The sequence below is a fragment of the Zootoca vivipara genome, chromosome 2 (genome assembly GCF_963506605.1).
Source record: "Zootoca vivipara chromosome 2, rZooViv1.1, whole genome shotgun sequence".
In the NCBI taxonomy this organism is placed as follows: Eukaryota; Metazoa; Chordata; class Lepidosauria; order Squamata; family Lacertidae; genus Zootoca; species Zootoca vivipara.
The window spans coordinates 86,698,387-86,986,744 of record NC_083277.1 but is presented as its reverse complement, the minus strand read 5'-3'; the positions used below and the strand labels follow the sequence as shown (position 1 = coordinate 86,986,744).

Here is a 288,358-nt window from a genome sequence, read left to right as displayed (position 1 = left end):
GGAAATCTATTTATCTGCCTATCTACACGCACACAACACACACTTGTTTTATGTGGGTGTTATGGTAAAGTGTCATTGCAATTAGAACATGATGACATGTTTTCTAGATTCCCACAATGAAAAATTAGCTGCATCCAACTGTATATTGCAGCTATTCTACCTTGGTCATTATTCTTTCTCCCTTCTGTGCCTGAAACCTAATGTCTCTGTTGTTCCTGGTATCACTTTCAGTCAGCCGTATAATCATGTATATTATTTTTCTTCTATTGTCTCGCCCGCAGGCTGCTTTCCCTAGCAGCCCAATATGAAACATTTGGAATGCATGCACAATGATAGCTGTACTTCGAGACAACTTTGATGAATTCCTGTTCAAAATGTGCTTACATTTGGTGCTAGTGGAATAAAATTTGCCCCCTCCATTTGAATAGAATAAAAAGTTTTCATTCTTGTCTTTGGAAATCTGAAGCAGCAGAAATAAAAGTCTTTAAAAAGTCACAGTTTAGGGGATGTTGATTCTCCCCCCCCCCCTTTTTAGTAGATCTGGATTCAAAGAATTACATGATTTGTTCTATTTGCCCAAGTGAGTTTTGGGTTGGTTTTATCTCAAGCCTAACACCTCTACTTCATAACACATCACAATGAACTTTTTAAAAAAGAAAGAAAGAAACCCGAGGACACAGGCAGGCCATAGAAAACGAGAGGGCCATGAGACTGACCCCCACCCCAACAAGTAACTGTTCCCCATCCCTCCCCTCATTTTTTACCCCCTATGGTTGCTTAAAGGAAAGATGCTTTTCAAACTCAAAACTGGAAATGAAAATAAGGGTGCAATCAACAGGATGTACAAAAGAGAAAATCTGTTTAGGGTAGGAGTGTTAATATGAAATATGCCATTGTTTTGCTTTCATAAATCTAAAAGTGGTACAAAGCTTGCTCCTTTCAGCTGTTCCAGGTATATATATATTTTCTGGTGCTGCACCGACTGAGGGAGATTTCAAAAGCAGTTTTTCGACTCCAGTCCCCATCAGCACAAGCCAGCACATTCAATTGTCAGAGATGATGAGAGCAGGAGTCCAACCACACCTGGAGAATACCAGGTTTGGGAAGACTGCTCTATGTCAGTGCTAACCTTTCCATGAATGTTTGTGGTTCCATGAAATTCCAAATTAGGAGCATGGTCTATCTCGACAACACTTCTGAACAGATATTTTCCTTTTGTCAGAGACAAGAACCCAGGTGGCAGTATCTTTCATACTTCACTGTGTTCAAGTTAAACAGTGAGAAATTCCAAGCTAATAATGATGATGAAGATGAAGATGAAGATGATGATGATGATGAAGATGATAAGGATGCCTTATTTGGTGGAAGACATGTGTAATTAAACTTCTGTTATTTATAGTGCATTTCTCAAATAACCCAAGGAACTATAACAGAGCTCTACTGTTCCTGGCACCCTTAAACTATAGTTCTCAAGATTCTTTGGTGAGGGTTATGTGCTCTAAATTGTGTGCACATAGCCTGACAATCTAGTTGGCCAGACAGCCAAAATCTCTCAAACTGGACAGCTACAACTCAACTTGTAGTGGGGACAGGAGCAATTCATAGAATCATAGAGTTGGAAGAGACCACAAGGGCCATCCAGTCCAACCCCCTGCCAAGCAGGAAACACCATCAAAGCATTCCTGACATATGCTTGTCAAGCCTCCGCTTAAAGACCTCCAAAGAAGGAGACTCCACCACACTCCTTGGTAGCAAATTCCACTGTCAAACAGCTCTTACTGTCAGGAAGTTCTTCCTAATGTTTAGGTGGAATCTTCTTTCTTGTAGCTTGAATCCATTGCTCTGTGTCTGCTTCTCTGGAGCAGCAGAAAACAACCTTTCTCCCTCTTCTATATGACATCCTTTTATATATTTGAACATGGCTATCATATCACCTCTTAACCTTCTCTTCTCCAGGCTAAACATACCCAGCTCCCTAAGCCGTTCCTCATAAGGCATTGTTTCCAGGCCTTTGACCATTTTGGTTGCCCTCTTCTGGACACGTTCCAGCTTGTCAATATCCTTCTTGAACTTGTGGTGCCCAGAACTGGACACAGTATTCCAGGTGAGGTCTGACCAGAACAGAATACAGTGGTACTATTACTTCCCTTGATCTAGATGCTATACTCCTATTGATGCAGCCCAGAATTGCATTGGCCTTTTTAGCTGCTGCATCACACTGTTGACTCATGTCAAGTTTGTGGTCTACCAAGACTCCTAGATCCTTTTCACATGTGCTGCTCTCAAGCCAGGTGTCACCCATCCTGTATTTGTGCCTTTCAATTTTTTTGCCCACGTGTAGTACTTTACATTTCTCCCTGTTAAAATTCATCTTGTTTGCTTTGGCCCAGTTCTCTAATCTGTTAAGGTCATTTTGAAGTGTGATCCTGTCCTCTGGGGTATTAGCCACCCCTCCCAATTTGGTGTCATCTGCACCAAACTTGAATGACAATTTTGGTGTCATTCAGTTGTTCTTCTTAGCAGTGTCAACAGACCTAGCTTAGGTTTGTCAGGGTAAGCTGGGATGTGTTTCCTTGTAGCTCTTGGTAGAAACATGTAGGCTTTTCCAACTCCCTGGATTTTGCATATCCAGTTTGGGTAACCTTTTATACACATGACACTATGACTTCATTCATTCGCATGTTTGCCCCAAGAAGATGATAAACTTTGTGGTAGCTTTGTGGTGGCAGAGTACAAATTCCACAGCATTGCATCTTCATGATGGGTTTAAAGCGGGGACCCTTGGACCCTTTCAGAAACCCTCCCTTTTGTTTGTGAACTGTAAATGCCCACAGCATTATGCATGTGGGGTGAATTTTCAAGAAGGGGTTATGTTTTCATGCTTTTCTTCTTTCGCAACTGTTTTTTGAGACTGTGAAAATAAAGAGCCCCACAGAACACCTGTCTGCTCCAGGCATAGGAAGAAAGCACTGATGGAACCATTTGACCTTGGGTAAAAAGAAATATTTTTTAGGGGTTGGGGGGGGAGCTCTTTTAAAGCTTTCAAACAAAGTCAGCTTGTCACTTCTCACAGACTTTCTAATTCTTTCCAGCTGTAAATCAATCATCCCATTAACTCTTCTCTCCTGGTCTCCCACTAAGTTATCTGGGGATTGGCTGGTCCATTTTTGGCAGAGCTCGGAGAATAACGTATTCCTTGTACATGGACTGTGATGTCATGAGCACTCACTTACAGCTTTCAGCAGAGCTCCTTCACAAAGGAGCCCCTTCTTTGCGTGCTGCAATTACCCAGCTATTAAAGTATATTACGTTAGAGTTCTTATGTTTTAAGAGTGATATCACCGCTTGCTTTAATGTCCACTCGGTGGGCCAATTTGCACTCACTTCCTTTGACTCTGTGTTTGCTGACTACATCCTTGGCTTATGCAGCTATGGATAAAGCAGCTATTGAAATGCACAAGTGGGCACGCGCTGGGGGGGAATCTATTGCTCAGTTTGCAAATGAGCGTGGGCAAAGATGGTGTAATTATAAAACTTGAAACAGCTCCTACACAACGCAGTCACCTATAAGCAAATCGACTTCTGGTCTTACCGCCTCTCTTGTTTCGCTTGACTTGTCCTCTGACTTTTATTGAGGAGAACTAATTTATAGATCATGTTTGCCTGAACTTTGCCAAGCAGGATGCAATGTACATGGAAGTAGGTATTTTGTTCTATCACCACGCCAAACCGGTAAAATGAGTTAAACTGAAAGACGGCGATTTCCCCCAATATATGATCCCGCCTGGATTCTGGTCTCCCAACACACACAAAAAGAATCCCTTGTGAGATTAATGAAGCTCTTGAGGTTAGAGACTGGGAACCTCCAGCTCTCCAGAGGTTGCTGGATTCCAGTGCCCATCAACCCTACCCACATGGCCAATGGCCAGTGGCCAGGTGTACAGTAACATCTAGAGAGCTACATGTTTCCTATCCATGTGGGGGAAAGGGATCACCCCAAATCCCCCAGAGAGTTTTATATCTAAATTGAAATTTGAGCTTGGATTTCAGACTCCCAAACTCTCCATGCTTGCTAGACAGGTCATTTCACTGTTGCAGCAGCAGTGAAAGGAACAAACAGAAGAAGAATACAGTACTGAGACTAAAGCTGAGCTGAACACTTTCTTGGGATACCTTTTGGCCTGGAATTTGGGTGCCGGGTAGTGGCGCCAAAGTTGCACCAAAACTCCCCCCCGCAATTCGCCCATGCAGCCCTGAGCCAAACGCTGAACAACCAAGATACAAGCAATGTACACATGTGGTGAATCAACTGTTGAGATATTTTGGATCAATGTCCCAACATTCTCGTTTGAATGGAGAGAAAGATTTATTTGTCAGGAGAATAAAGAAGGCACATATCTGTGTTTGCCTCTAGTACATCCGGGAGCTAAACACAATTAAATGTATTCTATTTGAAATGAGATGGAACCCAACAGACTGCTTCTGAATACTTTCATATTACTTGAAGTCACCAGGAGTGCAGTTCTACCCTGGAGGAAGCTGACAAATGTCCAGCTGGTTCCCCAGGTAACTGTGACCTCTCCTGACCCTTATAGTTTGCATTAAATTCTCATATTCTGCAGTACATTAACCACGGAGTCTTTGGAATTTTTGGCCTAAGGGATATTCAGCATCTATTACTATTTTCCCATGTTGCCCGTGAGCTGCCCTATTCAGATCCAGGAGACAGACTTTTTCATTAGTCACTTTCTATTCTAAATGGTGCCTCTGAATGCTTCAAGATGCCAGCAAATAGAGCCAAAGTACGTTTTTAATTGTTTGGGAAGGTAGCATTCATCTGGACGTTCCCTTGCCAAGCTGTGGGGTTTTAAGAAGAACTGATTTCAACCAGCAAGAAGGTCAAAGGAAGTTCTACAAAACAGAGTTTTCGGTTGACCCATTTCCTGATCCAAGTTATTTAACCTCTTTATGGTTCCTAGATAGAAAAAAAAACAAAACATTATCTGCCAAGTTCTCCAGGCAGCTCAGAAGAATGAATGAGCAAGTCCTAGCTCAGCTGCACATCCATTTGGGTGGCCGCCTATATTCAGCACACTAAACCATAGGGAAATTAGTAAAAGAGGAACTTTTTCTTGCTTTCCAGATTTATACACCACTTCACAGCCAAAATCTGCTGAAACAAGGTACAATCAACTGAGTTTAAAATACAAAAGATAATAAATCAAGAACAGCGGTGGACTTTGGTAATATGGCATGCTGAGCGAAGAAAAAAACTGGCATACCCCCTAAATATTTCTTAGTTTTGCAATACTTCCTTTTGGTACAGTTGCTTTTAAAATGGATATTATTATTATTATTATTATTATTATTATTATTATTATTATTATATTTTGCATCCCATTGGCTCGGTGCGCTGTGCATGGGAACCATCTGCACCACCGTAAATAATAAATAAATAATAATAATAATAATAATAATTTATTTATTTATTTATACCCCGCCCATCTGGCTGGGTTCCCCCAGTCACTCTGGGTGGCTTCCAACAAAACATTAAAATACAGAAATCCATCAAACATTAAAAGCTTCCCTAAACAGGGCTGCCTTCAGATGCCTTCTAAAGGTCTGGTAATTATTGTTCTCTTTGACATCTGGTGGGAGGGCATTCCACAGGGTGGGTGCCACTACCGAGAAGGCCCTCTGCCTGGTTCCCTGTAACTTGGCTTCTCGTAGCGAGGGAGCCGCCAGAAGGCCCTCGGCGCTTTTTCTTGCAGTCCACTTCTCTCCAGTGGATCTTAGTAAGCAGAATCAAGATTACAACAGGTGTGCCTGGCACTCTGGGCTTTTGAACCTCAGCAACCCAAGAACCCAACCCAACTATAATATAGTATGTTACTTAGCTACAATTAGGCGACACAATGGAGAGCATAAATTGGCTGGTTCCCTTGAAATATTAGTGTAATATGAGTCTAATATGACAACCGAAGTGCCTGGAGACAGGCAGTCAGGTTGTGCATCCATAGCAGTGACCAGAGGAATGACCGCTGGGAGGAACACAGAGAGAAGAAGAGCCATGGTGCATCTGCAGCAGTACAACTGGATGCCTTCATCTGCCCCAGCTGCAACAAAACATGTCTCTCCCCCGTATCTGTCTCAACAGCCACACTAGACACTGTAAGCTTCCAACAGTTTGACTTCACTTCCAAAGGCACACTCCTCCAATGTCTCCTGACATTGGCATACAATAATAACAATGCTTTATTTTTATTTATTTTTAACTGAGCTCAGATGTTCATAGTACTTTATTTAATTACCTTCTGCTCTTCTTTGGATGATTCCACCCCCTTCTTTGTGAAAAGTACTCCCTTTTTGTAAAGGTGGTGTCAGCTTGATATTTACAGTCCTTATTACATATGTACAAGAAACAGCTACAGTTCAGGATTATGCGTCCGAACCTGTTGAGTCAACAAAGTAGGTGGGGGAATAGCGTGAGACGTCTTTGACCCTTACGTTTCATTTCCCTCCTTGTCTGTGCTGATTTGAAAGCCCCCTCCCTTCCTGTGTCTGAGCTTCCTTCCTAGCCCTCTGAGTGGATGCAGGGCTCTGCAGCATCCCTGAGCCCTTCCTCCTCATGGATAATCTCCGCCCTCTCTTCCGCTTCCTCTGTCTCTGGGCGGTTGAAGGGCTCCACAGCATCCCCAAGCCCCTGCGCCTCCTCTTCTGTCACTTGCTCCTCCGAATTCTCCCTGACACTTTTGTAGTTGAGGGGGAAGCTCCTGCATCAGCCCTTTAAGTGTTAAAAAAAAGACTTTGTAAACAACCTCATAATTCTGGAAAATAGCTTGGTCCCTGCTGCCTTAGCTTCCTGTAGGAGTGCTAATACTTGCTTCTCCATGCTCATATTGGAAAGGCTGAGTGAAGCCTATATTATGCTTTAGAATTCACTTTCCTTTCCTTTGGCTTGTATCTGGGAGCTGGAGTTGACCTACTGTTCCCCATAATAAATACCAAAACTTAATTTAGGCAAAGGCAATCCATTGCTTGGGTACAGTATGTTAAAGGGAGCAAAGTTCATCAAAGTCAGAGACCCCTGGATTTGTAATGAGTTTAATCTGAGGATCTAATACCAAGGCTGATGGTATTATTAACCTAATGACCTTGCCAAGTGAACCATGAAGAAGAAGAAGAAGAAGAAGAAGAAGAAGAAGAAGAAGAAGAAGAAGAAGAAGAAGAAGACAAGGAAGAAGAAGGTAGCCAAATTAGGGCTAGATTAATTAATATGATGCAATGCTTCAGATTAGGGTTCCAGACAAATTTGAATCCCACGAGTTTCCAAAAATAAACACACTGTATGGCTTTCCTTGAAATTCTGCACCTGCTTAGATTGTTGTGGTTGCTTATTTTTCAATACAGAGAGTAAGTGGGCCCATGGTCACAGAACCCTTAGCATGCTGGGAAATTCATGAGAAGATTCTCTCAACTCAAATTTGCTTCACCAGAATGACCAAGAACATTGGGAAATAGTACTAATGATATTAAGAGTTGGGGGAAGCCTGGGTGGACAGGTATGTCTTTCAATAAGTGGTGAAAACATCTCTTAGTTGGTATTGGCTGTGATGGAGAGAGTATTCCACATGGAAGGCACATGCCCACAAGATATATCACTGTAGGCAATGGTATAATCCTTAGACTTCAGTGACCTGGCAGATTTTGTCTTAAATGCCTAAGGTAGTGGTCAATGTGATGCTGAATTCAGAAATGTTCCCATTGGCTTAATCTTTGTTATCATAAATCTTACATTTTGTTTGTTTCAAGAGTGACTGGTTCTCCTTTACATCAGCAGCCTGGAAAAAGGGAGTCTGGGAAATCACTGCAGTGGAAAACATGCCAAACCAGGAACAAATAGGTTTTACAACATGGAGCGGCTGCTTCTGAACCCCCATTCCCAGATTGAACAAAATAAATAAACAGATGATGCCATGGAAGTGATCAAACACAAATGCTTTTAATGTGAATTTATTGGACTGATGTTATGTTTTAAAAAAGCCTTCTACATCTGCGGAGTTTGGCTGACTCTGTTTTTTCAATTATGTAATATGTTATTAATAACCAAATGCAAGATAATTTATATGAATTTGCCCAGGTTTCTTTTAAGTCTCTGTGTGATCTGCTGGGGGAGGGGGTACAGAAAGCAGAATTTTCCAACAACACTTACTCAACTGCACCTCAGTTAAGTTGGTAGTAAAACGTTTACAGTACTGACTTTTCCTGCAAGAAGTTTAGAATCCATGTTAAGCACTGCAAATACTGACCCTGCCACATGCACTAATTAGAGGCCAGACCTCCTGCCTCCATATATTCAAAGCTCATGGGTGGCTTAAGAAACAGTGGCCTTGATCCAGCTCTCTTGGTCCTGAATGGGAGGACATATTCCCATCCACATCAAAAGATGTACTCGGCTGCTTCAATGGGGCCCAGATGAGCATTATAACGTGCAAACCCATTGAAGCCTGCTTCTGTGGGCAGATCCCACTGGTGTGGTGATAATTTACAACATGTACTGTGGTCCAATCTTTTAACATATATGCAGTTACTTTCACCGGAAAAGATACCATAATTTGCATGAAGGGGGGGGGAAATGAAACAATATTTCCTGATATACTGATAGATATCCCTCCCTCCTTCCTTCCTGATTGTTTCAGTTTCAGTTCTATTTCAAACTACAGTACCATAAAAAGCTTTTGATTGCACATGAGCGTGGGAAGTCTATTTTCCCTCTCAGTGAGTCATTTTATCATTATCAGAGTCTCCCGAGCACTTCAAAGCCATTGTTTACACAGGCTCAATTGAAAGTTCTGGTTTTGCCATTTAAAGTAGCCTTCCACAAACTGGTGCCTCTCAGATGTTTGGGATCACAAGTCCAGTCAGCCTCAGTCAGCAAGGCCAAATGGCTGGAGCCTCCAAATGGAGCATTTTGTGGTGTGCATCCTATTGATGGATAAAGGTTTGGTGCAGGAAAGAATGAAAGAACCATCCTCTGTTCCTCCCCTATTGTCAGGGGCTGGCAGGGTTTGGGATGCAGCCGTGGCTCTACCCTCCTGCTTAGGGACTACTCTAGCTAGTTATGTTCAGGCTGAACCATTCACATGGTTCTCATGCAAGGACTCCTGATTATTACTATATAAAAAAAGGTAAAGGGACCCCTGACCATTAGGTCCAGTCATGACCGACTCTGGGGTTGCGCCGCTCATCTCGCGTTATTGGCCGAGGGAGCCGGCGTACAGCTTCCAGGTCATGTGGCCAGCATGACAAAAGCCGCTTCTGGCGAACCAGAGCAGCACACGGAAACACTGTTTACCTTTCCGCTGTAGCGGTACCTATTTATCTACTATTTTAGAAATATGAATAGCAGCTCGGGAGAAGCAACTTAACCCATAAGCTGCCCACGTTTTCCTGAACCATCCCACCATAGCTGTTATTTTCCCTACAGAGAAAAACACACAGAAAATATAACATTTTCCTGAAGGTGTCAATAGCAGCTTGGGGAGATGAATTTTACCTAAGAAAATAGTGGGGGGCGGGGGGGGTTAGCCCACATCTCTCAGGGTCACAGGAAGACCAGTCACCTGAGGGCAGCCACCTCCCTTTGTGAAACAGAAAACATCTAACTTCATGCTTCAGTTCAAAAATTTCCTCCCACTTTTGTCCCTCACCCCCTGAAACAAACCATCGCATGATAACCTGACGTGCTTTTCTTCTCATTATCTTCAGATTCCAATTAGCTGCAGCAACCCAAAGCACTAATAGTGCCTAATACTATCACATGGGATGAAACTCGAAATCATTAGATCACAGAGCATAATACATTTGGAAATTGGTTTCTGCTTCTTGTGGTTTCTGAATATTTCACTTTCTCTTTACACATGCACACACAGCGTGTTTTCACAGCTTTCCCCATAACCTTAGGGATTCAAATTTTTGATTTCGATTTAGGCCACCGCCCTGCTTTAGCGAACAGAAAAGTTCAGCATGTGCTTTGACTCACGGCGTCTGAAACCAATGGAACTGAAAAGTGTTTAATTCTTGGCTACATTGCACTCTTTCAAGAAACTTCACCAGGGAGGAAAATCAGACCTGGCTTACAAAGATATAATCAGAATAAAAAACTTACAAGGCTTTTTAAAAAATGAAGTCATCCTCCGACAGAAGGGGACTTTGTGTGTCACATGTAGCCCATGGACTTTGCTCAGAGGATTTAAGTGTGAGTCCAAACAGCTCCAGCCATAGGGCTGCCAAAAGGCACTGAGCCCCCCCCCCATCTCAAATCAGCTGAAGATACAGGCTTCAACCCCTCTCCAGCCCTTGACTTCAACCAGAAGACTTCATCGTTCATTTGCGCCCAGATTCGACCTATGTACCAGAATGTTTTATCTCAGAATTGGCAGCCCTAGCCGCAATCCCAAGCATATGTTCTTCAGATGAATTTCCCTTGAAGTCAGTAGGAGTTTACGGAGCAAGCTGAACAACAATCAATGCTAATTGCACAATGAAAAAATCTACCAAGCCTTTTTTGGCACCATAACAGGTGAGATGGGCCTGTTATCATCTGGTTGTGTTTATAAATCTAAAGTAAAATTTCCCCCCAGCTCTGAGCTTTCAGGTGCCTTTTGCCTTCTTCACTCCGAAACCTAACCAAAATGAGATCCAGAGAAACAAACATTTCCATTTCCAAGCTTTAAAATAAACACATATGAGGCATTTGCAATTCCGTACTGGATACATCTATCCAAAAGTCAGTCCTCTTGAATTTAATGGGACTTTCTCTCAGGTAAGTGGGCATAGCATTGCAGCATCAATGTCTTTACCTGCCTGTCACCTGAATTTAAATCACTGTGTGTTTTTCTAGGAAAAAGGGAGCTAAAAACTAAATACTAGTTCTATAGTTCTATAAATTCTATAGTTCTATAAATTCAATAACATTTGGGAAGCAAAGTGTGTACATATGTGTACACGCATGCACACGCACACACATGTACTTAGTTGTAAGCAGTGGGGGGTTTTTTCAGGCAGAAGTCACTGGAACTCAGTTCCGGCACCTCTCAGGTGGGTGCCATTGTCATTATAAAAGAACAAGGCAGGCATTCAAAAGCACCTCTTTTTCTAGAAATATAGCACTAGTTGTCAGAAGACAAAACAAAGAAAGTTAGGGTAAATTCTTGCAACGTCAGTCCCATAGATATATTTGAAATATTTCTCTGTTTCTGCCAATGCCATGTTGACCACTTTACTCTGTGCTTGTACCCTTATATGCTCGTATCCTGCATACTGCCACCACATAAAAATCCACATGCAGCAGTTACAATTTGGTGCTATTGATGCAAAACACAATATGTCTACCATGGAGAAGAAGCTCCTAGAGCAGGCACCCCCAAACTGTGGCCCTCCAGATGTTTTGGCCTACAACTCCCATGATCTCTAGCTAACAGGAACAGTGGTCAGGGATGATGGGGATTGTAGTGCAAAACATCTGGAGGGCCGAAGTCCTAGAGTGACTGCTTGCCCAACCAGTTTCTAGTCTGTATGGGCTGTAGCAGGTGGGTTGGGGGGGGGGGGAAGCTGTGGCCCTCCAGCTGTTGTTGGACATCCTGGCCATTGGCCATGCTGGCTGGGTCTGATGGGAGTTGGTGTCCAAAATCATCTTAAGGGCTTTCCTCCTCCTCCTCCTCCAGCCCTTACACTACGCCACAATGACTGCAATGTATCATTACAAATCCATACGCAGCTTTCATAACACAGATGGGCAGGGAGTACCTGGTTGGTTGGGGTCGAGGGGGAGAGCAGCGCTGCCCGTGGCTGTTTGATGATTTATATGGCTTCATTCATGTGTATTGTTCAAAAGTGTGTCACCTTCAAAAACAACCTTGTAAAACTACTGTTAATATCCACCATGAGCCCTCAGGATACGAGGGGTTATAAATTGAAACAAACACACACACTCCCCAGTGCTTGCTACTCCCGTAGCTGAATTTCAATCAATGCCATTTGCTCAGCCGCCATAATTCAGTCCGCTCCATTTAGACATTTAGTGGAGGCCCACCGCTGTCTCCCGAAGTCCCTGATTTCATTTGGCCTGCCGTTGCTCAGGCTTTTCGGAATGGATTTTGTGATCCGGGGAGGGCTCACAAGAATGGATGGTCTGTCATCCCAAATCCAGAAGCCTAGCCCGGGCTTGATCATCCGTTTGTGTGCAGCACAGAGGAACCCTGCCTCATAATAATTGTCATCTTTGAGCTATTTTTAGCCGGCACACCAGCCGACCATTGGCTATTATGCTGTAAAGTGAGGATGAATGATGGCAATTGATTATCACAAGCTGTGTGGTGCAGTATTAAGGCAAGAAGCCCCAGCTGCGTCCTCTCCTGCCTCCTCGGCAAGATGAAATATCCTGTTCCAATCCCTCTTAATTAAAGTGGGTAGAACACTTACAAGGGGAAGGAAGAGGTTACACTCCGTAAACAATGGTCTACTCAATTAAAAGAAAATGCCTCTATAAAACCCAAAGAATGGGAGTCAAATGCCTTCATTTGTCCGATGCTGCCTTCTTTTTCAGCAGCATGAAAAGTCTTTCTCCACCACCAGCTTCGCACATCGGTGTATCTCACAGCAAAGAGACCCCTCTGCATTTGCTCCTGTTGCTTGTCAGGATAGTTTTCTTTGCATGTAATACAGCAATGCATGATTTGTCCAGGAAGCTATAAGTTCCACTGCACATAGAAAATCCTTTTAAGGGTGCAGTTGAAATGTATGTGTACACTCAAATGTGGGGAGCATAGGTACTCTTGTCAAAGAGCATTTATTGCCTGTGGCTTCCTGTCAAGGGTATATCCTGAGATGGATTAGGGTTTCCCTCTGTGTCATGTGTGAAATAGCTGTCTTTTCTCTGTCAAGCAGGGGGATTTGTAGTCCTCCAGATATTCTTGGACTTCTGCCTTTTTGCCCCACAGCACCCCCTGAACTTCTATAATCCATTATGATGAAGAATGCTCCACATCATAGAATCCTGATGTCCCATTGACCTGGGAGAGACAAAGGCAGCCTTCTATAAACTGGTGACTTCAAGATGTTACTGGACTACATCTCCCATCATCCCTGACCATTTTAGTTGGGGCCACAGCAAAGGGTGTTGTCTAATACAGGCATCCACAAACTGCAGCCCTCCAGATGTTTTGGCCTACAACTCCCATGATCCTTAGCTAAGAGGACCAGTGGTCAGGGATGATGGGAATTGTAGTCCAAAACATCTGGAGGGCCGAAGTTTGAGGGTGCCTGGTCTAATCTATGTCAAACAATGTGTGCCTTCTAGTTCATGGTTAGTAGCACATCTGCATGACTGTCCCTCCATGCTGTGACCCTGATTCAAATCAGGACAACCCCCGTGACGGCTTTCGGAAGAAGAAAATTATATTGAATCTCCAATGTAAAGTATAATTTTGCTAAAATCTCCTATCTTGAAGGGAACATATGGTGAAACGATCAGCTGACTGGTTAACTATATTGCCAAGAATACTCTAGCAGTGCTACCACATATCTCTGAAAAGTGAATACACTAGTGTATTGAGCTTCCTAGGTAATTTGGGTGCAATCAACGGCCACACAGCAAAATGATCAGTATCAATTCAATACTTGCCTCATGCTTGGTAATTCATAGCTCTCATGCAAATCAGTCTTAAGTGGCTCAAAGTCAGTGCTCAGGTGATAGTGGGCGGTGAGAAGGGCCTCAGCCAGTAGCTAATGGCATGTCGGTGAACTGCTGCTCACCTCCAGTTGGAAGAGTAGGAAGGTCGGTGTTGTGCAAACACTGTGGCAGAAGTGCTGGATTGACTCTGCTGGTGTGTTTGCACCATGCCAACCTCTCCACTACCTTACTTTTTTAAAAAAAATTTACTCCTGGTAATCAGTGGTGATGCAACTGGCCAGGGTTCAGATGAGTGATGGTGGCCCACCATGTCATCCACTGCTGGGCACAGCCCCATAGCTTTTGTAACAGTTCACTTAGTGTGTTTTTTTTAGAATACTATGGGGAAAAATATTTTCTTAAATCAGGGAGGTGTCTCAGGGAGTAAGAATGGTGGATTTCATTAATGACCCCTCACCTTTATTGTCATAATTTGAGCACAGCCCTTACCATGTGTACTCCGAATGTCCATTGATTTCAGTGTGATTTGCTTCAAAGACAACAGGTTTAGGACTGCAGCCTAAATCCAGCATATGCCATTTGGCCAGAGCGTTTCTTCTTCCTTGTGAACCAAAGACACCGAGTGGGGATAAACATTGGTGATTCATAAAATTCCAACTACCTTTTGCAGCTATTAATCAATTACATTGTATGATCTGCATCTCTACCCATGGAGTTTCCCCCATCTGGGTTTCAAAACAAAAGCGAATCAGGGTGTGGCAAATGGCAGAGTCCCCAAGGTCCAATTAGCTAAGGCTTGGACAGGATCCAGCCACTCCTGAAAAGGCACTGGCTTGCATTTCTGGCACAATGCACTGTTTGCCTATGAATACGCATGTAAACTAGATGCAGGAGGACTTGGACTAGAAATAGGCTGGGGACCCGTAGGAGCAGGATGTTTGTGTGCCTGTGTCTTTGCATCCAAATATACTTGGAGGACGGGAGGGGGGGGAAGCTTCTTCTCTTAGTTGGAATGCAAACTTGGTACAAGGGGCCACCTCCAAAGGACAAAGGCAGGCCACTGCTGCTGGCAGCTGAAATAATATTCCTACCTGCAAAATGGAGAAAGCACATTTGGTTGGCACTATAGCAGCTCCTCGGGATAATCTCCGTGTCTTGCTAATGGTTTTTCTTTTTCTTCTGGTGAGGGGAAATCATTCACTGGGGATAAAAGTCAACCATGGAGTTATGATTACGGCATGTTGCCAATGCTGATGTTTGGGATCATTGCTGGGGTAGTTTGGAGACAGGAACTTTCTAAAGAGGCAATATATACACAGATACAAAGAGGCTGTGCCACTTTGGAAGCTGAACACCAGTCAAGTTACCAGAAATGAGTAAAAGCTGCATTTTGGAATACTATCCAAGGCTCCCTTGAAGGTTTGGGTCAGTTTGAACCCTTTGCCTTCTTTTTTCATTACAATTTCCTGGAGAAAGGACTTTGCCAAACAAAGCTAGCTGAGACATTGTGTCATTCACCCAGGCATGCAGGTGATCCTAGCGATCACTGGGTACATAATGTGTGAATCAGCCAACCACTGCTTTGTTTTGTTTTGTGTTTTGCTTTGTTTACTGTAATCACAAGCAATTTCCAGAATCTCATGCAGTCATGTAACTAGGAGGGCCATTAGGAGTCCTTGGTACAACCTGAGCAGTGGTGGTGCAGTGGAAATAAGGGGCCATGTAATATGTTGACACTAATTAAAAGAATATTAAAATATGCCGTGTATTCTTTTCTTTAATTGGGCTTGCTTTCAGGGGAGAAAACCCAGCTATCAGCATATTCAGACGCTTAGGGCCAGACTAGATGGCACATTAAATGTGTGATCACAGCTGCAGGGCCTCCAATCAAGATGGTGACCACAACACCAGGGGATGGGTTAACCCTTACCCCTGTGGCCTTTCTCCAATTAAAACTACCCACCCACACCCCACCATTTGCTATTTGCCCTGGGAGAGAAACTGATATGGGAGCAGAGGGCATCTTTCTTTCCAGGGCAAATAGCACCACTGGGAAAACAATTATGGAGAGAGGGTTAAACCCCCTTCCCTTCCCAACAGTCTGGTTGCCATCCAGATTAGGGAGCTGCTCTTCTTTAAAATATGACCACAAATTTAATGTATCATTGAGTTTGCACTGTAGTCTGGCATCACCAGGGGGCAATTCCCATTGAATTCAATGAGGTTTATTTCTGAGTAGACATGTCTAGGAGAGCACTGTGGTGAACTGCAACTTTTCATTGGCTCTGAGCTGATGTAGCAGAGAAATTCACCACTTCATACTGCTGATGGGGAGATGGTAATCCAGAGCAGACCCTATACAGATCTACTACAACCTTTCTTAGCTGACCCCCAGAGTTCCATCATTCTGATGATGTACCAATCACTGCCCATGAGATTCATTTTGTGGATAAGCTGTTAAGTGCTTTATCTATTTGACACAGGCTTTCTCTCCTTAGAGACTTTTGAATCTGTGAAGTGATTGTGATGACATTGCTAGTTGTAACATTGATCTCAGTAGAAAATCACCCCTTGCAAAACATGGCGGAATCTGCTTGCACAGGGTTAGGCAAAGGACTGTTCGTGTGAGCAATTGCAGGGCAAGTGCATTAGTCTGCTCCAAAGAGAAATGTTCGGGAACAATAAGATGAAAAACATGTGGTGGTTGGGTGAAAACAGGCCACAATTTTGTTAATTATAGCAAGGTAAGCAGAGTTGGCTGTTAAGGTGCCAACAGGTTGGCGTGCTGAAGGCAGCAGTTGGATCATAGCTGCCAAGTTTTCCCTTTTCTTGCGAGGAAGCCTATTCAGCATAAGGGGAAATCCCTTTAAAAAAGGGATAACTTGGCAGCTATGAGTTGGATGCAGATGGAGCCTAGGTCCAACAGTCCAGGCCAGGAACCAGCCGAGGTTGGGTATCAGTACTGGGGGTCAGGAGAAGCCGAAGTCAGGAACACTGGAATCAGGAACAGGATGAGCAAGGACAACCACACACTTCATCACAGCAGTTGCAAGTGCTGGCGAAGGGAGCAGCCGGCCTTCCTTAAGTAGCTGGCTCATCACCACGCCTCTTGCGAGCTGCAGCTGCCTCCAATTGTTCCCTCCGTTTCTCAGCTCTACGCTCTACAGCTATGAAGGGAGGAGGGGAGGGAGCCTGCTGGCTCCTCTCCTCACAAGGGCCTGATTCTGACTCGACTCCTTCCTCCTCCTGTTCTGGTCTTCCCTCTTCCCTATCTGATTCTTCCTCTTCTGAGGAGTGCCGCCACCAGTCTTCTCCAGGTATGAATTCCTCAATTTCCCCAGAATCTTCCATGGTTGCCGCTTCACCTAGGAGCGCTTGCCACCACTCCTGCTCATCTGGCGCAACCCTGACATTGGCATGGCACTGTGGCAAGGATCGAGCTGTGGCAAGGTGCTGATAATGCCAAGGCTTCAGGTTTAATCTCATAAGGGACAGCTGCATATTCCTGCATTGCAGTGCGTAGATGATCCTCAGCAGATGATTCCAACCCTATGATTCTATGATATTCCTTCTTCACTTTGAATGTCCACTGTGATGTTTGAAGAAACCCATCTCTGCATGGTTGCTGAGGAAAGCCCATGGGAGTTAACAGTGAGGAATGAGGTAAAAAGGTAAGGGTGAAGGACCCCTGGACAGTTAAGTCCATTCAAAGGTGGCTATGGGGTACAGCGCTCATCTCACTTTTCAGGCTGAGGGAGTCAGCATTTGTCCACAGACAGCTTTCTGGGTCATGTGGCCAGCATGGCTAAACTGCTTCTGGTGCAACAGAACACCGTGACGGAAGCCAGAGTGCACGGAAATGCTGTTTATCTTCCCGCCACAGTGGTACCTATTTATCTACTTGCACTGGTATGCTTTCAAACTGCTACATTGGCAGAAGCAGGGATAGAGCAACAGGAGCTCACCCCATCATGCAGGTTCGAACCACTGACCTTCTGATCGGCAAGCCTAAGAGGCTCAGTGGTTTAGACCACAGGGCCACCCACATGGCACAAGTGGTGTCAGGCCAGGTCTAACCCAAGCTATGGCTAGGAACCGTGTGTCACCTCAGAACCCTACAAATCTACAAATGCTGTTTCTGGCCAAGCTGACTTTTCACTGTTTGATAGGCCAAAACATCGTAACTGACCGGAAAGCAGCAACCACTTAAAGCCTCGGTGGAAGACTCTAAATTGAGGGTGGGTTCATGGCAGAACTCAGTGAGGAAAAGAGTCCTGTCTGGTCTGTTGCAGCCCCTTTTCTAAATGCTGCTGCTTCACCCATTCCTAAGAACTTGTGAGGTCTCATGAGTATAATGGGGGACAGGTCATACCTGTCTGAGACATCAGAAGAACATGCCACAGCAAAACAATAATCCTGAACCCATATCAGCCATTCATGCTTCTTCTGCCATTATCTACCCCACATGTGCTTTTCAGGGTGCAATGAGCAAATTACAACACTGGAGCCTTTGGGGGAAATGCATACATTTGGTGCCTGGGCTGGGGACCATGCAAATTTCTAGCCTTGGCAATCAATCAGGAAGAAAACCAAATAAACAGACCTACGCAGTTATGCTTTCCGGGGGGAATCCAGGCAAAGCCTGGTGCAAACCTGTTTGGAGGAGGGATGGATAGATAGGAGGAACACCAAACACCCCTGTTGATAGGGTTTTAATAGACATATTATACAGGAAACCTGGTGTACATATTCTATATACTGAAACCATTCCAGCTCATCTCCAGTGCCACACACACATTATTATCCTTTTGATTTACAGCTGTCTGGATTTCACATGACATGACAGTATTTTATCAGCTCTGGGAACTTGTGTAGATAAATGACTCAGCCTCTGAGAGGTAAACACATGTCAGCCAATGACAATTATTTCTTTCATTAAGGATGAAGGTGATGGATGTGGTCCCAATTGTTCAGTTTGGGGGGTAGGCACTAGTAATCCCATTATCACCTAGATGGGAGAAACCAGCAGATCAGTGTAGGTATTAAGATGACTCTGTGAAGCACCATTAAAATGACTGCATAGAAGGCTGCATTGGTAAGGGGGTAAGCTGCACAAAAATGAGGAGACCGTTAGCTGGGCTGGGACAGGGGGGAGCTGACATTAAAAGATGCCCTCCTGCCCAATGAAGAACCCCTCAGTGCCATTAATACTTTTCATACTCAAAGTGGCAGGCATGTTTGCCCCCTACTCATTTTATGCTCACAACAAACCAGGGAGGTAGGTTAGGCAAAGAGGCAGCCACTGGCCCAACATCACCCAATAGGGGAATGGGGAATCTGTGGCTACCCAGATTTTTCTTTTTTCTCTAGAAGGTTTACAATCCTGTCATCAAATAAAATACAAACAGTTGCAAAGAAGAAAAAAGGGGGGTGATGGTGAAAAATTTAAAAACTTACCACCTTCAAGACATTCTCAACCAATTGAATTCTGTAATATAGCAGACAATAAACTAAATTTGGTACTCAAGTTACAGGTAGGTAGTGTAGTCGAAACAAAATAATAATAATAAATTCTTCCAGTAGCACCTTAGAGACCAACTAAGTTTGTCATTGGTATGAGCTTTCGTGTGCATGCACACTTGTTACTACCTGTAGAACTATGGAAGGCACCACATTGAGCCGCATGAAATGGAAGTCCATCGGGTATTTGATGCATGCCCACGAAAGCTCATACCAATGACAAACTTAGTTGGTCTCTAAGGTGCTACTGGAAGAAGAAAAAAATTATTTTGTTGGTACTCAAGGTTGCCTTCATCCACCCAAAGCTTGCTTGATTCCAATCAGGCTCATCTGATGATGGAATGTTGGAAGATTATTCCACAGCATGGGACCAGCAACATAAAATGCCTGATTTCTATTGAAGCCAGTTAGACTTCTAAAGCACAGGATACAGCTAACTACATTCCTCTGGATGATCTCAGTGATTGAGCTGGGATATAAGGGCCCAGGCGACCCGTACATCATCACAAGAGCCTCAAACCTTGCCCAGTAGCATATGGGCAGATGTTTTAGCAGAGGTGTCACATGCCATCTGCCTCCTGCCTCTATCAGCAATCTAGACAGTTTTCTGCATTAGCTGGAGCTTCCAGAAGAGGCCCAAGGACAGCCCCACACAAAACACAATGCAGTAATCCAGTCTCAGGTTTACTAGTGCAAGGAATCCAGTGGGAAAGTTACCCCGATCCAAGTACGGCTGCAGCTAGTGCTGACCCTCCAAGTGTCCCTATTTTCCAGGGACGTCCCTGAGCGACTCACATGCCGTGCACCCAGGGGCACGGTGATCTGTCCATGGGAGTGGGGTGATCCACCCGAGGGGCAGCGTGATCCGCCCAAGGGGCATCATGATCCGCCGGGCAGGTCATGGCGTGGCAGCGCAATCCGCTTTGGGGGGGCCAATCACAGCGCGGCGGTGACCTACCCGGGGGGATTTTGTCACCCCCCCTCTGGGATGACACCTGGGGGGGTGACTCCACTGCACCCCTCTTCTTACGCCCCTGCCCGGTTTCTGATTTGATCCCAGAATGTCCCACTTTTCCTTAGGATGTCCCTATTTTCATTGGAAAAATGTTGGAGGGTGTGAAATTACCCAACATTTCATGAGGTATATATGAGCACAGCTGAACCTTCAAGGAACTTGATGCCAAGCCATTTAGGGCTTGAAAGGTTAATATCAGTGCTCAGAAATGGACTGGAAACCAGTGCAGATGGAGAACTGGTTTGATGTAACCAAATCAGCCAGTCCCAGTTAGTTGTCTTATTGCCGTATTTTGAGCCAATCCTTCTCAGACTGTTTACAAAGGTAGTCCCGTATGTAACACATCACAGTTATGAGTATGTGCATATGTGTTTAGGACAGAGGGCCTGAAGAGGAAGAGTCCTCCCAGAGTTTCAGAAGTCCCACTCTTCCTGAGCCGCCTCCTCTTCATCTTACACTCCTCAAAACAACTTGTGTCAAGTTACTGCTGCACTGAGCAATCCCAAACTCTCATATATTTGTGCATGAGAGCGTAAGAGATCTCATACCTTGTGCCAAGGACCCTGATGCTTGTATCTATAAATGAATTCTCACACCTGACTAGCAAACAATTAAAACAATTAAAGCCATCCTGTTAAATCTCACAGATCTCAATTATCTTCTCAGCGTACGCTGCATATTGATCAAACGTGGCAGATAAATTTCTCAAACTATACAGAGGAATGGCAGCATAGTCATTAAAAACCTTCCTCAATATGTGATGTGTCTGGAGGACAGCATCCTTTTGTAGTTGGGCCAAAAGAGACACACAAAAAATTTGTTGTTGTTGTTTTCTTTTTTTTCTTTAAAAATGTATTCCGGTGTGATTTATGCATCATGCCTGGAAATAGCAGGACAAATAACCTGACATGTTGGTAAATCGCCATTTTCTTTTTATCACTATGATGCAGGGATGGAGGAGAAATTCACTTGGTCCTCATTTTTTAGTGAACTAATCTAATCGCATCTCAAGAACCAATACATGAAACATAATTATCCTTTGGATTTCACATCTCTGAATTTTGCAATATAGTTCTCAGCATTGTAAAGGTAAAGGTAAAGGGACCCCTGACCATTAGGTCCAGTCGTGACCGACTATGGGGTTGCGGTGCTCATCTCGCATTATTGGCCAAGGGAGCTGGCGTACAGCTTCCAGGTCATGTGGCCAGCATGACAAAGCCGCTTCTGGCGAACCAGAGCAGCACACGGAAATGCCGTTTACCTTCCCGCTGTAGTGGTACCTATTTATCTACTTGCACTTTGAAGTGCTTTCGAACTGCTAGGTTGGCAGGAGCTGGGACCAAGCAACGGGAGCTCACCCCATCACAGGGATTCGAACCGCTGACCTTCTGATCGGCAAGCTCTAAGCTCTGTGGTTTAACCCACAGCGCCACCTGCGTTCCTCTCAGCATTGACAAAGTACCAAAATATTTTTTTTAAAAAAAAAATACATATTGTAGGATAAAACACCTTTAGAAATGCATACATTGGGATAAAACACATACATTTAAATATGCATTTCTCTGATAAAATATTAACTATGTATTTAAATCCATATTTCTTTATGAATTCAATGCAGCTTTTTTATTTAAAAATTTGCAAATTAATGGGGCAGAGCAAACTTATGCATAAGCACATACAAAATGCACATGGGTTAAAAACCTGACTGATCCATACATCTTTTCAGTTTCTCTCTCCCACGCAAATATATACACTGGCCTCTTAGTAGCATGGTCCATTCAGACCTGAGTACATATAAGTGATTACATGGGGGAAATGAAAATGTTTGTTGTTGCAGTACATAATTCCTGAAGCTCCAGTAATGCACAAAGGGGGAATGAAAATGAAAATTTTGGACCTCACTTCCTGCTTGTGGGTGTTCCAAAGGCATCTGATTGGTCATTGTGCAGGATGTGGAGCCAGACAGCAGGTTGGTGGTCTGGAGATTTTATTTAGGTTCTAAAGAGACTTCTGAGTATATGCAGGTTTTGATATGCCTTACCAATGTAGAGGCTCACCTAGCCATACTTTCCCATCCACAGTGTGTTCATCTAAGCCCTGTTGTCCTGATCGAAGGTCACCAGCAATTATGCACAACTATGGCCGGATTTCAGCAGTTATTTTTGAATGGTGCTTTTTTGTTCCTTGGGTAGTGATTTTATTCATGTGAGCTACTTTGAATGTATTGAGAAGGCAACACATAACTCTATCCATACATAAGCAAATTAAATCCCAATGGGGGGTGTTGTCATTATTGTTGTTGTTGTTGTTGTTGTTGTTGTGTTAAAAAGTCTATTTTGTGATTTTTGACATTAGCAGAGGGCAGGCTGGAGTCTACTCAGTAGCATTTCAGCAGTTGACTGTGTTGTATTGCCATAAAAATAAGATCTGTATTGTGTCTAATTTCCTGCCTGAAATTAGAAATATTTTCATACCCCATTTATGTATCCCTCTGATGCCTTCAGTTTTATATTTTTATATTTTTATGTATCTCTCTGGTGCCTTCAGTTTTATGTTTATCTTTGTATTGAGAAATGTTTTTTGTTTCTGACTATCGGTCGAATAAAGTATATTGAGACTGAGAAATATTTTAAGGCCATCGTTTCCTAACTCCTCTGCATTGGCAATCTCACTTTTTGTAATTATAGCATGCTGACATCCATTGTCTATTATTCCTTCACATCGCACTGTGCTTTTATCCAACCTCAACCACATGCTGACACAGTTTGCAACTTTCAATTTGCCTTGTGTTGGGGTTTATTTACCTAACGAAGAGCTTTGCCTACAAAATCTCTCTCTCTCCCTCTCTCTCTCCTGTCTACTACTTCATGACCCTAAATCCAAATTATATCACATGTATAAAGAAGAGGGCAACATGTCAGGCTAAGGCATGAAGCTGCTAAGACTTTGCAGCCACACTCACAAAGCTGGCTATGCTGACCGGTCAACAAACTGAGAAATTCCTTTATGGACTTGGGTTGTTTTTTGGTTTTGGTTTTTTTTTACAGCAGGGAACAATTGCAGGGCTTGCAGGCCTGCAAAACCAAGCAGAGACATGTTAATCAGCACCACACAACACCATGCAGACAGACAAGACTCAGAACTGAAGGGTGCTTTCCATGCCTTCCAAATGCAGGCTTCTTTTTAACAAGGGACCCATTTGCTTATTTATAATGAGCTGCCCTGGGAAAAGGACTGAAAGAGAGGGACACAGGATGTCATGAGGAAAGGGGGGTGGAAAAAGATCATTTTTATTCATTTATACAATGTGAAGGTCTAGGATGACTTCGGAGGTCATCTAGCCTTGGATGTTTTAGCCAAGGGTTTTTATTGCAATTTTGAGGGGCCAAAGTTAAAATCAGAGGAAAATGCTGGCACTCCAAAGGAAGTTTCCATGGAATAGTGAAGAGCTACCCAATTTTTGATCTATGATTTTAAATTTAACCTGGAAAATATAACACTTCAGAATATTCCACTGCTCCTCACACAGGTTTGCACAACAGGAAGCCAAACTATGTTTCAGAAAATCCCCACTTGCCCATCAAGGTCACTGGATGGCCTTGGGTCACTTACTCTCTCTCTCAGCCTAACCTATCTCACAGGGTTATTGTGAGGATTAAATGAGCATAGGGAGAGCCATGTACACCACCATGAGCTCTTTGGACTAAAAGGTGGGATATACTGTATTTATCACTCCATAAGACACACTTTTTTCCTCCTAAAAAGTAAGAGGAAATGTCTGTGCATGTTATGGAGCGAATGCGTGGTCCCTGTAGCCGAATTGCCCAGGGGTGAAAGGCAAATCGTGCTCTCTCTCTCTCTCTCTCTCTCTCTCTCTCTCTCTCTCTCTCTCTCTCTCTCTCAGAAAGAGCTAAAGGCTAACAAGAAGGAAAGAGAGTGCTGAAAGGACCGGCTCAGCAGCTGATTGCAAGAGATCGGGGAGGGAGATAAGGGAGCTAGCTCCCTTCCGCCCCGCCCCACCCAGGCCCCTTGCCCAGGCCTCAGTTGTTGGCTGCAGAGAGAGGCTGCTTGTTTCCCCAGTGACATGTGACTGGCTGATTAGATTACCTGTCTGGAAACTGAAGAAATAGGTCCCTTTCCTAGAGAAGCTGCAGAACTGTGAGTTGAACCCCATAAAAACAGGATTTTTTCCCTTTGCAAGGTAAGCTCAACAACTTTGAGCTGATCCTCAAAAATGGAGCTTCCCCCCTTTGCAAAAAAGATGCACAACTGTGAGCTGACCCCCCCCCCCAAACCAGGCTTTCCCCATTTGCGAAAAAAAGCTGCACAACTTTGAGCTGATCCTCAAAAAAAATGGAGCTTTCCCCCTTTGCAAAAGAAGAAGAAATTCAGTTCAGTTTGCATTAAGGGCAAAGCAACCAAATTTGCATTTTCCTGAAACAAGGCTGTCTTTCGAAATCCACATTTCTCCAAAACTTTGCAGTGCAGTTCTGCAACCAGATAATGTATACAAAAATGCATATACTAGGGTCATGTGTGCATTAAAATGTGTACATTAGCAATAATAACATATGTTACATATGTGGAAATTGCTTTGCAAAAATGTGTATATTAGGGGCAAGTCCTATTCCTGTGGCTGCAATTTGTTCAATTGTTTTTAATACTGAATGTTAAAGTGCTGTAACCCACCCTGGGACAAGTAATTAATAAGAATAGTAGAAACGTGCACCAACATACTGATGAATTTTCATAAGGACTTTTTAAATACTTTAAAAAAAAACTGATGTGGAATTGCAGAGAACTGAACTTAAGTCTGGAAAAAGGAGAAACGAGGACTGATGGATTCACCCATCCCTGTTCTTCTCCTTGCCCTTCTAACATTATCAACACAACATTATCAGTCAATTCATTGCAATCATCCTTAAAACACAGCTAGGGAAATGTATTTTCAGAAGAAGCTGTAACATCAATCCCACTGCAGGCCAATTTCATTTATTTAATTTCTGTGCATAATAATAATAATAATATATAAACTGCATGCACATAAACTGTATGTGGCCTGAATTTTAGATGTAAAATATGCAGGCACATCTGCTTTAAGATACAAATCTGACAAACACCACTTGCATCCGGTTTAAATGGGCAGACTCCCAAAATGTGTGTGTGTGTGTGCGTGTGTGTGTGCGTGTGTGTGTGCGTGCCCTCTACACCTGACAGGGCATACATGAATTTTGTACTTGCCTAGACATGTGTGGATAAAAGTAAAATAAAAGGAGAATTAGTCCTGATATTGGAATTTGGCTGCCATATTGCATGTTGCTGAATTAGTTGCCTGAGGCTAAATGATAGATACTACCATAAATAGTGTGTGTGTTTTTCCCCTTGCAACTTTTAGTAATGGGGATATATTAAGTCAAGTTGTTTACAATAAGGCATTGGTCTTGTTCTCATTAAAGTCAACAGGAGTTTGCATAGGATAATTTAATGGGGATGGAGGGGGATGCAATTCCAATTCACCCTGTACAGGGGTTTTGATGACTGGTGTTTTGTGGAACTGCATTGAAATATTAGTTATTTTTAAAGGGACAGTGCCACCAAAGGAAATGGGGACATGCCCAACTGCAATGTATGTGTCCCAAAGAGGAATTAGGAGCTGAGCATTTGCCCCTCCAGCAAATGGACAGGTGGCTTGCACAATCCTTTCCTCCTTCCTCTCCTTTTGAACTGGCACACCAGACGTGCAAGAAGAACTGCGTTGCCCAGTCCTCTCCTGCTCTCTTTAGCTAATGAAGCCTCGTGCCCTTCCTTTCCAGAGCTGGGACACCTCGGCCAACGCGAATGCACATGATGAAAGAAAGAGCCCCTTCCTTTGTACCAGGCAAAGCGGCAATGATTAATGCGCCAGTGGTAATGAATCCGCACTGAAGGATTAGCGGCACGAAGGCTGTGCCTCTCCACTACTGCAGAAGCTGGCGCTGATAGGACAGCTGGCGAGAGGGGACACCAAATTCAATTTGCTCCTCATTTGCATACATATGACAACCATCTGTGCTAATAGCACTGCAATGTCTCCATTAGGCTACCTTCAAGTGTACTGAGCTCCACTACACTCCAATTAGGCTTTTAAGTGGGAAAGCTTAGAGCATAAATATTTGCAGAGGGGACAGGACGGCTCGCTGAGCCATGGCTCCTTCTGCTTCTCCCTCCCTATCAAAGGTTGACTCTGGTCCAAGACAGGCACTGGAAGAATCTGTTTCAGTGTAACTTGTGCCTCACATCACCTTGTCCTCCTCATTCCAAAGACTGTCCCGTCCAGATGCTCAGAAATCCCACCATCACCAGTGCATGCCACCAGAAAATCAATTTAGCTTTAGTAAAGCTGTCTAGGATGATCCCAATAAGATTTTTCTCCCAGAAATCACAGCAGCATGAGTTTTGGAGATATCTTGCTCTTTTTTGAACTTGAATTATCAAGCTGCAGTCTCTCCATAAACCACTGGAACAAACTGTTCATCAGTATTCCTGTAAAGGCACAAATGGGCCATTGCACATTTGGAATGGTGCTCATTTGGAGTCCTCATGCATGCACAATTTAATCGCAATTAAGATGGTAGTGCCTCTGTTGATGCATCTACTCCTTCTGCTGGAAGGAAATAGCTTTAAAGAGTTGGATCGTTTTTACTTTGGGATTTCACACCTGTACTGGGATAACCTCATTGCCTCAATTCAGGCCACAGGGGACAGAACTGAATTTCTTAATACGTGTTAATTCACCAGTTTCCCACTGGAGTTTCTCCTGGTCTAGCTATGTTGGTACAAGCCACTGTGGGTGCCATTTCACTCAAAATACCTTTAGGATATGAGTGTCTGTGGAATGATGACCTACGCTGAAAAATTAAGCGATTAAGACTGCACTGCTAAATCCATTTACCTTGGAGTAACAGATATGCCTAGGATTGTGCTATAAATATACAAACTAGATGTTTTTGATGAACTAGGGGAGAGTCTTTGTCATATGACTTCCTTAACTGAGCATGTTCCTTAGCTGAATGTGCTGGACTTGTGAAAGCACATGTACATTTTTCATTGCATTTAGGTCTGGAATAGGGCTCAATCTCAGTTGGACTAAAACTTTCCCACTGAATCCCTTGGGGGTTATCCACTGACTTTGTATAACAGAGAGAGATGTGGGCATCAATAAATTCTGCAACGGGGCAGCAATGGCTATTAGCCACGAGAGCTAAACAGAACCATCACACACCAAGCCAATACACCTGGATACAAGGAGCAGGTGACAAGCATAGGGTAGGGTTGTGACTCAGTGGTAGTCCATGCTTTGAACGTAGGAAGTCCCAGATTCAACCCTTGACATCTCCAGGTGGGGCTCAGCAGAACCGCTGGGGAGTTGCTTCAAGCCAATGCAGACAACACTGGGCTATATTGGACCAGTGGTACAAGGCAGCTTCTCACTTTCTACCATCTATTGTGCTTCAAACCACCAAGAGACATCTGATCAACCACCATTGGAACCAAGATCACAGGCCTTTGTTAGATCCAGCAGGGTAATTCTGATGTCCCTATATGCTGGGAGTCAGAGAGATCTCACAGGTGCATTTGATTCTCCTGACTTTGCTGCTTTGCTCCTCGGCCATCATGTTCCGATTACTGATTCCCCTGTATGTTTGTTTCTGTAATGGCTCTATGTTTGCAGGGCTCCTGCTCTGATTAACACACTGGCCCCATACTCTGTTGCTCGTGGGTTAGCCGACACGGGGCATTAGCTGGCCAGTTACTTCTCATAGCCCCGGGGGACAAATTAGGTTGCCTGTCAGAATTGTCTTTAGTACCAAATTATTTTTGCCTGTGTTTTTTTGGTTTGCGCTGATGGAGAAATACATTTCCCTCGTGGGTTTCAATGGGTTTAAGGTTAAAGGCCAGCCCATTAATCTACCCCTTTTGCCTGTCTGTTTTTTAACCCACGTGCTCATGCATTGCTAAGGTAATTTGGGAGGGCGAGGGGGCCGAAGTGGGCTTGAGACCACTACATAATGGAAGCAAAAGCCAAGAATGTGCTCTGCACACCTGGGAAGGAGGTGATGATTAACCCTAGGAGAAAACACGTTGACAAAAATATTTCACAACTCTTGCTTTACCTCCATTCGTGTACAAAGTCAGTGGGGAATTTAATCAGAGACAATTGGTTGTGCTTTTGTAAACTACCTAGAAATCATCGATAAAAGGGGGCCTATGAAAATCTTAAGCAGACAAACTCCCCCTGCTTGGTGACCCTGGAAAGATATCACAGTCATTGTTGGGTGGTTATCCAAGATCTTGATTAAATGTGAAGATTATAGCTAAGATCCTGTGATGCACCTCTGTTCCTATAAAAGGGTCAGGAATTTTTGCTAGCTCTCTCCTCCACAGCAGGTCTTACAGCAACCTCAAGGGACACCCGCCCCCCCAAATGCCTCGGAGAAGGATGGGGGAGAAAGGGGGCTGCACAGGTAAATAAATGGCAGAAAAGCCTCACTCCATGAGTGCTGCCTCCATTTTGTTTGCAGAAGGTAAAATTAGAATCCAAGCCCAAATGCATGATAGCGTCTATTTCTGATGTTCACAATGTAAGTGTCATTGCTTCTGGAGTCAAAACAGCATCACGGATGCACAAGGGGGAAACATCTACATGCTTGTGGGGAGCCTTTGCAGATGTACAAAAAAGCTTTAGGGAATAACCCTAAAGGAAGGGCAGAATACCACCTTGCCTAAGTGAAGTAGGCCTGGGTCTAATTGGTGTCTGGATGGGAGACTGCCTGGGAACCACAAGGCTGGCTCCTTGGGTTCCATGATAGAAGAGAGGAGGGTTGTCAGTGCAGGAAATTAAAGAAATTAAAGGAATAGTTTAATAGGCTAGGACTTATCCATACTTCTCTAGTCTTTCTAGGCACAGGTCCACACTTTAAAGCTCTGTGGCCAGGTGCTCCCTCTCTCTCTCTCTTTTTACCCCAGAGCTTTCCCCACAGAAACACATTCTTTAAAGCTTAAATGCAACAAACTCAAGACTCAAATGCAAATTGAGTCTTCCTTGGATTGCTATTTGCTCCAATTCAGCTTGAAAGAGTGGGTTTTCACAAGGGGGTGGGGGGGGAAGAGTGCCCAGTCGTGGAACTTTAAAATGCAGACCAAGCCTGCAAAAACTGGAGGAAAGCTGTGTGGCTAAGCCCTATATCGGCCCTCCAGATGTTTTGGACTACAATTCCCATCTTCCCCGACCACTGGTCCTGTTAGTAGGGATCATGGGAGTTGTAGGCCAAAACATCTGGAGGGCCACAGTTTGGGGATGCCTGCCCTATATACTAAAGGTCTAACTATAAAGTCAGTGTTCTATATTCTTGCACCTGTCTCTTAAAGGTGTGTACAGGCTCTGATATGCATCAGCTCAAAATGCAAAGCTTTAGCCGCTTGCAAAAGAGTCAGCTTCATGCACTGGCCAGGCAGAGCCTCCAAAGCAGATTTTTAAGAACCAGAACCTGACAAAAGATTAATGAGTTGGATGCTTTCTAATCCAGTCCTGAACTCACATCCTTAAGTGTGTGTTTGCTTTGAATCTGTTGGCTTTTACAAGATACAGCCCAGAAGAGACCACAAACAGCCGGCGATGTCCTGCGCTCTGAGTCATCTTGTCCCTGCATTAGGGCCCCGGGTTTTGTCCTGGGAAAGTGAGTAATTCAGTAAAAGAGTCACTGCCGATGTGTAATGACTGTTGTGATGTTTGGATAGACATTGCAGTGGGTGTCTATTGTTCTCCTCCTTTCAACTGGCGCACTGCCGCACTTATTTGTGAATAAATTTATGCAGGCGTTTGTGTGCCAGCCTACCCCCCCCCCTTTCATGCTATTTTTAAGCTTGAATGTGTGCACAGCTGTCTGTGTACAAATCCAGCCTGAGTTTCGAAAGGCAAAAGAAAATCAGAGGGTGCCAGGATTCTTAGTGCAGGCTTCTTGCTTCATTGCAACCTCACCACTGTTGTGCATTTGTAATATCTGAGTTGCACCTCTGCTTAAAGATGACACACCTGGTGTGGAGAAAGTGGACAAGAAGAAACCTCTGTCAAAATTCTTCATCCAGTGAAGCTGAATATGTGGGAGGGTCGGGACAGAAAGAAGGGAGTACTTGTTCATGCCATTCTTCTCAATCTATGGAATTTGCTCCCACAGAGTGTAATGATGTCTACCAGCTTAACATAAGACTCTAAGTAGTAAGTGGCTTCCGTTTGAGGACATTGTTTACTATTGTGCAGGTGGCAATGACCTAGAAGGACTGCATTATACATTATACATCAACTTCTGTGTACATTTGGTAAATTTGACAAATGCCCCAGAGGTATAATTTTATTCCCAGGGGTCTGGGTTAGGGAGAATGAGGATCTGACCACAGGCAGTCCCTTGATCACAGCTGAAACAACCTTTGGCTGGTTCTGCAAAACAAGAAGCTTGAAGAGAGGGAGAGAGGGAGAGTGGGGGGAGAGAGAGAGATAGATGTGTCAGTTGCCCTGACATCTAAAGCTTGGATTAATTAGGTTGTTTAATGGGGTCTGACAACATCTGAAGCAGCACAAATTTCCCTGAAAGGAGGGAAAATGGAGTTGTGGGATGTGGGATTGTTGTGTGTCCCCCATCCCTTAGACTCGCTACACTGCCCAGGAAGCAGAGATTTTCTGATCTTGTTCTGTGTGCTAAGAGATCGTTAGTGAAACAAGCCAGGCAGTACATTTCTAGCAAGCTCGGGCACTCCAAGCTGTCCACGATTAATCACATGCCTCATGGAAAAGGATGGAACTATCTAGCTATGATCCAGGTCTCATGCCTGTAATCCTGTCCCAAGCAAATTTCTCCTGGTCATTGTATGCCAGGGACCATCAGCTCCCATAGCTGGCCTTTATGTTTGAGTCTGTAACACAGGCTGGTCTTTATGTTTGAGTCTGTAACACAGAGGACCGAGGCGCTCTGTTCATGCAGCACGTTAATGGCCAGGTCGTTCGTGAATATCTGGTGGGAATCCGTGGTCTCAGAGTGCTAATCGTGGCTCCTTAAGGAGGGACAGGAAGGTGTTGTTTGGGGAAGCACAAACTCCTCTCTGAACTAGCCATTGTTCAGAAAGAAAGAAAGAAAGAAAGAAAGAAAGAAAGAAAGAAAGAAAGAAAGAAAGAAAGAAAGAAAGAAAGAAAGAAAGAGGAAAGGATGGCCATGCTTCAGTGGTAAATTTCTCAGATTTAGGTAAAAGGTAAAGGACCCCTGAACAGTTAAGTCCACTCATGGGTGACTCTGGGGTTGCAGCGCTCGTCTCACTTTACAGGCCGAGGGAGCTGGCATTTGTCCGCAGACAGTTTTTCTGGGTCATGTGGCCAGCATGACAAAGCCGCTTCTGGCGAACCAGAGCAGCACACGGAAACACAGTTTACCTTCCCGCTGGAGCGGTACCTATTTATCTACTTGCACTTTGTGCTTTCGAACTGCTAGGTTGGCAGGAGCTGGGACAGGGCAACAGGAGCCCACCCTGTCGCGGGGATTCGAACCGCCAAGCTTCTTATCAGCAAGCCCAAGAGGCTCAGTGGTTTAGACCACAGTGGCATCATCACTGGCATCTCTAGGTAGGGTTGAGAGGCACCTCCATCTGAAACCCAAGAGAGCCACTGCCGGTCAGTGTTGACAATACTGAGGTCAATGGACCAATGGCCTGATTTAGTATAAGAGAACTTCCTGTGTTCTGTGTCCAAAATGTCAATGTTGATGCATGATTGACCCAGAAGAAAGGGGGCCCAATTGCCGCCCCCTCTGACGCAGGAGCATAACCGGCATAATCTCAGATTTGACCCATTTAATGAGTCTTCAGTCTTTGGGATTTTAGCCTTGTTTTAAATGTATGGGGTGGGGTTGGTTTTAACTGTTTTAAACTATTTTACATATAAATCACCTTCATACGGTGCTTTAGAAGGTGATTGATAAATTAACTGTGAATTAACTATAATAACAACAAGAACAGCTGTTTTCTCTTTACATTCACAGGCAGGGAAAAGGGGTTGAATATATCAGTGCTTTAAAACTTGCTTGGGGTGAGTGTGGAGATTTGTAAGGCGCGTTCTAAGAGATCCGACAACAGTGCCCTTGTTTCAGCAGTAACGGAATGAACAATGACGGGTATAAAGGTTAGTTCTATTTTTAAACAGGAATAAATGACATCATCGGGACCGTGGCTCTCTCCAGCCCTCTGCCTCCAACAATAAAGTGAATCTATAGACTAGTCTCCCTCCCCTCCATTCCCCACCCCACCCTACCCCACCCCAAAGTTCATCGCTGATGAACTGGTAGCTGTAGCTAACGTTTGATAGAAATGCAGAAATGGCCACATTAATGGTAGGTTTAGTTTTGCTCCCTTTTGACAAGCAGAGAGAGAAGGAGGAGGACAGCACTGGCTGGGACTCATCTGGTGCAATAATAAAGGATATAACCTTGCCCTGAGGTCTCTGATATGAAGTAGGACAGCTGGTTGCTGGCAGGGTGCATTGGAGAGTGAGCTGGGCAGCAGGTGGAGTCCATCCATGAGATGATTATTTAACACTCCTGAGCAGAGCACAGCTAAATAGAAGGGATATAAGAGCATTTGAAACAGGGAACCAGCTGAATTCCCAGAATATTGTGAATGATTCCTTTACCCCCTTCCGCATCCTCATTTCTTGCCACTGCAGAAAACTCCATGGACTCCTTGCTGCACAGTCTGCAAAAATGCATACAGATTGACAAGGGAATCATCCCATAGGGAAGGAAAAGAAGTCATACTATAAGCAGCCCTTGTGTATCTCTTCTACCTGGCTTGTTTATTGCTCGTCTTCAGTGCTGGAGAATGAAATTTCAGTGGAGGACTCTTAAAAGCTAGCAGATCTGTTAGTTTAAACATTTGATAGGGTGGCATTTGATGCTACCGGTAACTTAACTCAGTTAAAACCCATGGGAGTAATTGGCATGACTAAATTTGGTTTATTAATTTCAATGGGTCTGCTCTGAGTAGGGACTCAGCCATACAGCTCCAAATAAAGCGTTTTAAATGTGTGGCAAAAGTGCAATATACAAATGTAACACTAGATGGTGACAGTGAGCTATGTAAAATCTAATGTTTTTTTTTTCTTTTTCATTTTCACAGCGTTTTTTATGTGTGTAGATTCCACCTAGGACCTAGCTGAATACAACCCACAGGGCAGGATTCACCTAACAAGTGCAATCCACACAAGCTGATGCAATGTGCTTCCCCCCTCCCCATCCTTCCTCCGTGCCCCAGAAATTGGCTCTATGGTAGTCAGGAGAACCACCAGGGCAGCATGTGAGGGAGGAGATGTGGGGTCATTCCATCTGGCAAGCTGCAATGCTTGTGTTGATGGGACATTCAAAATAGTGCAACATTGAATTCCACCCACAGTCTTAAAGGTGGTACAGGCCTCTTCCTCTTCCTCTTCTTTCCTACCATTAGAGAAGCTTTTATCAAGGAATGGTAATATTGACCAATTCCTTGCTTTGAAGCCTCTGGACCAAACACTGCTGAGAGATTGGTTCAACAGCATAAATGGCCTCGGTCCAGTATACCTGAAGGAGCGTCTCCACCCCCATCGTTCTGCCCAGACACTGAGGTCCAGTACCGAGGGCCTTCTGGCAGTTCCCTCGCTGCAAGAAGCCAAGTTACAGGGAACCAGACAGAGGGCCTTCTTGGTAGTGGCACCCGCCCTGTGGAACGCCCTCCCATCAGATGTCAAAGAGAAAAACAGCTACCAGATTTTTAGAAGACATCTGAAGGCAGCCCTGTTTAGGGAGGCTTTTAATGTTTAATCACTTATTTTATTTTATTTTTCTGTTGGAGGCCGCCCAGAGTGGCTGGGGAAACCCAGCCAGATGGGCGGGGTATAAATAATTTGTTGTTGTTGTTATTATTATTATTATTATTATTATTATTATTATTAGCCAAGCATGTGACTCAAGTCCCAAATAAGAAGCAACAGGATTTAGGAAGTGTATCATAAACTGTGTCCACAAACACTGGTTCTTACTTCTTTTCTTTCATCTTTTTATTGACCTTAGTGCAGAGAAGGGAGAGGCTATGGCATATATACCAAGCTACTTTTTCCTCAGTGGAAATGGGTGCAGTTAAGTAACACATGCCCTATTCAAGTGCAGGGTTGGAACCCCCAATGGTTGATGCCTGTACTGGAATCACAGTTAGGGGCAGTGGGGGTAAGGGGAAGAGAGAGGGAAAGAATTCCACCCATAGTGGAAAAGATTGCTGGGGCTGGAGGTGCAAACAGATTTGCATTCTAGGCAAAATAATTCCCTATGATTATAAGCTTGACCTGTCCATGCAGAAGGTTTAATCCCTGGGATATCAAGGTAGGACTAGGAGTATTCCCAGTCTGAAACCCTGCAGTGCTTCTGCCAATCGCTGCAGACAATGCTGAGCTTGATGGACCAAGGTATAAAGCAGCTTCCTATGTAAACAAAGACATATGCTTTCCTGAACACACACAACAGCCAAATGATCCGTTCTGAAGGACATGCATTCTTTGGTGTTTTCCAGGATACCGCTGCTGCGTATTTTAAAAGCAGCAAAACGCTATGTGCATGCATGCATCCTTCAAATCAGATGTGCCACACCCACATTAAATGAGTAGTTTTTTGTTTTTTAAAAAATACATTTAACCAGAGCAGAAACTCTTGTGTAAGACAAGCCACCACCAGACGGGTCAAAGCAGGGAGTGGGGGACAAAGGAGGAGGCGGCAGCAGGTGAGTCTTCACAGACAGAGCAAAGAAGGAGTGGGGGGGGGGGTGTGACACTATTATAGTTTCTTTGTACCAACAGCTGCGCCAGGGCTGCAAAGGCCTAATTCAAACATAACATTCCCACAGTGGTGTGATTGCTGAAGGAAATTGATTCCACATGGGCAGGGATCCTGCAGCAAAAGGAATGGTCAAATCTGGCACCCCTGTGGGACTCGACAGATCATGCCATAATTGTCTAGGCCAGTGTGGGATGGCAGAAAATGTGTTGGATGCAAACTGGGGAGACTGGGGATCAAATCCCTACCCCAGCTACAAATAGGGCTGAGGTTAGCACCTGGCATCCCCAAACAGCAAAGGATCCAGAAATGAAGGTTGTTTGGTGCCCTCAGGTCAGTTTCTCCCTCTCTAGCCTATTGTAAGGACAAAGCGGGTGAGAAAACATTTTTGGCTCCTTGGAGGAAGGATAGGATTTACATGTAATGCACAAATCATGACAACGCTTATTTATTTAACAGCATTTATATACTGCTATAAACTAAGCTTTTTAAAGTTTTAAATTGCCCCCTCACTCTGAGAGACGCAGCTGTGTTGTGGGCACACACACCACTCAGGGGGTATACCTAGAAAATGTTAGGCTAAATTATTTGCATAGAATGTGTGGAACACAGCTGTCAAGTTCTCCCTTTTTTTTTTTAAGGGAAATTCCCTTATGCTGAATAGGCTTCCTCACGAGAAAAGGGAAAACGTGACAGCTATGGTGTGGAACGATCTTGTGTCTCCAGCTCCCATCACCCCATGCTGGCTGAGGCTGATGGGAATTACCGGCCCAGAGGTCATGCACCTCTGTCCCCAACCCCCAAGAAAACTGAAGGACAACGTAGACTGATTTGGGTCAAAACAGGCCACAACTTTATTGAATACAGATGTAAGGGGTTTGGCTTGGGCATAGGGCAATCGAATACTTCCGGCCCGCATGCCGGAAGTGAAGCCATAGGTCAGGCATCCCCAAACTGCGGCCCTCTATATATTTTTGGCCTACAACTCCCATGATCCCTAGCTAAGAGGACCAGTGGTCAGGGATGATGGGAATTGTAGTTCAAAACATCTGGAGGGCCGAAGTTTGGGGATGCCTGCCATAGGTCAATCCATGTAAGTTCCTAGGACTAATAATAATAATAATATTATTATTAATAATAATAATAATAGTAATAATAATTTATTATTTATACCCCGCCCATCTGGCTGGGTTTCCCCAGCCACTCTGGGCGGCTTCCAACCAAATATTAAAACAGTACAGCATTAAACATTAAAAACTTCCCTAAACAGGGCTGCCTTCAGTTGTCTTCTAAAAGTAAAATAGTTGCTTATTGCCTTGACATCTGCTGGGAGGGCGTTCCACAGGACGGGTGCCACTACCGAGAAGGCCCTCTGTCTGGTTCCCTGTAACCTCACTTCTCGCAATGAGGGAACCGCCAGAAGGCCCTCGGTGCTGGATCTCAGTGTCCGGTGGGGGTGGAGACGCTCCTTCAGGTATACAGGACCAACACTTTGAATTGTGCTCGGAAACGTACTGGGAGCAGTGTAGATCTCTCAGGACCGGTGTTATGTGGTCCCGACGGCCACTCCCAGTCACTAGTCTAGCTGCCGCATTCTGGATTAATTGCAGTTTCCAGGTCACCTTCAAAGGTAGCCCCACGTAGAGCGCATTGCAGTAGTCCAAGCGGGAGATAACCAGAGCATGCACCACTCTGGCGAGACAGTCCGCGGGCAGGTAGGGTCTCAGCCTGCGTACCAGATGGAGCTGGTAGACAGCCGCCCTGGACACAGAATTAACCTGTGCATCCATGGACAGCTGTGAGTCCAAAATGACTCCTAGGCTGTGCACCTGGTCCTTCAGGGGCACAGTTACCGCATTCAAGACCAGGGAGTCCTCCACACCTGCCCGCCTCCTGTCCCCCAAAAATAGTACTTCTGTCTTGCCAGGATTCAACTTCAATCCGTTAGCCGCCAAATCAAATAGGGTGACTCCCGCAGGGATCAGCATCTGGGAGAGTGCCATTGGCCCTGGCCCTGGCCCCTGACTGGGCACAAGGACATGGTAACACACACACACCCGATTCCTTTAATGGGATACCCTAGGAGTTGGAGTCCAATGGCATCTGGATGGCCACAGCATTCCTTGGCCCTGCCGGAGAAGAGCCCAGGTTTTGTGGAAGAAGCTTGGGGCCACTGCAAAAACTTTTGAACTGACCCTGAGGCAGGTAGCAGAGAAGGTGACAGAGTGGGTGCTGGCACAGGTACACTTATATGAAGAGAAGAGGCGGAAGGGAAAGGGAGGGGAGGGAGACAGGAGGTGGACATGCTTTGGGCTTTTCTTTGAATCAACAACTGTGTTAGGATGGCTATTCTTTCCCTGTCCTGGGCAGTGTGAAGGTGAGGGACCTGCAGCCATCTATTTCCCCATTTAACATGCAACAGGATGTCCTTAAAAAGGTGGGTTTTTGTTGTCCGTATGGAAGAAGATAGATGTGATAAATAATGGAGCCTGCTTGGTGGCGCTTCTGAATTATACAGCGCAGCTCTCTCATTTGAGATGGCAACTTGCTAATTACCCCTGGCTGGCAAGAGCCCCTTATTCCACTATCCATTCACAACCTTGACAGCATTAAGTATGTCCCTCTATGCGGCTTTAATCACTGATGCAGAGTTTAAGCAGCACTTGCTCTGTCCCTAATGATGCCGGCCTGAATGCGGAATTGATGTTGACAAAATGCACCTTGGCACTTGTGCCGGGGAAGAGGGAAGTTGTTTCCACCCCTCCCTGGCAAGAGACACAAGTGCTATCAATTCAGTGTGACAAAACATGCAGCAGAGTCAATACCAAGATCCCTGGATTTGGGGGGGGGGGAGGACCTTGGAAGAGCTCACATCTGAGTGTTTTACTGCACCCTCTACTGGGCAAGGATGATAGGCAGGGAAAACATACATACAATCCATACATACATACATACAATCCAGAGCTTTGGCTATCTAGCAGCTACCACATGTTGTGTTGCAGGGTTTTTAGGTTGTTTGGACCAGTGTCACTTGTGATGGTGAAACTGCTGTTTGCAATTTTATTTGTAAATTGTGCATAGCTGCCAAGTTCTCCCTTTTTTTAAGGGAAATTCTCTTATGCTGAATAGGCTTCCTCGCAAGAAAAGGGAAAACTTGGCAGCTATGGTGTGGAACGATCTTGTGTCTCCAGCTCCCGTCACCCCATGCTGGCTGGGGCTGATGGGAATTACAGGCCCAGGGTTCATGCACCTCTGTAAATTGTGTAAGCTACATCAGCTGAAATGAAGAACTGATTTTAAAATGACTCTCATTGGCTTTTTAAGACAGGTTATAAACGTTTCTGCAATGAGAAATTTCAGCTCAAATACTGGGGTTGGTGAAAGTGCCACTCCACCTCTGCAACCCCTTGCCAAAATAATAATAATTGGGATTCTAAATATCCAGGATTGTTTTCAGGGCAAGGGCTTACCGGTTAGTGGCATAGTGGGGATTTCATCCTGCTTTTTGTTTCTTTTAAAAGCTTGATTTACTATGAATGGAACTTTTTAAGAAGACCCTCTCAGCCATTGGCCATTACTCCCCACCCCCAGTGTCCCTTGGAGCAGTGTTGATCTATAATATTGTGTCATTCCAGGGGCAATGCTGGCAGGGGGAATTGGCAGCCCCCACTGGTGGTCCCTTGTAACAACGATTGTAGAACCACAGAATCTTTCCCAGGGGGGATGGGACCAGCAGGAGGGACCCACCAATAGGACCTTGCCTGTTGCAGTGAAAACGCCTGTTGTCTTCTGTTGTGAGGATGTGGTATAAAGAGAACTAATTGAGAAACCCTTCCTAAATAAATCTACTTCCTTAGGTTTCAGTTAACTACCTGCATCAGGGCAACAATCAATACAGTACAAGGGAAGGGTAGCCAATTTCCCATTGACCCAAGAAAGAAAGGGCCATTACAAGTTGCCAGGTAATATGAATTTCCTGTCCCGTAAGAGCAAGAAGCGTATCTTGTCCAGTAAGATGCAAAAACCATTTCTGCAATTTTGCAGTGACCTCCCATGCTGTAGTGGTTAAGAGCAGTAGACTTGTAATCTGGGGAACCGGGTTCGCGTCTCCGCTCCTCCACATGCAGCTGCTGGGTGACCTTGGGCTAGTCACACTTCTCTGAAGTCTCTCAGCCCCACCCACCTCACAGGGTGTCTGTTGTGGGGGAGGAGGGGAAAGGAGATTGTTAGCCGCTTTGAGACTCCTTCGGGTAGTGATAAAGCGGGATAAAGGTAAAGGGGGCCCTGACCATCAGGTCTAGTCATGTCCGACTCTGGGGTTGCGGTGCTCATCTTGCTCTATAGGCCGAGGGAGCCAACGTTTGTCCGCAGACAGCTTCTGGGTCATGTGTCCAGCATGACAAAGCTGTTTCTGGCGAACCAGAGCAGTGCACGGAAACGCCGTTTACCTTCCCGCCGGAGCGGTCCCTATTTATCTACTTGCACTTTGATGTGCTTTCAAACTGCTAGGTTGGCAAGAGCTGGGACTGAGCAACGGGAGCTCACCCCATTGCAGGGATTCGAACCGCCGACCTTCTGATCAGGAAGCCCTAGGCTCTGTGGTTTAACCCACAGTGCCACCTGGGTCCCTTAATAGTGGGATATCAAATCCAAACTCTTCTTCTTCTTCTTCCTCCTCCTCCTCCTCTTCTTCTTCTTCTTCCACTAAAAATGGAAATAAAAATCCAACCACTTGTTTCACTTAAGTGTGAGGCTTATCATCTGAAGGCAAGCACACCCTGGCCTACTACTGACACTAGCCAGGGGACCCAGGGGCACTAGAAAGTTGGACCTGTTGCCTCTCAGGTAGAACACCATGGCAAGAGGGAAGACCAACTCAGCCCTCAGCCTGTGAAACAGCCTACGAAAGAGTCACTGAGACAATGGTTGCTTTCCTCCTTCCCCCACTCATCCAATTTCCCCTTTCTGTCTATCTTTTAGATTGCAAGCCTGCGGGCAGGGTCTGCCTTTTAATATATGTGGAGTGCTTAGAAAATTTAATGCAATTTTATAAGAGAACAATAACAATACTTGAGGTGCCCTGCCCAGGTGCCAGAACGTCTGGTGTGTGGGAGAAGGATGTAGGCTTGAATATTCAGCGATGAGAAGGCTGTGGTTGGGATAGACTTCATTCCTTCTTTCTTACCAGAGAAATGTACCAGCAGTAGGTTCTACAAAATAAAATAGGTTTTAAGGGGCAGACTTATCAAACCCTGGCTCACATTGCCCTGACTCATTATGGAGGTAAAAAAAAAAGTCAAAGAGATTCATACCTGGGATCCTAGAGGGGTCAGATTTGTTGCTTCCTACCTGCTGGGGGAAACAGTTATTACTTTTTAAGGGCAAATGTCCTTCACAGAATAAATACGCTTTAAAAATGCTGCATTCCATAATCAGTGATAGCGTTGCTGTGTAATAATGGTGCAAAGCTGTTGCATCCCATAGCTAAGCTGCAAGAAGCATATGCAAAATCAGATTTTCTTCCATTTCATCTCCAACCTCCCTACTTGCATATGGCCTTCTGTGAGTCAGCAAATTCATCCTTTGTTGCCTTATCATTAGCAACCAGAGGCAGCAAAAAGTTTCCCAATCATTTCCAGCCTCTTAGATGGAAATGAGTCAATATCGACATGGCAGAAGGGCAAAGCTTGTAGCTAAACACTGAGGGCAGAATGGCTTTCATATTGCTTTGCAAATGCAAGCAAAATATTCCTGTTTGGTGAAGCAGTCCCTTTAAAGAATCCCACGATACTGATAAAGCAATATTGTGTCAGTGTTCAGTGTATATATGTAAAATGACTTTAGCTTTTGCAATTTCTATTGCTTGGCTTAATTTAAAATGGTAAACAACAAATCCCAGTCCTATATCTTCAGCCAAGGCTTCAAAAGAAGTCTAACAATCAGATTTATTTTTTTAAAATAAGTTTTCCCCAATTGAAAAAAAGAAAGTAGCACGAGTCTCACAGCACTTTTCATGTATAAACACCATGATGTGCTAGGCCACGGGTCCCCAGACTTACCGTGCTTCGGGCTGGTGCCCAAGGCGCCAATCCCGTGGTGGGCTGGAGGGTGGGGGAGTGCACAGGAGCGCGCGCACATGCAACTGTGCACATGCTCTTTCTGGTGCACTTCTGGGTTACCGGAGTGCCGGAAATGGCTTGTGCGCATGCACACGGGCCCCCTCCAACCCGGAAGTGCACCAGAAATGACGCTGGAAGTGGGCCACCGTGCCGCTAAGAGCGGGTGGTGGGGGTCGCCGTGGGCTGGATAAATTGGTACATTGGGCCGATGGGGACCTCTGTGCTAGGCCATGCTCAAAGGAGAAGTAAGAACATAAGAAGTGGCCCATCTAGCTCAGCATCCTGTTCTCATGGTGACCCTTTTACCCCAATGCTTGTTCAGCATTCTCATTCTGGGGTGTGGGAGGAATACTGAAGAAGAAGAAGAAAAAAAAGGGCGTGCACAACTCACAAGATTTGCCTTGGATAACTCTCTCTCTCTCTCTCTCTTGCTCTCTCGTGTTCTTTCCACTTCAATATTTAATCAGATTCTGAGCCATTCTGAATAAAACTGGAGCTCTATGTTCCCTGGAGATCTTCTTTAAAAAGGCTATAGCTTTTTCACATTTGGGGCAAAGTGGATGGAATTTGTAGGCAAAGGAGCCCGTCTTGAGTGGATTAAGGTGACCAAGTGGTATATATTCTTGCTTGTACATTAAAAACAAAACAAAAACTTTCCAGCTTCACACCAGCCCTTCCACTGCTTCTTTGTATCATCCTATGAGTCTTACAGACTTCCAAAAGTCTTTACAGTGTGAGGCTATCCAGAATGCTGCCTGTAGAGTTCAGAAGAGCTTTAGGCCATTAGTGGCCACTGGAGCAGCACAGGTAGGATGGTGTTACTTGCTTGCCTTCCAAAGACTGAGCATCTCTGCCAATTTCTGGGGCAAAATTTTGGACCGCCTCACTTTTTGTATAGCCCATGAACCCACAGAACCATATAAATGTAGGAAAACATAGATCAAACATTCAGAAAATAGCAGAAACAAAGCAGCACAATGCTTGGGCAGGGGGGATGATCGTTAACATTGTACTTCAACTTGGGGAGAAAGAAAAAGACCTCTGTTCACCTTGCTTCACCTCATTACTTGCCAGGGTGGGGGTGAGCAATAACTCACAAGGTGTCAGTGAAGTTAACTCTTTATTCATGCACCCACTCTTTCCAGGAGATCTTGCACCAATGAGGCAGTTGTGAGGACGGAAGGTCCCCACCTTCCCACATCTGTCTCCTCCTCCCCCAGTTCCTTCCTAAGCAATCTGAGGCTCCTTCATCTTGCCTATCTCTGCTCCACTCTCTTCATACCTCTGTAGGTTCTGGGCGACCAGGGTGGAGGGAAGTTGGTCACAGCAGGAGGGGGAGAACCCCTAGTTTCTTCAGTAGCCTGCCTCTTGGCCCCCTGCCCTCCAACCTCCACTTCTGCCTCTGAGTCTGGACTGCTCTCTACCGCAGCTTCTTCCTGCTCACTAAACCCTGTTGCCTCTGCAGTTTCTGACACCTGCTTCTCGCTGTCTCCTCCCTCTTTTCCCTTTGACCACCCTGGCTCTGAGCCTTCTTTCCTTGGGGGTTCACCTGCTGGTGCCTCCCACCACTCCATGACATTACTTGGCCCATACACGGAACCACCACACACCTCTGGAAAAGAAAGCACATTTTCCCATGGGGAACCATAGTTTTAGATCAATGTTGCCAGGTTGGTTTGAAATGTCACAAAGATGGAATAACTGTTCCTAAGGCAGAAACAATCTTTTCTCCAAAGCTCCTTCTTAGCAAGCAAAAGCATGGCGCCGTCAGCTCTCGCTCATCCCTTTTGCCTCAATTCTCCTCCTCTCCACTTCAGACCTATCGAATATCACCCATCTCTTGGCATTTAGCTTTTATTGTTATAATAAATTAATCTCCAATAGTAGTTCCAGGCTTTTTATTGTTTTCAGATAACATGAGGTTCCATCTCTCCCCCAAGCCCCTGCAATGTTCTTCCTTGAAATTTATCTGATTTGTCTGCAAACCTTATGCCCTAACGAAGCAATTGGGAGGGGTATTATTTTTTCAATTTGGTAAAACATTAGCGAGTGAGCATGGAGTCCAGCTTGTCGGCTAGCCAAGCCAAGTAATAAATCTGTTTGGAGAAGGTGAAAACCTGCTTCGATTAACCTGATGAGCAGTTTGGGAGGCAGAAGCCAGTTATTTCCAGCATTTCACAGTGATGCTGCCAGAGTAACTGGATCTCATAGGAGAACCTGTTTTGAATTTATTTTCCAGGGATTTGCAGGAGGAGAGGATACTGTATGGTTCATCTTCAGAATGCCAAGCACCAAGAAGTCAGTGGTGTTTCTTCCCCCACCCACCATTACCCCACAATTTTATTTGATTCCATAAGAGCTTATAATCGAGGGGTTTGCAAAGGGGGGGGGGGAGATCTGCCTTAGCTGGACTTATGCACGGACTCATGGATTGGAATGGCAGTTAATTGCTTTGCTGGATCTAACCAAAACATTACATCAATAGTGGGTAACCAACCAAATCTCTCCAGGAAGCTCACAATCAGGACACAGCACGGGCAGCTCCTGCCCCCTTCTTGTTTGCACCCATTCATGCCACTTCTCAGCGTGCAGGTTCTATCTATCTGCCATGGTAATTGCCACTAATCTATTCTGCATGGATTTTCCTATCTCAGTATAAGCAGTTATCTCTGTGTGCAAAATTGAATAAGAAGAAATTAAAATGAAAGCACAGAACTCTGGGTAGATATATAGAGAATGGCATTGTTGAAGCTCTAAATAGTCTTGGACCACATTATCTCAAGACCCAGTGCCTTTTTGGTTATGGCACCAAGGATCTGGAAAAGTCTCTCTAGAGACATCACTACTACTTGCTTTTAGGACACTGAAAGCTATACTAGTCCAGTAGGCATTTCAAGGACAATGTTCTCTGTAACTGGCTTTTTAAAAATGAGTACTGCTTTTACATCAATAATTAATTTCATTATTGGTTATTTGTTTTAATGGTTTTGTGAAGAAGAAGAAGAAGAAGAAGAAGAAGAAGAAGAAGAAGAAGAAGAAGAAGAAGAAGAAGAAGAAGAAACAAAACAACAACAACAACAACAACAACAACAACAACAACAACAACAACAACAACAACAACAGGCTAATTCCCTTTCCCTCTGCAGCCCCTGGCAGCTTGCCTAGATCTGCTCCAGAGTGTTGAGGGTCCTTCAGTATAGTGTGGGAGATGACAAAACTGTAAATAATACAGTAGGATACAACTTGTCATTGTTTAAATGTTGAAACTGATCATACAGTTGAGATCCTCAAAGGTACAAATGTATAAAGCTTGGACCTGAACTTGCATGATAAAATTCACATTTACTAATGTCTGGAACAAGTTTTCCTTAACCAACTTGTTAAATGCCCTGCAGTAGTCACAATCATTACAGTATATTGGAATAATCAGTCCTCACTTTATAGGGGTTCTCCAATAAAGTAGATTATTTAAAACACTTACTGCATCAGGAAAATTCCATGTGTGTTTATGGGAGCTCCTTTCACAAACAAATGCTGAGCTATTTCTTTTATGCTGGATTAATAGAGAGCGCAGTGATTAAGGCACCAGCACAGATTGGAATAACTCCACTACTTAAATCATGATTTAAGCATCCTGCTCAGCACAACACAACACGACACAACATTGACATGCCAAATGCTGAAAGATCACAATTTAACTGCTGTATCATAGCTGTATCTTTTCTCTCTGTTGCGATTTCCTAAAGAGCTGGGATGGGCAGAAAGGCAAGCTATACGTTTAAAATCTAAATAAAATAAGGAGTGATTTGCATACATTCACTATGAGCATCTGTGGCGTGTCATCTGTCGCATTGTCAAGCCATAAGAAGTAGACATGCTGCAGCTGTTTGGTGATATTCTTATTCTGAGATTGTTAATGGAAGGTGGGAGATTTTAAAAATTAAACTTTTATTCCCTACAGTGGTTGCTTTTTTAAAAAATCGGTCGCGAATGCTAACCTTGCATTTACAAACACTCCGGGTAATAAGAGTACTAGAAGCATAATTTCCAAAGGTTCAGGAGAATTAAACACTTCGAGCGCATCGATCAGCCACATGAAACTGCCTCAACTGAAGGTGAGGCATATATTCACTGCTGCTTTTAAAATCCTGTGGAAATGTGGCCAATACTTCTCACTTTATCAGCCCCATCAATTGTGCAACCAGAAGGAAACAGGGCTGCCATCTCGCCCGCAGGATCGTGGGTGCCTGCCGCTGCAACACAGAGCCACAACGCCACACACACTCTGTGCAGGCATGCGCATGTGCTGTCGTACATCCGCATTGTGGCGGCAGTGCCTGTGGCTCCTCTTCCTCCTCCTCTCAGCAGTCAGCAAAGCACCTTTTTCCATGGGGAGGAACTCGGAGGCAGAGAGACTCTGCATTCATGCCCAAGCCTCATACCCCGGAAATGGGTGCCTCGCTGGCTGGCCGCAGAGGACAGAGCTGAACTGCTTCTCTCTCAGAGACAGCGCTGCCGCCACATGCTAACATTTCCCACTGACTTTGTGGGTGCCCAGCCCCCACAGTTATATTATTGTGGGTGCCCAAGCACCCACGGCCCCCTAGAGTTGGCTCCTATGGAAGGACATGACATGGTTTGGGACCATAGGTCAGGGATGGAGAAGAATGCATGCTTCACGTACAGATGGTCTCTACTTCAATTTCTCACATCTCTAGGTAGGACCTCTGTCTGTAACCCCAGAGAGCTACTACCATTCAGGGTAGAGAACATTGAGCTAGGTGGACCTACGGTCCGACTCGGTATAAGGCAGTTTCATATACTCAACATTGCAAACAATTGGCTCAAGACAGTAGCTGCATCACTTTTCTGACCCATGGTGGTCCCTTCTGGTGCCGTGTTCCAAGTCTGACCTGTCAGTGTATCTCCCATTCTCTCATGTCAATACATGAGCTGGTCCCCAATAGCTGCCATTTGCTGTGTCTGTCTATATCAAAACACCTTAGATAAATGTGGTATATTTATCTGGGTTGGGATGGCTCCTATCCCAAGGAATAGCCATCATGGTACTTTCCTGATGTGCTTTTGATTACAACTCCCATAATACCTTACCTTTGGCCATACTGGCTAGGGCTGATGGGAGTTGTAATCCACAATGTCTGGAGGGCACCGGGTTGGCTACCCTTGCCTTAGCCCATTTATGTCTCTTTTCCTCCCCCCTCCAAAAAAACCCCTCCCATTAAATCCTATATATTTTTTCAAAGTGAACTGTTCAAAAGGTGTATAAAACTCTTTTATTGCTGGCATAACTTTCTTTCAGAAGATGAAATAATGCTAAATAGTACCTCTTTTCTTCATTTGGATGAACTTTCCTGAAAGTGTCAGAATCTTCTGGCTTTCTGGCAAGCCAGAATGTTATGATGGTAAGATGAATGCCCACTGGGAGGTCGGCTTTTAATCTTCCCTTTCTGAATAATGCAGGTTTGGAGAGGTTATTTTACTTGGGTGAAAAAGGTCGATGCTTCTGTTATTTTACATGTGCCAGGCTTTCCTGGACTCTGTACCTCATGGCACCTAATAAAGTCCAGTTCCTGGAGAAATGAATGGGCTTGCTGTGCTGCCCCGGGCAGAGCCTTGCAAATTGTCAGCATTTTAAGAAGGCCCAAGGACATTGCTTTGGTGCTACAGACCTGCACAATACACAAAGAGGTGCCTTGGGCACAGGTTTGGAACCCTGCAGACCCTAAGAACTCTTCAAATGATGCCTCCATAATAGCAGAGGGTCCTCAGCTATTTTTTTAAAAAGGAAGAAAAAAACTTTTTATAGCAGGCACATCGCTAGCAATCAAAGCAAATGGTCATTGCTGCCATCTTTCATTTCCTACGGTTCCTCTAGGCCAGGCATCCCCAAACTTCGGCCCTCCAGATGTTTTGGACTACAATTCCCATCTTCCCCGACCACTGGTCCTGCTAACTAGGGATAATGGGAGTTGTGGGCCAAAACATCTGGAGGGCCGCAGTTTGGGGATGCCTGCTCTAGGCCCCTGGTGTGAGTCCAGAGGCAGTAGGAGGACAAGAGTTTTTTTTCCCCTACCTATTGCAGCAATTGCAATGTGCTGTATATTTCTTTTCTTTTTTTTTTAAAGAAATTTTTATTGATTTTACAAAACAAAACATACAGTATAACACTGTCCCTTCGTTTTCCCTCCACACACCGGTCCACTTCTGCCACCAGTAGGACCCGTGTGCTTTAAGAATCAAAGGGGTCCAATTATGAATTGAGTTCTGCTTCCCCCCTCCCTCCTCCCCCCATATCCCCCCCCTGCCACTGAGAGAACAGGTAGGGAAGAGTTATGGGGGTCTGCATCCCCCAACTCTTTCATAATCATATTAACAAACCTAAAAGAGAAAGAAAGAAAGAAAGAAAGAACAAAAGAAAAAACAGAAGAAAAAAAAATTGGGAAGAATTCAAACTTCCCAGTTCTTATTATTTTAACATCTTAATTGCGACTCCCTCGGTGGTCTTCCTAATGGTTTTCCAACAAAAACTGATTACTTGTGGCGAATTTTCCAACTCAGTTTCAAATCTTAATCTTATAATATTAACTCAATCCTCCTCCTTTTTCATGCTGTCCCCCCACAGGTCCCCTCCTGCCACAAGAGGTACCTGCAGGGTAACAGCACTTCCAAGGTTCCATTTCCTCCTCACCCATCTGGGCACCCCCTGCCACTGAGTGCCTCAGAATAAGAAGAGGAGGGTGGGCAGCTTTCTGCCTAAACACCTCACTTAACCTGCAATAATTTACAATCACTTAAAAGTTCTTTCCCAACCATTCTTATACTCCCTTAAGGAAACATAACTTTTTTTTCCCTTTCTTTTTTGCATTCCATTTCCTCTCCCCAAGTCTTTTTCCCCCAATTGGTTCAGCGTTTCCATTGTCAAGCCAAGATTTCGAAAACCGTCTTTCAGAGACCAAAACAATACCTTTTAACTAAAGTTTTTACCCCACACCCATTCTTTCCCAAATCCATCTCCAGACCTTTGCCCCCCTTTGCCCCTGTCCTTCCCATCCCACAAAAACCCCACTCCACATTTTAACCCTTCCAGGATCTTCAATTCCATTAGACTTTAAGTCCCTTTGTCTCTCATCTTCTTGTTCTGCTTGTTTTTCTCCCTTTTGGAGGTCATCTTTTGCTTCATCCCAAACAAATTTGTCATAGTCCAAGTCCTCTTCAAGTTGTTTCTTATCACCCACAGTCTCAGAGTCAATAATCTCCAAATTTGAATTAACCTCTAAGTCCTGGACTTGGACTTCAATCTCAACTGGTGGTGAGCTGGGATGTTGCCGTTCCTTGTAAAAATCTTCCCATGACAGCAAGTAGTTCAGCACAGTCTCCTGGAAGGCTCGAGAAAGTTTTGTTTTCATACCTCTCGTAACCGCAGATAAACAGGGTGTAGGGAACAATGGGTACTGGAAAATTCCTTTCTCAGACGATCGACTCCATTTTGGCTGTTCTTTTTCTTAGTTCTTAACTCAGTCCCAAATCCATTCTTACTTCCAATTTAAGTAATTCTTTGACAATTCCAAACAATTTTTCCTGTTCACAGCAGTGCAATCAATCCACCCGGTCTTTTGACAGTTTGACAGCTTTTGACAGCTGTCAAAACGCTCTTCCCTTTAATACCGCTGTACCTCAAGGGGTGCCGGACTCAGGGGCTGAGATGGTTCCAAAAAGTCTTTTTTCCCTCTCGGGTCCACAGTTTCAAATTCTTTTGTTATTCGGCTTAGGATTTTTTTTTCCAAACGCCTCCCAGTTTCCCATTAGGAAGAGACCGGCTTCCGTTTCTTTAAAGTCTCTCCTATTTTCCAATCAGCAAATTTAAGGTCCAAATCAAAGTTCCACTTACTTCTTTAGAAATCTTTAGTTTCAAATCGGAAGAATCCGCCGCTTGCCGGGTCAGGACTCGGAGGCAAGATGTGGCCCAAAATGGCTCCCGCGGTTCAACCCCGCCGGCTCACGATCGCTCTATTGAGCTCTCGGGCGGCGGGGGATCCGCCAAACGGAGCGGCCGCTGGGCTCCTGAGTCATCGGAACTCTCGATCCGATGTTTTTACGGGGAGTCCGCTCGCTCTGCGGACTTCCCCCCCCTCCGAGAAGCCAGGGACCTCGGCACGCGAAAGTCCCTGCGTCCTTCTCACCGCCGCGACGAACCGGAAGCCTAGTATATTTCTAACTGTATTTGTGCAGTCGTGCCACAGACCACCTGGATGAAGCTTGTGGACCACTGGTGGTCCACAGACCAGTTTGGGAAGTCCTAGTGTACATGACATGGGAGAAAGAGGTTTTTTTTAAAGGCCTTTACAGTAGAGCAAATGTTATGGATGGTCCCCCAAAGCCATTTTCAAACAAGCAAACATGTTGGCTCCCACTTGGGAAGGGAGGTCAAAGGAAGCCAAATGTGATTTTTATACCCAGACAGCCTGTCCCCACCCCTGGCTGTGAAGGATGGTGATTTTTAGAAGTCTTGATTGGCTCCATAATAGTGCTGGAATATTAGCTTATAAAAGGCAAAATCCTTCGTACCATTAACAATAACCTTTATCCTTCGTATGAGCAAATCCAGTCCCTGTTTTGTCTTTGACACCTTCCAGTTTTAGTTTATTAGTGGCTCGGCCATTGGTTCAATAGCAGCACTGATAACTCTGCATTAGTCTTGACTGTTATGTATTGAGGGTTATTAAATTGGCTGGCAGGTGTATAAATCTATCAGACACCGCCTCCTGCTCCCCCTTCCCAGTTTATTTCCCTCTCTGCCTCTGCTAGGATACTGCACAAAGGAAGTAGGGCATGCAGAAATGTGGAGCTGAAAGGCCAAGAGATGGAACACAGGCAGAGTAGATCCATTTTGGGTCAACGGTTGTCTGTTAACCAACTGCAAAAACAGGAAAGAACCACAGACAGACACAAAGTGATGATAATACAAGGAATAAACACCAAGCCAGAGTTGTCTGGTGCATTTCAGGGAAACACTTTTAGCAGTAATTTTCACCAAATGCATAATGAGATGTTCCTGCTCCAAAGAAATCACTACATGCGCTTAGTGGGAATCACTGTCCATCCCCCGTCCCCCGGAAAGGACTTGCTCTGAAATGCGTTTGGATTGAAATAAATCTGATTCCTGTAGCACCTGCAGGGTTCCTGCCCCCCCCCCGCACCGCACACACACCCCGGTAGTTGTCTGGTGCAACAGAACAAATATGTTATTGGCAAGAGAGGAGATCTAAGAAGGAAAGGTGGTAAGATGGGACCTGGCATAGTAGAAATGGCTGCTGATGAAAACTAAAACATATGGATTGCAGGATGTTGAAGGCAGGACATAGAGATGCTAATAGACTGAAGATGCCTCATATTGTATCTTCCCTTTTTAACACCTGTTTGTTGTTTAGTCATTTAGTCGTGTCCGACTCTTCGTGACGCCATGGACCATAGCACGCCAGGCACTCCTGTCTTGCACTGCCTCCCGCAGTTTGGTCAAACTCATGTTCGTAGCTTCGAGAACACTGTCCAACCATCTCGTCCTAGGCGAAGCATAAGTCATAGGCTAAATGTGCTCTTCACCAATCATATGTGAACATTGGTCGAGGATTTTTCTCTGGAGGAAGTACCCACTGATTAAGTAATCCATATTTGTCTCTAATTGGCTAACTGGATCCTTTGTGGTTCATATAATAATGTTACTTAGTATTGCTGTTTTGTTGGCAGCCATCTGTCTTGGGAGACAATCGAACAGTGTGCCTTTGGGGGGTAGAGTTAAACCATTGGAGGCTTACAGTGCCTGTTGTGCCTGTAGAGACCAATATGGGAGAGACATGTTTTATTGCAGGGGGGCAGATAAAGGTGTCTGGTCTTGCTGCTACATGACTATTGCTCCTTTAATATATGTTTTAAAAAATACAGGCCTGTAGGAAGATCGCAATTTAGTAGTGATCCCTTATTCTACTAGGGCCCACCAACAATAAAGCATATATTATGGGCATGTGATAGAGCAGGAGAGAGTTAGGATTTGGATTATTTAACATTTTTTCAAATAAAGCCGTGTGTGTGTGTGTGTGGAAAGGAGGAACTTTGTGACTCATCAGCTCACAATTAGATTTCTTCGAGCAGGCAAAAGGTTTATTGATGGATGATAGGATTTATAACTAATCTGCAGGGGATGGCAGAGTCAGTTACAGAATATGGTTTATCATCTGCTATCCCAGCATATTATGGAGCTCACATGTGATTTAATTTCAGCTGTATTTATTTTCAGAGATAACTTCACTGTACACATTCCCTTGCCTGTGCTAAGAGGATGCTCCCATAAGCTTGCAACTATCACAAGGTCATAGACTTTGCGGCAACCGCGGGGAGATTGTAGGCCATCCTGTTTAAACAACATAGACAATCCCCAGCCCCTACAAATAGATAAACCTCCCATTGTGGGGCAGTGCTTGAAATGATTTCCTAATCAATCATGTGCCATCTTCTTAAAGTCAACACATAAGATCTAGAGGCATTCACTGTTCAGTCAATCTAAATGTCACTTTTATTCAAAAATCTCCTTTCCATATTGGCTCAAAGTGCAGCAAATTTACAAATCTATTGCCAGCCTGGCATCCACTCTCTGATACTACCTGTCATTATTAAGGAGATGTTAGGGATAGGCAAATCTGTCCGTTTCAGTTTCCCTCAATTTCTCGTTTTTCTTTCTTAGATTTAGTTCACATTTCCATACCAGCTTGTGATTTGTATGATTTTCATCTGCCTTTTAGTTTCTCCTAATGTGCACACTTTGAATGCTCTTTTGCCTAATGTTTACTAATCTAATGTGCTTTTATGTGCAATTTCACTAATACAATGCCTTTTTATGTACATTTTGGACTTGTATGTGCATTTTTTTTATGCATAACTTGGCTGTAAAATTCAATGAGGTGTGAATTTTGAAGGATGGGGCCAGATCTGGGGCAGGGTGGGACCTGTGCCAGGTTGGCCTGATGCACTGGGGCCCTCAGTTGAATCAGGGAGCTCATTTCTCTTTCAAGTACCCAGAAATAGCATAGCTGCCAACTCCCTGGGGCCCTGGGTGCCCATGTACCCACAAAATTCCCCATGAAGGGGAGAGGCACCCACAAATTTTGGTGCCAGGGCCATGCACACTGCATGGCACCCATGGTCATGTGGCCAAGCTGACATTCCTGAATAGCAGCCAAATGTTTGTCAACCCAATGCTTCCAAATATTTCCTCCTACATAAATAATTGTAAAGCTTTTTTCAGGTACTGTATACTGCTAGACTTGGTTTTACTCAAAGTCCAGTACTATCCTCTGCATGTTTACTGCCATTTAATCCAAATTTTATGACACTGGCTATTTCAGGATATGAAGCAATCCCAAATGCTTGGCATGCTGTGGAAGATGGATTTATTTGTCCTAAATGTTCACAAGCCATGTCCTCCAATCTGTAGGTTTCCTCATCTTGATTAGCTGTGAAAACACTATTAGGTATAGAATATAATAAGGAACTCCTACTTTTTTCCAGCATTATGTAAATATGAAACATATTAGTACCAGAAGAGAGCCAGTGTGGTGTAGTGGTTAAGAGCAGTGGACTCGTAATCTGGTGAACCGGGTTCGCTTCCCCGCTCCTCCACTTGCAGCTGCTGGGTGACCTTGGGCTAGTCACACTTCTCTGAAGTCTCTCAGCCTCACTCACCTCACAGAGTATTTGTTGTGGGGGAGGAAGGGAAAGGAGAATGTTAGCCGCTTTGAGACTCCTTTGATAAAGCGGGATATCAAATCCAAATACAGTTGTACTTCAGCTCCCGAACGCCTTGGGAGTTGAATGTTCTAGCTCCAGAAGGATCAAAAACCGGGAGTGAGTGTGCTTGTTTTCAAACGTTCTTTAGGAAGCCGAAGGTCCAACAGGGCTTCCGTGGCTTCCAATTGGCTGCAGGATCTTCCTGCAGCCAATCAGAAGCCGCACTTTGGAAGTCGAATGTTTTGGAAGTTGAACGGATTCTATTCAACTTCTGAGGTATGACTGTATTCTTAAGAGAGACAGACCTCACAATATGCATCGCACAGCACTCGTTTCTTTTGTACTTCACAACTTAGCGGTGAAGTCATCCTTAAAAGCACAGATAGTGGCCATTGAACACAGGTCGGACCATTGGTCCATGGAGCTCCATACTGTCCACACTGTGTGGCATCTGTTCTGCAGACCAGGAATCTTTTCTAACTCTCTTCGAAGTCCCAGGGATTGAACTAGGGACTGTCTGCATGCAAAGCAGATGCTCTCGCATTCATCTATGTCCCTTCCCCAGTTCTTGCTGTGGGCTCTATTTTTACCCCCTTGCTCCTTGGATGCAGCTGCTTCAGGCACAGAGCAGAGATCCCTCTTGCTTTCATGTAGCACCTGCAGTCTCCCAAGCTGGCTTCAGGGGTTTGAGCTGTGCAAAGACAAGAGAGCAAAGAAGGCCAAACGCATGCCTGTGCACCTGCCCTCCATCTTTCCAGCCGAGCAGCTGTGGAGGTGTGAAATGCTGACACGCCAGCTGCCGCAACCATTTATATCTCGGAGATTGCTCTCTCAGGACAATAATGGATGTTGGGCAAATGATGATAGGGAGCTCAAAGTGCTATTACTCATTATTGAAACTTTGCATTGCTCTCCGGTCAGTGCTAAAACCGTAAAGTCGGCAGCCAATGGGCAAGCTCCCGCTAACCTCTGCCACCGGACTAAAAGCTTTTGGAAAGGCAAGGAGAAGTGCTATCAATCTTGCGAGGGCTGACAGTCAACATTTGTCACAGAAACCTTTAAGGCTTGGCTTAATCTCTTCCCTTTTGGAGAGTTCATCATAACAAATAACTGGGTGGCTTAACCCTGGCCAACAAATCTCTCTTTCCCACTCCAAATGGAAAGGGAAAATGGCCCTTGATAGGACCACTGGTCTGTTAGTCAGTGGCGCTTTTGCCTTGTGTGGTCCTAGACACTGTCCTAAATGGATCCGGAGCCTGATGTTTATATGTCCTGCCTATTGTTGTGATAATGCCGAGACCCGCACATTTTTAAACCTTGCATGGATGTGCATACCACCATCCATTAATCTTCCTTCACACTGGGGAGCAAAGGGAATTGTTTACATTGTGGATGTTATAAAGGATTGGTCTTACATTAACCCTTCATTTGGGAGTGTTAAAATCTGTCCATCAGAGTGAATTAGAGGTTAGGGTTGTCAGAGAACTTATCCCAAGATGGCTCCCATTCCGAGAGCTCAACTGCGAATAGATATTCCGCATCCTGAAATATCCTCCTACACCATTAGAAAATGGAAGCAACCCCAAAGCATCCACCAGTGGTCCATGAGATATTAAGATAATAATAATAATAATAAATTTTTATTTATACCCTGCCCTCCCCAGTGAGAGCCGGGTTCAGGGCGGCTGACATCAAAAAATTTACAATAAAACGTAAAAGAAAGAAAAACAATTGATTAAAATGCAGATTAAAATACAATTTGGATTTTAAAATCTGTCCATCAGATCGCAAGACGCATTCGCCTTGCGAAAAATTCGTCCTGCAGGGCATTCGTCTTGCGAGGTACCACTGTACTCATTAGATGCCTGCTCCTTGTTTAGGGGTAGCCAAATACCCACTGCATGAGCCGCCTCTGGCATCTGTGCCACAAGTTGACACAAGCCACGTTTTACCAGTTTCTGCAATAGGCAGGATTCAGTTTAAACCTGCCTAAGGAGGATATTGAAAGTGTTAAACAACCGGGCGGAGGAAGGGGGGAGGAAAGTGCCATAATAAAAGTTCAAATTATTTAGAACTCCCACCCAACCACCCACACACATTGTGATCTTTGTGAGATTTAACAGAGCAAGCTCTCTGAAAAATTGATATCGGTGTCTGCCTCATATTCTCCGGGGAACAACCATTTGAGGAATCTATTGGAAAAGCAAAGGGCTGGGTTGTGGAGAGCATTGTAGGGGGGGGGGGATCCGACCAGGGAAGATGAGTCTGTTAATGGAAATATTGATTGTTTCGGAGGTTCAGTGCTGCCAACCGCCGTGCACATATGGTCCCGGTTTTATTGATATATGAATAAGATTAAACATGACACCTGTGTCAAGTGAATCCCTAGGTACCATTTAACTAACACTTAAAGCAGCTGCCTTTGAAGGATTACCTTCAGGCACAGGCCACCCAAGCAGAACAATATCATCGCCAGAAGTACTTTCCCAGTTGTCGACAAATGGGAATTCTTGCCTTATAGCCGCAATAATTACACCGTATTAGTGAAAGTCAAACAATGGGGGCATTTAAGGGCTGATTTCCTTCTCTTTGGCAGGAAGGCTGCAGTGAAGGGAGAGTCAAGTGGACAACATGAGACAGGAACCCAGAAGACTTGCCTCCCTTTTCGGCTGCAGTTTCTCCATCTGTACCACTGAGGCAAGAATTTGCTCACAGGTGTTATGAGAAGAGTTGTGCTTTGAGATGACCCTGTCATCTCATTGACTAGTTAATTCACTAGTTTTAAAGTTTTAAAAAATCACTCACTTCTAACACAACTGGTTATTTCCCCCCTGCTGCCAGCATTTAACTTTTACTAATTAACTGAGCTCTAACTTGAAGATTCATTCTCCAGCTTTCTCAGCATTTCTCTAGGATTCTCTGTATGGAACTATTATATTTCTTTATTAAAACTCTAGGATTACCGGTTTGAGAAAAGAGAGGACATTTTTGGCTTCCAGTGAGGTACAAAGAACTAAAATTCCCAGAGTTCCTTTGTTCACACTGACATTTTCAGTACACTTTTGGGAGTCTGCAAGGCAGCCAACTGGCTGCAGGAAAAGGAACTAACGCAAGCATGGGGAGATATTGATCCCAATAAGGGTGCCGGTCATTTCTGCAGCTAAATTTCCAGCCCCAGAAGTTGGGCGAAGAAGGCAGCAGTAACTCTTGGCCAGTAGTGGCAGGGGTTGATGGAGCAATACAGCCAGTGGTGAGTTCAGAGCCCCAGTTCACTTTCACTATGGTATGATTTGAGGTGTCTATGCTACAGAAAAGGGGATGATTTGGGTCCCTTTAAGAGCTCTGGAGCATGGTCACATTGAGCACAGGTACCATTCTTACCAGCACTGCAACTAGCAATGAAACATTCGGGTGGGGTGTGTGTGTGTGTGTAAGGACAGCTTTCAAACTGGTTCCTCTCACATGCCTGACAGTTCAAGGAATCTGTGTAATTCTGTGGCAGGGGGTGGTTATCTGCATATTGAATACTTCTATTTCACAACACCTTCTCCATCCACAAATCCTCCTTTTCTTCTTGAGCTCTTGCTCTGCCTTTACTGAATGCTGATGGAGAAAAAGCAATGGTGACATCAGCTTTATAAAGGCACCGTCAGATGTCAAAACAGATACACATCAAAAGAAGAGCAATGAGCTGTGCCTTCTAACTGTCCTGAGCCTTTGTGGGCAAAATTTATAATCCAATGGTGCCTGAAGAACAGAGAGACAGCACTCTTGCCTTGCCTTTTCAAGTGGCCAGTTTTCCTTACTTAGAGTTTATAATAAATGGCTGAGTTCGGTGTTTTACATGAACATGTTCCCCCAAACTTACTGTGTTTTCCCTATTACCTTTACAGACAAATCTTCCTCTGCAGCCTTCACTGTTCTTCTTTGGCGATCCACTCATAGCCGAGTAAGATTGTCTTCCATAAACACGGTTTTAACAATGGGTCCGTAAGTGACTGTGGAGGCCAATTCTGGATCCACACGTCCTTCCACAGTGGGGACATTGGTTTCCAGGTGGGAGTTGATCACGGTGTGGATTTGCCAAGCGTGCCTTCCTCTTAGCACGTTTCTCCCTTGCGTCCTGAGATCGAGTTTCTTCAAAGCCCACAACACCTTTGGTAAACGCTGTTCTCCAACTGGAGCGCTCGCAGGCCAGTGTTTCCCAGTTGTCAGTGTTTATACTTCATTTTTTAAGATTTGCCTCGAGACGGTCTTTAAACCTCTTTTGTTGACCACTAGCATTGCGCTTTCCATTTTTAAGTTCGGAATAGAGTAGTTGCTTTGGAAGATGATCATCAGGCATCTGCACAACATGACCAGTCCAACGAAGCTGATGTTGAAGAATCATTGCTTCAACACTGGTGATCTTTGCTTCTTCCAGTACACTGATATTAGTTTGCCTGTCTTCCCAAGTGATGTGTAAAAATTTTCGGAGACACCGTTGATGGAATCTTTCGAGGAGTTGGAGATGGCATTTATAAGTGGTCCATGTTTCACAAGCATATAGTAAGGTTGGTAGTACAATAGCTTTGTAAACAAGCACTTTGGTTTCCCTGCGAATGTCCCAGTCCTCAAACAGCCTTCACTGTAAACATGTAATGTCAAAACTAGTCCCATGTATTAATTTCTTTTTTAAAAAAAAAATGATCATTTAATACATTTAGGAAGAGGATGTAAAATACACTATAAATATATTCCTCACTCTTTCCTGAAATGAAACCTGTGAAGGCTCCATCTCATATTACCTCTTCATGGCTGCAATGCCTGAAGAGGGCTAAAGATCATAATGGAAACACCTCATTTTATGTTGAACACTCAGATCTTGACTGAAAGCTGGGGAGAAACATCCAATAAGGTTAGGCTCTGTAAATATGGCACAGATAACAACCCTGTGCATATTGCTTATCCTATGAAAGTAGATTTAAAACCAGAGAACATGTTATTTTCTCTTTCTGTGAGACACTCTCTCTGTGTTTTTTATTTTCTCTTGCAGACGACCACAGTGCCTGGAGACAGGCAGACAGGTTGTGCATCCATAGCAGTGACCCGAGGAGAAATGACCACTGGGTGAAGCTCAGAAAGAAGAAACACCGCAGTGCATTTGCAGCAGCACAGTGGGGTGCCGACATCTGCCCTAGCTGCAACAAAACATGTCTCTCTCATATCGGTCTCTACAGCCACAGCTGTAAGCCACTGTAAGCTTCCAACACAGTAACCTTCACTGCCAAAGGCACATTCCTCCATTGTCTCCCAAGACAGACTGATGCCAACAACAATAAGGTCATGCCTATGGAAGGCTCAAGGTATCAAGTATTCAACCAGTGGGACTATATGGAGAAATTCTAAAACAGCAGGCCAGTGGGATTAGTGCATTCTGCACAGAGAGACTCATCTGAGGTCGTCTGAGGTTGTCATAAAGGCTTTGCCACAGGGATAGTCAGTAACAGCATCCCTGTGAGCCAGTATGAAGGGCTGTCCCTCAGAGTTTCTTTGGTGCGTGCAGATAGTTCCAGGTAGGCCTGGGATTGTCCTTTGCCTGTGAACCTGGAGAACTGCAGCCAGTCAGCATAGAGAATACTGAGGTAGGTGGACCAATGGTCTGACTCGGTATAAAGTAACTTCCTGTGTGACTCGTTCTGATGGCTGTGGTGTTGTGTGTATTGGCTTCATCTTGAAAGGGTTTGGTCATGAGACAGAGTGTTTTATGACAGATGGAGAGAACACCCAGACCCAGCCAGGAAAACCCAGGGCCTACACAGGCACAACAGTCCTGTGAGCTCATTAATCTACCATGAGTTGCCATTATGCGAAACTCACATAGCCTGGTGCGTTCAGTTGATCTGTTCTTGTTCTATACTCCCTTTGAGGCTGATAAAAAAAATTCTACCAAGCAATGGCAGCAAAGCTGTGGGAGTTTAATTTCCGTACAACGGCAGGTGGAATTGCCGGTGAAGCTTACAGGCCTCTTTTCTGGAGGGAAGTGTTATCACCCACAGCATGCCTTCTGTGATCTCCATTGGCTTTGACTGTTACACATGCTTTGAAGGTATGTTCAGAGTCCCCTGTGGCTGTTCAGGATGTGACTCCGAGCGGCCCTCTCTTAACGCATGCAGCGTTCTGCGGCCAGAGATCCTTTCATTAAAACTGATAGATGACACTTTCCCTTTCCCTTTCCACGATATTTACAATTCAGAGAATTGTGATCAAAGTGCTGGGAATTAGGGTGTTGACTCAGGATAATTAGTTCCTTTCTGAACGTGTGCCTCAAAAGGGAGCTGAGGCTTCCCTCCTCCCTGCCATGTGGACTTGCGCTTCGCATTACCGGAAAGCATTTCAATCCCTCTGATGTCTTTTAGATATATTTGCTGACTCTTAATGTCAGTAACTCCCTCTGCAGTTGGAAACCTGAGGTGACAAGGGAGGGAGGTGGTGGCGGTGAAAAAAACAACACAGTGGAGTTTTACAAGCTTGGATAATTCAGGTGCAGAGATAATAGTAAAATCTAAAAATAAAACACCAGTAGTTTTAGCATGGTGCCTGATGCATTTGGAGATCAGCTTCGTTCTAACAGTGGTAGGTAGGTAGGTAATGTTAAGGAGAAAATTAGTATGTCATGCTTTGTGGTTATTATAATGCTGTGTTTGTTGGCTGCTGTTTTTCATGCTGTGTCATATTAATGCCTTGGAGGTAAAGAGATGCAATAGAGAAAATTAATAGAAAGCTTTAAAGGAAGCCTGGTGAAGTTGCAAACAAACAAAGCTTCATTAATGATGGGCTTTATTAAGAAAGCTGTGCTTTCTTAATAATTGGGGCAGCAGCCCATGCTGAATGCTAAACTCCAAACTCAGAACTGAGTGCTGTGGCCTTCTGGATAGTGTTGGACTCCCATCAGCCCCTGCTAGCATGGCCATTATTCAGGGATGATAGGGCCAGATGTTCAGCTGCATCTGGCCATGAAGTCCCCATCCTTGGTGTGGAGATTAAACATGTCACCATGCCAAAAGGGCTGTAAGGCCAGAAATGGGGCATTTCAGGAGCACTTGTCGCTGGTCTCAGAGTAGGTAAAAAGGTAAAGGTAAAGGACCCCTGGATGGTTAAGTCCTGTCGAATTCGAATATGGTGCTCATCTCTGCTTTCAGGCCAAGGGAGCCGGCATTTGTCTGCAGACAGCTTTCCATATGGCCAACATGACTAAACTGCTTCTGGCTCAATGGGGAGCCATGACAGAAGCCAGAGTGCACGGAAATGTGGTTTACCTTCCTGCTGCAGCTGTACCTATTCATCTCTTCACACTGGTATGCTTTTGAACTGCTAAGTTGGCAGGAGCTGGGACAGAGCAACAAGAGCTCACCCCATCGGGTGGACTCGAACTGCCGACCCTACGATCAGCAAGCCCAAGAGGCTTGGTGGTTTAGACCACAGCGCCACCCGTGTCCCACGGTCTCAGAGTATGGTCTGAAGGCACATGATGCCTTGCTGAAGCTAAGCAGGCCTGATTAGTGCCAGGATGGGAGACTGCCTCGGAACCATATGGATGGCACTTTGGATTCTGTGATGGAAGAAAAGTAGGGTATAGATTTAAGAAAAATAATAATACCCTTTGCCGTAGGAGCCCAGTGTCAGCCTGAGAAAGACTCATTGTTGGAGTCCAACAACATCTGGAAGGCCACAGATTAACCACTCTTGATCAAGCTTGATGAAGAATTCTAGAGAACTCAAAAAAAGTTCAGTATTTTGCTTGTTCCTGTTAAAGGTATTGCCCAATTGTTTAATTTTTGGAGGGTGCTGGGTTCCCCCCCCCCAATTCTGGATCAAATGGCTTCCTTTATTAACTCTCAAGTGTATGCATTTAATCCATGTTAGGAGGGCTGGACCTCTGCTTCTATAAAATGGTGGAGGAATAGGCTAATATTTATATATGAGACGCTATCAATTATATTGTTGCCTGCATTTTTCTTTTCTCGCATGGCGCTCCGGTTTTTATAGATGGTTCAAGAAAACCAACCATATGAGATCAGGCCTGATTTGCATGGATTGCCCCATTGCCTGCAGGCTCCCCAAGGAAACATCCATCTTCTTGGCAGAGTTATGGGCAATCTCCCCAGTACTCACTGGACTACATCAGGATAAAGCCGTTGGAAAACTCCATCATTTACTCAGCCTGAAGTGAGCTCGTTACAGACACCGTGGTTGTTTCGGTTCAGTCCACACACCCTGGGCTTGCCACAATTTGATTTCAGCATGTCTTATTTTATTCCCTTCATAGTGGATTGAATAGGGTCTTGCAGTTCAGGGTCAGATGAGGTAGCAGAATCTACTGCTCCCTTATTCATAGTACACATAATTTTGCAATATGTATATGTAAACACACACCACTTATCAGATTGTACTACTGCACAGCCTGAAGCAAAAGCACATTGCAGATTAGCTATTACAGATCAAATTCATACAAAGACAGCTTCTTTCGATAATGCCTGCTGAGCCAACCACTGGGTGTATACCTGGAAGAAATGGAACTGGTTCTTTGGGAATTGTGATACACACTGAACAGATCCACCCCTCCTGGACTAATGTGCAGATTGGAACACAATGATCCACTGGCTTTTGCGCTTTCCAAATATCCCGGCGTTGTTTTTGCTTCAAAACAGAAACTGCAGCACTTTCTTCTTTTCTAAAAGTCTACAATTAATGCAGATAGGAGATGGAATGAGCCAAGGCCCCCTTCCATTGTCTTATATGGTCTTCTGCAACCCTTTTCACCCAATGGGAGCAGCAGAAGTCAGTGCAAACATGCATCAGTGTGCATTTCTTCTAGTTCTTTTGAGGGATGTAATTTCCCTAGGAACATCGAAACTGCCTTATACTGAGTCAGGCCATAGGTGCATTTAGTTCTGCATTGTCTTCACTGGCAGCAGCTTTGCAGGGTTTCAGGCAGGGGGTTCCCCCAGCCCAACCTGAAGATGCCAGGGATTGAATCTAGGACCTTCTGCATGCAAAGCAGATGTTCTATCACTGAACTGCAGCGCTTCCCCAAGCATGTACATTCTAAATCGCTTTTGAAAACTTAAAAACTTAAAGCACTTTAGTACCTTGTCATTCATGTTGCAATTGGAACACTACTTAAGCATCACCATTAGAAAACAGTACTCATAAATAACATCATAATTCTAGTCCCAAGCACATTTCCTTGAATGTCCCGTTCTTTCAGTGGCTTTGCTTGCTGTCTAGAAATGACAGGCTTCCAAACAATCTAAACACTTCTCAAACGATCATTATAACTTCACATTATGATGCTAAGTCCTAACCAATTTCAATAGATGCTTAAAAGTCACTATCACAACCTGGCTGGTTCTTGAAGGAAAACATGTTTATTCTAGCAAGTTAATAATCCCCTTTGAAGATAGAATATGAAATAGATCTGCCGCCGCAGATGACTTGGATTTTAATGCAACACTTTTTTTTCTCCTACTGTGTAACCATACTGAGCATCTGAAATCTTTATTTTTTTCATACCTGGTCTTTCCAGAAGAATGATCTGTGGGTGGACAGCTCAATAGGTGCTTGTTTCCAACAGAAAGACTAATTGTTTTGATTGCTCTTTAATTAATCTCCTTGGGCCTCGGCAATGAACTTTTGTTAAGTTCACAAGGCAGTAATGTAGGTGTAAAGCCTACCATCAAAATGCAGATCGATGCGCTTGATTGCATATGTGTGGGAGATTGATACAAAGGAGATATTTGCACAATGGGCTCTTAATAGTTTATTACTTTCCTTTCCCTTGTCACCTCCCATCAGCCACGCTAATAGGTCGTAATCCTGCACCAAGTAACGCAGCTATTGCTCCCCTGGGAATGGGCTGTGGCGTGGGGAATGGCACTCAATGACCTCTTCGGCTAAGTGAGATTGTGCAGTACCTGCTCTGGGTGAGATAAACAGTCTGTTTACATAAGTTTATTTTAAATAACCAGCCTCCAAAGGTTGGAGGCAGCTTGGGACACAAAATCGGAGCATTTACCAGTACGTACTGTTGCTTTAAAACCCAAAGGAAGGTCAAGCAATCTGCGAAGTTTTTCCACCACCGATCATTCTATCGGTAATTTATATTACAGTATTTATTAACTGCACTTACAACAGGGGTTCCCAAGCTGTGGTCCACGCTGCATTCAGGTGGTCCATGGTGCGTCTGCGTTGAATATTCATATTGATTTTTAATTGTATTTTTATTGCTTCTTTTTTTCGATTTTACAGCCTCACAAGTAAAATCCCATAGAATACGTTCATAGGTAAGGTGATCCCCAAGTAAACGCATCCCAAGCTGTTAAAGGCTTAATAGTGACACCTTGAACTTGAGCTGATAACAAATGGGCAACCAGTGTGGATGTCTGAGCAGAGGTGTTATATGTTGACATGGTTTTGCTCCCGCTGCAGGATTCTGCACAAACTGAAATGCCATTGTGGGTCAAGACCAAGGGAAGCCCCATCTAGAGGTCCCTTCCAACATTGGTTCTATGGGGGGGATTAAGTTCCCTCCTTACATTCTCACTTTGATCACAGCAAATAAAAATATTTATGTTTCACACATGGATGAGAAAACTTTTTGGAGACAAACTTTTGGAGATATGTTTCATTTGCGCCTTTAACATTTGTAATATTAATTAAGAACTGTGCTGTGTGCCCCATAGCTGGCCTGTCATTAAATTCCTCAAAGGCAGAATATTGGCTACCCACTGCCACTCATCTTCTTAAGTGTATGGTCAAAATGTTATGGGTAGACAACTGAGCACTCCACTACTAAGTTTTGGGATCTGTTGATTGGCACATACAGGAATAGGAAAAAGCACCTTAAAGGCTGCTATCAAACTGCATTTCTCTCCCAAATTGGTTCAGGAGAAGATGCCATTTTTTAACCCGTTCTTCATCTTTCATTTGGTAGGACATATTTCATCCTAAAGCAACAACCCCCACCCAAGGAGAACTTAAGATATGTACGCAAAAGCCTTTGCAAAGGTCGGGTTGAAGAGATGCTGTGACCCATTGATTATATTTCTCCATAGCACTTCAGAGAGTGGTAGAATGGTAAACACAGGGCAGAATCAAACTCAGATCTGTTGCAGTTCACCTTTTGCTTTTAATTCGGCAGTTCAATTTCAGCTGCGGCTTTATTGCTCGCTGACAAATGGACTGAGACCACCAATTTGTTTCTCCCAGAATGCTGCAGTTCACTTTGATTTAATCTTGTGTGACATGAAGATGAAAGATGGCAAACTGTTGACAGTCCTGATTGCATTTATTTGGAAGAGTAGGGCCCAATGATTTCAACAGGACTTACTTCTACATAAAGCAAGTCTAAGATCACTGAGCCTTGCATAGCTTAGGAAATGAAGTTCAGGAAGCTAAGAGTGGTAAATGTGGACTGAAGGATAAAGAAGTCACAATTCTGAGATTTTTGCTCCTTGGGTGGTGTTTTTTAATGTCCTGATCTGTTCAGTAGCATGATCTACCCAAAACTGTTTTCCCCCTTTCTTTCTTTCTTTCTTTCTTTCTTTCTTTCTTTCTTTCGCGTTTTTTCTTCCTTTCAGTAAATTAATGTCATACCTCGCTAGCAGTCTCCCTTGAGAATAACCAGAGCTTTGAACTGCTGCCTCTGCAGTACCATGTTGATGTTCAGAGGCATTCTTTTGAGCCTGCAGCCTCTTATCTCTGGCTTTGACACTGTAGGCAGCTTGTCAGCATCCATGCCTGCCACTCTTTTGAGCTTATGTGCATCTGGTGGGAGTGAGAACAGCAGTTTCTCGGAGATTAGAAGTCTCCCTGCTCACCTTAAGACATGCCAATCATGCCATGCTCTTCTCGGTGATATACTCATCACTGCATTTGAAAAGAAGGACCAGTTGCCATTCTTTTCTCAGCAGAGCTGTGTATATATGTCTATATATAGTTTCATATATATATATCCAGAAAGTCAAGCCAGTGGGTGATGCTGTACATGGGAAGAAGAGAATGAGGCTTCCAAATACCATTAAAATGGAAACTATTGTCTCCTTTTTCTGCCCGCCTTTTGGCATTTGGCAATTGTTGTCAATAAGCCTTTGTAAGCAAGGCCAGGTAGGATTTTCTGTATGAAAATATTTATATGGATTGATCTCGGATTGATCTTCACCTAAAAGGCTAAAGGGGGGGTGGACTTTCCTTGAAATCTTGAGCTGGGCATCTTTCAAATGGGTGGCTTCTAATGCTAGTAGCTCGTGGCTCTTTTGCCGGAAGCCACAAGTGGAATTACAGTGGACTTTTCATAGTATCGGGGATATTGCATGTTTCCTTGCTATGTTCTACCTATCCTATGTTCTAACCTTGCTGTGTTCTAACATCCTCTCCATAGGCTCCTTTCTCAAGGTACAGGATCTACCTCACATCCCATTTTGTGCAGGCCAGGAGGAAAGCTCTCCCCATGGCCAGCCGTAGTGACCAGAATGTTCCCAGGTGTTCCTCCATGGAAGCACACCTGCTTCCATCCTTTTCCTTTGCGACCTCCAGGGCAGACAGTTGTACAACAGCTGAAGGTGTTCCTAACATGAAACTGGTGCAATAAGAGACACTGAACCTAAGAGCAGAAGAAGAGCCCCACTGGATCAGGCCAAAGGCCCATCTAGGCCAGCATCTTGCTCTCACAGTGGCCAACCAGATGCCCCTAGGAAGCCCAAAAGCAGGACCTGAATGCAGCAGCTCTCTCCCCACTTCGAGGGACACGGGGGCGATGTCATTTGATAGGGGAGCATTCGGCCGGCATGGCAGCAGTGTATCTCCAGTCGTGGTGATTATGGAAGTAACTATAGAATTGCCAGAAGTATAGGATTGCTCTGCCTCATATTCATCTATTCCACTTGACAACTATGAATCTCAATGTGCCTTGTATAAGCCTTTAGTCTGATATTCCTCTCTTGGATGATATAGCACTTCAAAGCTACTTAACGTCACATGAAATTGCATCATGGGGCTCATTGAAAGCCAGGAAAATCCATTTTGAAATATTTTGGGCCAAGCTGTCTGTCTCATGAGATCTTTCAGGGCTTTTTATATGGGACCTGCAGCGCTAACTTGTGGCAACTATCAGGATACTCATTTGGTTCTCATTCATAGCCATCATTTATTTCCGTCCTGTCATCTGTCATCTCACGGTTTTGCGCAAAGGGGAAAAGATGGGAAAGACACTGATCTGGTGTTTCACGAAAGAAGAAACAACTGGAAAGAGAGGGAACTCCACCAGGAAACTCAAGACTGGCGGATGGTTCCCAAATTCATTGATGCCGTTGCTTAGGTACATCTCTTAACAGGTGAAAATCCCAGTTCAGTAGAACAATGAGGCTGGAGACAGAGGGAATCTATAAAAGGACCTGCCAAAACAAACCTCTCTCTATTTCTACTCTGGAACTTAGAGGGCATGAAGGAAACAGTCTTTAGAATGAGCTGGGCATGGATTCTAACTCTCTTGAGCACCATTCTGCTCCAGTCCCTTATAAAATGAAAATACCTATCTATTATTTTTATATTGCTGGCAGTTATAGTCCACCTTTTTTCTTCAAGGTGGCATGTATGCTCGATGTTTAATCCCCACAACAACTCTGTGAGGCTGAGAGGCAGTGACCGGCCCAAGTGAGCTTCATAGCAAGTGAGGATTTGAACTCTGGTCTCCCAGGTCCTCGTCTGAAACTCTAACCACTGCACCATGCTGGCTCTCAAGTAGCAATGCTGCTGTGAAGATACATGGACTAAGAATGGCAAAGGATTGAATTTCAGAGGATTGTATAAATGATAAGCAATGTTAAGTATTTCTTTATTTGATTATTGGCTACTGTTCATCAGTAATGTTCCTTTTTACAGATTATATACAGAATCTGCTGTGAATCTAATGTGGATGAGTAAGCACATGAATAAAAGTATGTGACTTCCCAGGGTTTCATTCATGTTCTCACTCGTATCTACTGCCCTAATGGCCTAACGTTCTATAACATGATTCAGGTAGGTAGCTGTGTTGGTCTGATGCAGTCAAAATAAATAAAAAAAATTGTCCAGTAGCACCTTAGAGACCAACTAAGTTTGTTCTGCGTATAAGTTTTTGTGTGCATGCACACTTCTTCAGATACCATGCTTACATGTCTTGCCATTTCAGGGCCCCATCAATTGCAGTCATACAATATTTCATTTTAGAATATTTTCATTTCACCCTCTCATTTCCAGCATCCATCTTACCAACCCCATGCATAAACTTGCCATCAAAACAGTTTTGGCTGCAATCCTATGCAAGCTCACTCTCCATCGCCATCCACTGGACTGACTTCCGATCTGGGCCTGAGAGTTGCGAACAGCTTCTTATCTACACTCAAAGGAGAGCAGAGCATAATTGTGCTGTGTTTAGAAGCAGCTGTTTAGATGGCTGGCGTTAAAGCAGCTAGAAAATGTGGTAGCAATTTATGCCCAGCAATAACAGCAAGCTGCTATTTTAGCTTCATAAAAACGTAGTTACAAAATATTGTAACGTGCAGGCTGCAATGACTTTTACAATCCCTCGTAAAAATAATACTGCAACATTTTGTCATGATCAGCAACCAGTGCGTTTTCCCAAAGGCATTGGGACAGAGGGAGGAATCTCTGGCTCTGCTGTTCCGGCAGAGGCTGACATCCTGACACACAAAGCTGCCTCAAATTACAGACTGTGTTCACCCTAATTGTAGACTGGGTCACCTTTAATGTCCTGCCAGGAGGACATCCCAAGGTGGAACTCCCAGCAAGCCTGGAAGGATGTTTGAAGTTATATACCACATCAAACACACAGATGAGGTGAGTGAATTGCCCAGCTCCTCACTAGCCTGGCTTAGAAGAACTACAGATGTGCTGGGTAATGCTATGCAAAGGTAATGCTTTTGCCAACCGACTGCCAAGGGCAAACTTCCTTTAGCCTCACTGGACGGTACTGTGAGGTACCTACAATATCTTTCATAGATAAAGGAGTGATGTCAGTTTAGTGGTTAATGTGTATAACAACCAGCTATTGTGCACGTTCACCATGTCTCATGGAGAATGTGCACAAAATTTGTCCAAGAAGAGGGAAATGTGTGCATTCATTGGTCAATATGCATGATCTCCTACTGACCTTAGGCAATGTGCATATATTGACTGAATTTTGCACACTCTCTGGCCATTATGCATAATCCCTGACAGGGCTTGGGGAATATGCATTTTCCACTGCATTTTGTACATACCCCACATGCAGTGTGCACGTTCTCTAGTCCAAATGTTAGTCTCCAATAAACATGCCCTTGTTTTCTATCGCTAATCCAGATATGTGCAATCTGTGACCCTCAGGCTGCTCCTGACCTATTGTCGAATCCTACACGGCACTCAGCATACCCTCCCACTGAGCAGCTGAGCAGTGAAAATAAGGCATGAGGCTCCATAGAAAAATTAACTTCCTTTGCAGCTCAGCTGCCTTTCCTTTGCACTCAGCTGTTCCCCAGTTAGTGGAGTGCCACGGGAGAGATTGCGCACAATGGCCACAAAATGTACAAACTTCAGTCAATATGTGCATGTTCCTCAAGCCCTGGTGGACATTGTTTATATCAGGCATCCCCAAACTGTGGCCCTCCAGATGTTTTGGCCTACAACTCCCATGATCCCTAGCTAACAGGACCAGTGGTCAGGGATGATGGGAATTGTAGTCCAAAACATCTGGAGGGCCGAAGTTTGGGGATGGCTGGTTTTATATGAACTCAGATATGTGCCCAGTTCCGTGGGCTGGTTATATGCACATTTCCCATGAAGTCTGCATGACAGCCAGTTGTTCTGCACATTAACTGCTCAACTTACATTGTCTAACATGGATGATAGATATAGGACCATATTCAACTAACCCGGAGTGCTAGCAGAAGCCAGTGTAAGGATTCTGATGAACACAACTGAGCTTTCTCCCCTCTGCATCCCACCATGCCTCCCCCAAATCCACTCTGGAGTGTCAGGAGAGCCCACAGAGTTTGTGCAAGGGGAGGAGATGAAAGTTAATTCTGTTTTGCAAGCAGAAATGCTTGTGCTGATGGAACAAGCATCTTAGTGCTATGTTGCCTCCTTCCCATATATACATACTGAAATGCCCAAAGACTATAAAATGACTTGACTCCTCCATTCAAAACACTCAAAACGAATCTCCTACTTTTTCCTAGCCATTAGCTCCCACTGAGGAAACATCCACCAACCATTCACTAGCCTGACAAAATGAATAGAAGTAGACAGATGACTTTTTGGGTGTAACTTTCATTGGTACCTCAAAACCTCTATTCCTTCCTTCCTTCCTTCCTTCCTTCCTTCCTTCCTTCCTTCCTTCCTTCCTTCCTTTGTGAAGTGCGCATTTGCTGTACTGTGCTCGCTTTCCTTCAACAGTGCTTATTAACTCCCACATTCACAGAGGTTCTATAAGCAATCTGGAGTAAGATTTATCACCACTTTAACCCTTCAGGATCATTACCCTGAGACTTTGAGACTAACCAGAAATGCTATGACAACTTCCACTCAGGCAGTAATTAAACACTTTTTAAAGATGTGTCACAGCCACCAGAGGAGCAGCAAATTGGCATCATGCCACCCATCGGCATTATTAGATTGTCAACAGCCAGGCTTTCTCTCTTGAGGAATCTTGCCTCTGTGCTCTCCCAAATACTTTCCCTTTATTAGTAAAGTGTCATCTCAGGCTCCGGGGAGAAGGTTCAGTGCTGAGCGTTGTAGCATGGGGCTGAAAAGTTTGAGGAAAGCCTGGCTGGATCAAAAAGCGTGTGCAAAAGTTGTATCCTAAGTCAGGTTTTCTGCAGACCTACATCACAACTGAAGGAAACTGACTCTCTGAAAGAAGAAAACTGGATCCATTCCTAGGGACTCCTGCAGAAACACACACACACCCAAAGTCAGAAGCTGTGAGATATTCATAGGGTTTGGCTATATCACACCTTGGGTAGTTAGTTGAACAGTATTTCATTCATGGCTTTCATCTTATTTTTATTCTACCTTTATTACCCGTAGAAATGTAGGCTCAAGAGTGATAAATAAAATAAGTAGGGAACTCGGGATGTCAAAGTCTAGGCCAGGCATCCCCAAACTGCGGCCCTCCAGATGTTTTGGCCTACAACTCCCATGATCCCTAGCTAACAGGACCAGTGGTCAGGGATGATGGGAATTGTAGTCCAAAACATCTGGAGGGCCGAAGTTTGGGGATGCCTGGTCTAGGCTCTCTTGGTGATAGAATGCATGAGATCCACCTGGCTCACCCCTTCAAACCATCATTGAGGCCATTGTCATAAGAGTCCATTAAAAGTCCCCATTTCTTTGGGGACAGCTTCTCAGGTTCTAGAAATTATTATTATTATTATTATTATTATTATTATTATTATTATTATTATACCGCCCTATACCCACAGGTCTCAGAAAAAGCAAGGGGCAAGGTCCAGCTCTCAGCTGTTTCCTACTCAGCCATATGTTTTTATTTTATTATTTATTTTTAAATTGCATTCATTCCCCTCTATAAATTTGATTTCAACTACTGTATGCTTTTTTTGTGGGGAGCAGGTTGGGAAGCTTGGTGCCTGGATAGCTCAGTTGGGTAGAGTGTGGTGCTGATAATGCCAAGGTTGCAGGTTTGATCCCCATATGGGATAGCTGCATATTTCTGCACTGCAGGGAGCTGGAGTAGATAATCTTCCTGGTGCCTTCCATCTCTGATAATTCTATGATTCCTATGTGGTAAGGCTCCAGGTCCCATCAGCTGCACGCAGTATGGTGTGTGAACAGGGATTGTATGAGCTGGGTCCAATAACATCTGCATAGTATACAGGTTTTGCCCTGGGTTCTGCCTGCTATATCTACACACACACCCCCAAAGAACCACCCAAAACGAGAGGCTCTAACTTGAGGTCTTCCCTTGTAGTCATGGGGCTTTGTTCATAGGCCTTTCCAAGTAGCAGAAATTTTTCATTTCAAGAGTTGGGAAGATTTTTTTTAATGCTTTATAATTTGTGGGTGGCTGACCAAGCATGCAGATGGTTACTTATAGTCACTTTATTGTCTTTACTTTAAAGCACGTCATCATTTTCTACAATGAAAAAAGAGTTCATTTCAAAATAAATGTGTTTTGCATCAGGGCAGCAGATGCAAACTCCGATTTTATTCCTGTATTCACAATGGCCCTGTATTGAAGCTGGTTTTAAATCCACAACTCAGAGTATTGTTTTTTTATAAAAAAAAAAACAAGAGTTTGCAAACTGGGTTTGTTTGTTGCCCTCACATATCAGGAATATGGAAGTAGTTGTGAAGCATGAAATTGCAGAGGGGCAGGGAAAAGGAAAATATTAATTTTAATTGATGTGAATTTTAATGTATGCTTCTCAACTGAAGTAATACACATGGCCATCTAAATAGATGTGTGGGTGTATTATAAGATGGTTATGTCCAGGATTTAAAATTACCTTGCTGCACCACTGCACTCATGATAAAAAATGGTGCATGATAATAGGCATGTTTGTATACTCTTTGTGTTGGAAGATCATAGTGGTGACAATACCACAGAACAGGCAAGGGGAAGGCTAGATGGAGCTTCTGGTGCAAGCTTCAGCCACTAGCACTGAATACTTGTAAGCAGGTAACACAAATAGTCATGAAGTTAGGGCATTGCTAGGAAAGGCATGAGCAACAAAGACCTGGCTCTCACTTTGGTTGGAAACCTGTCTAGAATGTGCCACTTCAAAATGTAAGCAGTACTCGCCAGTAGCATATGGTGGGGTTGGATGATGGCACTCACCTGTCCTCTGGTCAGCTGCATCACGGCTGATTACCGAGAGGTAGAGGGAGTTGGGCAAGATGCCAGCAAGGTCAGCATAGTCAGCAAGGTGCAAACATACCAGCAGGAGTGCCAGATTGGCTCTGCCAGTGCATTTGCACCACACTAAGTGAGAGCTGGACCATAAAGAAGGCTGATCGCCGAAGAATTGATGCTTTTGAATTATGGTGCTGGAGGAGACTCTTAAGAGTCCCATGGACTGCTAGAAGATCAAACCTATCCATTCTGAAGGAAATCAGCCCTGAGTGCTCACTGGAAGGACAGATCGTGAAGCTGAGGCTCCAATACTTTGGCCGCCTCATGAGAAGAGAAGACTCCCTGGAAAAGACCCTGATGTTGGGAAAGATTGAGGGCACTAGGAGAAGGGGACGACAGAGGACAAGATGGTTGGACAGTGTTCTCGAAGCTACGAACATGAGTTTGACCAAACTGTGGGAGGCAGTGCAAGACAGGAGTGCCTGGCGTACTATGGTCCATGGGGTCACGAAGAGTCGGACACGACTAAATGACTAAACAACAACAACAAAACACACCAATCTTGCTGTTGTCAGATGAGCACTGCTGCCCCACTCCACTTTCAGCTACTGGTGCTCACATGATTGAATGCTCTTCCCAACAAAAATGCAATCCGATAAATCCCCACACATAGAATAATAGGTGTCATGGAGAGTAGTTCTGCCTAGCCTTCTCCCCAACATCTAATTTTTCAGTGCAGACTGTTATAAAGAAGGTTTCAGTCATGTAAGCCCCTATCTTCTGGCTGAAGTCATAACCCAAGCCCAGATTCCCCCACCACAGTCAAAAATAAGACACCATGGAATTCAGTCCGCTAGAGTTTTATTCATTGCATCACTGCTCAAACCGGGATTCCGTTTATTAAAACAAAATGGAATGCCAACAGCAAAAGAGGTGGCTCAGCAATAAAGGCCAACTGTAAATTGTTCCAATCTGCTTGACTTAAATAAGCAAGCACAACTTGGCAAGGGCGTGTAATTGAAAACAATTGGGAGAGGGTTTGCTTTGGAGAGCTGTGCCATCCTTGATTAAATAACCCATTCCTTGGTACATGCTGCATATAAGCGATGGAAACAATAGTTGGCTCAAAGTCATGTGTGAACAGTTGGCTTGCTGCGTTGCATGTAATTCTGTGGTTTTGTCTCTGTGTTTTTGAGTTTTCTGTTAATCCCTGAGAAGGAAAGAAACAAGCCAAGCAAAGTGGTGGTGGATCAACCTCCGCCGATGACAAGCGTGCACATATTTTTTATCATTTCACAGAGCTCTTTTCGGCTTCACAATGAGATTGGTGTAAACCATAGTCTTTCAAGACCCCCTGAATTTCTGCCCTGGAAGCCTCACACATTGCAGAGGTTTCTGAGGCTTGTTGTAGGGTGCATACTCATGCTTTGCAGGGGGCATTTGTGCCAGGATCCTGACATGCTCCTCCAGGACTCCCTGGAGGAAAATGTTCACCCTAGCAAATCCCAGCACCCCCAGCAATTCATTCTTCTAGCACAGCCTTCAGCATTCCAGCTGTGGCCCCAGGGGACTCTGCACCGCTTGCCCAGGCTCCCAGCTAGATTCTGGAGCACTCCTCCTTCCTTTAGCAAAGGGACTCCTGGGCTGCTGATGGACTGCCTAACTAGGAACACATGGGATCCCATTGCATAAGACTAATCAGGAGAAGGGGTGAGCCATGTAAGTGCGTGCCTGGACTGGAGCCAGAAAGGGTGCAGCCTCCAGCTCATATAAAAGCTCTCAGTTTAACTCAGGGGATTGCTGGTGCAATAGCTTCCTTGGGTTTCTCTGCCAGGGTCTCCTTTGTGATCAATCAGTTTCTCAGTTTGTGCCCCCTCTATGGACTAGGAAATGGACCACTGTTGCCCTCACAGTTGACTGATATGTGCAGTCTAAGAAACACCCCATGTTCCCTACATCTACTCATTCTGGAGTGTGCATCATTTCCATGTATGGGTTGAATAAAGAGATAAATAGTGATGATTCAGGGGTCTTCTCACCCTCCAGTATCAAAGCACAATCTCAACAACGCATGCACAAATTGGATCAGCCATTTTTAGATTACCCCATTTTCAGATTACCCATGAATCAAAGAAACACAGTACAGAGTGGCTCAGTAGTCGAATTACAGGTCTAAGTGGAGAACGCACGGAGTGACTCAGAAACAGAACAGAATTTTTAAAAATTCACAGATATAACTACAAAGCGAATCTTGGAGCCCATGCACACCCCTCAGATTTACTGGTTCCCCCCCCCTAATTCCCCCCCCCTAATAATGGATAGTGTTGTGTTTGGCCTTCCACTGCCCTCGTTGAATTGGAGAGATTGTCTCCCTGAGCCTTTAAAGAGACTTTTCAGGATTTATTTCCTTTGATGAGCAGAAGATTAGGATTGCAGATGTAACAGTACCTGAACTGAAAATTAATACCTGCCTGGAGCAGAATATCCAGTGAAGTGAAGTCATTTGTTCCAAAGACATTTGCGAACAAGTGGTCATCAAAGGCAAATGTGGTGTTTGTTATTATTGGGGCCCACACAAAGTATAGGGTGCCCTTCTCTGTGCATTGCACATAACTCCATTGACCTCTCTGTGGAGGAGGAGAATCTTCTGAGACTCTAAGCCTGGCAGCAGCAGCAGCTCAAAACTTATAAGAGAGGATTCTGTGCACAGCCACCACTGCTAGGCATCTACTCAGTGCTTAAAGAGGACACATGGCATGATGCCATTGTACTCAGTGTATTGCTATCACTGCTTCAGTTGACTGCCACTTGTGAAAGGTGGAAAAACTTTGAGCATAATGATGTAATACCACAAATTTTTCAACATTGACCACTAGCTATGCTGTATAGGGCTAATGGGATTTGGGGTCGAACAGGCCCCAGGAAGGCCCCAGGTTCCCCATCCCAGTTTTATATGTTTTCTGCTCAACACATTTATACCCCACCACTCTGGGAGGCTTCCAACGAAATATTAAAAATACAATAAAACATCAGACATTAAAAACTTCCCTAAACAGGGCTGCCTTCAGATGCCTTCTAAAAGTCAGATAGTTGTTTATTTCTTTGACATCTGATGGGAGGGTGCCACAACCAAGAAGGCCCTCTGCTCTATTGGTCCTGAGAACAATGATGCTATAAGGCACCCTTCTCCAAACTGGTGGCTTCCAGATGTCTTGGTCTACAATTCTCATCTGTGCTGACTAGCTTGGCCAATGGTCAAGGTTGATGGGCATTGAGGTTCAAAACTTCTGGAAGGCAACAAGGTTGGGGCAGGCTGCTTGAAGTGTAGAAGATTAAAATTATGTGAAAGATGGAAAGAATTGGGCATGTGTATGTGTGTGAGTGTGCACATGCAAGCAGATACCATTTTTACCATTGAAGTGTCCTCCTGTAGTTGCTGATGTGCTCCAGTGATGGGAATGGCAAGCGATTTCAGTGATGTTCAGAAATCCTTTTCTGAGTGGTTAGCTGTGATCTTTCTGCAGATGACCGAAACACTTTCATAGCTATGAATCTGGAAACGAACCATGCAAAAAGAGATTACTGCTTCAGGATTCATCACATGGGATGGATGAAAAATGAGACAACTGTGCATGCTGGAATGAAGTCAGCAAGTGGGCGAAAATGAGGAAATGTAGACCCGGGAATCCACAGATTTGCTGGAGGGAGAAGATGCCATATCCAGATGCCAGCCCAGGATGCTGGGTAATGTTACCAAACAGTCAAAGTGAGAAGGCTTTAGAGTTTAATAGTCCTTAGTCACAGTCATTTCCCTGACTTTGACCATATCATTTTCTCTACGCCAATCTCACTGGTTACTTCTGTAAAAGATATCTAAAGTCACTGGCTCTCTCACACACATTTTAATACTGATATCAATGGACTAAGAGCAAATATCACTGCTCCCCAGCAAAAGCTATCATAAAGCCCCAATCTTGTGGAACAGAAATGTGTTGGTGCTCGGCACTTTAGATAAACACAAGTGTGCCTCAGAAGGTTTTAATTTGTCATTAATGAAGCCACACACTCACAGAGTCATTGGAATTTACTGACTTAATTAAACCCATTCTTGTCATTTCTCACCGGAATGGAACAGACGCTTCAATCTTACTACTGATGTTTCCACATTCCTACAACCTGAAGCATGGAAATGGCTTTTGCAGGGGACTGGAACTCTGCTAGTCAATATCTATCCTTCAACTCTCCTGAAGACCAAAGGTGCATGGTCATGACACACGTAGACCCTCTTATAGCAGCGATGTGGGACCTGTGGCTCTCCAGATGTTCCATCATCTCTGACCATTGGTCATGTTGCCTGTGGCTGATGGGATTTGGAGTCCAACAATATCTGGGCAGCCACAGGTCCCACACCCCTGCCTTGTAGTCTGTGTGGAATAATAATAATAATAATAATAATAATAATAATAATAATAATAATTTATTATTTATACCCCGCCCATCTGGCCGGGTTCCCCCAGCCACTCTGGGCGGCTTCCAAAAAAACAAATTCTAAAACGCTGCAGGGGCAATGCAAAGGTCGCCATTCCTAAAGGAGGGTAAAATGCAGTATCAAACAAAAAGTTTAAACTGAAATGCTAAAAAGGCACATGTGGTGCTATCATACATGGATTTATTTACATAGCTGAATTTATGTTCAAAATCATCAAAGCAGAGCCCTGATTCATTCCTGGTCAATGTTTCTGTTTTTAAACCACGGAGGCAGGCTTTTTATTGTGTTATATTTTAATTTCTACTTTGGTTCTTTGTAATAATGAGACTGGGACTATAGTATTGTTACACTTGACCCCAATTTTCATGGTTGAGAATTGTTAAAATACGTTTAATAATAATAATAATAATAATAATAATAATAATAATAATAATAATAGCCCACACTTTACCAAATGCTCCTGGAACAGATTACAAAAATAACAAAACTAGCAAAAGTGAGGGGGTAAACATGGCCTAATTCAAATGTAAGATTTAAAATTATAAATTGGCTCAAAGGAGAATTCATTACAGAGTTGCACGGGCATTTTATGCCCATTTGAAAATAGAACTTAAAAATCACTAAACACATTTTAGAAACCTGCTTGTAATGTTTACAACAGTCAAGTAAGGATAATATTGTTATAAATGATGTGGTTCCTCACTAGGGATGGGTGAGTATTTCTATTCATTCCACAATTCGGAGTGAACCTCCCTGGTCCACATTCAGTGAATAGTGCTTGGATCAGAAGCCAGACACACATATTAGATTGCATGTTTACAAACTCCTTCCAAACCTGGCTTGCTCCAAATGGCTTCTCATTTTACAAGATAGCCCAAGTCATCCCTCCCTCCCTCCCTCCCTCCCTTCCTTCCTTCCTTCCTTCCTTCCTTCCTTCCTTTTAAAAATCATTTCTAGCATCTTGGAGCAGCCATAAAGTACATTGACTGCTGTGCTTGATGAAAACTTTTGATTCTACCAACATCTGGAGAGTCCCAACACCTGTTCTAGCTGCTACACAACACCATCACCTTTGACTTCATAGCATACCCAACCAGGGTCAATTGTGGGTGTTCGACCCCATGATTCAGGCTTGTTACAAATCACAACATTAGAATTGCCGCAAGAGTACTTATTTTTGTCACAGCAGGGGTTTTGGCTTTCCAGGATGTTACAACTACTTTGGTTTTCGACAGCATTTTGGAGCACTGAAAACATTTCACATACTGTACATTTCTTTATAACAACCTGAAAATAGGTCAGACTTATTTTCCCCATATTGCAAATGGCAGGGGAAGCTCAACTTACTAATTTGCCTTACTGAGTTTGTGGCAGATACAAGTTTTAAATCGATGGCTTCCTGGTTCATGGCTCAGCCTCTTAGCTATTGAGCTATATGAGCTCTCATCTGGAAGCCTCATTGAGCTATATGAGCTCTCATCTGTATCAGAACCAAAAAATACGTTTATGTGTCAGTTCTCCCAGTATTTCATTCTCTCCCTTTCTTTAGCACATGGCTCTGACTCTGTAGTGTAGGAGAAAAGCAAGCTAAGAATTGGCCTCAGGTATATTTAAGCTTCATTTCAGTTCTTAAGAGTTCAAGGTGCTAAATTTAATCTTTCAGAGCTGATTACCATTACAGATGCATGTTCATGGGAGACAAACCCTTGTCCAAAGAGGCATGAAAGCGCAATGTGACCACGACACTAAATGCATCTGTTGCAGAAGTTTGGTGTTGAGAACAAACTTCTAAAAGTAACTCCTGACACCATGAGAATTGTCCCTCTGAAGCAGTTGTATGTTGTATGACAGCTTTGACCTTAGAGCCTCCCTCCAGGCATGCAAGAACTATTATCACACTTCAAGAGAGCATGAGGGTGCAGAACAGGGCCATTGAGGGGTGCGGTCTGGGAAGAGGGGTGTGGCTTAGGGAGGGGGTGTGGCCTGGGGAGAATCCCAAAGGCAGGAGAAAGAAGTTTGGAGATCCACATTTCCCCCCCTCGGCCTGAGGTTCCCTACGCCTGCATTATGTGGATGCAACTGAGAGGGTACAACTCATAAATAGGTTTTCCAAGCCTTTGGCATAAGCTTGTTCAATGTAATCAATGTGCAGTTCATGCCATGGTTGTTTCACAGTCCCGAGTCTTTTTTAAGTTTCGCAAGAAACTGAAGCTCTTTGCATATTACTCCACCCATTAGATATGTGCCAATGGTTTCTTCAGCTGCATCATATGGCTTCACCAAATCATTTGGGAATCTCAGCCTTGTGGTGCCCTGGGGTAGTTTGTTCCCTTTCTCTACACCCCAATTCCACTCTCCTAGGTAATATGGTCATATTCTATTCAAATGCAAGCTCTTTTGAATCCCATTAATTTCAATGGAGGAGTTTGGCTGCAATTCTACAGAAACTATCCTGAACAAAAGTCCCATTGAATACGGTGGTATGGGACCTACACCCAGTAGAGATGCTTATGGTTGCATGAATATTAATCCCAATGAGACTTAAAATGGGACATAATTTAAGCTGGACTTTGGCCTGTTTTTAGAGCAGCCTGTTGTCTCCTGACAGGAGTTGTGGTGCAGAACATCTGGAGGGCACCAGGGAGATGAAGACTGCTTTTCAGTGCCCCCGTAGCGCATATTCATCTCTCATTCTCATTGGCTGACTTCCAGAAAAAAAGACACAGAGCCTATCTTTTTTGGCTGGTTGGTGAACTTGTGTAGGAGTTAAGATTCCTGTGGTGTTTAACTATTTGAGGTTTTAGTCTTCTCTTTCATTCCTCATTGGAATTAATCACTCACTCTTCCAATTATTTACATACACCCAAAAGCCAAGGATGTCTGGGCAGGCACTTGGCACATTTTTTAGAAATAGCAATTTGTGCTCTTCTGCCATCTTTGATGACCACCAGAAATGGCACTGCTACATAAATTATATCCACATTATTAATGCAATAATTTCTTGTTGGAATCAGTGGTGGCTGCTATGGAAGATTTGGAAATAATGCTTATATAACAAGGGGAAGTGTTGCTCCTTCCAGCACCAGATACACCTGATTTAGCTTTTAAGAGGAGAAGAAAAATACCTAAGACATTAAACCTCTTATCCTCCGCCTGATAGAGCAATATTGGAAAAACCTGTTATTTGGCAGCAAATGGGTTTATTAACTTCTAAAGGGGGTCGTGTGTTTGAATGTGATAGGGAAAGGAGCATTCGTCAGAGTGCTCATTGGATCAAAAGATGAATTAATCCTTTGAAGAAACCTAGCATTTCAAATCTGCAACTTTAAACAATCTACCGGGCTACAGACACAGAGCCACGGAAATGCTGCCTAATCCCTTTCATCACACTGAAAGTTGATCTGCTGCTTTTGGTTCCAACCCCCCAGAACGTTGGAATCTGCCACTCCCGTCTTAGGGAAAGAAGTGCAATCCAGAACTCTGGAAGGTAAACATGAATGACAACACCTGGTTGTGTTTGGTTGAATGAAGTAGCAATGTCTAGTGATGGAATGAATCATAACGCAAGTGTCACTGCTCAGTAGATAGATTGTCCCCACACCTCTGGATTTTGGACAACCCAAAGCTGGTTCCTACTATCTCTGGATGAGAGACTGTCTGCAGCATATGTTGCACTTTCAACCTCTCAAGTTCTCAATTCAGACCCTACTACTCCTGCAAAGTGTGCCACACTAGGGTGGTGACTTTTTTATTTTATTTTCTCAAAAATTATTTCCTGTAGCACAGATGGATGAACTTTTGCCTATTAATGACTAAAACGAGGTATATTCCATTGAAATATTTAAAAAAGGTTACGCGCAAACCGTTTTTTAATTTTTTTGTATGCCGTTTTACCATTTCATAAAATTGTATTAACAATTCTATATATACTTTGTATCAAATTTGGACACAACACCACATTCCACAAGTGTTCTTAGCAACATAGGGTATACAAATGTCACACCTGCGCAAGGTAAAAGCCCCTTTTTGGGACCTCAAAACTCGGCCAGCAGACCCTGCCGGACATGCTGGGAAAAGAACCTACAGGAGAGGTAGCAAAACATCGTCCTCTAGCGGCATCTATACTGTTACTGAAGCTAAAAAAAAGCTTCCTTGTGTGTTTGATGACCCTATATAATGTTGTATATAGGTCTAAAGCTTGGGTTCAATTTTATATCTGCTTACAGTGACTTCAAAAATGGTCAAAAAAACTGATAAATAAAATTTTTTAAATCATTTTGTGCGTGAGGTTTTTTTTATCAAATCTCTTTGAAAGTAAGATTTTATCTATTCTTTAATGAAAAGTCATCAAATTATGATACAGGGAAATGAGGTTGTAAAAAAGTCATCACCCTAGTGCCACACTCGTCATCTCACATTTACACCCAGCATATATTTGAATGTATCCCGTGTATATCTCATTTTATTATATGTAAGTTGAATGAAATATCGTACACACAACAGCACGTATTTTGTAAATATTTATTTAAAGGATTAATATCCTATTTTTCGAGTGAAGTGCTCAATGTAGTTCACAATATTAATAAAGTTTGGTGTATAGGATGCAAACTAAGTTGGTTGCACTTAGTTCTCAATGAGATCAACAGGATGAGACACAGGACCAAACTACATATTACATTAGTCTTATTCATTCATTCATTCATTCATTCATGTGAGAGGTATTAAATCCCATTCTTTGGTCAAAAAGGTTCCCAAAGCAGCTTATAAAGATCAATAGAAAGATAGTACCAGTCTGTGCCCTTAGGCTTACCATTTAAAAGATGCAGTGCAAAAGGAGGTAGCATGTGGATCCGCAATGTGCCCCTCTTGTGTTTATATTGCTCTAGTTGTAACATTTGGGGCTTAATTGGAGATCCAATGTGGTATAGGCATTAGAGTGTTGAACCAGCAGCCCAGAAACCCAGTTCAAACCCAGTTGTTCGTAGGGCTGCCTTTGAAGACAATCCGAAAGATTGAATTACTGCAGGAGGCAATACATTGTTTAATTAGCCAAAGGCCTGGAAGAAGAGGAATGTTTTTGCCTGGCTTCTGAATATATGTAATGAAGGAGCCAGGCAAGCTCTCTTGGGGAGAGCATTCCACAAATGGGGAGCCACCACAGAAAAGGCCCATTCTCTGGATGCCACTCTCTGGACCTATCATGGAGTGGGCACATAAAGAAGGGCCTCAGGTGATGATTGCAGGGTCAGGGTCAATTCATATGGGGATAGGGAGTTCTTGAGGTATTGTAGTCCATACCTGCCAAGTTCCTCTCTGAAAAATAAGGGACCGGACCTGAAGTAGCATACTGGAAGTAGCGCTGCCGCCATTTTGGAACTGGGCGGAGCATGCTCCGAAGTGACTTTTGATGCTGCTGTGCCCAGTTCCAAAATGGCCGCTGCACCAGAAGTCACGCTGCAGCCATTTTGGAACTGGGCAGAGCAGCATCAAAAGTTGCTTCTGAGCATGCTCCGCCCAGTTCCAAAATGGCCGCCACGCCAGAATAAACTGAAAAAAAAAACAGTTTTCCCAGCTAGGGACAGCCGGAAAAACGGGGGTTTCCCAGGGAATACGGGAGACTTGGCAGCTATGTTGTAGTCATGAGCCATTTAAGAGTTTATAGCTCAAAGTCAGCACTTAGAATTGGGCCAGAAACTGTTTGGCAACCACTGCAGTAGGGCAAGGATTGGTGTCGTATCCTTAAACCACTTTGCCCCAGTGAAAAACCTGGCTGCGGAATTCTGCACCAGATGAAGTTTCTGAACCGTCTTCAGAGACAGCCCCACATATACATGTAGCATAAGCAAAGACTGCAGCATTCAAGTAAGTAGCCATATTAAGTTTCCATGAAATTGATAATCCCTTTCCTTCTTTCTCATAATGAACAGTAGCATCATAAACCACTTCTGCCACATGGTAGGCATTGCAAGCTCAATTGCTGCATTCCTTTTTTTATGTCCCCAGAGGATGACAGTGAGCAAACCTTGGGGACTTAGTGGTCCAAATGCCACCACATTGTTTTCTGGAGGGCAGATTAGACGCTATCAGAAGGTAGCCGCTAAGAATTATTAGTGATCTCGGCTGGATCAATGCCACTGCTGTTTATAGCCTGCAGGCAGTCAATCCTCTTAAGTCTTTGATCCCTGTGGCTTCATTTCATTGCACTTGTCCTGAGAAGAGGCTGCAGGAAATATAACCTTCCTGCCTCCCAGACAGACAGCTGTCATTCTGCCTGCTCAAGGCTACAGATGAGGATTTCTGCTGAGGTTACTGGCATGAATGATGAGCTAGCCAGAATCAGCTGCATATCTTTAATCCTTAAAAAGAGAAGATTCTTCTGCTTCCTCATTCCTGAGATAGCTATTTTGAGCCCAAGATGTCACAGGGTCACATTTAGCTACCCCATCCCTATGCATCTGGAGAGCTCTGTAATTGCTTTCTTTTCTGAGGTGGTAGCTTCAAAACTCAACATAAATTATTTGTCTCATGGTAAGGTGACACGAAGAGTCGGACACAACTAAACGACTAAACAACAACAAGGTGACTTTAGGATTGATTGATTGATTTGGTTTGGTTTTATATACCACCCTATACCTGGAGCTCCTACGCCAGAGCCACAGCTAGGGGAGGCAGAGGGCTAGCCGGTCTTTAGCCCCAAGTGAAGCCTCCAGAGGGGCCCTATTTAGACTCCCATCCTGTGTGTGTGTCCACGCAAATGCATGTGGGTGGGTGCCAAACTGGGTCTTTGATCCAGGTGAAATGCAGCCTCATTTCGCCCCTGTCCTGGGCTCATGTATGTGGTTCCTCCACAATCGTACCCATCCCAGCAGAATATTATTTATTTATTTATTTATTTATTTATTTATTTATTTATTTATTTATTTATTTTATACCCCGCCCATCTGGCTGGACCTCCCCAGCCACTCTGGGCAGCTTCCAACAGAAAAATGAAATAAAATAATCTATTACACATTAAAAGCCTCCCTAAACAGGGCTACCTTCAGATGTCTTCTAAAAATTTTCTCTTTGACATCTGGTGGGAGGGCGTTCCACAGGGTGGGTGCCACCACCGAGAAGGCCCTCTGCCTGGTTCCCTGTAACTTGGCTTCTCGCAACGAGGGATCTGGCAGAAGGCCTTCGGTACTGGACCTTGGTGTCCGGGCAGAACGATGGGGGTGGAGACGCTCCTTCAGGTATACAGGACCGAGGCCTTTTAGGGCTTTAAAGGTCAGCACCAACACTTTGAACTGTGCTCGGAAACTCTACCCAAGTCAGCCAAGCTGGGGCCCTTTGACGAAATGCTCAGGAAAGCTGATGTGTCAGATCTATTTGTTTTCTTTTAATTCATAAAAATATTTATATACCACTAACTTGTATAGAAAGCATCTAAGGAGTGCAAAGCAAATATAAAGTCACAATAAATGAAAGAAGAAGAAAACATGAAAGCAGAATATGTGGGGCAATGCATTTCAGAAAGAATTGGATATGCTCACTTTTTTTACATAGGATGCGTGTGCTGGTCTTTGCCAAGTCTAACAGTGAGGAGGATGAAGCCGCTCTGCATTTATATCTCTATAAATGCATCATCCTTGGGATACTTGGAGTCGGTGGGAGAGAGAGAGAGACACCTGGCAGGAGACTGACAGCAGAACTGCTTTATTGCCAGTACCAAAGCATGACAAACAGGAGTACCCTGGCCTTGTCAGCCCATCCTTCTACCCCAGGAGAGGCCTTTGATGCTCAGCAATTTGTGGCAACCTTTCAAGACAGAACAGGGTGGCTCTCTAATTAAATGTGAAATCTCCCCCCATTTTGGCTGCAGCTTTAATTCATCATGTTCCGCAGCTGGTGTAATGATACTGTGCAGTGGATCTGTGATGGAATTTTCACCATTATGAACTTCCTTTTGTCTTCCAAACGAATTCGAATACATACCGGTGCCTTATCTGCAATAGCTGCCTTATCAGCACTCAGAAGAGGGCATAGCAAAAGAAGGGCATTGGTTTGGGTTAATTGGCGGTTGATTGGCGAGAAAGGAGAGACAATTAACTGGGAAAGGCAGATGTAGGAGGTTTCTGAACTGTCCAGTATGAGGGATGGGTGATTCCTACCGTAATAACCTTAGCCAGCAAAAAAATAAAAATAAAATAAAGGAACCTGTAACACTGGTTTGGTCATCTCCCCCTTTGGGAGACAATTTTGTGCAAACTTCACAGTGGACCCACATGGAAGTACGGTAGTTCTGAGTTGACTTGGGTTTTAGAGCCCTGTTGCCACCCTGCATATAAAAGGTAAAGGTAAAGGGACCCCTGACCATTAGGTCCAGTCGTGAACGACTCTGGGGTTGCGGTGCTCATCTCGCATTATTGGCCAACTGCCAGCGTACAGCTTCCAGGTCATGTGGCCAACATGACAAAGCCGCTTCTGGCGAACCAGAGCAGCACACGGAAACGCCGTTTACCTTCCCGCTGTAGCGGTACCTATTTATCTACTTGCACTTTGACGTGCTTTCGAACTGCTAGGTTGGCAGGAGCTGGGACCGAGCAACGGGAGCTCACCCCGTCGCGGGGATTCGAACCGCCGACCTTCTGATCGGCAAGCCCTAGGCTCAGTGGTTTAACCCACAGCGCCACCATGCACATAGCACATCTAATTAATGATTTTTGCAGTGTTACACAATGGCAATGAGGCACATGAGTTAGTCATCTGGGTCTCCACTGTGTGATGATGACTGCAAGTTATTCTGCAGAGGCAATAGACTCAGTCTGCACAAGCTACCTATGAGGTGGTGCTCCTGGGTGGTCCCACTTTAGACTGCAGGGAGAAGAATCACATGATTGAATGTTTCCCCTCAATTATTATTATTTAATTACCCTGCCCAGAGAACACTGAGAGAAAATGAGAAAGATTTTAGTTTAGTTATTCCCTTCTCATGTTAGTTTTCCATCTGAAGGGATTTCTTGTGAGGAGGCATTAAAACATGTAGAATAGCATCCCTCTCTGCCATCACTATCATGAGGTGGGATAGTTGAGAAGCAGTTTATGACCTCATCTACTCTTTGTTTGGAGAAACAGGATTTCATGCCAAGGAGGGATGCTCTACTCTAGAAGTAGGCAATGTGGTACCCTCCAGATGTTGCTGGACTACAATTTTCACCAACCCTGATCACTGGCCTTCCTGGTTGGAGCTGATGGGAATTGGAGTCCTAGATTAGAAGAGCATAGAATGGTCTCTCCAACTCAAAGAACACACACTTTTAAAAATGATAATAATTTTTATTAAGTTTTACAATTTTTAAAACATATGGACTGCCTACAATATATTCACAAAGTAAGATCCCAGTTCCGTCCCCCCCACACCGACTTTCCCCAACTTCCCCTTCTGGTTTTTTTTTTACATATTCATTTCTCCTGCTTGTAATCTTACCTCTTAATATATGCAGCTTAAAATTCCACATTGTTATTATATTCTATACGTTTTGTTAATTGTAAGTGTTTAGTCAAACCCTCAAAGAACACACACGTAATTAGTTGGAAGGAGAGGTGTGAGTCTTGCCATCTCAAACAAAATCGGGCAGCTGCAAAGTTTCTTAAGTTGTCAGGCCCAGTCTTCACAAACAATTGCCCATGTGCTAAAACTGTTTATAGCCTGTACTATTTTGCACCGGGAGTGGAGGCATTGCATCTGTGCATACAGAAAATGACATGACAAAAAACATCTCTGCCTCATGTCATACATTTCATTTGTTAGGAAATGTATATGTTGGTTTTCAGTTCCATCAAGAACAACCAAAGTGGTTTGCATAAGAAAACCACAGCATAATTTATATTAAAATGTAATCATTAAAAAACAGTTAATCGAATCAAATAAAAAACAGGCCCAATACTCACAAGATCAACCCCAGGATCTGGCATAAATAGTCAGAAGGATGCTTGGGTATATATAGAAAACATTCCATCATATCACCACCTGCATCCTAGAGCGTTGTAGTCAAGGAACATGTTTACCAATTCTGTTTATGTAGGTGGCTTATGATATACACTTAGTCTAGAACTCCCACCTTCATTTCCCCTTCTCCACATCTATACCTTACAGCAGTCTCCCCGACCTGGTCTTCACCAGGAGTTTTGAACTACAGCACTTATCAGTTCCAGGCAGCAGCAACTTCATACAGCCATACTGACTGGCGTTGATGGGAGTTGTAGTCCAAAACATCTAGGGGGTGCCTGGGCAGCGAAGGCTGCTTCCAAGGCATTCTAAGAAAAGTTTTGCTTCTAGGTCTGAAATATTGTACAATCTGCTGCCTGTGCCAAGAAGAAAATGACATTTCATTAAGCTCTGAAATCTGAGCAAACAGAAAAGGATGTTTAATAGTACAATTATGTTTTGGTTGCTGCCTTTAATCCTAATGACCCCCCCCCCCGGGCTTTTATGAACAACACCAGTTGCTTCTGTGACAGAAGCTAGACTGACCAAGGGAAATGAATTCACTTTTTTTTTTCATATAAAGATATCGCAGGAGACTGAGAGAGTGAGCAAGCACGCCTGGACGAGAAATACACCCTAACAGATGTGTAATATCATTAAAGCTGGCTCTAATATAATCTAAGCCACAGTTTGGTGTATTAATGCTTTGTTTATCTTGAAGCACAGATGGATATTTTTATTAGCATTACTCTGTTGATGCAGCTTCAGGAAAGGTTAGTCCAGAGGGCAGATGTCTATGTTATGAGAGAACATTCACTCTGAAGCTGAGTAGCAGGAAAGGTGAAGCCTTTCCATGAAATGTCAATTAGAGAATTAAACCTTGTAGATGTTGGCGGCCAGGAATGTCAGTGCAGACTTTAGAAGCAATTAAATCTAGTTATTTATTTATTATTTTTTTAAAAAATCCTTCTTTCACTCCTACTGCGGGAAATAGGTACATTTTTATCACTACTTCCTTTTTCTTTCTTTTTTGCTGGTCCTTTTCAAAGAGGGTAGTCCAAACCTCCTTTCTCTTAGATTAATTGGCACAGCACTTAATATCCTGCTGAGAGGACAATGGAAAATATTCTTGTGATTAGGATGCTAGGAAATGAGTAAAGGGAGTGGAGGGGTTGAATTTGGGGCTAACTCTGGAGTCCATTGACAATGGAAAGGACACTTTTGCACAACCTTTTTCATTCCCTTTTAAGGAGCACTGATGTTACTTAGGGATAAGCACTAAGTCCACATTTAATACCGCCGCAAGAATGAATTCTGGGAGTGACATTCTGCAGGGCTTAAGGGTTTCATGAAATAATTAGCATAGGAAAGAGTGAGTCAGTCCGTTCCTACAGCCAAATCATAACCCTGAGGATGCGTCAATTTCTGGCTTTGATATCCCGGCTGTGCAAATGAGTCTTTACTTCAGGTTAGTAGTACAGACCCAGGGCCGGCCCTACGGCAAGGCTGGGTGGCGCCGGGCTGCCAGGGGGGCACCGCGTGGTGGGCGCTGGGAAACGGGGCGGGGGGGGGGGGCGCCAGAGGAATCTTCACACCACGGCACCAGGGCACCAGATATGCTTAAGACGGCCCCGTACAGACCTTTTAGAGACTATGAAAATGTCCTAGCTGAATCCAGTCCAGCTCTTTTGAATACTGTGCAGAAGATCAAATCCAAAGTATCAATAAGAACTGCAGCAAGCAGGCAATTTCACAGCATGAATTATGTTTGAGCTCTGCTTCTTTATTATGCTGAATTATTTACCTGAAGCAGCCATGACACTGTCAAATATTTCATTCCACAGACATAGAACAGTTTCCACAAAAGGTTTAAATGTAGTGAATACACTGGCCATCTTCGATGTAGCGAATAAACTGGCCATCTTCGACTTTGGTTTGCCTTTTTCAGTTATGTGAAACAGAGAAAGGTATTTTTGAAAATCCTTGTGTTAGTGTGACATTGTTGTTGATTGTTATAATAATAATAATAATAATAATAATAATAATAATAATAATAATAATAATTTATTATTTATACCCCGCCCATCTGGCTGGGTTTCCCCAGCCACTCTGGGCGGCTTCCAACAGAAAAATAAAACACAGTAATCTATTAAACATTAAAAGCCTCCCTGAACAGGGCTGTTGTTGTTGTTTAGTCGTTTAGTCGTGTCCGACTCTTCGTGACCCCATGGACCATAGCACGCCAGGTACTCCTGTCTTCCACTGCCTCCCGCATTTTGGTCAAACTCATGTTTGTAGCTTTGAGAACAGTGTCCAACCATCTTGTCCTCTGTCGTCCCCTTCTCCTTGTGCCCTCCATCTTTCCCAACATCAGGGTCTTTTCCAGGGAGTCTTCTCTTCTCATGAGGTGGCCAAAGTACTGGAGCCTCAGCTTCATGATCTGTCCTTCCAGTGAGCACTCAGGGCTGATTTCCTTCAGAATGGATCTTCTTGCAGTCCATGGGACTCTCAAGAGTCTCCTCCAGCACCATAATTCAAAAGCATCAATTGAATTATGGTGCTGGAGGAGACTCTTGAGACACTATGGGCCTAAATAAAAGTTATGGGGTCTTGTAGCTCCTGGCAGCATGTGTTTCCTCCAAACTTCTCCATGGTAATCTCTTGTAAAAAAAATACATGATGTACCGTCATTTTGATAAGTATTTTCATGTCCCCACTCCGATTCACTGGGTGCCACTTGGAGAGAAAATATCTGGGAAGGGGGAAACACTGAATGAGATGAATCTTTGTTACATGTGCTGGGTTTTACTGGGGATGCCCGTGGCTGAGATATGGGCTGGAGGCAGCTACATGATAACCACCATAGCATAGTCTATCAGTTCCATCTGGTACACAGGCTGAGACCCTACCTGCCCGCAGACTGTCTCACCAGAGTGGTGCATGCTCTAGTTATCTCCCGCTTGGACTACTGCAATGCGCTCTACGTGGGGCTACCTTTGAAGGTGACCCGGAAACTGCAATTAATCCAGAATGCGGCAGCTAGACTGGTGACTGGGAGTGGCCGCCGAGACCACATAACACCGGTCCTAAGAGACCTACATTGGCTCCCAGTACATTTCTGGGCACAATTCAAAGTGCTGGTGCTGACCTTTAAAGCCCTAAACGGCCTCAGTCCTGTATACATGAAGGAGCGTCTCCACCCCCATCGTTTAGCCCGGACACTGAGGTCCAGCGCCAAGGGCCTTCTGGCGGTTCCCTCGCTGCGAGAAGCAAAGCTACAGGGAATCAGGCAGAGGGCCTTTTCGGTAGTGCCGCCCGCCCTGTGGAATGCCCTCCCATCGGAGGTCAAGGAGATAAACAACCACCTGACATTTAGAAACATAGCTGCCAAGTCTCCTGTATTCCCTGTAAACCCCCGTTTTTCCGGCTGTTCCCAGCCGAAAAAACAGATTTTTTTTGTTTTTTCCCGGTTTATTCTGGTGCAGCGGCCATTTTGGAACTGGGCAGAGCATGCTCAGAAGCAATTTTTGATGCTGCTCTGCCCAGTTCCAAAATGGTGGCAGCGCTACTTCCGGTCTGCTACTTCTGGTCTGGTCCCTTATTTTTCAGGCAGGAACTTGGCAGGTATGTTTAGAAAACACCTACCGGTAAAGGCAGCCCTGTTTAAAGAAGTTTTTAATCTGTGATATTTTAATGTATTTTGGTATTTGTTGGAAGCCGCCCAGAGTGGTGGGGAAAACCCAGCCAGATGGGCAGGGTATAAATAAATAAATAAATAAATAAATAAATAAATAATTGGTGGAGGAAAATATAAAAATGTTACAGATTATGTAATCTTGACTAGGACTGACCTGCTGGGAGCCTGAGGGGCCCTGCCCTGCTTCTCTCCACCTGGCTTGGGGCAGGACCTGACAGGCTTCATAAAGGGCTGCTGCTGCTGGGCAAAGAGGGTTCCGTTTTTGTTCTTTAAATTGCTTTTATTTTTTATAGATGCCAGTTTAAATAGTAATTGATATTAATGCTATATTCTTAGTTTTAGATTTTATGATTTATGCGGAAATTGTTTTCCATTTGGTTGTGTACTTTTTGTTGTGTTTTATTTATTGCTTCTGGACTTTTGTTATGTTGGTAATTATGTAAATCTTGTCACGTTGTAAGCCGCCTTGAGCATTGTTTTAACTATGGAAAGGCAGCATACAAATAAAATGATGGTGGTGGTGGTGGTGGTGATGATGATGATGATGAAGATGAATAATGGCCGCTCACCCCATCCATAAAAGGTCGGCGGTGATTGTGAGGTAAGGCCTTCTCTCTCACACACCATTTCCCCCTATGGCTATTGGCTCACACCCCCAGGCTGCCACGGAGCATCACGGGTCACCCTGTTTTGAATCACTCCCATCCACAATGAGAACAGACCTAGGAGAGGCAGTCTTCCCTCCATTCCATTCCAGGACCATAAAGAACTGGCTGGCTCTGCTCACTCCTTCTGATATTCAGATCGCAGTGAAGAACCACCCCGTCATTAGTTTCACTTGGATTTTTGACCAACCCTGAGCATTAAAAAATGGCAGTTCATATTTCCAAAAAGAAATATGGATCAACTGATGAGACTCTAAAATTGTGGTCCTCAATATCGCTTTAATTATTATTTCACTGATTTTCATTCAGATATGCTGAAAAAATAACAACTTTATCTGCTTGTTCCAAACCAAAGGTCATCACGTCTATAGGCAGAGCAACCTTCAGCACTAGATTTTTATCCGATGAGTCCCTCTCATTCCAACCTAACCATGTCTTTCTTTTTTATTATTATTAATAAGTGGAGATTAGAATTAGCTTTACTCGTATGCTTGGGATGAGTTTGGATCATCTACCTCGTAGCTATTACAAATGAGTGTGTCATCCTTTGGTGATGCTTTTCGTAATTAATGGCATAAATGGGAGGCAGCAGATTCCTTAATCTGAATAATGTGTTTGCAAACATCTGCTATGCTGGGAGGAGAAGTGGGGAGGGGAGGAACCCTCCGTCATGGAACAATTCTGGAAGTTTTTGGAAAGTCATTGAGGAACAGAAGGATGGGAGAGTTTATTTCGTAGAAGACTCCTGGAAGGATTCTTCGAGATAAAGCATTCCTCATACCTTCCCTACATTACTCACATCAGGTGACTGCTAATTATATTTATGCCTTGATACAATTTGCTAGTTTGGTATGGATAGGTGAAGTCTGTGCTTTGTCATCTTGGCATCTTCTTTATATATATATTTATAAAAAAAGACGGATGAAAAATCATCAGGAGCATGGAGCCAGGAGGAAGAAAGATAAATAACGCCAGGAAGCTGATCACTGCCCGTCTGTCATAAAATTTCATTAGTTCTGACAGCCTGTACAACATAAGCAATGAATGAATACTAACTATACTTCCTCCCTGTCTGCTTCCATATTTCACTCGTATCGCTTGGCCCACAGAAAGCACCAAGCTAGGCCAGCCTGGGAGGAAAGAGCTGCCAGAACATTCACACACTAAATTATAGTCTGCCCCATTAGAATTATCTATGAAGAAGAAGGGAAAGGGCGGTGGCGGCTATATTTAATATACAGACTTTCTCAACACTATGCTTTGCATGCTGTGCAGCAAAAGACAAGAGGGGAGACTGAAATATTATAAGAAGATAGTCTGTCTTCCTACAGATCTGTGGGTATTTTTGCAATCTCAGGGACAAGGGAAACACCAGTTTTACTTTAACCATGGTAAGGCCTTTATTTTGACGTCTCTCACTGTCATAAAGCCAATCAATATCCACTCTATCACACCGCCAAAATTGTGTTTCCCTGCATTTAAGTTATTTTCTAGATCTTGAACAAACCTTTGCAAATGTGCATCTAGACTTATGGGGGGAGGTTTTGAACATAAATTGGATATTGCAATGGATCGTGCTACTGGCTTATTTTAATCATACTTTGAGTAGTGTCAGGCTTTTATTTGTACTAATATATGATTGATGATGGCCTCTGGCTAAGCAACAACATCTGGAATCCATGGGGTAAGAGCCTTACGGGAAGATGCATTCATGAAGATGAAGGCAGCGGAAGGGTTAAACACCCCTGTACACTGCTCTGCTCTGCTCTGAATTGCCCCTTCCTAAAGCTACTTTCCCCTATAAGAAGCAGCCACTGGAGTTTAATATGCATCTGCTTGAAATGTCCTTGCAGCTTCTAAGAGGCACCTATTGACACATTTCCATTGGTTTGAACTCCTGCTTACAAAACTGTGCCCCCACTTCCACACAGTAAGCCCCAGTGCAGCTCCAAATATCCTTTAGTATAGTCGGCAGTCCAGTTAGAGTTGTTGCATCAATAAATGTATAATAGAATACACAACATACCGGTAAAACAAATCAAAAGCATGCTGTATTGTTTGGTGATTTGTTTTCCAGTGTTCAATAGATGTCCATTCATTAATATTTCCTTTCTTTTACACACATACATACATACACACACACACTATTTTTGGCATGAAAGCATACTCATGCAACTTAGTTTCCCATTAAGACAATAGAGGTATCACTGACAAGTTTTGGGATCTTGCATAGCCTATCTGTGCTACAACTATTACATATGATAAGCTGGAGGCATTTTAAGCAGGGGTGGAGGAGAGAAAGATCACTTAAAAAAAATTCAAGGAATCTAAAGCAACCTTCATTGGCTTTGGGTCCTTCAGCTGTTGGTGGACTATGACCCAAAGGTCAGAGATATAGTACTGGGAGTTGTCCCAGCAACATCTGGGAACCCAAGATTGGGGGGAGATGACTGATCTAAAGGAAGATAAATATTAAGTTAGCACATTAACCATTTTCAAATAACCCATAATGGCCCTACGCCTTTCTCAGGGCTTCCTGCAGGTCCCACCCTGTTGGCCTTTGTCATCAGGCTGATTCCTGCTTGTTTAGGAAAGTGATACTGAAGCAGCAGTCCTGTTGGCCTGTGTTCCCTTTCCTTAACAGCAGGATGGGTAAGGCTACTTCATGCAGAGGCCATAAGTTGCAGCAGGCTAGGCCCTTGAGAAGAGCTCATCATCATTATTTTATTATTATTATTATTTATTAAAATTGTATATCTCCCTGTATCCATAGATCTCAAAGTGGTTCACAACACCAAGGTTCTTGGGGCCATGCCATGGTATGTCCTGCCACGTGATCTAAATATAACTGTATCTACCCAGTCCTTTTTTTACAGCAATGTGACTTAAGTTAGTTGCAGCTATCATATTCCATTGTTTTCAATAGCACTTAGTCATAGGTAACTTTAGCTGGATCTTGGGTATATGTTCTCATATGCAGATTGTATCTTAAGAGTTTAAAAAGATGTTTCAGAGTGAAACTTGGGGGGGATAACTAATGTAGGAAAACAGACATGCAGTTTTGCATAGATTTAATGGAAATCCATTATGATCTTTCAAATGTCAAGGGTTACTAATATGGTGACATGGTCTCAAGGACAGACTGGATGAGGGCTTTCAGTGTTTCAATAAAAGGCCCCATTCACCAGGGACATGTGTTTAATTAATAAAATTCATTTTCACCTAGCTTTTCAATCTGCTTCTGGCTCCAGCGTGCACCAGTTCAAATAGTTCCTTCTGTTTTATTATTTTTATTAAGTACATGGAGTTTATTAATACAGTTATTAGATATGTTTCTACAGCCTTTCGCTGGGATTTTCATTTGCTCAAAACAGAGATGGCTCTTGTGTGTCCCACACAGCAAATTCGCTTCAGAGAAGGAATCTGACGCAACAAACCCTTCTTTGCAACACACACCGATCCAAAACAAACCTTCGAGACGCACTCCCCCCTCTAGGGTTTCTGGCCAACCAGCCAGGAATCTCACAAATAAATAGAGTTGTGGCTCCATGGGTGAGCTGAGAATAAATCTGTTTCACCCGAAATGAGATGGAAAGCAGAGGTCAAGCTTGCTTAGTGAATTGGTGGCCGAATGCCAAAACTAGTCACCCCAAGGGCAGCATAAAATGATTCATTTGTTAGCCTGACCCAACAAATCTTTTAAAATAAGGTGGTACACCTCTCTCTTTGGAATCTCGGTAGAAAAAGTTGATGGCAGCAGTTTTTCTGAATGCCTGTATATGCCCATTAAAAGATTAGCATTATAGCATTATAATTATTTTATATTACTTTTAGCATACAAACCCATTTTCAATGTGGGCTCATTTATCATTGGAATAATACTATCACATCATTATCTGAGCCGGCTATACTCCATGCATTGTGATAGCCTAAACATTCAAGCAGAGAATTTAGCTTCAAAGGAACCCCAAATTTTCACAAGACAAATTTTTTTCTAGCCCTCAATGGAAATGTGAGGGCAGAGTACACTGTTCTGATGTGCTAAACTTCTCCTTAACCCTTTTATAATGTGCCTTCCAGTAGCAACAAATCTTTATATTTATTACTTATGCATTCTTTTCTACACTCTACTCTGCATTTTGGGCCAATTTTTTTCATACTCTCAGATTTTGCATGCAGAGTTACATATGCCCATTTGCGTGTGGAGATGCTGTAACCTAGGCCTAGAAATAAATTCAGACATGACTCATATTTTTGGTTTGGTTTTTGGCATAATTTAGGCCACAACTTTATTGATTACAAATCAAGTGAGTGGTTGCAAAGGCTCTGGTTCCAAAAGCTACCTAGGTAGCACTGACTCAGGACGCACCTTGAGTCAGCAACAGGTCCACACCTGGGACCGGGCTAGCGCAGGCCCTGATTCCCCCATGTGTGCCCAGAACTGTGGATTGGGCAACCCCGCTTGGGGGAATACGAACCATAAGTTGCAGGGAACTAGGCAGAGGGCCTTCTTGGTAGTGGCGCCCGCCCTGTGGAATGCCCTCCCATCAGAAGTCAAAGAGAAAAACAACTACCAGACTTTTAGAAGACATCTGAAGGCAGCCCTGTTTAGGAACGCTTTTAATGTTTAATAGATTACTGTATTTTATTTTTCTGTTGGAAGCCGCCCAGAGTGGCTGGGGAAAATCAGCCAGATGGACGGGGTGTAAATAATAAATTATTAGTATTATTATTATTATTATTAGTTCAATGGATTCCTCTAAGAGGAATACCTGTGGCTAGGGTGATAAGGGATCATTCCGCCCCTATCAGCATGAACCAGAGCCTATCCGCCAACCTTACAAGTTGTGACGAATTGCTACGCGGCAGGCGAAACCCAAGTGGCAACAGCCAATCAGCCAAGCGGGGAAAATTCCTGCCGTGCCCCTGCAACAATGGCAGACGACACACGACGGCATAGCAAGGTCAAACGCAAGCCCTAAAATTAGGGAGAGGTGGGCGGGTGTTCCGATGCACATATGCCGGAGAAGAAGACTCTCTACGGCACGTGCAGTGTATAAATAGAGGTCTATCTGACTCTTTGATTGGCATGCCCTCAGCCCAATTGCTCCCCGTCAGATGGACCAGCAGTAGGGTGTCCTGGCTGCTCCAATTGTCCCTGCCCCAACACCTACCGTAGTCCTGGTTGTTGGGACCCACCACAACACGTGCCCTCTCTTGCAGGGAGGACCCGATTTAGTAAATGCATTTAAAGTTGTTTTGATTTACTTAATCATTTAGTTTGTATCCACTGCATCCTGGTCATTTTAACCTATGAAGAGGGCAATCCTTAATATGTCAACTCAGAAGTCCTATTGAATGCAGTGGGCCTTACTCCCAGGGAAGTTGGGTTGGGATTGCAGCCTATAGCAGGGGTAGTATACCTCAGAGACTTTAACCCTTTTCTGTCTGGCTTCTATGTAGCTCCCTCCTCAACCCCACCCTTTCCAAATTTGTGCCTTACTTAGTTTGGGTCTGGTTGTCTATTGTCCCACAATATGTGGAACTGCCAGCTCATCCAGCTCATGTCTCCATATGATCCTGGATGGAATAAGAGTCAACCAGAAACTCCAGCCACTTTTGCAGTCAATCCTATAAGATCCAGTGAGTATGTGAATCATGTTGGAATCCCTGATTTGCAGGCAGCTTTGCAAGTTTACAATTAGAGTTTCCACAGCGTGGGAAGACAGAACAGGAAAGCAATCTGCCTCGAGATAAGGAGACCTAGCACCAACCAAGTGATTGGCTGAGTTCCTTATATAGGCATGACCTATAACACTGGTGTGTGTGTGTGGAGAGTGTTAGTGTGGTGTGGTGTGGTTAGTTCTGAGGAGTTGCTGAGAGTCAGGCCCGGCTCTAGGTAGACCCCCGGTAGCGCAGGGCACCATGGCGCCGGCCCGCCAGAAAGGCGCCGCGAGCTGCGCCCGCCCGCTGGCCCGCCGGTCCGCCGCGCAGCTGCGCCTGTGGGAGCCGCGCTGCGTGCTGCGCCCACCCGCCCACCGCGCTGGGAAACGGGGCGGGAGGGCGCCAGAGAGATCGTGCTGTGCCTGCCCGCCCACCCGCCGCTGCGCCCACCCGCCCACTGCGCTGGGAAACGGGGCGGGAGGGCGCCGGAGAGATCCAGCGCACCACAGCGGCAGGGGCGTTTAAGACGGCCCTGCTGAGAGTGAGAAGTCGTGTTGTAAATACTGTAGTAACTTGTGAATTGCTTGTATGTTTGCTGCTGTAAATAAAACAACAAGAACCAAGTTACTAGTCAGCAGTTTTTGTTCTTGCTCGTCGTCCAGCTGGGCAATCTCAAGAGTTGCTCAACAGTCGCTGCAGTACTTGCTATACTCTGCTAAGCTTTGCAACAGGCGAAAGCACTTCAAAGGTTCAGACAGTTCCAAGAGTTTTAACAAATCAAGTGTGCAGCACACAAGGATTTGTGTGGAATAACTTGCAAACTGGTTCTGTGTGAGTTTACTTGAAAATAAACCCCACTGTGTTCAACGGGGCTGATTTCTAAGTACAAGGTTGGGCTCCAAATTGCTTGCCACTCAAAAGAGGCCTTGGAGTTGTTGTCAACAGCTCCATGAAAGCGTCAGCTCAATGCACTGCAGATTTTTTTTGATTTTTTAAAAAAGAAGGCAAATGGTAAGTTAACAAATGGTGCATCCAGAGCTCACATACTTATTATTTGTAGATTTGGTAATCCCATCTCAGAAAGGGCGAAGTAATACTGGAAAAGTACAGGGTAAGCAAGAAAAATAATCTGAGGTACAGAGCACCTTCTGTAAAGAGGGGAAAGAAACAGCAGGGAATGTGATCAATGTAAACAAAATTATGGATAGATTGGGGTGGGGGAGCAAATTAGAAAGAGTTGTTTATCCTTTCAGCTCCTACGGTCAGAGGGACCTCCAAAATGTTACCACACTGCAAATTTAAAATGCATGATCATATCCTATACCGTTGCATTTTGAAACTTGTCTCCAGCAAAAGAAAAAGTGGTAACATTTAACTGGATCCCCAAAATTTGATGAGTGCTTAGAACACAGGAATATAAGCAGCGGGTGGGTAGAACATTCAGAACATGGCATGGCATGCTTAGAATGTCCCTCAAACTACTTGGTCAGGGATGGGCAACCTGTGGCCCACTGCTCTCCAGATGTCATTGGACTCCAACTGCCACCATCCATGACAGTTGGCCATGCTGGCTGAGGACTGATGGGACCAGTGGCATAGCATGGGGGCTCGGGGGCCCATGTTTTTGAGGGGACACAACCAAGCACCCCATGACAGGTTCCCTCATTATGGGAAGCCGCGCCTTAGCCCAGCCTTTAGGGCTGGGGTAGCAGCGGCAGTGGCTCCTTCTCCTTAGGGCCGCCCTGGGCTGGCCACGAGGGAGGGGGAAGGCACCGCCCCCAGCTGGCCGTAGCTCCACTCCCACATAAGGCCTGACCTGGGGGTGGAAGCGGCAGCAAGGAGGGGACACAGCAGCTGAATAGGAAATAGAAGTTTTTCTTTCTTTCATATAATTAACATGTGGGCTTCCAATGAAAACTGAATGATGGAAGTCTCAAGACAGACAAAAGAAAACACTTCTTCACACCACAAATATACTATGGGAATTTGGTATGCGGCAATGATGGCAACCAACTTGAATGTCTTTAAAATGAGAATAAGACTATCCATATCTACTAGGATGATGGCTGTGTGTACTTCTTGGAGTATCAGAGGCAATGTGCTTCTGAAGACCAGTTGGGCATTTACAGACCCCGCTGCCATGATCCCAATCATCCTTCCAGACAGTGAGTTTACCAGGTTTCCAAATGCCTCCACAGAGCCTGTGTTACCAGATCTTATGTTTTAATGCCGCTTACAAGCTCACCTTTGTGCTACCCAAGTGGTGACAAGGACGGAGGTTGGTATCCTCATGCTAACCATATCGGCACGTGTTTATTCATTTGCAGTCTGTCAGGCTTTCAGCTGGTTATTTATGAACCTTTTAGATTTGCATATTTTCCTTTTCAGTGCAGCTAACGGGTTGGCTGCCCACCCCCTCTTGCATGCAAGGTCCTGTTATGAAGGTGTATGCAGAGGAGGATTCCAGCCCCCACAGGAACAGAGGGGCTATTAACTGCTGCTCACAAACAGCAAATGGGCTGTCATAAAGCAAGCACAGGAAGGAAATTGCTTACAGAACCTCGTGCCAAAATGTTTTCAGATCGAGTCTTTGAAAAAACAGGCACATCCACAAACACTAGGATGCCATCTTTGCCTGTAATTACTCTTTTACCATTGTCCTTGGGAGAGAACATCTGTTGCCTCTTTGCCAACTGTCTTCTCATAGCTCTTTATTCCCTCCCAAGTATCTTAGTTTGTGTTGCAGCAGCTGCTTTTGCTGCTAATAGCTGGACCAGTCATCCTAGGCTGAAGTCCTTTGCTCCCCAGGCTTGCTCCATTATCCACCTCAGTTCCTTATGCTTCAGAGTTATCTATTTCATCAATACCAAGGAAAGGAAGGAAGGAAGGAAGGAAGGAAGGACAGGATCTCTTCATAGGCTTCATTTCATTCTTTGAATCATTTCAAATATAGCGGGGAGACAACCTGATTTATCTTGTCAATTAAGCCCTAATCACAAACAAGGAATGCTGTGATGCCTGGAAAGGTTATGGAGAACAGTTTTTCAACAACATGAAGACTCTATGTCAGAGTCATTCTTCCCTCATGTCCAGGACTCACCTCTAGACCAAACATGTGCTATGGGTCCCACTTCTGCTAGAATTGCCCATCTTAGGCAAACTATGGCCCAGTCATAGAGCCTCACCTACCATCTTAAAGTTGCACTGTGAAATCCACATACTGAACTCAGAGATTTATGTAAGTATATTTGGAATATGTATAAACATCTTGTCTGAATCTTAAATATTATTGCCCATGAAAACATTCTCAGTACACTTGCAGCAACAATATCAAAAGGCAGAATGATTGCTGAAATTCTCAACAAAACAAAAAAAAAAGAGACAAATCATCTGACAATTGGCAGCGGCAGCAGAATGCAGATGACAGGGGAAATGGCAATAAATCATTGCACAGCAGAGAGTAAAGCCAATTCTGATTGCCTCTCTATCCTATGCATCCATAATTGGAGGCAGAAATGCTTCTGAATGTCAGTGGCTGGAGGCCACATGAGGAGAGAATGCTCTTGTGTCTGGGTCCTGCTTGAAGGTTTCCTATAGGCACCTGGTTAGCCACCATAGTAACAGGATGCTGGGACTAGATGGGCCATTGGCTTGATCCAGTATGCTCTTAAGTTCTTGTGTTTCTTGTGAGAAAGAGAGAGAAATCTCTTTCTAGAAAGAAAGAAAGAAAGAAAGAAAGAAAGAAAGAAAGAAAGAAAGAAAGAAAGGAAAGAAAGGAAAGAAAGAAAGAAAGAAAGAAAGAAAGAAAGAAAGAAAGAAAGAAAGAAAGAAAGACATTGCATTGCTCTGGGAGGGCCCCTAATAAAAACAAATGAATTAGAAGAGGAGGGAATTAGGGGTGCCATATTTCAAAAGGTAAAAAAAAAACACCAGGACACCCTAAAAATTGTTGAGCTTTTACAAAAGCACCAAAAAAACGCTTTTGACTTGCCTTAAATCCAGGACTAAGCACCGCCTTTCAGGAATCCAAATGTATGGCATCTCTAGAATAGATTGGCTACCAGTATAAGTAACAAATGAAACCTGATTGCAGATTTTGCACCCCACTCCACCCCCAAAAAAGCAGCAAGGGAAAGTAAGTTATTTGAAAATCCTTATTGGGTCAATTGCCTTTATTGGGCCAACCAAATATCACAAAATGTGCAAGCTCTTGAGTCCTTTAGAACTTTTAATCAGGCTAGATGCATGTTAAACAAAGCAAGGGTGGAGGAAAGGGGAAAAAATGGCTGGCGGTGAAGTCGTAAGTCTGCATCTGGTAAGTGCCTTAAGGCAGAATGTGGGAGAAGGCAGCAGACATTCAAATGAAGCTGTTTTAGGTGCCACACAGGTATCAAGTTGCAGCAAGGCCTACTGGGAAGAAGAAACATAACAATGGTTGATCCCCCATCTCTGGAATTACATGAACCAGCTGTTACCCAGGTCTGTCTCTGTCCTTAGGCAAAACACTCAGGTTTCTGGTAGGTGGAAAATAGGAATAAAGAGAAACTAGGCAGTCTTTTTATATTGACAAAGATTATAAGTTGCTTGAGTATAGTGTGCTGTCTGCCTTTCAGCTAGTATGTAATTTTTCTTTGGTTGTCAGGAATCCAAAAGGAAGGAGAAGACAAAGACTTTCCAATGGATCCAGATTAACCATCAAATCGGTATCAAACACCTGAAACTAATAAATTCATTGGCAGGGGAAACACATTTCCATGGTGTTTTCATAACTTTGAAAGACCGAACCACAAAGAACCAATGTGGAAACCTAAGTTCTATGTGGAAGAAACAACATGATAAGAAACTAAATGAAACTTTATGCATTCAGTGGGATCATATGCTGAAACATTCCATGGACTGTATCACTTGGGTGCAAGCAGAAGGCTGCATACCTGAATCCCACCCCCATGTTATCAGTAATACCATATTAGTAAATCAGGGCCAAGATGTGGTAGCATTGAAAGCAGTGACAGCAGTAAGCCCCTGCCTCTCCTCTGTTCTGACAAATACTCTGCTGACTTGGCTTGAGAAGCAGCAACAGCAGCCTCCCAGAACATCAAGAAAAGCTGAGCCATTCCCACCATTCATGGTCTGGCTTCGTTCTGGGGACTGTTATTTGCAGACAGCAAAGCGATGGATATACCCCTCAAGCCATAAATGGTGGGCTCTCAATGTGAGTCCATATTCTGCAGATAAGAGTGCTGAGAAAGAAGTAGCATGCCTATGCAAATATCACTGCGCAGCGGGAAAGATGGCTGTGGCAAAGATCATAATAGTCTAGCCTTGCTGCTTCTCTTGCTTTGTAACCATCTTTGGCTTCGGAGCAGCGTGCATCTGAATTCAGCACTGTACCTTTCCATCTGGGATTGAATGAGCTTTGTTTGCATTAGGCTGATGTTTGTTTTCTCCCACAGAGCTCTCTGGTGGAGTTTTTGCTGCTTCTCTTGCAAGCTGCAGGCTTCTGCTTTTCTGTCCTCAATCAAGCATTTCATTCATACACTGAATATTCTATAAAGGGTCACAGGGAGCCTCGTAGCACACATAGATGGCACAGAAGGCCTGGGGTGACCATTCAAAAGAGATACAGCACATAAGTGAATAATAATGGAACTGCCTGACTAGTGGCAACAGAGGCACACAGCAGTACTTGCAGTTCCAAAGGGGAAAGGGGAAAAAAAACCAGACAACCTTATGCCCATCTGCAGACATCATGGCACCTTGACTCCTTATGGACCAGTTTCAAGACTGACCTCAGCATCAAATCACTCCACAGACCGCTTCCAGGTGACAGCCAAGGCCCAGAGTATAATTCTCATTTGTGCCAAGGCTGCCTTAAACCATTCAAAAGTGCTAAGGGAAACCAATGTAATCCACAGCTTCCCAAAGGGAGAAATGCAGGAGTTCTGAAAGCGTTTAGGAATTCAGTCATTCGACACGCAATTCATTTCACTTCATTGACTGCATATGAAAGCGGCAACACAAAAAGTAGTTTTCCAAAAGAAAAGTCAGCAATGTATTAAAGCTCGCAACTTATATTAATATAAAATTGATAAATTAAAGAAGTCAGATGGAATTCCTCCTGCCCCCACCCCCCAAAAAGTTTGGTTTTTTTCTCAGTAGCGGTCACAGCCGAAAATCAATGACCTGTTTTCTGTAAAGTTATGTTGAGCTTCTAGACCAGGCATCCCCAAACTTCGGCCCTTTAGATGTTTGGAACTACAATTCCCATCTTCCCCAACCACTGGTCCTGTTAGCTAGGGATCATTGGAGTTGTAGGCCAAAACATCTGGAGGGCCGCAGTTTGGGGGTGCCTGTTCTAGACGGTTTTAGAGGTCAGTTGATAAGCTGGTCAGTCCATCAGTAAATACAATCAACAGGAAAATGTAAGTTGTTTCCAACAACTAAAGAAAATAACTAAAATAATAATACTCAAATTACTGTCATATGACAAAGTGTTTTACAGGGCAATCCTGTGAGGTAGGTTAGGTAAGTGAGTGACTAACTCAGAACTACCCATTGCACAACAATAACTGAATGAGAATTATAGCTGCCTCCACACAAAACACATCCCACCCACATTCCACTCCTGTAAAACTCCTGTAATACTGGTGTGCGACCAAAGTTCCAGCATCACTTGTAGGCCAATCCGGTTGCAGATTCACTTCTGCCAGCAACCTGATTGGCTTCTCCCTTGCTACCACAAGCTGAATAAAGAGCATCGGAGAGGTTGAATGCGTGCACACACACACACACACACACAAAGTTCCAGCATCACTATGTGGCATCCATGGGTAGTGGCTGGGATCTCGGCACCCACACAGTTGATTCCTGCTCTGCCCCTTCCTTAATGTTTTCCCTTATAGGCAGCATTTGAACAAAGCACTAAGCACTATCTCCACTACAGCACCACTCTGGGAAATTAAAATGGCACCTCCCAGTCCCTGTTCAGAGTGCTACCACTACCCACTAATGTTACTGCATTTTGGGCATGTTGACAAAAAAGAAGAAGAAGAGTTTGGATTTGATATCCCGCTTTATCACTACCCAAAGGAGTCTCAAAGCGGCTAACAATCTCCTTTCCCCTCCTCCCCCACAACAGACACCCTGTGAGGTGGGTGGGGCTGAGAGACTTCAAAGAAGTGTGACTAGCCCAAGGTCACCCAGCAGCTGCATGTGGAGGAGCGGAGACGCGAACCCGGTTCCCCAGATTACGAGTCTACCGCTCTTAACCACTACACCACACTGGCTCTCTACAATCCATCACACTGAAACTGGCCCTATATGACAACTTGATCTATATCAATCACGTGGCTTCCGGCCCACTGAATAGACTGATGCATCTTGGGTAATTGCTTCTTTCATTGGCCTTGAAATCCTGTTGTCAAGCATCAGAATGCTTTTCTCGAAGGGAGCTGTGTTCCACAAGTGGTCTCAGCCCTAGCACCACCTCTGCTTTTTATTTTCTCTAGCCCCCTCTGACTCTTCGGTGCTGGCAAGGCCGTCGCCTGCCATTTCTGGTTGTCTTGTCCATCTTGTATAAAAATGTATTCATTATTTTAATCTTAAAGCATTTTAATCCTGTAAGCATGATCAAAGCTGTGCCTGATGGCATTTCTCCCCACCCCCACAAATCCTGCATATTTAAATCTCATGTGACTCTCATGATCAGTATAAATACTTCAGCCTTATATGTCCTGCTTCTCTCTCCTACCTTGATATGGTCCAGGGTCTCACACAATCCCCAGGGCAGCTCCTGAGCCTTGTCTGTGCAGTTGGATGGCTCAGTGATTCCCGAGGCAGTGCCAGTGTGATGTAATGGACGTGGCCTCCTCTTGCTCAGATCATATTATTGCTTGCTGACTCTTCATTCATTGTCTCCGCCAAAATAAATAACCTTCTCTCTTACACTCTGAGCTCATAAGGCTCTCTATCTGTGAGGGCCCAACAACATGTAGCATTACTTATAATTATTATTTATAAAAATTATATAGCACCCTTCATCCAAAGATCACAGCATGGTTTACAGTTTAAAAAGACAAAATACACAACGTAACAACAACAATACCTTCCATTTAATGGCCATTAAACATCTTCCTTAATGTTGTATGTATGTATGTCAGTATATTTCATTCTCCCATTGCTGGACGAGTGATTGTTACATCACATGTCTGTGTTTACTTCCCAGGCTTGGAAAGTGTGAGAACAGAAGTCAGTCCAATCTCTCCCACTGTATTGTACTTTTGTACTCTCTCTCTCTCTCTTGGAGAAGATGTGAGAGGACGCCATGATTGCTTTGTCCTGGGCTGAGTTTCACAAGGAAGAAGCCCGGAGAGGTTTGTCTCAGTCTGGGGGCTGTGGGTGCCCCCCAGGCATGTTCCGACAGTATATACACATACACACTAATGCCGAACTAATGCTACTACTGCTAGTAATCCCCTATATTATTCTTTGTAGTAGTCCGATGAATGGGAGGTGCAACAGCTGTATCCTTTCATGTTGCTTTTGACCATTTCAAAGGTGCAGGCATGACCTCCAGTTTGACAACTGGCAACACTAATGGGAGAATGGAACTTAGTGTGGACAGATGCAGGCAGTTGATGGTCAGCCCTAGGCCAGTTTGGGCAGCCGTCCAGAAGCATGGGTTAGGTTTCAATTAATGAGGGATTCAACTTTGGCAGGATCCCGAACGGGTGCCCATTCTCGAAGGCTCTGGCATATCAAATAATCCCCCTTTTTCAAACTGTGATGTGAATTCATCAACATGTTGTCCCCAGCTTCAGCAAACATGCCTTGGGTCTCCTGATCTCCCAAGCATAAATGGTTGCTTCAGTGTGAACTGCAGGTCCTGTGACTAATGCAAGTCTTGGTGCTGTGTTTTGTATCAACAACTCCAAGAAGGAGGTTTTGCAGCTGGGCTGATAGAGAGATGCTTTATGTATCTGAGTTGGCCTCCTTGTTTTTCAGGTGGGTTACAGTAGACTCTGTGTATTAGAAATGGCAGCAATGCTTTCTCCTATAAAACCATATGAAAGCCCTCCACTGTTCCTGCAGATTTCATTTCCCCACTCAGAGGCCACTGAGAAACAAGCACATGGAAACTTTTAATTAAACAGTGGGATGGGTTCCATTCTGATAGAGTGGAGTAGTGTGTTGGGTTGTTTGAGAAGCTGAGGATATACACGGCGGAAAGGAGTGGTTACCTGTAAACCTGGAATTTCTGATTTATTGATGAGCCGCTTGCTTGCTTGCTGCCAAGCAAAAAGACAAGACAAATGGTGTAAACCACTGGGAAACCACCTTTTGAAAACTTGTGCAGTTCTCATTCATTTCAATGAGGTTAACACAAGAAAACTTCCTTATGGAGCCCCAAAGTCTTACTAGCAGTAAAAGCATCAATCTGGAGAAATAACAGTGTAAAAACCATTAATCAGAGACAGGGTTAACTAAGGGCTTTGCAATGCAACAAGCTGAAATAGCAACTATGACAAGACATCAGTTTTGTGTGGTGCTTTTGAGTTTAAAGTGCTTCATATAATTGTCTTCTAGCAGTGCTTCAAAACAAAAAATCTTGGGGAGGGAGCCCATGCTTTGTATGCAAAAGGTCCCAGATTCAATCCCTTCCATCTCCACTTAGAAGGATCAGAGGTACAGTATCTGATGATGCAGAAGACTTTTGCCTAAACCCCTGGAGAACTGCTACTATCCAGAATAGGACCTTTGTCCTAAGCTGAGCTCTTTTCTACATCTGTACTGGAATTCTTTTAAAGATGTTGCCATTGTTTTATCATTTGTTGTTTGCTGCCCTGGGCTCCTTTGGGAGGAAGGAAAGGATATAAATTTAATAAACAACAACAACAACAAATAATATTCACCTGTCCCTGCTGGCTACAGTAATTCATCATGTTATTTACAACAGGTGAATGGATGTTTTAACTCATTTTTACAGCTGTTACTCCCAAGAGTGGGGTCAACAACCTTTGATTGGGTTGTATAAGCTATAGGAAGAGAATAATGAAAGATATTCATCTTTTTGATGTCTAGCCTTAGAAGTAGGTTTCTGTTGTATTTGATGCAACTTGGATTCTGGGGATATTGTAGGTATAGCTGTGGAACAAAATGTCCATACACAATTCTGAAGAGTTGGGAGAATAAATGTTTGCTGATTTTTAACGTTTGCATATAATACACTGTACTTTAGGCCTGGGAGAGCATAACATTTACACTACTGGGCTCTGATTGAGACGACAGTGTTAAGGCTGCAATCCTATGCAAACTTACCTTGGAGTAAGCCTCGTTGAATACAGTGGGATTTCTGAGTAAACTCGCATAGAGTTGCACCATGATAGAAATAAAAGAGAAAGGGAGATTTTGGTAGTTATGGCTAGGGATGGGGGGGGGGGCAATGTAGAAACCATACCAGGGTGGAAACACAAGCAGGAACACATTCAAATAGATGGCAAGCATAGTAACAGGCATTAATGTTCCCATAGGTATTGATAATGGCTTTTAGAAATATAGAAAAGGAGGGAAAATAGCAAGACAGAAAGTGGTTCCATCAATAAATAAAGAGTAGATCATATGAATGACAACTCTAAAATGACTGAACTCCTGAAGTTCATTTAAAGAAATCTCTTAGTAACTGAGCAAAATAAAGGGGAAAGATGTAAGGACTCAGGAAACTGGGCTGCCTCAGTCTCTATGACATACTACTCACAGTGCAGACAGCATGGGGCCTTAGAATGACTCTTGGCAGAGAAATAAGTTGTCTCTTTAAGATTGCTTTACTTTTAAAATTTGGCCGGAATTGTCCATGTTCCTATATGAATGTATACCTTCACTAAATTTTGGATATTCACTGATCATCTGCAAAACAACTGGCGAGAACTGCACATATTCAGTTGCAAGCCCGCAGCTGGCAGGGAGCCTGTGCCAAATTGACAAGGCCCATGTGTCAACTTGTTCTGTTTTTTAAAGCCCCTGTATGGTGACTGTAGTAAGTAGCATCAGGTGAAAACTTGGGGTTAGGGCCCTCTTCCAGCTGTCTTGGACTACAGCTCCTCATTGTTTCTTCCCGAGCCATGTGGCTGGGATTGATGAGGCACTGTAATCCAAAACATCTGGAGGGCACCAGATTAGGAAAGATTGTCTTAGAACATGCTTAGGTTCTGAACTCTTTGAGGACCTGTGTGTAATCTGGGGCGACCCTTTCTAAGGTGGCTTGCAACGTAACAAAACAACTAGGGGACTGGAGAAGTCACATTTTTTAGTCAGTGGATGTGGAGAACTTTAGTCTAACCTTAGTTGGATACCCATTTGCTTGTTTAATTTCCAAGCAAAGGGTCTGCTGGTTTCTCTTTAAGGTTCCCAGACTCAAAAGAGAGCAGGGCAATTAAAGGCACAGAAGTCCTGTCCTCTATTGAGTCTGGCAACCCTAATCAAGGACCCCACAGCTTGTCTTTGGCTAAGCCTGATATTTGCACACAGGTCTCAGACTCATGACCAGTGTACTGCTCACAAAACCTCCCTCTTTGTGGAAACACAGCAACAGGACATGGGCCTGTGATTGCCACTTGGCAAATCAATTACAAACAAGTGACTTAGAGAAGTAGCTCAAGAGTTTCTTTCATGTCTTACCCTGCAGTCAGTTCTAGGTTGATATCAAGCAAGGTACATTGGCAGGACAACTGCCTAGCCAGTGTACAGGTAAAAGAATTTGAATGGCAGAGAATAGGGGGTGGGGCGGTTGTCACCCTCCAGGTATCACAGCACTCCCAACTCCCATCAGCCCCAGTCAGCATGGACAAGGGCTAGGGATAACTGGAGTTGTTGCAGTCCACGGACATCTAATGCACCACAGATTCTTCAGCCCATGCTCTAAGAAGGAATCAAGTGCCTATGATGGCCTAGTTGACAAACACGGCCTGATTTTGGAAGGTATGCATTTTCTAACCAATCAGAGATTCAGCAGTTTCAGTAAGGAGGACATGACCACAAAGCTATGCAACGTGGAGGTGTTACAAATGTCTAGCTGCCATCATCTCCATTGGAGAGCCAAGGGTATGATTGCCACAGGTATTCCTCTTCCTGTCATTGCTGCTCTTGAAAAAGGCAGATGCTGGCTGTTCTGGGCCTCTAAAATGCCAAGAGTAAAAAAAAATCACAGCTTGTTCATTTGCTTGGTGACGCCTGGAACTATCATCCTCCCAGAGCATGGAAATTTAGAAAGTGTCAAGAAAAAACCCCTTGCCTACGTCAAAACAAGTCCTACCCATTTGGGCATCGCTAAGGGGGGGGGGCAATACATGGCTCACTGTGCGACAGAAGAATCTTTGAATTATGAACTGGCAGAACAGTCAGCAAAGGAACTTCTTTCCCCATCGCTGAATTAAAGCATTCAGCTATTTTCAGCAGCTTACACTTCTCACAGATAGGTTGAGCCAAGGAAAGCCAATGCTAATCGGCTGAGAGAACTGCAAATGTTTTGAAATGCTATGTGGATTAGGAGGGAAAGTCCAGATTTTTGGGGGGGCGGGAGCAGACATGAATTATTGTGTGTAGATACAAATAAATATTTTTTCCCCAGCTCAGCTTCTGGCTCCCATCCAGTACACTGCAAATTCATTTTCTTTTTAAAAAAAAGAAAAAGAAAAATGAATAGCCTAGTGTGTTAACAAGTGCCTGATGAATGAGGAGAAACTGCCCTAAGGGGGTAGCCTTGAAAAATGGAACCTTCAATGGGAGCTGGTCTGTTCAAAATAGGCTGCATATAATATACATTCTCTGATTCACACTAAGGCTTTCTTATGGCACTTTGTTAATGGAAGGGGTAATTCTTTAGTAATCTGCCTTCATTCTACACCCTGCATTTCCACCCAAAGGATTTATACTTTATACTCTTTCCTAGCTTTCTTTCCTCTTGGTTTTACCTGGAAATCATGATGAAACACACACACACAAACATAATATTTAAAGGCCAAGTGGAATGAATTTCTTCTCAGGTTTTATTCACATTAACTGGCGACCGTGGGAGTAGGAATGAGAAATTTCACTCATCTCCTCAAAACTTTTGAAATTCCCCATGTCATCAAATTCACTTCATTTCCCACTGTAGTCAAAATCTAGACACAACTAAAGGATTTGAGGAACCGCTCTTGAGAAATTTGCTATTCGTTGTGAAATATGGCTGTTGCAACACTTAGTGGAACTTTTTTCAGTTTCACTCAAGATCGTGGTAATGTTTTGCCTGAAGAAAAGGCTCCAGATTTGTCTTCGGACGAGAAAACTTTGGGATGTGCAAGATGACCATGAGAAATTTGGATTATTTCAGTGGTAAACTTTCAGCTTTCCTTAATACTTCTCAGATGGTTCACCTGAGAAGTAAGTACCAAACTTGCATTGAGCTATAGGTAAAGGGACCCCTGACCGTTAGGTCCAGTCACAGACGACTCTGGGGTTGCGGCGCTCATCTCGCTTTACTGGCCGAGGGAACCTGCGTACAGCTTCCAGGTCATGTGGCCAGCATGACTGAGCTGCTTCTGGCGAACCAGAGCAGCACATGGAAATGGCGTTTACCTTCCCGCTGGAGCGGTACCTATTTATCTACTTGCACTTTGACATGCTTTTGAACTGCTAGGTTGGCAGGAGCAGGGACCGAGCAACGGAAGCTCACCCCATTGCAGGGATTCGAACTGCCAACCTTCTGATTGGCAAGCCCTAGGCTCTGTGGTTTAACCCACAGTGTCACCCGCGTCCCACTGCATTGAGCTATACTTTAGCTAAATTTCAGTGACAACTCTATGTTAGGGCTTTTCCTTTTTCTTTAGAATATGACACTGCGGGCTTGCTTTGCATGTATAATTTTCTATACATATACCTCATCTGTAATACAGTGAGCACCCTTCAACTCAGAGCTTACAGCAAACTGCAACCTGAACAAAATAGATTAATCTGTAATATTTATTACTTTTTAAATCTCACCCTTCTTCCAAAGAGCTCAAAGTAGCACTTTATCCCCACAGAAACCTTGTAAGGTAGGTTAAGCTGAGAGATTGTGACTGCTCCAAGGTCACCTGAGAGCTTCATGATTGAGGAAGGATGCAGACCTGGGTTTTTCCTCATCCTAACTCCTAAATTGCACTGCCTCACTAGAGTCATAGCTCCGCGAACGTCCGCCCCCTTGATCGTCCATTTCGGCGGACATCTGCGGCAAACCCAGAAGTATCGGAATGGGTTACTTCCGGGTTTGCATGCACAGAAGCACTAAAACACTCCACGCGCACAAACAGAGCAATGCTGTCGAGTGTCTCTTTCGTCGAGTGTCCGGGGCTCTGGAATGGATCCCGGACACTCAACGAGGTACCACTGTATTTATTTCATAGGGCTATTGGTGACACGGCATCCTATCTTACTGTGGTGTGTAATGGATGGCCTAAATATACTTCCAGAACCTAGAAAAAGAACACCTTACTCATGAATACCGGTCTTAGCAATACGGTTTACGAACTTAATCCATTGTACAAGTCCATTTTTAAGCCAAAACCGTTCTTAAACTGAGGCACAGTTTCCCTAATAAGGCCTCCCACCACCGGTGCCCTTCCACCGTTCAGATTCTGTTCTTAGACCGAGGTAAAATTCTCAAACCAAGATACTATTTCCGGTTTGGCTGAGTTTGTAAACTGAATCGTTATTAACCCGGACTGTTCTTAAACCGAGGTACCACTGTAGATCCAAAGGGCTTCAAATGGGGGAGAGGCTGCACTCCAGGATCTATTTTTAAGGTAAAATCCCCAATAAAGCTTACTCTAGAATAGACAAGAGGTTTCGGGAGAAGCATTTGGGAGCAAATGATTGACAGTTCTGTGGCCATTTCCCATTAATAAAATTGCCATGTTTGGCAACAAATATTCTTCATTATATGCGCTCCTGAGCCACAATAGATGTCTCAACTTCCAGACACAACATTAATTAATTCAATTCCCTCCCATTATGGTTTCTGTGGAATAAGAGAGGCGTAAGGAAGGTGGTGTGAGTGATGTTCTCAGGTTCTTCCCTGGCGTGGTGTCATTCCTCGTCTTGTTGCAGACCTTTTCCTAACAACCTACTGCACAGGCTTGTTCAATTATTTTCTGGGGCTTTTGGTGGTGTTCCTATTACTATCACAACTTCATAACAAAGATGAAACATTAAGTCATTCTGAACCCAAAATTAGCCGGGAGGAACCTACTCGACTCACGGTCAATGCAAAGCTGGAGAGGTTCTGGAGTTTCTCAAACGTTACCTAAAGCAACTTTTTGCTGCACTCTGGCAGTCTTGTGTGGGAGGAGTAGCAGAGTATAAACTTTAATATATTAAACAAAAAAAGGGACTTTAGAAGGTAAAGTAGGCCATGACAGACAGGCTGATAGAAATAATGTCACTTGTCAGCATATAGATAGTCCTGCCATCATTCTAGGATTTATTTATTTTTAACGAAAACATATGCAACTCAATTCCACCAATATGAAATCATGCCCCTGCAGCAAAATAGGTAAAGCAAACATTAAAGCTCTCCCTAATCTGACCTTGGGTGTTCTCAGAACTATAAAAAGGATTATTTATGGAACCTTTGGATCAGTGATATAATAGCTTTACTATGCCTAATTACAATGCTCTGGAGTGAGATTACCCTTGTAAGTCAGTCACTCGTACACTTAAATGCAGTTTCTCTGGCTGGAACATCAACATCAGGGACAGAGCGTTCGCATTGTGGGAGAGCACAGTTGTAAATATAATTTTTCTAGTGACAAAAATTGTTTGAATTTTGGGGGGGATTTGGTGTTTCTGTTAACGTTCTACAATATTAAGTGTTCAAATTCAGTGCTGTGTTAGCCGGTTTGTTTGTTTGTTTGTTTATTTTCTTAAGAAAATTATATTGATTGATGCATTTTTAGTTGAATCTGTTTTAATTCATGTTGTGAGCCAGCTTGGGTCCTGTACTTGGCGAAATGAGGGATATAAATAATACAAAATAAATATAAAGCTTTGGGGAAATATTTCATCAATGAAACGATCCACTGGATATAGTTTAAGCTATTCTGCTGCCACTGAAAGAGTTGCAATATAAACAGCAGGAAATTCAGTAAGTCTTGAGGCCTATGTCACAGAATGATAGAGCAACTGGGCTGAATGCAAGTATAGATGTAATAAGATAAATAAGGAGAGATTCTTAGGTCATATTTCTCCAGTGATAATTATCCAGCAATACCTTGGTTGCTTAAAATCTCCATTGCAGGTCAGCTAACACAGACTGAGCCTTCTCATCACATGAATGATGGTAATAGGAGGCATACTGGGATACGATAAGCTTATCATGCGCTAGCAGCCACTCAAACAGCGAGTTCAATTCATCCTAAAATATGGATGGATAAAATATGTCAATGAAGTTGGATAAAAAGCAAGGAGGGACAGAGTCGATGCAGACAGAGGTCAGTGGATGAACTGTATTAGGACATAAATGGAGTGCATTTGGACAGGGCTGGATAGATATAGAGTGCCCATGGGTAAATGGAAGAAACATATGCAGAAAGGAGTGGATGGATAAGATGCAGTTATGGATGTATTAATAGATTCAGATAGAGTGCACGCTGGTGAAAATGGATAGACGGGCTGATTGAAAATCAAGATGGAGGGATTTATCATAGCTGCCAAGTTATCCCTTTTTTACAGGGATTTTCCCTTATGCTGAATAGGCTTCCTCGCGAGAAAAGGGAAAACTTGGCAGCTATGGATTTATAGGTATTTTTGAAACCGTAAGCAGACATATTTGGAGTCGCTTGGATCAAAGCAGCTTTGGGGGTGGGGGTTAAGTTACCCTCATCCAAAGCAATAAATAGTATTTGGTGGTGCCGTGAGCCTTTATTTTACATTTAAACTTTCTACTTTGGATCTCACTCAAGCCACCCACAACCTCTGCTGAGCGGTGGCAAGATTCCAGGGGGTTTCAGGCACTCGCACAGAGTTGTGTTTCTGTTGGGGAATCAAGGCACAGCAGAGACGAGTGTCTTTAAGAAATATGGTTTGTTTTACTCATTTTGACACCTAGAGCCTTCAATTGAGGGGGTGCAGAACAAGACGCCCCAACTGTCTCTCTCATAGCTTCAGCAAGCTTGGGCCCAAAGCAGCAGCCAGTTATGGCCCCCAGCCTCTTGGTGCAGCCTCCTCCAGACAGCGCCACATGGAGCTCTCCCTCCTTTTTGTTCCCAGGACACCTTGCCAAAAAGCTTCTCAGTAAAACAGTGGTTCTCAAACGTTTTTCTCTAGGCCACACTTTCAGAATAAAAATTTGCTTGTGCCACAGCAATTTTTTTTATTGATAAGAAATACATGGGGGCGGGAAACAGGTCCTAGCAGTGCTTGATTTTGAAAAGATACCTATTCATATTCTGTATAAAAAATATAAATAAAAATTTGATACTCTAATATACCATGCTACACTGAAATGTTCATGTTTCTTTGATTGTCCTCGAATTGTCCCACCACACTTGCCATCCTCTCCTGCCAGACCAGTGTGGTGTACCACGCCCTTTGAGAACCACTGGTGTAAAAGAATGACTTTTTTCTATGTGACATCAGGCCCAAGTTCCCCTGGCAGCCTCCCCCCCACTCCCGTAGGGTTACCTGTAGGGTCTTTTGCCTTGTAGATGACATCATCTCCCTCTGCCCCTCTGCCTGGCAGGAAATGAAAGGCAGAAAAAGCAAGCTCAGCCTGTCAGCTCTGATTAAACCCCAGCACCCAAGAATCTAGATGGGAAAATCTGGCACCCAGAGATCTGGGGGAGCCCTGTTCCCCCACTAACCCATAACAACACATACTTAGCAGACCAGACCAGAAGAACAGAACTTGTTGTTGTTTAGTCGATTAGTCATGTCCGACTCTTCGTGACTCCATGGACCAGAGCACGCCAGGCACTCCTGTCTTCCACTGCCTCCTGCAGTTTGGTCAAACTCATGTTGGTAGCTACGAGAACACTGTCTAACCATCTCGTCCTCTGCCGTCCCCTTCTCCTAGTCCTAGTGCCACAGAACTACAACTATGCAATGTCTCCACTACTACTTCCTACCATTGAATTAAATTGCCTGGCAGTTACTTTGATAACCTTTTACAGATCACTTAGGAAATGAAACAGCAGGTACTCCCACCCCACTCCACTATTTATTTTGCACTCACATTTTTTAAACACTGCATTGGAAAGTATGCCAAGTCTCAGTGGGGTGCTAACATCAGTGACAAATTATATGAAGCACACATGCATTTTTATGGTACGACTTAGCATCATTTTCTGACAACAAATCTATCTAGTAAAGACTCTTGCTGGTGTTTTATCACACGAACCATATACAGTCCCCAGATTTGTCTTTTATCATGTTAAGTCATTACATTTGAATTTTTTTTGGAATTAATTTAAAATATTTAAATACTGGTGGCCATCAAGTGGAATGTACAATGGCAATGCAGAATACAATAGAGAATTGTACAATACGGTAACATTAAACTTTTGCATTCTTTGTGAATCAAAACCCACATCCACTTGACACTGCATTGATACTATATTTGCCGTTGTATTAGACTGCAGAAACCTAATTAAGCCTCCACTGTCATATTTATGATTTGAACTACAGTACCGGTAATAGGAAAAAGGACTGTGTAATGGTTTTAATACATAGGTATAATTAACATTAATAGGGCTCAATTTGTTAAATATTGCATCATCCTGAAGTAGCAGGCACTAGTATGTCTTGTTTATATAGTAGCCAGTGAAACATGAAGAATAAAAAAACTATGCATCACAGCAATTTGCTGGGTAAAATTTAGACTTCCTAGAAATATTGTTTAAACCATGTCTGGTCTTGAACTCTAGTAGAATGTTAGTACAGAGCCAAACAGGAAACCGAAAATGTATTACAGAATGAAGTTCAGTGTTGGAAGATTCAGGAGAGACAAAAGAAAGTGCTTCTTCACACAGCATACAGCTAACCTATGGAATTTGTACCCAACAATGAAGTGATGGTCACCAATTAGGGTGGCTTTAAAAGAAGGATACTGGCCATGATGGCTCTGTTCTATCTCCACTGTCATAGGTTGTGCTGGCTGAGGCTCACAGAGCTGCAGTACAAAATAGCTAGAAGGCAAAAGCTTAGAGAAGGATGCCCTAGCCATTTTAGTACAGATACAGAATGAATAAGGGGAAACATGCAAGCAATATTCTAGCTATTGGCTCAATAGGCAACTTGGGTCCAGAGGCTAATGGTTGATGTGACATCAAAGACAAGTGACTGCATTTCCAATGCCTTAAAAAAAGCAAAAGACCCTAAAAGCAGCCATAGCATCCTCCACTCCCAGTTTGGATCAGAACCATGGTGCCTGTGGGATTTAAACCTACCACCTTCTTTCAGAGCACTGATGCACATAGTCCATGTCAGCAAACAGTTGCTATTAGCCATGAAAGTGAAAACATATGGACCTAGTGAGTTTGTATTGCACCTATATTCCCCTCCCCATATCCCTCTACGGCAAATAGCAACTTTGTGGGTGCGTGGCTTGCATTGGGGCTGCCGCAGCGTGGGGAAACAGGATCAAGATCTCCTTCATCCACATGGTCCTGATTGAAACTGAAGCAGTCATGGCTTCTTTCAGCTAACTGGCCAGCCAATCAAGATGCTGGGAAGAAAGGAGTGTGACCTCCTAGAAGCCCTTCTTCAGCAGCCAAGAGGAGGACTGTATGGTACCAATCATAGTGGAGAGGATTGGCAGACGGAAGGGAGTGCTGAACCTCTTTCATGCCCCCGTCCTTGAATTAATCTTCAGCAACAATTTTGAGTGGAAAAACAGTTCAGGGGGAAGGGAAGCATTAAGCGTCTCCTACCCATGAATCAGTCTTCTCCTATGATTGGTGTCAGGCTTTTGTTCCTCTCACTTTGGCATTTATAGCACAGCTTTTTGTCACAGAGCTATATGCCTTGTGACTCACCAAACTAAATGCTACCCATTGGCTATATATTGTGGTCTTTCATTTATCGGACTCCCTCCTTTCATTACTATCTTGGAAAGACAGTAAAAAGAGGCAGTTTACTGAGATTCTGATGAGCTAGCACAAATCAGTGAGGGTCTGCTTTTAGCTTTGTAGGTAACATGCATTTCTTACAGTTATAGAAAAGTGTATTTTTCATTACGTATCTCTATTGGAACTGTTCTTTTTTTAAAAAAGCCAACCGCCTCTCAACAAGGAATCATTTCAGCACTTAATTGTTGATGAATGTGAGGAATGTCCAAATAAACTACAGACTCCAGTGGGGAAAGGTTATTCAAGGTTCCCAGCTTTTTTTTTTTTTTTTTGCTTCCAACATTTATAGTAATAAAGTCAGAAAAGTTCCCAGTCCAGTTCAAAACTCTCCAGGGAAGGTAAATGCCAAAGCCTCCAGCCTGTCTATAATTCTGAAACCAAAACTCGATTACTTGGCTGTCCAAAAGAAAGAAGCTTCTGAATATTTCTCAGCCTGAGTTTCTTCAGGGAAATCCACTGCAACATCTCACACCACAACCACCAACACAGTATAAACATGCTAGTGTCCAACAAAAATCGCAGTTGTGGGATAAAGAAGGCACCAAGGGTCAAGCTACATGTGACTGACAGCTGTGTGTAACTGTTGCCTTGTCTGCAGCTGTGGGAGGTTGTAGTCTGGAGCAATGGGTGGTGGGAAGGTGCTTAACCCTTTCTCTTGAGTGATCTGCCTATTCTCAATTCTCAGTTGCTCCAGCCATGAACAGCTTTTATCCCAGCAAGAAGTTAACAGTGGTCTTGAAGGAAGCACTGTGTTGGCCTGGGCAGAATTGAAGTCCACTTTAAATGCACACTTAAATGGATTGATATGTTAGATGGAAACTGATATGTACAACATTCTACTAACTGCCCTTCCTGGTTTTTGTCATCAGGAGGCAAAAATTTTGTGATCCAGAGAGTAAAGATTTTCCTACTTTTGACTTGCATGGATGCCTCTATTCGCATGCTCACTGGCTGTGGTAACTCCCAGCCTGAAATCCATTCCTGTCTAGAGCTGGGCTCAAACTAGCTCATTCTGGCATGTAAGTGGTATGAAAAAAATAAATAAATAAACAACCATCAATAACAACGATCTGTTTCTGTGAAACAGAATTGACCCAGGATGTTTAAACATGTCAGTTTTTCTGTGGAACTGCTGGTTGAGCAGCACCAATCCTACCATCAAATATCTGCCTAGAAGCACCCTATCTCTTGATGGTACTTTGCAGGATAGAAAATAATGTGCGCAACCATCCTATATTATTTATACACGTTGTTGACAAGACCGTCAACGCAAAACACAGCAGCGTGGTCGGTCCCTTTCCCCCCACGATGTCCTTAACATGGCCGGGAGCCACTCCTAACCCCCCCCCCCGCCGCCCCCGAGGCTGAAGCATATTTGGAGGCGCCGGGCACGAAGAGGGACCCGCTCGGCACCACCGCAACGGCTGCGCTGCCAGCAAAGCACCTGCCAGGTGCAGCGCGCGACCTCCGCCCCTTCTTTCCCCCCGCCGCGCGCGCCTAGGCTTAAAACGCGACTTTCTCCAGCCGCCGCGCCTCCCGGAAATCCCGCCTTAGCTCTGCGGAAGTGAAGCGGAATCCGGAGGGCGGCGGGGTGGCAATCATGCCGGGCAAGATGGCGGCGCCCACGGAACCGTGTTGAGGGGAACGAAGGGCAGGGCGGGCACCGAGTCCCGCTCTCTGCCCTTCCTAAGCCGCGCACCGCCTTGGGCTCCCGCAGGTACCAAAGAGAAGTTTTTGTTTGGGGGGGGGGCCTCGGAGAGCTCTTGCCCCTTCCGTCGGGGCAGGAGAGGAGAGGGGAGGACGGGGACTCTGAGGTGCCAAAATCAGGCGAGATGGGGCAACGCCGCAGCCTTTTCAGAAGGTGCCAGGAGAAGTAATGTCTCTCTCCTCCCGGCTTCTCTGCCTGTCGCCTCTCCTCTTTGCAATACTGCTTCTGCTCCCGTGTGTTCGGAAGGGCGACTCTAGGTCATAGGAACCTGCCTTGCCCCGTGTCAGACCGTTGCACCGCTTACTAAATGTTATGTGCGGTGCCTGTCAGTGGCTCTCCAGGATTTCAGGCAAGGTCTTTCCTTATCCCTACCTGAGCATCTCAATCTGGGACCTTCTCAGTGCCGGATTTATGTATAAGCTAAACAAGCTATAGCTTAGGGCCCCACTCTCTTAGGGGCCCCCGAAAAATTAAAGAAAAAAACACCTGGGTGTACATTTCCAAAATAAAAGATAACAAACAAAATAAAAGCTACATACAGCAACAGTGTTTTGTGTTGTGCACGCTCCTATGATGTAAGTAATGGGCTCCCCCTGCTAGCCTGCTCTCTAAAATATCACTGGTTTGCTCATTTCTGTATATAGGGTGCCTACATTCTGCATGTGCAACTGGCTTTAGGTACCTATTAGGTCCATAAATTACCATTTAGTATATATTCAAAACAAAAAACAGTGACAATTTGTTGTTGACAAAGGACAGCTGGACATATAAAGGGCGCCATTGCCTTCAGTAGCTTAGGGCCTCATCAAACCTAAATCCGGCTTTTCCTAACCTAAATATTGCTTTTCCTAAATGGAAGGGGTTTCCTTTATGGGACCCAAGGCATGTATGCTTGACTACTGAGCTGAAGTCGGTGTCAGTTTTAAATTATAAGCCTGTGATAACTCTTCTGTGTAAATGTACACAGGTGGTGCTAAATAAATCAATAGCTAAATAGCTAAAATAGCTTAAATGTTCTCTTCTGCTGTGTTTCCTAATACAGTAGTAGTAGTGGTAATAATAATAATAATAATTAATAATAATAATAATATCTTTATACCACACCCATCTGGCTGAGTTGCCCCATCCACTCTGGGTGGCTTCCAACACATATAAAAACATAATGAAACGTTAAACATTAAAAACTTCCCAATACAGGGCTGCCTTCAATAAAAAGTGCAACTTGCTAAAAAGCATAGCTTGCAGGGGTTTTTGTTATTATAGGCAAGGTGATAAAAATATTTTTCTGCTTTCCCACTCTTCCATTTTTTTCCTCTACTATCTTAGTTGAACAAAAAGAAAAGATGGTAGCAAGGATACACAGCTGTATGTTTTAAGGCTTATGTTTAGTGGGAGGTGAAGACTAAAGGGCTGTGTCTAAGGTCTCAAGAAGGATTTTGGAGGGGTTTGGCAGAATGGAGAGCCACACCATCCCTTAAAGTTCTGGAAGACACAAAGGGTGGATCGTTTTGAGGGAGCTGAGATCCTTTGGATGGTTTGTGGTGATGGAACAACAGGTGTAAATGTTAGTGTCAGAGATTTCTTGGGGTTGTTGTTGTTGTTGTTTAGTCGTTTAGTCATGTCCGACTCTTCATGACCCCATGGACCATAGCACGCCAGGCACTCCTGTCTTGCACTGCCTCCCGCAGTTTGGTCAAACTCATGTTCGTAGCTTCGAGAACACTGTCCAACCATCTCGTCCTCTGTTGTCCCCTTCTCCTAGTGCCCTCAATCTTTCCCAACATCAGGGTCTTTTCCAGGGAGTCTTCTCTTCTCATGACGTGGCCAAAGTATTGGAGCCTCAGCTTCACGATCTGTCCTTCCAGTGAGTTCTTGGGATATGAAAATGCAAGATTAACAGGGTACAGTCATGGAGGATTTGAAAGAAAGATTTGTGTGGATCTGAGAGTAGATAAGACATTGGCAGTGGATGTTGTTCAGTGGTAGAGAACATCCTTTGTATTACAGAATGCCCTTAGTTCAGTCCCTGGCATAGTTGGTTAAACCACACTGGGAATTGTAGCTGTTTGAGAGGAAGAGGGGTCTTCTAACAGCTCTCATATGGTTTGATTCTGGTATAAGCCAGTTTCCTATTTTCCTTAAGGAGGTGTGTTATGTGGAGGTAAATGAAAATGTTGGCAGAGTTCTACACAGAAATATGGCAATGAAGAAAGCTTCAGGCACTTAGACTTACTAGTGTCTCTTTTTCAGGGCTGTAGTTAATGTGATGGGGAGAAGTGGACTTCAGTTCTCTAAGTGAATTCCCTGATGCACTGGTTAAAAATGTCAAGAAAAGGGCAATTTGGTAGGATGCTGCACACCTTCCTTACTGACTTTTCCCCTTTGGCCTCATGTGTTTCTTTAAAATACACTGATTCAGTTGCTTAGTGTGACTTGCAACAATTAAAAACAACACCACCCCCTACAATAAAAGTTTAAACAACAGAATAAAAATGGAAACAGGTTCAGCAGATAACTACAGTACTGTACCTAAAACCAGGGTTTCCGTGATGGAGAGAGAGAAAATGTTTTACTGTGTAGAAGTATTTAAATTTTCTCAACATTCTCCTTGTTCTCTCCTTTAAATGTGTATGTGGCTAAAAAATTTTTTCCCTTCTTCACCATGGATTTACAGTATGTTACTTTCTTTTCTACTCAAGATTTGTGTTCCTTTGAGAGAATATGCACTTTTTCTATTTAAAATAATGTGTTCTAATAGGTATACTTTATCTGAGTAACTTGTGCAAGCATACAAAAAAGCATGTTAAATAGGTAAATGAAATTGTTTGTTCCAGACATAGGAGCTACTTTTTAGTGAGCATTCAATGAAATTGTGATGTGTCGACTTGACGAACTGAAGCACGTACACCAGGCTCATAAACATTGCTTTAGTGTTTGCCTTTATTGTCATGAGACTTTTTACTATGACAATTAAAAATGAAGTTTTATGGTTGTCTTATATCATAGTTGTAGTTTTTAAGATCTGTAATAAACACACACATTGCAGCTGGTGCAAAAACCAGAAATGTTCTCCTGATGTGAATGTTCAACTCTGGTGCTATTTTAATGGGCAATACCTACTTTTAAGTAAATATACCATTTTGTTGATGCTTGTCTAGTTATAAACAGTTTTATAGCCAATGGCAGTAGCAGGAGTGGAAAAGATTAGCTTGATCGGTTGTTTGAAAGGAAACACTGAATGACTTCCCCTTGGATTTTGCAGGCATTATGTTGTTTTATGCTTTGTTTTCATTTGCATCTTTTCCTGCTGATGAAACTAAGAATCTGTACTAGTTTTCATTCTAATCTCTATTGTAAGTAAATTCAGACTTTCCCCCATTGCTTGTAGGACTTTTTCCAGCACCTTCAAGACAAAAGCCATGCAGCAAATGCCATGCAAGTTTGCTTGCCTCTTTAGAGTCACCAAAGAAAGAGGAGTTACATTTCAACAGTTAAATTTCATCAAGCGAATGGTAAGTTGGTGTAATACTGTGTAGTGCTACAAAAGGCAGCGAAAATCAAGACTGCATTCATTGTACTGTATAGATTTCTTGCATAATAGTATTCATTACTTACAAAGGGAAAACAAAGACTATTCCATGAAACTTCTTGAAAGGAAAATAAATAACTAATGTGATTAGAGCAGTGATGTGAGGTGAAGCTTTTTCTATAAATACACAGAATAGACCGATTCATACACAGAATAGACCGATCAAAATCAGTGCACTTAAATCCCCTGATTTCATTGTGTCTACTCTTGAGTTTGCTTTAGTTGCATATCAGCAACAAAGAACTTTCCTTGTTGAAACAGCATAAACAGTTTACAGCTCAAATTAAAACTACTCTCTAGCCCACAATAGCTCAAGAGAGGTTTTCATCTTTCTGTGTATTTGGGATAATGTGAAACTACGGTATGTATCCAAGCAATGTGGTAGAAACTAAAACTTTTGAGAATCTGAATTAAATTTGTAGATCCTTATATAGCTTCAGAGGCCCACAGAATCTATAATAAAAAGTAGTTTATTTTATTTTACAAAATTATATTGTTTTTTCAGTATGTAACACAGCATAGCAAAGCCCTCAGCCAGCGAGCGAAGTTGAAGTCAGAATCAACTGCACCTCCTTTCCTTGAAGGCCAGCATTCAGGTCAGGAAAAAACGGTTATCCATGAGGTCAGATCGGTTTCACCTCTTCTGCCACCTTCATTTGAGAAACCAGTTATTAATGAATCTGAAGCACTGAAGTCCACAGTAATCGCCGGAGGCACAGGAACTGTAGTAGGACCTGCATCCAAGGAAGAAAAACAATGGAAAGAGATGAAACTAGAGCTGGATGATTTACCAGGCATTTTAGCTCGTTTGTCCAAAATCAAACTTACAGGTAATACTGTTATTCTTTCAGAAGTATAGGTTATTGTGCTAGCTATATATATATAATAAAAACAAAAACATGATTATCCTATTCTTGTTGTAAAAGTAAGGGCTGCAAAGTTCAATGGCGTTACTCTAAAATATGCATGTTTGGGATGTGCTATGTAGCCAGGCTTTGAAAGGTGAGTGCAATCGAGGGTGACTCAATTGAGGGTTATGGAGACATGTACTGTACAGCAATTGTACTCTGATATGAGGAGTTCTTCCTTTATTACCTGTTTGAGCTGCCTTTTTTACATCCTGAGTTGGAGTGGAGCAGAGATTTCTATTTGTATGCTTGTACCTGGAATTGTCAAGCAGAGTGTGTTCAAGGGTTTAGAGAAGAAAGCAGAAAACCCAAGTTTAATATGCCCTTCCATCTTTGTGCAAGCAACAGATGGCTAAGTCCCCTTTCTCCAGTGTTCCCTTAAACAAAGTGATGTGGACAGAGAGAGAGAGAGAGAGTTCTATGCTCTGTGTTTTCTAGCATGAGTGGATTTATATACTGCTGCTGATGTGCAGTAATGGGCAGTTATATGGAGTGGGAGAAAGGGGAATTTTTTTTGGCTCTCTGCTGAGCTCTTTAAGAATGCATTAATTTTAAACACCTTTCTTGCTGGTTCATTATGTTTTATTTGTGAGTGGAATATGATTTGGGTGAGCATGTGACTAAATCCTGTTATTTAGTTATAAACCACTGCGTCATCAAGATATATAATAGTGGTTTACAATATAAAAACAAAAAACCGAACAATAAAATTATAAAATGTTAAAAAGAAATTAAAACTTCCCTGCCTGACCTTTGATGGTGCTCAATTTTTTTGCTCTTGCACCTGTTCTGGATAGGTATAACCAGGGTACTACAACATGGTACTATACCTGATGTTGGTGTAACTTTTGGCTGTGCAGGCCACAAGGGAACTTAGTCTGTATCCATTCCTTGTGCTGCCAGCACAAGTCATAACTTTCTTTTTGCAGTTTAACCTTGATTTAAACAAATCTAAAGTTTCAGTACCTTAAGCTGAGACTGTCTCAGGCCAAGTAATTGTGTAAGCAATCTATCTGTTAATACAAAATCAAAGCACTGTATCCAGTGGTCACACAAGTAGTTGGCAGCTCACTCAAGCAATCTTTCTCTTACTTGTTTCTCCTGCAAAACCTCTTTGGAAGGTTGGGAGGGCCTTGCTAAAGAGTATGTAAGAGGCTGAAGGGAAGTAATCACCTCAAATCAGGCAGGGAAGCTTGGCACAACCCAAAATAGGCATAAATGAGAGCCCATATTTGCAGCGGTTGTGTGGGTTGCATTTTAGAATTAAATATACTTGCTACACATAGTGGATGATGATTGTAGATGCTAATAATGTGCCTCACATGGGTCAAGGAGGCTATTACAATTTTAATTCATTGATTTATTAAAATTAAATACCGCCCTTCATCCAAAGATCACTGGGAAGTTTGCAACACACAAAAACAAAATGCACAACATAACAAAAACAGAAATAAATACACTCCCCCCCCCAAACACCATTAAAAGGCCATATATTGTTTTAATAGCCAAATGCCTGGTTGAAGAGGAAGGTTTTTCCCTGGTGCCTAAGGACAAGTGAACATTCAAAAGAAGTAATTGTTTTGAAGCTTGGGAATATTATGTGTTCACTTTTTAGGAATTTGGATTATTTATACCAAATACTGTAAAGTCTGAATAGAGAATAAGCATTAGCTTATATTTTGCTTCATTGATAGAATGCTTCTTTATTTAATTGAGTTACTGAGAGCAGAAATTAGTTCTTAAACATTTAAATCTCCTAGACGTTTTAATAAAAAACTCATTATCTTATTTGGTTCCCTAATACTGGGTACAAAACGTTTGGTTTTCTAGGCTACTCTAATTTTAGTTGTTGTTCTCCTACCAATATAGTACTCCTAGACTTTGCAGTCGTGCACATTACACCAAAGGTATTCCGTAGATTTTCCAGATTCTTGATAGGTACTATATTGTAGTTTCATATCAATTTATTTTTCTTGATGTACAGAGGAAGTAAAATAAAGAGCTCACACTTCCACCTCTCTTCCTCCAAAAGTTCCCTGATATAAAATAGCATCACAATCTGCTTTATTTTTAGGGCTCCTGCTTAGTTTCTGCAAGACGTGTTACGAACATTTGTTTCAAATTACTGTTAAATGCAAGAATGCTTTAAGTACTTAGCCTCTTTTTAATGTTCATGCTGTAACCTCTAATGAAACATATATAACTACTCCAAACAAATCTAGGCTTACTAAGTAAACAAATTGGTGAGTCTCCTACCACTAGCATTACTCTTATATTTAGTGTTTCAGTGAACAAAGTGTGAGAATGTAAGGAGAAAAACATTCATGCCAAGCATTTTAGGAGAATGGTAGCTTTCCTTGGGGAAATATTAAAACCTGCAGTAATATGATCAAATTCCTCCCCCACAAATTAAATAAGAAACACACCTTTTCCTCCAACTTAGTTTTAGCATAGAAGTTCTGAAGAGTAGGGATTTCATTTTAAAAGCTCAAATGAAAAAGGCTGGGATTAAAATTTAATTTTCTATATTTTAAATGTTCTAAGAGTTTGGGTTTTTATTTTATTGCAGCTATTGGAAAGTCATAAGCAACCTTGAGATGGGCATATATGGATTTTTTTTAGTGTATATGACAAAGTAGTAGAATGCGAGTATGTTTTTTTGATATTTTTTTCATATTTAACTTTAGCTGTCAGTGTGCAATCTGCAGAGTCTGTTCCTTTAAAGTTTGGAGTCAATGGGAAAGGTGTAACCACTTTTACATCTAGACGTAGCTGCTTTTTGCAGGTATTGGCTGTGTGACCAAGTTCCCCAAGTACTCCTGAAGTTGCCACCCATTAGCTGATGGGTGGTGACTTCAGTCCTCCTTGCTGCACGGATCAACTTCCTCAAGGGGAACCTGATTGCACAGGCAATCCAGCAATGTCTCTAGCTGCCCCACCCTATCCTTAGGGTATGGATAGGTACATATGGAAGAATGCATTCCATTAGCGAGTTCTCAAGCTGTTTAAGATGTCATGGGCCAAAACCAGGACCTTTACCTGGGCTCAGCAATGAAGCTAATGCACTTAAGATAGGACTGAGAAAGAATTAAAGAATTCTGAACCAATGATTTTGTTTTGAATACAATAACTGAACTGAGATCACAGTTCTTCATACAAAATTAACTTCTGCCCCAACTCCAATTTTCATTTGAGCGGTAAAATGTAGGGTTTGGTGGGAAGAGTCATTTTGTTGCTATCGAACAACCATGTTAGATATTTGAAATCTTTGCTGATCTACTTCAAATCACCCAGAGTTTTACCTCCCCACCCACCCTACTTTATAGTAGGCAGCTCTAAAAGTTATAAAGGCATACATAGATGAAGGTCTCTAGGTCTGAATTTGAGGCATACACTTAAAGCTTGCTTTAGCCAAGGCCCTGATTATGCACTTGACAGCATAAACTTTGTTTTATGAGTGTGAGATACTGGGCAAGCTTACAGAAATATCTTTTCCAGTTGGATAAATGAGAATGTAGTGCAGCTGCTTTTAATGAGATCCTGATAAGTCGCAATGAAATGACTGCCTGAAATTAATCTGGAGAAATCAATGGAGACTTTAATTAGAACACTGGCTACAGTATGTTAGAACTTCTTTGAGGGTCATTGTAATGATAATGCCATACAGACAGCTCCCCCTCCCCCCTTCTATAAATGAACTGGTGTTTTGTTAAAATAAATAGATTTTTGAGTATTCGCTCTGATAAATTTAATTAAAACTTCTTGTCAGAATTTAAAGGAAGGCATTTACCTTTACTAATGGAAACCCAGTGATTCTGACAAAACTCAAATAGGAAGGGAGCAAAATATGTCATTTGTGATTTTTTTTTTCTGGCACCACTGTTGGTTTACCTCTCCACCTCCATCTTTCCTTTATTTAATTTCAGCCTTAATTTTTTCATTATGTTGTTTTTTAACTGTCATTAGGCTAGAAGGGTAGAAGAGAGAGCTGAGTAGTGTGATAGTGATTGCACATGTGACTTTAGCTTCCTAGTTATGGGAATATGCCTAGTTGCTTGGTGGAAATTGATACTCACCCTAGGCGTGTTGCTAAAGGTCACATGCAGAGAGCATACTACTATGTGCCAACATAGGAACACACCCTCATATTTGATAGCAGGAGCAGCTTCTTCTATTTCCCCTGTTTTAATCACGTGGCGGGGGGAGAACACTGTTATCATGGCAGTATTATCAAAAAGAGTAAGGATGACTCAGAGCTGGAAAAACTCAAAGTTGTCTGTGATGAAGTTGTCTTTATAACATTGTAATTGATATGTAGTGGTTCCAGCTACAAAACTGTAAGTGATCTATTTTATTAACATGTTGGTACTAAAGTGTGTGTTTGCATTACAGCCCTGGTTGTAAGTACTGCCTCAGCTGGATTTGCAATGGCACCTGTACCGTTTGACCTAACTTGTTTCCTGCTTGCCTCCCTTGGCACAGGCCTATCGTCCTGCGCTGCTAATTCCATCAACCAGGTTAGTGCTACATCATTACCTTGTCTTCACAGCTCAGTGCCATGAATACACAAAGTTACTCATTTTTGAAACTCCTGTGTGATGATAGACAAAAATATTAACATCAAGCATAACATGTTTATTTGGGAATACAGTGGTACCTCAGTTTATGAACACAATTGGTTCCGGAAGTCTGTTCATAAACTGAAGCGTTCATAAACTGAAGCGAACTTTCCCATTGAAAGTAATGGAAAGTGGATTAATCTGTTCCAGACAGTCCACGGAGTACTTAAACTGAAGCGTTCATAAACTGAATCGAACTTTCCCATTGAAAGTAATGGAAAGTGGATTAATCCGTTCCAGACGGGTCCGCGGAGTACTTAAACTGAAGCGTTCATAAACTGAAGCATGGGTGTAATTGGTTCCGGAAGTCTGTTCATAAACTGAAGTGTTCATAAACTGAAGCGAACTTTCCCATTGAAAGTAATGGAAAATGAATTAATCTGTTCCAGATGGGTCTGTGGCGTTCGTAAACCGAAAATTCATAAACCGAGGTGTTCATAAACCGAGGTTCCACTGTACTAGTTAAGACAGCATTTAAAGCCTTGTCAAAGTGGTGCTACTTTTGATGGTATAAAAGCGGCTGTAGGGGTGCAAGCAGTTTTTTCTGGCTCCCAAAGACTCCACCTGTTTTGGCAGCAGTAGTTAAAATAAACACAATAGACACAGTGCTGGGTTGGGGGGGGGGGGACTGAGGAAAATTCAGGTGTACATTCTTGAAACTGGTTTATTGTTATATGAAGAAGGTGCTTCTTCTGCCATATAATGGGAGGGAATTTCAAAGGGTAGGTGCTGCCATGCTAAAGGTTCAATTCTGACATCGTGTGGAATGGACCTTTGGATAGGTTTGTATCAGCTGGAAGCCCTCCTGCAGAATATAGTGGTCAGCTGGGTATGTAGGGGATGAAGTTATCTTTTTGGTACCCTGTTCTCATTCTGCATAAGGCTTTTTATTAGCGCATAGCCAGCAGTGGTCAGGCTATCCCGATACACAAATGGCTGGAGCTGTCTTACCAAACCAAGCTGGTAAAATGCACTCCTAGCCACCAAGGCCTCTAGTGACAGATATCAATCCAGAAGCGCTCCCAGATTATGAGCCTACTCTTTCAGTAAGAGCACGACCCCATCCAAAGCAAGGAGTGGACTAATTTTCTGGACTCAGGAACTACCTACCCACAGCAAGTCCATCTTTAGAGGTTGTCATTCAACCACTGAATCCAAGCACTGGTCCAGGGCTTGCATGGCCTCTCCTGATTCAAATGTTACAGAGAAATAGAACTGGCTTTTAGTACTAGTAATACCGTATATACTGGCGTATTAGACGGCTTTTGAACCCAGGAAATTTTTTTCAAAAGTTGGGGGCCCGTCTTATACGCCGGGTCCAAGAATCTGCAGTCACCGCATACGGTGGGGGGAGCTCAAAAACGGCCGCATCCCCACTGTATGCAGTGACCATATGAACGCAAAGAAGCGCGCTCGGGAGGGGGCTGCTCCCCGCCAGGGAGAATGGCTCCCTCGTGGCTTTGTGACCTGGATCAGCGCAGAGATACAGTTTTGTGTATTTCATTGGTGTCAAGCTGCTGCCTCTTCTCTTTTTGTCAGCGCAAAGCAAAGGGATCTCTCCGTCTCTCTCTCTCTCCGCTCTCTCTTTCACTGCTGCTCAGCGTCTTTCGCTGGCTGTGTGAGCCTCCGATGTCTCTGCCCCTCTATCGCTATCCTCTCTGTGGTTTCTCTCCCTCTCCCTGGCTTCTATTCCCCTTTTGCTCACTGAGCCAGCCTCGTTGTCTCTCTCTCCGCTCTCTCTTTCACTGCTGCTCAGCGTCTTTCGCTGGCTGTGTGAGCCTCCGATGTCTCTGCCCCTCTATCGCTATCCTCTCTATGGTTTCTCCCCCCCTTTTGCTGTCTCTGCCTCCCTCTCCCTCTCCCTCTCCCTCCTTTTGATCGATGTCTCTGCTTCTCTATCTCTCCTCTCTCTGGCTTCTTTCCCCCTCTCAATAACTAAGCAAACAAACAAACCACCATTTCCCCGGCTGCAGACTTGAGTGCTGGAGAAGACAGCCTCCCCTCCCCGCCAAAAAAGGGCTGGAGTACATCCCAAATTCTATATTTTAACTTGAAAAGTAAGGGGTCGTCTTATACGCCCAGTCGCCTTATACGCCAGCATATACGGTACTACTAATGTGTATAGGGCAGAGTTCACAGAGCCTTTACAGTGGTACCTCCAGTTACGAACTTAATTCGTTCCGGAGGTCCATTCTTAAGCCGAAACCGTTCATAACCTGAGGCGCGCTTTCGCTAATGCCGTCTCCTGCTGCTGCGCTGCTGGCATGCGACTTCCGCTCTCATCCCGGGGCAAAGTTCGCAACTGGGAGCATCTACTTCTGGGTTAGCGGAGCTCGTAACCCGAAGTGTTCACAAGGAGGATGGGACATAACATGAGGTTCCACTGTATAGTTTTTAAAAAGATATATATTTCTTAGTTTACAAAAGTATGTGCAATGTCTCTTTTTTCCAGTTGCATTTTCTACAGATCAGTTTCATTTGTTGTGAGACATTAGTGTTACATTAGGAAGAAAAGGGGGAAAGAGGTGGAGGGGGGGAATGGTGACTGGGGTTGGGTCGGGTGGCGATGCTTCTACAGTATTCTAGTGTATGTGAGCCTTTATAGTTTTTGTGCTTTCCCTCAAAATATACCTGTGGAGTAGGTTACTGGTTGTTACTGAGGCTGAGCGACAGGTTGCTTTCATGTGATGCCGGCATCACAGAAGAGCCAAACTACATATGGCATAATATCAGCATTTGCAAGTATGGTGATGCAGTATAGTGCAGGAGGACCTTCTTGCAACAAGGCAGGTGGAGGCAACATCACTGAACAAGTGACAAATACAAAGTTGTAGAGTTGGAAGAGACACTGAGCACCATCTAGTCCAACCCCCTGCCCCACAGTTGTCCCATACAAGGATCGAACCTGCAACCTTGGCATTATCGGTACCATGCTCTAGCAAGCTGAGCTCCACCAAAGTCTTGAACAAAAGGCTTGTTGAGCTACACAATGTGTATATGTGTACTATAATGCACCACCCTCAAGTCCTTGGAGGGGTAGAATAGGAAAGAAATCCCAATGATTAATTGCCCATTTCTGTTTTATTAAACAAGTAGGAAAATAAAATGGAAATCCCACCCTGTGATGTGATCCTGGAGGCAAATTATGTTTTCCTCAGTCTCAGTTGCTTTTCTTAACCTGCTTTTAGTTTAGTTCAATACCCATTTTAGGGTTGTAAACCTATTTTCTGATCTCCTTATGAAAACTGAAAATCAAGCTTTTGTAGTGTCAGATCTTTATGTGGAAAGAATTTCTTTTTTTGGAGTTCAGAGATTGATTTATGGCACTGCCATGCAGATAAAACGTGTAGTGTTGTTTACAACAAACCGTACAACATTGAAATATTGAAAGATTGCATGTTCCTCTTAGAAGTCAATTGCATTCTTCTGAGACTGTGGAATGGTTCAAAGTGGGAGAAGATTGTAAAGATGAAAGCAGGATGTTTAAAATGGTTTGAATTTAGTAGCTGAAAGATAAACTGCCATGGTTAGGGTTTGAGTGATTGTACCTTGAAAAAGAAGCAGATGGAATTGCATATCTTGTATTGAACTTCTAAAACGTACAGTGGAAATTAAAGAAAACAACACACAGGGAAAGAGAACAAATCAAAAGTGATGATGTTATACTATCCCCTTCTGATTTGTGGGGGGCAGGAGGGGAATGTTTTCCTCAGATAATTGTATTGCACATCTGCAATAGCTGTACTTCTGGCATTTGATGTAAAATACTTGCTAATTTTTGTTTTCATAAACATTCCTTAAAATTAATAAAGAAAAGCCAGGAGATGGGTGGTTGTGCCAAGTGTAGCCTAGCCTAGCTCACCACGCACTGGCAGCACAAAAATGCATTGCACCTGGGCTTCCCTTTGAGGACCAGGGCTTTTTTTCAGCTGGAACTCACTGGAACGGAGTTCTAGCACCTCTTAGTTGTGTTCTGGCAGGTCTGTATTGTTGTGGTCCTGTACCCCTGCGTGACGCTCAGGGCTGCGCAACAGGGGCGGTGGGTGGCAGGGCAATTTCAGTGGTGCGATGGCGGTGTAGGTTGGTGGCAAAAGTTTTAAAAAATTCCCTGCGGCTTTGGGTCAAGCAGGTGCTCCTAAAGACAGCTCAACAAGTTTGGGTGGGTGCTCCCCCTAAAAAAAGGAGAGTTCTGGAACCTCTTTTTCTAGGGGGAAAAAAGCGCTGTTGAGGACCATTTGGAAACTACAATTAGTGCAAAACACAGCAACATATTTATTAGGCAGAATTTGATATTTGCCAGTTTTGAAACAATATCTCAGATTCCATTTCATTTATCACAGAGTGCTGGTTTTGATCTAGATGTAACCCTAGATGTAGGCTTCCACATTTTGATCACCATTACAACTCTAGTGAGCATGATGAGCCCCAGTTATACTCTAATCATGATGCTGCAGAGGTGAGCTGGGTTCTTCCTGGAGGTTGTGCAGCCATCCCCTTCTTAGTTCCAACTTTGGAAGGACAGCTGGAGATGGTTTGCTGAGACACCATACAGAGCCAAAATGACGCTTGTTCCGATTCCCTGCTCTGGAGCACATCCTTGGCCAAACTGGTAAGTTCCATGCATCTCTTTCCCACAGGAAAGGGTGGTGGTGGTGTTCTTGGCTGTTTATCCGTTTATCTGTTCAGTTTATTCTCAACTGCAGGTGACCAGGTTAGGAATGAATACCAGGATTTTAATATTTTGACATGTTGACTCTTCCTGAACTTCACCTAGTTGAATCTTAGAAAGACAAAGGGAGGCTATTCAGTTAGTGGTGCTTGTTCTTGGTTTTGCCTCTGGCCACCTGCCAGACCAGAGAGAAAGAGATCTGTGTTATGTGGGCGCATGGTGTGGTTTTAGTTTCCTGTGGGAGGGGTTCCAGCAAAGCAAGAAACCAGTGAAAACTGATGGGGCTTCCTGTTGGTTACAAGCCTTATCAGTCCATACCGGCTGGAGTGTTGGAATGCACAGTCCACACAGCTAACCACATTGTATTAATTAGGAGGGAGCAGGTCAGCTCACTGCCTTCTGACTTCAACAGAACGTGGAAGGAGCATGTTCTTCACTGCCTTTACTTCCTTTGGAAGGGGGAAAAAACTTTAAGACAAGGTTTGAACAACCACAAACATCTGAATACTGGATTCATTTAGTTTAGATAAACTCTTCTGTGAGAGTCTGAACAATGTGCTGTCACTCACACACACACACAGACAGACAGACACACAGACACACACACACACACACATGGAGGAAGTGCTTTTTCTCCTGTGTATGGCATGGTGAGACAACTTGTAGCTGCCTGGAATTTTTTGAAATTGATAGAGAATGGAGAGCCAATGCGCTTGACTTCTGTATAGTTCATTTGAGATTAACACCTGATGCATCTCTGTCTGTCTTTCTCTGAAGTTTCCTTTTGTTTTGACTGAGCAGACAGCCTGCAGCAGGCAGCGCTTCCTTTCATCTTCCTCTGATGATCAAAAGATTGCCAAGTGGTGGTTATTAAAACCTGGTGTTTAAGCTCTGAAGTGCAAGGCTGTCAGTGTAGGAGGCAGCCAATGATGTAATTTACAGTATATAATAAATATAGGGGAAGTGCAACACTGGAAGTCTATCTCCGTGCTCAAAAATGTTCTGATATATGCTGCTTTGATATTTTAACTGCTTGGCAACCTTCATTAGTGGTTACTGTGAGGATCATAAGTTATGGCTAGTCCGATGATTCATAATTGTAACTCCGCTAAATCGGTGAGCATCAAGAAATCCGCAATACTGAAGACAAATGGTTTGACCAGTGATGGTATTATTTCATGAGCTGCGAAAATGATGAGCACTTAGAGACCGAACCTCCACAAGTACAATAAATTTTAAATGCAGAGATCATCTTTCTAAAGCATAAATTATTTGACCTGTGGCTGAAACTTGATAAAGGATCTTGGTAAGAATGTTATAAATTAGTGGGTGCCGTTGTTAGGAGAGTGTCTCAGATAATAAGCATAACCAATGGTGAATATGTAGCATAAGGAGATTGCAAAGGGAGGAGGGGAACCTTTGCAGGCATTTGTGTTGTGTGCATATATTATATTTTGAATTAAATGTCCTGGCAAGGGTGAAAAAATAGCTGTAGAAACAAACTAGAGAAAGTAACAAGTTATTTTCCTTTTCATAAATTGTTTCATTTAGTCATGCTTTATTTATAAATATGAAGCGTGTCAACGTGGAGCAACATTCATGCTGGTTCTTGGTCCCAAAGATCATCTTGTAATCCTGTGGCTCCGAGGTATACTTTGGAGACGTCATGGCTGCTAAGAGTTTTGAGTGTGTACTGGCAAACATTTCTGGTATGAGTTAGGGTGACAAAAAACCCCACTTACCTGCTTTATAACAAAGCAATGTATGCAACAGAGGTGTAAAGTAGGACTACATCATCTCTTTCTCCTATTTATATCAACACTGCTGTTTTAACATTGCTTGATAGTGTCTATATGCACAAAGGGAGATGCATTCCTATATAATTTTTAAAAAAACCAGGCTCTGACAACTCACTGCAGAGACCCTCTTAAAATACTATAGCTGAGAGCAGCCTCCTGCACTAGCTTAGAAAGCCCATTGTGCGTGTGCATGTGCGTATACAGGTGGTTTTGTGTTCGCCTTACAAGACTACTTCTAACAAAATGTTGGTTTTGTAAGAAACAATGTAAAGCAAAATTCTCCCTTCATAATAAACATCAATCAGAAGAAGAACAGAATGTCTGCATTATGCAGCTAATATGGGAACTACTTGCCCTTTTATTTTGTCCAATAATTAATAGAAGATTCCCCCTTTAAATTAATGATTGTCTGAGACACATGAAGATGGGCCATAACAGAAAACTACAAAATACGGAGACAAAATACATAATAAAACAAAAACAAACCTATAATCCCCCTCCCACAAGCATATTTTAAAAGCCATGGAATGTTATCAGCCAAACGGCTGGTTGAAGAGAAATGTTTTCGCTGGCACCTAAACATATATATAATGAAGGCACCAGGCAAGCCTCCCTGGGGAGAGCATTCCACAAACAGGGAGCCACCTTTCAAGATCTCTCATCGAGGAGGCACATGAAGAAGAGCCTCTGATGATGATCACAGGGTCTGTGTCAGTTCAAATGGGGAGAGGGTGCCCTTGAGGTATTGCGGTCCTGAGTCATTTAAAGCTTTACGGGTCAAAACCAGCACTTTGAATTGGGCCCAGAACTGTCTTCAGAGACAGCCCTACATATAATGTGTTGCAGTAATCGAACCTAGAGGTTTGCAGTGCATAGACAACAGAGGTTAGGCTATTCCTGTCCAGATGGGGTACAGAAGGGCCACCAGCAGAAGCTGATGGAAGGCACTCTGCAGCACTGAGGCCACCAGAGATCTCAAGCAACAGCAAAGGATCCAAAAAGAACCCCAAGCTACATACACATTCTGGATAATCCCACTCAGCAGTTTCATGTAGATGTTACTTGATTACATCCTTTTTTATTTTGCTAGTAATTGATTTCTGATTTACCTTCCCACCTCCTCCTAATCTGATGGGAACTCTTTCATTTAACAATACTGCCAGTAGATGCTTCATTGGCTGTTTGTTTCTAGAACGTTCACTTTGGATAATGGCTGTCTCCTAAATTCATAGTTCCAGGCTTGGTTAAAATCTCACTTCAGTCAGCATAGAGACTGGAGCACATTTTTAACAAGGAGCTGGAATCCAATGTTAGGTTATGCTTCCTACCCCTTAGGCCACATTTTGTATGTTATCCTTATTCCTGTACCATTTATTCAATTACTGTACTTTTCCGTGTATAAGACAAGGATTTTTTTTATTAAAAATTTATGTTCAAAATTGGGGGTTGTCTTATAGAAGGATACTGCATAGGGGTGATGTGGGATAGGTTGCTACCGCGAGCAGGAAATTGCCAGCGACTATTGGGCTTGCTATTGGTGGCTGTGGCAAGGGCTGTTGATGTAGCAATTGGCGGCTTCTGCCGGCGATGGGACAGACCATAGGTGGCCTTTGTGTCGCGCGTGAGCAGTAGTGTAGCTCTGTGAGCAATTTTCGGCAATCCCCCCTAAAACCAACTCTGGGCCACTCCCCCCCCCAAAAAAAGCTCAACAACTGTGGACAATCCTCCCCCCAAAAAGCTCAGCAACTCTAGGCAATCTCCCCCCATTTTGTTAATTTGGAGTCCCCCAAAATAGGGGGTGTCTTATACACGGGTGTGTTATACACAGAAAAATACGGTAACTTTATTCATGAGGCTCTGGATTCACAAGTAATCAAGATCAATACGTAGACAAAACAGTTTTGGTATAATAATTGAAATATGCTAATTAGACAGCAACAGATTTGATGGTAAACTTTATTCTAAGGTGTTTGAGTAGAGCAGGTTCACATGAGTGAACCTTTTGACTGTACTTTCTACTCACTTATATGAGTTTGCTTATTGCACTTTTAGCCTGTCTTTCATTCCATAGAGTCCCAGGACAGCATACAGCATGCAAACCCCAAGAAAATTCTAACCCACACCACACACAATAAAATGGTTAAAAACCAACAGTATATATACAACCATATGGCAGTTCAACAGCAGGCATAAAAATAGAGATCATTAATCTCCACACCCAAATACCTGGTAGGAAAAGATGCATCTTCAGGTGATGCCAAAAGGTCCTTGAAGAAGAAGACAACAGTATCTCCTTTGGGAGAGAATTCCACAAGTGAGGTGCCACCACAGAGTGTTGTCTTGCAATGTATATGAGCGTGGGTCATAGATCTTAGCTCCAGCAACTTCAGTGATCACTGACACTCTTTGACTTTGCTGTTGCTGCAATTTGTAAGCTGCTGCCTCTCATGTTTATTTCTCTCTTGTAAGGTCATGATTCTTGTAAAGTGATGAGAAAAGCAGCACAAGGTAGTTTGTGAACTAGATATTTGTTGCAAGCCAGTCTTAAACTATAACATACACACACACACTCTTCATCCATGTGGTTTTTTGGTAGAGTATATTCTAAATTAGGTTTACGATCAGGGTTAAGTTATACTCTGTCCAGATGTGGTTGAGGCTATGAGAAACTAGCATGTTGTCAATTTACTTAACTTTTTTATTTTATTTTAAAAAATGGAAAGTTGGGAGAGGGGAAGCAATTTACCTTTATGATTGATCTTCAGGAAAACTTTAGTTGTGGTGCTCCCTTTAGATACAGTGCCAAATTTACCCCCAGAAGCACCGATGGCTGGAAGAACAAAGACTTATTAAAGGGTTGCAGTGATGGAATGTAGAGATAGCATCAGACAAAGAGAAAACTTAGTAGTTAATAAAATTAATCTGCCTGTGTAATCTGCAGTGGCACTACATTCCAAAATATATTTATCTCTTAAAATACAAGAATGATTAGGTTTTGTTCTCTAGCTTGTAGGGTAGCTGCCTGAACTGTTTCAGATTAAGAATGCCTCTTGTATGGCAACAAATTGTTAAGTGATGAAAATATTAGTGGAAAGCTACTTATCTACCAAAAGTTACTTTAAATAGCCTCAGAATTGGAATTTCTATGCGTTTTGGGCCTTAAAAATAATGTCTGGAGCCCAGGAATAACTTTCATCTATTTTCTCAAGGATAACCCAAGATGTGAATTAATTATTATTTTTATGGTTTTAATGATATTAAAAGCAAAACTTTCCATTTTCAGGAATGACTATTTCACAATTCCAGAAAAAGTAAAATATATACTAATAAGATGGCCCCCCTACCTACCAATAATATCATTTAGGAAAAACACATGTAGTAATATTTACAGTAATATTGAAAAATATTACTGAAAAACAGCCCGTTTCTCACTTAATAAATGAAATATCTGAGGGAATGGCATGACACTCCTGTTCAGTTATCACTGCTGTTGCCCTTTGGATGTGCTTCTGCTCTGAAGTTATAGAAGTTGACAACACCTATTCTTTCTGTACTGCTGGTATTCTTATCACTGATAATCTACTTTGGTTTTCAGTCTATTAATTCTTGATAGGAATTAAGACCGCCAATGGCACAAAACTATTGTGTGTATGTAGACATATCTGCAACATATCTGCAACTTAGATGCTTGGACATCATCAGAAGGAAAGAGTAGATGGTAATTAATGCCTGCAGTGCCAAGACAAGTGTTAAACATTTTTGAAGTACCACAGGCAAAATGTCTCTCTTCTGTTTATCTTCTCTACATCATCTCGTTTCTTATTACAGCCAAGCTGTACGTAATGTTACCAGTAGACTCATGACAACCCATTTCAGGCAGAGGCTTTTTTCAGTTAAGTGAAGGGGCTTCATTTCACGTAATCCTTTATTTTTTTAAAAAAAATATATAGGTGGAACTTTTTTGGATTGACCTTTTACAAGGTACATTAGCAGCTTCAGAAAGTAAGTCCTCTGTTTATTAAATAGCACAGGAGACAAAACAGTCCATTTGGAAGTGCTTCTTTTTACAAAAATATTTGAGAAATGGTTTTGCCCAACCAGACTGTATTAATAACCGGGAGAAAAACATTATACACCAACTAAACATCTGCCCTTTTTAACTAGGCAGTTAAAATAGCATGATTCTCTGGATGTTTCTATCAAGAGTTCTCAAAAGTCTTAGACAGTTTAAATGTACTCGGTAGAGGACAGCCTGCTTAATCCTGGCTGTCTACTCTTTGACATTACAGTTTTTCTCATCATAAGTTACAAGTTTCTTTATGGTTAAGACTAGTCACATCTGCTCTAGTGGCATGTGTCTGAAGGGTAAAAAAGCATGTTCAGTTGTCTTGATTTTATATAAGAACACAAACTTGGCTTGGCCTTTACTCTCAACCTCATTAGTAAGAGTACAGTGTTCTGCATGTTTACTTAGAAGTGTGCCTTGGATTGCAGACTTAGTTGGACTCATCACTGCTTCTGCTGGATAACCTGGTGTTTGTGTGAGAGACATGAAAAAGCTTGCGGCCGTTTCCCACGTGTTCTTTTCTACACACACAACATGTGTATCTTAGGGCAGTGTTTGAAACTCCCATTGTTCTTGGCGCAATTTGCAACAGGGAATTTCATTAGCACGAGCAGTTTCTGAGCTCTGGGCGCAGTACTGTGCCCAAGATTTCAGATTAAAACTGCAGAGTGGAAGGAAATGAGGACCTTTTTCTGCCTCCCCACTTCCAGCTACTCTCTGAAGATTGGAGAAGAGACCCTCTTAAGAATATTAGGGGGGGGGCAGGGGAAGGACTAGACCATGTGAAAAATGAACATAATATTTTAGCTGCAGTTCATTTTCAGCTTTGTATTCTTGTTATTAAAAAGTGTGCCTAGACATTCTGTTGTTGTGCCCATAACCAAGGTTTAAGGTGCCATTTAGCTCCTAGCTTTCATATCTTAATTTCCCATCACTGCTTAAGGGGGGGAAATGTACACTTTCTGCTCACAGAATTGGTGGGGGGAGGTACACTAGAAACATGGAATGACCTTTTTGGAGGAAAATGGGATGCAATCCACATAACCCTTAAAATGGAGAGCAATTAATGAAGTAATCACATGGGCTAGGCTTATTTTTCTATGTGAACTAAGTCTGGCTTCTTATTGGTCTTTACGTTTCAATGTAGTTAGCCTTCACAGGAAAAGTGAGAGTCACTGTATCCCAAGTTAGTCCATGCTAATTAAGCCACTTTCAGTGTTGTGTTGTTGATCAGTGACAGCTACTAACTTGATAGAACATACAAAAAGAAGTGTATAATTAAATATGGGCCAACTGTTTCAAAGAGTCCTTCAGGCACACCTAAACCAGTCTCTTGATTCCTTTGAGTATCCAGGGTTGATTTCAGAACTATAGGAATGATAGGATTTAAACATCTCAGTATGAATTTACCTGACCAAGTTCTAATTTTACCAGAATTTACTCAAAAAATTCCTACAAGGTACAAATGCTTCTTTACAATTATTCGGTACCCCTGAGTTCCATTTCTTAAAACATTGTGACAATATAACACATAGCTGCTCTTTGTGAAATTTAAGTCTGTTTAACACTGGCATCTTCAAAGACAATAAAAATTCCAGCTTGCCGTTTATCTATTCCCATGTGAAGAGTTACTGTACTGTATATTGTATCATTCCATGGGAAATTCTTTGGCTTAATAGTTTCATTTATACAGTTGTCCGAGGTCAATTTTCTATTTTGCAGTTGTCAAACAGCTGCCAAATTAAGCGGCTATACTCCAAAGTTCATTTACATTTTATGCCATTCTTAGGGTGTCTGCTTCATATCTTAATATAACTAATGATTTAGCTGTGGATCTCCGTCATCCTTCCTCACAGATGTTCACACCCTCATGTTCTTTGAGTGCTTAGCAAGTAGCTTTGTTTCTCTTCCAAGGCTTTTTTAAAAAAAAGGTTTAGTCATTTTAGAAGAGAAAACTATCTCCCTAACAGAAAACAAACATGAAATGGCTGGTAACTGTGATTAATTTGGTAATGCTTCAGTAGAATAGGTTTTTTTTTTTTTTACATTCTCTTCCATTTTTTTATGTTGCCGGAGTAGAAGGTGGGGGGGGGGGGAATTAACATCTGCAAAATGCCCACTGTTCCTTGGATTTACTAACTGATCACAATAATTATTACGTATTTTGGTTTTCTACTTTGTAATGATTTTGTGCGGTTCCTTTGAAAAGCACACGCTGGAAGGAACTTTATTCAGTGAAGTATCTCTGCAAATCAAGGCATTTTTTTATTGCTGAAATATCAAAGGATTCCACTTTAATAAGGGAACATAGACTACAGTGGAGTTCATTTGTGGTTTTGTAGCATATTTCTTATTTAGTGTAAATGTACATGCATGGGTGAAATATTCAGGATTTTAAAAATGTAGTACCATGATCAAAGGAATCTCTTTCCTAATGCCATTGATGTCTTACTACAAAGTAGTCAAATAGCCTGGGGTCACCATCCACTTTATAAAAATTCCTTAAAGACAGGTAGGACCCTTGGGTGTTAAATGGATACTTGAGAGTTTGGTATATTTTCTGTCAAGGGAGCAGCAGAGATATATTTACAAGTACTGCCATTCAGGATAGTGCTGAGGTTTAAAGGGGCCTTGTTAAAAGGTAGCCCTAAATTACAGGCTTGCCCCCAGTGCATCATGCGAAAGAAGTTTCTGTCTCGTTCCTTTCCGAACTTGGTCAACCCTTCTGAGGACCATGCATAGACAATATACTCTAAGAAGCAGCTCATATTTAAATGTTTTAAGAGAAGCATTTTAAAACCCCATTGAGGTTATTGTGTGCAAATCATTTGAACTTACTGTGTTTACTAGGTAAAGGAAAGCAATACGCTTGCTAGTTGTATACTTTCTTAAGTAGTGATTAGTGCTTTTGGTTGATGGGTTTGCCATCGGGATTGCAATAAAATGCAAGCCAAGGTGAAATTGGATACAGGTTGGGAGAGCAGATAAAACCAAGTGAAAATTAATGACAGATGTAAAAGTTATCAGGAAAAGTCTAATAGACTACGGTCATCTGTTAGTAGCGCTTTAGTAAAAGTATTTTCCCTTTACCAGATGTGTCTTGCAGCATCTTCAGAGTAAATCATCAGTTTGACTCCTAACATTTTACGTATTGTACGTGGTTGAATTATGTACCGGTTTGTGGTGGTTAGAGGAATAAAGTGTGTTTTCTTAATCTAGACATAGTCATAATCATAAATGTAGCATCTGAATTCCAGCTGCTGAACTGTTTGCAATGGTTTGTTTTAAGAAAAGGAGACAGATATATTTTGTCTCCCTCACTCTTGACTCACCTATAGTTCCATCTTCAGTATTCTAGTACCTCATGCAAATATCCCTCTATTATATGGGATGGCCTGGTAATGTCTTTCTCTTCCATTGCCTGGTGAAAAGTTCAGGTGTGGTTGTTGTCAGTGGGTAGGTTGAGGGCAGGATTCCTTGGGAATTGTGACTGGTTGAAGGAGTGGGAGCTTTCCAGATATGGGTGGCAGGGTGGAACATTTACAATCAATCTGAGATTAAGGGATAGTATGATCTCCTGGGGGAAGTGCAAAATTAAGAGTGTGGGTATTTAGACACTAATTCAGTTGCTCGAAATATTTTGACAAAAGTTATCATGCACTTTTCTTTTTTACATTATCCTTAAATTTTCCTGAATGTTTCTATCAATTCTGATATTAGATGCAGTTAAGAGTGGGCAGAAATTATTCATAGCTGCTGTGCTTATGATCTTAGTCACAAATAACTTTATCTTTCCTTGCCTGTATTCAGTGATATTTGTTTTAATGCAAGCCATCCCCCCTCCCCTTTTTGCAACTGAGTTATCCCTATTATCTGCAAGTTCATAATGAACTAAATTGTGCAATCACACATTGAGCAAATTCTTGATCTCATAACTTGCTTTGTTTTGCTGGGATGGTAGGAACTGTTCAGCATCCACAAAAATGCCTAAAGTTTCAGCTACACAAGAAATGTTTTTATTTTTCAGGTGTTTTATACTTTAAATAATGTCTTTTACTTTCTATTTAGGTTTAATTTTTAAACCTCAGGTATTTATTTAGGTAATTTATATACCACTTTACATTTCAGAAAAAATATCTAAGCAGTTTACAAGTGTTTCATACAAAATAGACAATAAAATATATATTACAGATAAAATACAAACAGTAAAACAAAAAAATAGAATTCAGTCATTAAAATAATACAGTCAGCAGCAATACAAGTTAACATCAGAATAGGCCTGAATGACCCTTTAGTTACCTAGCTGTGTTGATTGTTTGGTTGGCATACTAAGAAAGATAAAATTAGCCAAGATGGGTTGTAATTGATGAAGTTGTTCTGTTAGTGCAAGTACTTCTGCCTGTACAGTTGGACTTCTTTTCCCTAGCTCCTCCTTGTTCATCCTGCACCCTCCCCCAATCTGTTTGGGGGTGCCCTAAACCCGCCAGAACAGATTTGGGTGCAGGGGTAGGTTACCACCAATACCTTTTTCCTAAATATTAACTGTATTTGGCTATAGTTCTGTAAGCTATGTATAGATGACTGATAACAGATAGATTTGAGAAGTAAATTTGAAGTGGAATACCAATGATATTAGCTTTTTTCAATTTTAATTCATTTATTTGACTGCCCAGAAAGCTATGTGGGAATAAAATAACTGAATTTATTAATATCTAAAATTAAGCCTGATAACAGGAATTTTCTCTTTTAATTCATATAACTTGGCTGTGGAAAGACTGCAGATACATAAAGCAAACAAGAGGCTGATAAAACACTTTTTTACGCAGATCATAAAGTTAATTATACAAATTTGTAGTAAAGATTCTAAATTAAGAAATGTTGTTTTTATGGTATATTAGGTGGAATTATTTTTATGTCAATGGTTTACCCCAAGGAAACTGTGAAATTGATGCATAAATCTGCTCTGTTCCAGAGCTAAGCATTTGAAATGCAATCTGTATGGGTTTAATGTCTGTAGACCAGCATGTTCTTTTTTTGCAGTGAGGTCTAGGTGCTACTAATACTGCTGTAACAGGTGCATGTAATTTAACTGCAGAGCTAGTCAAAATATCTTTAATCTGTCCATATTAAGTTGAACCATGTCGGTGTTTGACTCGTTTTCAGTGATGTATTTTCTGTGTTTCTAGATTTTATTCCTGCCAGTATGGAGGATACTATATCTACCTTTGCTTGTCCCTGTCCTTTCGGAAGCAACTTAAACTGGGTATTGTTAGGAAAGCTGGTTTCTTCATCTTTTATGTTATATAGCTGTTGATCATTCTGGCTAAATAGGCTTACTCTTTCTTCTGAACACCTCCTGTAAAAGTAAAACAACTTTGTAGAAGAGAGAGAGAGCTTTTCTCCAATGAATGCAGCATGTTTTATTGCCCTGAGCTCAGTGGCTGGCTTGCAGGGGAGAAATAAGGCATCGTGAAGAGAGAAAAATAGCATGCAGCTACAACATTTGGATGTCTTTTTTTTTTAAAAAAAAAACACATAGGGAAATCAATGAGTAAAAATAACGGGCCATTATTGTGTCATCCTCTCCAAGAAGGTTATGGGATTCTTTAAGCCAGTCCAGGCTGTAACTGGAAATAGCTGTTGCCTTTTTGCCATTCATAAATGTATCTAGTGCTTTTCATGAACTATCACTGGTATAACTGTGGTAAAGTGAAATATGTTGTTGTGGAATGTGGAGATCTCTGCTAAACACTAGAGTGTCTAGCATGGAAATAATCACCCTAACACACAGCAGGTAAGTTGCTTCCCCCCCCTTCCTGATAAGAAGCCTTCCAAAAGAAAAGTTCTATAGATTGCATGACTAGTTTTTGTAGCCGAATTATTTCACAGTGACTGGTGTTGCAGATTATTTATCTTAAAGGTAAATAGAATCAGACTACAGCTAGCATGAATATATTCCTTTAAGCTTGCAAAAGGTACAGATTCCAGCCTTTAAATGCCCAACTATATTCAGTGTTCAACAGTCAATTTTATCCTGCCATGAGCTCTTATGAGTTGACAAAGAGGAAAAATTGTTATTGCATGCGGCTATCTAGCTGGGTGGTCTTCCAGGAGCTATAATCAACACTGTCTTTCTCATCAATACGCAGTTCAACACTACAAATTTATCTTATCGTGTGGTAACAGCAAGGGTTTACTCTAAGAATTGTGAGAAATTGCAAATGGGCTTTCAAAAGGAAGCAGGATGAATTGCATTTAGACTTGGGTTCCTTTGTGGCATAGCAACTGTAAAGACCCCCCCCCCCCTTATTTTTCATTTAAGTTTGCCAGTTAGATTTTTTTGTGTTGGTTTAATTTTTTAAAGTTATTTCTCCTCTGCAATGAGTCATTACCGCTACTTTCAACAAATGAATAGCCATTTTAGTTAAGATTTATTACAAAGAAATGCACATTAGAAACAATCATCTTGATAGACATGTAAAATTAGTTTGGTGATTCGTAGGCTGTGAAACTGTTAAGTACTGTTAGGTAAATTGCCGTGGCACATATGCACTATTTAATCCGTTGCATAAATAAAATAGTTTTGAAATATTGTTATGCATGTCTAGAGAATGTGAAAATGCTGACTCTTTAAACACAAAAGAGCATATTTGCAAAAGGAAGCTGAAAATTAGCTGTCAAATATGGTAGAATATTATAGGTAATAAGAAGAAGGTAATATTGAGCAAGTTATTAAGGAAACTGCTTTCTATGGTTTCATTATTGTAATGTTTTGGAATGTTATACATTTGCTGGGGGGCAGAAGGGGGGGAGGGAGCTTTTCCTTTCTTTCATTTTCCCCTTTTTGTCTTCAATGAAAATGAAGAATAACAACCTCAGACAGTACCAGTAGAGTATGTGCATGTATATTGACCTGTTTCCTTTATGGCACTTGTGAGAAGGCTCCACTTTTATTATGCAGACACTAAGAAGACTTCAGAATTAATGTTCTGGGTATCAGAAGACATCCCACCCCACTTTCAGTTTTTAAAATACACGTCAACACTTAAGTTGGGTAGACAGCAGCACTAATCATATTAAGCACAGTCTCCAAACTCATGGGGAATGCATAATTAATTCATTGTTTTAGAGGTGCTCATTTACTGGTCAAGGGCAAGCAGTCCATGCATAGCTCCCCATATGAGTAAAGAGAAGAGAGCCAGTGTGCTGTTCAGTGTGACACTGCCATTCCCTCTGCCCACTAAATCTTGTTTGTTACACCTCTGCCATGAGCCAAAACCATCAAGCGGTTTCCATTAAAGTGTTTGCCACGTAGAGTGCAGTAGGGTAGTAAATGCTAATTCAGTGTCAATTAGAAAAAATGCCTCTAATGGGGGGAGGGGGTGTAGTTAAAAAGAGGCACTTCTGTTGATTCATTGCTGAGTCTCAAGCTCTCCTTCCCCCTCCCTTCTCCATTCCTCAGTACTGTGCACTGTAAGCCTCTTTCAACACTTTATGTTTATTATTTTATAGCGAGTTTTGCTTGGATGCACTTTGCTCTGTCCTTTTATTTTATTTTAAATGTAATCCCAGAGTTTACCTCTGTACTTAAGCCCCTTTAAAACCCTGCTTCACAAGTGCATCGTTACATTCCGCAAGTCTTAATGGTTAAAAGGTTTAATATGAATTTAAACTTAATCCTAGCATTCGGGAAATCAGTGGTCATCTGAATTAATCCTGTTTAGTTTTACCCCTGCATTTCGGGTGCACGCTAAAAGTGTGCTCAGAATTAAACTAATGCACATAATATCTGCTTATGTAAACATGGACTTCATTTAATATGGCTGGTGAAGTTCTGGATGAAAGGCAGCTTATATCAGCTTCATCTCCGTTACTTTTAAATAGGCATATGAAAAGCATTATGTTTTGACTGTGGCTGACTCCTATGCAGTTACTATGGGTGCAAGTCCTACAAAAGCTGGGTCTCGTTGATTTCATTTGGGGACAGTTAACTCCATCTTTAAAATCAGTATGATTAATTTTGGAACTGGTATATATCCTCAGTATGAAATATACATTGTTACCTATTGGTTAGTAAGTCAGAACAGGAAGACAGTTTGGGAGTAAAATTTTGTTTCTATATTTGTTATGTATTACTCAATTCCCCCCCCCCTCTAAATCTGATAAACTTGTGTATCTTAAGTTATTGTTTGTATACAATGATTTTTCAAGACTTGTTTCCAACCTTGAGATATAAAAACTTCATTACACTTTTTTAAAAAACCTTGAATTCCTGTTTTGAAGTAATTACAGGGAAATGAAGGCATAATAAACTGGAAAAAGAAATTGTGCATACATATGCTGCACCAAACCTCTGTTGACCCTCAGATAAGCACATTCTGTCCATTTATTCCTCTGTCATTAAATTGACTTCACAATTTATTCTTAAGTCAAGGGCAGCTTTACATGTACAAGAAAAAAGCATGTGCACTTCATTGTCTAGCACTGCAGTGAATGGAGATGCTCTTGGGTGTGCAGGAGCCTAGTACATTGCAGATCTTGCCTGTGCAATAAAACATTTAGGTCTGAAAAAGCTAAGACATTTCCATGGCAACCTTCCTATGTAAATCTGTATGTATACATACCGTACAATACTCTGTGTACAATTCAAAGCATTGTACACCTACCGGTAGATTGTCAGAAATTCTCACAGCAGTTTTATATAGTGGCCAGTATTATTATTTCCCTGTTTCAGCGGGGAGCCTGAGACGGTGGCTTGCCTAAGGCAATCAAGTGAGTACATGATCGAGATGAGGTTTGAATCAAGGTTTCCTTCCTTACAGCTTCTTCTTAATCATTGCACTCCCCTAACTTTCTCATTAACTAAGCATGCATGGATATATAATATGGTTTTGTAATGTTTTGATGGTAGCACACAGCAGTACTGGATTGAATTAGGACATAGCTTAAGTTGTATATTCTCCCCTTGGTGTCAGTACAGTATGTGGATGATTTATATGGGAACTAACATAGATTGCATTTTCTCCCCTCTGTTGCTATAAAATGTGTTTCTCTTCCAGAGTGTCAAAATTGTGCTTTATAAAACCCACATTAAAGTTATTTTTTGTCTTCCCCATGTTTGTATTTCATTAATTTGAATTACATTTCTAATAGAGCCCTTGCATCTTCAACGCTGTGTGAGGTTTTAAATTGGAGAAGCAAGCCGCAAATGTTTTTTTTTTATATAAAAGAAAAAAAGAAACACACACCATTGCCTGAATCTCTGCACTTGGATGCAAGTCAGACTATCTTTCTTTCTTTCTTTCTTTCTTTCTTTCTTTCTTTCTTTCTTTCTTTCTTTCTTTCTTTCTTTCTTCTGTTTCTTTCTCCTTTTTTGCAGTGGATAAACTTCAAAGGCATGTTGTCAGAAGAACTTAAAGTTAAAACCTACATGGTGGTGTGTGTGCATAGACTGAAAAATAATTAGGCGTCTCAACAGTAACGAACCTTACATGCTATGTTGTGCAATTCACTCGCTGTGTGGTGTTTTTGCCCATAAGCTGAGTAATATTGTTTCTTTGTACAAAATGTAATCTGAAACCACATCCTCATTTTTCCAGTATGTTAAATTGGAATAATGAAGATTAACTGAATATGTTAACAGGTAGGTAGACTTGTTGGTCTGCCGTAGTCGAAACAAAATAAAAAAAATAAAAATAAATTCCTTCCAGTAGCACCTTAGAGACCAACTACCAGTAAGTTAGCCTCTAAGGTGCTACTGGAATTTTTTAATTTTGTTTTGAATATGTTAAGGTCCATCACACGAAAGCACTCTGAAACAAGGACTTGTGTTGCTGCAATTCAATGCAGCATCTTGAACTTGATCCTTTCAAGCTCTGCCACACTTGTACTTAAAAACTTCTTTAAGTTCCACTACCCTCTGTTGAAATAGGTACGTAGAATTGAGCTTGTTTTATTCAGACTTTGTTTTATTATTTTACCTATCTAGGAAATTTGTTCTCTTTTCTTAAGGAAAAAGGTCTTAGCTGAAAACCATCATGAATAAACCAGGGCTAAATAAGCCTCCCTGAGAACAGAATGCTAAGAGTGGGGTTCCATGATGGGAAAAGTTCTATCTCTAATAACCACCCACCTTCTGATGGTAGTGACAGGACTTCAAGAAAGACCTTGGAGAGCTATCTAAAGACATGGGTAGGTTCATATTTAAGGAGACAATCACATGCCTGTATGAAACTACCTTATGCCTACTCAGACTATTGATCCATCTAGTTTTTCCCCCATCATCTCCTTCCTGATAAATTAAAAGAGTTGCCAACTATTGAACCTGGAACTTCTTGCATGCAAAAATGAACTGTTGGAGTTGTTATGAGTGTGTTTATTTAAACTATTTGCACAAAACACCAGCCATTGTGTGCCTTCACCTCATGTGAGAATGTGCACATAGCAGCAGCATAAGCAGTCCAGTAAAAATAAGCCCCATGATGGTAATGCTTTTGAAAATTTCACACAGTTACTGGTGAATGTGTGTAGTCTAAATGTAGACTGTGCCTCGTGAATGGGCAATGTATGAAATAATCTGTTTATGCCACCAAGCTCTGCACATTCCCTAGCATTGTTTGACGGGGCAATATGCACAGCTTGATTAACTGATCATTTCTGCACATTGTTCTACACGCAGAGAAATGTCTTCAAACACTGATGGAACACAAATCACGAAGAAGATGACCTAGTTTCATGTGTCTGGCGTTAACATAATGGGCTCTGCCACAGGGAAGACCTTCCACACACTGCCTCTACCTGTGTCTCAGAAGGCAGTGGCGCACATAAGAGGACCAGTAGCTTCCAGTAGCTTGGCCCCAAACTGTTTAGGATTTGAAATGTGATTGCCAGCGCCTTGAGTTATACTCAGAAACAAACTGGCAGCTGGCGCAGCTGATAAAATAAAGGGGCCACATGATACCACCACTTGGCATGCAATGGAGACATGTGGGATATATTATTGTATAGAATATTTATTGACCTCAATGCAGCAGGTGCTTGTGCACACAGGAAATAAGATGTGAACCAAGGGCCTACCAGCTCAAGACATTCCCTGTTCATTTCACTGAAGGAAGCAGATTCATGTGTGAATCTTTGGCACATGGAGCTGTTGTGACTAGGGAAGCCTACTCTCTTCTGCTAGTTCAAAGTACACTGAAGTGCACCAGAGTTGTAGATCAGGGAAAAGAGCTTTAAATGTAAACAAGTAAGGTTGTGTATTGTGTCCGTGTGTGTGCTACAACATTGCTATCAGAATTTCAATTCTAAATTCAGAAGTCACAGAAATTCAATATCTACCCTAACTTTCTTCTTCTTTTGAATAGCAACTACTGTAGTTTAGCTACACTTTTTATTGCTGAAAATTGAGTCGTTGCTTGCCTCTGTAGTCTTCTGCTTATATGCCAGTGGGCATATAAGACTGGATTGTTGGCAAAGCTTGAAAAATTAACTGTGTAATCATTCTGTACCTCAGAAGATTGAGATGTCTGTCTTATGTATGAGAACGTGTGCAGTTTTACAATGTATGAGTTTTCCTAGAAGCCAGCAGTGACTAGGAAATATTTTACGGTCATCCCAACTATGAAGATTAAAAGCTTTTGTCATCTAGAATTTCAGAGCAGAGTATAAGGTTCTGTTGGAAGCCTAAGTTTGTTTTCTATGTGACCCACAGATGTTTTCATCTCCAAAAAGGGACACCATTGCTCATAAAAGGTGATTAAGGCTGTTACTGTAGAACATGTGTTGGTGCCACATATTGGGGAGGGATTCTGAAATCTATCAGGCTTATTGACTGGTAAAGTACTACTGAAAACAATAGCCTACAATTTTAAGTAGTAAGAATTATGCTTTCTTCGGTGGCAGCTCTATAACTAATACAAAGTTTTACTTGACTTTCATGCTCTTGTTTTGAGATGATCCTTATGTTCTAATTTGCTGTGCACAAAGCACCCTTCTCTTTATTTAGTCTATTGTCAAGTAAGAAAAACAAAGGATACCTATTAAAATTAGCACCCAGAGATGTTGGAAGCATTGCCTAGTATCTGTGCTAGTTGCATAAAAGGGAATGGTTTGAATTGCAAAGTGATGTCTGACATTTTCAGCTGTACACGCCAAAATATTCTAAATATTTACAGTAATTCATTTTAGTACTTAGAACTGCATATTCCTTCAGATAACAAAGAAAATATATAAACCCAGCTCATACATTGTTAGTTATTCACCTCTTCTGAAGTTTATCGGTTGTAGACTAAATTCCCTGTAATCTCTGTTCCAGAAATAATATGAGGAAACATTTAATGGAGGCATTTTGTGGTGCTTTTTTAAATTCAATTAATCACTATTAAAAATCTTTTCTAAAAAACTATTATTGTGTTCTTTTTGGATTGATGCATCCATAAAGCTCTTTTCGGGAAGCCAGATAATTTATTATTATTATTAGACATGTCCTATGATCCACTATTTTTACTTCACTCAGAAGTACCGTATGTGGCTTGTCACAATGGTAGCTGGAGGAATTTCTTTTTATGCAATGCCTAGCAGGCTTCTGTATGGTGGCACATTGCCTTTTTTACAGGTAGAGCAACACGACAGGTGATGGTCCTATATATCAAGTCACTTTTTCAGTTTGCTTGTTTTTATGTGTGTGTGTAACCATAACCTTTTCAACATGGCCATATCAAGAATACGTCAAATGTAAAAGTTGCTCTGTTGGGTGTGCTTCCCTTCGTAACTCTTTCGTAATAGAACAGTGCTGCTTCAAAACTGCTTTCCCAAGTTATACAGTGTTGGTAATTTTGTTGTGTTCAATATCTAAATGAGAAACTGCCTGGGATTTCATTTTTGCAGAGTCTGACCCTGAAAAAAACTTTTAAGTGTTGGGTTGGCTGAAACCCCCGATAAAGCAAAAGTCTAGCTGTGTTCGATAGCAGTGGTATATTCTGTGAATAAAGGTTTTGAGTTGGGTCGCTTAATGCAGACAGCATCTATTTACCGGTAACTGCCCTGAGGCTCAGGCCAGGGTATGACCGTTACTAACATACAGCCCATTTCCTAAAGTGATTTTGAAAGTGATCCTTTCCCCATTGAGTTCAGTAAGATTTTCTCCCTATGACTTCAGTTAGTTCAAATTGCAGCCTTAGGCAAGGCTGAAAATATTAAAGTGAGTACCATGTGAGAAATAAAGCCACAGAGAGAGCTTGCTCATTTATGATATGACCCCACCCCCCAAAAAATATACACTCTAGTTCTACTTATGTATAATGCAAATAATATATTTAACATGTAATCATCTTTTGTACTGATCTTTGTTAATCAGCTTGTTGTTGTTGTTTAGTCGTTTAGTCGTGTCCGACTCTTCATGACCCCACGAGTTAAGTTAATCAGCTTAATTTAGTACAATTACAAATTGTTTAAACTTGGGTATTTCGCTTGGAGTATGGGGCAAAGAAATTAATCCTGCAAAACAAAATATTTCCACAGTTTTAAATTGAAGGATGATGGTAAAACTTGTGATAGCATTTGTCTCTGTTTTTGTAAATGTAGGCATTATTATGATGTATTCTGTGACTCTTACATTCCAAGATATTTCGAGAATTCTCTTGAAAAACAAAGCAATAGCAATTACAACAGCAGTTCACTGTATTGCAGCAATTTACTGTATTGCAGCTTTTACTAAATTCCCTTTCCTCTTTCAGACTATTCTACATTTCTTCAATCTCATTTTAATATGTAATGTGACTAGTAAAATGCAAGCACTACTGCAGTTTTCTTGTTTAGAGCCATAGTCAAAAGCAATTATAATTTTCTTTAATGCTTTGCATTATTTAGAATCTCTCCTATTGAATTTAATAGCAAACTTCTTGTTTTTAAACCAGAAATCTGTTGAAATGTAACTAAACAACAACAACGGATTGATACATGATTGGGGTTATTGTTTTGTTTTTGAACCTATAGGGTCTATTTTTGTGTTTTTATATTATCTGTGATCCTCAAATGAAGGGTGGTATAGAAATTTTAAAGCTCCAGTGATTATAATACAGTCTTTTATGTATTTGTTGGAGGTTTATTTCTTAAACACAGTCACTCTGATTAGGTAGTTTATGAAGTTCTTGTGTGACATCTTAGTTGTTGAAAATCTATTGTTGCTTGTGAAAAGCAACATCATTAATATTCCTGAATTTTCTTTCAATAGCTCTTCAAATAATACTGGTTTTAAAATCTTGCCCAAAGTAAGCAGAACAGATTGATACATTTCTGATTCATCTTGGTACCAGTGTTCCAACTTTTACAACATTGTAATATATTTCATTGAGCCAAATCGTAGCTTATGTGTTTGAATATTTGCCCCACTGAGTTTAACAGGAATCACTAAGGTAACACCTCCTCCTCCTCCTCTTCCTCCTCCTTCCTTACCTGCCCTTCACCCTAAAGTCCAGGGGCGGATTACAACATTAAAAACACCATTAAAAACAATTTAAAGCAACTGAATTATTATGAATTACAGCTATTAGACTTTAAGGCCACTGAGAAAAATGTCTAAGGGATTACCTATGTTGACTGTACATTCTAGCATTGGTTGGCTGATAAAAATTGCACACTTTTGTTGGTTTTTTGGGGGGGGAAACATCCCTTGGATCTATATCTCTTTAAGTATAAAACCTTACTTCTTTAGCCAGGTTTATAATAATGCAAAAAAGTCATTATTATTTCAAGAGAAGAGTAGTTGTACTATTTATGGAGTGTGTGATATACTCCACCCTGGAATCACTTGATTTGTTGAAAGCGGAGAAAATAAATAAGCAAATCCTTGTTTCATGCAATTAGAAAATAATTGCTCTTAAAATGAAATACATTTAGCATATGTATGCAGTTTGTAAAATTAGTGGAATTGAATGAATTAACACAGTATGTTACTAACTGAACAATATATTGGTCAAAAACAGAAATGTAGCAAAATGAATTAATTTTTATTACTAAAACAAAATAGATACACTGGTCAGTCAGAATCTATTTTTTAAGGGGCATTTAAAAACTTTGGGAGAATGTCTATAGAATCAATTATTTTCCCCCACTTTCCTTTTTCCTGGTATTCTATTCACTGATTAAAATGGCATAACACTGTTAAAAACCAGTTAGAATTTATGAAGGATCCCCCTTCAATCATAACCCCCAAACTAGAATTTCGACCTAGTATTCAGGCGCAGTATCTCCTTAGCAGCATTTCTGGAGTTGCATCTGTGATTTGAGATATATGTGTAGTCTTGTTAGAGAGAAATTATCTGGTTCCTGTGAGTAATCTGGTTAAATTAATGCATATATTGCTTTTCAAATTGAAGCCATTGCTTTAAGTCTAGGCTTCATTAATCAAGTAACTGAAAACAATAGAACACTTTTTCCCTATCTATGGAAATTTTGCCCAGTACGAGAGTTGACTGCTCCACATTTTATATTTATTAAGCAAAGACCTACCAATTTTTGCCCTTTGGATCATAGCAGGAGTGGCTCAGCTTGTCCAGCTGTATTGCTCAATTTTCATAAATTGTATTTTATAGTAAATAGTGTTTTAAGTATATTTTTAATAAAGTGTTTTATAATGTTAGTTGCTCTCGACTGTGTATGAGGAACTGTAGTATACAATAAATAAATTTCCAATGTCACATTTTGAAATATTAAACTGCCTATTAATAGACAATAATAGGTGTTGCCATATTTTTCAAGGACTTGAGTTCTTCCTTATACTTACAGAGTTTGTAAAAGAAAAAAGTCCAATAAAGTAATAAAGTTTCGAGTTTTTCAAAGTGAAACTAATTTACTATCTGCAAAATTGTATTAGTGTATCTGTTTCCAGCTTTGAAACAAGATCTTTAGCTCATTTAAAATCCTTACTTGTTAGGGTTACCAGACTCAATAGAGGACAGGACTTCTGTGCCTTTAATTGCCCTGCTCTCTTTTGAGTCTGGAAACCTTAAAGAGAAACCAGCAGACCCTTTGTTTAATTTCCAAGCAAAGGGTCTGCTGGTTTCTCCTTAAGGTTTCCAGACTCAAAAGAGAGCAGGACAATTAAAGGCACAGAAGTCCTGTCCTCTATTGAGTCTGGCAACCCTATTACTTGTTCCGAAGTTGTAACCATAGAGTAGCATTCTCACTATGTCATACTTGGGACAGACCCATTGAAATCAATATTCCATTGATTTGAATTGGTCTACTCATTGTGGGCAGAGTTGGAAATTGGAGAATTTCTGGTTTAATTTCAGTTTGCACAAAGGAAGAGACAGAGAGAATACCTGTTTGCAGAAGAGTCTGTTTAATAAGCAAAAAATGGTCATCTAAACTGAGCCAGTACATTAGGCTCCTTACTTGATTCTGTTGTTAGCGATCCATTTCATGACCATTTCATTGTTTTTATTGGTTAGTTATTTGCAGGGCTTTTTTCAGCCAGCACCTCTCAGATGGGCGCATTGCCACTTTAGGACAACAAGGTGAGTTCTGGCACCTTTTTTCTAGAAAAATAGCACTGGTTATTTGAAACAAGGTATTAGAAATATAATTCACAGCAAACATGTAGCCCCCCCCCAACTGCAGCAATATTTCTTCTCTCAGTATATTCAAGGAAACCAACGTTATTTCCTCCTTCACTTTCCTTTTTCCTAAACATCTGATAACCGTTTGTTTTTAATCACCCTTACAGTGCACCCTCTAACCCACAGCACTTTCATTATGTATTGGGGGAGAGGGCTGTGCCGGAGGGGATTTGGTTTACAGTATATACTCCCAATTTATCCTAAAATCTTTTTAATGTTTCCTGTGGCAGTCCCCCTCTCCCCTGTTTTCACATGCATATACAGGAAGCTGAGAAACACTGCAAAAAGTCTCTGGAAATTTCAGGAAGATCTTTGATTACAAGTAGGTGTAAAATTCCACAGACCTGCTGTGTTCTCATGCGATTTTTGGAATTTGCCAGATATTTTCTGAAAAATACACATCAGAGTACATGGTTGGAATTTAAAGAAGAAACCTGGTAACTACTAGTTCTTTTGGAGCTGTTCACAAGTTATCCAGTCGTATGTTTGCTGTTGGGAAGTGGAATTGTGGTTATAATGCAAGCTAGGAAGCTATGTCTGTGTCATAGCTGCCAAGTTTTCCCTTTTCTCGCGAGGAAGCCTATTAAGCATAAGGGAAAATCCCTTTAAAAAAGGGATAACTTGGCAGCTATGGTCTGTGTACTAAATTCTCAAGTGATTTTAGAAATTTTAATACGGTCCCCACTCTACTGCAGTGTCCGGTTTTTAAGAAAATCATTGTTCTTCCATTGTACTCCATTGTCTTGCTCTAAGTCATAATACATACTGTAATTAAATTAACTTATTTCTTCTTCCATCCCATTATTCCATCTTTTTCCCTTGTAAATTTTGTATTGTTTATGAACCTGTTCAGCATCTAGTAGAAATCTTTTGTGTAGATGTTCCATTCTGAGGCTTATGTCTGTAGGATATAATGCAAACATAGACAAACACTCTCACATTGAGGAAAATTGATTTTTGGCAGTTGCCAAAACCATATCCTGTCCTATACAGCATGTAAACTAAACATACATGTTTGGGAAGGGGGACAATGTCTAAGAATTTATGGAGATGGGGGATAGATTTTCACTTCTTCCCAACTGCTTTGATTTTTTTTTAAAGAACAAAATGTCATTCCAATAGACATGTGGAACACTTATAGATATGTTAATAAATGTCTGATATTAACTGTGGGCAGTATTCAGCAAAATAGTTGTGCACATGCAAGGATTAACATTAGTGCAACTAATGCAACTAGTTGATAAATAAACCTTTTGTTTGAGCTTACAGCATTTAAACATTTGCTATTTGGACCCGAAAGAGGAAAAACATTCTGCATGTGATCTAAACATTTTACACTTTATATGTTGTCATCATGTTTGTGTCTTTATGCTAAGTGATAATTTGGAATATTAGTTCATTTATTATAGCTATTCTTCCATCACAAGCCCTGGGATGTGTATGTGTGAATCTCTTAAGAACACATGGTGAATGATGAAGCCTCTTGAGATATTGCTAAATGTAGAATACTCCAGCCATCATTTGTGCGGCTTTTGCAAAAGATGTATAGGGAAAAGAGAGTGCACAAAGCAAGAGTTTTAAAATTGTTCAGCAGCTCTTTCCATGGCCCCACATATGTCCATCTAAAATGTGATCTAACAAGATTATCCTATGTTGTCTTCATTTGATATGGACATAGAGTGGCAGACGGGGGATTGATGATGATCTCAGCAGTTGGCATGATCAGAGACAAATGGTAGAGGCCACAGGTACAGCTGTTGAAAGCTGTCAGAATCTTGCCTTTTTTCCTGCTTAGATGATCTTCCTAGAGTGTCTTCCTTCATAGCTGGAGACCTTTCAGGGTAATGTGGGTTTTTTCTCTGAAAGCATGACCAAGATTTTGAACTTTTCTGCTTTGCATGCAAGCATCTGTGCTTTTATTCCTTCAACACCCTGAATCTTTGTTCATTCCATGTTGCTAACACTTATCCAACTTTTCTAGGCTTGGTTTCCCAGTTGTTTCCCTTGTGGGTTTCTGTGGCATTTCTGTTGTTTGCAAAATATCTTAGTAAATAGCATCCCTGTCTTTTCTTCCAAAACATACTTCTCACCTGTCATATACAGTGTCTCTCTGTGTGTGTGTACATACACACACTCAAAGTTAAGTAGTACTCCAGCAGTTAAGACTCATCTCATGCGCTGTGAGAACTTCTGACTTGGATTGTAAACTCCTAGACAAATAGTGCCATGAAGAATTACAGTATAAAATATTAGAGGTTATTTAGATGTGGGATTATGTGCATCATATACCCTGTACTCTTGGTACTCTTCCCTGCAACATTTGAGCAAGGAACAATTAAGTTTAATACCTTTTCTATTCATTTCAATGCTGGAGACAGGTGGGGGCACACAGTTGTGATGCAATAGGAAGTCCATCATTGATATTCAAGTGACTGAAACGCCTCTTGCTCACAGTGCACAGGAACTCTGTGGAGTTCTTAATCACAGTCGTTATACATAATCCCAAAAGCTCACAATCTAAAACAAAGAATACAAGATAATTAAGGAAGATTGAATGTAAGGTGTTGTTGGAGTACAAGTCCTATCATCCCTGGTCATTGGCCATGCTGGCTGTGGCTGATGGAAGTTGGAGTCTGAACATCTGGATGGCCAGCCAACCCCACTGTAGAGGCATTTTCCTCCTAGCAACATAGTCCTTATGACTCCTTCCACTAATGGATTTATTGACCCTGCTTATTTGAATCCCATGTGGTTTCTGAGTATATTCCGTTCTTGGGGGGGAAATTGAATATTTGAATTCAGTTAGGGTTGTCATTCTGATGCCACCAGAATAGAGTGGATAAGATCTGTATCAGTAAGCGACCTTCTTCCTATTGTTAGGAACATAGGAAGCTGCCTTGTGCTGAATTGGACCTTCGGTACTGCTGTCTGGCGGCAGCTCTGCAGGGCTTCAAATGGATCTCTCCTAGCCCTACCGGGACATGCCTGAATGAACGAGGGACCTTCTGCATGCAAAGCTTGAGTTCTACCTCTGAACCATGGCATATGTTCTTTGTCATTTCTGTTAGAGGATATATAGGTATAAATATATTGGAAACACTACATGCATCAGATGTAGATGATGGTTGGACAGTGTTCTCGAAGCTACAAACATGAGTCTGACCAAACTGTTGGAGGCAGTGGAAGAGAGGAGTGCCTGGCATGCTCTATTCCATGGGGTCACGAAGAATTGGGTACGACTAAACGATTAAACAACAACAACAACCACATGCATCAGACAAAACAAAAATAGAAACTTGATTCCTTAAAGGCTTTTTCTCTTGCTGCCTTTTCTTAATTATACCCTATATTTACTATGTGAAGTTTCCACATAACTTTGTCCTGAATATTTATGCTTTTATCCTGCAAGTGTTATGCAAATCTTTGGTCCTAGGTTTTCAATTGGAGGGTGTAGGTGCATAAATGTTGTTATAAATGCAACTCTCTCTCCCCCCCCCTCTGTGTGTGTGTGTGAGAGAGAGAGAGGGGGGGGGAGAGGGAGAGGGAGAGGGAGAGAGAACAGCCTGAAGTCTACATACTCGAGCTACAATGTGTGGTGTTCAGTTCAGTTCACATATGTTTGAGGTGCACAGGAAATTGAAATATACAAAAGTTCAAACTCCTGCAATGCTACGTCTCATAACCAATTCCCCTATCACACTAAATTCCCATAAAGCACATGCCAGTTGCCTTCTCTGGAGGTAGGTGAGCATTTCTAATATAGTGTTTTCCTTTCCTCTGTGCCACAAAGTGGTAATATATTTGTTGATGACAAAACCAACAGGTGCCAGGGCTGTTGGGTACTGACGCTATTTGGCTCAATGCCTACAGTCGTACAGTGGATATATTGTATGTCTGTAGGTTTTTGTGTCATTCTATGTCCTTTTGAGGGATGGGATAACCCAGTTGAAATACATACTTAAACTCCTGAGGGATTAGATGTGTTTCCTTTGCTTTACAGTTAAGAATTTTACAGTTTCTTTGTTTGCAGGTTCTCAGATTGCTTAATGATTTCTCGCCCCCCCTTTTGCCCAGGTGTGTATAATAGCTGTATTTGAACCTTTCTAGGTTTGCCAGTTTTATTACTCAACATATGGTATATCCCTTTATTTCTGTCTGCTATGTCATTCCTTTGCTTTAGAGGCCCTGTTATATGCCGGGAGTTTTGCTTTAACAATTGGATTTCTAGAATCTGACATGATTCAAGCTGGGAAAGATTGAGATTTGTTTTAGGAATCAAGATACATTAATGAAGGTTATTTACAGGTCGTTGTCTTTTTTCCTCCCACTTTCATGATGATAGTTATATGGCTTCCCTAGTTGTGAAGATAAGAACTTTTTGTCTTCTGCTACAATTTTCATGAATGTGACTTACATTCATACGGCCGTTATAAAGTACTGGTGCAATGGCAATCTTCTTTAGCATGCCTAAGACCAGGCATCCCCAAACTTCGGCCCTCCAGATGTTTTGGACTACAATTCCCATCATCCCTGACCACTGGTCCTCTTAGCTAGGGATCATGGGAGTTGTAGGCCAAAACATCTGGAGGGCCGCAGTTTGGGGGTGCCTGCCTAAGACACTGCTTTCTGTGGGAGTCAACCTGCTCTCAACATCAGCTGTGGCTGTTACCACTGCAGTACCTGTGTTGAATTTGGGGCTTCATAGAAAGTTCCTCTGACACAAGGCATCTTCTTGACCTGGCCTGTCCATCATGAATTTCTAAGGCTACGCAGTCTTCTTCCTTGAAGATCCAACAACAGTCAATGGCCTTGGAACCCCATTACATAATACCAGCTGTAAGCACCAGGGAAGCAGCTCCTACTCTTATAGCCTTAATAATAATAAAAATCTAGCAATCAACTGAACTTGGAACTTGGGGCATGTTTCCAGCTAGTAAACACTATAGCCTCCAATAGATAGCAGTGTTTCAACTATGCTAGTCATCACCATTACCTCAATATTTACTTACTTACTTACTTACTTACTTACTTACTTACTTATTTTATTTAATATCTCACCCTCCTTCCCAAAGGAACTCAGGATGGCAAATTCAAAAATTTAAAAACCTGTTTAAAACATTTGAAAGCACTTTAATGCAATAAAGCACAATAAAACGCCTGTAACAGGTTTAAGAACACATGTTAATCATGTGGCTGGATAGACCCACTGAAACCGGAAGATTTTCAGCATTCAAGTTCAGTAATGGTGTCTGCCTAATGTCAAGAGGCAAGAAGTTCTAAAGTGCAAGTGCCATCACACTAAAGGAATGACTTCTTACAAATGTGGAATAGACATTGTGTGGCTGTTGTAGAAGTGCAAGTTATGCAGATTGGCGTGAGTGAGTTACGACGTATGGAGTAAGGCAATCTCTTAAGTAAACTGATTGCAAGGTGGTGAGCACCTAAAATACTGATAATAATATCTGGATCTCAGTGCAGTAGTGACCTTGCTGGCAGTGCAAATATTTGAGCACAAAAATGCTGACACTCCTGTCAGCAATTATGTTGCAGCATTTTGCATTAACTGTGGTTTCCAAACCAAACGCAAAGGAATCCCCACGTAGAGTACTTTGCAGTAGTCCTGTCTTGAAGTTACCAGTGCCTGAACCACTAGTCAAGCAGCCCCGGTCCACGAACAGTCACTGTTGTCTTACTAGCTGAAGGCTGTGGAAAACACTCTTAGCCACAGAGACTAATGTTTTCTTTGGACTTAACATTTTCTGCTTGCCAATTTACTGTCTGATTTGAATTTTCATCTTTGAGAGTCAACATTGTATCTGTCCATCTTACAGAGATACCATCTTTTAGATGGCTCAATATTAAGGTACCAGTATACTCTCTACTTGAACAAACACTTAATCATGCTCTCTCTGTGTGTGTCTTGGTTACTTCATCTGTGAAATTGGAATAATTAACCCCCCGCAAGTGTACTCAGAATTAATGTTGGTAATGTTTGTGTATAGTTTTGAAAATAGGAATAATTGTTAATAGGTCTCTATGTCTATCTTTATTGATTTAAAGAATAAGGCATTTAACTCGTACATACTGGGAAACATGAAACTGTTTTTGCTGTTACAATTAGACTTGAGCACTTAAAAGTTTTAATGCATTGCACCCTTAACACCTATGTGTCCTCTCTTAAAATCTATCCTTCCTCACTGACCCATCTTAACATATCAATAAATATGTCTCTAAGTGAATTCACTGTATTCCTGTGATTGTTAAGCAGAAAAGCATTTTTATATAATTACAAGCCTAATGCCCCTCTTAAACACACCAACATTACCTATCCAGGGAGTTCTGAATGACTGTCTGTCTTTCTGAATTTAGCATTGAAATGTGAAAACCTTCATTTGCTAGCCTTAAGAACATTAAACTTTTTTTTGTTGGCTCATTTTATCAGGAACTTAATATCTCTGCATTAAAGAAAAGTGTGTATGGAATGCTAGGTACTGTGCACTGTTTATTGCATTTCGTTGTTCCATTTGGGATTTTTGGGATTTCTGGTCCTTTGTCACCCTAGCCGAGAAGTAAACTGAAACCTTATGTACTAATTCAAACCAATGGTTTGATGTCACCTTCCTTAAGTACTTTGACTTGAACTCTGAGTTGCCCCCAGGGTCTCTGATCCAATGGAGGCTCTCAGTGGCAGAAACAGGAGGTGATTTCTGCCTATTTTCCTTTTCCCCTGCATCCCCTAGTCTTCCAGAGCAGATTTCCAGAGGCACAGAGAGCTACATCCCCTCTCTTCCTGCCCTCATCTTCACCAGCAGGAGTACCTTGTGGGTGAAGCTCACACCAGTATATGCAAAGTCCACTTAGCACATACCATGTATTGTAGCCCATCAGCTCTTTGCCTGTCACCAGAGTGGTTAGTGGTGTGAACAGGTCTACCTTTCAGATTAACACCATTTAAGAAAGGTTGTGCCTCTCCTTATCAGCACGGTTGGCTTAGGTCAGTGTTTCTCAACCAGTGTGCCTCCAGATGTTTTGGGACTACAACTCCCATCATCCCTAGCTAGCAAGACCAGTGGTCAGGAATGATGGGAGTTGTAGTCCCAAAACATCTGGAGGCACACTGGTTGAGAAACACTGGCTTAGGTGACCATGTAGAGTATTTTCAGGCCTTGAAAATACTTCCTTTGTGAGAAATACTTTTGTATCCTGTGTTTTCTTTATAAAGACCGGAAATCCTGTTATAGGCTGAGATCCAAATAAGTACTTAAAGAGCCTAGGAGTGTCCACTGGGAGGTCAGTGGGACCTCTTCACTTTAGCACTAGCTGCTTTTGGAACATCCCCTTCCAAAGTGTTTTGCTACGTGATATGGCAAGCATTCTGTTGATATCCAGAATGGGTATTCTGCCAAGAAACAAAAGTCAAAAGTCCTTTGGACATGCAGAACTAGTTTCCCCTTGCTTTAAAAATCATGTTTTGTTTTTCAGTTAACACAGGGAGAGGACTTCGTGTATGTGCGGAGTTTAACTTTCTGCATCTTCCCTATAATATCATAAGGATAAATGGGAGTTTATTCTTTCATCTATATTCCATGGACAGTGTTCACTGAATTTGATGTTATCTGCTTGAGTAAGCAATTAAATTCTGATTGGATTCCTTAATATTTTTCATAGATAGAAGAGCAGTCAGTTGCGGTGTCAGATATCTGTGCCAGGGTATCTCTCTGCCAGCTTTTATAAGCTTAGATGAATTGTCAACAACTTGTCTGCAAATAAGTACAACTGCTCCTCTGTCAAGAGGGTATGAGCAAAGCATCTGGAAATGTGGTAATTTAGAAAGAGCTACTAGTTTAAAAAAGCAAATAGGGAAAAACAGATCTGAAGAATAAGGCACCCAGCTTCAGCATTTTTAAAATAAATATACAGTTTATATGAATTATGTATGAAGCATGCGTGCATGTCTCTAATACAAAGTCTGTATTCACTCTTATGCTTTTTAGAGTTGAATATTCACCTCCCCCATATTCTCTCTTTTCATTTCAATCCTGAAACAAGATTCTAGGCTTACTCAGTGGTGCAGGAAGTGATGTGCGCATATGTTCTCAGAGTCCACATAGAAGGCTGGGGTGTATGTTTGAAGGGTCCCCATGTGAAAAGAGTGGCTCTCCCTTTTGAAGTATAAGTTACTCACACACCAATGTTTTCAAGAAAAGCATCATCCTCCAGACGTGAAACCTGAAGTATGCTTGGCGCCTCCGCGCAGCCATGCTCCCTCCCTCCTTCCCCAGCAGCCGTTTGCACGCCGTTCGTGCGCCCAACCAGACAGCCACTCCCCTGTTTGTGCACCTGCCCTGCTTTGTCTTGCAAAGCACGGCCATAGGAAACTTTGTCTTGCGAGTCTCCAAAAAAACTCGCAAAACGCTTTCGTCTTGCGAGCTTTCCTTTGTGTGAGGCGTTCATCTAGCGAGGTATCACTGTATGTGAATTACCTCTTCCGGAAGTTTCAGCCATTTTCACCCTCCTACCCCAAAGTTCAAAACATATATGTGTGGGTTTACAGGAGCAGCTACTTTCCAAAACGATTTACCAAATGGAACAGTCTCATTACAGTAGTGAAAGTTGGCATAATATGATATATATTTCATTTTAGTTGAAATATATTTTGACTTGGAAATTTTATGAAGTTTGGCGACAGATTGTAAAAACACCCCCACCTTCTATTTGTTGCTAAACATGAAACACATGCATTTGTACCTTCTTTCTTTTTTTCCAGCCAAACTAGATTTCTGTTGAGGCTGTTCATTTTAAGCAATATTCATTTCCTCCTCACTCGTCTTTGTTTAGTGCTTTTTAATTGTCAAAGTAGATTTCTTTCCTCAAAAGCTTTGAAATAAAAGTTCTGGGATTTTTCAGATGATAAAAAAAAATTCTGGACAACTTCCCAGAAGAAAATTCCACTAATTGAAGCACACTGTTCTTTTACAATTAATATTTATAAGTGTATGCAACATGTAAAGCAGCTTTGTAAAGTGTGTTACAAGAGTTTTAAAAATTAAGAATAAGTTAATTTAAAAGCTACATTGGGTGATAGAAATGGGCTTAGTGGCTGCTGTTTGTGAAGATTAATTCTGAGTGGTGGGAGCAGAGAAAGAGTTCACTTTTATTCCATAACTTTCTCTGCTCTTTTTAAAATCACGTTTGTTGGTTGTGTACTATTAAAGAGGCAGGACAGAGTTAATTGTGGCTGTCAGAAAGGCAGGTTATGCCACACACACACCACACACAAAAACAAATAAATAAATAAATAAATAGGGTTGTATCCAGTGTTAGTCCTCCTCAGAGCAGACTCATTTAAATTAATACTAAATGTACATTTAGATGAGAATTCATAAGAAATGACTGCAGCCATGGCAGTAGACTGGTTAGTTTGCTTCAGTTAAGAATATCACAAACAAAATGTCCCTTGCAGCTGCTTGTTATGTTACATCGTTGTTGTTGTTGCAGATTGCAACAGTTAGTTTTAAAATGTGATGTTACAACATTAAAAAGTGTTTAAAACAACTTGAAACAACATTTTCCCCATTTCCTATGATCTCATTCATGGAAAGCCATATATAACATACAGTGAGTGTTTTGTGTTGGAACTGCCCATTCCATATACTTGGGGGGGGGATTATTGCAGCTCACCTCACACATAATGTAAATAATTTTCCCTAACCAGAATTTATCCTCCTGTAAGAAACACATTCATATATTAAAGTTATTGAAAAGTTCAATTATGCATCAATAAGTGACAGAAGTTTTAACAGATAGGTCAGACAGGGTGAGGTAGAGGTAAGCCAAACAAGGTTGTAGAGAAACCTTAATGCAGAAACCGCTGGCACAGCTCGCAACTTGTGAGTAACAAACTTCTAAACTCCTGGAAGAAGAAATTTGAAATCTGAAACTCTCTTAAATCCAGGAATCTGCACTTTTGCTCACTCACTCTAAGCCAGGCATCCCCAAACTTTGGCCCTCCAGATGTTTTGGACTACAATTCCCATCTTCCCCAACCACTGGTCCTGTTAGCTAGGCCAAAACATCTGGAGGGCTGCAGTTTGGGGATCCCTGCTCTAAGCCATGGTTTTACTTAGTGTTACTTGTGAACTGGATCACTATGTTTCACCAGGTTTTCATGTTACACTGGAATCAATAGGGAAATTGCTGATATTCCCCATACTTCTTTTATTCAGAAGGTGACACTAGAAAACATGATGGCAATTTATCAGTCTGATGCTTCTATTTCTTCATCTAAGCACTCCTTCAATGAAATACCTTTTTGTTTTGCTGCTTTCCAGAAGCAATCGATTTTAAGAATTTTTAAGGCTTTTAAAAGATTCTGTGTTTCATTGTATTTATATAGAGGGAGTTGTGCCAGAGATAGTTATCCTAAATGGTTTCTAAGATGAAGTTCATAGTTTGTGAAATCATTTGTTTAGGAAAGTGGATCTGGTGATATTTATTTGTCAATCTTTCCTTTACCTTTTCTGTAAGATTGATGGGTATCTTCTCTTGCCCTTTTATCTTTGTGTTTGGGGGATTTCAGCAATACTGGAAATACAAACACTTCTTGGCAGCTTTCAGTGCCCCAGCAACAGGTCTGTATGCATGTGTTAACAAATGAGTCTCTGTGAAGTTGTCAGCTTGCATTTCTGACATAATGAAGATGAGAGAGAAGTGAGACCTATTTTGTTTAGTTCAGTTATCTTCATAATGACTTGTAGCAGTACAGTTTATCTACTAGCTTACTTGAACAAGAGAGATTTTACACTGACTCCATTAAATCTATAGTATAGGTAAAGGTAAAGGTACCCTGACTGTTAGGTCCAGTCGTGGACAACTCTGGGATTGAAGTACAGTAGACCCACATTCAGATAAACAAATAAATAAATGGGAGCAGGTGTTTGGGGGGGAAAGACTTTGGCAATCCTACCCACTATTGCACCAAATGTGCTTTGCCTATATGCAATTTTGCCTTTATGTGCTATCCCTGGAACATAACCCCCATGTAAGCTGAAGGTCTACTGTTTTGTGGGGAAAGACTGTAGCCCCTGTCATTGGCCATAGGAAGAAGAGCCACTTATGTCCAAGCAAGGGGGAAAACAGCTCAGTGTACAATTATATAAATGCCTGTTTACAATTCTAATCTCCCTACTCTGCCTCTTCCTTCCTCTCTCCTCCTCTTGTGCTTCTTGATTTTTTTAGCTTATAAGCCTAATGGCATCCTAAATGAAGTGAGCCAAATGTGGTGTTAATCGTAAGCTTTCTTTGAGAATTTAATAGGAAAGGGGATGTGCAGAAATTCTACATTCATTCAGTAGTAGTCTGTACAAAATAACCTTCCAAATCATGGAAATGTTTCCTATGTTCATCTGTTTCAAGATCATTGAATCAAATTAAGTAGCAGGCACACAACTTTTGCTTTCATTCACTTCTGATGTCTGTGTTTCAAAAAGAAGGGTCTGATACGTTTTCTGCAAAGATTTCAAGTTAATTAAAATTTTCCATTGGTTCCCTTTAAAGTGAAGATGAGATGCTGCTTTTAAGTTTACTCCTTGGAGAGTTTTAAAAAGGAAGATGATTAAGATGCCATGGACGATGGTGTCAGCTTTCAAGCATTGTAGTGTCTTAGATTATAAGAAACTAAACATCTTGGCTCTTGAGAAGCACAGATGCCTGAGGAAGAGAATGTGAAAACGTTTAGATCTTGCTTCATGGTAGAATTGGGGAAAACCCCACTGAAAAATGCACATCATACTTTTTCAAAAGCCATCTGAATGGCTTTTGAAATGGAGGAAGGTAGTTAAAATAATATCATCCATTAAACTATGGATTGCAGATGATAGTTTCCTCAAGTTCCCATATGTTAAAAATGTGATTTGAGACTCTCCTAATGATATCAGCTATTAAATATTTTAAAGGGAAAGGGCCTACAGTCTGCTTTTATTATTATTTTTAAAGGGTAGGGATTGTTGTAAATCAAATTTATTTTTCCTGCTATGTTCTGCCTTGGAACTGTTGGACCATATTTCCGCTCTGTGCTTGCTTTGAGGTGCACTAAATATTAATAAATGCCAGTGTCACTTTACACCTTGGTTTATGTTTCAGGCTTTTTATTGGTTGAATTATAGTAATCTCTAAGGGAGTATGTAGCTTTTCATTGCCTGGTTTTCCAACAGTTAACATGTTGCTTAACAGATAAAATGGCTGCATTAATGTTCAGTAATTTACATAGGTATGTCTAGAAAAATTATATGGGGAAAAAACCCCTATTGTACAACATAGGTTAATAGAAATAAATAATTTTCAGTCAACCCTTCATTTTAGCCAGAGCAAGTTCATTGTCAGATTCCAGCATGTAAAAAGTATACAAGCTTTTCTACATATGTAAATTGCCTGCTGTTATTTTGGCATGCTCAGGCATGTGCAACTATAATATTCTTTAATTATCAGGTTAGCCTCTGTCAGTCTATTCCATTTGAAATCTGAAACTGTTCTGTTAATAATACAGTTAACATAAAATATAAAAGTAGCAGAAAGTGTGGATGCAATGAGAATATATTTGCATATTAATACAGTTGAGTAGTTTGTACTGATTGGTATTGAGGTTTCTAACTTCATGAGGAAATGAGCTGTGGTGATTTAATGTTCTCCATATTTTAATGACACCAAACTGATAGGAAGCTGGATGAACAATTATGTACACGATCCTGAAGTAGAATATGTGGAAAAAGTAATTTTGGAGCGCAGACCTGTTCATGTCTTCTCAGTAATAAGCCCCATTATTCTGTTCTTTGGGACTTACCCTCAGGCAAGTGTTTATAGGATTGCAGCTTAAATCCACTTACCTTTTGAAAATAAAGTACTAATCTGACACTGGGGACATGTTTGACAAATTAAACTAAAAAATATGAAAATTTATTCGGCATTATTGTGTTATGGTGCTGGGACTTAACTATATAGAGATGGTATCTGATAGTACTTTTGTGGGATATCTCTGACTTTCAATATGTGCTTTGTGCAGTTTTCCTCCCACAAAAGTTTTTGGAAGTTTGAACAAAAAACACATGGATGTTCAGTCCTAAATGTTCAGTCAAAAGGGCAATTAAAAATAGGAAGATGGTATCATAGGGAAACAATTGGCTTTTTTAAAAACCAGCAGAGCCACTCAAGAGCTCAGCAGTCTCTTTTCCACTCCAGATCATCCCTCAAAGTTCATTGGGAAAGATGAGAGAAGAGGGGATGAATTCTTTCTTGCCAACCCCACATGGCTAGGTTTCACCCACTAGTGTGAACAGGAGATACCAGGATGTAAATGCCCAAAACCCACTTTCTCCCTGATAGTGTAGAAAGTCAGCTGGTGTGTAGAGAGTCATTCCTCTTACAACTTATAGCAGGAGGTCAATAAGCGATCTGCTTGGAATCACCCGACACACCTTCCCACCCCCTGTTTTTACCCTTAATTAAATAAGTTTTCACAAGGCAAATTATTTTGCCCCCATTCTTCTAAAATTATTTTTGTCTAAGTGTGTTTCACAATAGCATTAGGAGAGGCATGCATTCCCACATTACACGTTTCCCTTGTGGAGATTTAGAACTAATTAGAATTTTCTATTGATCCTCTTTAAAGCGAAGATAGGACTTGTATCATGAACTACCATATTTTCCCGTCTATAAGACGCCCTCATGTATAAGACTATTTTTGCGGAAACAACCAATCGCCAGTCCACCCTCGGCACTCTTCGTGTATAAGATGCCCCCTAATTTTTGACATTCTTCTTAAGGGGAAAAAACCTAGGAAAAACATGGGACTTTAAAGTTTCTATGTAGAGACTGCCATTTTCTGTGTGCCGCTTTTATCCAGTGGTTCATCTGCAGCAGAAATTGCCATGGTGCTGAAAGGCACCCACAGAAGAAATTAGCCTGACTGACTGTTGCTTCATGTCAGGAAGAAGGATGAGGGAGGGACACCCAGTATTGAAGGGGCAGCTCATTTTATAATCTCTTGGGTTGGTTAGATTAAGCTGCATTTCATATGTCTGTCTATCTATCTATCATTATGCAGAGTAAAATTATGCAGAGTAGGGAACTGTGCAGCTCATCAGAGTGAAGGTGCAAACTTCCAGTAGTGGTCCACGACACTCTTGTAACCACCCAATATTTCACTATAAATACTTACTGGGGGAAATCATGGCTTGTATCGAATTAGACCTATTGAAATTAATGGAACTGTGTTAGTTATGTAAATTAATTTAAATAGGTATACTTGGAGTATAACACAGTAGAGAATCCCATGTCTTCCCAGGAACTCAGATTTACCATTGAGTTTAAGGTAGCAGAAAAACAGAAACAGCATCTGAACTAGGTACAAGAGTAACCCCTGTGTTCTCCCTGTCCTCCCTCCCTCCAGAATGCTCTTTATTTGGTAAAATGTTGTGGATCTTTGTCTGGTTAATAGAAAACTGTTTCCCTCTACCCCAGCACACATTAATTTAATCTGCAGGTTATCCTAATTGAGACATTAATCCTTTCATCACAGTTTATATTAATGCCACAAATATATTTAAACGACATAACTGTGAATCTGTAGCCTTCTATCTTATTGAGCATCTGTGAGGTCATTAATTAAGTCACACATTGGGGAGGTGAGAATATAGCAAAGCTTGACATTTTGTGACAAGGGGAGAATGGAGTATTAGCAAAAATGTTTTGCCACACTCCTTTGTTTTTGCTGGAGAAGTAATCATTTAAACACTGTTACAGAGTGAATAGGTACATTTCTTTATCTTCACATGACCTCCTATCGGACTCTGCATAGTTTAGAAAATGTATAGATCTTTTATTCATGTTCAGTATACGTCTGTGTCACTAAAAAGGCACGCTTTACCTCTAATATTTATACATTGCAGGCTTTGTAATGAGGTACTGGATATGTGTCGCAGGAGCTGTACAGATTTCCTTATGTGCTGGTGGAGTGAAAAGTAGTTTTAACTGTCACATACTTTCTGGGCAGTCCCTGTTTTGTTTCTGTCATGAACATTAGTTTAAAGGCCCTGTTGAATTCCAGCCATATCACTTTGACATTTCAGAGTTGTTGAAATAATCGTCAGCATGTCTGTCTTCCTTATGGCTTGATATAGATCTGATAGTTGCAAGATGCTACTGCATGGTGACAGCAGAGACTGTTAAAACAGATGAGGTCTCAGTTGATGGAATTTGCCTTTTTGGCCAGTTCCAGTGAAGTGGTGTGACCCATACATTTAAGAGAGAAATAAGTCCCACAACTGCTGTAGAAAACTTGAGTTTTAAAGTAAAAAATACAGTATATGTGTACAGATGCGTTGACTTGTAAAGTCAGCCACTCTGTTGAAAGCAATTAGATAATTTGGGAAAGGAAATGGCTTCTAACTGTTCTGTTCCTTTTATTTGCATGGCATTTTGCTTTAGTTAATTTCCTGCTGCCCCGTGTAATCAAAATATACCTTATAATGAACAAAACGTAGAGGTGGAGACCAAAGCTGGGCTTGATCTGCCTGCCAGGAAAATAAATGCATATACCTTGATAAATGCATATGCCTCTTTTGCGGAAGGGATTGATCTGCATCTATGTAGAGTTGTTGCAGTTTTTGTTATTTATTGTTGAACAGTTTGTTGTACAATTTAATTTATGTCCCTTATTTTGACATTTTAGCCGGATAAAGCAAGATGTGACAACCACAGTTATAGTATTCAATGAGTTAGGTGTTACTGATCTTACTGTTGGCAAAATAGCAGGTTGTGATTCCTTGAATTTTGTAAAAGCTGAGGCCACAGTGAATATCAATATGCTTCTGGGACAGAAAATGTGTTAATTAAAGTCTGACTTTTCCGTGCTCCTATATGAGAGCATTTCCTTTTGAATTGACAGTATCAACACTTTTTTTGTAGCTATTATCATCTTCAGAATGTGACTACCTGGCTTTGTAGCTCAAGTGAACAAGCATCTGCTATGCACAAAATTAGCAATGTGACACTGTTTTGCAAAATAACATAGTGTGGTCTTGTTTTTAATTTGACACTAATTTGAAGTGGGAAATTATGAAGGGATTGTAAGTAGCAAACAAGATTCGTGGGGCAATATGTTTTTTAGCTGCCTATAAGACTCCAAAAGAACAGCTTCTAATCCCATTTGTTCTGCTTCATGTTCACATCTTCAAGACAGACAGGTGCTATGTGCCCTTTCTGAAATCAAAAGATCTCCTCCCTTTACTGTACTCCCCAAAGGCTCCCAAGCCTTTCTTCTGTTAAAATGGTGTGGGATGTTTCTAGATTTACTCTGGCTCTGCTCTCTGATAGATTGAAAGAATTAACTATTATTGGTATACAGGGTCAATAGAGCTCCACCAGATTATTCTATTGTTTTTGGAACACAAGAAAATGTTGCAATGTGGAGTGTTCATGTTTTTGTTGACTTTGTCATTTGCTTACCAAGTTTTGGGAGAAAGTATTGAATTGTATAAACATGACTGTGCACTGCAGATAAACTTATAATTTTCAGAGGGAAATATTATTTCAAATTATGTACCTACTAGAACCTTGTGGTAAAAGGCAGGTGAGAAATAAATACTTAGATAAACCCTGGGTCTTCCTCAGTTCTCCCTCTTGTGGTTGGGTGGTGCCATTTTGACACTTCAACTCTGAGCATAGAATGCAGAGAGAATTATTTCACTCTCTGAAAGAGAGGACAGAGACCTATTGAGAGTTAGTCAGTTTAAACCAAGGATTAAGGTTTTACAATCTTGTAGTTTTAAACTATAATTTATTATTTTGGAGATCCTCTTTTTAAACACTAAAACAAACATCCCTGTGCCTCAGTGAAGATTTGGTTTTTTAGGAAAATTATTGACATCAGCATTTGTTAATTTTTAGAGTATGTTTTAATAGTAGTCCTTTCTGAATCAATATTTGTTTCAGAATTATAATAGAAAATCTTCTGGTCCACAAATTTAATAATAAAAAGCAATTGGTACTTTGCCAAACTAGGATTACAAAGCAGAATTTCCAAAATGCACTGTTTCTGTTTCAGGAAGCATGAAATATCCTTAATGTTTTCTTACTAAAGTAGGAATCAGGGCTCATGGGTACAGTTGCAAACTGGATAAATTGTCATGGGCACCACACACACACGGACTATAACCAAGCACACACCTTAGCCTTCACTATTGGCTACAATGAAAGGTTTCCTTCCAGTTGAATTTTAATGGGGGCAACAGGTAAGTGGTTCCTGTGGATGTCAGGGAAGGCTTCCCTTGGTACATCTGCACCAAAAGGCACCATGTTTCTATGTCTTGTTTTACTATCCATTCTTACAAACTATTTTATCACCCAATCAGGGGTTCCAGCCTGAGTGAGTTTACATCAAGGGTGGTTTTCAAAGTCTGTGAATGTTCTGGTTGCTCAATTCCTTTTTTCAAAACTGGGAGAAAGATATTTACAAATGAGACATTAATTCCACACACACACACACATCATAGCCTTGCAATAGTGAATTGAGAAGCTATGCATCAACGTGAACTACATTTCTCTTTTAATATAGAAGAGTTATTTTCTAACTTTAGTTCTTTAGATAGGAAAAGCGTGGTAGCCAATTGTACACAATAGTAAAAGCAAACAATGTACCATTTGAACAGCTTTGGTGACCTTGGGCTGTTCTGAGTAAAGTTATCAGCTTCCCTGTGAATTCACATTATCATTAGTTTATGCTGGAGTGTTCTGAGAACAGACTTTGAGAACAGTCACACCAGCTGTATCTTTCCTCTCTATGCAGTTTCACTTATATGGAAAGCACTTTCTTAGAGGGATAATGTGAAATATTGCTTGGGAGAATTGCGCATTCATTGTATATGTACAAGGAAGCCAGCATGTAGTATATGCTATGAATGCACATACTTGACCATTGATTGCAACAATCTATATGCAGTTTTTACGCTTCTTTCCCTACATAGAAGTACTTTAGGTAGCTCCCTCTTCCCTCTCCTGTTGCCCACACAGTCTTAATTAAGTGCCTGGCTGCCAATTGCTTAGCAGAAGTGATTAACTCTGAAATAAAAACTTTTTTTTAAGAGGTAACATTCAATTATCAGGTGGGTTTTCCTGGCTTATTTTGATTCCACAACCACCTAATACAGAAACTGGACATCTTTTTACTTCATTAGCTTATTTTAGACAATCACATCCCTACAGCCGTAACAGGCGCTATAACCTTCCAACAGTTTGACTTCATCCCAAAGGCACGTTCCTCCATTGTCTCCCAAGAAAGACAGATGCCAACCTCAACCTCAACAGCTACCTTGCACCTGGATGGTGGTAGGAAAATATTGTTCCTTAAAATAAAAAAATACATAGAAAAGTGTTTTTCAGGGTTTTGTAAAGACATTGTTGATGTCATTTCTTGCATTAAAAAATCTAAATGTCACAAAACACTTATGAGCTGCATGCACACTTCCCATTTACATGGTTAACAGTTTATTTACCAAAAGGCAGTTCTCTGTATCAATTAGAGCAGTCATCTTCAGCCTTTTAACCTCAACCTGTAACATGCAGCCCATGTATTGTTTATAATAACTCTTCCTTTTTCTCACCTTTCATCTCTATTCCCCTCTTTCTTTCTTTCTTTCTTCCTCTCTCTCTCTCTCTCTCTCTCTCTGTGTGTGTGTGTGTGTGTTTAATATATTCATGTACCTCTTTCTTTAGAGACTTTTCAAAGTGACTTTCAATCAGAGAAAAACAGCAAAAAGAAAATTTTAGTAGTAATGCTAGTGTGGTCCACTATAACTTAATCTGTGTCAGAGTCATTACTCTTCAGTTGATAATCACTTACTAGAGGGTTTTCTTTGCCTGTTACCTACAGCTGATTGATACTCAAACATCATTTTTGTATTTGCATGGTGAAAGTTGACATTTTCAAACTGTCTTAATGCTTTGGTAAACATAACAAGTGAAGGCCATTGCAAAGAGAACTGATGAGAAACATATGATTGTACATAACACTAAACAGCAATATGACAGTTGATCTCACACTTTGAGGACCACAGAATGCAATTACTTTGTCAATTTGATGAAAGCTATGTAAGGGGAATGATCTGCAACAGAAATCAACCACAGAGTCCTATTTTATGTGGTTTTTCTCAGCATCATGTTTTAAATATTTATCTCTACTGATTTAAAATGTTGTGTATGGTCTCAAAATCACTGCCAAGTTATGTCACTTGGTGGTGTTCTGTTGCTGTAGATTTAACCCTGCGCCTGTCCTCCTGGTGTCTAGATTGCCAAAAATGTAGGAAAGACAATATTCTCTTTCAGCCAAATGAAGTGATGCATTCAGACTTCCTGAGGAAACGGCCTCTTGTGAGCAGCTAAAATATTTATTTATCCAGGTTTCTTCTTACTGAATTTGTTGTTTGCTAAAACAAGCAAAACTCTGCAGGCTGTAATGAGATAAACTAAAACTGAGTGTTACCCCCTGCCTGGATCTACAGATGAATGGTATTTGAGACACATTTTTAAAGGGAAATGAGATCCCCCCTCCTCTGAACATCTGGGGGGAAATGTGGAAAGTATGACAACTGGTGTCTTGCTGACATATTTGCATCAAAAGTGCTTGTGTTGACTACTTTAGATACACAAACTACACACACACACACACACACACACACACACACACACACAAAATATTGTGAAAAGGTCTGGTTGCTGATATGCATTTAATACAAATGTCCTAAATCTTTATATACTTCAAAGCTATAGGACAGCTGGTTCTTTTACCACTCTTCCCTTGTAACTTGCAGTCACATTTAATTATTATTTTCTCCTCCCAATCTTTCTCTTTTCTGCTATCATCTTCAGATGAATTCTGTCTGTCACATAATGGGTGGGAAAACATGAAGTGACTTCTGTTTTGCCCTAACTAACATAGGCACTTCTAATTTTATGTATGTTCACCTTTTTATTATTCCTGGGAGTTGTTTGCAAGCTATAGTTGCAAGCTATAGTTAATAAATATAAAATATGCTTATCTCTAGCAGACTCCTATCTCAACAGCTTGACAGTAGGGTAAAAAATCACAGAAAGATAGCCTGGTTACTTAAGAAGTAACCATGGAACATGTTTGGTTCTTATTTTGCAAAATCTGTGACACAAAAGGCATTTCATAAAAACAAACAGGATTCCAGCAAAGCAAGCTGAACCCCTGAGTAAGATATGCTGTACATGCTGAAGCTATGCATATCTGGGTCCGGCCAGCGCATGGATGGGTGACCATGTGGGAACCACGTGTACTCTGCCTTAAGTTCTGTGATGAAAGCAAGATGGTTTATAAATATAACAAGGAATGTGTTGAGACATTTTGAAATTCCCTCCACCCCCACTACATGTCTAGGCCCTGCTTCCCCCCACCACCTTGCCCACTGCCCCATGTCTGGCTGTCACAAGTTAGTGCTGTTGATGCTGCAATTCCTGCACCCACTTGCCCTGCTGTCCCAGTTGACTCATTTAAAAAGGATATGTATTGTTGTGCATAGGAAAATAAGACACTTGGTGGCAGTGACTAGCTGATGTCGCTGTACTGTTTGCTGCTGTCAGCAGCTGTTGACAGCTGTGTACTACAAAAGTAGACCCTGCCTTCTGCTGTTTGCAGGTAGCGGAGAATGTGATTCTACGTCTTGCTTTAGATCCTTTCTATTACTGGAATTGGTCACAATTGCTCATATAAATACTTAATTTCATGGAAAGAGGTTGCCGTTCACTGAAGTTTGGCAATTACTGAATATGTTACTGATTACCTCTGTGTGATTTACATGTTTGAATGAAACGCCAGTCTCTGTAGTGCTGTGTCTTGCTTTATAGGGGTGGTATTGGAGGGACTCGCTGTACCACAAAACTTATCCAACAGGCAGTGTTTAAAGTTCCATTGAGCTGCCATGTTAAATAATTCCACATGGCTTCTTTTTTCACTGCTATCCGTGCACTGTGTTGCATGCATTTGCAGTTGTCGGAATTGATTGATTGTAGGGTGGGTCATACGTTTCCAAAGTTTGGTGATCTTGAAAACATTTATAACATTAATCTTTAAAAGTAGGAGCATGTGATTAGCAAGGATTGTTTGTTCAGTGATCTTTTTTTTTTAAAGAAAGGGTGGGGGACAGGAGGAAGAAGACGGTTGTTATCATAATATACATGCGTCATCAAAGTCTTGCCAAACTTGTCAAAGATAGAACTTGAAGGACTTGTTTAAATTATGTTTGTCCTACGGGTAGGATTTCCCCACCCCCACCCCCTTTTTAAGGAAAAGCCAAAAGTTTTAATGTAGACTTGCTTTCAAAATCAATGTAAAATTTGCTGTTTCAGTTGTGCTTGGGAATTTTCTGAAATGAAGACCAAAGCACCTGCAAAAACAGCCTGTTCTTTAGCTCGGATGGTCTCTTGCATCCCTTAAAGTCATATTTCTTCTTTCCCTTTCTCTCTCTTTTTTTGGCAGTTCTTTGAGGTTCCTTTTGACTCTAATATGAACAGGACAAAAAACAGACCCCTGGTGCGAGGACAGATCAGGTAAGGCTGCACACACCTGCTCTCCAAAATGAGCAATAAATCTCATTGTTCTTTTTATATATTTTCCAGCTTACTGCCCTTCCTTATGTTTAGATAAGCAAATATGTCAACTTCAGAACAAAAGACTGTGAAAGCATTGCCGTTTTGTGCTTTGAAGGTTCTGAAAGCTTACAATGCCACATGGAAAACATATTGGCTTGCCCTCTCATCATATTCAGCAAGGGCTTTTATAGATGTAGAAATTAAGAATCGCAAGATTCCAGGTGTTCCTGTGTAATATCATAAACAATTGTGAAACATGTACGGTACTTTTAGAAGCAAGTGGCTCTGCCAAGAAAATCATTATGGATCTCCCACAATAATTCTTTAAAAAGAACAACAAACATTTCTAAAGGTCCAAGTTAGCCTTCTATTTGATTTTCCTTTGAGCAAAAGGGACAGGATGGAACTTGTGAGTTTGATACATGACAGGTCACTTGCCCACCATTACCACCCCCATGTGGAAAAATAAGTGGCTGCAAATGGTTTGCAACCCTTTGTAGGCCAGCTTCATAATTGCACCACTCCTTCTACCACCACATTTCTTGCCAAGAATTCCAAAACCTGCATTGCAGTCAGAATAACTTGCATGGACTTAAATATGTGTGTTCTTTTCTAGCTTGTTTAATCTGTTTCAGACAAAGAGGCCATGTTTCCTTGATGTAGAATTTGGTTTTATTTGTGTGTGTTTTTTAAGAATTAATTTAAATTCATGATTAACAGCTTTCCATCTAAATTGAAGGCCAGGCCTTTAAAATGATAAATTATTATGTTCGTTTTAAAAATTACATTACAAAATAACATACACACACAAAAAAAAAACTAAGTAGAAAGACGTTCTGGAGAAATAAATTCTAGTTTATCAATGCCAGCACTTCCTGTCATGCAGCATAGTTCAGTTCCAGTATCTGACAAAGGAACCTCACTGCTCTGCAATATTTAGTTTAAGCTCATTATTTCTATCAGCTTATACATTAAGACAACATTCAAGTTGTATATAAATAATACATTATTATTTAGGTTAACTACAGGATATACTACAAGTGCAGATAATATTGTGGGGGTGCCATTTAGTAGCTTTTTTTTTGCTACTTTTACTGTCTATTTCTTTGATGAAAGTGCACTCCTGCCCTCACCATGTTTACTAGGCAGTTTTTAGAATTGCTAGTTCTGCTGGTTCTGCAGCAGGATGGTGGCACATTAAGCATAAAAGGTAAAGGGACCCCTGACCATTAGGTCCAGTCGTGACCGACTCTGGGGTTGCGGTGCTCATTTCGCTCTATTGGTCGAGGGAGCCGGCGTACAGCTTCCAGGTCATGTGGCCAGCATGACAAAGCCGCTTCTGGCGAACCAGAGCAGCGCACGGAAACACCATTTACCTTCCCGCTGTAGCGGTACCTATTTATCTACTTGCACTTTGACGTGCTTTCGAACTGCTAGGTTGGCAGGAGCTGGGCCCGAGCAACAGAAGCTCACCCCGTTGCGGGGATTCGAACTGCCAACCTTCTGATCAGCAAGCTCTAGGCTCTGTGGTTTAACCCACAGTGCCACCCACGTCCCCACAATAAGCATAGTTTTATTTTTAAAAAAATTATAGTTGTAAACCACTTAGAAAAAGTGTAGAAATTATTAAATAATAACCACTATGTTAAGTGTTGTGCAGTACAGTAGCAGTAACTAAGAGCAAATACTTTGTCTGTTTATGAGGAAAATGCTCAAAAGACTTCAAATGTTATAAAAACATTGCATTCAAAGACTTATTGGAAAATGGGAATTGGCTTTATTAAAACATGGGTGGTTCTCTTTCATGGCAGGCATCTGTTTTAAACTCAGATCAAATTCTATATATAATTTTGTAAGACAAGTTATGTCATTTTTAACAGCATCGCTTAGTTTGTCACTGTGAACTCCCTACAGAAAATCTGTAGTTCCACAGGAGGGGGGGAACCCTACAGGTGGTTTTTTCCCATCTATGTCTTATAAGTGAAATATTATATATATAATATAAAAACTACATTTCCCATATTGTGAATTGCAGATTCTCCTAAGAGAGTTCACATTGACAAAGAAGGTCCATTTACAAAAGGTTTTGCACCAAATACTGTCAATATAGAGTTTGGGGGTGGGGGGATCAGCCACAGCATGTTTTTAAAGGAAGCTACCACAGAATCACAATCAAACAGATTAGAACCGTTGTGGGAAAACAGGACATCCTTGGGGAGATCCATTATCCCAGAGTGTCTAAGGGCATGACAGTCATTTTAACAACTTGGCTTGTCTCACAAACAGGAGCCAAAGCAGTCTAATATGACACCAGCTAGAGGTGCTTGGGAAAATGCCCCTTCTGGCACCTTCTGGAACAGGGTTTTGCCCTACATTCTCTCCATATCCCAATACCATCACTTATCACACTTAGTGATGGAGCTCCTTCGTATATTTCTATTTTTTTTGTTTCACTGTAACATCTTACCTTTGTATTTTCTGAAAATAATTAGATGATTGGGTTTGCTATTTTTTATTGGACCTAGGGGAAAAAACACTGAACATTATATATCTGAAATGCCCATTCTTTCATTCTGTATAAATCATTACCAGTTTGTATTTCTTACTTTTTCCCTTTTATGACAGATCATAAAACTTCTTATGATGTTTTACAGGAAGAATTCTAAAACATGTGTCACCTTTTGTGCATGCTCTCTGCTCCATGTATACATACAAATAAAAGGCAGTATATCCCATGGGGCTCCTGTTTGAACAGAAACTTAAAGCAACCTTGATTTCTGTTTGTATATCTGTTCAGTTTTGTATAGGATTGGATTCCAACTTAACGAAGGTTGGGGAGCACTGCACCTTATTTGCAAACTTGAAGCTAAAGCCCGTATTCATGAACTATTCAACAAACAATTTTCAGATAGCATTTCCATGATTTGTGCCAAGGATTATTTATAACAAAATTATGTTTTCCCTTAGGCATCTGTGAACAGTTGGTCCTATTTATTTCTGTGTTTTATCCATCATCTTTGGAGGATTGAAAAAAAGTGATGGATGAAATTACATGAAAATTGAAACAAAATAGTAAAGCAAGCCCTGGGGGTAAACTCACTCTCATTGTAAATAGAGTACTTTGGTAAACTTGTTCTGATTTGTTCTGTAAGATGGTGCTAATTACAGATTTCTAAGTTCAGTTAATTTTATTTTAAAAAACATCATGGGGAATATTCTAATGAGAACATCTGTTGAGCACACAGTGAGCCAAAAACTAGGCTGAGCCAAAATTCAATTGAATGGAGGTGTAGCTTGGTTTTGGTGTAGGTTTTAGTCTTGAATTTGCTTAGGTCAGTGTGTGTGTAAACTTTAAACTCCTCCTCCTTTCTCACCCCCAAGTAAAATTGACGCTTTCCCCCCACATCTGTGCTGTGCAGCACCCTACTTTACGTGAAAAACCTGTTCTATATATGCAACAGTGTTTCCCACAGAAAATACAAGAGGGCATAAAAGGTACAACATTCCCATGTTAGGCCAGAGTGATATGAACACAAGTGTTTAAGTGCACGTCTGTTTGTCCACAGTTCACCTATTTATTGTGGGAAACATTGGTATGCACATAGGATTAGGTTTCCCATATTAAAAAAATCTCAGCGTTTTCGTATCCTAAACACTATTTGACTATGTTTATCACCAGCACAGAGGAGGAACAAACAACCATTTAGGTTAAATAATCAGTGACACAAGTTTCCAGAGACATACATTTAAGTCATGGCGATTTCATTTGGTCAAAACCATATTCACCAAACTTGAAACTTTATTATACTCTCTTCTCTGCCCTTTGTGGTCATTGTGGGGACTCCAAGGCAATCACTCATCGATCTATCTATCCAACTGTCAACAGCTAATTTAATGTTCTTTAAAGTGTCACTTAACCTTGAATGATGTTGGCCTAAGTCCTTATAGACTTCAGGCTAGACGTCAACTGGCATTATTTCTTCTACTGGCCAAAACAACGCACTTTGAGAGCTGCAATCTTCTGCTGCTTATTTTCCCAGGGTTCAAACTTTTCTAATTAAACTGAATGTTAATCAAAACAGCAGAAAAATGGGCAAATTGTATTTAAAAGGCTGGTGTCTTACACCATTCCAAAAATATTTGGGGCACGTAAAAAGAATTCTGGAGCATCTTCAAGAGTGTTCTTGTTTTGATGATACATTTGACTCTTATCAAATTTAATTTTTGGTCTATTCTATTCTCATCCTCTTAATGTAACCCATTGGTGCCAAAAATCTTGAAGTCACCTAGTCACAGAGGAAATGCTCTTTGATATCCTACAAATTTTACACAGGCTACTGAACAGCAAAAACCATTGCCAGCAAAGCTGGTAACTAAAAATCATGGATGTACAGAAGATCTGCAGCTGACTTCTTATATATCTTTTGATTCTATCTTCAAATCAGCAAACGATGGGCCCTTTGCCATGGGCTCACTTCCTCCAGATGTTCGTCTTTATAGAGATCCCTTTTAGAGATTTCTGGATACCTTTTTATTAAGAAAAAAACAACCCTCCAGTTTTCAGAAACTCCCTTTTAGGTATTTTTCATTCCTTTCACTTTGCTTTGGTTGTATTTTCATAGGATTTTATTGATACATGTAAAGGGTCTTGTGCTCATATGTACTTTATCTGAATAAGCTGTATCAACCCAAAGATTGAAAAAGCCCAGTCTACGTTTCTCTGTTGTGACAGTTTTCATGGGCTTCAACCTTCCTCCTCACAAAACTTCAGTTCTCTTTCAGTGTGAATGATTCTGAAATCAACTATAGCCTGTTTATATAGCCAAATGCCCAGGGAGCACTCTGCCATTTGGGTATTTTTACTTAAGCTCCAAATCTAGCCCTGCTGTGTATGGGTTGCAACTAACAAAGTCATTGTGCGAGCAGAATGACTTCGGCTTGCACAACATAACTTCCCCTTTTTCTCCATCTTTCCACCACCCCTCAAACATGCCTGTTGCTCTCTCCCAGATCTGCTCTGGGGTTTACACCAGCCTGCCTGGAGGCAACTCAGCAGTCAGAGCATTAACAAAAGCAGGAAGGTGTGAACACACAACACTGCTTCTAGCTGCCAGTTTTTAAATGACTGTTTCATTTAAAGTATTTGTTTTGACCTTACGAAGCCCTATACAGCCCATGACCCTACCACCTAAAGGGCCACCTCTTCCCATATGAACCTGCTATGGCCATCCGAAGCCCTTCTCTCTACCCCAGCTCCAAAAGACAGACACAGGCCTTCTCTATAGCAACTCCCTTCTCTAGAAAACTCTCCATGATAAAAGAAAGGCATGCCTGGCACCAACTTCACTTTAATTATGCAGTAGATAAAAATGTTTCTATTCATTCCAGTCGTTCCGGACAGCTTTATTATACTGATACTGCAGTTCTTCAATCCGGGCTTTACTGTGTGTTTTTATAAATGTTAGTGCACCGGGATTGCTCATTGTTTTAACATGTTTTATTGTATGAGAGAGAGAGAGAGAGAGAATCACTTTGAGACTTTTTAGTATTGTGTGATATTTTTTATTTTAAAAAAAATCACAACAAGGCTCTGCCCCACACAAGGGAATGATGAATGAGAGGGTGGACAGCAAAGCAAGGTCGAGTAAAAATTAAGAGATTTTAAAACTATTAAGCAGTTTATAAATGCTTTTAAATAAAGGAAGTTCTTAAAGTTACAGTTCTTAAAACAGTTTTACAAGGTCTGCCTCTGCAGATTCTGACTGTATAGAATAGCAACAACTTCACAGTGGTGGTGGCAGTTCTGCCTGAGTTGCGCTCCCTAGAGGTACCCCCTTCTCCCCCATCCTGCCCATCAGATCCAGGAGCAGAGCAGATGACAGTGCCCAGGGCAGGAGGATAGGGCAGCTCCCTGCCCCACAGTCAGAAAGCTGACTTGATGATGGTAAAAGAAATCAGAGTAAACACAGCATTCTCCTTTGCACCTATCCATCATTTCAACATGCCTATATGTCTCCTTTCGCCTGTCACACACTTTAAAATTCCTGTTGGAGTAAAACCAACAACTTGGTTCCTTTGTTGTTATATTTTAACTTATTTGGCATAACAAAAGTTAAATCTTTCTCAAATCAGACCTTTTTGATAGATGCACACCCTACATTCTAACAGTAACATAAGCCCTTATTTGTAGTTAAATTATGATGTATTACATTTTTGTGCATTTTGTTATATTATAATCTGAGCCTTTTCACACTTAATAAGGGACCAGTGTTCTCAACCATGTTAGGTTGAAGGTTATCATCTTAAATTGACTCTCATACTCTCCAAAAACCAGGGAAGCTTAGTTGTTGCTCTTCATTTCGTTTCATGATCTGCATTGGTTTCATTTGCTATATTAGGCACTTATAGGAAGCTCCTTCAGAACAGAAGAACAATTAAACAAGAAAATAACAATTAATGGTAAAATCTGATCTTTTTTGCCTGCCAGTGGAACTGACATCATTGGCAGAATGAACTCCCTCAAATTTAGTCTTATTTAAAAAGACTTATTTATATTTAGTCTTATATAAAAAATTGTATATTGCTATAGTATGAAAAATATCAAAGTGGTTTACAGCAACTTATCAGTAGAAAAGACTCTATGACCTAAAAATAGAGACAATGCAAATAGTTTTCTAACCCAAGAAAATCTTCAATAAAAATTGTTTTTTAAAAAGTAGTTTACAGCTATAAAAACAAAAGAAAAAGAAAAAGTTAAAAACATATATCAATTAATACTCTTCATTGCCTGCATAGACCTGGAGGAATAGAAAAGTCTGTTGGTGGAGTACTCCACAGGACTGGGCCAATGACACTGAAGGGATGCCCTTGAGCTCCTGAGTTCTTAAATGCATCTGAATTCACAAAAGGTTGTAGTACAGCAGTAGAGCGGTAGAGTTATTCTTTGCATGCAAAAGATTCCAAGTTCAGTCACCAGCATCTAAAGGTAGGGCTTGGAGATACTATTGTCTGAAATCTTAGAGAGCCACCGCTGGTCAGTGTAGACATTACTGAGCCACATGGACCAGTGTTCTGATTCAATATGACACAGCTTCTTATGTTTCAAATATTGCTGGTTTGTTAAATATTTGTTACTGGATAACTGGCTCAGAACTGAAGTTGCAAATGCTTTTGTTTAACGTGATGTGGGGAGGAAGAGGTGTTCCCGTTTAAAAACAACATAGTTCTAAAGCAACACCACAGCAGTGTTCTTTTCAAATAATGTTTATCCTGGAGGTATGCAACTTTTAATATAACTGTATGAAAACAAGTGTGTTCTTTCCTGCTGAGTTCCTTTTCTTCCCTGCATTTCCTCTGAAGAGTGGGAAGCTGGCATTGCCTGAGTGTAGTAAACAAGAAATTTTAATAAGGCTGTTTTATATTTTGACATGTCCAATTACTCGTGAAAATGTTGCCCTTGCATTTTAAGCAGCAGGACGCTTATTCACTCCCCTGCTTCAGATAGCTACATTTACAGGCAATGAAGGAAAAATCCTTAAGGCTAGAACACAGTTTAAAGAGAATAAAACCCACATCAAAGGATGAACTAATGGATTGCTGTAATGCTTACTATCTTGCGTTCCCAAAGGGAATAGGAATGGCAGTAGCTATGTATCCACACACAGTGTTGATTACATCCTTTATGGTCAATGAGAGTTCCTGTTTTATGTTCATAAACTGAATCTGATAACTGTTTTTAAGATACATATGTGTGGCTGCGTGTGGATTTGTGTTTGTATGTGTATTTCTTTGATTCTCCATGCAAGATACAAAATTATTGCACTTTAAATGGAGATGGCAGTCGTTCCAAGCTACTCAGCTCACTGTTTCAGTTGGTTGTGCTGGGTGAAAAAACTCTGCAGCAGCGCAGTAGAGACATTCCTTTATAAGCAGTTCTGTTTGTTAAATAGAAATCCTGCGGAAACATTTGACCCCTCACGCCTTGCTGCTTTTCAATTCAGCTGTGAGGCCTTTGCCATGGAATTATTTATCAGGGCCTTTAATTGCATGTGGGACAGTTGATAAATTTGAGTGCATTGTGCATCACATCACGTTAGGAAACATCCCAGATGCTCATGTATAAGCCAGGAGTCATGGTGCATTTGAGTAAATAGCCCTCCATCTGCTTCTGAGGACCACTGCTGAGTAGCGATATGCACTCCTAATGGAGTTGTCTTAGCCTCCTGTGTCAGCTGCGCAGTAGGAGGTAGGGCCCAGTTCGTTTGAAGGAGTACAGCGATTGTATCCTATAATCCTTCTGGTTATTACCTCCAATATGAACAGACCTTTGGGGATGTACCATTTATGCCAATTCCATTTTTTTCTTTTAAAAAAAGAAATAATGGCAGACAACTTCCTTTTCTTCGGAACTAGCCATGGGGAAGTATAGTCTATTGTGGCACAGAACCAAAATAATTAGCTAGTATGGTAGACATGCAAATACCCAGTGGTCTTGATATCCAAGCCACTGGCAAATTTAATCTGGATGAACATACATCTGTGGTGAAAGTGTGCAGGAGTAGAAAGGCACAGGGTACTGGCAGAACATTTCATTTATACTTGTTAGCTTAGATTGCTATATAGTTCCGTAGGATTTTCAGCAAAACACACTGCCCACTTTTATTGCTGAAACACAGTCACTAAACAATTCAGTTTTCCAGAAAGTCAAGTCCTAATAATTGCAGAGAGGCAAACCTTCCCCCCAGATGATTGAGCTGTTTCTTAAATGTAGTATGTGACAATTTGTCACCAGGAGGTCCTCCTAGGGATAGTGAAACACTTCAGTTGAACTGTCTGTGTTTTCAGCACTGGGGAGAATTCTGAGTGGCAAGAAAGACTGTTGCCTGCAATATCCCCAGGATATATCCTGTAAGTGGGTTTTGGGAGCCTCCAAGAAGAATTGAAGACTAGAGCCAAGGAAATAGGGATAAGCAACTAATAAGCTATCTCATTGAGCATTGTCTTTATTTCTGCCCTTGTGCATAAGTGCCCATATAAATCTGCCTATATGCATTGTTCAGATGAGAATGTAGGTGTGTTGCAACTTCAGTGGTGTATATCCAAAATCAGAGTGTAACTAATAGTGGGGGAAACACATCAAGAGCGATGTTTCTTACGGGCTACCAGATTATTTTTATAAAGAATATATCCACCCTGCTTTGTGAAGCAATACATCTTGTCTCTGGGATAAGCCTGCCATTTTCTCAGTGTTTAGCCCTTATGGAGTCTGTCAAATTTATTCAGATTTGTGTTTGTACATTTTGTTTTAAGACAATCCAACTCCCTAGCACTCAGTTCTGTTTTTAATAGTGGGACCTTATCTTACTTAACCACAGCAGCCCCGTTATTCAACATGTGCCAAGTAGTTTCAGAAATGACACCACTCAGCAAGTCCATTACCGAACTGCCAGGGATAGTAAATGGCTTGCACCTTGAGTTCTGTTTACAGTAAGTCACGTAAAAAGTGCATTTCTTCTATAAATGGTTGAGTTTATAAGGCCTTTAAACAAGGGACAGCTTACACATTATCAACTTGGCAAGTCAGATACCAGAGCTTACACTTTAATTAGGCATTGCTAGAATAGCCGTTGCTGCACAGTTTGCATTCCAGAGGCTAAGATACACAAAGAGCCCTCTCACACATTTTATTGGAATCTTCTTGATAAAGTCACAGTGAATATTGTGCTATAAATCCTGCTGAAAGGGGACCCTGGGCCTTTGCCTGTCCGTGCAGTGGAATTTGGGTTTTAACTTATTTGCTAGTTTGCCTTCATTATGAATTTCTAATGGCCTGCTCAGTTCAAGGTTTTCTGCATAAAGAATTAAGAGGGTCTGCAGCTATTACTGTGAACCTGAAGATGGTGATAGGCCAGCCTTTGGCTTCAAAAGTTAGTGTGCTATATGCAGACACTATTAGAACCTAAATGGGAAAAGGGTAGCAGAGGAAGCAAAACTGTTGGGAGGCAGAAAGAAGCATTCAAACTCAGAACAATAATGTATTGGTATTTTTATACATTTAAAACTGATGATGGACAGCTTTGAATATTATAATGTTACAGTAATAAGTGGGGCCTGCTACACACTGTTTCTTGGTGAAGTACTTCTGTTCCTTGTTTCAGCCAAGCAGCTATGATTTTTCCATTCTCCCTCATTTCTCTCTCTCTCCAGCAGTCAAGTCAGCATTTTTTACTTCCTAAGTACACTCAGTTACCATCGGCCTGTTTTAGATATCTTCTCCTTCACCCTGCTTTGGGGAGTTTTTTTCATTTAAAAAACAAACCCCACAATGTGTACTTCTGCAAGGCTTGGGCTTCCCACTGTAATTTCCCTCGTGTGTTTGGATGGTACCATTTTGGCCACATAAGGATAGGCAGTCAGAGAATGCATTTGCAAATAGTATATGTAGGATATGTAGGTTAGTAATAATGGGTGAAGATAAGGCTGGCATATGCATGCTGCCAGAGAATATCCTTGGCAGCAGAAAGCAGCATGAAGCCTGGGGCCTGAGAGGGAAGAGATTTGGCCTTTGGTAGACTCTTTCCCCCCCCCCTCCCCAAGGAATCCTTTTGGCAGGGAGGGGAAACTTCCTTTTGACACTAAAGGGATGAAGTAAAATTGACCTTCTGAGAAACTTCAGAACCATTTGCACTCAGGTCTTATTTCAATACAGTAATGCAATCAAACTCCGCTCTAAGTAAAATGGGTTGTGATGGTGTCTTTTAGCATTGGATCATACTTTCAGCCCGAGACAACACATAAGGATTGCACACTTGGAGAATGGTTTGCTCTGAGCTGCACTGAGACCTCGTTCATATGAGTTTTCCCTTGCTTTTTCAAGGAGGAGAATCACACAATTGGCAGTTTGCCCAGGGGGTTGGTTCACTGCACACTATCTGTTCGGCGGAGTGAAGGTCCTCAGGCTTCTATTCCCACCACACTTTCACCTCACACGTGTGAACTGGGGCTTCCTTATACAGTAGTATAGGTTCTAGTGAAAGCTTTTTTGGGGGGTGTAGGAAAGCTAAGTTGGTGTACAGATTAGAAGAGCAGTTTTTTCTGTTCATCATTCCAATCCTTAAATTTCTTTGTAGTGCCCTGCCTTATGCTTAGTCCCTATCCTAATAAAAAACATTCGTGAAAATGTATTGGTCCAGCACTGAATTATGTAAGCATGAAAAACAGACTGGTCTGTTTTCAGAAAACAAAGTGACTACTTTAAACCTAGCTGACTTGTTTATAGTGCTCTCAAGTCACTAATTCTGGGCAGAGGAGATGGAACATCTGCAACTCACATTGGTTAGGATCTGGGAAAGCTAATTGCCTCCAATTTGGTTAAAATACAGTGTCAATTACATTTTCAAACAACAGCTTCTATACTCTGTTGACAGCAAAGCTGGGGTGCCATGCATTGAGCTATTTCCTTGCTTAGAAAAAAGTGAATTCACACGGCTATGTGATATTTTACCACAGCCAATATTTATTCCTTTGCAAATAAGTAGACTTGCTGGCAACTGCAGTAACATAGCTTGGAGTAGAAATGCCATCTCGAGGGTCCAAGGGACACTTTGCTTCTCCAAACTTTTTCATTCAGATTGGATCACTAAAAAAAACCAATCAAGGTTATTTAAATAATTATGTGGGCTTTTTTTAAAAAAAGATTCTAAGTTTTTGATGAATGTATTTCCTGAAAAGCATGCATACTGATAGGTTGCTGAAACAATTAAATTACACAGCTTTACTATTTGTACAATAACCAATATAATACATAATGATTTATTTACAATACTTTATGTCAGAAATCAGATTTAAGAGATTTGAGTGTTGGGTTTAGTATCCTTTGTTAAATTAATAATTTTTCTCTAGCCAGATTATTTTTAAGATGCTATATCATTAGTTTAGTTTAGTTTAGTTTAGTTTATTGTTACGGTACTCGACCAGCATAATATACTAGTATACTAGACCATTTTTAAACATCCATACTAAGCATGTCTATACATTAGACATTCCTTATCTCAACACAGCAGACAAATGACTGGGAAGGAGCAACGCTACCACAATATCCTCTTTGGTAGTCTGCACATCTGCTATTTCATGCTAAGTCATATTTGGCTTATTGTTATGTGTTATCCATGAATTGTCTGCAAGTTAACAGAAATGCACCATTGTGTTGGGATGTTCGGCCTACTGTCCATGCTCCATCTCTCTCCAACAATCAAGATAAATCAAGACCACCTTCAAGTTATTACTGATGAGTCTGGATTGCCATGTAGACAAAAAGAGATATTAACAGCTCAAGAGTGCTTCTTTTCTAAGCCTGAGCACATCAAAGACATCTCTGCCTTTTCAGACAATTGGTTGTTAAATCTTTTTATCAGGAGATAAAATATTATGATGACCGTCAAAATTCCTTACTTAAGTGCTTTTAAGCATGGAGCCATTTATTACGTCCCTATGGAGTTTTAGGAGCTCCACTTTACCACTTGGTAGAACTAGCCCCCTTCTCAGCTAGAAGGATGTATGCAATTATCAATATCTTTGTTGCATGTTTGTACTATTTCGGGAGTTTACAACCCAGCTTAAATTTTTTAGCAAAAGCATTTTAGCTGTAGTTATTTAGAGATAGTTATGTAGAGGTAGTTTAGAGGGATATTCTTCTGAATTTCCTCATTCCCCCTGCCCCCTCCCCGCCACCCAAGCAGTTTTCAAAATTATATATTCACCTACCTGTACTACTTTCAGGTATTCCATAGCCTGCCGAGGACATTTTTTTCTGCAGTGTAAGGTCTGGTTGAACTCTAACCCCAAATATATTCCAAGATATTTTTTTCATGTGGTTATGAATATTTGCAGCCAGCATGAAGTAGTTGATGGTAAAGTACAATGAAGAAACGGGGGGAGGGGGGGCATTGTCCTAAAACAGAAATCAAAGGGGGAAAGAGTTGCTTGAGATACTTTTTCCTAGCTGTCCTCGATCTCTATCCGTTTTATAAGTGTGTTTTACCTCTAATGCCTGAGGATCTTAATAATTCTGCATTTAATACATTGAAAACTGAAAAGTCTGTACAGATTACAACAATGACAGATTTGGGGTTCTTTATTTGCCTTACTATTGCCTGGTGGCTTGAAGCCAAATATTATAGCTGAGATGCTCAGTACTCTGCCAAGAACTTGCATAGAGGGCTTTCTGCTGCATCTTGCCCTTCTTGACCTGGCACCAACTACTATTTTGAGAAGATTAATACAACACTAGATGTCCAAGAGCAGGCATACCACTAATTTATTTCTAACGTAGAGAGGGAGTTAAATAATTCATGGGAAAGAGTTGACAGGATTTCTCATTTTTGTCCCTCCCTCCAAGGGCAGCACCGTCTCTCAGGCTTTAGGCATGAGTGGCCGAGAGGGACTCCTCCTCCCAATGCCCTGGATTGATGGAAGGAAGCCTGAGATCTCAATTAAAGCTGTAATTTAGTTTTGCATTTCAATTTTAAAACCAAACAGCCTCCAGCCTTTTTCATGAGTCATGAACCTTTTTGCATGAGCGAGTGAGGAAATAAGTGAATATGCATATTAGTATTTTTTCCTCCTCTTGTAATGCCCACTTTGTTTGCTTAAATGAGTGCCCTTTTACTTCATTACACTGTTGGTTAATGTAATTCTGTGTCTTTGCAAGAGCAGATCCCATCATCAGTTTTCCTGATTGTTCATAAGCGGTTGAAAGCCAGGGAAAGATGGTGGCAAAAAGTGCGACACCAGCTTTCCTGCTTTTAAAGGCTGTAATTGATATTGCCTCTGTGTCCCCCATCAAGCAAGAAAAGGTAGCTTTAGCAATAAATCTGTAATCCTTGTGCTTATAGTTTTTTCTCCCTTTTAATTAGAAGATATATCTCATTAGACAAGAAGGAAATTTCTGATTAAAACCAGTAATTGAATGTAAAAACATATTTTTCCCTGTCTGTGTTTAAGCGTTTTGTAGGTGACAAGCACCACATACAGCTTCATTAAATGATTACATAATGTGCAATTTTACAACGGTTTTGATTTAAAGCTTTGGGTCTATTTGTTGAATGGCTGATAGTCACACACAGATGGGCTGTTGATCTGCTGTAATTCTGACACTATGTGCCTATAACAAGAGTTAGTTTATGGACTTCAGGTTTTTGTTTATTTTTTTCAAAACAAACAAACAAAAAAATCTTCCACGAAACAGCTACTGGTATGAGGAATATTTCTTCCAGATTTAGTTTCACTTTTATTATTTTTATTACTAGATTATTCTTCCCTTCTGAAAATACTAGTAAATGTGGTTTGCATTACTCCAGATGTAAATATAACTGCCTCAAAAGATGTGCTGAGCAAGTTGCTGTGTGCTTTCAGCACTGAGGAATTGCCAGGATTTGATTTTTTGTGGTGGCGCCTTAATTTGTTATGAATGTTGCCTTCATTGTAATTTTCAAGTTAGTCCAAACCTTGTGGAGGCAAGCAGATACATCTGTGTGTGGAGACAGGCTAATGCCAACCTACCCCATGGGAATTGTGGGGAAGTAAAGATGACGATGGCTAGGGTTGTACCATGTCATGGTTAAGTGTTGCTCTACCTCTAGTTAATGACTCGTTCTTTTGCTTACAGTTAAGATCTGTCTATGCTTTTCTATCCTGTTTGGTTGCTTCTTCCTAGTTCTTTACATAAGTAGATGTGTTGTTTTATCAGTTTGCTTGTACTGATTATGTTGTTTGTGTTGGTTTGCAGATACTCTGCATGTCTTTTCAAAGCACATTTACTCAAGTGGATTCTTTATTTGATTTTATTTCCCCCCATTGTGTGCACATGTTCACACTACCACCACAAAGCTGAAACTAAATGAAGGGAATCCTTCTCCGTCAAAAGTTTTAACTTGACACAAACCCCACCCAGCACCCAGCATAAACTAATGTGACTTTGCATATATCACAGTACAGTCTCTATGTAAAGGGGAGGGAGCATCTTCAGATACACCAAAATATAAATGAAAATAAAGAATGCAGATGTACTTCAGGTCCATAAAATCTGCAAGTGTTTAAATATTTCAAATATAAACATTTCCTATCTGGAGGAAAATCAGAAAAAACACACTGGACCTTAAAATGTAACTCTAACCATGCAACTCTGCAGTTCAAGGAAACACTTTCCCCACTCAACAGCACCAGAGATGACCTTCCAACCACATGGGTGATTCAGTATTTCTCAAGACAGTAGGTTCAGGTGTGTTGGATTCATGCATGCTGGGAACTTGTGATGACAGACTTGTGATACACCGCAGTAGTGCATCCACAGGTGATGCTGACACAAAGAGTTTCAAGAGTCAGACAGAGTGCCTGCCAGCAGAACTTATCTCCAGGGTTCCAAGAGGCAGTTTTAATTTTTATAAAACAAAGGATATAGGTGCCTACTGGAAGGGATGTTTGTTTGATAGCAAAATGGCCAAAGATGCCACGTGTTTGTTCTTTTAAAAAGTAGGTGTATGCACTTGGTGGGACAATCAGTACCAGGCAATGCACAAGAGCCATTTGTGTTGTAAATTAATGAGTGACAGGGTACTGCCCTGGTTGCATTTTGATGTGGAAAAGATTACCCTATCATATCCAAAAGTACTCCTATATTTATTTCTAACCAAGGTTGAGACTGGTAAGGTTCTCCCTCTCAATCCATTACACCTCCTTGTGGATGCCTATCTCCCTCTGAAATTTGAACAATTATGTCACTTCAGGAAGTGTTTCCTTGTACTGTAGGTGAGTGTTCTATATGGCTCAGGTGGCAAAGATCCTGGTGGTACTATCTGTAATTGTGCAAAATCATAAAAGTCATAAATTTTGAAAATTAGTGGGCATTGTATATTTGATTTAGATCTTTAAATATCCTTCCTTGGGCATGAGGACTGATGACTTACAAAAAAAAAAGTTTAGATAATAAAATTCTGGAGTTGGATGTGTGGGTGGACATCTGCTCATAGATCAGGGCTTTCTCATCTCCCCTTTCCCAGTGTAGACCCCCCCCCCGGGGGGGGAAGAGACTTTAAAAATGTTATTGAGAATTAGAAGACACCCCAGAGTGATGTTGAGTGTGGTAAGAAGTGGAAATAAAGAACGTCCCCTATGCAAACAGACATGCATTTCTCTCACAAATGCCTTTAGGTTCAAGTACTGAAACATACATACATCTGAAATAAAATGATAACTATATGACTTCTCTAACAGTAAAGGCATCAGTTATCTGTAGAAATTATTGAAATTTCACCATCCATGAACCTGCTGTGGAAAAGGTGTCTAGAGCTCTAGAACAGGCATCCCCAGACTTCGGCCCTCCCGATGTTTTGGACTACAATTCCCATCTTCCCCAACCACTGGTCCTGTTAGCTAGGGATCATGGGAGTTGTAGGCCGAAACATCTGGAGGGCCGCAGTTTGGGGATGCCTGCTCTAGAACAACTGCATACTTGATGCATTGAGAGCAGTGCAAAGATGCAGGTCTTTGCTTTTAGAAGAGGTCACAATGTTACCTTGTGAAAATTTGTTTCTAAAGAACGTAGAGCTTTCAAAACTTGTCCACAACACCGCTCTGCAAGTGTGAACAGTACAGTGGTGTGGTAATTATGCCCAAACATCCCCTACAGATGTACTTAATGTGGTTTAGCTTTGCTTACGTGAATGTAGCCGAAACTGTAGGAGGGACGCAGCCTTTCAAGTCTGAACAGCATTATATGAGACAATGTTGACAAGGGGAAAAATAGGCTTGTGAAGTCTGTTTGCATTTATAACTAATTGAAGGTTATATGCCTAACACTTCTGCCTCAGAAACCAATATGTGAATACATTGTTCAAATGAATCATCAAATTGAAAACCTTTCCAGCATCATTAAGGCTTCTATTTTTCATTCATGTTCTGTCTTCACAACAACTTGTTTGGTGATTCTGCCTTTCCTAATCAGTGTGGGGTTGACATTTTAAAAAATGTGCTCACAATGACTCTTTTTATTACAATAAACTGTTTTGACAGTGTTGTACGCAGATGAAATTTCTGTCTTGGGGAGCATCCATCTCACCTTTACTGCCATGCTACCACTTACCTGTTGGTGCAGAACATAATGAAAGCGAAGTTAATTTAAAATTGTTCCTGTTGTCAGCAGCAACAATGAAACTATAGCTTTGGGGGAGAGAAGTGTTTCATTGCTGGTGTACCTGCAACCGAAAAGTACAGTGGTACCTCCGGGTGCAAACTTAATCCATTCCGGAGGTCCATTTGTAACCGGAAACCGCTCGTAACATGAGGCGCACTTTCCCTAATGGCACCTCCTCCTGCTGCTGCTGCTGCCGGACCGCGTAACCCGAAAAATTCGTAAGGGGGACAGTTCACAACACAAGGTACCACTGGAAGGAAGGAAGGAAGGAAGGAAGGAAGGAAGGAAGGAAGGAAGGAAGGAAGGCAGGAAGGCTGATTAAAAGCAAATGTGTAGACTAGCACTGGCAGCTGGTTAGGGGCATTTGCCTGGTTGGTGCTATTTTGTCTCATTGTGGATAGCTGTCTCAATGCATGTGTTAAAGAGTATGCCATGGAGCACTATGGAATATGAATACAGTCTCAGGGTTGTTGTCTAGCCTGTTAGGTAGGAGTCTAGATAAAGAACAGGTTTTTGTTTTGTTTTTTACTATTGTTTTACCCTTATGCTCTCTCTTTTTAGGTTTTTTTATTATTACTATTCTTTTATAGAAGCTGCTGTGGGAACTGGAAAAATGAGCTAAGACCATGTTAGATAAATTAAAATACTTATACGGTCAAGAGATTTGTTAGCAAGATAGGGATAATTCATCCTTAATGCACCATCTGCTGCCACATATTGGAGTCTGGGTGATCTGTGTAGTTATCTGAAGCCTACGCAATTATGGCTTTCTTAACATTTTATCTTGCAATCCCTTCCGCGCTTACCTGGGTGTAAGTCCCATCAAACTCACTGCAGCTTTCTTCTGAGGAGACATTTGTGATGATGTTGCTATCAGTTCTCCCAAAGTGGGGCAGAGTGCCTGATTTTCTGAAAGTGCCGGTCTTCACTTTGAGTTGACTTCAGTTTTGGATAAGCTGCCTTGAACATGTCAACAATTAAGAGTCCATTTTGGAACAAGGTGGTGTGCAACAAAGTTGCTATGTACGGTGCTTGATTCAACATACCATTTCTTCCATTTGAAGGCTCAGGGCTGTGCTGCCAAATGAAATAGCAGTGCTCAAGCACAAAGCCCTGGCATTTTGTCTCTCACAAATGGGGCCCTTTTATGCTGCTGATGTTGTCACTCCTGTTCAGATGGAGGTATACATGTACCCATTAGTGAGATTCCATTATTTATTATAATAAAATAATAATCAAAATTCCATAATATTGGAAAGTTGAATTGCACACAGCATTTCCTTGAATGCACTTAAGAGTTAAACGACCGTGTGCACGCATGCATGCCTACATCTCAATTTATGCAGCAGAGAAAGTGTAATAAGGGCTGAGAAGTTAATCAATGCCTGTTTTTAGGCTTAATTTATGGATGTCCAATCTGTAGCTTCCTCGACCTCCAATTTCATTTCTTAATTATGTTTGAAAAGGAGAAGCCTGTTTTCACCAACTGTGTTGTCTGCCAGTTCCTATAGATCGAACTTTCTTTCTTTCTTCTCTTTCTTTCATGGCATGGTGAGAGCAGCTGAGCAATACATTGTGATGGACCCAGATAAATTCAGAAACAAGTCCATGATCATGTTGCTATTCAGCAGTGGAAGACAGTATTTAGCTGTCTCAAAACAATAAAATATAAACATAGTTTAACCAGTTCATTGTAACAAAAGTCCTTGATTCAAAGGATTTATAGTCTCACATGAATTAGGTGCCAAAAAAAAAAGCCTCTGTGGTTTTGTTTTGGTTTTGTAATACGACTGCTGTCCACTGCCCAGGATGAGTAGAGTTCCATATGAATGCATAACAACTGTGCAGGGCATGGATACTTGATTCTTACTCACAAGGGATTGCCTTCCCACCAAAACTATCATTGAATGGTTCTTTCCCAGACTGACAGACAATTTTTGGGAAGCCCTGCTGTGTCAGTGGCAGCTTGATCTAAATGAGCAGGAAAGCAGCCTTTTTATTTCACTGTTCTGCAGTCCCTGTTGATGGTATGAGGTTAGAGGGGCTCTGCCCCAGCCAAACGCTATTAGAGACAAATGTCAGTGAGCTTTGGACGGAAAAAGCTCTCTGATTATTTGCTCCATTCAGGCGTATCTTTCCCCAGTAAGCTTTTAGTCACTCCCACTGCCTGTGAGATGTAATCCTTGCAGAGCCAAAGGGGAGGCATGTTGCATATTCCTTAAGATTACATGGTGTACTGAATAAGAGACAAACAGTGGCTCTTAGCTATGCAAAGGTCATCGGCTTCCTTGACACAGGTAGCTTCTCCTTCCTGCCATAATCTGATGGTGATTTAAATAATAGTAATAATAATAGGCAGCATCTTTTTAAACTAAGCTGGCTGTGCAGAAGCAGAGGCCTACGAAAATGTAGAAGGGAGCCCCCATAGCTCAGTGGAAGAGCGAATTCCATTTTATTTTCATTTTATTTTTGTACCCTATCCTTCAACAGGCTCCTGTTATGCCTCCCATGCATCGTTTTCCACATTCAATTCTTGGTATATTGTGTTTAATAGGAGCTGAATGAGCAGGGCTGGGAAAGACCTTTGCCCGAGACCTCAAAGATCCACTGCCAGTCCAAATAGACCAGTGGCATATGTTCATAATTTGATTTCTGGAATAGTGCCTCTGTTGTCTACTATGCAGGCAGCAAAAGCAGCTCTCAAGGTAGACACACTGGATACTGCTATGGCCCTGGGTACGGTATGTTCTGTGTTCTAAAATGTGCAGCTGTTTCTCTGTGCTTCCTTTCTTGAAGTGCAGTGAAAAAAATGTAGGGTGGCATATGCTGCACTCTGGCTCATCTATATGTAGCTTATGAAGGGCCCTGGCTTGGTAACTGTGAAAAGCAAGTGAAATAACCTGTTCTGTAAAGTAACAATATTCTTTGTCTTCAGCAGAAGCTGGTTGTGTGCCCTTGGGCACTCTTGAGGTGGTAGTTCAGAGCACTGCCAAAGACAAGGCAGCTGTGCAAATTTTCATAGAATTTACTTGTTTTGTGAAGATGAGCTGGCTTTGACAGCCTTTTGCCTTACAGGGTGGTACATCAGGCACACCGCGTATATCCGTTCATACCTCATCAAAGTTCTCTCCTAACTCCCGATTACAGCCATTCACACACACACACACACACACCCCTAGTGATTTTAGAAATGGATAAAACACACCAGCTGGATCATCAGGTCCCAGGCTATGTCTGCAAACAGGGGGGGAAATCTGCTTATGACTTGTCAACAGAGCAGATGTTACACTAAGGGAAATGGAACATATTGTCCCCCATGGGATCTGTCACTGTCACACAGGTACTCTTCAGAGTGTGACTGCATTGAATTTCCAAGGACGGGTGGGGAAAAAGTGCCCCTATTTTTCTATTGCACACTGTGAAAAAAAGTCTCCCCTTCTGGAATTAAATATTGCAGAGTCAGTAGTGCAGAATATTGTTTCCTGGATGAAAGAAGCCTTTCCAAATTCCAGATGCAAACATCTTGTTCATGTAGAAAGTGCTTTGAGATTTATATCTCCCTAGCATGAACATGGCTTTTAATATTAGGCCTTTAGTTGTACATCACCTATTGCAATAGCAAAGGATATTTGCACATTACAGCTTCTAGGGTCAATTTAGTAATATGGAAAATTGATAAATAACAGTCGGCCGTATTACAGGCAAGTAGTTGTGTTTTTCCAGAAAAATCTCTCAAGCCCTATAATACTGGCTTTCACAGAGTGTTCTGCCAGCTCCTCAAAGAGTTGTCACTTGACTTGTTTTTATACCACATGAAGTGGTGCAAACCTAAGAAAGGCATGTCCAGAGCGTAAATAGATATAAAAAATATAATTCATATATTTTAAAGCAAGTTCTGCATTCACAAGACAAGAGTTTCCATTTGGATTTTAATGTTTTCATGTTCACTTAGTCTGGAGAGATTCTTTTGGAGCTCATCCCAATCCCTTTTTGTTTTAAGCACCCTGAACAATTTGGTATCACCCGACATGGCTACTCACCACTAACTCTAGATCACATTAATCCACTTTATGAAAATTGAAAAGGGGGGAACTTACCGTTATCGTCTGCTTCAAAAAAAAAACACGTTTCGGAAGTGTGTCTGAACAATTGAGGAACATGCTTTTAAAAAATGTTTCAATCTCCTGTTTTTGCTACTTTCCATTTCAACAGTGTTCAAAGTACAGCATCCTTTATAGCTCATCTGAAGTGGCAACAAAATTCCCTGTCTTTTTCTCTTCCCTTCCCTCTGAACTTCATCACCAGTCCATTCAGCTATCTTTACACAGATACTTGAGCCAAGTGATCAAGTGATGAGCTTGCCTCCATTTCCAAGGTGCTAGATTCACATGACAAAACTCTGCCACTTGTTAACTAATGTTGTTGTGTAAATATAGGTCTAAGTGTTACAAGGTCAGTCCTTGAATGGGTTCACTGAAAGCTGCATGTATTCAAAAGAACATTTTTTTCTTGGCTCAGAAGCTTGTAAGAAAAATCTGATAAACATTGCATTCCACTAAATTAAATCAGCAAAATCCACAATTGGGTTTGTAAAGCTGGTAAAATCATGTTCCAGCTTATCAAATTGTTGGCCTGGTCCATTTAATTAAAAGTTAAATTGAAGGCAGACATTTGTTCCTTCTCAGCATTCTAATGTGATCTGTGCACATCCATGCTTAGGCTTATTTTGCAATTGTGTATAAAACACTATGAGGTGACTGGTCTGTGTGGGGCTATAAAAATCTACACCCAACATTTAGATGCTTTATTAAAAATAGTTTCTTCCCCACTGTCAAGAGCTGACGTAGCCAGATCTGGAGCTTTAGTGAAACCCATAGTTTAAGCTTCTAGGATTCTGATAAATTCTGCTAAATCGGGGCAATAAATTTTGAACACAAATTTCTGTTGAAAGTATTACATTGTGTAATTAAAGCTTGGATAATATGTAGACATGTTTCTTGCACTATGCTATATAGAATGTAATAGTTGTGTGTGTGTGTGTCTCTAGGTGAATGTTTAGCTTTAACATGCCTAATGGCAACTTCCATATACACCTGCCTAAATTCCCAGGTAGGGAAGCTTTGCTGCCTATATAGCTACCTCAAATTCCCTCAACGCCTCCTTGCAGGAGCGAGAAGACAAAAGCTAAGTCGAGATCAGTCTGCATTGGACTGCACCAGACCTGTTTTGCCTGCAGGTCAAATTTGCGGATTGTTCTCTGTACACCACTGAAGAAGATATGCTGTACAGTGGAACCTCGGTTTATGAACACCTCGGTTCATGAATTTTCGGTTTATGAACGCCGCAGACCCATCTGGAACGGATTAATTCATTTTCCATTACTTTCAATGGGAAATTTCGCTTCAGTTTATGAACGCTTCAGTTTATGAACAGACTTCCGGAACCAATTACACCCATACTTCAGTTTATGTACGCTTCAGTTTAAGTACTCCGCGGACCCGTCTGGAACGGATTAATCCACTTTCCATTACTTTCAATGGGAAAGTTCGCTTCAGTTTATGAACGCTTCAGTTTAAGTACTCCGCGGACTGTCTGGAACTGATTAATCCACTTTCCATTACTTTCAATGGGAAAGTTCGCTTCAGTTTATGAACGCTTCAGTTTATGAACAGACTTCCGGAACCAATTGTGTTCATAAACCGAGGTACCACTGTAGTAGATTTTTGCTAAATGTACATTTATTCTGTGGTTATCCCTGTTGCCCAATTTAAGATTTCTTAATAAAAAAGAATTATCAAGAAAGCATTGGATAAAAAGATAACTAATAAAAATCTGCCCTCAGATCCTCCTTTCACTAACATGTTTCTACATTTTCTTGTTTGTTTGTTTGTTTCTTCTTTTTTACAGCCCTTTGCTTGCTGTGTCTTTTGCTGCCTCCTGTGCAGTTCCAGGAATAGCTCTGCTCACCTTTGGAGTAAATCCTCTTACTGCAGCCCTGGGAGCCTTCAACATCATCCTGTATACATGCTGTTACACACCGCTGAAAAGAATTAGCATTGTCAATACATGGGTAGGAGCTGTGGTTGGTGCTATTCCCCCAATTATGGGTTGGACAGCAGCAACCGGCAGTCTGGATGCAGGTGAGAATTACTTGGGGTGGGGTGGGAATGGGACCATGAGGAGGAAGAGAATTGAGTGTCTTCTTCTTAGGACCAATTGAAAGTTACTATACTGTGGGAATGAGTACTGGTTTCACATATGACTTCATTCCCAATAGAGAGCTGTCTTTTTAACCAATGCCCACTGGTTTCATTCACATTATTTCGGATCTGCATATTTCATGGTGTACCGCATGACTCTCTCTTCCACTGACTTGGCATTTTGCAGTCAAAAAACCAAGACTATCTTAGGTTCAGGACCCATTCAGTTCTTTGAATCTCAGAACCAGTGATATTTATGGGCAAAGCCTTCAAGAATGGGATTGCAGAGTGGCAGCTTCTCTGCTATCACAAAAAATAGGATCTTGTGGAGAGGGGGGGAGGGTCAGTCTACAGAACAAGGTAGCAAATCTTTAGAAGGTATGACCTCTGGTGGGGAGGGGGCTTGTAGCAGTGAGTAATTCAAGCCTTAAAAACGCATAGAGATGGGTTTGTGACAGGTGAGTAGACTTCAATCTGTAAGACCTCAATCATTTTATTATGGCCATAGGCCAACAGGGGTGTGTAGACTGCATAATGACTTGCCTACCTGGTGCAAAGGTTGTGGAAGTCCCATTTCATCTAGTTAGACTGGTAGATACTGTCAGAGTGAAGGTGACAGTCATGGTGCATGTCAGCACCAGTGAAATGGGGAAATGTAGTTGTGCAGTATTGGAAGCAGACTTTAGGTGGGTAAGCAAGAAGCTGAAATTCAGAACTTCCAGAATTGCTTCCTCCAGAATTCTACCTGTCCTATTTGCAGTGCCAGGTAGACAGGCAAAGCTGAGGCATTTCAATGCATGCCTAAGATTGCAGTGTCAAAGGACAGCTTTTGATATCTTAGGCGGTGGAGAAGGTTTTGTAATAAGCCAAGCATATACAAAAGGGACAGGTTCTGCTTGAACCAAAAAGGAGCCAGGCTGCTAGCACTTAGGATCAAAACAATGGCAGGGAGTTGGAATAAACTGACTGTTCTCACAGTGGAGGGATGAGAAAAGTGTGCTCTATTAGAACCTGTACTTTTTAACATGCTCATAATTAAACTTGCATTAGAGCTGAGCAGTGGACGCAGGTGGCGCTGTGGTCTAAACCACTGAGCCTCTTGGGCTTGCTGATCAGAAGGTCGGTGGTTCGAATCCCCGCGACAGGGTGAGCTCCTGTTGCTCGGTCCCAGTGCCTACCAACCTAGCAGTTCGAAAGCACGCCCAAAAGTGCAAGTAGATAATAGGTACTGCTCCGGTGGGAGAAAATGGCGTTCCTGTACGCTGCTCTGGTTTCGATGTTTCGTTGCGCCAGAAGCAGCTTAGTCATGCTGGCCACATGACCCGGACAAACGCTGGCTCCCTCAGCCTGTAAAGTGAGATGAGCGCCGCAACCCCAGAATCATCCACGACTGGACTTAACTGTTAAGGGTCCTTTGTTGTTGTTGTTGTTGTTGTTGTTGTTGTTGTTGTTGTTGTTGTTGTTGTTTAGTCGTGTCTGACTCTTCGTGACCCCTTTACCTTTACCTTTTAGGGTACTTTACCTTTACCTTTTAGTGAGTTGGCCAAGTGGTAAAAACAAAAAAGAATTTCAAAGAGTTCCAAAATAATCTTTCTTAACTGGGTGAATTGGCAATAAAATGAGAAGTGCAGTTCAGTGTAAGTCAGCATGAAGTGACTTACATCAGGGCAAAACATCCTTAATTCTCCTAACCACTATCCCTCTTCAGCTGCTGAAGACTAGGGCTTAAAAGTCTGAAATATGGGAGCCTGGGTCTGTGCATGTAGGCACAGGATTCTAAACCACTCAAGGAGCCCTCAGATCTTCAGGACACAGGGCAGGGCCACAGAGTGCAGCCCTGTTCTCCTCTCTCTTGGTTGTACCAACCTTACTATATGCTTGTGAAACATGGACCACTTATAAACGCTATCTCCAACTCCTCGAAAGATTCCATCAACGGTGTCTCAAGATCACCAGTGTTGAAGCAATGATTCTTCAACATCAGCTTCATTGGACTAGTCATGTTGTACGGATGCCTGATGATCGTCTTCCAAAGCAACTACTCTATTCCAAATTTAAAAATGGAAAGCGTAATGCTGGTGGCCAGAAAAGAGGTTTAAAGACTGTCTCAAGGCAAATCTTTAAAAATGTAGCATAAACACTGACAACTGGGAAACACTGGCCTGTGAGCGCTCCAGTTGGAGAACAGCCTTTACCAAAGGTGTCATGGGCTTTGAAGACACTCAATCTCAGGACGCAAGGGAGAAACGTGCTAAGAGGAAGGCACGCTTGGCAAATCCACACCGTGATCAGCACTGTGCTGATCCAGAATTGGCCTCCACAGTCACTTACGGACTCATTGTTAAACCCGTGTTTATGGAAGACAATCTTACTCAGCTACAAGTGATCGCCAAAGAAGATGATCTCTTGGTTGTAATCATGTGAAGGGATAATGATTGAAGAGAGCTGCTAAGTTGGCCTTGGTGGCCCCCGAATAGCAGTTGCTAGGGAACAATTGTCCTGCTTTGGAGCTTCCCATCGCTCCAAAAGTGAGCCAGTACTAACCCTCATACTAATAATGCTGCAAATGGACAACCTTTGTTGAGATCACAACTTGGGATGGAAGGATTAAAGCTGCAGGTCTCTCCCCTGCACCTATCACTATATATATATATATATAACTTGCAATGCTTCCAAGTGATGCATTGAGTGTTGTGTGCAGTTTGGCCCTCGGGCATATGTAAGTGCAAGCCTTTATCCTACTCTCCCTCTTCTGTGCTCACATGCTCTGTGTTTCTACAGGAACTATTCATCACCGAGTCAGCCAAAAGTCAACCAGGATTATGTGACTCCTCCTAATTTGAAGATCAAACATAACCTTCGGTTTTGCAGTGCTCTTGTGATTCTCTTTGCAGTGTGAGTCACGATAGGATCTCAGATTCATGCAAAAAGATCAGAGGAATGTTGTGTTAGCTCAGTGGGCATGCTCCTTTCGTTGATGCTGCTGCTTTTGAAGCAAAGGCTACAGAGACCTGAAAATGCAGGGTCAGTCTAATGAAGCTTCCTGAGGTGACCAGCCTTTTGGGGGGCATATTGTATTCTTCTTAGCATTGCAAAGCATTTGTTGCTCTAGGCACAAGTGATCAGAGTAGTAGATGTGAACAGATTCTGTTATGAACTAAGGGAACATGGTAGAGAAAATGAAGGTGAAAATGCAAGAAGGACCTAACTAGCCTTTCTGCAGTGAAGGAGACAAAGAAGTTTAAATCAAATGATTTAGCTCATATTAGAAGCTGTGTGTCCTCTGTGACATGACTAGTGAATGTTCAACAACCAAAGCAGGGCTTCTGCTGTACAATTGTTATGTTCACTTATCTGCACTGTGTTTCTGGCTGTGATTACAAGTCCTGTGGCTTCCGCTGCCTCTCTGTCTTCCCCTCTGTGCTGCACCTCACTAAAACCAAAACCAAATTCCTTGAAAATCTCACTGTTAAAAGGTACAGTGGTACCTCTACTTATGAATTTAATGCGTTCTGAACGCACATTTGTAAGTCGAAAAAAATTGTAAGTCATATCCCATAGGAATGCATTGGGAGAAAAATTCGTAAGTAGAAGCAACCCTATCTAAAAATTCGTAAGTAGAAAAAAATCCTATCTAAACCACATCCAAGATGGTGGACGGAGCTCCATTCGTAAGTAGAAACATTCGTAAGTAGAGTTATTGCTAAACAAATACATGCCGTGTTGGGAATATACACAGATAACTCTGACCATGGAGTTTGGATTATTCCCTAATACAGAATCTGAATTTTATTTTGTTTCTTGATATGAAAAATGCCCAACCCTATCTGTCTCTCTCCAAGTGCCAGAAACTAGCACCAAACGTTGGCTTCCTCGAGTGGGACTTGTTAGCTGAATCTAGGCCAATTATACATGCTATTTATATACATAACTCTGAGTAGTAATTGGCAGTGCTCATGAAGTTGTTACAGTAAGTACCACACTTTTAATATTTGGAAGGAGGGAGAGGTCCCTATGCTGCATACCCTTGAGTACCCCCAGGGGGAAAAGGCACTGGAATAGGTAATAGTGGCCAATCTCAGAAGAAGCTTTTTAGCCCATGTTCTCTCATAATAACTAAGCATTGGATCTTTTCTGCCCCTTCCCACTCAAAACGCTCAACCATAGGCTTATTTGCAGAAGGGGGAGGGGAAGGTATCCATACAGAAACTATTTCTTTGATTAAAGGATCATGCCTGCAGTTGGTTGATAGTTTCTTATATAGGTAAAGGTAAAGGGACCCCTGTCCATTAAGTCCAGTCACGGATGACTCTGGGGTTGTGGCGCTTATATCGCTTTACTGGCCGAGGGAGCCGGTGTTTGTCGCAGACAGCTTCCGGGTCATGTGGCCAGCATGACTAAGCCATTTCTGGCGAACCAGAGCAGCACACGGAAACGCCATTTACCTTCCCGCCAGAGCAATACCTATTTATCTACTTGCACTTTGATGTGCTTTTGAACTGCTAGGTGGGCAGTAGCTGGGACTGAACAATGGGAGCTCATCCCGTTGCGGGGATTCGAACTGCCAACCTTCTGATTGGCAAGCCCTAGGCTCTGTGGTTTAGACCACAGTGCCACCCGCATCCCTTTTAGTTTCTTATAGATGTTAGGAATGCTTTTTTGTATGGACAAGCGGAGTATGCCATCTGCTTCCACATCATGTAAGCCACATCTCTGGAATCCATTAATGTTTCCTAATTAACTAGCTGAAGCAACCTGGCTTTAGATAGAAGCGTGGGAATACATTTGCACCTTGTTAAAAAGAGGGGGAAAGAGCCTACCCTACTGAGCAGCGATAAGGAACATAAAGCTGGGGAGAAAGAAATCTTAAGGCTGCCCATAGTGCTTGGCATGTTTTACTTTTTATTGGGGAGCTTCTTCTCAAGAAAGCAGTCCAGTTATTTTCTGGTTATTATGCTAAAGCCAGTCATGCAAGGTGAATCATTTCTTCATCCTTCCTTCATTTTACTATCAAGACTGTCTCCTGCTTCTCCAGGGAGGTGGGGAGGAGAGGGCATATAGCCAATGCCGCCGCCGTTGCTCAAGTAGACTGTATGTTTACTTGATCAGTTCCAGTCTTGAGCGCTTGCCACATCATATACCGTAACTTTTTTCTAGGGAACAGTTCAGGATTAAAATATGAACCTTTCTCTGTGAGCATTGGTTGGGTAAAATTGGCCAGCTTTAAACTGACAACACTCAGAGTTAATTTTATCATCAGCTGTGGTAGCAGAAAATGCACAAGTGTTAAATTTAATCAGGTTTATGGGCTGGGACCAGCATCTCTCAACAAGGCGAACACATGCACTTGCCAAGGCGGGTACAGAGAATTTCCCTCCCCGAAAGGGAACCCCACCTCCAGTATCTTTTTTCCCCTGTTTCAAGGAGGAAGAACATTATCATGACAGGAAATGGGAGGCTGGTGGAAAATGCCAAAAGAACAAAGCAGTCTCATTTTTACAGAAGCAGTAAGACTCAGATCAAACTTCTCTCTTGCTGGCAAGAGATCATGGCTTGTGTTTAGTAATACAGCCAAAAAGAGGATATGCCCTTTTTTTAAAAAAGAAGAAGTTTAAATATTGTAATGGGGAATTTCATACTGTGTGTTGTACAGCCTGGGACTCAGTCTTGGCATTACCACATTTCCTTATGAAAGCAATAGGGTCTGGTATCCTTTCATGAGTGGTGGCTAGCTCCCAGCATCTGAAGTGTACTCAGGAGACTGCAGAACATTGCAACCCCGTGCCATGAAAGCACATCCAATTCTGAGCCACCCAGTTTGCTCGAAGTGACAAGCGGGGATCTCTGCCATAATGTGCTTTATCAGTTAAGGGGATTTACTCTGGGTAGGCGGTGGTGGCAGCGCAGATAACAGCCTCGCAAATGTAACAGACATTAGAGACCCACAGTGGCCTGGAGCCATTGGTATTACTGCTCCCAAGAAGTTTATCTCAAGAGACTATTTAGTTTATCTCAGATGCCCCACTTTTACCTTCTGTTTTCCTGAAAGACATCTTGTCCTGATTTTCATTCATTTTCTGAAAATTTAAATAATTCCTGGGGCTATGGAATTTATAGACTGCCTGTGTATGTACAAACGGTAATCACGCAGAGGCTGATTTTCAAATTGCCTTGACTTTGTAATTCAAATTGGGTTGTGGGCTAGACATTAATTATGTCAGCCAACATCTATTTACAACCGGGGGATTTTAAACTGGGCAGTTCTTATCAGCAAGTGACATTTGGCAGATGGATGGATTTAGCAACAAAACAGTGAGGAGAGAGGAAAAGGACAATTGTGTAGAGCCCTTCCTCATTTGTATAGCCCTTGTCTGCCCGGAAGGAGAGCAGTAAAGAGAGGACCTCACTTTGTTCAGAATAAGTGACACTGAACTTTGTTCCTATTTCCTTCAATTTTTTTGTTTTTTTCTTAATTAACTGGATCATGTTTTGAACAGCCTGCTGGCGAAATGTGTAACTGAGCAGTTTCAGAGAAAACGACAAATTTTTGCCTGGAGCAATTTATCCTGGCTGTAGAAATAGAGGCCTAGAGATGTGAGCTGGCATTGACCTTAGCAGAGGCTTGAGACTTCTCTTCCTCTTCAAAATGATGATCCAAGAAGCCTCTTACTCAGTTTGTATAAAAGACAGAGGTATGTCATCATTGATCTGTGAGCACAGGACACACAAAGACAGAGGGCCTCGTTGCTCCATGTAGTAAATGTGGAGGCAGATGGACAGGGCTAGTAGGCAGCTGTTTTAAATTTAATAAGACAAAAGTCAGTCGATTATTTGCCTCCCCCACCCCCGCTTTCTTTTGCAGACACAAAAGCGATAGTGATTCTGCTATTGGGACACCTGAGGGACTGATGCAATCAAAGTCGAAGCCCACTCAGTAAATTCATTGTCACCTACACACTGTACACAGCTGTGTTAAGTTCCAAGTGCTTTCATCTTCCAAATAAAGAATATTCAATGGCCCATATGGGACAGCTGCTCCAGTTCACCTCACGTCCCAAATATGCGTTACGAAGTAGCCAGTAGGGGGCACCAGAGTAGTAGCAGGAAAATTGCATTGGCTTAAGAAAAGGCAGCGTTTGAGGTTTAGAGAGCTGAAATTAACTTTATAAAAGTTGTGTTGAGTTTTTAAAAATTGTTTAAAATATCTTCTTGCAAGCAAGTTGTTGAACTTCCCTTAGTGCCTTGCAAAAATATGGCCCTTCCTGTCTTGCAACCTTGCTGGGACTTCCAGTCATCTCCCACCTTAACTGCTACAGTCTTTGCATCTCTACGATCACATTCTCACCTACTCCCTTGCCTCTGACCAAAATCATTCACCTCTGTCATCACTGAGACCACATGACACCCTTTCTTAAACCTCTGTACCTCTTCCATTCCTAGTTCTAGCACAAACATTTGTTCTTCCCTTCATTACTCTGCCTCCTCTGATTATTCTGACTGCATATCCATCCCCATCATCTTCACTCTTCCATCTCCGCCATCCTTTGTCTGTCCCCCCACATCTTCAGTGCCTAGAACTGCCTCCAGAAACTATTTGATGCTGCATGTTACTTCCTTCAGACCCTTTCCCCAAATTCAGTTTCCTTGAAGAACTTTGATACAGACACTTACAGTGGTACCCCGCAAGACGAACGCCTCGCACAACGAAAAAATCACAAAACGAAAGCATTTTGCACTTTTTTGGACGGCTCGCAAAACGAAGCCATCTATGGCCGTGCTTCGCAAGATGAAGCAGCCTCGCGAGGGGAAGGGAAGCCGCTGCCACCACCGCTTACCTTTAGTAAGCGTCCATGGCCGCCGCTTCTGCCTCCTGTGGCGGCGCGGCACTCGTGGCGGCCTCCGCAGCTCCGGCCTTGCCCTCCTCAGTGGCCTCCGCGTCTGTGCCCTTGTCCTCTTCGGTGGCTTCCACGGCTCCGGCAGGAGCAGCTGCGGGGCTCGCCAGGCGGCCCTTGGCGGGAACAGCTGCAGCACCTGAAGGAGCGGAGGCTGCGGCAGGAGGAGACCCCGTGGTTTCAGCCTTGCTTTCTCTCATCTCTGTATGGCTTCCGGACTCCTTCCAGACCCCTGGCCCTCCTCCTGCTTCCCCCTCCCCAGAGCCTTGAAGACTTCTGGCCGTGGCGGGTGAGTCTGCGCCTTTTTTTTTTTTTGGTGCTTCTTTTTTCCCCATAGGAACGCATTAATTAAATTTCAATGCATTCCTATGGGAAACCGTGCTTCACAAGATGAAATTATCGCAACACGAAACGACTCGTGGAACGAATTAATTTCGTCTTGCGAGGTACCACTGTACTGATCTTCCTCTGCTGAAACTAAGCCTAAGCACTTGTAATGAAGCTCAAGGCATATCCTGCCCATGTTCACCCTTACTGCCAGTTTATGTCTCTCCTATTCTCCCCATCCACCCCGCAGCAAGTTTTAAGATGATAAGCTGATCAGGGTGCTGCATTTTTTTAAATTCTCCATAGGGAACTATGCATATTGATGGTGCTGCATAAATGATAACTGTTAAATGCCTCCATCATTTCCTTGCTACACCTGGACGTAGTTTCAAAACAGTGGTCATGCCTTGACCGGATTGTGGTCAAACCTCTAGGCTTCAAATTCACAACCTTTATTTTGACAGTGTTTTTGGTCGTCATAGCCACTGCTACATTCAGAGGCACCAACATGATATATGGGTACCATAGAATAAGTAAGACTTTGCATATTGCAAACGGCTTGTTATATAAGGACTAAGATGTAGCAGATGTTAGAGAAGGAGAGATACAAAGGAGCATGGGTGGCAAAGTAACATGCAGTCAACATCTTCTACGGAAGATTTATGCCTTGTTCTGCACTTCACCACATGCCCCCCCCTTCCCTGTGAACCCTCCTGAATGTTGGTGCTCTTACCCACCCATTGGACATGGTGTTGATTTAAATAAAGTTTCTCACTTTCTCATTCATACGTTTCCCGATTGACCATTCCAATTGGTTGTGGTAACAAATAAAACATGTTTTAAACTTGGCCACTATGATTCATGCATTGGTAACTTTACAATTGGACTCCTATAATTTGTTCTATGTGGACTTCCCCTAAGACTGGTCTGGAGGCTGTTGGAGAATGCTGTGCCCAGGTGGTTGAGTGGAACACCTTGATGCACACATAATTTTACACCTGTGCATAAGGAACAGCTGCTGTGCAGCTAGCCAGTCATGTACAAAGTCTTGTTACTAACATATAAACCCCTTAACAACTCAGGGCCAGGTTACCTGAAAGACTACCTTCCCTGTCTGCAAGAACATTTAGATCATCTGGGGGAAATTTACTTGCGGCACCACAGCCTACAAAACATCACAAGGCACCCTACATAATAACACAAAACAGGTATTTTCCATCATTGCCCCTGCACTTGATCTCCGTATGTGTCTGAGAGAGAGAACCTTTGGACTCAAAACGTGCTTAATCTTCACTTGATTGTTTCCATTTGGTTTGATCAAGGGTTGTGGATTCTGTTTAAAGAGACTGAGACTGCAATCTTATGGTCACTTTTGACAGTAAGACCCATTTGAACTTGCTTTCCCCCCTTCCTCTCCTCTCCCATGCAGCTCCCTGCATGCCCCAAATATCTGCTCCAGAGCATCCCCCCACCCAAAGGTGAAGGAAGGAAATGGAAAGGAGGTCCTGTTGTGGAAACAGATATATTTTAGATTTCCATCTATTCTTGTACCCTAGTATTTCTTCCTTTCTCCCACCACAAAACTTTCAGTCCTATTGAGTTATGCAAAATACATCTTGACAAATTGCTGCATTCTGTCTTACAGTATTAAAAGTAGAGCAGAAATTGGATTTTTCTAACCACATAATTTGGAGGTCTTAACCAATCTCTCCATCCATCACTGCTATATCTTCCTTGCTTCAGTGTGGGCAGGTAGTGTGTTGTTTTTGCTGGATCAGCTTTTGCTGACGGGCATATTCAGATGATGGAAACCTAATTCTGTAGGCAAAGATAAGGTTCAGTTATACTTCATCTCATTTTCCAGGTTGAACATGGAAGAACTACAGCTACATAACCGCCAGCCATGTTTATCCAAAGGCAAATGGGTGCAGCTGGATTTGCTCTTGTTTCCCAGCTCTAATCTCCCTCATCTGGACCAAGGAGGAGTAATTTGTTTTAGCATCTTTTTAGCTCAGAGTAGCTGGTTTGTTACCATACCAAGATAGAAGAAAACAACCACACACAGTTTTAAGTACAGGCCATTAATGGCTAAACTTAGACTTCAAAATCCCTGTAACGTCTTGCATAAACTTAAACATTTAATTTATTTCCTGGAGAGACAAGAAGCTGGTGCTTCCCCCCCCCCAATCCACTCTTAACCTCCCCCTCATGTGTCAGTCAGCTACCAGAATCTGGAAATGATTTTAAAATTCCTTCATATTATTCAAGGCAGAAGAATTACCAAAATTGTGCTCTAAGCAAAACAGCATTCTTGGGTTGCCAAGGCAGTAAACAATGGCTTTAGGAAATGCAATAAGACTTCAACATCTGTTTTGGAGCTGATATTTTAACCATTCTGTGTTTATTTTACATGCCTGGTTAGTGATCTCTGTCATACATCTGTGAAGCCAAAAACCAAGACAATGAAAGAGGTAGCAAGTCAGTTTGGAGCTCCAACTATAAGCCTGGTTTTCCATGCTGAGTTTTTAACATTAAAGTGTTTCTGGCTTTTGTCTTAAGTTTGTGAATGATAGCATAGTTTATCAAATCATGCTACCATTACAAGACTTTTTGTATAGACCTAGGACAGTCATGAGTTTTAAAAGAACTTCATTGGGCTTGACAGCTTTAGACAGAAAAGCATGAATATCCTGCACCTTCTACCGCTATCTCCTATGGAACCTTAAGGGTTGCTGAAAATATCCTCCTGAAACAGTAACACCACTCAACAATAGCAGAAGTACTAGATTAAGTAGCTGCATAAGTTTGCCACAGGAAGTTGACTAACAGCCAAACTTGTCATGACACCAAATGCATCACTGGCACCAACATTACATGGTCAGGAGAGGAAACCCAACTGCTTCTCGGCGGCAGTCCTGTCAGTCTCCCAGCTGTTACCAGTCCCAAGAAGAAAGCTCCCATTGGCCCAAATGGGAGCTTTCTTACCAGGGCCAACACAGCCATGGGAAAGGGATGCTCTCCATCAGTACTGCAACGAAGTATGAAAGGGCCGAACATCTGCTTCCTACTTCTGCAATCCTGACAAAATCAGACATAACCACCTGCGCCTAACATCACTTTTTAAAAAACAAGCATGCAGGCAAATTATCAGTGTTGTACCTACCAGTAGCATCATGCTGTATGTAGTTCAGCCTTGAGGGGTCTTTTTCCATAATGCACACCTAAATACACTTAAACTGGAATCCTAAACACAGTAGGGAATAAGAACCATTTGACAAAATCATACTGACTTCCAAGTAATCTGGAATTTGGAAACTCTTTCTCAGGGCAGCTGACACAGTGTAGTAAAAACAATAAAAAATAATTTATATTCCCTTAAGATTCAGTTTAGAGTGCATTTTTTATAGCTTCATCCAAGGGAATTTGCACAGAGGAGCCACTGCTACTGAAGCACATTGAGATAGCAACTGGAACAGCGTTGTCAGCCTCTATTGGATCTATGAATCCCCCTTTCTGTTCTTTAAAAAAGGGTGCAGATATATACCCCATGTAGGATTCCTAGGAGGCTCCTCCCAACTAAGCCTGCAAAATAGCACCACTTGCTACCGGTAGTAAGTACCCCCAGAGTGGGAACACAAGTAGCTTCTTCTGTATCAGCACTTTGATCAATCCCAGCATCGCTACAAGATTGCCCTGTCAGACAAAGGTTTTGAAAATGTAAAGGTAGAGTCTGGACCCGGTTGCACTAACAAGCCTAATTCTGTACTGCACAGCAAGAAACGAAGCCATGCATGTTGCCATCAAGTTGACTTTGCAGTATCTCCTAGAAAGATTGCATGGGAAGGTAGGCCCCTCATAAAACAACTCCCCTTGTTTGGCACATCAGTTGTCTGGTTTGCAGCTGGGAGTTTCACCTGAAATGTTGGTTTTTTTGACAAAGAAGTGAGAGTCGGAAGTTATTTCTGAAATGGCGTTAGGAAATCTTGCCTTCTTGTTGCTCCCAGCGTCCATCCCTTTGCAAACAAAATGGACTTTGATTCATCTACAAGAAGGCATAACTCCACTGTAACAACATCACTTCAGAAGTTGAATCTGTGAAAATCAGTCAAGCTTTATTAAAGCGTAGGCCCTAAAGATGTCCCTCGTGAAACAAAATGAAGCTTTTTGAAGATACTAATGGGCATCTGTGCTAGATTTCAGTGGAGCAGGATCTCGTACCATAAGTCTTTGAAAGACTGCAGTTGTGAGGAAATATTCCCATAGTTATATTGAGTGGATCTCAGGGCCTATTTTTCCCTTTGATTCTTGCTTCTGCATTAACTTTTAGGTGGTGTACAGGGATAGGTAACACAGAGACCCTGAATGTTGAAAGAACTGAAACAACCTTACAATTCTTATGAATTTTTTACTCTGCAGTTTCTGGTCTCTGCCAAGCATTCATGGGTCAACAGAAGGTCCTATCATACTGAATTCTAAGATGTATGGAGTATACAGAATTTAGAAGTTAGTTACTTAACACTAGGCACTTGCAGCCTTCTGTGTTGTTGTTTAGTCGTTTAGTCGTGTCCGACTCTTCGTGACCCCATGGACCATAGCACGCCAGGCACTCCTGTCTTGCACTGCCTCCCGTAGTTTGGTCAAACTCATGTTCGTAGCTTCGAGAACACTGTCCAACCACCTTGTCCTCTGTCGTCCCCTTCTCCTAGTGCCCTCAATCTTTCCCAACATCAGGGTCTTTTCCAAGGATTCTTCTCTTCTCATGAGGTGGCCAAAGTATTGGAGCCTCAGCTTCACGATCTGTCCTTCCAGGGAGCACTCAGGGCTGATTTCCTTAAGAATGGATAGGTTTGATCTTCTAGCAGTCCATGGGACTCTCAAGAGTCTCCTCCAGCACCATAATTCAAAAGCATCAATTCTTCGGCGATCAGCCTTCTTTATGGTCCAGCTCTCACTTCCATACATCACTACTGGGAAAACCATAGCTTTAACTATACGGACCTTTGTCGGCAAGGTGATGTCTCTGCTTTTTAAGATGCTGTCTAGGTTTGTCATTGCTTTTCTCCCAAGAAGCAGGCGTCTTTTAATTTCGTGACTGCTGTCACCATCTGCAGTGATCAAGGAGCCCAAGAAAGTAAAATCTCTCACTGCCTCCATTTCTTCCCCTTCTATTTGCCAGGAGGTGATGGGACCAGTGGCCATGATCTTGGTTTTTTTGATGTTGAGCTTCAGACCATATTTTGCGCTCTCCTCTTTCACCCTCATTAAAAGGTTCTTTAATTCCTCCTCACTTTCTGCCATCAAGGTTGTGTCATCTGCATATCTGAGGTTGTTGATATTTCTTCCGGCAATCTTAATTCCGGCTTGGGATTCATCTAGTCCAGCCTTTCGCATGATGAATTCTGCATATAAGTTAAATAAGCAGGGAGACAATATACAACCTTGTCGTACTCCTTTCCCAATTTTGAACCAATCAGTTGTTCCATATCCAGTTCTAACTGTAGCTTCTTGTCCCACATAGAGATTTCTCAGGAGACAGATGAGGTGATCAGGCACTCCCATTTCTTTAAGAACTTGCCATAGTTTGCTGTGGTCGACACAGTCAAAGGCTTTTGCATAGTCAATGAAGCAGAAGTAGACGTTTTTCTGGAACTCTCTAGCTTTCTCCATAATCCAGCGCATATTTGCTATTTGGTCTCTGGTTCCTCTGCCCTTTCGAAATCCAGCTTGCACTTCTGGGAGTTCTCGGTCCACATACTGCCTAAGCCTGCCTTGTAGAATTTTAAGCATAACCTTGCTAGCGTGTGAAATGAGCGCAATTGTGCGGTAGTTGGAGCATTCTTTGGCACTGCCCTTCTTTGGAGCCTTCTGTAGCCCTTTGGAGCCTTCTGTAGCCCTTTGGAGCCTTCTGTAGCCCTAAGTTATGTGGCTGTTAGAGGGTTGGCATCATACACTTCTGCTTAATCAACCTGTGGCAAAATATAGCAAGATAACATGCAGGTGGTGACTGGAATCTTCTCTAGATTTCTGCTGAGCAAACTTTAATAAACTTATACTATACAGTAGCCAGTTTTTTAAATTTTCTTCACTGTATTTGTTTTATATGTGTACCTTTGCGAAGTGGGTTCTGGCAGCTAATGCACAGCCAGTTTGGCCTATGAGAAAATATATTCTGTGTAGTATCAAAAAAGGTGGAACCAAATGGGGAAACTGAAGGATAAAATGTATCTTAAGTGTTTTCTACAACAAATGGAAAGCAGTTTTTTTCTCACAGAAGTGTTTAAGGTGTGTGTGTGTGTGTGTGTGTGTGTATGTGTATATGTATATGTATAGTTTGTAGATATTTTGCTCATTGTCTTCTACTTACAGCTTAGAATTGGTGATGATGGCTTAAGAAGTAAGGTGATCATTTATGCATCACCCAAAAAAAACACACCACACACACACACCCCACAGATTTGCATAACATTTACATAATGTTATTTTATATGTAGAGGTGCAGATTTAAAAATAATAATTTAAATAGAAATACAATGCATTTCACCTTGAGTGGGGAGAACTGTGACCTGTGTGCCTGCTCAGCCGGTTGTCCAGGTTGGTAGCTATTGTCAAGCAAGGGGTCCTGCTTTCCTTTTTATGGTTTTTTATCTTTAAAAGGGCATCTTCCAATAGAGAACTGTCCTCTGAAAAGTAGAACATGTGGCCACCCTATCAAGAAGTCATAATCAGTCCTAGCTGGAGCCCTGTCCCCAAATCATTTTTTTTATTGTCTCTAGATGAGCCCTCAGACACTGTTTTTGGTTCCAAAAGCCTCTTGCTTTCTGCAAACATATAATTGTTTGAACAAAAATACAAACATTGCCGAATTCAAAATTGTAAATGAGAAATGTGATTAAATTGTGTATGTATGACTTGCCGGAAATGCACTAGACGTAAACAGGTTGTATGTTGCTGTACGTTATGTTCACTGTATGTTATGTTCACGTTTAATGAGAGTGGATTTGTGTATTGGGGGGGGGTGAGGGGTTTGTGTTATGTTGTAAATAAAATTCCAATATTTTGTTTTTAAAAAAATAAAAAAATAGAAGTAAACAGGTTGGACAAGGAATGCAAAAAAACATCCCTGCATCCCCTGGAAGTAGCATATACTTGGGTTCTGAGCCTTTTGCAAATGTTCTTACTCCAAAAAATGATAGAATGATAGAAGCATTTTTTTTTTAAGAGTAACATTTAGCAACTCCTGCATCTGAAAAGGGTATTTGGAGTTTATGTGGAGAGTCGAGTAAACTGTTCCACACAGCTCCATCCTGTATACCTTTTACTGCCTTGGGGCAAGCTGATTATATTAATGAGACTTCTGCACCTGCAAGTGATTTACTGGGTGTACGAAATGAAGACGTAGAAACTTCAACCCAGTTATCCAGATTTCTGTGTCACTGGCCCTGGCGTACACTCTAATGCCTTGATTTCTCTTCGTTTGCAGGAGCATTGCTGCTGGGTGGGATTCTCTACTCCTGGCAGTTCCCTCACTTCAATGCACTCAGCTGGGGGCTCCGCGAAGATTACTCCAGAGGTGGCTACTGCATGATGTCTGTCACCCACCCAGAGATGTGCAGGCGGGTGGCTCTGCGTCATTGCCTCGCCTTAATTGGACTTTCATCACTGGCGCCCGTCCTTGATGTCACCACGTGGACTTTCCCCATAATTTCTCTTCCCGTCAACCTGTACATTTCCTACCTCGGCTTCCGTTTCTACAGAGATGCCGACCGTGGCAGCTCCCGGAAGTTGTTTTTCTGCAGCTTGTGGCACTTGCCGATGCTCCTCTTGCTCATGCTGACTTGCAAGAAATCTTGGCACAGAAAGGACAACGAAAAGGAATCCATGAGTTGAGATCGCATCATGTTGAAAAACTCATGTTGCCTTTGTGATAACTATTGGCTTCAGAAGCTCCCATTCAAAATGGCGTACATATTTCAGTTATCATGCAAGCAGGGAGGTTTTATGTTGATGTATTCAGAGAGAATATTTTGTGTCCATGAACACTCTCTGTGATATTTTTCAAATTAAATCATTTGATTTGGGACACACACATGACTCTTGGATTTGATTTTTGAATGTGAGATCCTTACCTTGACTCTACGGAGATGATGCTAAGATGCATGTTATATCTTAATAGCATACTGATGAAAGAACAAATCTCTATCTAATTCTTAAGGACGTATGGCAAGCCTGCTGAATCTAGTCCAGCAACAGTTCCCCCAGGTGACCCATATGCATCTACACTGTTCCACACCAGAACAGGAGGATTGGCTTAACAATATGCAAAAATCACTCTGCCCTAGTTCTAGGAGTATAGTCTCATTCTGTATGGAAAGTGGAAAGGAGTAACAGTATTTGGAGCTGAAAGAAACCACTAGGGAGTGTCATCCTCTCAGAGATGCTATTAACCTATGAGTATGCCCAATTTCCACCTTTATTTAAACTTTTTCTGAATATGGTATAGACAGTTCATAAAGGAAAGATACAGAGAAGTTTGACTGGAGCCATTAAAGAGCTCTTAAAAAGGAAAAACAGCCATGAGTACTTGACAGACAGACAGAGAGAGAGAGAGAGAGAGAGAGAGAGAGAGAGAGAGAGAGAGAGAGAGAGAGAGAGATAATAAGGGGTACACAAACTGTCTCTCTCTGTGTGTGTGTGTGTGCGTGCGCGTGTGTGTGTGTGTGTGTATGCACACACACAACATAAAGCCCCCAAGGCAGACCACCATGCAGAAATACATTGCTTTTCCATCAGCCAGGTCTTTGCTCTGTACAAGCCCTCACCTCATCTCTGGTTACCAACTTAGAAGTCCTTTTGGCATTTAAGCAGTTCATAAATAATAACCCTTAAAATAAAAAATGTTGGTACCTGGTAGGATTTGTAGTCAAAGCCATGGGGTTAGAAGGGCCCAACAGTTTGGGTAGCTCCAGGAATGACTCCTAGCACAAAAAATCTGCCCACTGACTGGAAATGTACAGCTCACTTCTTGGTTTTCTGACAATCTGCCTGCTTCAAAGGAAACAAACTTATGTCCAGCTAATTTCCACCCCGTCAGACCTTTGACAGCTTTCATGCCATCCTACTTTCATAGCAGCCTTCTTGCTAGTAGGTTATGATTGCCATCCTCCATCCAGGAAGGAGCTATTTGTTGTCTGAATTTCCGTTTCCTAGAAGTGCCTCCAATTCTTATTTCCTGCAACACATCATCAAGCAACCCTGATGGAAATGGAAATACAGAGCGGATTGAATCAGCTCAGCCTGGCCACGGAGAAAACATTTTGAACCAATCTGAAACAAGGAAATAACCTTCAGGGTGTAACTACTGTGGCTGAACAACCACAGAAACAGAAGCTTGTTCACTTTATATGCCAATCTTGTTTATGGCTTCAAGATGCTAGGTTAGTTGCATATAGTTTATTGCATTCTTTTAACGCTAGCTTTTATATCATAGTTTTTCATGTTTCCACTACCGTACTTTTAAAAAGAATATTCAGAGCACAATGATCATCTTCCTTTCATCACATACACCCTGCCAAATAATTTAAGTTCGTTTGGAATGTGAAGGTTTATTGGAATATGTGAGAGATCAAGGTGCCTTTCTTGGAGACGGGGGGACCTAGCATAGAACAAGGACAAAACTGTTGTTATTTTACCTACTTGCCTTGTTGTCTGATTGCAGGGAATGGAGAGTTACCAGAAAACATTTAGGGTGTCTGAATGAACAATTTGTAGCTGAGAATTGTAGGTGAGGACTGAGGGCATCATGGCAATTAATTCACAATGCTACTCTCTGATCTATATTTGCAAGAATGAGTTGAGGAGAACCTGCCCAACCAATTTAACTGTCATATATACAGGTTGATCTACATCCCCACAGATACACACACACACACACCCTTCTCAGACCACAATAATACTATTAAAAGTACAATTCTGTATGTGTCTACTAAGAAATTGGTCCTGCTGAGTTCAGAACTTTCACACAATTCAGACTACTGCTGAACAAGCTGTAGAAGAGGTCATACAAAGAAGACAACTTATTTATTTGGCACGATTTCATGAATCCAGACCAAGCTTCCACTTACATCAGTGACCTGACTTGTCTGTTTGCAATGGTTTCAATGGGACCAAAGTAGGCTGGATCTAAACTATTGTGTCCAAAAAGCAGTCAAAGTAAGGGCTCAAATATTTTGGGTAGGCCCAGGAGTGACTCCTAGCGCAAAATCTGCCCATTCACTGGAAGCATACAGCTCACCTCTTGTTTTTCTGAGAACCAGCCGGCTTGAAAGGAAATAAACTTCTGCTGGACTAACTCCCATTCTGCCAGTGTTAGATTCTGCTGTAAATTCACAAGGAACAAGTTCTGGCTTCCAACTGCAATAATACCAGCCGACCTTACTGGATTATTGTAATAATGTATATGAAGTACTCTCGACAATCTAAACCAGGCACCCCCAAACTGCGGCCCTCCAGATGTTTTGGCCTACAACTCCCATGATCCCTAGCTAACAGGACCAGTGGTCGGGGAAGATGGGAATTGTAGTCCAAAACATCTGGAGGGCCGAAGTTTGGGGATGTCTGATCTAAACTACTAAAGAAATACATGCTAATACAACTACTAAAGAAATACATGCTAATGCTGCGATCCTATGCTTACTTGCTGAGATTAAGCTCTCAGTAGGGCTTGCTTCTAAGTAGCCTCCTTAAATGCAGGGGTTTCCAATGAAGAACGAATGAATAAGAGAAACACAGGTCCTGTCAAATTTCATTGTTCCAATATGGAGTTGTCTTGCTTCTACTGTCAATTTTGCTAATAGAGCTTTCCTTGGCCTGGTTGTCTTCAGATGCTTACATGTGTCCTTATGCGCATAGATTCTCATGAGATCAAGGTTGTGGGCAGGCAGGGGAAGCATAGGAAATACCACGATGGATCAAAACATCATGTTATCCATTTTGGAACTGCAACAGATTTCTTACTTTCTCTATTTTAAAGTGTAGCCAGTGGTTGTGTGTGACTTTGTGCAACCACGCCTTCAATCCAGAGTGGGGGTTTTCTGAATTTGAAAAGAGCTGTAGGATAATGGGCAATTGTGTCCATGACACTTTTTCTTTCCCAGTAAACCATTAGAGATTGCCACGTGGCCAGTTTTTTTTTCTGCCACCTGGTTGCTTTTCTAATACTGAATCGATGACAGTCAATGGACAGCTTCTAAATGTGCATATATATTATATTAATGAAATACCATAATGCACCAGTGGCTATTATTTTGTTTTCCTTAGGGGTAGGGGAAGACTCCTGATCACAGAAGTGAGAAAATGGGAAATTATTGATCTGATCTACCATTGCTTGAGGGCCTGTGGCCATTAATATTCCCAGAAACCAGCTTTTGATGCTCAAAGCTGGGAATTCATGAAATCATGTGCTACCTGGCTCTCCCATGTTTTTCATTTTTTTAAATGATTCTAAACAAGGAAATGGAAGAGATGGAGATAGAATAAACACACACCTTGCCCTAGTAACTCCCAAAAGTCCAACATCTCAATCACCCGAGCATCATACCCCATTGTAACAAATGTCCAGAACAGCAGCTGTGATAGCCTGTTGCAGCGAAAACAACTGTGGTTTGTGGCAGGCTAATGACTTAATTGATTATGGCACAAGCATTGTGTGTACCACAATATATACCTCTGCGAATCTGATTGCTATGAACTCGGCCTCACAATTCATTTGAAGGGCATATGCAGTGGACAAGCCAGTTGCTCAAGACATCTCTCAGAGGTGGATTTAGGGCAGCATGACCAGTTCCCCCACATAGAGCACTAAGCCAAGGCAATGCCTTCCTGCCTACTTCCCATAGCCTAGAAAGCACATACTTTGGGAAGGAGACGTAACGGCTCTGTCAGGGTCCTAGAATCCCCCTTCTTCCTTCTCAAAGCCTAGTTAGCACTTGCCCTGCTTTGGGAAGGATGAGGAAGGGCTCTAGGACCACGCTAGAGCCCTCATGCCTCCTTCCCATAGCCCAGTGCCTTGTTTACTTGGCTTTGGGAAAACAGTGTGAAGGTTGGGAAGAGGCATCAAATTTGGGGCTCACTCAGGGCACCATATCACCATTTCTCTTGCCTGTTTTCTTTTGAAGAAAGAAGACATTCCTCATTGTTATGTTTTGTTTTTTTGAAGGAAGATCAAGATGTGGACACTGCAAAAATGACTTAACCCTTTGCTGGGGAGGTTCCACTTGGTTTGGTCTTCATTTATTTGAAAGGCTGCATGTTTTCAACAGAACAAGGCATCAAGACGGATGTGAGGCAATCATCCTTCCAAATGTTCCCAACTAGAAGACGGGATTGCACTGGAAGCAGGGGAAATGGTTACAAGAGGAGATCAAACATTAAGTGATCTGGATTTATTTAAGTTAACTTGGGAGCAGCGGGGTATTATGTCTTACAGTGGAAAATAATAAAATGAAACTCAACAAAGAAAAGCATTAAGCATGACACATTGGAAAGAAATGGCAAATGTATAATTACCAAACTGGGGAGACAATTGTCTGGGCTCCAGCATTACCGAGAAGGAATAAGAAGGAATGAGAGTCTATCTGAAGGTGAGCCAGCAACGTAGCATTTCTTACAAGACAACAGACACTACTTGAAGCTGTATTAACAGCAACTTCAGCCTGCCAGACGGGAGGGGGTAATAGTCTTGTTTTACTTGGCACTAAGTAGGTCTCCAGTGCAGTATTGTGTCCAGTTGTGGTCACCACTTTTAAAGACGGATTAGACTAAACTGAAAACGATTCTGAGGGAAGCAACAAAACTGACATTTTGGAATGCATGACACAGGAGGGGGGAAACTGTAGAAACTTGTCGTGGTTAGTTAGCCTAGAGGAAAGAAGGGTGGATGGAAAGAAATGATAACAGCTCTCGGGTATCTAGACATGCAGGGAAGGAAAACCCGGAGCAGCTCCTCCCCAAAGGCCCACTTCTCACTGAAGTGGTAAGCCGACATCTGCATTGCCCTGCTTTGAATTGCAGGTGAGGGCTGACAGTTGTGCCAGTGGTATAGTGGCATCATGCACAGTGTAACCCAGATTCATGTTCTGGCAGGTGCATGCCTTTCTGTCTCTTTGGAAAAGGACTGTCACTCTGTTGTAGAGCACCTGCTTTGCATGGGGGGGAAATGTCCTTGGAACCTCCCGTTAGAGCTGGGGAAAATTTCTGACTGAAGAGACACTGCTAGCTGGTGTAGAGTAGACAATAATGGGCTATATCAGGCATGTCCAAAGTCCATTTCGGAGGCATAATCTGGCCCACCGGTCAGTTTTATCCAGCCCCTGTGGCAGGTAATTTCCTGGAGTAAAATCCTAGAAAAAACCTCCACAACTTCAATCCTAAAAAAAAAGGTTAACAACTTTGGTCGGCCCTTCACTTCATCAAATTTGGCCCTCTTTGAAAAAGGTTTGGACACCACTGGGCTAGATAGACCAGTGAACTGACCTGTTATAAGGCAGCTCTGTTTCATAACTGCACACTTCCCCATTAGGAAGATTCTGCACACAGAAAACTAGATGTCAAAGAGAAATCTTCGAGAATATCCTTCTGCCCAACATGCTAGTTTTCTATGAGTAGAAATCTTTTCTTTTCTTTCTTTCTTTCTTTCTTTCTTTTTCTTTCTTTCTTTCTTTCTTTCTTTCTTCCGTCTCAAGTGGCACTGTCAAGACACAGGTTTAAAACCTCAGGGAAACAAGGACATGAGAGAAGCACTAAAACAGGCATCCCCAAACTGCGGCCCTCCAGATGTTTTGGCCTAAAACTCCCATGATCCCTAGCTAACAGGACCAGTGGTCAGGAATGATGGGAATTGTGGTCCAAAACATCTGGAGAGCCTAAGTTTGGGGATACCTGCACTAAAAGGACAAGAGGCATCAAATTAAACTTGCAGCAAAGCTGGAATCAGGTGAGTACCTCCCTAACTGTAAGAAGCGGGCCATAGAATAAGTTGACTGTGGAAGTTGGGCGATCTCTGTTCCTGGAGGCTTTTAAAGGGAGGCTCCATGAAGTCAGCTCTTGTGGTTCCACGCATTGGCATTCTTATAGATCCCCCAGGGAAAATGGTACATTGCTAGGCTTTCAAATTAAGAGCTAATTCCAATGCCCTGTTTCTTTCTTGCCACCTAGTTATGGCTTGGGACGCGGGTGGCACTGTGGGTTAAACCACAGAGCCTAGGGCTTGCTGATCAGAAGGTCGGCGGTTTGAATCCCCGCGATGGGGTGAGCTCCCGTTGCTCGGTCCCAGCTCCTGCCAACCTAGCAGTTCGAAAGCACGTCAAAGTGCAAGTAAATAGGTACCGCTACAGCGGGAAGGTAAACGGTATTTCCGTGTGCTTCTCTGGTTCACCAGAAGCGGCTTTGTCATGCTGGCCACATGACCTGGAAGCTGTATGCCGGCTCCCTCGGCCAATAGAGCAAGATGAGCTCCACAACCCCAGAGTCAGTCACAACTGGACCTGATGGTCAGGGGTCCCTTTACCTTTACCTAGTTATGGCCAGAAAAAACTTTTGCCCAAAGCACACCAATCTACATAACATAGTTATAGATAGATGATAGATGATGATAGATAGATGATTGATAGATAGATGATAGATAGATAGATAGATAGATAGATAGATAGATAGATAGATAGATAGATAGATAGATGATAGATAGATAGATATAGATAGATGATAGATGATAGATAGATAGATAGATAGATAGATAGATAGATAGATAGATAGATAGATACAGAGCCTTTCTCCCAAATTTACGACATTTAAAATAATAAAATGCACAGGAATAAAAACAAACTAGTTAAAAACCATAGATTTGTTGATGTTGATGTTTTGAAGGTAACATGGTAGTCTTACAGGGAGGGATTTTAAATGAAACATTTAAGTGAGCAAGTTTCCATTCATCAGAGGGCTGTGAATGGTTTCCCTGGCCCACTTCAAAGGACTGGGGCAGTGTGTCCGCTGGGGTACAACTCATTCAGGGGCACTACAGGAGATGTGAAAACATCTGCTCAAGTCAGGCCGGAGTCTTTCAGGACTGTTTCCCCCTTGCTAATAATTGTCTGTGTTCTGTCATCTAGAAAGGGGACTTTGTATGTTGTCTCCCAGGTATTCTAATGCTAATTTGTTTAGTTAAAAAGAGAGGAGGCTAAACAGATGTGAGCCATTTGGTTAGGTTGTAGTTCATTTGTTAGAAAGTGCAAAGGCTTCTTGGGAGGATATTAAATATTACCTTAGCTATTCATGAACACTTCATATTTCAAGAGAGGGAGGGCGGCAGGGTTTGCACTCAATAAATCAAGCTTTTTTTAAAAAAAAAAAGAATGATGAAAAAAGGCAAACATTTGATAAATCTATGTCATTATGCCCGCAGATCAAAGGGCTTTACATATGTATTTATGCAAGTGGCAACCTAGGAGACAATAATAACAAACATAGATCTCCGGCGGCTTTGCAAAAATAAAAATTAGCCTGTTCTAATCTGTAATTATCTGGGAAATGTGCAAGGCAGGAGGTTGCTGGCTGCAGCAGCATTTCAACTTGGTAAAACCAAAGGGACGAAACGGCTTCCATTCAGTTGCCAAATCCCAGGAAACACTGAAACTGGCAAATGTTGCTAAGCACAGTGCATATGGTTTGGGGTAGTTAGACATTTTACTAATATTTTGGAGCAAAATATAAATGGGGCTGGTTTAATAAATAGGAAATCAAATGTGCTCTTAGGACATTTGCATATATAACATAATCAGGCTGGAATCTTATGCCCATTTACCTGAGAATGTCCAGTGTTTATTATTCCTAATTTTGCAGACATGCAAAAATAGCCAACTATAAGCCCCTCTCTTGAGTTTTGTGTGCTTTTGATGCGAGATAGAAATCATAAGAGAGTCATTTTTTAACCATTTGTACTCTATGAGCCATGTTTGCATTCCACATAAGCAATAGCAACAACAGGCTTCAGATGTGAAAGTACTTCTTGATTATGTCTGTAGAATCAGTGCTCAATCTTAGGCTTTACAGCAGCTTTTTTAAATCTGGTGCCTTCAAAATTCCATCGGCACCATATATATAGCACAGTTGTGCTAGGTGGTACTGATGGGAGTTATAGTCCAACAACATGGGGACCAGGTTTACAGAGGTTGCTTTACATTATGATCCTATGCAAATCAGAAGTCCCACAAATTTCAGTAAATATGCAGAGGGATAATAACAATGGCAGTTTTATCCTCCACTTGTTGACTTGGAAGCGACTCTCGCCGTTTTATATCTTCTAGTAATCAATGGGCTTCCATCCTCAATTCTAGAAAAATCATAGAATCGTGGAGTTGGAAGGGACCACAAGGATCATCTAGTCCAGGCATCCCCAAACTTCGGCCCTCCAGATGTTTTGGACTACAATTCCCATCTTCCCCGACTACTGGTCCTGTTAGCTAGGGATCATGGGAGCTGAAGGCCAAAACATCTGGAGGGCCGCAGTTTGGGGATGCCTGATCTAGTCCAACCCTCTGCAATGCAGGGCTCTTTTGCCCAACATGGGGCTCAAACCCATGACTCTGAAATGAGGCGAGGTCAAGAGCAAGAACACAGGCAGGATCTGGCAAGCAGCAATGGGGCGGGGTCTGACCGCCTTTTATAATGACCGGTCCCGATCCCCTGATGACTCACCACCCTGCCTCGCCTGAAGGCGAGCACTCATCCTGCGAGTGCTCAGGTCTCTCCTCTCAGCCCTGAGTCTCTGCAGCTCGGGAGACACCGGAGGGTTACTGGACTCAGGAGCCACCTCAGCCTCTCCTGAGCCAGCCGGTAGTGGACCAGCTGTTGGCAATGAGGTATTCTCAGCACCTGGAGCCAGGACAGGCTCAGGCCCCTGACTCGGCCCAGCTGGTACTTGTTGCAGGGGAACCTGAGCAGACTGCGGCTCTTCAGGAACAGGCCCCAGACTAGGTTCAGCTGATGTCTGCAGAAGAGGATCCGGTGCGGACTGAGCCTCCTCCGGTTCCAAGTCAGAGCCTGAGTCCCAGGCCATCACAGTCCCCATAACTTGTGATGCATCTGCTCCAGTGTAAATAGTTAATGCATATGGAAAAGATCCATCAGTTTAAAGTTCATAAAAGGGCATTGTTCTCTCTGTGTGTGTCTGGCTGGCTAGAGTGAACACACTGTGTATTTGTGCTCTAAAAAGAGAAATGGAAGTGAAAGGCTGTATTTATTTATTTATTTATTTATTTTTCTTCCTTGTTTGACCCAACCACAATTGTTCTCTGTGTCTTTCCATTCCCCAGCACTGTTTCGAATATTCCAGCCATTTGATTTCTACCTCTTCCCTCGAGCAACGTCCACACTCCATCCATCTCACTGAAAAATAAAAAAATAAAAAAGTTCTTTGACATCCAGCCCACATTTTTTTCTTCACTCAACTCTGTCATGTCACTCCTACTCATCTCTCCTTGGAGCGCTGGAAAACACTCCTCCCTATTCAAGCCAAATGGCCTTGAGCCAGCAAAGAACTGGTGTTTGCAGAAAGAGGGATTAAAACTTTAGGGGCAGGTCAGGGCAAAAAAAAAAAAAAAAAAGTCTAATGACTTCCGGTTTCTTGGGAGAAGAAATGGAGCTGACTGGGTGTTTATGACGGAGAATAAGAGTACACCCCGAACCCACCCAGCCAATGAAACCCAAAGGAGGGAGTTGTGTTACAGCATGAAAATGATTCCCTTTGGCTGAACATGGCAACATTTCAAAATGAAGTTAGGCCTGATTTACACATTACAGACATAAGACTATGGAGACTGCTTGAAATTGCTCCACTACTTGGCTGATAGAACCATGGAGTTGAAGGAAAGATTAAACTGACAAACACCCTGAACTTCTGATATGAAACTAAAAGCTGCAAGTGGTGTGGATCAGCCACAAAAATGGGGAAAGAAATCCACTCTATCCATGCATCTCTATAATGCCCACTTGTTTCTGCTCCCCACTCAAAATGACCACATTGCAATGTGCATTGGAACTGGGACCTGTTGTTCACAAAGGGGAAAGCTATTTGTATGCAATTTTCATGCATCAGTTCAAATGTCCAAAAGGAGTTCTAAGGCTATGATGAAAATGGAGTATTACAGCCCACTGATTCAGTCCATTACAACAGCCACATAGTGGCTGAAACATAGATATCAGCCCTCGTTCTACCAGAATCAGAGCAAATGCTGCTCTGTTTTTAGGCAAACCCAGGGCTTGGACAGCAAATTCTGAAAGGGAATTAGTTTCATTTCCATTTCATGTCCTCCAAAAGGAAATTCAGTCCAGTTCAAGTTTGCCTCCTTCAAAAAAGAACTAATTCAATTTGAGTTCAATTCACAATTCATTCATATGGTACTCGCCATTTTCTCCAGCTAAAGTTTAAAATAAGGTTAAGCAAACTAAGAAACCACCTGAATGCACATGGAGTGTAATGTGAACAATGTTGTCATTTATTTTCCCAGTGATTGTACTATTTAAGCTTAAACAGCAGCATCAGTTCTCAGGTACAAATAGTAGGCACAGTGGCTGCAGTCAAACACAAGAGTTAAGTGTGATGAAACCCGGGTGGATGGGTGGGCGGGCGTTGAATTGAATTTAAAATTACCCAAAGTTCCATCACAATAGGAACTTAATTCACATTCAGTTCACCCAGAAATTATAAGAACTCCTTTCAGATGTAATTTAGAGATTTTCTTTTTGAATTAATTCAATAAATTAGTTAGTATGAATTAGCTCATTCCAGGCTGCTTAGATCAACATATGAAAGGAAATAATGCAATAGGCACTTTGTCTCATACCCATTCTTAAGAGCATTGAGAGTCGGTCCAAATGCATATCAAAAGAACAACAGTACAGCTCACTCCAGGGATGGATTGGGGGAGCCAGGAGATGTAGAGGGCTAAGGAAAATGTGGGTGGTAATAAACACCAGCTCAATTCTATAGTAGAGGCATGTCCAACAGGTAGATCGTGATCTACCGGTAGATCACTGGACATCTGTGTAGATCACCAGTGGATCAGTGGCTCCCCCCAAAGAAGCTAAAAAACATAGGCTCCCCTAAAATAAAGCTCAACATTTTTGCCCTGCATCCCTAAAATGACCTGAACCACCAAAAACAGGGCTTTCCTTCCTAAAAAAAGAAAGAAAGAAAAAGCTCAACATCGCTTTCCTCTTCCCTAAGGAAGCTCAACAACTTTTACATGAACCTCCCAAAAGGGGGTAGATAACTGCCAGTTTTTAACTCTGTGAGTACAGTGGAACCTCGGGTTACAAACGCTTCAGGTTACAAACGCTTCAGGTTACAGACTCCACTAACCCAGAAATAGTACCTCAGGTTAAGAACTTTGCTTCAGGGTGAGAACAGAAATCGTGTGGCGGCAGCGCAGTGGCAGCAGGAGGCCCCATTAGCTAAAGTGGTGCTTCAGGTTAAGAACAGTTTCAGGTTAAGAACGGACCTCCGGAACGAATTAATTTCTTAACCGGAGGTATCACTGTTGATCGCAGTCTCTTGGAAGTTGGCTACCCCTGCTATAGTACTTACTTAATCCCTGGATGGGGCTGCTGAGTAAGTGATTCCTGACCTGAGACTCCCTTTCTCTTCCACTGGCTGGAGGAACATGAGGGTATGTGAGAGGTGTGAGGATAGGCACAGGACTTTTCTCAGTTAAGACACAACCCGCCATTAGTGTGAAAGGGGAAAAAAAACACACATTCACATTCTAATAACAAAGACATGAGACAAAAGATGCAAATAATTAGCTCCCAATTCACTCTTTAACATGTTTGATCAAACAGCCACCTTAAATAACAATCAGACTAGGTCAAATCCTACAGAAATGACTAAATAAAGCGCAGACTTGCCAATCAACCCTATCTAAGCAAACAAATACAAAGTCATGTCGACCTCTTTCCCTTTATTGTTCCAGATTGGGATTTTATGTTAGCCACTTGGAGGCTGAGGAAAGTACTGGAGAAAAGGGGGGGGGCAAATAATAATCTAATATTAGATTAGGCTGCGAACTTCCATGCCTACAAAAGACTCATATAAATTGTGAAAGACAAACTGAATCATTCCTCAAGTGACCAGGGAGCCCCAGGTCCATCTGTGTACTGCATACAACCAAAAAGAATGGCCACGTGAAGAACATATGGAAGTTGGAACCAGTTTGCTGCATGATCGCTGTGTATCATTACTCAGAAGTAAACCTGCACTCACAACTGTAGCCTTAAATTGTTTTAACATGTCTTTTTGCACCAGACCTCAACTGGGATCAAATACACAGATCAGCTGCAACTCAATCCATCCACAGCGTGAAAGTTTTCTAACCACATATTTTTCTTGTTGCACAATTTGAGATTTGATGATACCCGATTTGAAAAGCTTTGGTTCAATCAGAAGCTTTTCTTTTTCTTTTTCATTAAAGCTTTTCTTGGTTTACAAAAGCACATGCCTTGTCTCTTTTTTCAGGCTGTACAGTCTTTCTTACAAATCAGTTACATTTGTTGTGACACATTAGTGTTGAGTACAGTATAAGGCTGGGGAAAAAGAGTGGTGAGGCTTATATTTTTTTATATAGTGTATGGGTGGGGTTTTGTGTTGGCGTCAATTGGGTAGGTTCTCTTTCTATTTGTTTATTACATTTCCTTGGTAGTGAGAGGTTTTGGGGGGCAGGGTGTGGTTGGTTGTCTGTGGTTGGCTGCAGCGAGTTTTTTTTTCATTTGTGAGGGGGGAGGGCTTGTTGGGTCAGGTAAACCAGATTTATTTATATCAGGCATCCCCAAACTTCGGCCCTCCAGATGTTTTGGACTACAATTCCCATCATCCCTGACCATTGGTCCTGTTAGCTAGGGATCATGGGAGTTGTAGGCCAAAACATCTGGAGGGCCACAGTTTGGGGATGCCTGATTTATATGCTGTCAGTGGATTCTTGTTGTTGTCTTGTTGGGGTGTGATGTGATAAAGGGGAGCCATACTTGGGTGAAGGTGTCCACTTCTATTTGTCCCCATCATCCCCATGACAGTTTCAATTTATTGGTTAGCTTTTCTGATAAGGCTGTTTCCCATACAATTTGATACCATTGGTCCTTGTTTACTCCTGACAGGCCTCTCCGGTGTCCGGCTATGAGCCTTCTGGCTGCTGAGAGAAGGTGGGTTATAAGCTCTGTATAATGTGAGTGGTCATTGTGAGCTTGGAAGATGTTCAGTAGGGCCAGTTCTGGGGTGAATTCTAATACCTGTTTAGTTATTTTGCATATCTCTTGCAGGACTGCTGTCCAGAAGGATTGAATATATTGGGCAAGCCTTCCTGGGCTTTTCTAGAAAAATGAAATGAACCTCTTCTGTCACTTCCTGCCTCTTGGAGATGGTGTGATTAGCTCCCTATGCTTCCAGGCAAAGAAAGAAGGCAGAAGGTGGTTCCACATGCCCCAATAAACTCCTGGAATAAAGCTGCCCTCCAAATGGCCCATCTAAAGAAGAGCCATGGCCCATTTCTAAAGAGAGAAGTTACAGGAAAGGATCCAGATGCTGGCCAGGAAATCTGTTAAATGGTAATGGGAGGGATGTCCTCCAAAAAGCCAAAAGATATATGTCTTCAGGGCCAATTGGAGCTCTGAAGAATTGGCCTGGAGTCTCTGAAAAGTCTCTGTGCCTGCAGCCTGTGCAACAGAGCCAGGGCGGAGGAAGCCTTTGCATTGCACTGGGAGTCTGTTAGCCATGAATCATTCCTGGGGGGAAAGGAGCCAACTTGCACAGCCCCTAACCAGATCGCCAGTGAATTTTACAAACTGTCCACAAGGCTAATATTATTTTCTATAAAGGCAATATTGTAAAGAACACGGTACTCATGCCCACTTGCTCTAGCAAAAGGAAGGTCAAGCCCAAGCAGGGTGAGTTTGCTGCTAAGGAAGGGCACCTGCAAGTTGACGTCAGAACACACACACCCTCCACTGCCACATTCATCCCAGGCTACAAAGGGCTGCTTGGCCAGGGACTGGGGTGGGTTTGACTTTCCTGTCGGAAAAGAAAGTCCAGCTGCTGATCTGCAAGGCTGTAACTGATCTACCTCGGGAGGCCTCTCGCGAGTGCCGTTCCGCGCACCACCCCCTTTCCCAGTATCTCAGCACCACTCCGGAGGAAAATAGGAGAGAATCTCTGCTTCGTTTTTTCCCACCCGCAGAGAGTGTTGAAACTGGCTCAGGGACGCCTGTTCGTTTTGTGTTGACGGCCAGGAGATGAGATGAGCTGAACCAAACTGAAGCGGTCCCTTCCTCCTCTGGAAGCTGCCTTGAGTGAGTCTCTACGGACTGATGACGGTGCCAGCTTCATCATGCATTAGGAATGACTCCTGGCAGGACCGGTGCGTTCAAACGGTGGAGCGCACGATCCAGACTTAACGTGGGTGTGCACAAATTCTGGCGCGGAAGCGAGGCCCTCCCCTTTGACACCGAAGTACTGGGAGCGAAAGCGCTCCCCAGCTATTCCCGGGAACATATTTCGGAAGAAAAGGCGCTTTTGTCCTTACGATTCTGTGTACAGTTACTTGGGAACACGCCCCGTTGCGATCAGTGGGATTTCCTTGCAAGGAAGCGCTCGCAGAGCTAAAGATTGAAGTGATGGGCAGCAGCTGGGATTGCCATATTTTGAAGAGCAAAAAAGAAGACACATGATTTGCCGACTTAAACTTTTCACTCTGGATGGCTACGACGACTCTACCCACGAAAGAGAGGACATGCCCTGTAGAAAGAAGACAAATGAGATCATCTAGCTAGCCCAACTCCCTGGAATTATTATTATTTTATACATTTATATGTCGCCCTTCCTCACAAGATCTCAGGGCGCTTCACATAATAAAATACAAGATAAAAAACACAGGTAAATAATTAAAACAAAAACAGCAAAACAATAACCCCCTCCCTCCCACATAACACCCCCTCCCTTCCTGCAATGCAGGAATCTCAACTATATCTAAGATTTAGGCACGTTTGCTGAACAGCTGCGATCACGTGCACATTTGTCCACAACTCAGTGGCGCTTACTTCTGAGTAAGAGTGCCTAGGATCAGGCTGGGTAGGCATACCCCGCCACCGCTGCTGCCTAGGGCGTGGTTTTCGGATCGCGATCTTCCAGGGAACTGACTTGCACCGAAATCTGTAAGCGCCACCCTCAAGTGCCAAGCGGTGTCCACAGCAGTGAGTACCTACCAGCCCTTCTTGTTCCGCCAGGAACGCCTCTTCTGTCACTTATCCGTAAACCCACACTCCAAGACATTTCACCCGCAAATTGTTCGGGCCTTTCTGCACTTACTAGTCACATTGGCAACGTTGCCCTATGCCCTTTGAACCAACGTTTTTGAGTGAATTCGGAGCTGTCTGTCTGCACCTTTGGTCACATGTAGCTGTTATGGGAGAGTGAGGGAAGGTTTTCTCTTCCACACTAATGGTCGGTTGTGCTCAAGTTGGGGAAAGTTCTGGGTCTGTAGTCCCACCTCGTGTTCCTCCAGCCAGCAGGAGCTGTGAGCATTTCGTGGGAATAACTTTTTAGCATTGTTGGGCGTCTTATGCTTTGCTTATATATATTGCCTAGTATTACTGGAATTCTAACCGCATGAGAGGTGAGAAGAAATGTCCGCCTGAGCTAATCCCCGAACTCCCTTCGCTACCTGTCTTGTCTCTCCTCCCGACTGAAGGACTGGCACAGGAAAGAGGCGCAAAACAGATGACTCGAAACCACACCCACCACTCATCATCCCCACAGAAAGTGAGCTGGTGGCTTATGCACATGCCACGCTAAAGAAAATCTTGAGGATCCGTTCCCGATCTTTGACAGATGTCAGATGGCGGGGAGGGAAGAAAAAGCGTCCTTTTGAGTAAGATTTTCCGGAATAGTAGCGGAATAATGACGAAGTCGTGTGGCAACACGCCGAAACATGGAAAACAGCAACAACCCCATAAAGTGCGTGTGTAGAATGGCCCTTTATTTTGTACAAAGTCCCTCCAATGCCGACGAAGTCATAGCTGCCAAGTTATCCCCCTTTTTAAGGGAAATTCCCTTATGCTGAATAGGCTTCCTCGTGAGAAAAGGGAAAACTTGGCAACTATGGACGAAGTTTCGCACAAACTTGTGCGCAAACCCTTTCGCGTATCCAGACGCATTCCTTACGCCCAAATGTCGATTCTGGATACCTGCAAGTCTTTCACTCAAACATGATCTCTCTTTCACACACACACACACACGCAACTTTTTCCACAGGCTCAATATTTTAAAAATAAAAATAAAGTCAGGGAGAGAGAGAGAGAGAAAATTCTCAATCGTTTCCTTCGAAAAACCCCAAGAAATTAAAAGTCAGTTTTCCTGCCAAGGAAGGGAAGAAGCAAGATCCTTATGAGTGAGGGAGCTGTGCAAATTTGGATCAACGGATTCCATTTCTCTTTGATCTCCTCACTTTGAAAGGATCTTAATGAATCGTGATCTTCTGGGGCTCCTCATCCCCTTGTGCTCTTTGAGTGGAGATGCCCCTTTCGCCTTCCCCCCACTTTTAAAAGGATTATTGTTGTCAAGTTCCTGAGAAACTGAGGACTGCTGGACAATGAAATACAAATATCTTCCCATTTCTCGAAGGAAAGCGAAGTGTTTTTTCTCCTAAACAGGCTGGGGAGGGGAGGGAACCAGAGCTGCAATCCCGATCGCCACGGCTGGGGAGTCAAATCCCATTGAGATAGGGGGATTTAGGGCAGGGCTAATACGCTGAGGATTGCAGCTAATGTGAAAATTAGGAACACCTTTGGGGCATCTTGAGAATGGAGTTAAATTGAGCGAAAGATTGGTGTGTGGTATTTGGAGGTGCGGGGAAACAAGGATTGGTTTCTTCATTCCAGAGCGCACTCTTGCAATTTCTTTCCAAGAGTGAAATCGTTAGACTATCCTGAAAGAACTTCACTTTGCTGGGGTTTTCATTTGAGAGAGTCTGTTCGTGATTACCAGCTTTTGTCGACTCAGTTGGAAAGTTCACGCTTGCCCCCCACCCTCTCCAAGCTTTGGCGACCCATAAAATTTCTTTCACTCCAAAAAGAGGGTTGACGGAGGGGAGAGAGAAACTTCTCTCCCTCTGAAAACTTGCGGGGAGCCTTTTGTCATTCTGAAAATGTTGCCACCACAGAAGATTCGGATCACAGGGAACTGAATTTCCCTTCCAATCTGGTTCAACCCCACTCTGCATGTGCACACACCCCTTCCCGCTCACTCCCTTCGGCGCATTTATTGTCTTCATTTTAATGTTCGCTGGGAGCTTGCAGCAGACTTCTATTTAAACAGAATCCGATTCGGCTTTGCTTCGCTTCCACACCAGCGGTAACCACGGGATCGTTGGGGGGCGGGGGTTGCCCCGAGTCTCATCTAGCGCAGTCAATTGACTTTTTGAGAAGAAGAAAAATAAGCTGAGAGAAGGCTATCATTTCACTAATTTTTTGTTCTTTTTTGCATTTTTGTCCTCCGCGATGTCCCTGTGAGGCAATGAGATGATTTTCATCTTAATGGGATCTCTTATTACTACCCCACTCCTCTATGCCTCAAAATGTATTTGGGGGGGCTCTCTACTCATCCTACTGCGTGGGGGGCTCTGTAATCATGCCCCCAAATCGGCACCGAAGACGTCCCCCATCCTCGAAGGCAAGTTGCGCCACTATCGACGCGATGCAATCTTTCCCCCTTGACAAGAAGTCCATTGACAGTGGTTAGAAGCGGATCCGAATTATACCGGTTGTACAGTCCCTAGCTTTTAAGCCTGTCCCTTCCCGCCCCACGAAACAAGGAAGACTAGGGGACACTTCGAAGTGAGCCCTCCCCCCCCGCACACTTTCAGCCCGGACACTGAAATCTATTAGGCGACGGCGCGTCCTCCTGCGCGAGAGAATTTGGACGGCTTACACAGCCCCCTTTTCACATTTTAAGCGCCTTTACTGAAAAAAATCCTTCCGACTCCAGTGGACGGGACGTGGCTGCAAAGCAGACGTTATTTTTTCTCCCCTCTGAAGTAAAGAAAGCCCTGTTGAGTTCAGGGGAATTTATTTCGGGGAAAACGTGGCAAGGATGGGGAGGTTGGTGTCCTTAGGATCCTGCACAAGTTCGGCTAACTACAGGATCCTAACCATGTTTACTCGGAAGCAGGTCCCGGTGACTTCATTGGGGACAATCGAATATCTTTTTGCAGAAAACTTGTGTGTATGTGCTTGTGTAAAACACATGCGGCTTAGATCAGAAAGTAGATTGTACATGGCAGTTGAATATGAGGGAAATTGGAACTTCTAGGACCTGACCAAGAAAGAGGGCAGTAAATATAAATAAAATAAAATCCAAATTATTTCCAGAGGTTGGGCTCAAAGAACAGCGAACTTTCTGCCCCTCTAGAACAGAGAGACTTCCCCCCCCCCTAGCTGTCTCTCCTTATCCCGTCGGCACCATAGAAAATGTTCTGGAGTGATTTAAGTCCCAACGCTGGAAGACGTCACAGGGGCAGAAATAAAAATAAGAGTTGTTTTTTCTTGTAAAAGTTTTCCACTTTCTGATATTCCTCCCTCCATTTCGAATAAACCATAATGCTACAATAATACAAATTATAAAAAAAACAAGGATCAGTTAACACATCTTGACAATTCCCCGCACCCCTTCCTTGTTATTTTGGACGCCAGTTCTAAATAAGCACATGAGCAAATGAGATTTATATTGGGCCGATATTACTCCTAAGTAATGACAGTTCGAATTCTTCGGCTCACTTGTTCCTAGTTGACTTTTCAGTGGAAGATCACCTCCGAGTTCAGAAGTAAATCGGCATGGGTGGAAAATCCTACTGTCCACCTCAGTCAAGCCGAAGTACTTTACTCAAAGTATGATTTGAGCAAAACGAGCTGCTTGGAAGGAAGCTTCGCGGTTTTAGCCTCGATCCATTTCTGCTTAAAGTGCTTGGAAACTTCCGCGGCAAAAGCGCGGCTTCATAAGAAACCAGCTGTAGCGCATCTCCGTTCTGTGTCACCGACGTTTCCATGTTATGTACGTTCGATTTGCTCACGGCTTTTTATATGGAAATAGGCACACTAAATAGTAAGTGAGTTGTTGTGGTTTTTAGTTTTATTTTACTTAAGAAGGGGTCACACACACACACACACAGAGAGAGAGAGATTTAGGGCATCTTCATAAAGCTAAAGTCCCATGAGAAAGGGGTTTTGAACAAGTTCCGCACGTGGCAAAAAAGAAGGGCGAAGCAGTTCCAGAAGCGTTGGGTGTGGAAACTGGTCTCGCACTGTTATGCATGCCTTCATTTCACTACAGTTCTGCTTCTAACTTTGCATAGGATTGCAATGAAACCTTAAAAGTAACTTGACTTGTGAATCAGTTGGCGTAATACGGTCCTGCAGTGATTTGTTCGGTAAGAATGGCAATGCGATCGTGACGCACTTAGAGCTAAGGCGAGCGCTGTGTGTGTTTGTGGTGATTGTTGCTACTTTTCAGTTCCGAGCCAACCTAAAGCCCGGCACGTCTTCGAATGGATCGGGGCTCTTCCTGCTGTTCGTTTGAACAGAGCATCTGTCACCTTCCAAATCTCCTTCCTCGTGGCCGTGGGGGGCTTCCCGCCCTCCTCCCAGGATGTGCGAATGAGCCGCCCCCGCGCAGTCCCCGCGATCCGAGGATGACAGAAAAGGGCCGAGTTCCTTGGGAGTGTGGGAGTTACAGGAAATGGAAGAGAAACCGGACGATTCCCACCTACCCCCCCCCCCGCCTTCCCTGGATCTCCCAAGAAAACGCTGGAAGCCTGGCAGAAAGGCAACGATGCTGCAGGCAGCCAATGTCTGCATCCGACTTCTTCAAAAGACGTCATGCACTGGAAGTCGTGCTACTCGAGAGGAAATAGCTCGGGGACACGGGAGGATCTGAGAGATCGTTTGCCAGGGGAAGATCGATCGGGAGGCAGGCGCGCTCTGGAGAATCAAGTCCCCACCACCCCATCATTTCACAAAGTTTTCATTCTTAGGTCTGGCACAAGCCATTGTCTGTGGGCTGGAGAGGGAGTCCTTGCGGGGAATCGGAAGAGGGTTGAGGATGAAAAAGAGGGCCATTCAATTCCCCAAGGAGGGAGGGAGGGAGGCAGCGGCGAGGCCTCCTTCCCAGTGCTCCTGTATGGGAAAGGGACTTCAAGAAGTTTGGATGGGAATGGGAAGGGACAGGACCCAGGAAGGGTGGCTCTTCGCGAGGCATCCCTCGAATATCCTCCCAAAGGTCAGACTTTGATGCGCTCAACCCGCTTTTTAGAAAATTCCTCCTCCTCCTCCTCCTCCTCCTCCTCCTCCTCCTCCTCCTCCTCCTCCTCCTCCTCCTCCTCAGAACAGGTTCGAAACTAAGTTCTTATTTCTATTTTCGAGAAGATCATCACCTCCGTATTAGCAGGAGCGCAACCCCCTTTCTTAGCCTCATGGGACAGGGCTACAGAAGGTGTCGCAGTTTGAGGTGGGAGCGGAGCGCTGTACCGGCCAGACAGACGGAGCAGGAGTGCGCGGCCCCACTGAGACAAGGGCCTAAGTGTGACAGCATCCCCTTACACCCTGCTCTCAGTGGTACCTCGTGCACTAGAAGGCAAGGCCGCGCACGCATGTGCGCTCCGACTCCGTGAATCCGGAGCAGGTAGCTTCGATTCCCTTTACTAATCCGAATCTCCACCTCACCTCACCCACAGTCCCAAATCTCGCCGTTTCCGGCTCTTTGACCCACGTGAGATGAAGCTAAGTCCCACGATTTTGTGCTGGTTTATTCGACGTGCCCCTGAGTCACTGAGCGGAAACGAGTGGCCTTAAGCGATCTTGACCTCACTCCCTCAAACCCGGTTAGACGGGTGTCAAATTATATGCCACTGATATGCTTTGGGTTGCAGCAGCCTTTAAGCCACATAATATGCTTGGGGGTGTGTGTGCATGTGTGGATGGTGCTGGTGTGTACGGGTAAAGAAACCAGGGTGCTGTTTTGCTAGAGCTCTTACTTCCCGCAAGAAAGATGAGAGGGGAAGCAGCGTTCACTGGACAGCTGCCTGAAAAGCCATCCCGCCCTGTCTAAGAGATTCCTTCCCATCCTTTGGCTTTGGTCAATTGCACTTGTTCACGTGGTTCCCTCGAGTTAGCTCAGTCAGTAGATCTCAGGGTCGTGGGTTCGAGCTTCACGTTGGACAAAAGATTCCTGCATTGCAGGGAGTTGAACTAGATGACCTGCGTGGTCCCTTCCAACTCTAAATTCAATGAGTTATTCGAAGAACCTTCTTGACTCCGCAGTCTCCGACGCCTCCAAGCCACGTTGGCTGCTTCTTCACCGTAAGATCATCTCCGCAGCAGGGACGGGGCGGGCGCGTGGAAACCACGGCATGCCCGACGGGGAGGTCTGGTCTGGTCTGGTCTGCCGCGAAGCTGCCTCGGAAGCAGCTCGCCAGCCTCGGCGGCCCCCTCTCCCCTTTCCTCTGCCGCGGGCTCTTTAACGGCTCATTAGCCAATACGAATGGCTAATCGCCTCCCGCAGTTCCCGGCTCCCCGCCCACGGGGGCGGTGCGGATAGCCATTGGCTGCCTTTGCTCCACCAAAGGGGGCTAATTACCATGCGGCGAGCGGCTCTTATAGGCTCCGAGGGGTGCCAGTCAGGCGCGCCTGCTCACCGCCCTCCCGCGCTCCAGCCTGGCCGGCAAAGTAGCGCTGCTGCGCTCGCCACTCGCTGCAACCGCGAGCGGGACTAGACGGGAAGCGAGAGAGCGCTGCTGCTGCCGCCTCGCCTCCCCCCCCCCTCCCGCCGCCTCCTGCGCTCGCCTCGCCGTCCGGGCCCCGCGAGCCATGGTGCCGGGGTTGCCTCCCGCGGGCTGCAGCCTATGGGCCAGCTGCGCCTGAGCGGCGGCGCCCGCCTGCCCCCCGATGCCCCCGGCGCCCCTGCCTCGCCGCCGCTGCTTCCCCCGCCGGGGCGGAGGAGGCTGCTCGCGCTGCTGCTCTTCGCCATGCTCGCCTTGTGGCTCTGCGTGCTCTATTCGTGCGCCGCCGGGGCGTGCGCTTCCGCCGCGCCGGGTCTCCTGCTGCTGCGCGGCTCGGCTCCTCCTGCCCGGCGGGCGCACAACCCCGCGGCGCTTTCCAAGCTGCTGCTGCTGCGGGCGCCGGGCTCCAAGGGCCAGCTGAGTCCCGAGCAGGAAAACGACGACGAGGACGACGACGAGGACGACGACGGGGGGAATAACAACAGCAACGGCGGCGCTGCCGTGGATTCTCCTCTCAGCCCCATCTCCAGCTTCCTCAACGGCTCCGGCACCAAGCGGCTGCCCCAGGCGGTGATAATCGGCGTGAAGAAGGGCGGCACGAGGGCGCTGCTCGAGTTCCTGCGGGTGCACCCCGACGTGAGAGCCGTGGGCGCCGAGCCCCACTTCTTCGACCGCAACTACGAGCGGGGACTCACCTGGTACAGGTACGCCCGGCCTTGGGGAGAGCGTCGCGGACCTTTCGCGTAGCCTGGCGCCCCCTTCGTCGGGGGCGAGCCGTTAGAAGCCGGTCAGAAGGCTTAGTTCGCCTCCCCCTGAGACCCTACGAGCCCACCAGGGTGTGAACGGACGGCAACCCGTTCACGTGTCTCTATCGACCCAAAGTGGGAGATTTCCCTCTGCCCCACTCCTAGGGAGAATGCGACTCGCTTAACTCTCTAGCAGTTTACTGCTTACTTCACCCCCAAAACACACAGGGCTGTTACTGGGTGTTGATGGGTAAGCGGGTAAGGTAAGTAAGAGAGAGACCCGGGCCGAGTCGTCCTGCTTTTCCGTTGCACCAACAGTACGCGCGGTCAAAGCCACCTCTGAAGCTCTTAGGAGTTTGAGTAGCTTTGACTCCCAAGTAACGGGTTTAGACGCGACTTGTTCGAGGGTTTCCCCTTCTCCCCGCTTTCCCTTCCCGGAAAGAGGGATGCGTTGAAAATGTGCCCGGAACTGTGGATGTGGAAGCGGGAATTAACTGGCGTGGGTCAAGGTGGGAAGTAAGCAAGGGAGGCCACTGGTCCTCCCGGCCGAGCCCGCCTCGAGGGTCCTCTCCAAGCCGTGTTGTTTCGAGGCTCGGGTCGCCTCTCCAAGGTCTCCCTGAGCGGCCTCCAGTGTAGGCATCAAGTGTCCGTCACCTTCATGATGGACGGGGTGAGGCTCGGCTGCCCTGCAGTTATTGTTCCCAGGAGCCCCGGCGTGGATTAATTCCGCTAGGCGTTTGTATTGGGGGCTGTTTGTGTGCGCGCGTATTGGGAGGGTAGTGGGTGGGAGCCGAGGGCCAGCAAAGGAAACTTCCCCCCGCTTCCAAATCGGTTCCAAGCGCCGTAGCCGAACTCGCTCTAGATCTACCCCCAGTCCCTCTTTCTGAAAAGCCCGCAGCCCCATTCAGACGGCAGTGAGGTCCGCACGTATCTGAGCAGCGCGCCGGCGAGCGAGTTTGAAGGCGCCTGCCGTGCGCGGAGAGGTAGTGAGCTCTGTTGGGCGAAAGGGAGCACTGCAGCTCCTGGTTCGCCAGCCCGCTCGGGATTCTTATTATTTTGACACGGGAGCCCGGCGATCCGCTGTGCCGACTGAATCTCTGCAAACGCTAATGAAAGTCAAGCTTCCATAACTTTCCTAGACCTGCTTTGTGGAGCAAACGCGTCTCCATTGGGTGCGTTTTAAGGATCCTGGGATTTAAAACTACAAATAGATCTGGAATGGTTGTGGAGTCCTTTGAGCAGTTTCACGCGTCCTCTGGGGGTGCGAGGATGGTTTTAAGGCCTCGTAGTAGCGGTCATACTCACCCGATCCCGCCGAGTTTAAGTTCTGCAGGACTGGAAGAAAGAGAGTTGCCCTTCCCAATCTAGACAGCGGCGGCTCCACTCCGTCTCCTGCGCGCCCTCTTCCTTGTCATTTTCAACAGCAGCTTCTTGCGCCTTTCACATTTCTCCGTCTGTCTTCCTCTCCTTGGCCGATGGGCTTCTCTTTGAAATGAGTCTTTAGGGAGGGCAAGAAAGGGGGAAAATTTTAAACAAAAACGTCCTATTGAGAGCATGCAGGAAAATAATCAGAGTTCAAAACGAGAGCAGAAAGAGGGTGGAACGGAACATCTTAGGCAACGGATTTTCTTAAGCGGGTCTAAGATCAGCCTCCTGTGTGGTTTGACTTGCGAGCTTGATCTCTCTGTCCTCCCGCTAAAGGGGAGAATTTTATTTGCGATGGGGGGGGGCAGAAATCCTCCGCTACCTTATGGGGGAAAGAGGAAAGTGCTGTAGACACCAGTTTTCAAGCCAGCGGCAGGTGATTCTCTCCTCTCCTTCAGATGTATGGGAGAGGGGGAGATGGTGCGATTTTTTTAAAAAACACCCTGCACTTTTTAAACGGATCTGTCCGCTGACCTTCGGCACTTCATGGGGACTGAGTGCAGACCTGCGAAGAGAAGCCTCAGAAGCATCTGTAATGGGATGCGGTCGTCGTCTGTGCAACATGTGTCAGTGCATGGAAATGAATCCTTGTACAGTCGAGGTGTCCATTGATTTATAGGGTGGTGATAACTTGGAGGGAGAGCCTTGTCTGTTATAAATAAAAATGGTTTTGATTTTACATTCCTAGCCCTGCACTCAGTCAGGTGACTTCCACTCCCCCCCAACCCCCCCCCCAGCTTGCAGAACTTTGAGTGAATCTGTGCAGGGAGGTGGAAAAATTACAAATACAAAATCCAAACCCCTGCTATGCTGAGCACATGGCCGAGTTGCTGTTTGTGTGTGTGTGTTTTTCAGAACATTCTGTTTTAAATATTACACAATTTAAAACATCTCAGGGAAGAAGGGTTTGATTAAGGAAGACCAAGAACAGTGGCAACAATTTTAACGTGTACCAATCAATAGATGTAGTTGTTGCTTTCAGTAAAGGAAATTTGAGATGTATTTGTTTTTAAAGTAAAATGGGAAGAAGACACAATATAAACGTATTTGGAGACGCCAAGCTTTTTCGCTCATTTAGGGTCACACAAATGCTCCTGGAGGAATTGTGGGCCAAGTAAGCAAGAGTGCGAAAGCGCTTCCTGCCTTCTGCTCTGGCAGGAGGATCAAGTCGCTTGTTTGGTAGGCAGGCTGTGCTTGGCCCACGTCTTCTCGGCTCCTTCCTCCCAGGCTCTCCTTTGTCACTCCCACAGCCCAGCGCCATAGCCTTTGATTAGGGAGGCTAGTGCTAATTTTGTTAGCCGAGAGCCGGATCTCTGTTATCCAGAGGGACGGCGTTCAAGGTTTTCTAAAAGATCCTCCCCAAACTACTGCTTGTAGCTAATGAGCAGAGCTGTCAGGAAGACAAAAACCATTAAGTGTTGCTAAAGACCAAACTAGGAGGGAATTTTCATCTACGGCAGCTTAGAAGTTGCGGGTTGGGTGGATGGAATGGGAGCCTGCATTTAAAACGCTTCCTCAACTCTGCCTAAGTGGTTTAACTATTTGAGGGGGGCGGACTTAATCACTGGAAAGCCACATGCTTAAAGGTGTGCATTTGATGTGCAGTTTTGTTAAATGATGAAACTCAAAAGCATTAACATGTAAGGTGGCTGGGAAGAAAGACTGTGCTGTTTGTCATTCACAGAGGTATTAAAGTAACTAATTTAAAGTAACAATTACCTCCCATTGAACTCCAACTTTACAGGATTTTTATTTTGCATTTGGCATGATTTTGGCTAATGCAACCACCTTTTGATCAAATGTGCATGTCTGCACTTTTCTCGGTGCCAGTCTTATTTTCAGGATGGTTTCTAAAAAGCTGGGCCTTTCTAGATAAGCGCAGAGTCTGGAGTGCCAGTGTTGATCGGAAAAGTTTGCAGGTTATGCAAATATGAATTATGCAGATTGGCCGGATGTCCAATTGTTGCAGGCCTTGGAAAGATGCTAGTTGAAAGAATGGGAACCAAACATATGACCACCTTAATTGCCTAGAAGAATATTCTGGCATCCTTGAGGAAACTGGAATGGGTTTAGCACTAGGTTTATGAGCTTTCCTCTCTTCCTCCCTCCAGCCACACAAGTCATGGAGCATGAGATTCTACCTGTTTGGCATATTCAGCACAATCCTGTTGTTTTTCTCCTTTTATTTTCTCTCTCTCTGGTCAACTCTTTCTCCTTGAGACTGGCTGAGTGTATGCAGAGTTACTTGGGAGTAAGTCACTTTGTGTTTGTTGGAGATTCCTCCTGAGTAGACGGGCATAAAAACAGCACTGTTTGTAGCAGCATCTCTTTTTAAGACCGGAAGGCTTGCATATAGTATCCAAGCTTAGTTGAAGCCACTTTTATGTCAGCTGGAACAATGTTGCCTTAAAGGAGATGACATGCTGAAATGGCAATAGTTACATCTGGCTGGTAGTTTTTATTTAACAGGGATGTAACAGTTTTCCTAATTAAGGCCCAACTGAGCCCTTCTACTCCCCTCCTCCCCCACTTTGCCAAATAGTCAATCTGCTGCTATTTAAAGGAAGGACTTCTGTGCAAGAGAAAAATCAATGTGTAGTTAGGCCAAATGATAGTTTCTTAAGCTAAACCAATATACACAAACATGTTCTTTTGAATTGAGGCATACATTTTCCTAGGAACTTCCCCCCCCCCCTTTTTCTGGAAAATAAAGAAAGACTCCAGCTTAGAACTGCTTTGAGTTGAAGCTGAATTATGAAGGGCAGCTTGATTTCAGCTGCAGCGCACAACATGCTGCTTTAATAGTGGGCTTTGTTTTGTTAAATCACTGTCTACGAAAACGCTGAGAAATAGCTTGGTTCTCTCACAAACAATTCAAGCTGCTGTGAAGTTGTCACGTGACACAAACTACCCGTGCAGCAACGGCAAACCATTTTTCAGCTGAGTTACTTCAATTTGATTCTTATTGAAACTAAACCATCTTAGTCTCCTATATGATTTTAACGAGCTCTTGGATTGGGGTGTTAGTCCTGTTTTAATAAGACTAAATTGTCTTATGGTAGTTCAGCTGGGGACTGTGACTTGTGAGTGGAAGCCATGATACGTAAACAAGAATAGACCTGGGAGGGATGTGAAACTGAGGCAAGAGCTTGAGTGGCAGATTAACGATTTCTGCTTTAAAATACTTTAACAGTTGCAATCAATTAAATGTAGGTTTTAATTTCACTCAGCAGCATCCCCCCCTCCAAGAAAGGGTGTTTAGAGTATAACTTACTGCTGTAAACAATGCTTTCTTAAACAGAACCATGTCCCTTCCCTTCAGCAACCAAATATTAACAGAAACTAAACTCTATGCGTGCCTTTTCAAAAGTAGGCACCTCCTTTTCAAAAAGGAAAAGAAAAGAAAGCCCCATTTCAATTAATTGGATTCAACTTTGTAAAAACTCCACTGCCAAGTGCTTGAACTGACATATGATTTTGAACGCTATCTTTCTCCATTTTGCCAAAGCAACTTCAGAGTTGGCGATATGTAATGTGACAGCATGTTAGTAGAACCTAAAGATCTTGGTATACTATTGAATTTGAATGGCTTCTACTTTTCCTCTTTACTGGATTGACCACCAGACCATTGTAAGTCTATAGGTTACATTTTAATGGGACCCCTCCACCCTATCTCTGCTCTGCTAGCTGAATTTGCTCAAGTTTTGGGCTATGGCACAATTATATTATTACTGAGATAATAGCCACAAATCTTAATTCAACTTACTTGATTTTATGGGGAAGAGAAAACTGCAGTAATATAGCCATTGAAGTAAATGAGATGTCTTTTTTTCAAATTCTGCAAAGCCTATGAGTTTATTGCAGCTAACTCAACCCGAGGAAGCCATTTATGCAGAAGTGTGACCAGGATTAGGGGACTAGTTTAGGATATTATTTTTTTAGCAAAAGGCTTGCCTCTGAAGGGAGATGCAAGTGTTCATCGTCAGCAAATTCACCTCTTGTGCGATATGTTTCAGCAGGAGATCTGCCACTTGGACTATTTGAAATCTACAAATTTTGATGAGGATGGTTGGTTACTGCCATGACAGGCTTTTTAAAAATATTCATTTTATCATATTTTGTGTCATCATTCAAAGTAATTTCCAAGTGAAAATTTTGTGATACTTTGGTTGGTCCTACTTAAAGGTATTGCTGTGGATTTTGGAGAATTTTTTTAAAAACTATTTTTTAAAAAATTCTTATGGAAGACCCTGTTTCTGGTGAAACTTAACAAGGCATTGTAGGGGTTGTGTGTGTCTGCTCAGTTAAGCATTCCCAAATTAGTCAACTAACTCTATTAGAACCTAGCCAGGAACAGTTGGCTCTTAAAGGGAAGTGGAGGAAATAACTCCTTGGGATTTTCTGTTCATATTGACTGCAAAGCTTTCAATGTTATCTATGATTAACTTCAAGGCTGGCCACCTTGAACTACAGTATTGAGAAATGGTTGTGTGTTTTAAAGCAAGTAAGCTTCCATATGTGCCTTATCAGAACTGACTTGGGGGGGGGCACACTGTAACACACCTAAGACATTTTCAGCCTCAGACAGTGCAAACATATACATATCTGCTCAGAAGTAAGCCTTGTTGCATTCAGTGGTATTTATTCCTCAGTAATGTGTACTGAATTACACCTTAATTTCTGAGTTAAAATGTTAACAGTAATCTCAAATGGAAATGCTCCTGAGATCTAAAGAGCAGCATTATCCCCAACTTTGCTTAGGCAAAGGCAGCAAACAACTCTTGAGTTCGCAACAGCTAAACAGGGTAAAAGTGAGAAGGGAATGTGTTCAATATCTGCAGCATCTATTTAGCTATTGTTGGAAAAGTTTGATCCTCAATAGCATCCATAGCATTTAAAAAAGAACTATGTGTGGCTGGCTAAGGAACTGGCTGTCATGGTTTTATTAGCGAAATTATGTTAAAGCATCTTGAGTTCTGTATTAAATTAGCGACCTAAATTAGACTGTAAAATGGTTGATTAATCCTTCCCATGTAAAGAATGGGTACGCAGCTAATTGCAAATGAGATTCCCAGATCCAGTAAGTGGAATAAGTCAATATTTAAGAGAACACTTTGCTTTAGGGATGGGATTGCCTGCACTAGCAGAACCACACTACTTAGGCTTAAATGATTCACCAGAATAAAATGCCTCTTGTTTTAATTAATGTATCTATTAGTCTAAGGCCATTTCAGCAGACATGCAAGGAGTTTTCCTCCTGGAAAAAATTACTTCTCTGAAGCTAGTAATTATGCAGTTACAGATATGGGGCTCCAAGCAAAGATCGTGGTGATTATAAGAATGATCTTAAGACTATGAGGTATCTATTTTGTATTTGGCTTATTTCAGAACATCTAGCATAGTGGGACTTCTGAAGAACATGCTGTGATATTCTGACAAATGTTGTCATGAAGTTTTGCAAGCCTAAGCACATTTACAGAGTTAATTAAACTGAAGTTGTGCTCCTAAACGTGCTTGCCTGGGATTAAGCCCTACTCATCTTGACATGTATGAATTGTGGTGCTCCTCTACTAAGTGTGTTTAGGATTGCATGGATGTTCAAAGCTGAGCCCCGCTGTGCTCATTTGTACCTTCTCCAGATAAGTGTGCATGTGTTTCCAAGGAAGAAATTTCAGACCCGAATGCATTTTTGTATTCTGACTTGTGCACAACTTTAGTTAACTTTAGTTAAATGGTAAAACACACACACCTACCTTTATTTTGCATTTGTAAAAATGTACGCAATTGCTAAACTAGAATAATTTTGTTTTCAGTCTTAAAATCTTATGCCACCCCAATCTTTCTCTGCTCAGTTGTTTGTAATGGGAAGAGATTGCTGAACCTCACACTTCAAGCAATGACTCTTTTTGAAAATATGCCGGCTTCTGTTGCAGAACTCCAAAAAAAACAGCAGCCTGATAGCTGAAGGTCTTTGGAACATACTATTTCTGTTTAGTGGCTTCGAGCAGAAATGTTTCGGCAGGAAAGGAAAGGAAAGGAAACTGGATCCAGCTATTAATGCTAAGTAGTTACAAGCACTAGAGTTCCTGGGTTTTTCCTCTCTCATCGGCACTGACTCCGGAATCCTTGTGGACAAAAGCAAGGTGGGAGAAAATGGCCCTTTTTGCAGCTAAGCTTGAAGGATGCAATCACTTTCTTTATGTAATCGAACGCTTCTTAAAACCTTCAGAATAACTTTCCTGGTATTTGAACAATGCTTTCAACCTAACTTCCCCATCACTATGTTACCCTAATATAATTTTTGGGGGTGGCAGCAGTTGTGAAAATTGGAGCTGTGGGTAACTTGCTGAAATATGCACACACACAGTCTACCAACCTCTTACCAGACTTGTGAGCGCAAGTTTTTGCACTGTGAAAATGGTTAATGTGCAATGCTGTTTGGCCTTTTAAGAGTATAGCAAACTACACAATCTGTACATCTCAAGAATATTTGTACCAAATGGTGTTAATTTTGAGGGAAGGTTGTCTGTGTGTGTCCTCATGTGTGGCTGCGTGGGTCCTGGGTTTTGGGCCTTGGGCCTCTCCTTATCTGCTTAGAAATTGGAAATTGTTTCTACTTAGATAGAAATGTCTGGCTGTGGAAGCAGTGCCTAGATGGCCGGTGCCTGATTCCTAATAAGTAAAAACAACAACACGCAGACATTGACTTCTGAGAACTGCCAAATTTTAGTCAAATGCTAAAACAAGAACATATGATACAGTAAAGTATCCCAGTAGTCTTTGGTCAAATGTTGGATGCCATTTTTCAGTAACGGGAATTGATCCTGTCTGCCTTCCTATCGTGCTTGTTAGATTTTCCATATGGCTCCCAGGTTGATGAGCAAATATGTGGGAGAGAATGGAAAAGAGCTCATTGTTCTCTGTGTCGGATGCTTTGCTGAAGTTGTGACCCTTATGACTTATAAAACTCCCGGTGTCCTAAGCTAGTCCCACCCTCCAACACCGAGATTCTTTAGTAGGAGGCAAGCATTCTTTTGGGGTGGGGAGAACTGCCCCTCCTCCCCTGAGTCCAAATGAAGGCAGCTTGTGCATCGTAGGCAAATAGAAGGAGGGCCCAGAGACTTGGGTTTTATACACACTATACCTTTAAAGCACATTCTTTCTCTCAAATAATTATAGGTGCTGTAGTTTATCTATCGGAGATCAGAGTTACAATTCACAGTAACCTGTAACAAACTATAATAAAATAATAATAATAATGATAATAATAATAATAAATATAATAAAATAATATATTTATACCCCGCCCATCTGGCTGGGTTTCCCCAGCCACTCTGGGGGGCTTCCAACAGAAAAATAAAATACAGTATTTTTTTTAAAGAGGTATGTGCTGTTAATGTGCTTTCAAGTTACAGTGTGTTCACAGCATTAGTTGTAGTCTTCTGTGTTTTCTTCTCCACCGCAATGAATTCCATAGGGAACCTTCTGTTTTCACATTTCTGGTGGCAATGGTAACTTTCCATCCCCCTTGAGAATCCTGAACATACTATCCTTTCCTACTTTACACCTTGGGTCTAGTAAGCTGAGTCTGTGGACTGATACATGCTTGCAGAGTTGTATTTGTATGCATTGTCTGTTCCTTGATTTGGGAAGGCTGGTGGTGGTAGCCTTGAAGCAACCCTGTCCTCAGTGTATTGGGCTGGAGATGTCAGACAGGTAGGGTGCTGACATGTCACATGGGGGGAAAAACCCCTATCAATTACTCCCTTGAAATCTGGCAATACGAACTCCTGGGCTGCTTCTGGGATTGGTGCTTAGATAACATTGGGACTTACAAGCAATTGATGTACATGTTTTTTAAGCCCTTGGACTGGGAATAAAACCACGGAGGGAACTTGGTATAAGAATGCTTTTTAAAAGAGTTGAGGGTGTGTTTTCCACCCTGGGCTCCTTTGGGAGGAAAGACAGTGTAATAATAATAATAATAATAATAATAATAATAATAGGATTTCTTATAACAGCTTCCCCATCCAAAAAACAAATACTTGAACTGAAAAGCCGGCCTTCTTCATTTTTGAAAAATGATTGAGTAGAATCGTAGACAGTGCTTTAACATTCCAAACTTTGTCCAACTCTGTTGCCTGAAACAAACCGTAGAGCAAAGTTTTGTATCTGATTTCATGCCGCATCAGCTCAGGGGCTCTTCACTTCTACTTCAGAATATACTTACAGCCTCTTGAATGAACGAAGCTTTTTGGAGGCAAGAGCCTAGCACAATTCAAGATGGGGGTCTCCCTGCTCTTTTTCATCCGCTCTCCAAGGCACATAATGCCTTCCAGTTTGATTCCAGCGGGACCCAAATCACAATGTCTTAGTCGCAGCGTGAAGTTATGAGGAAAATGGCCCCCAAAGGAGGGACGGGCTCTTGTGATCCATCAGCAAGGCCCTTGTGTTTCTCTGGGAGCCTTCCTTCAGATTGCAACAGGAGCGTTGAGTTGTTCAGACAGATGGCAAAGATTATTTCATGTTGCTGAGATTTCAGTGCACTACTGTTTCAAGCATGTCTCCCAGTGCGGCGCAAATGATGCGTTCTTCCCAGCACGGCGCTGACGGGAACTGCTTTGTCTTCCCTGATCATGTTTCACAGCCTCACCTGTTGAGGAGTTGATTCTTCCCACCCCAACCCCCCACCCCCGAAGTTGAGCATGCGCCGGAGCGGACATATTTGGCTGGTGAGTCCACCCATGGTTGTGGTGAGACTCTGGGGCCGTCAGTGAAATGGAACGTTGCTGAGTAGCGTAAAAAAGTGATGATGAAAACTTTCTGGGTAGGCTTTTCTCCTGGTGGTTCGGGGATAGTAGCTCTTTATTTAGAGACCCATGTTTCCCAACTCTTGCTCTTTAGCAGCCCTGTTATTAAGAGCGGAAAATGGGCATTCCTATTTGGCCTATTCAGGCATGAGCAGAAGCTAAATAACTTTTTCATTGGGTCTGTCTCAGCTGCTGCGTTTGTCAAATCTGGATGTCTGTGTTATGTGCCATTTCTGAACAACATGCTCAAATAATGAAGGTGTGTATATATGTGTACAAGTGTTCCTCATTCCCTACACCTTCCAGCTATAGTTCAGATTTTAGAACCAGTTGTGTAGCACTTTCAAGACCTTAACAGGCCAGTTCTGATGGCTTGTGAAGCAAGCCTATGTGTTTGTGTAGTCCATCGTACTCTGGGCCGGCCCACCCATGAGGCAAGGTGAGGCGACCATCTCAGATGGCAGGATCCACAGGGGCAGCAGAACCCAATGTAGAGCCTTATCCCCACCCCGTCTTGCATATGATGTAGATCTTCACTGATTCCTTCTTCCTTGGTGGGGAGGGAGGCACCATTTTGTCGTTCTCATTAGGTTGCCAAAAGGCCTCAGGCTGTCCCTAGATGCTCTTTATGTTGAGAGGCTGTACACTTACAAGAAGTGACTGGGTACATATGCTGCTAACAAAGCCCTCTCCTCCATCAAAATGGCTGCATTCATCTACACCCGCGGCCCTCCAGATGTTTTGGCCTACAGCTCCCATGATCCCTAGGTAACAGGACCAGTGGTCAGGGATGATGGGAATTGTAGTCCAAAACATCTGGGGGGCCGAAGTCTGGGGGTGCCTGATCCGCATCTTGGGGACTGCTGCGTTCATACACACGTACATCTCTGTGAGCATGAGAGGCAACCTGCGCTGAAAATGCTGGCTGTATCCAATAACGCCATCAATGCCTGGACATCATTCAACCCAACAACTGTATGAAATGTCCAGCTTGCCCTTTTGCATGCAAGGCTAAAATGAGAAACTTAAAGCTCCTCTACTGGTTTTAGCGCAGGCACCCCCCAAACTTCGGCCCTCCAGATGTTTTGGACTACAATTCCCATCATCCCTGACCACTGGTCCTGTTATCCAGGGATCATGGGGGTTGTAGGCCAAAACATCTGGAGGGCCGCAGTTTGGGGATGCCTGATTTAGCGTCTGGACATTCCGCTTTGCAGCTTTCGATAGTTTGTCCTGAAAGACAACCAACATCCTTGCTCTTTTGTTGTTGTCGAGGACTGGTGATCATTGAGTCAAAGGGATAATAAATAGGCCAGAGCTCTGCTGGGTAGCAAAGCATATGGCCTCAAAGCACAACAAATACCAGGTCCCACATATTCCTGTGGCCTAATTACAGGGTTGGAAAGCAACCAAGGCTGCTACCTGTTGTCACTGTTGTGGTGTCTGAAATGATTGAGGAGCTCTGCTGCTCTGTTGTGTGATGTTTGCACTCTCGGCACCGAGTTCTGCTGCCCTCGAAACAATTTAATGCTGGGCTCCGTTTCCTGGGTTTAATGTGTTGTATCTGGCTTTAGAAAATATTTTAAAATCCTTGCGCCAAGAAACATGAGCTTCTTTGACTTGCGTTCGTTATATATAATGTGTGCTGCATGCCGCCTCATTAAGAAACGGGGAAATCATTTTGTCAACTGAAGTGATGACTGCAATGCATATGTACATGAACTTGCTTGCCAGTTCTCCGGATTGTCAAACAGATTTGAAAGCCAGTAACAGGCCAGCAGCCCCATGACCGGAGAGATCAGGCTTGCTTGGGCTGCGTCAGTCACTGACATCCACTTGGCCACCCTTGTGTGTGATGCTAAAAAAAAAAAAGGTACTTCTGTTTTGGGGCAATGCGTAGGAGGCTGAAACCTCTCCCATTTGCTTGAGGACAAAAAGAGCAGCTGAGAGCAGCTCTTCCAAACAAGAACCAGTGGAATATATAAATTTGCATTAATATCAATCACCAGCAAAAAATTAGTTGCATAAGTGGCTGTTAGAGATGAATGAGATTACTTGCTGCTTTTTGTTTTAAGCAGCAAATCAGACTTTGCATCTTAACTGCTACCTTGGAGGTGGGGAAGCTGTTCAAAAGGTTTGACTTGATTCCTGAAAATTAATCACCGGCTTTACCCCTAAATAGGGCTGGGTGATATATTGATACACCATCCAAAACTGGTTTGAAATCCATATCGTGAGATCTGTTTCATAGTTTTTAACCTGGCAATATATTGTGAATTATGGTGGTGTGTGTGTGTGTGTGTGTGTGCGCGCGCTATGCAAAAATCATAATGTGGGAAAACCCCACTTCTCCAGGGTCAGGAAGTCTGTGGCCTTCCTGATATTGCTGGACTAAATCTCTCATCATCACTGACTGTTGGCCAAGATAGGATTTGAGTCCAACAACATCCGGAGGACCTTTTCAGTACCCAAAGTTGAAATGCATATCTGGTGTGGGGTTTGGAGGTGAGAGAAAGTGGTGGGAGGCATGGAGGATGGAAATGCAGTTGGGAGTGTAAGCAAAAAAACAACAATAAAAGCCTGGTTGGTAAATTATGGATTTTTTTTTTACTAATTTCTCATTCTTGGCGATGACATTCTGTCTTCTGCTGAAATGTGTTTTCTCAGTCAAGCTTTTAGGCTCCAATTATCTCTTGAGAGAAGAGGAAATCTCTCATTGGGTTATTCGTGAAGTGAACACACCAAATGAGAACAGTAGAAAAAGCAAGCCCTGCAGCTGTGGCTCCTTGCAATGTATTGTTTATATTGATTTATGCATATGCAAGCAATGTTGGGCAGCTGACCACAAGGAGTGGGACCAAAGAAGGTTTATTTCTTATTTAAACATCCATAACAAAGCATCATTTGGAAACTGTCATAAGCCCAAACAAATTCTGTTCCCATCACTCCCTATTTCCCAGAAAATAGTGCTCCAACTTTGCTTTATAGGAACTTCCATATCTTAGGATGTTGCACCCCTGATTCATGACTCGTGTTGTGTTGTAATCGTCTTACCATTTTACCTGTAATCCTTCCATTTCCACCATCCATTCTGTAGATCTGACTGGGAATGTCTCGGCATGGTCTGATGTGCTGGAGCACAGCAAAAGAAAACAGGAAATGTGGGTGTTGGGGCAAGAAAGAACAGTTACCTGGAATATTAAAGTCCCTTCACTAGAAGTTGTAGTTTCTGGGTGGAACCCAGTATCATATGAATGATCTTCCACTTGCACAATGTGATTTCAGCCTCTTGTCCTGCCCCCTGTTGTAGAGGGGACTTTTGAGGGCATTTGGGGGACTCCAGGGGCAGAAGAGGACAGCAAAAGTTCTGTTCTGTGTTCACATGGACAGCTTGGGATGCAACCCTATAGTGATGATGATAGGAGATGTGAACTAATGGCTGAACATGTTAGTGCATCCTTCAGGCAGAAGACTGAATCTCTGGCATCTGCTTGAAGTAGGAAAGTTGGGCGGCGGTGCTGGGTGGAGAATAGCTGGCATATCACTTGTCTTTTCTTTTAATATACTAATTTGCTTAAGTGTTAGGCACAGATGTGGTGGAGGGAATTCTGATCTCTTTCCATTTCTATATCTTCTATTGCCTGACAAGCTTAACCATCATCTAGATCAGGCACGTCCAACTCCAAAGAGACTGTGATCTACTCACAGTATAAAGAGACTGGCTGTGAGCTACCCATTGTCATTGCCATGAGTTGTTGAGCTTTTTTTTTAAGGGGATCTAAAAGGAACACCAAGGTGATCACTAAACTTTATACCAGGATTGACCTGTTGGACATGCCTGATCTTTGTTGGGGAGGGTGGGGTGTGGAGCCAGAGGGCGACGACTAGTCAGAAAGAGGACCAGGCATTGATAAAGTGGGATAGCAGGCTAGTATTTCACTCCAAGCCTCGATGTCAACTAACAGGGGCGGGGAATTCTTTCTGTTCTTCCATGGTTGCTCAGGACTGTCTCCTGCATTCCCTGGGTTTGCAGCAGGGTGTAGCCAATGCTCCAGCTGTTGTGGACTACAACTTCCACCCTTCCTCATTATTGGCTGTGCTGTGGTTGGGGATGATGGGAATTGTAGTCCAAAAATATGGAGCACATTGTGTTGGCTATTCCTGGTTTGTAGGTGAGGTGCGGACCTTTCCACTGATGCTTTTTGTAGCCACATGACTTTTGACCATTTGAATTGCGGCTATTTGCTGGCTTTGTAAATTTCAAGGAATGTGTGAATGGCTTGTTCATATGGTTTGTGCCAAGAGTTGGGAACCTGTGGCCATCCAGAGAATGAATGCTATCTGCAGTGAACATGACTAGTGGCTGGGGTTTATGAGGATTATTGTTCAACAACATCTGGCCACAGTTCTCCATGCTTTGCTCAAGCAGTCTTGCATCTTCTCCAGCAGTTTTACCAAGGTTAACATAGCAGGGTTGTATTTTTATTTTTTGGATGGGGGAATATATGGAATATTCCCTTAGTGCTAAGTCTCTCCCCCCCCCCAAAGACTGTGGAGCACACTGTATGATCGGGAAGGAGACACAAACATCTCTCACCCGTGTTTCCCCCTGGAAAAATGAAAGCGGTGAGGGCTAAATGAAAATGCCAGCTTGCCTAATGCTAAGCCGCTAGCCACTGGATTCAGGAAACAAAGAGTGCTTGTGTGTACTGGCACATCCCAAGTATTGAAGGTCATTCCTTGTTTAGAGTCTGTTAACGCACACTTAGGATGCTTCCACATAGCCTTCTCTCCCTTGCCCCTCTGCATATAGAGAGAGCCCATCCTGTACCTTCAACCTGTGAATCTAGCTATTGGCACCATTCACTTAACTGGTTTATTTCAGAGAATCCCAGTGTCTCAAACTGTTGCACTCACACTTTTCCAACATGTCATTCCATATATATATATATATATATATATATATATATATATATATATATATGTGGCAGGTTCAGATTGCTTTAGCATCTGGGCTGTATCTGAAAGTGAGTTTAAAGGGGGGAAATGATGTAAAATGAGCATGGGTACTCTTATGGGGGAAAGGTGGGCAGGGAAAATTTACCCTAGTTGTAGCAACTGGTAGGAATTCTAGTGTAAAGGGAGAGTGAAAAGAGAGGACAGGATCCTTCCATATGTAATGAATTGTCTGCAAGATGGAATCTCAGTAGATATAGTGAGTTTTATGCTGAAATCCCCCCTCCTTATACAACTACTAAATATGCAAAAGCCTATTTCTTCACCTGGTATGTATTGTGCAAATAATAGCACATTAGGCTCATGCTTGTACAACTCTGAGGAAGTTGCAAAGCTGTGCATAATTCCCTTGACTCCTTCCCTGAAAGAGAGGGGCTGGGTGCTATTTGATCTCAGTCTCGTGGTTGGTGGCAAATGTCTAGCTTAAATGTGAGTGGATGTGAAGTGGATCTGACTGGTCTGAGAGCACCCAAAATAACTGAATGAAGTTCAGGCAGCAGGGGGCTTCCCCTTGGGCCCAGAGCCCTCCCAAGGCTCTACTGATTTTGGCAGCAGTAGCAAAAACAAAAGAAGAACCAATATGTTCAGCACCCTGATGGGGATGCTAATAATCATCTCTAATCAGATGAAGTGTAGATACAGGGTACCACCCACTGCTACTGTGGAAGGTTGGCCAAGGGTGAGTGTGACCCTCAGGCAAAAGGAAGATTGGTCAACTCTGGAAGAAATGAACACCACAGACTCTCTGTGTTGCTGCACAGGCATGTGCTTGGATGATTCAGATGAGAGGGGGCATTGACTGGATTCAAATGCTCCTCCTACATGCCTCTTCTGAAAGCAATTGCTGCTCTGGAAGTGGCAGCTTCCGGTAAGCCGGGAGGAAGCGGTGCCTGCGTCCTGATGAACAGCCAGTTTCTTAATAATGGTGGAGGAAAAGGGAGCCTTTCTTAATTACAACCTTGCTCTGTCCCTGTCAAATTACTGAGTTGGAAATGCAGAGTCTTTCATTAAAACTTTATCTATGTAATTAGAAATTATATATACCTACAGCAGAGAGCACCTTCATGCCTCAGTCGCTCTCTTTAAAGATACCTTGATGCTATCTGACTAAAGCCGGGGGTGTGATCAGAATCCCCTTTCTTCAGATATTGGAGCCTTTTTGTCTCCCCAGGAAGGAATGTAGTGTGGTGCTCACATTTTAGTTCCAGCTTTTCAGCCTCCCAGTTTCTGAACTCTTCCCCTCCCAGCCATTCCCAAATGCGTCCAGTGGATCATTGTTTGGGAGGCAGCTGTTCTACTACGGTATGCATTCGCCTCCCGAGTAAGCCTCGCTTACACAACCAAGGGAGTAACAAGAGCCCTACTGGATCAAACCAAAGTCCTAGCTAACAAGCATGCTGTTTCCTACAGGGTCCGGCTAGATGCCTCTTGGAAACCCAGAAGCGAGATATGACAGTAATAGCCGTCTCCTGTTGATCCCCAGAGGCAAACTGTATATGGTATGGGAGGTAATATAAAGCCGAGATAGCCTTACCCTCCACAGCATTTTCTTGTCCCTTTTGAACACATCTATGTTGCTGGCCACAACTACATATTATGGTCACAATTTCATAGTTGAGCTGCCTTGGGTGTAAAAATATTTGCTTTTGTCTGCTCACAATGTAACTTCATTGATGGTATATGAGATTGGGAGGAAACACTTTGCTTCAAAGAACTCTGGACTATTTTACTCAAGTCATTGGTGCTGATATGCACTGTGACAGATGACTCCTCTCTAGTACTGTCTACCAGCTTATCTAGGCAAAGGTTGACCTCTACAACTTTCACATCAGGCAGGCAATTGGACATGCAGTCTACATGCTCATCACAAACCTCTTTCTATTGATTGAATTATTCACTATGAGGAACCCTCTCCCACTGGAGGCACATCCTTGTCACAGGAGGATATTGCTTCACCCCACCACATGGAATAGGTTCTTTCTAAGAGATTCCTCTTTCTTGGGGCACCATCTTCTGCCCCTGAGACCGTCATAACAATACAGGTGATTACCCTGGATGCTGCTATCTCATCTCCAAAAGGACTCTTCTACCAGTTTCTGTGTGTCTCAGCTGTGTCTCTCACCTTGGCCTCATTTGCACCAAGCATGGTTTTCATCCAGCAGACAGGTAGCGTCACATGTATAGCTATTTTCATAACTGTTTCGATTGGGTGCTGGGAGGGTGAGTTTGAGGGCTTTTGCCTTTCCCACCCTGTCACTGAAATCACACAGGTGCCTAACTCGCTTGTCTGCTATTCTGTTTAAAGGTAAAGGGACCCCTGACCATTAGGTCCAGTTGTGACTTACTCTGGGGTTGCTGCGCTCCTCTTGTTTTATTGGCTGAGGGAGCCGGCGTACAGCTTCCAGGTCATGTGGCCAGCATGACTAAGCCGCTTCTGGTGAACCAGAGCAGCATACGGAAACACCGTTTACCTTCCCGCTGTAGCGGTACCTATTTATCTACTTGCACTTTGACGTGCTTTCGAACTGCTAGGTTGGCAGGAGCTGGGACCGAGCAACGGGAGCTCACCCCGTCGCAGGGATTCAAACCGCCGACCTTCTGATTGGCAAGCCCTAGGCCAGGCGTCCCCAAACTGTGGCCCTCCAGATGTTTTGGCCTACAACTCCCATGATCCCTAGCTAACAGGACCAGTGGTCGGGGAAGACGGGAATTGTAGCCCAAAACATCTGGAGGGCCGAAGTTTGGGGAATGCCTGCCCTAGGCTCTGTGGTTTAACCCACAGCGCCATCCCATTCCGCTATAGTGTTTATCTCAACGCTTTAGCACTGGGGTGGAAATGGTTTGTCTGCTGGGCCTCCCCTTGTGCTCTTAGTGGATTGTTTATCCCCTCGCAGCTCTCCTGTGAATCCTTGTCTACAGGAAGGATTTTGATAAGTCTACTTCCCTCCCTGCCATTGTGCCTTGTTTGGCTATCTTGGGTTATTCACAGGGCACAGTGCTTCTCTTGAGAACCCCAGTTCACCCCGCCCCATTCTGACTTAATACCCTTGCTGCTGTTTTGCTTGTTTATCTTAGGAAAGGGAGGCGAGTTGGAACAGCTGAACTTGCCAGAGGTTTTTGACACTCCGCTGCAGCTCTTGCTCCTGTCGAGGTGGCAGTTCTGAGGGCACCGGCTTTGTTCTACAACCCTGAGCCATGTTGATTTTCTCTCCAAGCATGCCTGGGAGCTGATGTTCTCTGTTCATGACCAGGCTAATTCAATTTCAGATGCAGTGTCTGTCTATCTCTTTGACTAATCACCAATCCAATAATGGGAGATTGGAGAAGGCAATCCCATTTGTATTAAAATGCATTTAAGGCTCAGTGTGCAGAGAGGATCAACAGTGTATTAATTTGCTAGACCTCTTATTCCGGCGTGAGGAAATTATAGTGCAGCACACATTGTCTGGGTCACCTTCTGGCTGTAAAGTAGTTTTAAGGAGTGACCTTTTCAACTTCTGACCATATTGTACCCCCTTGTGAAGCAGGTGATGTGGTTAAGGGTATGTGTCTCGCATCTTGCCCATGCACTGACCCCTCTGATCTGGTTAGGAAATATAAACCCTCTCAGAAGCTCTTGAGAACTTGTAATAACTCCAGCTATGATTGTAAACATTCAAGATTAATTACTCCAATTTCTCCAACCATTTCTCTACTGCCTTATTTGCACAGGGACATGGGAGGCTGCCTTAAACTGAATCAGACCATCAATCCATCTAGTCTGGCATTGCCTGCACCAACTGGCAGTGGCTGTCCAAGGTGTCATTCCAGATTCTTACCCAGCTACATCTGGAGATGCTGGGGATTGAACTTAGCACCTTCTGTACACAAAGCAGATGCTCTGCCACTAAGCTATGGCCCTTCCTCATTAGAAGCCACGTGCAAACAGTAAGGAAATCATAGGTACTGTGCAACTAATGCAAACGGCAAAACATGCACTTGAAATGTTAACGCGTTAGCCTGTCCTGGCTTAGGCGAGTTCCTGTTTTAAGAACATTCAGGAAGCTGTGTACTCAATCTTCTGAAGGAAGTGAGAAAGAAGAATCTCAGTTTTGCTTCTGGTGATCTGAATGGAATCTTAAAGAAGGTCATAATAACTGTGGTGGTTATATATAAGCTTCACATAGAGAAGTCCCCTTCTTGACCTCTTGCGGCTTCTCCAAGGTGGGAAGCCTGTGCCATAGGGAGAAGTCAGTGAAAAGGCTTTTAAGCCGCTGCTCCTTGAGTGCCTTGGTCCAGTGCACCACGGCACTGTTGGATAAATAGAACAGCTTCTGGCACATTGAAAGCTTGCTTTCCTTTTGTGTGCTTTGCCACCAGGGTGGTGTTGGTACCTCCCGTGCAGACGGGGCCCTAAACAAAGAGCTTGATAGTAGGCTGATCACATGGCTGCTGCCACCATGTAGCCAATCCCGTTCAGGGGTTTCAGCCTTCTGCAAAGTTATAATTGGCCTCTCCACAGCAGTGTGACTTTTTGTGCTCTTCAAAAGCTACCTCTCTCTTTATACAGAGGCTGACTGAGAAGGTGGGAGGGGGTGGCTTTTGTTGAGGGAGGACACAGAGACCCAATTGTCAAGGTGGATGGGTGATGCTAGGGTGGCGCTATATATATATATATATGAGAGAATATATATGGGCTGGCTCTTGTCAACCCATTCTTGAAAACAGCCCACAGGCGTTGAACATGGCTCCCTGGAAGGGGGAATATCCTGAAGGGAAACAAAAAAAGCAAATCTTTCCAACAAGAACTCCTGTGGCCAGCCATTAATCTTTGGATGTCTCACAGAAGCTTGTGTTTCTGCCTGGCTCTTCCTCCCCATCCAGTGAAAACTGGTTTTGGGTAGAATTAAAGGGCACATTTCTCAAAAGCTGTAGATAAGAATACTGAATACCACAAATCCTGTCCTTGCATAGCGATTGTCAAAGGAAACAACATAGTAATAACAACAACAATGGACACAAAGGTGTTCAGGCCATTTAGGATTTGGCTTAGGAATGTTGTCTTCTGGACCATGCCATATTCTTTGATGCTTGCCTGCTATTGGAAGGTGGCTGTTGGGCAAAGTGAAGCAGTGCCTTAACACATTTTTTTTAAGTGTCTGTTCCCCTAAACTCAAGTAGTTCTTCACTAAGACCATTCTTAGTTCTTCACTGAGACCATTTTAGCTTTTCTGTGTTTAAAGTTTCGTCTCATAATCACCTTGGGCTATATCAGACAGATTTCTGTTGTAAGGTTAGTGCTGCATTTTTGTAGTGTTCACATGATGTCATTGGCATAAAAATGCCAGCCTATATTCTCCCTCATCCCTCCATTTAAACCTGCTGTATGTAAGCCCAACCTTTGCTTGGTTTAATTTAAGATGGCAGAGCAGTGGCTTTTACAATTCTCATTGTAGTTTACTTGGCCAAGTTGAGCCTTGCTTGCAAGATGGAAGGAAGGCAGCTGGCAAAAGCTTGGTGGCAGCAGGAACAGACAGGTGGGTCAAAGCACAATTGCAGAATGCATGCAGAACATCTTCTCATGTCCAGTTTTTGGTATGGGGCTCTTGAGAGTAGCATCCAACATGTCTTCTCAATAGTTACCCTGACGGTTAAGTTAGTTGTCCCAGTTAATGTGAATGCTTTGAACCTTATAATGTAATTTAAAAATGCAGTTATTGTGTGCCTCTGATACAGTGGTGCTTTGACTTACAAATTTAATCCGTTCCGAAGGCACCTTCGTAGGTCGAAAAATTCGTAAGTCGAAAAGCGCCATTGGGAATGAGATTTCCCATAGGAATGCATTGGAAACGAAAAAATTCGTAAGTCTAAAAAGTCTAAAAGTCGTAAGTCGAAAAAACCCTATCTAAAACCGCCACAGTTTCCGTTTGGATGTTGAGAAATTTGTAAGCGTGTGGCCATTTGCCCCACTTGTAAGTTGAAAAATTCGGTTGTCGAGTCGTTCGCAAGTCGAGGTACCACTGTATGTCCCTTTGGTCTATTTCCAAAACTAGCTAATTTGGTTAAGTGTAGACGATACTGAGTTTTTCTTACCTAAAACCTGGTACTGTAGTGATTTCTTACATTTTCTACCGATTTTAGTGAATAGCGATTTGGAAACAGTTTTGGGATGCTGTCCCAATGCTACCACATTATTGCTGTCTGGAGGGACTTGTAGTGCGACAACGGCAGTACAATGATAAACAAGAGCATGTGTGTTATAAACAGTTCTGGGATTTCAGCAGGAAGTTCTGGGATGGACTGTGGTTGGAAACTTCTTCAGGGACAAATGGTATTGTAACCGGTATTGCACATAACTGACCTGATACCATTGTGAGCCCCAATCTTATTTATTTATTTATTGCTAATGTTACTTTTATACACCACCTTTTCTCCAAAGAGCTCAAGATGCCACACACACACCTCCCCCTCTCCATTACAGTGGTACCCCACAAGATGAACACCTTGCGCAACAAAAAAATCGCAAGACGAAATCGTTTTGCGATTTTTTTGAAGACTCTCAAAACGAAGTCATCTATGGCCATGCTTCGCAAGATGAAGCAGCCTCATGACGGGAAGGGAAGCCGCTGTCGCCGCTTACCTTTAGGACTCCGCCATTGCGGCTGGGGGTGACGTCCACGGCCACCGCTTCTGCCTCCTGCGGCAGCGCGGCGCTCATGACGGCCTCCGTGGCTCTGGCCTTGCCCTCCTCGGTGGCCATTGCGGCCTCCGCGGCTCCTCCCCGGCGGGCTGGAGGGATCTGGCAGGAGCAGCAGCGGGGCTCGCCAGGTGGCCCTTGCCGGCAACTGTGGCGGCGCCTGAAGGAGCGGAGGCTGCGGCGGGAGGAGACTTCCGGCCGAGGCAGGTGAGTCGGCGCCTCTTTTTTGCGCTTTTTGCCCATAGGAACGCATTAATTAAATTTCAATGCATTCCTATGGGAAACCGCGCTTCGCAAGATGAAATTTTCGCAATACGAAATGACTCGTAGAACGAATTAATTTCGTCTTGCGAGGTACCACTGTATGCCACTGCCACCCTGTGAGGTAGGTTAGGCCGAGAGACAGTGTCTCTCAAAGTCACCCGATGGGTTTCATGGCAGAGTGGAGATTTGAACCCTGGTTGTCCAGGTCCTAAGCCCAGCATTCCAGAAAGAAATGAGAGCTTCATAGTTGTTGCCTTTCTCTTCTTAATGCTCCATTTTACAAAGATGAGTGCCTTCTTTTTATTGGCCATTTAAAATGTTTCTCTTCTCCCCTGCTGCATAGTCCTGGGTGTTGTAGTCTGTAGCTGGGATATTCAACAGACTAAAATATTTATCACCACAAATCTCTAATAGTTATGGTGGGACTTATATCCTGGCAGTGAGTGAGCAAAATTGAGAGAGTAGCTTCATGTGCCCTGGCAAAGAACTTGGAAAATATATTTTTCCTTCCACAACCCCCAAAGCATCTTTGTTAAAATAGATCAGTCCTAGACATATGTATTCAAAAATAATAAAGTGTATGGGTTTGGTACAATCCACATCCCCTCTTCCTGCTTAGTGGCTAAACTTTATATATCCTTTTGATATCTCTAGAAGACACATCTTCTCTTCAAGGGCAGGAGAAATATCCCCCCCCCCAAGTCTGAATCTTCTGCACTTCTCAATCGAACGCCTGTTAAGTCTGTTCTTGTAGGAGAGCTAAATCCATAACCGGAGCGATTAAACCAATTTGGCTACATGGAAACAGGGTCTAATTAATCACGCTGTCCAAACTCCTCTTGCTTTATGGAGCCGCTTCTTATTTTACATTCCTTTCTTGCCACTTGAAAAGCTTCTATGTTAGTCTTAACTTCTTTGAAGCAGATCTTATTGAATTTAAATGTATTCACTCAACCATGATTGCTGCCGAAAAGCCCTTGTCTGTGCTGGCAGTCCATGTAGGAAGAATAGTGTTTGGTCTCCTCCTCCTTTCCTACCTCTCTCTCCCCCCTGTCTGCCCTCCCCCCAAATGCAGCAGGCAGGGTGAGGAGTTGAAAGGTTACTCCCTGGCCTGGATAGGTGAGCAACCATAGGTGGGTGAACAAGCATGGGTGGATATCGCAATGCAGCAAGAAGCTCTTGCCTACACAGATAAGTGAGCATTATTCCAAGGAGTCCTGCAGATCCAGTGCATCAAATGTTGGATCCAAAATGTGGGAGTGCGGCATAGGCTACCAAAATATGTAGAAGTGATCCCTCCTCCTCCTCCTTTTCTTTTTAAATGACTTGTGGCTTGCTTCCTTAGGGGGCTGTTAAAAAACTGCTGATGGCTGGGTTTTTTTTCTGGGGGGGGGGGTTCTGAGCTCTTGAACCAAGAGAGAGAGAGAGAGAAGCTTATGAATAATGCAACTTCAGTGAGCAAAGGGATTAATGAAAGCACAACCCATTTGGTCCGATGGAGCCAGAGTCCTCATTGGATGCCTCTGCCAACTGAAAACATTAAAGAGGCCACTCGAAACTCCCGTAAACTATGCGTATAATTATTGGTGCCTCGTCCTGTGGACTTTGTGCAAGAAAATGGAGCAAGCAAGGAATGGTGGTTGAGACGCGCTTGCATTTCTCTCCTAGAGCAGAGGCCTGGTTGTGTTGTACAGATGGTGACATACAATGTTCCAATTTAATTTACTACATAGTTGCTCATTGTTGGTTCCCACCCTAGCATTGAAATGGCCTACTATTATTAGTGAGGCGTTTGGATATTTATCAATAAGATTTTCGATATAAAGAGTTAATTGTCATCAATTCTCACTGGAGATATTGCTTTTAGTAGGGGGAACGTAGACATTTACAAAGAGGAAAATGTCAATTTTTTTGAGTTAGGAATAAAGCTTGTGCAAACAGAGAGCTTTTTTCTAGCTGTTTGATTTCAATCCTTAGGTTGTCTTTAATCAGACAGCATGCTGCGTGAATGTGTGTTGTCCCCCCTTCTGGGTGCTCTGACACCACAGCATGGTGGAAATGTTGGGTTCTGCCTGTCTGACATTGACCATAAGGTGACTGCAGGAGTAGCTGAGTTCTTGGCAGCAGTGTCTCAAGGAGTAGTTTAATAGGAAGAAATCTCAGATTTTATATACATACAATTAGTGTATGCAGTTTACTGTTGCCCCCTTGTATGCATTTTAAATACTTTTGTATGTGACTCTTTTTCTTGCGGTTCTATTTGTAAAATGCCTAATAAAGGTTTGATAGTCGAATCGGAAATATACATCCTGGATGCTGGTGGAATAGCAACTGTAGTTGCAGGACTAAGTAAGTAATGAAGAAAAGGGGTGGGTGGGAATTAGCACATTGAAAAGCGCCTTTTGTGCGGAAATTCCTTGACCACTTTTTTTTTTATCTCTACCTCCCCCACCCCCCAAATTGGCTCTGTCTGTTTTGAGTCATTTCATTTCCAAGAAACTTTTCTCCTCCTCCTCTTCCCTTAACATGACCCGAAAAAAGCCTATGCAGGAAATGGCTGCAGATTACTTGACTACCCCTCTGGCCAAGCCATGTGAAATGAATCCCTGATAATGATGAGAGAGTGTCTAAAGGAACGGCTCCGTAAACAGCAGTGAGCTTTTAATCTAACCACTATCCAGTCATCTGCACTTATTTTCCACTCCTTCCCACCACCACCTTTTCCCACCAGCAGGCATAACACCTTGTAGCCATTAAAGTGGTACTGAGGGGATCCTTCAGACAATGGAAGGGGCGCTGACTGGGACAAAAGGAGTTCAGATGTGCTCTTGTCTCTTGGGCAAGTGGAGAAACAAGGGCAGTTCTTGTAAACTGCAGCAGTACTGGTGTGTCTTGGATGATGCTGACAATTAGGAGTGTCCTGGTTTTTCTGAAACATACAAATACCCTGCATAAAGAGTATACACCAGTGTGGTGTAGTGGTTAAGAGCGGTGGACTTGTAATCTGGTGAACCGGGTTCGATTTCCTGCTCCTCCACATGCAGCTGCTGGGTGACCTTGGGCTAGTCACACTTCTCTGAAGTCTCTCAGCCTCACTCACCTCACAGAGTGTTTGTTGTGGGAGAGGAAGGGAAAGGAGATTGTTAGCCACTTTGAGACTCCTTAGGTAAAAGTAAAGGGATCCCTGACCATTAGGTCGTCACGGATTACTCTGGGGTTGTGGAGCCCATCTCGCTTTATTGGCCGAAGTAGCCGCCGTACAGCTTCTGGGTCATGTGGCTAGCATGACTAAGCCACTGCTGGTGAACCAGAGCAGTGCACGGAAACACCGTTTACCTTCCCGCTCGATACCTATTTATCTACTTGTACTTTGATGTGCTTTTGAACTGCTAGGTTGGCAGGAGCAGGGACCGAGCAACGGGAGCTCACCCCGTTGTGGGGATTCGAACCGCCGACCTTCTGATTGGCAAGCCCTAGGCTCTGTGGTTTAACCCACAGCACCACCCACATCCCTTTTGAGACTCCTTAGGGTAGTGATAAAGCGGGATATCAAATCCAAACTCTTCTAATATTCCTTTGTGTTAATAATCTCCACCATGTCATTCAACCATGCAGAATATTTACCGCTAAATTCTACCTATTGCCCCAAACAGTTAGATTAATAAGACAACCTTCTCTTCAGGAACATGGTTGGAAGTGAAATCCTACATGCCATGAATCGAAGAAAAGGCTAGCTAGTGTGGCAGAGCTGTGGACTGCTCTGTGTATGGTCAGTGTTTGGGTGGGGGGCTACCGGGGAACTCCTTGTACTTAGCTCAGCTCCTAGAAGGAAGGAGGGATATACAACTGTAATGTGTGAAAGGTTCATAGCCATGTGGCTGCCATCATCTAATTTGTATTTACTATGGCAATCCCTGGTGCACCTATAGTGCTGATATACCTATGGTGGAAAATAGCTCCCATTCTGTGTTGGTTAGGAGCTGTTACCTCTCTCTGTAAATAAACTTGCACCATGTGAAGGCTACCTACAGATGACCTTCTAGCAGCAGCCTTATTTGTGTCTCGAAGGTACATATAGACCTGCCGCTTTCTGGCAAGAAGATTGAAAGCCAGCAACGAGCTGATGCCTATGAAGGGTGCTGTTCTATCAATCTGCTTTTTGCTTATTAAATTGAGTCAGGAATTTCCTGCCATTTCTAAAAAAGCAAGAGGCTCTCAAAGCTTACGGTGGTCTGCAAGTGAGAGGATGACCTGGCAATCTAAATTCCAGTATATGATGCTTGTCTCTGAAGGCGCCAGGCTAAAGCATGAGGTGATTGAATCTAGTCGAAAGCCACTTCTGCATTATTCCCCACCTTGTAAGCCATGCCAGGGGTGCCATGGCAGTAGATTCCCTACATCAACAGGGGATTGCACAGTTGGTTCCCAGAACTACCCACTTATTCTTATCAGGCTCTCAAGAGCCCTTCCATCTCTGCTGCTACTCCCGCGCAATTTGCCCCTTAAGCACATCCTTTCCCCATTATTGGAATAGCTCAAATTTCCTCATCTTTATCCCAATTGATGCAGTTGTGAAGTATCTGCAAAACTGCTAGCAACCAGTGCTGGAAAATGACATTTTTTTCCAGTGTCTCCAGCTGAAAAACATTTTATTTGACCCTCCAGTTGCTTGCTTTTTGGCTGTGGAGATCCTGCCACCTTTCCGTTGATACAAATTAGAGTCTGCTCTTTACTCTTGATATATTCTTATACATCTTGGTTCTTCTGTGAAAAAGAGTGTTCCAACCTGGATCATCTCAGCTGTGCTGTTACCTGGCACTTTTGTTGTTGTTGTAGCTTTTGGCCTTGCAATAAAAGCTCAAGAGCCTGGTTGTTTGTACCTGTCAGCTTGTTGTTGTAACCCCAAGACAGCAACAGCATGTAAAATACTTCCCCTCCCCCCTTCTGCCACATCACTAACAAGAGCCCCCCCCTCTCAATTTTCTTTATTGGGAAGTGTCAACAGATTAGTGGAGAATCCCTCTGTGCGGACAAAAACCTGCCACAAAAGGCATTAGGCTTTCAGCTATTGGATTACCACGTGGCCACCTGTCAACTGACTTTGTAAGTGTATCTGTCTCCAAACTGTTTTTCTCATTAGAGGGCTGAGGTGTTTTTTCCTCCAGGAATGTTGCTAAATGACTATTTCAGCATCCTGCGTTTAAGCCTTTTTTGGGGGGGGGGGTGAGGGAGGAGTTGAGGAGATTAAAGCTGTCTTGTGCAAGAACACTAATGTAATAAAATCTTAAGTGGCTAACAGGCAAAGTGGGCCAGTCTATCTGCACGGTAAATTGCTTCACCCTAGCGCCAGGCGCCTTGTGGAGAAAATCTTTATGAAAGGAGTTCTCTAGCTCCTAAGAGTTCCTTTGTTTGAGATGGTTCTAAGAGGTAGGGCTCTATTGCTGCATGGAAAGGGGTGTGTGGGATGCTTGCATCTCCTGAAGAGACTTTCTTTCTTGCACTTCTGTGACCATGCCCCCAATTTAGAAAATATCGGTGATGGTCAAAGGTTTGTTTTTTTGACAGAACCTGCTTCCTTTGAATTCATTCAGTTGATCACCTGAATCACATTTGAAGTCATATAGTGAAATAAGCTGTGTTGAGCCTCAGACATAAACTCTGTTCCCCTCCTCATCTCTTCTCATGCATACAAGGAGAAACGTGCATGAGTGTAGCTAGGGGGATAATGCATGGGGGCAGGTTGCCCCCCCCCCAGATCAAGTAAATAAATAAAAAGACTTAACTGACCAATTGCACAGCAGATAACTTGGTTCTGCCTCCCCAACGTAAAGCCTGCCTCCCCTAAAATCAATCACTGCCGTGCCCTTGGATGGGTGGACATTTTAGAACAAACTGTCTTGTTATTCATGAAGGTGGAACTCTTGGTTCATTCTAACCAAGGTAAGCTCAACTCAACTAGAGTTGAAATGTGGTGGGCACCAAAATTTAAGCAGGTTATATGTGGCACAGCTCATAATAAAACTTCCTGAAAAACCTCCTGAAGTAGGAGTGCTTCAGATACCTCATGCGAAGTGATTCAAAAATTGAAATAATGCCATTACAGAAGAGACCTTTGGGTACATCTTGGCCTTTTGATTCATGATGTACTTAACTCTGAAATGGTGCTCTGTTGTTCCTTGGCTGAGTAAGTAATCTTGCTGGGTATTGTCAGTACCAAGAACTGTAAAAGAGTGCTGTAATTAATGCCCACTGGTGTTTCTAACCACTGTGTGCCCTTTCTTTTCCCTTCCTCTCTCTTTTCTTTGGCAGGGAGTTGATGCCAAGAACTCTCGATGGGCAGATCACCATGGAGAAAACTCCCAGCTACTTTGTCACCAAGGAAGCCCCGGCTCGCATCTCTGCCATGTCGAAGGGCACCAAGCTCATTGTGGTGGTGAGAGACCCGGTCACCAGAGCCATTTCTGACTACACACAAACTCTGTCCAAGAAGCCTGACATCCCCACCTTTGAGAGCCTGACCTTCAAAAACAGGACTACGGGCCTCATTGATACCTCCTGGAGTGCCATCCAGATTGGCATTTACGCCAAGCACCTGGAAAACTGGCTCCTGTACTTCCCCATTGGGCAGATCCTCTTTGTCAGTGGGGAGAGGCTAATCAGTGATCCAGCTGGTGAGTTAGGCAGAGTCCAGGACTTTCTGGGCCTCAAGAGGATCATCACGGACAAACACTTCTACTTCAACAAAACCAAGGGTTTCCCATGCCTGAAAAAGGCTGAAGGCAGCAGCAAGCCCCACTGCTTGGGCAAAACCAAGGGGCGGACCCACCCCAACATAGACCAGGAAGTGGTCCAGAGGCTGCGGGAATTCTACAGGCCCTTCAACATGAAGTTCTACCAGATGACTGGACATGACTTTGGCTGGGATTGATGGTTTATTGCAGACGTTCTTGCCAGAGTTAATCCCATCATTTCAGCTTGCTATCCCCCTTATATATGTAGATAGGTCTATATGTAAAATGTACAGAAATCTATTTTATAATAATTTATTTTTAATTCTTAAGCAATTAATTCACTAAGCTGCCTAACCACACTGTAGCAGCCCATAGCTGTGTTTTTAACATTCCACAGTGCTGAATCCTTCCTATGCTCTCTCTCTTTTTTGTAGCCTGGTTCAGTTTGTGCTGGAAAGTGCTTCCAAGTATCTTCTATGAGAAAAATTAATATAAAAGAAAGGTTGGTTGGTAAGGGAGAAAGAATTTAAAAAAGCACAATTTTATTTTCCAATACGGGTACTAGGCATTTTGAAACACTTTTGTGAATGGCCCTCCAGCTAGCATATTTGCAACTGAGTTTTTGGTTGGCTATGAAATTTTGTGGAACTCAAAGCATTTAGGCCTAGCTTAAGCCTTTACAGGTGGGCGTGGCACGAGTGCAGAAGGAGATTCTCTCCAGCCCTATGGCTGCTGCCTGTTTCTCAGATATGTTTTCCGTGATGAGTACAACTCTCCTTGTAGAAAGCTTTGACCTTTAAGCAGATTTCCTGGACTGACAACTATGCATATTTGGTCCAGCTTTAACTTGTTCCTGCTGAAAATGTGAAATGCTTCCTTCGGGCACAATTCATATGGGGTGCTTCTTTTTCTTTTTTATTAAAAAAAACCTGGTCTTGCAAAAGAAGACCATGCAGTCTGAACTTGTATAGTGAACCACTCCCTGCTATGTATAACTGAATGATAGGCCTGATTGCTGATAGCCCTGCAGACAGGATGCTCTCAGATTAGAACATGCAGAGTTACATGCCTCATCACCCTGCATGAAGTCTTCTTTTTCTAAGAGAGTTAATTAAATCCCCCCCTTCCGCTGGTGCTGAGCTGAAAGTTTTGGACTTTCATATGGAGTCAAGTGGGATGTGGGGGGAAGTATGCACTTCATTAAACCCTTGAGAGAGGGGTTGGAAATCAACATGCAGGGACCATAGACAGTCTGAACCTTGCCAAAGAATTCCACAACCTCCCAAGACTAGCAAACAGCCTATTCCTGCCCCTGCCCTCAATCACATTATGCTAAGGTGAACTGAATGTAACATCTCGACACATTTTAATTGGACCTCCAGGAAAATTGCTCCCAATGTAGGTACTTCATGGCAACTTGAAGGTTGGGCATGTCTGACTAATGTTGCGGTGAGTGAGCTACCATCTTGTAATAAAACCTCTGTTCAGTTGCGCTCCCCCCCCCTTTGTGTGTGTTTCAGTTCTCAACACATTCTCGAAGTGTCCCACATTGGACACACACTGAACAATGTGGGCATAACTGTCAGATTTATTCTGAGAAGTAACTGCATATGGAATGTGGGATTCCTCAGATGGCTGTATACAATTTGTGTGCGCACGAGCACCTACACATTATTCTAAGGATGTAGACATTCCTATGAACATTTAGCCTCTGTGTTGGCCATCTTTGGACCTATGATGCTTACTGTCTCACCTGCTGGTGAAGCAGCACTCTAGAACAGGCTTCCCCAACCTTGCCCCCTCCAGATTTTGTTGGATGCCAACTCTCATCATCCCTGACCATTGGGCACCTTGGCTGGGGGGATGACCGGGATTCCAAAAACATCTGGAGTACCAGAGGTTCCCCTTCCGGATTTACATGTTGAGCACTACAGAAGACATGAAAGCTGGACCTTGCTATAGACCTCACTCCATCCTTTACACCAGGGTTGGTCAGCATGGTGTCCTCCAGATGTTGCTGAAACCACAGCTCCCACAGTCCCATGTTGGCTGAGGCTGATGCGAGTGGGACTTCAGAAACACCTGGAGGAATGCTACTATAGAAAAAGTTGCTTGAACCCACCTTCTTCCTACTAAAGTGAGATGCAACACATGCACACTTAGTCTATTCCTTCTGGATTCTCAATAGAATCTGTGACATGCTTATGCGATAACCATGTTGTCAAGCCATGCAGCTTCCCTTGCTCCAGGAAATTGTACTGGGTTTTTCTTTTATATCTCCTTCGTTTTCCATTTCTAAACCTTTTTCTTAGTTGGACTGCAGAACTCAGTGCTTGGACTTTCTTCTTCTCCTCTGAGTACCTTTGTAGTCTGATGCCTTCCTCTCCATTGCACAAATCACATTGGCAAAGTAGGTGTTGTATCCACAGAACCTGTTCCAAATGGTTTTATGAAATAAGTTGAGTGATAACTCTGCCACTACTTCACCGTTCAGTATCTTGAACAAAATTCCAATCCTGGCTGAGCAGACTGTATGGCATAAATATTATGAAACCAGTTAATTTAAAAGACCTTACCTACATATCATGGTAACCATGGTGGACCTTGCACCATATGGCATTTGAAACTGTTCAAGCTAGCTTCCATACGTTAACTTTTTAATGTTCACGAGAGGGTACACAGTCGAAACTCAGAGGTGTGGTTGGACTTGTTTCCCCCCACATGGTAACATTAATTTATGGCTGAGTTCCATTCAGCAGTATGTCCAGATATTAGCAATATTTTTGTGTGTGTGTTTGCTGTAACATGATACATCTTAGACTAGTCTACTTGTAAAGGAAAGCAAAATGGCAAGCAAAAACTGTAAATTGAGTATTTTGTGGTATGTACAACACAAATTAATTTTACACAGAGGTTTCTAGGAAAATGAAATTTTGATTCATACTATTTCTTTGTATGAAGAAATAAAATATATTTTACCAAACCATGGAGACCACCTCATTTTCCTTTTCAACATGTGAGTAAACAGAAATCAAAACAAAAGGTTTGGCTATCAGAGGAATCCAAATTGGGGCCAGGGGAGTAGAGTGGTGGATAGACTAGTGCAGTGACTGGTGAGGGCAAAGGGCATATCCTCCACTACTGGTTTTTTAAAATATGTATTTCAGTTTTTATATCATTATGCCCCCCCCCCCCCGGTACAAATCTCAACAGTGAAATACAGAGCGGTTATACATATTATCAGTATCGTTACACATTGCCTTGCTCCTTAAAGTGCCGCATGTAAAATAAAACAATTTAAATATACAGTATAAAGATGCAGATGTCCTCAGGAGAGCTCTCCATAATGTTCTGTGTTGAAGATGGATTCTCTCTGAGGTACAGATGAAATAAAGCCATACCATTTTTCATGGAAAGTGTCCCCCATTATTATTTACTGAAGGGCTCTCATCAGGCCTCTCCGAGGGGAACGGAGCAGCTTTGGATTGAGCAGCTCAATGGTCAGCTCTGCTCCATCCCCATGATGCCTTGCTTTGGGAACTTACGCTGGCAGCTGGCAACGGGAACACCAATAGCATCTGTGTTCTCTTTGTTGCACATTCTTCAGTAGGAGCCTCCCTGGTGGTGGAGCCCCCCTGGCTGGACGCCTCTGCTATATCCTAACCCCCCTCAAGCATGAGTGATCAAGGGATTGCTCTCAGGTCTACTTTTGGAATTATTATTCCACAGAAAGCAATATTCTACACAGGGATGTTTGGAAGAAGTCCTCTGGATGGTGTGAGTTGGTGGTAAACAAATTCCGCCCCTCAGCCCAATTTCAGAAGCCCTATATAAGCAATCTCTTGCAGGAGTGGGCTATCCTTCTCTTGTGGATGTACTGGGCAGAGAGAAAGAGGGAAAGAGAAAAAGGAGTATTCAGGAAAGAGAAGGGGAATGGTTCTGCTAACTGCTGGCACAGAGATGGATTATCCCAGAGGGAATGAACCCCTCAATTATTCATTCATTCTGAACCCTCTGATCTCGGTAGCACAGCACCGAGAGAGTGCATGTCCTCTATTTTGGTGATGCAAGGTCTCAACAGCTTCCCAAACATTTTGTGCCTCTGAAAAATAACAGGATAGCTCCATTTTAAGGTGATTCTTGATAGAGATTTCATTGGCCAACAGTTCCTTGAGGTATTGCAAACAGGTTGTTAGCAACAAGTTTTTGAATTAAAAAACATCAACCAGATTTTCTCTAGAAAGTGTAAACTGGCATTTTGATGCCGATGCTGATGTGAACTCTGCAAAAAACAAAAACACACTGCATGCAGGAGGAGGAACAACAACCTTACGATAAGTACCCATGTGGAAGCACCCCTGGCCAGAGACCTGGCAGCCACCAAAATGTTAGTAAAGAGAGAAGAAGGGTTGAGACAGACCTGAACTGCTTTCCAGATAGAAAGCTCAAAGCTAACTCCACTATTTTAAAGCCATGAATAGATGTTTATTTTTCATGGCCTACAAGTTTCCCAAACCCACCTTGAAATATAGTCTCTGCTTCAAGGCTGCTCTCATCCCTGATTGGTGATTTTGCTGGGACCAAAACAAATGTTTCCTATTTTACAACATATTAAGAGATCAGTCCCTCTCCTCCCATAATAAATTAGGAGACCAATTGCTTAATGATTAGGAAAATACAGGTGTTTGTAATGCAGACCCCATTTCTTGAAAAAGCAGCCTTGTTTTCATATTTTTTCTGGAGGAGGATAGTGAAAGATCCCTTTATGCTACACTTTTTTAAGGAAGGAGGGAAAGAAAAGAAGCTTCTGCCTATCTGGGTGTGTGCATGTGGGGGAATGGAGCACTCCAGACAAATCCAAAATAGTCTGCAGCAACTGACCCACATGTACTTTTGGCATGGGTACATTTATCTCTCTCCCATTCCCAGCAATAAAAAAAGAAGAACCCAGGTGGCGCTGTGGGTTAAACCACTGAGCCTAGGGCTTGCTGATCAGAAGGTCGGCGGTTCGAATCCCTGTGATGGGGTGAGCTCCCGTTGCTTGGTCCCAGCTCCTGCCAACCTAGCAGTTCGAAAGCACGTCAAAATGCAAGTAGATAAATAGGAACCACTATAGCGGGAAGGTAAACGGCGTTTCCATGTGCTGCTCTGGTTTGCCAGAAGCGGCTTTGTCATGCTGGCCACATGACCTGGAAGCTATACGCCGGCTCCCTTGGCCAATAATGCGAGATGAGCACCGCAACCCCAGAGTCTTTCACGACTGGACCTAATGGTCAGGGGGTCCCTTTACCTTTACTATTAGGTTTGCAAATTAATGCAGGAAGTCACAAGCAGGTTAATAGTCTATTTTCCTCGCTGAAGAGATTTGCTTCGGATCCATCTAGTCTGACAGCCTGTGTCCTGCTGTAGCCTACCAGGTTCGTCTAGGTAAGAAGCCACAGCTGCGTCTAGACTTCTACATGTGGTTGGGAGAGAGCGCGTAAGTGTAACAGGCTTCCCGTCCCTTTCCACTGTATACTCAGGCTTACAAACTGAGACCAGGCATAGTTCAGCCCTAAGTCTCCAATTGTGTTAGGAGAACTTGTCATTTGCCCTGAGATGCTGAAGTAGAGGAGAAATGGTCCAGCATGGGTTGTACTAGAAAATGATTTGCAGGCAGAAAGGTGTCACCATAAACCTTTAGCTAACTGGGAGACCTGAGCCTTCCATTCAGGCAGAAGAAAACAGTGGAGTGGCATTCACAAAGTCTTGTTATTGCAGTTGATTCTCATTGTATGCCGCAATCCAGGCCATCCCTACGTGATTGCACCCACTGAAGACAGATATAAACGGTGGTTGGGGATTGGTAGCACATTAATACATAGCTGTCAACCCTCCCAATTTTTGCGGGAAACCCCCTTATTGCAATCCGTTTCCCGCTGGCAGCCCGGATTGTAAAATATCCCGGAAATGTCCCGGATTTCAAAGGAAGCAGCTCCTGCTCACCAATAAGAAGTGTGAGAATGACTGGGGGCGGAGCTTGCATGCCTTGTGCTAAAACCGGCTGCGTTGCCTGGGGACAGATGTGAGGTGGTAGCCGATCCCTTCAGTGTGGCGGCTGCCTCCACTCAAGAACTTCCAGCCTGTTGATATTAAGCAGTCACCTTCACTGCATTGTTCTCAGTGCCTGTTAAAACTTTTTTGCAAAAGCAAGCCTCCCCAGACAAGTAAATTTGACATGTATTTTACTACATAATTGTATTTTATTATATATCTATAATCTCATATATATCTAAACCACTGAGCCTCTTGAGTTTGCCAATCAGGAGGTCGGCAGTTCGAATCCCCGCGACGGGGTGAGCGCCCATTGCTCTGTCCCAGCTCCTGCCAATCTAGCAATTCGAAAGCACGCCAGTGCAAGTAGATAAATAGGTACTTCTGCAGTGGGAAGGTAAACTGCATTTCTGTGCACTTTGGTTTCCGTCACGGTGTCCCGTTGGGCCAAAAGAGGTTTAGTCATGCTGGCCACATGACTTGGAAAGCTGTCTGTGGACAAATGCCAGCTCCCTCAGCCTGAAAGCAAGATGAGCGCACCTCAACCCCATAGTTGACTTTGACGGGACTTAATTGTCCATGGGTCCTTTACCGTTTACCTTTACCTACCTTATATAGATAAACCTGATTTTTATCAGTAATTTTAACACATATTTTATATTCTATGTAAAACACTGAGAGGCTTTGATGATGAAGCAGGATACAAATCCTGTTACATAAATTAATACAAATGTTGTTGGAAAAAGTAAATCCCCTCAAATGTCACTGCTTCTAAGGGGAGTGACATTTATTTTTAACAGGGCAATGAATTTATTTCTTGCATTCCTAAACCAATTCCCAGTAAGAGCCCTGAAGCAGTTTGCAATAAAATTAATTAAATTAACAATAAAATATGATTGCACGCTTTTGAGCGCCATACAGCATGATAAGCAAGAAGAATGACATTTGGTGCATCAGTGGCATGTAGCAGACAATGCCTTTGCAGATGTAACACCGTGGCAGATGTGGACAACTGTGGGTACCAGGAGAGGCTATGTCCACTGGCATCCTTCAAGACTTAGGAAAAGATTACATTTCTGACACCATCTGTATCTGACACTGATTAGTCTGATTTCTTGGAGCAGAACAGCTTTTCCCCTACTCTAAAAGTCTTGCCAATTGCCATCGGGCGGCGGCAGCGGGCGGCGGGGGTCGTCGCGGGCCGGATTGGGAGGCCGATTGGGCCGCATCCGGCCCGGGGGCCGTAGTTTGGGGACCCTGTGTTAGAGTATGACAAAAAGACAGACTCACTTGTGCTTGTAAAATGTAACACTTAGAATTAGAAAATGAGCATGTAATGTGTGGGTCCATTATTAGGACATGTGCCACTGGTTGGAGTGGTAAACAAGCTTATTATGGGGATGAAAGACCAATCCCTAGGATGTCTGAGCTGCAGTGCCCTTTGAAAACCCCCCTTAAAAATATGAAAAGCACCCTGCTGTCTATAAAAAAAAATTAAATCAAATTTCAGAATTATATGTGTGTTTTTCAAATGACGTGAGTGAAGAGCTATAGCTGCCTGCTTTGGCATTTGAGATACTTAGCTCAGAATTTATGTGTCAAAAGCTTAAAAGCTTAACCTAAGCAACTTTAAAAAAGCACTATATTTCCAACTAATTAAGTCATGTCAGCCAAATATGATTTATTTACTGCCATCAGTCATGTCTACAGCAGAATTATCTCATTTTTTGATTTCTAATGATTTTCCCTCCCCTCATTAATCTGGTGGTGAATTATTTTTAATATATCTTTCTGGCATGAAAGCAAATCAAATCATTTTTTTTAAAAAAATAGCCAAAGGTAATTCTGCACTACAGCTGAATGATGGACGTCAAAGCTTAGTTCTGTTCCTGTGGTTTGACACAAGCCCTTCTCAGCCAAAGTTTACTACACAGCCTCACTGAGAGCTGCTCATACAGAACTCCATCCCACTTTAGCTGCTTCCAGGACCTGGAAGTAGGTCCTCTTACTCAGCTGTATGTCTGGATTTCCCTTTTCTTAACAGGTATCTCTTTTGACCCTGGCAACCCTAGAAAAGAGGGTGCCGTAAATGAGAAATCCCAGCATTTGTCAAAGAACGCAATGCCTGTGAACGAGATAATAAAAATATACAGAACATAATTAATACATTTTTATTAGACTGGGAAAGCTGAGAAAGAGTGCTACATTAATGCTAAAACAGTAAGCCGGCACTTCTAACAATGCACAAGGGTCAAACCTGGATTCCCCCCCCCCCCAGGAAGTAGCTGCAGTCCCTTGGACAAAACCTCCACGGGGAGATCATTTCCAGCCAGAGCTGCTGCTGGTACCATTTCCATGTCACAGACCTCTATTATCTCCATATGAACCATATTTCTCTGCAGCTCACCTAAGGGCAGATCTTTCTCAAAGCTTAATTGCAGGTAGTTTGTTAGTTGGTGACATTCCTGGCAGAGAGCGTTGGCCTGCAAACCTGTTGCACAGCATGGTTATTAAGGTATCGAGGTATCCTTGCATATATCACGTTTAAGTAGCATTTTTACTGCTGAGTGCTGCGATGGATGTTTAATCTGCATGAACGCACAGGATGCTAGTGCAGGGAAACTACAGATGTCCACTTAGAATGATATACTTGCCGTTTTCCGTTCTGCATCTCAAATGTGGAAGTTCAGCATCTTCAAGTTCCGTTCAGAGCCAAGACACAAAGGCAGTCAGAGTTTCAGAGCAGAGCTGGGAAGGTCTCAGGTTTAAATTCCCACTTCAGCAAAGAAACTTGCTGGGTGATCTTGAGCCAGTTGCTCTCTCAGTCTGGCCTACTGAGCATAAAATAGGAGGCGGTTGTGAGCAGTCATGTAACTGGCTTCCACCATGTAGGCTTAGAATCCAAAACCAACCTTGTAAATATGTAAGTAAAAACCTTTTTCTTTCTTTACCAATGGGACTTCTGTGTGTTCTGTTTACCTTTTTAAGCAATGCTGGTGATGTGTGAAGGAGTGAGTAGGGGGCTGGGATTGGGTAGCTAGAGCTTCCAAGCTTTTAACTCTGCTATATACAAATCAGTTATTTTTCTTTGTTTTTAATCCCAAGTATCAATCAGTTAGCAGCCTTTTCTATTACCGTCTACCTGATCCTTTTTACTGGAAACACCTGGAATTGAACCTTTATTCAGTGGATCAGGCCTCTGCTTTGCCACATCTTGTGTCATTATATCCCAGGTGAGCAGCTTCTTCAGTAATGTGGGCCATTTTCAAGTGCATAATGAACCAGAGGGCTGTATGTAATTTGCATTTTTATGCACATATAATTTGGATGAATGTGGTAGGTATTAAACCATAGTTAATGAACATGAAACATTTCTCTGCTGATGCCACTCGAGCCATGAATCTTTTTACTCTGAGCCTTCATCTTCATAATGTAGTTCCCGGCAACTATGTCTTTCAACCACCAGAGGAGACCAATATGAGCTAGTATTTACTACCCCAAATATTCAATAGCAGACAAGATGAGCTGAGAAACAAGATTTTTTAAAGCACACACAGGCTTGTTTGCCTTCCGAGCCCTATATATACTGCTTAGACATCTCTTAAACATGAGGACTAGAAACCTAATCTAACTTTCATGATTTCACCACGTTGCCTGTAAGCAGTTCTTCTTTCTTTCTTTCTTTCTTTCTTTCTTTCTTTCTTTCTTCCTTCCTTCCTTCCTTCCTTCCTTCCTTCCTTCCTTCCTTCCTTCCTTCCTTCCTTCCTTCCTTCCTTCCTTCCTTCCTTCCTTCCTTCCTTCTTCTTCTTCTTCTTCTTCTTCTTCTTCTTCTTCTTCTTCTTCTTCTTCTTCTTCTTCTTCTTCTTCTTCTTCTTCTTCTTCTTCTTCTCCTCCTCCTCCTCCTCCTCCTCCTCCTCCTCCTCCTCCTCCTCCTTCGGCGATCACTCGTAGCCGAGTAAGATTGTCTTCCATAAACACGTAACAATAGGTCTGTAAGTGACTGTGGAGGCCAATTCTGGATCCACACGTCCTTCCCCAGTGGGGACATTGGTTTCCAAGTGGGATTTGATCATGGTGTGGATTTGCCAAGCGTGCCTTCCTCTTAGCATGTTTCTCCCTTGTGTCCTGAGATCGAGTTTCTTCAAAGCCCATGACACCTCCGACTGGAGCGCTCACAGGCCAGTGTTCCCCAGTTGTCAGTGTTTATATGACATTTTTAAAGCACTATAAGGTTGATGACACAGGACCACTAGACCAGAGGAAACACCTGCATACGTTTTTTGATATTATGAAATACTGCACTTGATCAGGGGAGTAGCAGGAAAGGGGAAAAAATCTTGAGAAAATGAAATTCTGGGGGTGAGTCTTTCTTCCCAGGAGGCATACCCTTGCTCCTGATACGTTCTCACCAAGAGTTCATCGAAAATATCCTCAAAATGCTCACTGCCGCTTAATGCAAGATGCCAGGCCCCAGGTCTATCATGTGAGGAAGAATAAATTCCTTTGACAGGCCTGCTTTCCAGTTCCCAGCACAGTTATTCTTAGTGAAGCCTTTGTTATAAAAAGCATGGCTGAAGAGTTCACCGTAACATAACATCAATTGACCCAGAGATCAAGTATTGGATAAATAATAAATGGGAATAGCAAAGTATCAATGAGCGGTGTCTGTAGCTGACATCTGTTTTCCGACCGGCCTGCAGCTATGCTGCTCCAGGCTGTGATCTTGTACGCAAAGCAAGGTCGGGCTGGGTCAGTGCTTGGTTGGAGAGAAAGATGCAGGTTCTTGGCAACTGGGAGCTGTTCATGGTAGCTTACAGTGTGCCTGCTCAGGCTGAAGTCAGCAAGAATGATACACAGATTGTGAACTTCACCAAGCAGAAGGGTTTGAAATACTGGACAGGGGCTCCAAAACTGAGTTTGCTTGCAGACACCTTCACTGGTCTCCACACCCTACTGAAATTAGGTTTGAGAGGAGCATTCTGGTGATGCCAACAGGTTGCAGTGTGTGCTTGGTTGTGGGATGTGTGGTGCCCACAACACTTTCTTCAGTTTTCAAATGTGTACATGGGCACCCCCCCCAAAGGCTGGCGACCCCTGTACTAGAAGCTGCAGATAAACATATAAATAACTGGGAATCAAATCTGTCCAGATAACATCCTGGCAAATACAAGTTACATATTTGCAATGTACTTAGAAGGTGACAAATTGGAGCTCATTGTGTGTGCATTGTGAAGTTGGGGGAGTGAAATGCAAACCAAACCAGAAAGGGAAACCCATTGATCCCCAAACAAACAGATGTCCCTTATTCTATTGCCCTGCAACAGAAGCAAACTTTAAAAATATACACAGCCGAGAGAGGATTCTTTGTCTCCTGATAAGAAAATGTCAAGGGCAGGGAGGAGAGGAGACTAGAGATAACAGACTTTGTGCATGAGTCAGTGTGTGTTGGGCATGGTGATGAAAATAACTTTAGGCTGCAATCCTGTACACACTTGTTTGGGAAAACAGACATGCTTCTCAGTAGCTATGCATAGAACTGTATGGTTCATTTTCGAGACATGGAAATTTAACCTTAAAGACATGTGCATGTTTGTTGCAGTTTCAAGCGCTGGGATTTTGTTTTAACACACTCACATTGCTATTGATAACACATTTATGCATTTCAGATATTGAACATCAAAACTTTACTCATGGTGCCTGAACCCACCCAGGTTGTGCCTTTAAACTTGGAATCTTGGCTCCTCAAAAATATCACATGTTGTGCACTGCACACAGAGAAAGGGATGAACTGGACTGCATATAGTGCTTTTTTTTTTAAAGGTAGTATAGCATTGCATGGCATGCAAAAGCATACTTCATATTCCCTGATTCTCTTCTAGTGTGGCCCCTCAACATGTTATTTCAACATGGTTAAAAGAGCATCTGAATGGGACTGTGGTTTGCCATTTTATACAAACTGGGTACTGTGGCTGAATTTAACTTTGGTTTATCCCAAGAGGGCTTGTCACTTTATACTTTATACCAACTGGAAACTGTGGTATAACTAGAGTTTATCCTCGGAGTCTTGTTTGGACAAACCATAGGTAAACCTAATCACACTTTGTCCTGGCTTGCATGAAACACCAAATTGTGGGTTGTTGAAAGCAGAAGCAAAACCTTCCACCCATACCTTTGCTGAAGGAAAAGAAAAGAGGGAAGAGGAGAGGGCACAAGTCCAAGACTCACTTATGCAAAACCTCACTGCAGTTTAGTGTAATGTCTGAATGCAGTCAATAAATAGTGTCAAAGCATAGCTTGGGATAAGCAGTCCATTGGAGTGCTGTGCACACCTTATCCCGGTCACCCACCCGTGGACTTGTTACTTAGAATCACCTGCCTGCTCTTTGTTAGCAGCGATCATTGGAAGGAAGATGAGGCCAGGGATAGCAGTGGGGGGCCGAAAGGATTTGTGACTGGAATTTTCCTTGCAGTTCCTGGCAGTGTGGGCTAGTCCTGTTTAGGGGCCACAAGAGGTGTTAGGAAACACAACACAGCCTTATGCAGTATCCAGCAGTGCTTTTACCTCCCAAGGCAGTGCTAGTAAAGCATGGTCTCCTTTTGCGCCTGCACTGTCCTGGGAAGGAAACCATGGCATTTTTGTTCCCCAGGGCACTGCAGGGAAGGGAGAAAAATGCTGCTTCTTCACCAGTGCAGTACTGGTGAAAATCAGTATTTCTGCATCCCAGGGCAGCCCTGGGGTAGTGGGACAGTAGTCGCTCCTCCTAACCCAGGATGGGATGGAGGAAAAAAAAAACAGGGAGAAGGAGCTTCTTCTCCCTCTGGGACACCACTATTGCAAGAGGGCCTCAGTTGTCTGGAAAGAGAGCATCTATCCTTGACAGATGGCTCGCCAGCCTCTGCTTAAATACCTTCAGTGAAAGGGAGTCTGCCACCTTCCGCTGTTGTCTTTTTCATTGCATAGTTTGAATCATCAGGAAGTTTAGCCAAAATCTTGGCAATTTCCACTCATTCATTCTCATCCCATCCTCTGGAGCATCATGTGGAAGATAGATCAAAGGTACAATCTATTCAAGGCTGGCCTTATAATTCACATTATAGACCAAGATATGACCATGTATTAAGAGCATGCGGACTCCCAAAGAGCTGACGTTTTCACTTGCTCAAAGCTGTGCGCATGTTGATGCATGCAACTGGATTATTTTAAATACCCAGATTTGCAAAATGGTTAAGGGAAAGGAACAGAACTGTTAGGAAAGCAAGACTCATTCAGTCCAGTCCTTAAAGGTCCACTTGGTCTTAAGTAGTACCTGAGCCAAAACTGACAGTGTGGATATTGACTTAGGAGCCAGGCAATTAATGGACGCTTCTAGGTTTTGTCTCCTAGGCAGAAAGTTAACAGAGACAAGATCTAGTTTCCACACAAACAGGATCTCGCACCATCTGTCCTCTGTGAGGAGGGGGAAGTAGCCATTTGTGTCCAGTGACTGCGCCTAACCTGAAAGGGGCTGATGAATGGGGGGTGGAACCTTTGACCTCGAGGTCACCAAAGGTTTGAACTATGTGCAGGCCAGAATGCAAAACTCAGGTTGTTAACAAGGGGCTTCCTCTTCCCAAAGTGCCTGCCATCACTGGTGAGGGAGACAGATGACTTTCCTTCAGTGAAGGATGTTCCCCTTGCCTCCCTCCCTAAATCAGCTTCCAACTGATCTTTCTTTCTTTCCTTGGTTCCTCCGGGGTCAGAGCAGATGACTTGGCAGCTGCTTAAAAAGCCTTAACTGTGGTTGCAATCCTATACACACTTTCTGGATCTGTTTATTTTCTGTGTTTATATCCTGCCTTTATATGAAACGATCCTCAAGGACCCTCAAGAGATTATAATCACACACACACAAACTCACTCAACCAGGAGTGATGGGCACAGTATTGTGGAGCTGACCTCCCGACATCTACCATTGTTGCCATTTATGGAGACACAGTTTGGGGCAGGGCGAAGGTGGGAGCACTGGATTGGCTCTGCCGGTGCAGTCAGTTTGCCACTGCCCACCAATAAGCATCAGTGACACCAGTGTTGGGATGGTGACTCCTCAGCAGCAGCCCTTCACAGTGACTGCTCCTGCACCCAGCCCAGCAGCTCTTAGTCCCCTGACTGTCCAGAGTATGCTTCCTTTCAGCTCTGCAGCCCTAGGGCAACCAGCAACGGGACTCTCTGGTGGGGAAGAGGGAGCTAGCTCCCCGTAGCTGCTTCTTCTGTGGCTGATGGATGGAGCCAGGCTGGTCTCCCCATTGCTATTATATTGTTTCTAGAAGGCAGGGGGTGCAACTTACCAGTAACCTTTTGTCACCTAACTGACAGCAGAGAGGAGGAGGAGGAGAAGAAGAGAGTTTGGATTTGATATCCCGCTTTATCACTACCCTAAGGAGTCTCAAAGCGGCTAACATTCTCCTTTCCCTTCCTCCCCCATAACAAACACTCTGTGGGGTGAGTGGGGCTGAGAGACTTCAGAGAAGTGTGACTAGCCCAAGGTCACCCAGCAGCTGCATGTGGAGGAGCGGAGACGTGAACCCGGTTCCCCAGATTACGAGACTACCGCTCTTAACCACTACACAACGCTGGCTCCCAGAAGAGTGTACTTCCCCTGGAAGTATAAGATTGCATTGTTTAAACCATGACCATTTGGAAAGAAGGATGAAATCATAGGAGTAGTGCCATGTGTTCCTGGACGCTAATGATTATTTGAACCCACTTCAGTTTGGGATCAGACTGATTTCAGATCAGGCAGAAGGAGACCCTGATACTCGCACTCACTGTTGAGTCCTTCAAGCATAATATCCTCCTGGAATGACTGTATGAGATGGATAGCACCGTCTTGCAATATTTCCATTCCAACCTTCATTGTCAAGTTCAGAGAGTAGCATCAGGGAAGTGACCCTTTGCTGTTGGCATCCATCTGTTTTGGGAGGCAATAGAGGAGTGCACCTTTGCGGGTGAAGTCAAACTTTTGGGTTTACAGTGCCTGCTGTGGCTGTTGAGATGGATACGGAAGAGACTTGTTTTGTTGCAGCTGGGGCAGATGAAGGCATCCAGTTGTGCTGCTGCAGATGCACCACGGCATTTCTCCTCTCTGCTCTCTTCCCAGTGGTCATTCCTCCTTTGGCCACTATGGTTGACACACGACCTGACTTTGATATTGGGTTCCACAAGGCACCATCTTGCCCCCAATGATCTTCAACATCTATATGAAGCCATTAGGAGTAGTCAGTAGGGTTCAGCAGGGGTTTTGCAGCATGGTGCCATCAGTATGCTGATGATATGCAAGTCTATTTCTCCATAACATCTGAATCAGAAGTGGCTGTGCAAGCCTGAATGCAGTGGTGGACTGGATGAGGGTCAATAAACAGAGCTTGAATCCTGGGGAAATGAAGGCTCTGAGATATGGGTTCCTGTGTCCAGAAGATAGATCACTTGCTTGTTCGGGATGGGGTAGAACTCCTTCTAAAGAAGCAGGGAACAAGCTTGGGGGTACTGTACTTTGCCTGGTGGTACTGGATACTTCTTTGCCATTAGTGACCTCTGCAGCTATGAATGCCTTTTACCAGCTTCATCTGATATGCCAGCTATATCTGGTACCTGGCCACTGTAGTCCATGCATTTGGTAAACTCAAGAGTGGATTATTGCAATCTGCTCTATGTGGGGCAGATTTTGCTTCAGATGTTCCAACTATAAAGTCACCCAGAGGAGGAGCACTGTTAGTTGTCTCCCATGTTACAGAGGCCCAGCTGGTCTCAACTAGAAGTCAAGCATTTAGTGTTGTCTGTCCAACGCTGTGCAACAAGAGATACGGTAGACACCCTTCCTATTGACCTTTGATGCCAACATAATTTTTTATGCAGCAATTTAAATTTTCCAGATTAGTCAGTCATTTGAATGATGACATTGTTTTACACACACACACACACACACACACACACACACAGCCTTGATATTTTATATGAGTTGGCGGTATAACAATACTTCACACTTTATTCAGAATATCTTGTTGTTTGGTTTACCTAGGGTTAGGGTCAAATGCTTAATGTTCAGATCACACTCTCATTTCTACATCCTGAAAACTCTGCTAGAACAAGTGAAGTCTATGGACACCCTCCAGGGGGAGGTTCTTCTCTGCACACTCCAGTAGAATGAATGAGAACCGCACAAGTAAATATTATTATCTGTTTATAAGGTAAGCAAGTTTCTGTAGCATAATTGTGGCTAATAGTAAAAGAAGTGGGGGAATTTTTCCTCCACTTTTATCAAGACTGTTACTCTTATTTGACACTAGGAGGTCTCTAATGGAGCCAAATGTAATAGGAATCCTGCTTTTTGTTAAAAAGAAGTCATGATTTTTTATAAAGGCATCAGTTATCTGAGCTACTTATGCCTGTGATCTGTGCTACTGTTGTTGACTTGGTTTGCAAATATGAGCATTGGTACATAATCGTTTCTTGTAAACATCTTAATTAAGAATCCATCACATCTGGTGGAATACACTTTAGCTTAGACGAAGGGGAAGGATTAGGATAAGATTTAGGGATATATTTAAACTGCAAACTGCCTTTGGAGTTTAGAATGCTAAAAGGATTAAAGCTACTGACTGCCGAAGACTGAGCCACCAGACAGCTACTTAATTTAATGTACAGTACTGCTAATTAACTCTTTGAGGACTGTAATGCATGCCTTTGCACAAACGAAAACATCAGCAGCTGCACACACAGGGATGTAACAGGCCTGATATGACATGCGTTTAGTGTGTTGCTCAATGAAGCTGCATCAAAGCATTTCACATGTTATCTTGTGGGCCACGTTATGGTTTTTATGTCACAGGAACTAGTGTCAATGCCATGTGGGAAGGATTAATGCAAAGGATCAATGCATGCCATTACTTTCAAGAGAGATGCAAAGATGCTAAGGATTTAAGAATCAATTGGCAACATCTGTATCTTTCTAGGACCCAGGAATGTGTATGAAAATGCCCTCCTCCTGCATATTTTTGGCCTAGTTGCCAAACTATTTCCATGCGGCAGAGATACCACCCTGGAAGCAGCCCCGAGAAATCCAACACAAGCATGACTTTGAGAAGAAGATGGGACCAGGTCTTCTTCCCATGCTGCTCCTTTGTTTCTGTTTTTATAAATTTATTTATTTGTGGTTTTTTTTCAAATTAAAGTTTTACAATCACATATCCAACCTACACCATAAAAACAAGATTCCAAAGAATCTCCTGGACTTTCCTTCCTCCCCTTTGTGGGTCCTATTGTTAGTTATTTCCTCCTGCATCTTTTATAATAATCCAAATCTTTTACACCTCCATTATATCCAAAATTCACAATTAAACCACAAGTGTTATTCCAATCCTATTAATGATTTTAGCTGTTTACAATGATAAATTATAAATTTTCCCGATTCCCTATTAACATTTTGGTCTTCCTGATTTCTGATCCTTCCGGTTATTTTTGCCTTTTCGGCATAATCCATCAACTGAATCTGCCAATCTTCTCTGGTTGGGACTTTACCTTCTTTCCATCTCTGGCCCAGAGGTCTCCCCCTGCTTCTAACCAAGCATGTAAAGAAGCCCAGCTGCCTTGTCTAGATTTTTAGAACATTCAAAGTCAGGAATACAGTACCACCTACTGAACCATCCTTCAGGACAGGGTGTAGCGGTCAGATGTGGTGGCAGTCTTTTTGTGAAAAGACCCTGTGCTAAGAGACATTTCTTCCTACCACCACTTCCAGTTTAATAATTCAGCACTAGGCTACAGTCATGCTTACCAGGGAGTAAGTTCCATTTAGGTCAATAAAGCAAGTTACTTCTGATTAGGCATGCATGGGATTATGCTATTAATCAGGTGCTGCACTCATTGGATCAATGTTAATGCTCCACTGTGTCTGCAGAATATTCCTCCCCAATAGAAAATAATGGGTCTGTCCTTGGATTTCTCTACATGAATGCACTGAAACAACCACTGGATTATAGCTCTTAAATTTCATCTAATATTGTATGGCTGTTCCACAACATTAACCTTCAGTGTTCAGGTGTCCCTTCTTGTAGAGTCGTGCTGCTGTTGCTGTTTTAAACAAATACACAAGGACCCCCCCACCCACAAATGAAAGAATTGTGAAAGATTTCCTGGGGAATTATATAATCAAATTATTTGACATTCTGCCAATCTTCTAAGATCATTGCTAAAGTTACAGTGATACAACCCCACAGACCTATTTTTTTATTCCTTCTTTTTTGGACCTCAGAAAATGCTAGACCTGAATCAGGCTTCCATGAGTAATGCGCAGCTTTTAACAGGACGGCGTTTGCGGACACACTAGTATCGTTCATGTCGGTTAAGACAGTGTGCATGTAATGCACAGCATTAATGGGGAATCTAATAACGCTCCTGTTGGAATTCTCTTCCCATTAAATTGCCAGCAGGGAGCTATACTGTATGTTTTCTGCAGGCAGCATTGTTTAATGGAAACTTTACACAAATTAGACGGAGGCCTTTTGGTGAAGTGGGATCTCTAATTTAATTGGATTTTGCTGCCAGGAGGCAGGGTGTGTACTGCTCCTCTGGACTTTGCCAGCAAGTAGCCAGTCAAAATTAGGCTGCGCTCTGAACACTAGACTAATGGCTCTTCCTCAGCCTCTTTCTGAAAAGAACAGTGTGGCTTAGTTATTGCTAGAGCTGTAAATGGTGTAAATAAAGCCCTCCAGGGGTAATAGCAGGGAAAGACAGTCTCATAAAATGCCCTAATCCTAGGCTGCTAGGGGAATTCCTGCTCTCCTCAATGGGAAGCGTGGAGAGTAAGAAAATAAAATAAAATAAAATGGAGAGCTTGTGGGTTTAAGAGAAACAAAAATAAAATGTAATCCAGTGCCAACACATATTTCTAAAGCTTCATGTAACAGAACACTTTGCTCCATGGTGGCAGCCTGGTGACCTCCCCCCCCCCCCCGGTAGTGTAGTATTATAGGCAGAAACATTGGAATTATAGGCAGAAACATTGGAAACAAGTTCATCATGCCTAATACTTGTATCTTGTTCAAATAATCAAATTCTTGATGTTGGATACATTGAAATCCATAGATGTAGACTGCTGAAATGCAAGTTTTTTGGGTACTTATGGTAGTTATGAGTTAGCAATATTTCTGCACCTTAGGTACATAAAGAAAGAAAGAAAAATGCATAAGCAATGAACAAACATTTAGCTACTAGAGAGACCCTTTCAAGAGAACAACACGTGTTGTTGTGTACAGGAAGCCAACACTGTGGACCCTATGACAAGACTAATGGCAGGTTACAAGTAGGAATCACCACAGTTTCTTTGTTACATTTAGGCTGGAAATAACAACATGTTTCCAAGACCAGGAGCAAGGCCAGGACAAATGTGTGGACAGTTTACCTGTTTGGTTTGGAGCCCTCCAGTCCGGCAGAAATCTCTGCTTCTTCTAGTGGTTGGGGCACTGTTATGCTATATTGCTTGATGTAGAAGCACTTTAAATAAGCAAACACCTTTGGATTCCCATAGGTGTCCCTAAATCTTAGGCATCTTCAAACTCCCCTCAAGGAATGCTGTAAGTTATACTAGTGTGTCCGAAAGCAACACTTCAGCAATACTGGAAAGTCATTAGGAGCAGAAGGTCTGGATACTTGCCATTTTTGCAGAGAATGAATGACAATGTATGTGAACTGGGTGGATTCCAAACCGTGGATGGACACACAAGCCTCCTTATGTTAGTGAAATCTTCCTTCCAGCTTAACCACCCAGTTATTGATAATGGCAGTGTGTTCTGTGTGCACCAGACAAAACCACAAAATGGGTCCAAAATATGAGATTTCAGAAGCTGTTTTGCTGCCTTGCAGCACAGACTTCAGCTTGTGCAATATTCCCCCTCCTCTATTTTGCAGCCCCCCCATACCCTCTAGAGGAGATTTAGGGGCACATGGGTTGAGGAGAAGAAGGGAAGCCTGTTGCATGAACAGAACACCACTCCTGCAGCATTGGTTCCAAGCCACGATAGGTTTCTTGCTCATCACCATGCCATCTGATTCCTGAGCCTTTATGACAGAAAGTTGTCAGGTTGAGCTTTCAGTTACAAAAGACTGGAAACGTATTGTTCTAGCAAAAGAAATGAAAGATGAGCTTCTCATTGGCATAACAGAATTGGGCAGGTCTCACAAAGATGCCTTAGGACTTATAGGTTACACCCTCATGTTTGGACAGCATCGTAACAACTGCCTTTGTATGGAGTTTTGTTTGCCTAGCGCTGTTGGAAGCTCATGAGAAGAATTCAGAAGAATACAGGCAGTTCATTCCTATTGTACCATAGAAGAATGTTGAGCTGTGCATTAGCTGCCGTGTGTTGTCATGCTTGATAAAGTGTCCTCCATTATAGCATAATGAAGTCACACAATATATTTAGGTTACATTGAGTGAGATGAGGCAGTTGCAATAGCTGCTGAATGTCACTGGGTCTTTCTGGAAGGTTGGGCAACAGGTGATGAAGGGGACCCATTCACAGGTTATGTGTTTTTTTTTCAGGGGAGGGGAGTCTCAGTGATTACGGGGAAAACAGTGGCTCCAATTGGCTGGTGGCTGCCAAGTTATTTTTTTTTTTAGAATGCTGCATTGCAAGAGTCACTTCATTTAAGAAATAGCTGCTTCCAGTGCTAATTTTTCTAGAAAAAGAGGTGCCAAAAGTCACCACGAACACCCCTCTCATTCTCTTAGAATAGCAATGGTGCCCACCAGAGAGCTACTAGAACTGAATTCCTGTGAGTTCTGGCTGAGAAAAAACTTTCTGCCTGCCACTACTGACAACCACCATTCTTGTGCGTGTGTTGGCCACCATTTCCCCCCAGATTGCCCCTGTCAGGAGTATGGGCAGGAGTCAGGCTCTGGGGCCTGTAGTGCTTTGCAGGACTGGGGCCTGCCTCAGCTTGTGCTGGAAAAGCAGGGAGTGGCCACTCAGGTGAGGCCTCAGCTTGTG

The 288,358-nt window shown here is 42.8% G+C and overlaps 2 protein-coding genes across 2 annotated transcripts; both read left to right on the top strand.

Annotated features, from left to right (window-relative positions):
- The first annotated feature begins 118,104 nt into the window (after window positions 1-118,104).
- Window positions 118,105-215,856, top strand: LOC118079914 (protoheme IX farnesyltransferase, mitochondrial). The gene is made up of 7 exons (XM_035104664.2): window positions 118,105-118,245; window positions 121,625-121,748; window positions 122,331-122,655; window positions 127,126-127,250; window positions 176,053-176,123; window positions 199,261-199,493; window positions 215,253-215,856. Exons 2-7 carry the CDS (start codon window positions 121,656-121,658, stop codon window positions 215,657-215,659), a joined length of 1,254 nt encoding a protein of 417 aa, XP_034960555.1. The 5' UTR covers window positions 118,105-118,245; window positions 121,625-121,655; the 3' UTR covers window positions 215,660-215,856.
- Window positions 215,857-237,697: 21,841 nt separating this feature from the next.
- Window positions 237,698-272,789, top strand: LOC118079915 (heparan sulfate glucosamine 3-O-sulfotransferase 3B1-like). Its single transcript, XM_035104665.2, has 2 exons — window positions 237,698-238,337; window positions 266,880-272,789. Exons 1-2 carry the CDS (start codon window positions 237,757-237,759, stop codon window positions 267,496-267,498), a joined length of 1,200 nt encoding a protein of 399 aa, XP_034960556.2. The 5' UTR covers window positions 237,698-237,756; the 3' UTR covers window positions 267,499-272,789.
- Window positions 272,790-288,358: the final 15,569 nt, after the last annotated feature.

Coding starts and splice junctions, on each gene's coding strand:
- LOC118079914 (XM_035104664.2), top strand. CDS start 121,656: ATGCAGCAAATGCCATGCAAGTTTGCTTGCCTCTTTAGAGTCACCAAA. Junction 121,749..122,330: donor TAAATTTCATCAAGCGAATG/GTAAGTTGGTGT, acceptor TTGTTTTTTCAG/TATGTAACACAGCATAGCAA. Junction 176,124..199,260: donor CTGGTGCGAGGACAGATCAG/GTAAGGCTGCAC, acceptor TCTTTTTTACAG/CCCTTTGCTTGCTGTGTCTT.
- LOC118079915 (XM_035104665.2), top strand. CDS start 237,757: ATGGGCCAGCTGCGCCTGAGCGGCGGCGCCCGCCTGCCCCCCGATGCC. Junction 238,338..266,879: donor CGGGGACTCACCTGGTACAG/GTACGCCCGGCC, acceptor TTTCTTTGGCAG/GGAGTTGATGCCAAGAACTC.